Consider the following 266,636-nt stretch of genomic DNA (forward strand, 5'->3'; position numbering starts at 1 on the left):
TGCTGGATTCTGCACTGACAGCAAGGAGCCTGCTTGGCATTCTCTCTCTCTCTCTCTCTCTCTCTCTCTCTCTCCCGGCCCTTCTGCTCGAGTGCACTCTCTCTCAAATAAATAAACATTAAAATAAATACAATTCTAAAATAAATCCTAATGTCTTCACCTGGTTTTTGTTATGTTATTTAAATGTCTGCCCTTAATGAACTCATGCTTTTAACAGAAAAAAATGCCGCACGATGTAACTGTTCTGCACGCAACATAATTACAGGACTCACAAAGTACATTATTTCCGAATGTGTTACAGACAATGTGATATGGTAATGAGAGTTTAAAGCCGCCTAATAGATACTTTCTCCTTTTAGTTCTTCTGTCCCTGTAATGGAAATATTTCGTGCCTTTTTACTACACAACTAATTATGTTTCTTATCGGAGTAACAGAAACTGCAAATGAGCAAAAAAAAGAGAAGCAGTTTGCAATGGGGACGGGGTTATAGTTGGAAAGGTGACAACACAGCCCCACTCCCAGGTAGCCAAGTAAGTATTAGCAGGTAACTCCGATTTGGGGACTTTGCCTACACCACGTGCGAACTATCCCCAGTTTAAATTCAGGCCTCCCAGGAGACCTCAGGCCTCGGTCCCGCCTCTAACTTGGCCCCGCCCCGCCTCCCCGCAGGCCCCGCCCCCAGCCCCCTCTGGTTTCCCAGCTCTCGCGAGAGTGCAGCCCGGAAGTCTCGCGGCCTGAGCCTGGGGCCTGGGAGGGAACCCACGTGGGCTGGGTTTTGGGGTGCGCGGCTCCCGCAGCCGGCCGTTAACCCTGCCGGACCCAGCGCCATGGGGAAGCTGCGCCGGCGCTACAACGTCAAGGGGCGCCAGCAGGCGACCCCCGGCCCCTCGAAGGGCCCCCCGGAACCGCCCCCCGTCCTGCTGGAACTAGAGGGTAAGGCGTCCGGGACGGGGGCTGGGTTTCGGGGAGGGGCCGAAGGGCTCCGCGACTCTGGGGCGGGGGGCACCGGGAGGAACCTCCTCTCAGATGATCCGGGGAAGGGGAGACAGTGACACTATGGTTTTAACGGTGAATTTGGGACAGACCCGGGGCTTGCTCCTTTATGGGAGTCCGGCCCTAGTTTATTACTTTCTAAAGTTTTTTTTTAAGTAATCTCTGCACCCAGCGGTGGACTCGAACTGAGGACCTTAGCTGAGATCCAGAGTCGGGTGCTCTTCAGACTGAGCCGGCCAGGTGCCCCCACCCCTAGTTTAGTAGTATGGGGGAATGTGGGCAAGAAAATAAGGTAATTCCCTCTATTCCTATGGCTGTTTTATAATCTCCTTGCCAGCGACCCCCGAATAAGTAAGTATGTTTAGCCCAGACCTGTCTGCTCAGCTCCAGGCTGCTTGACGTTTCTGCCCAGACTCCTTTTTAGTAGGAGCTGCCAGGACTTTAGGAGACATAAGGGAAGAGGAGATTTAAGGGAAGGAAAAAAAAAAAAAAAAAAAAAAGAATCTGCCCTGCTGAGCCTATTAGATGCTTGTGGGAGGAAACAGGCAAAAGCAGACAGGTAAAATATACAGGATGTTGCGTGGGTATAAATACTGAGGAGATAAAGCAGAATGGGTGTTTGGGTGGGTTGCAGTGTCCCATCGGGTGGGCGGGGAAGGCCTCACTTAGAAGGCGTTGAGTCAAGGCCTGAAGGCAGCCAGAATGGCTGAGTGGAGGTGAAAGAAGAAATGGGGGCAGGATCATGTAGGGTCCGCGGGGTGGGGTCGTGGTGAGGACTGTGGCTGGGGCAGGGTTTAGAGCGCCAGCGGGACATAGGCTTATGCGGTAACAGCATCTCCGTGCCTGCTGCGTAGAGAAGCAGTAGAAAGTTAAGTTGAACCAGGGTGGTCGGTTAGGAGCTTGTTCATTCGTTCACGCAGGGAGCAGGTGAGCTGGTGGTGGTCAGGCCACGAGGAGCTCGCAGGATTTGCTGGCTGAGCGTGCGCAAGAACACTGATGTCGAAAAGGACTCCCGGGCGCTGGGCCCAGCCGGTGGAGAAAAGGCAGGGTGGGCAGCTTGGGAGACCCAGAGCCATGTCTGAGATATGAGTGGTCTGGGGGGTCCTGTTCCATAATCCAGGCGGCCAGGGTAGGCAGGCAGGTGCTTGAGAGAGGCCGTTCCTGGGGGAGATGGCAGTTTGGAGTCATCTGTGAGTGGATGGGGTTTGTTCATTTCAAGTCCAGGCTGGATTAGCTCACTGAGGGGGTGAGTCCTGCCCTGGAGAAGGATATGGGGAGGAGAGCTCTGGGGCGTGTGGTTGTGGGTGCCGTGGAGGGGGACTCACCATCTGCATCAGATGTTCCCAAGGGGTCAGGGAGGGAGAGAGGGACCTCTGGATGTAACAGGGAAGCTGTCCATGACCTGGATGGGGCCCCTTGTGCAGGAGAGGTGAGACGAAGTGACTGAGTCCGTTCAGAGTTGTCTCGCAGGCTCCTGAAAAGGATGCGGTCCCAGGTCGGACTCACCCAGCTGAGTGCCCGTGCTCCCTGAGGTCCAGCCGAGTTAAACATCAGGAAACAGTGGGCCTACGCTCTGGAGATGGACAGAGGGAGAGCAGGGCCGCTGGAAAGGCCTGTGTCCCTCGACCCACGACCTGGCCTTCTGTTCTGCACTCTCGTTGGGCCTGAAAGGCAGTGAGGTTACCAGACAGAATTTTAGGGTGGGAATCTGGAGCCTGAATTCCCTCCTGAGAAGTTGCACGGATAGGCTGGGGGCTGACCAAACCGCCTAACATCTCCATGCCTCAGTTTTCTCATCTGTAAAACGGATCCAGGAGGAGCAGTCGTCCTACCCCCGTCGGAGTTTTGGAGGAGGTGATTGGAGCAGGGGGGGCCTGAGGTCTCTTGGACCCAAAGATTGGGGAAGGTTCTTTCCCACCTCAGGACATCTCCAATTAATCCCCGCCTTCCTGAGGGGCCAAGAGGAGGCTTCTAAAAACATCCATCACATCGCCTGCCTTCAAAGAGCCTTCCCCGACCACTGACCTAACATCGCCACCCGCTGCCTGATTTTTGTTTTTATCACTTCCCTTATTATTATTTTTTCTATAGTACTGTGGTTCTCAAATTTTTGGACCGAGGACCCTTTTACGTTCTTAAAAACTGAGGGTCCCAAAGTGCTTTTGTTGGTGTGGCTTCTATCCATCAAAACCAAGAAATTTTGAAACCAGTATATACGAGCACACGCTTTTTCAGCTGTGAGAGCAGCTACACGTCCCACGATTTGGAGCCTCTGGAAAATGCTTGCTGTACGCTCTTTTTTTTTTTTTTTTTTTTTTTTTCTTTCTCGCTTTTAATTCTATTTTATGCGAGAATTGCACAGTGGATCACTTGCACTGCTTAAAATTGTCTCGTTCTCTCCTACGTTTTGTGATACAAGGCAAGATGGACGAAGCCAGAGGAACTACTGAAAGTCAGGGCCCCCACGGAACGCGGGAGAGGGGGGGCCACAGCAGGTTGAGTTGAAGAGTAATGTATGTGGTGGCCGAATTTAGGTCTAGATTGTATACTTGCAGACTGTGACATTTATTTTTTTTTTTAATTTTATTTATTTATTTATTTTTTTTACCATTTATTTATTTTTGAGACAGAGAGAGACAGAGCATGAGCAGAGGAGGGTCAGAGAGAGGGAGACACAGAATCCGAAACAGGTTCCAGGCTCCGAGCTGTCAGCCCAGAGCCCAACGCGGGGCTCGAACCCACGGACCGCGAGATCATGACCTGAGCCGAAGTCGGATGCCCAACCGACTGAGCCCCCCAGGCGCCCCCAGACTGTGACATTTAAAAGTAGGTATGGTACATGGGGCGCCTGGGGGGCTCAGTTGGTTAAGGGTCTGACTTCGGCTCAGGTCCTGATCGCACGGTTCATGGGTTCCAGCCCCACGTCGGGTTCTGTGCTGACCGCTCAGAGCCTGGAGCCTGCTTCGGATCCTATTTCTCTGCCCTCCCCAGCTTGTGCTCTGCCCCCCTCCCCCCCAAATAAATAAACATAAACAATTTAAAAAATATAAAAATGAAAATAGATATGGTACAAACTCAGTACTTAGTCCCCTGCGTGTCTGAGGAGGACGTTGTACCAGTGCTCTGAAAATAGTTTTGACCTCACAGGTCTGCCGAAAGCAGGCCACATTCTGAGTGGAGCACTGCTGTCCCGTGTACCCTCCCTCCTGGCACCCGCTCTCCTCTGCCTTGACCACTAGGGTGGAGGTGCCCTGACCCGCGTGGCGGGTGCTGGGTAGGCATGCTGAGTGAACGGTGGTGGGCCCGCACCCCCGGTCCTTTGGGGGTGCTCAGGGGGCTCACACAGGGGTGGGGAGGCCACATGGAGCCGCCCCGTACCGAGCCGGTGGCGTTAATGTTGACCGTTACTTGGCCTCCCGAGTCTCCGGTCCCTGGGCCAGGGTTCAGGCAGGTGTGTCTTTCCAGATCAGGGCACGCTGAAAGGAGTTGACGCAAGCAATGCGCTGGTTTTGCCGGGAAAGAAGAAAAAGAAGTCCAAGGCCCCTCCCCTGGCGAAGAAGGAGAAGAAGCCTCTGACCAAGAAAGAGCGGAAAATGCTGCAGAAGATCTTAGATCAGAAGGAGAAAAAGAGCCAGGTACGCCTGTTGTGGCAGGGTCTGAGCCCGGCCCCCCAGACTGCGGAGGGATGGGGTCTGTGTCCCCCAACTTGATCTCTTCCTTGGGACTGTCCCGTAGAACTTTCCGGAATGCGGGGCGTGCTTTGTGTCTACGCAATCCCATACAGTAGTCACTAGGCGTGTGTGGCTAGCAAGGTTGAGGAATTGAATTCTTTATGTGATTTAATTAATTTAAATTTGAATGGCCTCCCCGTGGCTGGCCCTTGACTGACACCGCTCCAGCCGTCTCAGTCTCTGTCTGGGACAGACTGACGGGCCCAGGTTTGTTGAGGCCAGCTGTCAGCGCAGAGCCGGATGTGGGGCTCGAACCCACAAACTTGAGATCATGACCTGAGTCGAAATCAAGAGTTGGACCCTTAACCAACTGAGCCACCAAACCTCTACAGAAGCAGAGAACCTAGTGTAATGGACTCATGTGTCCTTGTCACCAGTGCCAGCGGCTGCCAGCCCAGAGTCCCCTCGTCATCCCTCCTGCTGGCCAGTTTCCCACTTCCGGGGTCAAAGCCTGGGAAGCATAAGTCTGTATTGGTGTCCGGGGCTGCTGAAACAGGACCGCAAACTGAGCAGCTTAGGGTAGAGTTGTATTCTGTTGTGGTTCTGGAGGCCGGAGTCTGAAATCAAGGTGTCGGCAGGGCCTTGCTGCTTGTGAAGCCTCTAGGGGAGGGTCCACCAGCTTTGGGTGGCCCCCAGCGTTCTTGGCCTGTGGCCTCATCTGTCCAGTCTTGGCCCCTGTCTTCACGTGGCTGTCCTCCTTGTGTGTCTTGTAAGGACACTTGCCTTGGGATTTAGGACCCACCTGGATAATCCAGATCTCATCCCAGGATCTTTAACTTAATTACATCTGAAGAGACCCTTTCCCCGAATAAGGTTGCATTCTGGGACAAGAGTTATCCTTTGAGAGGGCAGGACACCATTGTGTTTATACATAAACAGTTTCAATTGTATCTCTAAAATAAGGGCCATTTAGAATAACGGCAAGAGGGGCGCGAGCATCCGACTTTGGCTCAGGTCATGATCTCACGGCCAGTGAGTTCAGGCCAGTGAGTTCGAGCCCCGCGTCGGGCTCTGTGCTGACAGCTCGGAACCTGGAGCCTGCTTTGGATTCTGTGTCTCCCTCTTTCTCTCTGCCCCTCCCCTGCTCGTGCTCTCTCTCTCTGTCTCTCAAAAATAAATAAATGTAAAAAAAAAAAAATTTTTTTTTTTTTTAAATAACCCGCAAGGCCATTAGCCCACCTAAATTTTTTAAAAATATCAACTTTCCCTAAATGGTCGAATTTCCAATTGTTTCATAAATGCTCCCCTAGCCCACCTATTTATTTTTCTTTCTCTCCTCCGCCCCCTTGTCATTTATTTGTTGAGGGAAATCAGGTTGCTTGTCTGCGGTTTCCCACAGTCTGCGATTTTAAACCTTCATCTCTGTGGTGCAGTTAAACACACCCCTCTGCCTCCGAATGTCCTGGAAATGCTATCTGGATCTGAGGCAGGGATCTCACTGTTCTGTACATGCTTTTTCCTCTCGTTGATTGCAAAATACGTAGATGGGAGCACATATAAAATGCACGTTTATAATTTCAAGAAGAAGAAAAACTCCTGAATGGTTCCTCAGCGGAAAGAGGCCAACTGTCCCCGCCTCCACATGCTGCTTTCTAGAAGGTGGCACAGGGACCGCTTGCCATATCACACAAGAGTCTCCCCTCCCTCTGACACAGCAGGGGAGCCCCGCTTTGTACACATAAACCCTCCTTTATTATACGGTCTCCCGCGGATGGGCATCTGGATGGTGGACAATTGCTTATGACACACAGTGATGCAGAGAGAGCCTTGGGGTAGACAGCCACCCCAGCTCACGTGAATGTAAGGCCCCCGGCCCGTGATGCACTTATAATCGGACGTTTGGTTTAAAAAGCCTAGACGTTAGCGCAGCCGAAATCTGACGTACGGTCTCCCTTCCTTTTTTTTTTTTTAATTTAATGTTTTAAGTGATCTCTTTTTATAATTCTTAAATTTTTTTTAAAGTTTATCTTTGAGAGAGTGTGAGCAGGGGAGGGGCAGAGAGAGAGAGAATCCCAAGCAGGCTCCCTGCCGTCAGCACAGAGCCCGATGTGGGGTTCAAACTCACGAACCGCAAGATCACGACCTGAGCCCAAATCAACGGTCAGATGCTTCACCAACTAAGCCCCCCAGGCACTCCCCAGGTCTCCCTTCCCTTCTGAAGAGAGGGTCGCCCTGCCACATGTCTGACACTGTCATTTCCTTCCCCAGCGAGCGGAGATGCTACAGAAATTGAGTGAAGTCCAGGTCTCAGAAGCCGAGCTGAGACTCTTTTACACCACGTCCAAGCTGGGCACTGGGAACCGCATGTACCACGCCAAAGAGTGAGTCGGGTGCCCCTCCTGCCAGGGCCCCCGGGGGCGGCCTCACAGGTCACCGAGCCTTCCGGGTTGAGCGTTAGGAGGAAAGACGCCTGCAGTGGCCCCCGTGCTAACACGCCTCCGCCGCGTGGGGCCTGGGCGCTGCTGATTCCCGCCCACACGCGCAGACCTTCTCACTCATGCGGGGTCCTGCGTGACCTGTTCTTCCAGCTCTGGCCCAGACGATTAGGCTAGACGTCGCTTTCAGGTGATCAGGGATTCGGTTCAGCTTATTTCTGAGCGCAGAAGTGTGGCCTTCCGGGTGTCACAGGTTTGGTCCCTTCTGGAAGCTGGAGAAGCTGTTCCTCCCCTCTCCCCCGGCTTCGGGTGGCTGCCCGCCATCCTGGGGTTTCCTTCCTTGTAGATGTGACACCGCGGTCCCCGTCTCCGCTGTGTCTCCCGGCACGTCTCTCTGTCTTCCGTGGCCTTCCTCTGTGTCTGCGTCTTTTCTTTTAAGGACACCCAGGCATTGGGATTGGGGCCCGCCCTGATCCAGGGTACCCTCATTTCACCTGAATTACATTTGCAAAGACCCTGTTTCCAAGAAGGTCACATTCTGAGTCTCTGGATGTGAATTCTAGGGAGACACTGTTCAAGCCAATACCACCCACATTCCAAGATTTAGACCGCAGGAGTCGGGGTGCACCTGGGTGTGCTGAGCATCTGACTCTTGATTTGGGCTTTGGGATCGAGCCCTGCATTAGGCTCTGCTCTGAGCTTGAAGCCTGCTTAAGATCGTCCCTCTCCCCCTCCTCCTCCCTCCCTCTCTCCCTGTCCCTCTCCTTCTCCCTCTCCAATAAATAAACATTAAAAAAGAAAAGTTGATCTCATATTAAAATCCAGGTTCCCGCCTGGTCCTGTGCCACACCAGATGGCACTCTCACAGGGCAGCTGACCCTTAGATGGAGCCCATGCGCCTCCCTCCCCCCCCACCCCGGCCACAGACCCACGGGACACGGCTGTCTTACTGTCAGCCTGCTCCCTGTAGGCCTTGTGCATTTATGGCTGCTCTGAGTGCAGACTGTCCCAGGCTCTTCTCTAGGCCCCGGGGATAGAGAGTGCACACAAGTAAAATAAGAAGTAAGCTTCCCTTAAGAAGCCTGCGTTCTCATCATGGGGAGATGGCAATAATCAAACGAATACATACGTGTCTAGTGCTGGGAAGCACAAGGCACAAAGTAATGCAGGGAAAGAGGATGGAGGGAGATGGGAGAGTCTCCCTGATGGGTGACATTTGAGTGAAGTGAGGGAGCACTTCTGCATAGGGAGTGGGAACAGCATGTGCAAAGGCCCTGAGGTGGGAAAGGGGGGTGTCCTTTGAATCCCGGCTTCTGAGGGGTGTGTCGCAACACAGAGCTGCCTCAGGTCGACCGGCCCACCCTAGGGCTTTCGTGCCTGACTTCTGGCCGTGCTGGCAGGAGGTCTGACGAGATCGAAGCCCAGGGGCAGAAGATCAGCAGCCTCAGCGGGGCCCATCGGAAGCGCCCCCGCGAGGAGGCAGAAGATGAGTCATCCGAGTCCTCGGTGGAGTCTGAGCCCGATGAGGCCCCTGCCGCCGAGCCCGTGGAGGAGGCTGGTGCGGGGCCGCCACCAGCTCCACCGGGGGCAGGGGCCGGGGGCCCCGGCTCCAGCGGCCAGCCCTCTCTGGCCGCGACATCATCGGTACCTCCCGCAGCAGCCCCCACCGTGGCCAGGCCCCCAGCGAAGCCCGCCGTCTTCATCCCTGTGAACCGCTCCCCCGAAGTGCAGGTTTGCTGCTCCGTGTCTGCGACGGGCTCTGAGGCTAGCGTGGTGGGGGGCTGGGGGTGCGGGGGCGGGGGGGGCATCCTGTGCCTCGAGCGGGTGGGATCCCTCCCATGCGCCGGTGTCCTCGCCCAGAACGGGAGCAACTGTGCCCTCCTGTAGGGTCGGCGTGGAGACGTGGGCGGGTGCGTGTGTGGACGAGCCGACTGCAGGCCGGCACGGGGTGGGGGGGGAGGGCAGCAGACAGCGCCCCCCCTGTTGTGAACGGAGGAGGCTGGGTGCCAGGAAGGGGGAGAGCAGGAGGGCCTGGGGAGGCATCTGGGGCAGGAGCTGGGAGACCAGCAGGAGCGGAGGAGAGGGGGCTGTCCCACACTGAGAACAGCAGGAGCTAAGGCCCTGAGGCAGGAGGCCCCCTGGGTCCTCGCGGGGCTGTGGCAGACCGCACGCTGTGTTGTAGAAACCGGAGGGATGCGACCAGCTCCTTTCTTTTAATAGAAAAAAGAAAAAGAACAGAAAATATCAGCACAGCATTCTAAGTAAGCATCAGTACTGTTTATTGAAACCGGGATTTCAGTTCGTGTGCTCGGGTATAATTGGGGCGAGCTGACGGCTCTGAGGAACCACCCGGTGTGCCCCTGGGTTCATGCTACAAAGATTTGCTCGTAGGTGCCATCACATGGCAGCTGCTGGTGTGAGAATCTCTTCACTCGGTCCCTGCGGGCCCCGGGCTGCCCCCGCCCCAGCTTCAGCCCCTTTCTTTCTCCGTGGCTTTTTTCCACACATGTTCCTAAGCTGTTACGACAGGTCAACCACCTGTTTTGATAAGTGATATCATATCACTCGTCTCCCTGCACTTTGATTTCTTGGTCAAGTCAGTTTCACGTTTCTGAGATTTATTCGTCCATGTTGGTGCGGTAACCGAAGTCCCCCTTATTCTGGGTGGTTTTCCCCCGCTGCTCTCGAGTATTCCGGCGTGTGACTAGAGCACAGGGCACGTATTCTTGCGAGAATTCTTCACATGCACGCAACTTCCTCTCGGGCAGTGTCGGCAAACTGTAGGTCACAGCCATGACCGGGTCACGAGATGACCAGCACTCTTGGTTTTGAAACAAAATGGAGTAGAATAGAAACGGAACAGAATGTTTTAAATCCGCACTTAGCATGCTTCACGTAATGAAAGTGTGAGCCGTGGGTCGTAAAACTTCTGCAGTATATGATAACACCGGATCCTTGAACAACGGGGGCTAGGGGCTCTGCCCCCCTCGCGGTCAGAAATCCACGTGCAGCTTTTGACTCCCCCCAAACTTAACGACTAATAGCGTACTGTTGACCGGAAGGCTCAGAACACAAAGCAGTTGGTTCATACGTGGTTTGTATGTTATGTGTGTCATATGTTTTCTGTATCCTTAAAATAAAAGTAAGCTAGAGAAAGAAGATGTTACTGAGGAAATCGTAAGGAAGAGAAAACATTTATAGCGTTGTACTTTTTTTTTTAAGTAATCTCTGCAGCCTCCATGTGTCTTGAACTCACGCCCGCGAGATCATGCTCTACTGACTGAGCCAGCCAGGCGCCCCTAGTCCCGTACTGTACCGAAAACAGTCCGTGCGTGAGGAAGCAGAGCCCCACAGTTGTTCAGGGGCCGGCTTTGAGTGCTGGGCTGTCCCCGAGGACACCCGCTCTGGCACGGGAGGACCCCACAGGGTCTCTGTCCCCTGTAGCTGGGCCTCACTGGCTTTGCTAGGAGGGCTCACGGCATCCACATGCCCACGGCCACCTTTATGGAAACCACGTCACCCTTCGCAGTCTCGCCGATCCCCTCTGCCGTTCTGCGGGGCAGCCCCCCCCCGATTCCCCGAGCACTGACTTCCTCTCTTCGCCAGGAAGAACGGCTAAAGCTCCCAATTCTTGCTGAGGAGCAAGTGATCATGGAGGCGGTGGCCGAGCACCCCATCGTCATCGTGTGTGGTGAGACCGGCAGCGGGAAGACCACGCAGGTGCCACAGTTTCTCTACGAGGCAGGCTATACCAGGTGGGGGCTGGGGGCTGGCCCCTCGGGCGACCCCCGAAAGTTACTATGAGTGGGAGCTCCCAGGGCCCTAATCCAGGCTCCGCCGTTGGTATGCTGTGTGGCTTTGGGCAAGCTGCCTAACTTCTCTGGGCCTTGGTGTCCTCCCACAGTCGTTGCACCCACTTCACACGGGTGTCGTGTGCACGAAATGAGAGACTTTGTGTAAAATGCTTAGATCAGCCTCTGTCACATGGGGCGGTGTGTTTATGAATGTCGCCTCCTGTTGGCACTTTTGACCCGGGCGTGTCACAGGTCCCCAAGACCACCCCGGGTTCATTGATTTGCGAGGAAGGCTCACGGGACCCAGCGTGTAGTTGTACATGTGAGTGCGATTTTTTAGAGCGAAAGAACACAAAACACGATCGGCAGAGGGAAGAGGTGCACGGGGTGAAGTCTGGGAGAACCGGGCACAGGCTTTCTGAGCCCTTTCCCGGGAGAGTGACACAGAAGCAGTCCGTGTAAAGAGCTGTCACCAGACGAGCCGAGTAGAAACTGAGCGCCCAAGGGTGTCTGTTGGGGTCGGACCCCCTCTCCCTGGCACCTACCCAAGTCCCAGGCGCCCAGAAGGAAAGCCAGTGGTCAGGATGAACCACGTTGTTGGTACAAACAGTCCAGGCACGGAGAGCCCCCCCCTTATCAGGATCGGGAACCCTCCGGGAATTCGGATCCCAGACACCAGCCACTCCCGACCCAGTAAGCAGACCTTTCTAAGGGGACCGGCCGTGGGCTTCTGTGCTGCCTGTCGTCCACCGTCCCCTTGGCAGGTCCTGTGACTTGCAGAGCACTTGCTCTGGGCCAGCTCCAGCCCAGCCTCCCGTCCGCAGCTGGCTGCTTTCCCTTCCACTGTGACTCCCACAGCGTCTGTGTGCCTTGTCACCTGTAGGGAGGGCCACTCCGTACGTGGAGTCCTGACGGGGAACCGTGTGTGACCGTGGGACTGACAGGTGGGGCCGAGCACTGCTGATGTGTCTTCTCTCCCTCCCACAGCGACGACAGCATCATCGGCATCACAGAGCCCCGCCGCGTGGCTGCTGTGGCCATGTCCCAGCGGGTGGCCAAGGAGATGAATCTGTCACAGCGGTGAGGGCTCTGCGTCCTGGAGGAGGGAAGGGGGTGGTCCCCCGGCTTGGCCCCGGGCGCGCTGACCAGGAGGAGCAGAGCAGCCTCGTGGGCGCTGTCCGTCTCGAGGGTGCTGGGTGGGAGCGTTGCTTCTGCGTCCGAGCGGAGGGGCTCCTCCCGCAAGAGGGCTTTCCGCCCTCTGGACGGCAGGAGCTTCCTGGGGAGGGGCCACAGGGCAAGGACGAGCCCGCCAGGCCCTCAGGCTCACTCCGTGCCCAGTGCCCTGAGGAGACCGCGGTCCTTTCTGGGGCTCGAGGGCGGAGCAGAGTGGCAGGTGGCCAGACGCCGGCAGGCAGTGATTACTGCTTGCCATGGTCCAGTAGTTCTGTCTAGGCAGGGCTCCCGAGTTCGGGCCCCTGCGGGCGGCGAGGCTTTAGGACTCCATGTGGAAAACCGAACAAAGCAGGCAGAGCGCCCGCTTGAGGGTGGCTGGGGCCGCGTTTATACCGCACACGCCTGGGCCTCGGCCCGCACCGGGGCATCCAGGTTTGAGGGGGTAGCATGTCTACTGGGCCTAAAATTGAGAAAGTCTCCTTCATCTGCCCTCTCTCTGAATATTTACTGAGCGGCACCTGCTGTGGGCCGGCCCGGCCCCAGGTCTCGGGACACGGTGAGTGAGACAGAACGGCCCGCCCTCCTGGGACTGGCGTGCGGGTCGGGGAGGCTTGTTGCGTGTGCGTGTTGTGGGGGCAGGGTGCCCCCAGCGTGTTTCCTGTGGATTGTTTCAGACAGTCACAGGCACAGACAAGCAACCGTGGGCATCTCTGTATTTCTCCTCTTCGACTTGTACGTAAACGATTCATATTGTTCACCCCTTCTGAATCTTTCCCGTTGTATTTGATGGTATGTGTTGAAAATAATACATACAAAGCTGTCCTTTTTGGTCACCATTTTTAACTTTTTTAAGGGAATGTTTATTTTGAGAGAGAGAGGGAGAGCAGGAGAGGGGCAGAGAGAAGGAGAGAGAGAATCCTAGGCAGGCCCCACGCTGTCAGCGCAGAGCCCGACACGGGGCGCGATCACACAAACCGCGACATCGTGACATGAGCCGAAATCAAGAGTCGGACACTTAACTGACTCAGCCACCCAGGCGCCCCCTCTTTAACTTTTTGTGGAAGCTTTTAAGCACACACGAAAGTAGAAAGCGTAGCGAACGAGCCCCCGTGGACCCGAAACCCAGTTCGGTGATGGTCAGCTGGTGGCCAACTTGGTTCTGACCGTGTGCTCTGCACCCCAGGGGTGCAGAGCTGCTCTTGGAGAATTGCTTCCTCGGGGTTTCTCTGTTGGGCTGGAAGATCAAGGCTGTATTTCATTTCTGTGCGAGAAGACGCTAGAACAGTTTCAGCGCCCTCACCGTGACCGAAGCCCTGTGACACTCTGGAGGGCCCTCCGGCCCCCGTTGTCTCTCTTCTGAACAGTTGTTCACCGTTGGTCGTTCAAATTGCGCTCCGACCGAGGTCCGCGTTCAGTCGACCCGTTTTTCAGAGGGCGGTGACGGCCCCTCCGCGTCACGCTGGCGACAGGCCTCCGTCGTCCGCCTCCGTGTGGCCACGTGGCTGCAACCAGTCGGGACCTTACCTGCCCTGAGCCGGAGTCTGTCCCTGCAGGGTCGTCTCCTATCAGATCCGATACGAGGGAAACGTGACCGAAGAGACCAGGATCAAGTTCATGACAGATGGCGTGTTGCTCAAGGAGATCCAGAAGGTTGGTTGCTCGTCTCGTCTCCGGACGCAAGGCCGGCGAGCATGGGGCGGGCAGCTCGAGTGCTTGTCATGCCACCCGCTGGCACGGCAGCACTGTGTCACCTTGGGCAAGTTCCTTCCCCTCTCTGAGCCTCGTCTTCTTGATCTGCAAGCCGGTACCTTCCTCACGCGGTTGTTTTGAAGCAGAAGTTGTACGATGCGTGAACGCGTCTCAGCGTAGCGCCTTGTAGGTGCTCGTTACGCGGGAGCTCGTGTCGTTAGGATTTGGTTCACAGACTTTGTGCCTCGGCCACACGCGTGTTGCTCCTTGCTGGCTGTGTGGCGTCCACCTGGGCAGAGGTCTCTGGGAAGGGCAGAGGTGACGCCTGCCCCCTCTGCCATGAGGCCGGCCAGGGTCACCCAGGGAGGTGGCTGTGAATGCGGTTCCGGTGTGGTTGACTACGGCTCCTCTCTGTGTGGGAGACGCTGTCCCAGTGTCCTCGGTCCTACCCGCCACCCCCTCGTTCCCTTGTCCTGCATGTCCTCTCTGCTCTTCAGGCGTCTGGATTTGGTAGCTCGCCTCTAATAAATGGTAGCTGCCCGTTCTCCAGCAATTTCTCTGCCAGGCACCAGCCCCCAGGCTGCGTACTTTACAGATGGTGTTTGTCACGGAAACCTCCCTGTGACCCCGTGAAGTGGGTCCTGTTGCCCCGTTTTACAGATGGAAAACAGACACGGGGAGGTGAAATAACTTGCCTGAGGTCACAAACCAGGACACCCCCCCCCCCCACCCGGGCCAGTGCTCCCGGATCCGTGCCAGCTGTGAAGGGGGCTCCTGGAGCGGGAATTCTGGGGTGTGAGTGATGCCGGAGTGGCTCGGGCCCAGGCTGGCGGGCCTCACCACGCCCCCCCTCCCCAGGACTTCCTGCTGCGGAGGTACAAGGTGGTGCTCATTGACGAAGCCCACGAGAGGAGCGTGTACACGGACATCCTCATCGGCCTCCTGTCCCGCATCATGTCTCTCCGGGCGAAGGTAGGGCGGCGGAGTGGTGGGGGTCAGGTGAGACCGGGTCTCCTGAGCACGGGGTCCCCCGGGCCCAGGGGCAGGGCTGTGACTCTCGGTGTGAGCGGCCCTCCTGTGATTCCTCCCCCTTGGAGTCCTGGGTCCGGCCGTGTTACCCTTCCGTCCATCACCCCGTCTGCCCTCCCGCAGAGGCACCTGCCGCTGAAGCTGGTCATCATGTCGGCCACGCTGCGGGTGGAGGACTTCACGCAGAACCAGCGGCTCTTCGCCCGGCCGCCCCCGGTCATCAAGGTAGCGCCTGGGTCAGCGTCTCGGGCCGGCGAGGGGGGAGCGGGGCCCGTCAGCTCCCGCGGCGGGACGCCTGGTCTCGAGGCCGCTCCCGCAAGGCCCCGCTCTGCTGGTGGAGGCCGAGACCGGGAGGCCTTGGGGAGCTGCTCACGCTGAGCGGAGAGCTCCGGGGTCGCAGGGGCCAGGGACGGAGGAGGCACCGAGCTCAGCCCACCGCCCCCGGTGCCTCTGTGGGCGTGTGTCCCAGGTGGAGTCCAGGCAGTTCCCGGTGACGGTGCATTTCAACAAGCGGACGCCGCTGGAAGACTACAGTGGCGAGTGCTTCCGGAAGGTCTGCAAAATCCACCGCATGCTGCCGCCAGGTGAGGCCCCGGCGGCGGGCGAGGCCGGGTCTCCCCTCCGGACCCCGGGCCCCACCTCCCCGCGCTGGCTCTTTCCTGGTGGTGGAGCGTACACGAGTTGGACCATTTGAACCGTTTTTGAGTGTATAATCCGGAGGCGTTTAGCGCCTTCCCAAGTGCAGGCTCCCCTCGCTGGCTCGCTTCGCTTGATCGTACTTCGCGGCTGCTGCACTTTGACGAGTTAGGGTTCGTGGCGATCCTGTCTCAAGCCAGCCGATCGGGCCGCTTTTCCGACAGCACTTGCTCCCTTCAGCGTCCGTGTCACGCGCTGGCGATTTCCACGGTATTTCAGACTCTCCCCTGTACGTTTCCAGTGGTCTGTGAGCAGTAGTCGCCACTCCTGAGAGCTCCGGTGACGGTTAGCAGTTTTTAGCGATATTTTAAATCGAGGCATCCGCGGCGTCTTTTTAGACAGTGACGCCATCGCGCGCTTAGTAGGTTACAGCGTAGCATAGGCGTAACTTCCGTGTGCACAGGGCAACCCAGCAACAACTGTGACACTCGCTTCTCGGTGGTCCGGGACCAGACCCGCGACATCTCTGAGGTGTGCCCGTGCTGTGCGGCCGTCCCCACCATCCACAAGGGAAACTCTGTCCCCATTAAACACTAACTCTCCATCCCCCTGTCCTGGCCCCTCCCCCCGTTCTGCTTCCTGTCCCGACGCATTTGTCTATTCCGGACATTCTGTACAGACGGACTCGTTCGATGTGTGGCTTTTGTGCCTGGCTTCTTTCACGTAGTATTGCTTTTTTGGGGTTCGTCTGTGTGTTTTCTGCCGTGTGGACGGACCACACTCTGGTTGTCCATCCACCAGCCGACGGACACTTGGATTGTTCCATCTCTCGGCTGTTGTCAATGGAGCTGCCGTGGGTATCTGGGGACAGGTCTTGGGTTGCGTCCCTCTTTCCCGGTCTCCTGGGCTAATGCCCACGAGTGGAACAGCCAGGTCGTGCAGGGGCTCTGTCCAGCTCCCTGTCACATGTCCTCTGTGTGGGAGGCAGCTGCTGCTGCATGTCTCTGTGGCTGAGTCCTGCCGTGACTGGCTCTTCCTTACGCCCAGCTCCTGGCAGGTGGTAGTCGCTAAGTAGATGTTTCTCCACGAATGACCGGGTAGCCGAGGGATCTGGTTCTTTTCGCAGGGGGCATCCTGGTGTTCCTGACGGGGCAGGCAGAGGTGCACGCGCTGTGCCGCAGGCTGAGGAGAGCCTTCCCACACGCCAGACGCAGGCCTCCAGGTACCCCGGCGGCACTGGGCCCCGAGAGCCTCCCTGTATGAGAGCCGGCGCCTCGCCCGCCCTGCCGTTCCCCAATAAATGGCCAGCAGTGCGGTGGCCTTGCTCTGGACGGTGAAGAACAGAGCCCCGGTAACCCGCGTGTGGCCTCGAGACGTGTCCCTGCTGAATCTGCTCCTTCTTACAGAAAAGGAAGATCAGGAAGATTCAGTAGAGGAAGTGCGGAAGTTTAAGAAGTCAAGGACAAGAGCGAGGAAGGCCCGGGCAGCGGTATGTAGAGGCTCATGGGCGCCTGGGGACTCTGAAGCTACCTTCTCTGGTGGCCAGTGGCCCCATGGCATGTAGATGCCAATGTAATTAAAACGAAATAAAAATAAGGTTGTTTTAATTGAATTCTGTCAGACGCATTTCAGGTGCTCAGTAGCCACCTGGGGCTGCTGGCGACCGTGCTGGGTCCAGAACATTCCTGCCGTGGAAGAGAGTTCTGTTGGGTGGTGCTGCCCTAGAGGCCTCAGGGTGGGCTGTGATTTGAAGGTTCCCTGTGCTGTGGGCCAGGAAGAAGTTTCTGGAAGGCCAGCCCTGAGGCCAGGAAGAAGCTTCTGGAAGGCTGGCCGTGAGGTCCTGAGCAGGGCCTGTGAGGATGTCTGGGAGGGCAGGCAGAGCAAGGGTGCGGAGTCCCACACAATGTCGTTGTGGTTCTGGGGGCGACCGCGTCCTTACTGGGGGGTCACTTGCTCCCGCCCGCTGCGTTTTGGACCTGCCGGGCGGCGTCATAAGTCCAAGTGTAGACTGGTCCTCACGGCAGCCCGTTGAGACAAGCTCTGTGGTCGTGCCGGCGTTGAGGCGAGGAAGCGGGCAGAATGGTTGTGAGGGCTCACAGGCAGTGCTGGGCCTCGTTCTTGGACGTGCTCGTCTTTCCTGCCTGTGACCATGTCTCCTGCAGCTGGGGTTCTGCTGTCTTCTTTGTCTAGACGTTGCCGCAGATCAGTCTGGACAGCTACTCGGTGTTGCCTGCAGGCGAAGGCGACGAGGACAGGGAGGCGGAAATGGACGACGAGGAGGAGGAGGCCCTGGGCTCCGACCTTGACCTGGACTTGGGGGACGACGGGGCAGACGGAGGTGTGCCCTGGGCAGGGCCCCTGCTCGCGCTCCCTGGGTCATTCACTCGGCAGGGGTCTGCAGGGCGCCCGCGGTGTGCCAGGCCCCGTGGTTAGGCCCAGACTTGTTGGTCTGGAGCTCAAGAGGGCCGTGCTTTGTGGCCACCTTGCGCCTGCTGTTTGCTGACTTCCTGTAGCTGCCTGCAGACAGACCCTCCGATGTCTGTAGTGTCGACTGTGATGGGCATGCCACCCCCGGGCTCAGCTTTGCTGGGTAAAGGCGGGCCTCGGGGCTGGCTAGGGGTGCTGCCCGGTCCCAGGGCCCCCTGTACGGAGATGGGCCCACGGCCTTGTGGGAGCCCCGGGGGCACCCAGCCGGCGGTAGGGCTCGTGGCCAGATTCTTCCCAGCAGACTCTCCAGCGGGGTGGGCGTCCCCCCCTTGGAGGAGGGTCGTGGGGCCTGAAGAGCCTCCAGGAGCCTCTCAGACTCAGCCCACACTGTGCTGGTCTGGGGGGGTGGGGGGGGGGGCGGCGCCTGGTGGCGGGTGCAACAGTTAGGGGGACGCGGGGCAGCCTGAGGTGGGCTCCCGCGGGTGGCGGGGAGTACCAGCCGGCCCTGCTTTCCGTGCAGGTACACAGCCGGATGCGTCACTGCCCCTCCACGTGCTCCCGCTCTACTCCCTGCTGGCCCCGGAGAAGCAGGCGCAGGTAACTGTGGGCTCCTCCTGGCCTCTTGGGGACGCCTCCGAGGGGCACTGAGATAGGGGCAGGTCAGGCCCGGGGCTGTCCTCCTCCTCAGCAGTTAGGTCAGCACCCCCAGATGGGAGAGGGTGTTGGGATCTCCTTGGAGGACAGGAACGCGTACCTGCGTTTGCACTGAGCAATGTCGCGGCCGGAGGCAAGGGGAGGGCTTGTCCACCTCGCCACCCGTGGGCCCCCCCCCAGCCTGGCCGATTTCTCTGGGGTCAAGAGCCCCACGTGTCTGTGCCACCAGCTCTTTCCTGATTCCGGTGTTTTCCGGCCTCTGCTCCCTGACAACCCCAGGTCTTCCAGCCTCCCCCGGAAGGGACACGGCTGTGCGTCGTGGCCACCAACGTGGCCGAGACGTCCCTCACCATCCCGGGCATCAAGTACGTGGTGGACTGTGGGAAAGTGAAGAGGCGTCACTATGACCGCGTCACTGGTGTGTCCTCCTTCCGAGTCACCTGGGTGTCACAGGCCTCAGCCGATCAGCGGGCGGGCCGAGCGGGCCGGACGGAGCCAGGCCACTGCTACAGGTGGGACTCCCCTGGCCTCTCCAGTGACGTTGGGGGTCCCTCTACGGCAGCCACCACTGAGGAGCAAGGAAGGGGGCCCCCGCCCCAGTCTGGAGCGAGTGCCGTGCCCCCCTGGGGACGGTCCTTGGGGTGTCGTGCAAGCCCTTGTTGGCTCTCAAGCGCTCAACGTGCTTTCTTTATTCTGACCCTTGAGCGATACTTATTTTTAGCTGTTTTGTTTTCGTTTTATCTTGATACGGCTTTGCGGAGGTACCGTTAACGTACCGGAACTTTGACAGTTTTGAAGCATGTGCTTCTCTGGTATTGGGTGTTCTCAGAACCGTGCAGCGGTCCCCCAGTCCGTCCCAGACGTCGTCACCCCAAAAGGCGCCCCTCTTTTGCTTATTTCTTTAACAGGGTTCTTTTTCCTTTACCGTTGAGTTGTAAAAGTTCTTTACCTAATCTGCGTATTAGCTCCGCCTCAGAGGCGTCATTGGCGAATATCTTTCCCGTCTGTGTTTTGTTATGGTTACTCGATCACTTTATAGCTGGGTTTTTTGGGGTGTGTTTGACATTGTTTTAAATCACGAGAAAAGGAAATTGGGAACCTGTGTAGAGAAAGCTAGTAAGGAGTGACAGTAGTCTCGGGGACGTGTGCCAGGCACCGGTCCCCCTGCATGTGTGGCTTCGGACATCTGTGCCCCAGCCCCGGTGAGTCCCCTGCTGGCTTGGCCTGTCCCGCGGGAGAGGGAAAGAGGCACGAGGAGAGTCAGTGCCGGCCCTCGTAAGCGTCCTGGTTGAAATCCAGTGCCCGGTAACTTGGTGGAGCTGCTCTTTTATTTATTTATAAAATGATGGTGTTCTCTCTGGTGCTTCCTCCCCCCCCAGGCTCTATTCATCTGCAGTTTTCGGTGACTTTGAGCCGTTTCCTCCTCCTGAAATCACCCGGAGGCCGGTTGAAGACTTGATCCTTCAGATGAAAGCACTCAACATTGAAAAGGTCAGTGGCGGCCCCCGGCCCTGCCAGCACCCCGCCGAGCCCCCAGCCCCCGCCGAGCCCCCAGCCCCCGCCGAGCCCCCAGCCCCCGCACGGGCCAGCTCCGGAGGTGCGGGGGACCCAGGAGCGGAGCCCCGTGGTGCCGGCCCAGCCACCCGGAGCGCTCTCGTGGGACGCTGTGTCCACATGTGCCCACGCTGGGCCCTCCCACCTCTCGAGGCACCGCTTCCCCCGAGGCTGCACCCCTGGAGCACCCGGGGGACAAGTGCCTGGGACGGAAGCCACACAGGGAAGGCCTGCCCACTGCACAGAGACCTGTCGCTGTCCTTGGGGCTCACAGAGCGTTCTGTTGACACGGTCCTCACATGGCACCTGTCCGGGGGTCACCTGCCTTTCTGCTGCTCCACAAGGGGTTGTGCAGAGAGAGAGAGAAAGAGAGGGAGACCCTGGACCCATTAGTCCTTTCCCGTTCCTTCCACCCTGACCCCCAGGGCAACCGTGCACCAGCTTTCTGTCCCCGTGGCTTTGTTCGTTTTGGATGTTTCGTATAAAAGGGATCATTCGCATAAACGTCCTCGGGGGTCACCCACGCGGTGGCACATGTCAGTACTTCGTTCCTCTGTACGGCTAAGTATCGCTCCGTCGTAGGGCCAGGCCACGTCCTGTCTGGCCTGCTGTTGTCGGGCACCTGGGGCGTCTCCACCTCTGGCTGCTACGCACAGAGCCGCTGGGAACGCGGCCGTGTACGGATTTGTTAGAACACTGGTTTTGGTCACGCTTTCTCAGGTGCCCCCATCCCCGAGCCCGGTCTGTCTGTCCCCTCCCTCACCCTTTTATTGCGTGAGGACGTCTGCTCCCGTTCACTTAATGCGTTTGCTCTCGTTGAAGGGGCCCCGTGGAGGCGGGGCCCTTATCTGGTGCTTTCTCCGTCTCTGTTGCCAAGAACAGCCCCTAGGACGCACGAGATGCTCAGTGGATGCACCCGAGAGGTGCTCGGTCTGTGCTTTTGAGTCCGTGGGTTGTGTGAACGAAGGGGTCCCCCCGGCACACCACGCTGGAGTGTGCCTGGGGCTACTTCCTGAGTGCCCGGGGCTGTGCGCAGTGTCCGGACAGGTGCGGGAGGCGCCGTCCCCTGCCAGGCCAGGCCCTGCTGCCCCTTGTGGCCACCGTGCCTGCTTCTCCACATCTCACCGCTGCCCCTGCCGTGTCTCCCGTGCCCAGGTCATCAACTTCCCCTTTCCAACCCCTCCCTCCGCGGAGGCCCTCGTCGCCGCCGAGGAGCTGCTGGTGGCGCTGGGTGCCCTGCAGGCGCCCCAGAAGACAGAAAGGTAGGCGGGGCTGGGGGTGGGGGGAGCAGCGAGCCCCGGGGCCGCTTAGCCGTGCCCCCCCCCCCCCCCCCGCCCACCGCACGCCTCCGTCCTCCAGGGTGAAGCAGCTGCAGAGGTCCCGGCTGAGCTGCCCCATCACCGCGCTGGGCAGGACCATGGCCACGTTCCCCGTGGCGCCCCGCTACGCCAAGATGCTGGCGCTGAGCAGACAACACGGCTGCCTGCCCTACGCCATCACCCTCGTGGCTGCCATGACGGTCCGGGAGCTGTTCGAGGAGCTGGACAGGTGGGCCTGCGGGGGCTGCCCTCCGGGGGTGGGGGGGTGACTGGCGTGTGGGGTGGCTTCGTGCTAGCTCAGGGCCTCCCTGAGCCGGCGGCGTCCCGTCCTGGTTCCATCCCGGCAGAGCTCTGCCTTCACAGAACTTCCAGGGTAGCGCAGATGTCGAAGGTCGGTTGTGTGACGGCCAGCCCGCCGGGGTTCAGCTCTCCCTCTGCCACTTCCGGGCTGTGTGGCCTTGGGGAGACGACTTCACCTCTCTGTGAAGAGAGGGGGAAAGTGGGGATGAGGCCTTAATAACAGTTGAGCTGTCGTCAGGGTTAAAGTAGCGGACGCGAGGGGCGCCTGGGTGGCTCAGTCCGTTAAGCGTCCGACTTCGGCTCACGTCATGATGTTGTGGTTTGTGAGTTCGAGCCCCGCGTCGGGCTCTGGGCTGACGGCTCGGAGCCTGGAGCCTGCTTCGGATTCTGTGTCTCCCTCTCTCTCTGCCCCTCCCCTGCTCACGCTCTGTCTCTCTCTGTCTCAAAATAAATAAAAACATTTAAAAAAATAAAATGAAAATAAAGCAGCGGACGCGAGCAAAGCGCTCCAAACCGGGCCTGACGGGTGCCTTAACCTGCATGTCCGCTCTTCAGGCCGGGGAGCCAGGAGGGTCATTCATCCAGGCCACGCTCGGTGGTGGTCACAGCAGGGTTCAGGCTCTTGTCGCTCGTGAGCAGCTTGGCAACACGCGACGTCACTCGTTTGTTGGATCCTGTCTTCGTATCAGTCCCTAGACGCGGACTGGTCGGGTTAGGAAGCAGGCGTGTGTATCATCTCGTGGGCTGCTGGCAGTGAATTTTGATTCTGGGACCTCAGTTATGTTCGGCGGCGGCCCCACCAGGCATTTCCTCTGCCCCTGAGCCTCCCAGCCTGCCCTGATTAACTAATGGCGTTCCCTGCCCCTGGGGCCCGGAGGGCGGCTGGGCCAGTAACCCAGGTGGTACTTATGTTGGCAGACCCGCCACCAGTGACGAGGAGCTTGCCAAGCTGAAGGGCAAGCGGGCCCGGGTGGCCCAGATGAAAAGGATCTGGGCCGGGCAAGGCGCCTTTCTCCAGCTCGGGGACGTCATGGTGCTGCTGGGTGCGTGCCCGGTGCTGCGTGGAGGGGTCGGGGGGCAGGCGGGCCTGGGCGGAGTTCTGGGGTGGGGGGAGGGGACAGGCGGGTGGGGGGGGGTGGTTAGGCTGGCCTGGGCGGGGTTCCGGGGGGAGGGGACAGGAGGGCCTGGGGTTGGGGGGGGCTAGGCGGGCCTGGGCGGGGTTCTGTGGGGGGCGGGGGTGGGGGTGGGGGTGGGGGTTAGGCTGGCCTGGGCGGGGTTCCGGGGGGGGGGGGGGAGGGCTAGGCGGGCCTGGGCGGGGCAGCAAGCCAGCGCCCGCCTCGTCCGCAGGTGCGGTGGGAGCCTGTGAGTACTCCGGCTGCTCGCCCCAGTTCTGCGAGGCCAACGGGCTTCGGTACAAGGCCATGATGGAGATCCGGCGCCTGCGGGGCCAGCTGACCACCGCAGGTACCACCCCCCCCTCCCCCCACGCCAGCCTCCCGTTCTCAGGCAGCCCGCGGCAGAGAACTTGACTGTTCTGAGGTTTCAGGTTGTTTTGGGCGACACCAGCCACGTACAGTCAATCCCCGTTACCCACGGATTCCACGTTTGCAAACCCACCTGCTTCCCGAGACTTTAACCCAAACCAGTACTGGGTGCTTCCCGGGCGTGCGCGCCAGCGGGGGGGCGGGTAACGTGCACACTGGTTCCCATCAGGCTGTCTGTCCCTCGGTCTCCTCTTTTCCTTAGTGACATTCCTCTTGTCACCCTCTGTCCCCCACTGCTCACCATACCCCCTTCTCAGCGGCCCCTGTGCCCCCCCACAGTCTCACTCTGGGGCTCCCCACTCCTTGCTCCATGGCCAAGTGGAGAGCCCCTTTTTGCGAGTCGGGGAGCAGCCTCCCACTTTCTGCCCCTGGGCTGAGCCGGCAGAGACCAGACCTGTGTGAGGCCGCGTCGGGAGGCGGGGGCTCCAGGCACAGAGGCTGCCGGGCTTCTGTGTTCTGTCCTTGGGGCCTGTTTGTTTCCTATTTGTCCCCTTTTTTCTCTTTCTTCACCTCCAACGACATCCGTTTTGCCGAAGGCTTTGTAGAGAAGCAGGTTTACGGGGCAAATCTCAGAGCAGAAACAGTCCAGTCTGCGCCCACCTTCCTTCCTGGTCCTCATCCCCTGGTTCTCCACCCTGCCACGTCCCCCTCCGAGGTGCAGGGCCCGAAGCCCCCATCCCCTCTCTCCCCCTGCCAGGTACCCCCACAGCTTCAGACCCCCCCCTCCTCTGGTGCGGAAGCGTGAGGCCTCGCCTCGTGTCAGGCCTGCCTCAGCAGCACCCCCCCCGCAGGAGCTCGAGAGGAGATGATCTCGCCCTACCGTGCACGCTTGGGGGGGGTGACCCGTTCACGGGTCCCTTCCGGGCACGTGTGCTCCGACACAGAGCCCATCGGGGAAGTCGTGTGCAGGCCGAGCAGGGTCTCCCTTGGTGCCTCACTCAGATGCCCACTAAGGCACTGGGGTCTTGTCCTAAGGGGAGGAGGCCGTGGATTTGGGGCAGGCAGCTGGTTGTGTCCTGCTGAGGACACCCCGGCAACCTCGGTGGAGAAGAGCCCCGGCGAGCAGGTGGCTGAGTCGGGAGCTTCACGCCGAGGGGCCTGAGGCCTTCCAGAAGGTCAGGGCGGAGGCAGCCCCGGGCCTCGCCGTCCCCACCACTGCCGTCCTCACACCCGGCTCTCCCCGCAGTCAATACCGTGTGCCCCGAGGCCGGGCTCTTCGTGGACCCCAAGATGCAGCCACCTTCCGAGAGCCAGGTGACCTACCTGCGGCAGATCGTGGTGGCCGGCCTGGGCGACCACCTGGCCCGCAGGGTCCAGAGCGAGGACCTGCTGGACGGCAAGTGGAAGAACGCCTACAAGGTCAGCCTCGGGAAGCGTGCGGGCGGGTCGGTCGCTGCGCCAGGCTGGCCTCCGCCCTGCCCTCCCCACCCCCACCCGTCCCCCTCTGGGAAAGCCCCCGCCAAGGATCGGGGTGGGGTCACGGCGGGCTCCCATCTCTTCCTTTCGGCCTTGGCGTTGCCCCAGCTGCATTTTTGTAGCCGCTGAATTGAGAGAGAAATCACACACCGTACAATTCACCGTCTCGAGGTGTGCAGTCTGGAGGTGTTTAGTCTGGTCGCCCAGCGATGCAACCGTCCCCACAGCTGATTCCGGGACACATTCGGCGTCCCCAAAAGACGCACGTGCCCGCTAGCAGCGGCCCCTCGTTTTCTCCTGATCTGCCCACCCCTAACCCGCTCTGTGTCTGTGCCGGACTCTTGGTGCTGGCGGAGGCGACCGGTACGAGGCGCTTTGTGCCTTCTCTCGCTTGGCATCTCATCGTTCGGGTTCATCCGGGTGCTGGCACGGGTCGGTGCAGCATCCGCGGGGCGGATCCGCCCCGCGCACGTCTCCGTGGACAGACGCACGGAGAGCCACGCCGCGGCTGGCGGAACGCTCTCCTGTTCTCTGGGCTGAGCGTGGGATCCGGTTCACACGGGTCAGTCTCAGCTGCTGTGCGCGCGTCTCCTGGTCTCACGCCCGCTCGCCGTGTCTCCGCAGACGCCTCTCCTCGATGACCCCGTCTTCATCCACCCCAGTTCCGTCCTTTTCAGAGAACTCCCTGAATTTGTGGTCTACCAGGAAATCGTGGAGACGACCAAGATGTACATGAAAGGTAGCCAGGCCGGTGGCCGGCCCCTCGCCTGGCCCACCGCGGCTCTGCTGAGCTGTGTCACCGGGACCCTGTCGTGGGAGAACCCGGGAGGCCCTCCCGTGCGGAGGTGCCCGCTGCGACCCCCGGCCCTTCTCTTCCTGGCCCGCAGGCGTCTCGGCCGTGGAGGTCCAGTGGATCCCAGCCCTGCTGCCTTCCTACTGCCAGTTCGACAAGCCCCTGGAGACGCCGCCCCCTGCCTACTGCCCCGAGAAGGGGCGGGTCCAGTGCCACCGGGCCAGCGTGTTCTGTGAGTTGGGGCGACCTGCCACCGGTCCTGGTGGACACGTGGCCACACACCACGTGCCCTGGAAGCGTGTGGCGCGGGCAGTGTGGCCTCAGCCTTCTTCTTCTTTGGTGGGTGGGCCCAAGGGCTCGGGGCCAGGACGAGGGGCCTGCGGGAACCCATCCCAATCTCTCGCTCACGGGCCCCTGCCCTCCAGACCGTGTCGGCTGGCCACTCCCTGCGGTCCAGGTGGATTTTCCAGAGGGCATTGACTGCTACAAGCACTTCGCCCGGTTTCTGCTGGAAGGGCAGGTAGGCGGCCCGGCAGCTCCCCCGGCCCCTGGTGTCGTGGGCAGAAGGGGAGCCGGACCCCTCACCCTGTCCTGTGCTGTCTCCTCAGGTCTTCCCTCAGCTGGCCTCACACCGGGGCTGTTTGCTGTCCAGTCCTGGCACGATGCTAAAGACGTGGGCCAGGTACGGGCTTGCCCGGGAGCGTCGGGCGGCAAGGGGAGCGGGACTGGCACCCTGGGACAGCCGGGACAGATCACCGCCCACCAACCGAGAGGCTTAAAACGACGGAAATGTGTTTCTCGTGGCCGTGGAGGCCAGAGGTTGGAAGTCAAGGCGTCCGCAGGGCTGTGCTCCCTTTGAAGGCTCTGGTGGGGTCCTTCCTGTCTCTTCCAGCTCCTGGTGCGTCCAGGCGTCCCTTGGCCTGTGACCACATCGCCCCCGTGTCTGCCTCTGTTTTCACGTGGCTGGCCCTCTCGGCCTCTGTGGCTTCTCTTCTCATAAGGACACCAGTCGTCGGATCTAGGGCCCGCCCCCAATCAGTACGACCTCCCCTTAAGTAATTGTACCCGCAAAGATTCTCTTCAAATAGGGTCACGGTCTGCGGTTTGAGGGAGACCGTGGTCAGCCCATCGTGAGGCTCCAGGTATCAGCAGGGAGCATCCTGGGGGCTGCCTGGCCGCTGAGCACAGACCCGCCTCCCTCCCATCAGCCTGCTCCTCCCTTCTGCTCTCTTCCTGCTCGTGGCCCCCACCGCCTTCCTAAGACTGGCGTCCCAGACGGCGCAGGGGGCCTGACACGTAGGAAGCAGGCAGGCGTGCCCACGCCCCGGCATTCCCGGGGACTCTGGGGAGGGGCAGGGGGCCGGGTGCCCCCTACCCCTCTGCCAGCCAAGTCACTCCCTCGGCAGACAGTTGTGAGCACCAGCTGTGTGCCGGGCACGTTCGCGTGCTGGGGCACGGGCACAACCCCGCCCCCTGTGGGGATGTCACAGTGCGGGGAGGCCAACACTGAGACCCAACGTGACTAGTGCAGATGGTGTGTGGGGACCGGGCGACAGAGGGACAGAGCAGCACGTTGGGGATGAGCGTCTGCGGGGCTGGGGTTGGTCGGGGGAGCCTGACTGAGCAGATGGAGATGAGGTGATGCTGGGAGCAGGGATGCGGAGGAAGGTTCCAGGCGGGAGGAACAGCCCGCGTGGAAGTGAGGAGAGCCAGGGTGCCGGATGAGGGTGTGAGAGGAGAGGCGGTCGGTGGGGCGCCAGGGTCTAGACCCTCCTCTCCGGCCAACACCGCCAGCACGACGGAGGGAGACCCTTCACCGGCCTCGGTCAGGCTGGCCTGGCGGGAGCGCCTGCCCCTTCGCACAGCTTCCGGGCGGAGTGACGCCACAGCGTGCGTCCCCCACCTGCAGGCTGCAGCCCAGGACAGAGAGCCTCCTGAGAGCCCTCGCTGCCGAGCGCGCCAGCTGCCGAGACGCCTTGCTCGCCGCTTGGAAGAAAAACCCCAAATGTGAGTTCCCCCGGGGCGAGCGACCCGTGGCCAGGGGGTTGGGAGCGGACAGGAGGGGACCCACCGAGGCAAGCCGGGGTCGGTGGGCAGATCTGCCCCAGCAGGCAGCCGGGTCCAGAGCCACCCTGACGCCGACCTCCCTCCTGCTTCCCGCAGACCTGCTGACCGAATACTGCCAGTGGCTCCCGCAGGCCATGCACGCCGACGTCGAGAAGGCCTGGCCCCCTGCCTGCGACCACTGACCTGAGGCCTGGCTGCAAGGCCAAGCACTTGTCTGGAGACCCAGGAGGCTGGCAGTGGCCACCCTGATAGGCGGGCTGCTCCCAGGAGGCGGGCCGAGCCCCCAGGAGCCGTCTCTCCTCTCGGACACGGGATGTCTGGACACAGCTCGCTGCTGTCCTGGGCAGTCTGACGTGGGCGGCTTCTTAGAACTATTTATTCCGTAGGGGGTAATGGTGTCTTCTCACACGCTGCTCTGTGGACTACGTTAGTCCCCTGTGGGGCGGCAGCCTGGAGGGCGGAGCGGCGGGGAGCGGGAGGGTGCGCGCGGGCCCTTCCCGGCGGGCTGGGCGCTCCCTTGCCGGGTTTGGTGCTGTAATAAATCTCAGCCGTGAGAACAACTGCCAGTCGAGTGAGTCTCTGAATGCGGGGGTGGTCGGAAACTAGTCTGGGTGGGGGCTCACCCAGGTGTTCACTGTGCCTGTAGGGGGTGTTGATTCCTTCCTTCAGCCGAATATTCGTCCTAAACCAGTTTGTGCTAATGCTGTGGTACAAATGCATAAATTCTAAAACGTAGATATGTAAATAAAATAACAGAGATACACGTTTAATATTCCAGAATTACTCTCTCCATAGCTTGGCCACTAATCCCAGTGTACCCCCAAACCAGGAGGTCCCCCCCCTACTCTCCCCACATTCCAGCCAGCTGCAAGTTGGGTGGGCTCTACCCCCAGAGTTTGTCCAGAGCCCCCTCGTGCTCCCCAGCTCCACTCCGGCACGCCCGCATACACGCCCCCAGTCCCTGAATCCCTAACAAGCCCCCACCAGCTCCTGCCTGCTCTCCCAGCGTCCACCTGCTGGCTCAGGGCGTATTCTCCACGTGGCAGCCAGAGGGAGCCTTTTTACACCTAAATCTGAACATGCCATGCCACATCAGGCCTTCTAGAATCTTCGATGATAAAATTCAAGCCCCTTCTATAACCCTCATTCACCAAACTCCATGCGCAGGGCTTGCTTTCAGTGTCTTCAGGCAGAGCTCTCCTCCCCCTCCCAACCTGGAGCCTTAGCACCTGTCATTTCCCCTGCTTAGCCAGGCCTCCTGACGGCTCACCCTCCCCCTCCAGTCTCCATCTTATCAGTATTACTGTCTTCCGAAAGCTTAACCGCTACCGGGTGAATGCTAGTCTCTAGAACTCAAACCTTGCTTGTCTTCTCCAAGGAATACTCAACTAACACTGTACCTGGGCACACAGTAGGAGCTCCATGCATGCGCATCACCGGCATTAGGCGCTCAGGAGCCACTGACTAAACGGCCACTTGCGAAACCCTCCTTAGAAATCACAAGCCGATGACTAGAAGAGGAGTGTAGAAACGCAGATTCCTGGGTCCACCGCCCACCTATTCAATCTGAATCTCCGCGGGGGAGGGGGGTTCCCTGGGTAACCGTGTTTGGGACCAGGCCAGGGACGTTTCCTAGCGCTGCCGTGTCCATGGGGGCTTGTTTCCCAGACCCACTAATGCGGGGCATCTGGGTCACCTTCCCTGCTTTGCCTTCCGGTGGTGCGACGGCTTTTGGACAAAAAAAAAAAAAAAAAAAAAGGAAAAAGTGGAGATGCCGGGGATTGAACCCGGGGCCTCATACATGCAAAGCATGCGCTCTACCACTGAGCTACATCCCCTACCCGTGAGCCCTTTTTTTCGGGGAATAGGGATATCGGAAGCCACATCTTCGTCTCGTGCCCACGTTTTTCCCCTTCCCGGATGCTTAGTATCCCATCGTTTCCGAGAGGTCCCTCTGCGCCGCGGGAGGCCCACTGGCCAGGCGCACCGGCGCTGCGTCTGTGACAATCCCGGCTGGGGTTGGATGCGCACGGTAGCAGGTCGGCGCTGTATCTGTATGGACCGACCCAGAAAAGTGTTGTCGTAACGTGTCCTCGTTAGTATAGTGGTGAGTATCCCCGCCTGTCACGCGGGAGACCGGGGTTCGATTCCCCGACGGGGAGGCTGGCAAACCGTTTTAAAAGCAGAAGAGGCTTTCCTTGGACGAAGACACCCTGCGCACTGGGCCTAGTAACGCGCCCCTTAGGGCCCTCGCAAAGATGAGCCGAGTCTTGGAGTCAACTACGCCTGAGAAGCACACTACCCCATGTGTGCCCTGTTACCTATAGGAAATGTACACAGACCGTCAGTGTGTTATTATTTCTACTTCTCATGGGCATCACAGTCACAAGAGCCAATGATTTTGTAGCTCTCACCACGTCCGGGGGCAATATTTACGGGTTAGGGTTAGGGTTAGCTGGCTGGGGCTATCTGGTCACCCAGGCGGGTGGGGAAGCAGCTCTGTCACCTGCCCAAGGTGGCGTCAGTCACAGTCTGCTGGAGACACCGGTTACCTCTGGGGGGAAGGACCCGTCTGCACCGTTTGAATTTTATTTTTCTCCCTCCCTCCCTCCCTTCCTTCCTTTCTTCCCTTCTTTCCTTCCTTATTCAATTTTTATCAAAATGATACACTTCAATGATTTCCAAAGAATGGTGTCTAAAGGACTATAGGTGATTGTTGCACCATCTTGCGAATATGCCACTAAACAGTTCGCTTTGAGATGGTTACTTTTATGTTACGCGAATCTCACCTGAATTTTTAAAAAATTGATTTTAACAAAAAAAAATTAATTGTAACAACAGATCAAGACTTGTTTGGGGAAGGAAGGAATGGGATGGGCGGATGGGAGTGTAAATGGCTTCAGCCTATTCAGAAAGCGCCTGGAAACCCGTGTATTCCACCATCTAACTTGATAATCCCATGCGTGGAAGTTTGCCATTAGGGAGACAAACTTTAAATGCAAAATACAAATAACTTTGGTCTTTTTTGCTTATGAGCATTGCTATTATGCTGAATATCTGGTTAGTGCATTCGTGACTGGACCAGACGGTCATTAGGTGCTTAGCAAACACTTGTGAGATGACCTCACGTCGTGAAGGACCTCCCCACTCCCACCCCCCTCCCAGACAACACTCCTCTTCCATTTTCCAAAAGGAGGGGAAGTAGAGCCCGATTTGGACGCCAACCTGTTGACCTCTGCACGCCTTGAAGCTGAGCAGGTGCCACAGGAATGGTGGCCACGCGTGGAGGCCGGATCTGAGTCACTCACTACCCCAAGGAAAGTCACAATCTGGCTGTTGCGTCCTCCACACGCCTTGACGTGGTCAGCATCTCTGCCACACCTTAGGCTGCTTGGGGAGTTGCACCCGAGACATGACTTTGTTCCTATGTACAAAGAAGGGGGCTTGAGAAAGTGGAGTTCTGAGCCAGGTACGATTCATTCATCCATTCACTTGTTCATTAATTCAACAGATATTTATCAAGCACCTATTAGGTGCCAGGCACTGTTCTAGACCTTGAAGGATACGGAGGTGACCAAGGCACGTGACTTCCCTGCCCTCAGGGGTCTGTCATTAGCGCTGGGGAGACAGAGAATGGACAAGGAAAAACAATACCTACCCTAACAGTAAACGGTAAGGGGCTGGGGTCAGGTTGGGAGGCGTGATCCGGGAGGGCTTCTCGGAGGCGGTGACCTTGAAGGACAAGAAGGAGTAGATGCCGGCGAGCCTGGTCGACGTGGGTTCCAGCTGGTTCCGGACTTTCCGCATCGGATGTCCCGGGCGGAGGACCCAGGGCCGGCACCACGACCAGGAGGATCTGAGCGAAGCGGCGCCTTACCAGCAGCCGAAATAGCTCAGTTGGGAGAGCGTTAGACTGAAGATCTAAAGGTCCCTGGTTCGATCCCGGGTTTCGGCAGTCGCTTTGTTTTTTTTTTTGGTTTTTTTTTTTTTTTCCCCTGCCGCGAAAGGCGGTTGGAAAAAACCGGAACGGGGAGGCTAATTCTCCGCGATTAATAAACAGTTTCGCTTTCTTTAAACCCGGCTCCGAGCGGTATCCACGGGAAATGGGAGCGGAGGGAACCTTCCGCGCAATGTGGAGAATTCTAACGCGGCTGTGTTTCCCCTGCCTCCATTTCTCGCCTCTCGGAAACGTTTATTAACGTCTGTCACGTGTTTGTTGATGTCTGCTCGTTAATTTGGGCTTTCTGTGTATGAGTTTCTGTTCCCCGAAACCCGCGCAACTAAATCAAGGACCGAGCAGGGGACAGCTTCCCTAAGATGGAGTTAAGTCAAGTAGGACTTTTGTTCTTCGGTTTTGAACGGAAAGAATAAAAGAAAGTATTGAACCCTTTGATATACAGTGATACACAGGGGAACTTGAAAATGCTTAAAAGGCGTACCTGAGAGCCCTGGCCAGAGCCGGTCCTCGTTAGTATAGTGGTGAGTATCCCCGCCTGTCACGCGGGAGACCGGGGTTCGATTCCCCGACGGGGAGGCACGCAGGTTTTTGCGTACATCCTGTTACTGTTTTCATTTCTCTTCCAAACAAATCAGATTCTCCCACTTTCACGGAAACTCTTTTCTACGAACGACTAAACCTGACCGGCGTGCGAGATTCGTTGTAGATTCTATCGACTGCCTGGTCAAAATCATGCCCCGGGTCCCCAGTGTCCCACAGTTAACACGAAAGAAAGAGCCCAAGGTCTCCCACCCCGGCTTCATTTCCCCCCTCACGCTCCCAGCGCTGCACCAAAGTGCTGAGTTTGCGCCATGCTGTCCGGGGACCAGAGGGTCAACCTCCAAGGCCAGGAAATGCGCCTTCTGCTGCAAATATTCCAATCTCTGTGGCTTGCTCCGGACCAGACTGGCCCTCGGAAAATGTTTATGGATTTAAGACAGGAAGTGTGGGGACGCTACCGTGAAACGCTCTCTTGTCTTAACGTGGTTGCAGACTCCTTCCCGGGTGGCTATCAGCCTTCCCAGGCTCCTCTTCTTCCATTCGTTTTTTTGTCACATTCATTCTGCAAATATACACTGAGTACTTATTAGGGGCCAGGCACTGTTCTAGGCACTGGGGCTATAGCAGGAACCACGAGGCCCTGGCCCCTGCCCTACTGAGCTTATGACACCGGTGATAAACAAATAGTATTAAAAAAAAAAAAAAAAAAGTCTCCCAGAGAGTAAATGCTGTGAAAGAAGAGAAAAAAAATGGGGGGGGGGGGCACGCCAGGGAGTGTGTGGGATTCGCAGGCCCCAATAGTGAGGCAGCCAGGAAGGCCCCTCCGAGGACCTGGACAAGGAGAAGGAGCCACTCACCAGAAGATCTGGGGAGCACCCTTGCAGGCAGAGGGAAGGGCAGGTGCAAAGGCCCTGAGGTGCAAAGGAGGGCAGCGTGCCTGCAGAACAGCAAGGAGGTAAGTGTGCATGTAAGAGGGGGAGAGGAGGAAGGGATAAGGTCACAGGCGAACCTAAGGAGGTTGGATTCCATTCTAGGGTTTTGTGCAGAGAGGCAACATAATCGGGCTTGTTTTGAGCAGAGCAGTCTGGCAAGAGAGCAAGCAGGGGCACCTGCTAAAAAACCCAGCTCGTTCCCAAACTTCGTGCAAAATAACGCCGCGAACAGTGCCATCCGTCCATGCTGGGCCAAGGTCTGTCTGTCTTCGCCAGAGCTCATATAATAACAACTGCATTTGCCGTCCTGAGAACCCAGGCTCGGCCGGCCCTTGTACCAGGCGCTGTTCTAATCGCTCAATGGCCACACCCGCCCTGGGGAGGAGGTAGTACTCAGATCTCCATTTTATGAATGAGCTCCAGACAGGTGGGGATATGAATCACAACTGCCCGGCAGGTGTCCTGGGCACCAGCTCAGGTAGCCCTTTACCTGTGAAGGTTTCAGGGGGGTTGGGAGGGAGCTGACTGGGGACGAAGCGGACAAGGCAGGACAACTGGGGGTGTGTTCTCCCCATCAGGGTAAGTGACTGTTTCCTGCCGGGAAATCTCAAGCGCTGGTGGAAAGAGGCAGAGACTCAACTTTCTGCCCTCTCCCTGCCCTCAACCATTCCTCCACCACTGAGCGACCCCTTGATGACTGGAAGACACCTCGTATTGCCTCCCTAGGGCAGCTTCATAAGCACTCTGCACTCTGGAAGAGACGGGTGCCGACGGTGAGGAATGGTCCTTTTCGGTGGGCTATTGCAAAGTGATTCCTCCCTCAGAGCCCTGATTCTGGAGCTGGACCTATTTCTTTTTAATTTGCTTATTTTTATATTCAGAAGAGTGTTCTGGGAATGTGGGGGTGTGGGGGGGGCGGGGAAGGTCTGCAAACCTCAGAAGTTACTGACGGTTGGAATATTTTTGTATTACGTCTTTAATTTTAATGCCACTAGAGCTAACATACAGTGTTATCTTAGTTTCAGGTGTACAATACAGTGATTCAACAATTCTATGCGTTACTCAGTGCTCGTGATGATAAGTGTACTCTTAATTCCCATCGCCTGTTTCACCCTGGAATGGTTTTAAAGGACAGAGAAGCAGACATTGCTGGGTAGAGGTTCAGTCAAGGCAGTGCCCTTATTTATTGGAAATAAACTCATTTTCCTTCCTTCCTTTTTTTTTTTTTTTTTTTTTTTTTGCCCCCTGTGATGAGCAACATTCAAAACTAGATCTCTTTCCCTTTGTTCCTGGGTTCCGATATCAGCGAGCACTTCAATTGCAAGGCTATGTAGAACGGGCCTGTTTGGGGAGATTTATTTTTGGTTTGTTTATGCCAACCCCCAACACACATTTACTTAGACAAAACTTTAAATTAGAAAAATAGCAACCTCAAGAATAGCATACAGCAGAGAATTTCAGGAAGCCAGGGGAAGAGGGAGGGGGATGTAGCTCAGCGGTAGAGCGCATGCTTTGCATGTATGAGGCCCCGGGTTCGATCCCCGGCATCTCCACTGTTTTTTCTTCCCATGCTCCCCCTTCTTCATCATTAAACTGCCATGTATGTGATTACGACTCCTCTGGCCCCTACTTGCAGGTGGGATTTTCACAAGAGGAAGGATCCCCCCCCTCTCTGAAACCCGTAACACTCCCGATGTGCTTTTGTTGCAAGAGGCTGAGGGCAGCTGCTGGCAGCAAAACGTAAAGGCAAAAACATCACCTGATGACTGAAACAGCCCGAGAAGGAGCAACGGGGGAGGCCACGGTCCTTTCCGTGGCACCGTGACTGCAGTAGGAGTCCCCAAGGACTGGCGACTGATGCCCCGCCATCGGAGGGCACGTGTGGAAGCCATTCAAAGGTCTGACTGCTGGCCCTTGCCCTTTATTTGTGCTGTCACTAACCAACCAGTTTGGGAGTGACCCGAAGGGAAACCAGCATTCCTGGCAGGCAGGATTTTGCCTCCCACTTCATCAGCAACAGGTCACGCACGCACGAACGAACGAACGAATGAATGACACTGATGCACATACGGTTCATGTTTATATTTATACACGATCTGTATTTTATCATTAAGGATCAAAGATGCATTTTATAGAGAGCAGGGATTCTCTTTATTGCCTTCTGTGGGTTCAATTCTTTCTCTGCGGTAATAATGAATTCCTCACCCGGCAAATCCTGTCTCTCGCGTGACTTGACCTCATCTATTAAATCATAAAAGCATCTCATCTCAGATCTGGAGGGACGTGACTCTTTGCAAAGCCTTCGCTTTTGAGATGACATTGAAATCTGTGAAGTGACTCACCAGTTGGGCGGCGGAGTTTTGGTGACAGCTCCTGTGTCTAAATGAGCTGCTGTGAAGGTGATTTCTCCTCAAATGTCAACCGGGTGTTAAGGGAACAGAATGTCGAGGTGATTTCTTTTTTTTCTTTTAATTTTTTTTTCAACGTTTATTTTTATTTTTGGGACAGAGAGAGACAGAGCATGAACGGGGGAGGGGCAGAGAGAGAGGGACACACAGAATCGGAAACAGGCTCCAGGCTCCGAGCCATCAGCCCAGAGCCTGACGCGGGGCTCGAACTCACGGACCGCGAGATCGTGACCTGGCTGAAGTCGGACGCTTAACCGACTACGCCACCCAGGCGCCCCTCGAGGTGATTTCTAAAGGCATCAGGCCTAACACGCAGCTAATTATATGCTTCTGGTGTACTTTCTATCTTTAACTACTTCTGACAAGGCGAAACATACCATCAGGCTTGCTGGGGAATGTAGCTTCCTAGAAAAGCAGTTGTGAGTCTTTGAAAACTCTGCCTTCGTCAACTCTTCTTGCATTTTACTGTGCACTTAAAACGACAAAGCCCATCGTCGGACATGGCTGGAGCAGTCAAGTTCAGAGAGGCAGAAAGCGGAATGGTGGGTACCAGGCGCCGGCGGAAGGCGGATACGGGAGTTCTGTAAATGGGGGCAGAGGACCCGTTTTGCGAGATGGAAGAATTCTGGTGGGGACGGCTGCATGGCAGTGTGAATGCTGACGAGCACCCGGACATGCCATCTGAGATTATTTTGAGCTGAAGGCACTTGAAGACCAGCATATGCCGGGAGAGGCTGTCTCTGAACCCCCCCTTATGTGCCTAAATACAGACCTTCCCAAGGGACCCACTGGTCCAAGATCCCCCCTCCGGAGGTTCACCAACCGGGGCAGACTGGCACACGGTCACACACTGTCCTACCTCCCATCTACTCTATGGTCTTTCCTAAAAACCACTGAATGGCCCCCCGAGGGGCCTATACCCCCCTCCTCTTTCCCTCTTCAGATGGTGTTTAGGCCTAAATTCTAAAACCACCTCTGACTTCGTTATTCATGTTGTCCTGGGGATCTCCCGTGTATATGTGTGACCTACATGTTAATAAACTGCTGGGGATTTTTCTCTCTGGTTAATGTCTTTCATCACAGAGGTCTCAGCTAAGATCTCAGGAGGGTAAAGGGAAAATTAGTTTTCCTCCTCTTCCCCCCGCCCCCCGCCCCGTGTACCTCACGATGTAGAAAATGTTGGCCTTTGGAGCCAACGGCCAAGAAAGAATTCTTGAGACGTCTTTGGTGCAAAAAGGTGGTTTTATTAAGGCACAGGGACAGGACGTGTTAGGGTCTTAAAGGGGGGCCGATGATATACTTTCAAGTCGGGAGGGGGTTAGGGACAGCACAAGCCTCCGAGGTATTTTGGAAACAAGATTTCCCACGGTTAGGAAAAGGTCATTTACTACCTTACTACCGTCTAGTAAAACCTCAGTCATGAGCCCCTTCAGATGTGTATCTGTGGGCTGTGAGTTTGGAGTCATTGCTAACATAGATCTTTGGGGGTGGGATAGAGACAAAGGAAGTTTCCAAAGGAATTTGTAAACAGTTTTATGTTATTAAGTTTTAAAATTTATTCATGAGAGAGAGAGACAGTGTGAGTAAAGGAGGGGCAGAGAGAGAAGGAGAGAGAGAGAGAGAGAATCCCAAGCAAGCTCTGTGCTGCCAGCGAAGAGCCCAACGCAGGGCTCGAAACTCCTGGAACGGTGAGATCATGAACTGAGCCAAAACCGAGAGTCAGACTCTCAACCCACGGAGCCACCCAGGCGCCCCCAAAGGCATTTTTATATGTTAAACTAGATTTACAGGATTAAGATTGCCTTTTGCCCTTAGCAAAGAAGGGAGCTGAGCTCCTAGAGGAAGGTCCCTCTGTTTCAAGGGCTTTTCAATAGGCTGGTAAGTTGTCAGGAAATTTCATTTTTTCCTTTGCCTTTGTTTCCCGCATCCTTAAAATGGTTAAGATGGTACATTTCGTTACGTGTGTATGTCGCCACAACTGCAACGAATTAAAAACAAACCAAATCTCCAACAGGCTAACTAACTTCTTAACCTTCCTAAAGCAGGCATATTTGAGGACTGGAACTTTTTAAAGTCTGATTGTCCCAGAGGTAGGGCATGAAACTGGTTATTTTTAAACCGGGGCGGTCTGAGTTCGGCCACACGAGGCCACACGCCAAGTAAACAGGAAAATGAAGAGTCCCTTGGGCTTCTCTCCACCCCCCCCCCCCCCAAACTGCAGACGCCTGTGATTATTACCTTTTATGGTTACCTATGACATGACAATGACAAAGCCAGGCAAACGGTTCCCAGCCAGCCCTTGATCTCATCCTCTCTCTTGGGGGAAATGTTTGCTGATCGCTGTGCTCTTGGATTTTCTCATGATGCTGAGTTAAGTCCCAAACACGGTTATGACCTTCAGGGGAACCAAATCCTTTGGGGAAGGAGGAAGGGCAGGCAGACAGACGGGCACCAGTCCCACCAGCACGGCCCACCCCGCCCCCAGCAGCCCAACACCCCAGGCCCTTTGTGAGCTCAGCCCGTCACGTGCTCGCGTCCGCGCGCCAATCCCGCCGTGTTGCTGGGCCTCTGTCACTCTTCCATTGGTTCCACCTCCGAAGCGAGCTCTTCTGGGGCGTTTGCAAAGGACGGATCTGTGGGCGGAAGGAACTGAAAATGGATCCGGTGACTCACCCTGCATCTCGCACCTTCCAGCACATGACATTCTAGGTCAGGGGATCTGGGGTTTCAGGAAGGTGACTTGATACCCGAAGCCTGAGTCCAAGTGGGACATTTAGGTTTGGGGAGGCTGTCTCAGCAAATAGAACAGCCAGTTGTAAAGAAGACAACAGTCCTCCGTAGGGCAGGGTTTCTCAACCTCCTTGGTGTCGCTGACCTTCGGGGCTGGGTAATCGCGTGGGGGGGGGGGGGATGTGCCGCAGCGTCCCCGACCTCGGTGACCACACGCCAGTAGCAGGAACTCTTCCTCCCGGCTCACGCCACAGTTGTGACAGCCAAAAATTGCCTCCAGACGTTGCCACGTGTCCTCGGAGGGGTCAGATCAGTGGTGCTTGAGAATCCCCGCTCTGGGGAAACACCAGCCATCCCCTCTCCTTTTCTCTCCCTCTCCCTGTCACCCCCGTGCCCTTGGACGTTTACTTCTATACCCTCTGCTGGACTGAAGGAATGCAGCAGGGGTGTTGCAGAGAATTGTTTTTCTGCTCGAGACATCAGTGTTGTCAGCTCCCAAGAATGTTTTCTCTTTGGAGATAACCCTGGACCCCATTCCCACCCTCCGAGCCTCTCTTCTCCCTCCCGTCCTCCTCTTCCTCCTCCTCTCCCTTCCCTGCCCCTGAAACCAGGCCTGTTTTTCTCTGTACCTTTTGGACTCTGGAAAAAACTATGTCACAAAGCTCGTGACTCAGCCGTTAAACAACACGAATCACGAGGCTTCCAGCAAAAGCCACGGCCAACAGTGAACAGGGTGTGGTTTGAAGCTAAGCCTGATCCCCTCAGAAAGAACCTCAGCTTTTTGGTTCCCCGAAAACTGGGGAGAAACAACCCTACAAAGGGCCTCCGTGTTTTGCTCCTGTGAAACCTCTTTGCACGAATAACCTTCAGAAACATCTGGATTAGGAAGTTACTGGCGTCTCCTAACCGGAGACATGACATTTTGCTCTTAATACTCCTTTGAATTCCCCAGGCATAAATTCATTCTCTCTGAAAAATGTTAAAAATTACAAAGTCAATTCTGAACTCTCATCAGACCTTTTTCATAAACACCTACCTACACGGGTTATCAAAGAAAATACAGAACAGTTTCGTTTTCTCATTCTAAGTGGCTTAAAACAATACAATGATCATAATTTAAAACAAGAGTGAGTCTGTGAGTCTTAATGGCAGAACGTTTTTTAGGAATCTTTTCCCTTTTTTTTTTTTTTTTTTTTTTAAGGCTTTGAGGATAGAAATTCAAACACCCTCTCCCCCTCCACATGGTGGAAATACTTCTGGAAGAGTCCAGAAGGGACAGTGACTGGGGAACTGAGTGTTTCTGAGGGAGACTTTTCACTGTAAACTTCTGAAAACCTCTTTTTTCAACATGTTCGTGCATTTTACAAACGCTTTAAAAAATATGTTGGGGGCACCTGGGTGGGCTCAGTCTGTTAAGCGTTGAGGACTCTTGACTTTGGCGCAGGTCATGGTCCCTGAGTCCTGGGATTGAGCCCCGTGTCTGGCTCTGTGCTGAGCCGGCAGCCTGCTAGGGATTCTCTCTGCCCTTCTCCCCCTCAAGTGAGCGAGCACTCTCAAAATAAAATAAAATAAAATAAAATAAAATAAAATATGCTAAGAAAGGACTCACAGAAATCACAAAATGGAGGATAGTAAAAATAAAAATATCTGGCTGGTAATCTTGTTCTCTTTTATCCAAATGGAATTTAGTGTACAATGAAATTTCATGTTTGGGATATCAAATTGCCCCCCCCCCCCCCCAATATACAGGAACTCGGTCGGTGTTTTTGAAACTTCAGGCTTCAGTAGGTTCCACTTCCTGCTCCACTGAGTATCATCAACAAGAATGAAAACCTGAGGCCTTCCTGTCGGTATCTAAGTACAATCTTCTCAAACCCAAGGCCGTGCCCATGCAAAGGGCGGCTCAAGAACAATCTAGAAAGTTCTTTCGGTGTCCGGAGGCACCTCACGTAGGTTCACGAAGCGTGAGGGGCCAGCGGCGCTTCCCAGACGACCCCAGGCGGGGAGAGGGGGGGGAAAGCAAGGGCAGCCCCGCCTCCGCCCGCGTAGGTGCCCCCCCCCCCCCCCCCCCGCGCCCGATCTGTCGAGTCATCCGTCCTGTCACCGCGCCCGCGCGGGGGATGGGCGGCCCCGGCGGGGGTGGGGTGGGTGGGGGAGGGGCACGGGGGTTCTGGTGACACGCGAACACGCCGCGATCCTCAACGTGGCCCCTCACGAAAACCCCTCTGTCCGCGGAGGGGGAGGGACGCGTGAGGCCTGAGCCCCCTGCGTCAGGGGCGGGTCTTGGCAGCGGCGGGGACCGTTGGGGCTGAGGGGACGGGGACGGGGGCGTCGGGGCCGAGCCCGCTCCGGGCGCCCGGGATAATCCAGGCCGGGTTTTCGCACCTCCCGCGGCCCCGCCCCGCCCCGCCCCGTCCCGTCCCGTAGGTCGAGCGCCGGCCACGTCCGCGGACGCCGCACTCAACAGTCGCGCTGATCCCTCCGCGAGGGCGCCGAGCACAGCGGCCCCCTCCTCCTCAGATTCTCCCCTGCCGCCGGGTCTCCACGGGAAACCACTACGCGGGGGGGGGCTTCGATGATCTGGGGTACTGCCTTGTCTGTCCGGGGCGGGGTAGGAAGAGCGGAGAAAAGTAGTCCGTTCTCGGCGTTTCTGCGGAGGGATCCAGCGGAGCAGTTCCACCGAGTGCTATATAAGGCGGTGCCGGGTGCGGCGTAGGCAGTTCCGTGGAGGCCGGGAGTTCCGTTGCTGCTCTTCGGTGTGAGTCGCCGCCATAGCCGCTTGGTGAGGAGCGGGCCGCTACCCCGGCCCGGGGGGCTTGAGGTCGTGCGGCGCGCCGGCGGCGGAGCGGCAGCCGAGTCTTAGTCGACGCGGCCGGCGAGCAGGGCGGTTCTGAGGGGCAGGGAAGAAGCAAAATGGCGGCCGTGCCCGCTGCCTGGGTGGGATAAGCGGGGCTGTGAGGTTGGAGGGAGAAGACGCGGGGAGGGGGTTGGGAGCGGAAGAGAGCGCGACGGGCCCGTGAGGCTTTAACGGCTCTTTGCTGGGGCTCCGCGCGGCGAGGGGCGGTTGGGGGGGGCGTTTAATGTCTGGCGGCCGCGCTGGCAAGAGACTGGGTTTCTGGTCGCAGTGAGGGGAAGCTACGGGGACGGTGCCACCCTGCGCGGCCCCGCGCCCGCTCCGTCGGTCACGTGATGTCACCCCCGCGTGGGCTCACAATCCAGGGTGGGGCCGCCCACTGCCGTTTGTGTGGCTCGCTTTTGTCACTCACGGGACACAAGGTTTGGGCCTGGGGGAGACCCTGCAGAATCGTCAGGGGACAGACATCAGTGGGGGGGAAGGGGGAGAGCAAGAGAAGTGAGACAGCACCTTCACTTGGCTGGGATCCTCTCTCTCAGGGCCTGAAACGGGGTTGTTGAGCTTTTTTTGTTCTGTTTCGTTTGTTTTGATGGTTATTTATTTATCTGGGGCCAGAGCATGTGGGGAGGGACCGAGGGAGGGAGAGCGAGAGCATCCCAAGCTGGCTCAGTGCTGGGGCTCAATCTCATGAAACCCTGAGTTCATGACGAGCTGAAACCAAGAGGCGGTGCTTAACGGTTTGAGTCACCGGCATCCCCCTGGTTGGGTTTCTTTTCTCAGGCAAGGTTTATTTTAGTCACTGGGCCCTTGTAAGATGACCTATTACTTTTAACGCTAGAGATGTGTTCACATGTGAGTTGTTTATTACAATCTTGGGTTTTTTGTATTCGTTTTGTTTTGGTTTTTTTTTTGGTGACAGACCATGCAGATCTTCGTGAAGACCTTGACGGGCAAGACCATCACCCTGGAGGTGGAGCCCAGTGACACCATCGAGAATGTCAAAGGGAAGATCCAGGAGAAAGAGGGCATCCCCCCTGACCAGCAGAGGTTGATCTTTGCCGGGAAACAGCTGGAAGATGGGCGCACCCTGTCTGACTACAACATCCAGAAGGAGTCCACTCTGCACCTGGTCCTCCGCCTCAGGGGGGGCATGCAGATCTTCGTGAAGACCTTGACGGGCAAGACCATCACCCTGGAGGTGGAGCCCAGTGACACCATCGAGAATGTCAAGGCGAAGATCCAGGACAAAGAGGGCATTCCCCCTGACCAGCAGAGGTTGATCTTTGCCGGGAAACAGCTGGAAGATGGGCGCACCCTGTCTGACTACAACATCCAGAAGGAGTCCACTCTGCACCTGGTCCTCCGCCTCAGGGGGGGCATGCAGATCTTCGTGAAGACCTTGACGGGCAAGACCATCACCCTGGAGGTGGAGCCCAGCGACACCATCGAGAATGTCAAGGCGAAGATCCAGGACAAAGAGGGCATCCCCCCTGACCAGCAGAGGTTGATCTTTGCCGGGAAACAGCTGGAAGATGGGCGCACCCTGTCTGACTACAACATCCAGAAGGAGTCCACTCTGCACCTGGTCCTCCGCCTCAGAGGGGGCATGCAGATCTTCGTGAAGACCTTGACGGGCAAGACCATCACCCTGGAGGTGGAGCCCAGTGACACCATCGAGAATGTCAAGGCGAAGATCCAGGACAAAGAGGGCATCCCCCCTGACCAGCAGAGGTTGATCTTTGCCGGGAAACAGCTGGAAGATGGGCGCACCCTGTCTGACTACAACATCCAGAAGGAGTCCACTCTGCACCTGGTCCTCCGCCTCAGGGGGGGCATGCAGATCTTCGTGAAGACCTTGACGGGCAAGACCATCACCCTGGAGGTGGAGCCCAGCGACACCATCGAGAATGTCAAGGCGAAGATCCAGGACAAAGAGGGCATCCCCCCTGACCAGCAGAGGTTGATCTTTGCCGGGAAACAGCTGGAAGATGGGCGCACCCTGTCTGACTACAACATCCAGAAGGAGTCCACTCTGCACCTGGTCCTCCGCCTCAGGGGGGGCATGCAGATCTTCGTGAAGACCTTGACGGGCAAGACCATCACCCTGGAGGTGGAGCCCAGTGACACCATCGAGAATGTCAAGGCGAAGATCCAGGACAAAGAGGGCATCCCCCCTGACCAGCAGAGGTTGATCTTTGCCGGGAAACAGCTGGAAGATGGGCGCACCCTGTCTGACTACAACATCCAGAAGGAGTCCACTCTGCACCTGGTCCTCCGCCTCAGGGGGGGCATGCAGATCTTCGTGAAGACCTTGACGGGCAAGACCATCACCCTGGAGGTGGAGCCCAGCGACACCATCGAGAATGTCAAGGCGAAGATCCAGGACAAAGAGGGCATCCCCCCTGACCAGCAGAGGTTGATCTTTGCCGGGAAACAGCTGGAAGATGGACGCACCCTGTCTGACTACAACATCCAGAAGGAGTCCACTCTGCACCTGGTCCTCCGCCTCAGAGGGGGCATGCAGATCTTCGTGAAGACCTTGACGGGCAAGACCATCACCCTGGAGGTGGAGCCCAGTGACACCATCGAGAATGTCAAGGCGAAGATCCAGGACAAAGAGGGCATCCCCCCTGACCAGCAGAGGTTGATCTTTGCCGGGAAACAGCTGGAAGATGGGCGCACCCTGTCTGACTACAACATCCAGAAGGAGTCCACTCTGCACCTGGTCCTCCGCCTCAGGGGGGGCATGCAGATCTTCGTGAAGACCTTGACGGGCAAGACCATCACCCTGGAGGTGGAGCCCAGTGACACCATCGAGAATGTCAAGGCGAAGATCCAGGACAAAGAGGGCATCCCCCCTGACCAGCAGAGGTTGATCTTTGCTGGGAAACAGCTGGAAGATGGGCGCACCCTGTCTGACTACAACATCCAGAAGGAGTCCACTCTGCACCTGGTCCTCCGCCTCAGAGGGGGCATGCAGATCTTCGTGAAGACCTTGACGGGCAAGACCATCACCCTGGAGGTGGAGCCCAGTGACACCATCGAGAATGTCAAGGCGAAGATTCAGGACAAAGAGGGCATTCCCCCTGACCAGCAGAGGTTGATCTTTGCCGGGAAACAGCTGGAAGATGGGCGCACCCTGTCTGACTACAACATCCAGAAGGAGTCCACTCTGCACCTGGTCCTCCGCCTCAGAGGGGGCATGCAGATCTTCGTGAAGACCTTGACGGGCAAGACCATCACCCTGGAGGTGGAGCCCAGTGACACCATCGAGAATGTCAAGGCGAAGATTCAGGACAAAGAGGGCATTCCCCCTGACCAGCAGAGGTTGATCTTTGCCGGGAAACAGCTGGAAGATGGGCGCACCCTGTCTGACTACAACATCCAGAAGGAGTCCACTCTGCACCTGGTCCTGCGCTTGAGGGGAGGTGTCTAAGTTCCCGCTGTAAGCTTTGACAAGATGCATTGCACTTTTCTTTCAATAAAGTTGTTGCATTCCCAAATGGTGTGAGTTTTTGGCCAGTGAGGGGTTCTTTTTATTTTGGATGGGGTTTGAGGGATCAAGAAATTTAATCTATCAAATGAGTCTAGTAACCAGGAGGTAAGAAAGGTCAGTAAAAATGGAAGGTTGCAGTTAGAATTCTCCATGTGGAATGTCTATAGCTATATTTATACTTGTTTTAAAAATACAGAATTGGGGCTTGGTTTGTGAGATATCTGAGAATGGGAAAGTTCTGGGCTACCAGCAATCAGGTGATATTAAAAAGAAGGTGGTCATGGCAGAGCCTGTAGGTGGAATCTATAGAAGAGCCAGCTTTAATACATAGCTCTGTTTCACATGGAGTTACACACAGAAAGTCGTTTGACTAGATGTTTTTAAATAATGGCAAGTAATGTGTAATAAAAAGTATGGCATCATGCTCAAAAGTTGAGGAATGCGTGGTTATTTAGATCATGAAAATTACTGATTGAAATATTAGCAGTTGCTGAGGTAAGTTGTCAAAGTGATCCTCAAATTCATGTGACTATAGATGAAGCTTTTATAGAAGAGTGTTAGAAGAGGCCACATTGTCTTGGTCTTCACTTAGGAAAGTTTATAGCAGTTTTTACCCAATCAGATCCTTGTGTCAACTGCAAACAAAGGTGGAAGTCCAGGGAAACTTGTTTAATGTAGGGAATTGACATTGGGTGGTAGGTGCCCCAGAAATCAGAACTATTAGAACTTTAAAGAAGGGACTATTCTCCAAAACACTACTGCCTTCCACTTCCCTGGTGTTTTAGGGTATCCGTATATAATCTTGGGTGTACAGGAGATTTTTGTGTTGTCTACCAAAAGTCACCAGTCTTTGCTTTAGGCACTAGAAAATGCCTTTTGAGAAACCTATTAAGTCTTAGGTAATTACATTAGTTGCAGTTTTTCACTTTGTTGGTACAAGTGCACAAAATGTAGTTAAGTGTCCCATGACTCATTCATATAAGTTGACATCTATCAAGAAACAAGAAAGACCCAGGAACTCCACTAGCACCACTGTGGTGTAAATTAGGTGCTCATTCCAAACGTTATAGTATAGGAAAACCCCAAAGCATCTTGAAAATCACCACTCTGCAGGACAGGCAGCACATGGTTTATAAATAACCGTGAGAGTTAATTTTGAAGTAGGCTCTTGGCCTAGTGCAGGGCTTGAACTCAAGACCCTGATAATGAGACCTGAACTGAGATCAAGAGGTGCTTACCCGGCAGCCACTCAAGCACCCCTGATGAGTTTTGTTTTGTTTTGTTTTAATATTTTTGAGAACACACAAATGGTGGGGGGGGGGGGGGAGGGGTAGAGAATGAGAGGGCAGAGGATCTGAAACGGGCCCTGCGCTGACATATAGCCGATGCAGCACTCCACTCACCATGAGATGGGGACCTGAGCTGAACTTGGACGCTTAATGGACTGAGCTGCTTAGGCAACCCATGAGTGGCTTTTAAAAATTTTCCAGGGGCATCTGTATGGCTCATTGGAATGTGCAACTCTTGATCTCAGGGTCGTGAGTTTGAGCTTCCAAATTAAGGTCTTGTAACTAAGAGGTTCAGGGGCTAACAATAGTTCTTGAGAACATGGGGCTGGATCATATTGTTACAGCCCAATGTCCCTTAAGACAGAGACCCTTCGTGCCTTGTGCAGAGCTAGAGGGGTCTTGGCATTGTAGCGTAAGAGCATCAGAGCACCAACCTAATAAAACTAACCCCTGGTGGGGATGCTCAATAATACTTGGTTCCTCGAACTAAAGTGCTGCCTGCCAAGTTTAATGAAAGGAATTGCTAATTAACAAGAGTAAGTACTAGAAAAGTTTTGAAAAACAATTACGAGCACAGGGGTGCCTAGGTGGCTCTTGATTTCCGCTCAGATCATGATCTTATGGTTTGTGGTTTGAGCCCCAGGTCAGGCTCTGCTTGGAATTGTCTCCCTTTTTCTCTGTCCCTCCCCACTCGTGCTCTCTCCCTCTCTCCCAAAATAAACATTAAAAAAAAAATTTAAAAAGTTGAAGCACATTAAAATCGATGTGTAAAGTGAGAGTTCCATATAAGCCTACTCTTAGGAGTTTAGAATAGGTTTGCTGCTTATTTTAGTTACAAGGTATACATACATTGTGTGTATCATAAAGTCCAAGATAGTCCACCTGAGTTCCTGATTATTTCCCGGTGACAGCTACTTCTAAGGTTTGGTCCTTTTTAGGGACGGTAAAATAAATACACCATAGTTACTTATACACATACATATGTATACACATGTGTGTACACATAGAAATAGGACCATTTGCAATGCAGTGTTTCTCAGCTTTTTTTAAAGTTGTGTCGTTATGGACATTTTTTCATGCCACCGTATCTAGACCTGCGTTGTTCTTTTTAACACTCTTGCTATTCCACTTATATGGATGCCCTATAATTTCTTTAACCTTTCGACCAACATTTGTTTCCAGTTTTTGCTGTTACAGTGCTGTAGCAAAGTCATCTTATACACATCTCTCTTTTATACTAATATTTTGAAAGTATAGCATAAATAATGAGATTTCTATGTAATAAGTTTCTCCAGGGTAATTAAAAATTGGCCTTAGAGCTTAATTTTTATAACTATTTGTTTTCCCATGATACTTTTCTATTTTAATTTTTTGAGTAGGTAATACCTTTCATATGTTCCAGAGACATAAAAAGTTTAAAACTGTGTATAACAAGTCTCCACCCAGTTCTCCACCCCCCATCTTCCCCCGCCCCCCACGAACTTTCAGAGTTTCTCTATACACATACAGGCAACCGCTAATTTTTAATATCCCCTGCTACAAAAAGTAGCATACTGGTTTGCAGTCTCCTGCACCTTGCGTTTACACTTTACATCTTTTATAGTTTTGACAGAGTTCTAATATCTTTTCATTTTGTATGAAGGAAAAATGCCTTTTATCTCATTTTCTCAGGAATAAAACCACCTAGCCAGCACAATCCCTAGTGGAACATTTACAGGATCCCCGCCAACAAATCTAGAACTGTAGTGACACAGTGATGAATTAGATGTGTTTCTGCCATTTAGGCGTCCTGAGTCGAGTTAAAGAACAGAGATCATAGACTTGTTCAGTTTCACCGAGTGATGTAATAGGTCAAAGCACCCCGAATTTTGCTTTCACACATGAATTAATGCTATGGAAGGATTCACCTACATAGATACAGTTGCAAGTCTAGAATAAACTAGAAGAAAAGCACATGGATCTCATTTATTATTATTTTTTAATGTTTTGATTTTTGAGACAGAGACAGAGCATGAGCGGGGGACGGGCAGAGAGAGAGGGAGACACGGAATCCGAGGCAGGCCCCAGGCTCCGATCTGTCAGCACAGAGGCGGAGGCGGGGCTCCAACTCAGACTGTGAGATCATGACCTAAGCTGAAGTCGGACGCTTCACCGACTGAGCCACCCGGGCGCCCTGGCTCCCATTTATTTTAAAGTAGTGTTCCTTTTCATGTTTTGTCTGAAAGCACAACAAAATCCTCGCCAAGTTATAAATATGACCCTCGCAGAGGTATGCTGTTTAGAGACTGGCAAGCGCCTTTCAATGATCCCCCATCTCAGTGTGCAGTGCTTATTTCTGCCGGAAGAGGGAACCCTAGGACAGGCTTCGGTTTAGTCGTGAGGCCCGCAGCGCCTCCAAGCGGTTGTGGTTGACCAAGCAATTTATGTTTTTGCCTTTCTCCCTGGTGAGGCTTTTAACTGTCTCACCCTTTCCGTCCTCCCACCCCCTTCACCCACCCACCCCCGCCCCAATGCCTTATACGTTCTCCTTTTTCTTCCAGTCCTACAGCCACTTCCTTTTCCACCCCAGTTGGAATTACTCCGCAACATCTAATGTAGCCATTATTCAATGTAGGCCCTCTATTTCTGACTCTATCTCATCAGATGTAATCCCTCAAAATGCTCTCTTCCCTGCTTCCCTTATCTGCTGGCCACTTTCTTTTCTCCATATGCTTCCTGTCATTTTCCGCCTTTCTCCACTCAAGCTGCTCCTTGTTTCTAAAATACCACCAACCCCGACCTCAACAAATCAAATCGTATCCATCCAGGCCTGCTTCAAAGGTTGGTTGCACAAAGCCTTCCTTGACTGTCCTGACTGGACATCATGTGAAGTCCCTGAAATCTAGCTCTTTCTAGTTTTGTATTGAAGTTCTTTATTCAAACGAGATAAATAAATAAGATAAATTGGGGCGCCTGGGTGGCGCAGTCGGTTAAGCGTCCGACTTCAGCCAGGTCACGATCTCGCGGTCCGTGAGTTCGAGCCCCGCGTCAGGCTCTGGGCTGATGGCTCAGAGCCTGGAGCCTGTTTCCGATTCTGTGTCTCCCTCTCTCTGCCCCTCCCCTGTTCATGCTCTGTCTCTCTCTGTCCCAAAAATAAATAAACGTTGAAAAAAAAAATTAAAAAAAAAAAATAAGATAAATTTAAATTTAAGATAAATTGTTCCTTTATTTGAGAATAAATAATTACACACAGCAGCAGAGATGATCGGATTGAATGGGAGAAGTTTGGGATCCTACTTATGATCTGATGGTTAGGAGAGGCTTTCCGGGAGGAGACTCCTTAAGTGAGACCTGAAAGATGAGTGGAGGCAGCTTTGCAGAAGGTGGGGCAGCACAAGGTAGTTCAGGAGCCCCGGTATTGGCAGGGTTTGGCATATCTGAGGAACAGAGAGACCAGCATGGCTGGAGTGTAATAAGCGAGTGGAGAGATGGGGCCGGAGGGCTTTCAACAGATACACTAAATGCTTGGTCTGGAAGGGGGCCCAGGCATCAGCTTTAAAAAAACAAAAAACAAAACAAAACAAAAAAAACCCTCTCCTAGTGGATCTAAAAGTGAAGCCAGGGTTGGGAACCACTGTTGTAAACTGTTGCTGTCATTTAATCGGTGGAATACCTTTTAATCAAACTGGTACCAAAGAATTGTATTAAGGAAGTTCAAATGTATTTAAAACATTTTTAAAATTATTTTATGAAAAAAATTTTTTTAAGATTTATTTTTGAGAGAGAGACAGAGTGCAAGCGGGAGAGGGGCAGAGAAAGAGAGGGAGACACAGAATCTGAAGCAGGCTGCAGGCTCTGAGCTGTCAGCACAGAGTCCGATGTGGGGCTTGAACCCACGAAATGCGAGATCATGACCTGAGCTGAAGTCTGGTGCTTAACCGACTGAGCCACCCAGGCACCCCTATTATTTTATTTTCTTAACTTTATTTACTTTGAGAGAGAAAGAGTGAGTGGGGGAGGGGCATGGGGGGGGGCGGAGAGAGAAAATACCAAGCAGGTTGTGCACTGTCAGCACAGAGCCTGATGTGGGGCTTGAACCCATGAACCCTGAGATCATGACCTGGTCCAAAACCAAGAGTTGGATGGCTCAACCCACTGAGCCACTCAAGGTTCCCCCTCTACCAGTTACTATTGGGAATCCTATTTTTAGCAACTGTTGGTATCTACTCAATTAAAACTTTATTGAGCCCCTACTGTATCAGAATGTTTCCTATAATAGAAAACTCAACCAGCTGGTCTAAACCTTAGGGAAATACATTTATCTTTATAACAAGACACTCAGAGCCAGGACTCTGGCCTCCTCTGTGTTGCCTTTTTTTTCTCGGGTCGTCAGCAAGATGGCTGAGCGGTTCCGGACATCACATACAGATCAGACAATGTCCACAGGAAGAAAAAGTGACACATCTCGTTCCTGTGACTCTTATTAGAAACAAAACAAAACAAAAAAATCTTTCCTGGATGTCCCCATGGCAGACATGCCTTCACTGCCCAGAATAGGACTATCTGTTCATTCATTTTATTGTTGAAACTGTAGAATCTATTTTTTAAGATTTTTAGTTGTTCTTATTGTGTTTCTTCTTCTTGTGGTTGGAATATAAACAATGATTAGGACACATTTATCTCTCAGAGATGGTTATAGTAAACAGGACATATTGGGGCACCTGGCTGGCTCAGTTGGTGGAGCGTGATACTCTTGATCTCAGGGTTGGAAGTTCAAGCCCCATGTTGGGTGTAGAGATTACTTTAAAAATAAAATCTTGGGGCGCCTGGGTGGCACAGTCGGTTAAGCGTCCGACTTCAGCCAGGTCATGATCTTGCGGCCCGGAAGTTCGAGCCCCGCGTCGGGCTCTGGGCTGATGGCTCAGAGCCTGGAGCCTGTTTCTGATTCTGTGTCTCCCTCTCTCTCTGCCCCTCCCCCGTTCATGCTCTGTCTCTCTCTGTCCCAAAAAAAATAAACGTTGAGAAAAAAAATAATAAAAAATAAATAAATAAATAAATAAAATAAAATCTTGGGGTGCTTGGGTGGCTTAGTTGTTTCAGCGTCTGACTCTTAATTTTGGCTCAGGTGATGATCTCACTATTTGTGAGATCGAGTCCTGTGTGGGACTCCACGCTGACAATGTGAAGCCTGCTTGGGATTCTCTCTCTCCCTCTCTCTCTGCCCCTCTCCTGCGCATTCTCTCCACCCTCCCCCAAATAAATAAACATTAAAAAAATTAAAATCTTTAAAAAAATAAACAGGACATATTTACAAACCATCAAATGAATCTTAAAATGTGTTGAAAACCCGAGCTCGGGGCGCCTGGGTGGCTCGGTCGGTTGAGCGTCCGACTTCAGCTCGGGTCATGATCTCACAGTCTGTGAGTTCGAGCCCCGCGTCGGGCTCTGTGCTGACAGCTCAGAGCCCAGAGCCTGTTTCAGATTCTGTGTCTCCCTCTCTCTCTGCCCCTCCCCCGTTCATGCTCTGTCTCTCTCTGTCTCAAAAATAAATAAACGTTAATAAATAAATAAAAAAAAAAGAAACCCCGAGCTCTATGGAATGAAGAGTGGAACCTATCAAGAGGGACTATGGCAGGGGAGTGGCCAATTCAGATGTAGGCAGGAGGGAGCAGGGAGGTGGACCCCAGAGTCTGGGTGAACCAATGTGGAAGGGTCAGTATTTCCTTTAAGCCCATATGCCAATAGTCTGTGCTGCAATGTGTATGACTGCCTTGAGGAAGACCTTCCTAAGTTGCTTTTTTAAAAAAAGGTTTGTAGGGGCGCCTGGGTGGCGCAGTCGGTTAAGCATCCGACTTCAGCCAGGTCACGATCTCGCGGTCCGTGGGTTCGAGCCCCGCGTCGGGCTCTGGGCTGATGGCTCAGAGCCTGGAGCCTGTTTCCGATTCTGTGTCTCCCTCTCTCTCTGCCCCTCCCCCGTTCATGCTCTGTCTCTCTCTGTCCCAAAAAATAAATAAACGTTGAAAAAAAAATTAAAAAAAATAAAATAAAAAAAGGTTTGTTTAGAGAAAGCCATGAGTGGGGGAGAGGAGAGAGAGAGTGAGAGAGGGAATTCCAAGCAGGCTCTGCACGGCCAGCATGGAACCCGACTCAGGACGTGATCCCGCGAACCATGAGATCATGACCTGAGCCGAATTCGAGTCAGACCAGTGGATCTGGTTTGAGTCTCTGATGATGTTGCAGGTCTTGCATGAAGGCTTGGTAAGCCAACATGGCTGCTGGCCTCCCCCAGAGTGAGTCATTCAAGCAAATAGTGGAGGAGGCGGTGTCTTTTATGATCTAGCCTTGGAAGTCACACACTTACATTTCTACAATATCCTATTGGTTACACAGGTCAGCCCTGCCCACTGTGGAAGGGGACAGCACGGTATAAATGCCAGGAGGTGGGGGCCACTGGAATCATCTTGGAGGTAGACGCCATCCCCGTATTGAGCCCCTGATTGATTATTATCTGGCCTTGTTCAAAATCATTGAAATCAATTTCATATTGCCTTGGTCTTCAGTATTTTCTTTCGAAGAGATGTTACAAATTCCCAACGATCATTGCTTCTGTTTAAAGAAAACCTGGTTTGATACCTAATGATTTTTACGTTATGTATTTCACGTAGGACGTCATCAGAATTCATTTTTCTTTCTTTCCAGGGTCATATGGTCAATGAGATTCGATAGACCCAGTTGCTGGGGTTTTTAAGGCCTGCTACATTGCTTGAGCGTCTAAAAAAGTACACTGTATCCAATATATGAAAACTTGACTTTGAGAATTTTAGGATTGAGGAGGGGGGCCAGGCTGGCTCAGTCAGTGGAATGTGTGCGTGACTCTTGATCTCAGGGTTGTGGGTTCGAACTCCATGTTGGGTGTACAGATTACTTAAAAATAAAATCCTAAAATAAATAAATAAATAAACAAACAAACAAATAACTAAAAATTAAATAAAAACAGTAAAAGTTACCCACATTAGATACAATTCCCTACTTCAGACTTGAGGTGAGCATCACTTTGTGTCACCTTGTGTAGCTACTAAAATGTTTATTTATTTATTTTAAGATTTTATTTTTAAGTAATCTCTATGCCCCACATGGGGCTCAAACTCACAACCCTGAGTTCAAGAACTATATACTCTACACACTAAGCCAGCCCCGCACCCCAAAGGTGGGTACATTTTAATGTAAGATACAATATGGAATATTTAGTATTTGGTTGTGGCATCCGAAGTAAAACCGTCTAGCCCCCCTCCCCGTCTTGTTTTTCTTTCATTAAAAAACAATACTTGACAACAGATTAGACATTTTTGCCCCAAGGATTTCCTGGCCACGAGAGAATCCTGAAAGTTTGGGAATAAATGATTTACGGCACCCCCATGCTGAGTCGAGGCTGAAGGGAAGAAAAGTTCTGGGGAGATCACTTCGCGCGTCTGCCCAGGACGCTGCCGTATTTATTAGGTGCGAGATGCAGTTCTTTCTTTCTTTCTTTCTTTCTTTCTTTCTTTCTTTCTTTCTTTCTTTCTTTCTTTCTGATTTTTTAAAATGTTTATTTATTTATTTTTGAGAGAGAGAGAGCACAAGCAGGGGAGGGGAAGAGAGAGAGGGAGACACAGAATCCGAAGCAGGCTCCAGACCGAGCTGTCAGCACAGAGCCCGATGCAGGGCTCGAACCCACGGGCCACGAGATCATGACCTGAGCCGAAGTCGGACGCTGAACCGACTGAGCCACCCGGGCGCCCCTATTTACCTTTAAATTAGTTAAAATTTAACGAAATGAGTTCCTCAATTGCACCAGCCACATTTCAAGTGTCCAGTAGAAAGGTTGGGTTTGGGCTAATATACTGGACAGCGCAGACAGACGAGTCCATGATCACAGAAGGTTCTGCTGGATGGGTGCCAGTGTAGACGAGCCGTAATTTAGTTAAGCAATCCCCTATTGTTGGACGTTCATGTTGCTTCCGATACTTTGGTTCTATCAACACTGCGACAAAGACTTGTTAGCACAGATCTCTGCCCACCTGTGCATGTATATCTGAAAAACCAACTTCTCAAGGCAACTTGCTGGGTCAAAGGGCATATACGTTTTAAATTTACACAGGCTTTGCCGAATCCCCCTGCAAAGAGGTGACAGAAATGTGCACTCCTGCCACCGATTGCCAAGAGCGCCGGGTTCCCCACATGTGAGCCAGCACGGGGCTTCTCGAACTTTGATCTTGGCTTGGTGAATGATGGGATCTTAGAACAGCTTGAATTCAGACACTATTTTTAAGTTTCCCCCAACGTAAGAAGGACCTCATTCACGATTTCACGCGACAAAATCCACTCTCGAGGCGAAAAACGTTTCTCGAAGCCCTTTGTGGATCAGTTGGGGACTTTGGCCTTCAGGAGGGCGTTGGATGTTTATGTTGATTGCCTCACCTGTCATTAGGTGTTGAACTGTGTGCTAATTATTAGCTACGGTGGATGGAAAAGCAGAGGCAAGATCGGATATGGAGTGCTCGAAGCTATTGACCAACTATAAGGGTACCCGGGTGTCACTTTCAAAGAAAACGTGTGATGTTTCTCAGTGAGACTTAGTTTTCAGGTACAGCGTGTTCATTTGCCTGAAGCAGTAGAGGGCTGTCACCTGGCCCTCATCCGCAGCGACTGCTCGACTGATCTGCTCTGGGGACCCAAGATTTCTGCAGCCATGGCTACGCAGGACCCTTGACTTCAGCTAAACTGTGTAACACTTAAAGATAATTATGGTACGCCCGTGTTTACACCAGCACTGTTCCAGCAGCCAAAAGGTGGCAACAGCCCAGACTTCTATCAAGGGATGAACAGAGCAGCAAAACCTCATCTACCCATGCGACGGAATAGGAAACAGCCACCAAGGGGAAGGGGACTCCGACACCTGCTACAACATGGACGAATCCGGAGGGCATCACGCTAGGTGAAATATGCCAGTGACAAGGGGCAGCTACTGGCTGATTCCACGTACATGAGGTCCCCAGAGGAGTCACATTCACAGGGACAGAAAGCAGGATGGTGGGCACTAGGGGCTGGCGGGGGGCGGGTGGGGAGGACTGGGGAGTCAGTGTTTCATGGGGACAGAGTCTGAGTTCGGGAAGATGAAAGAACTCTGGAGACGCACAGAGGTGACGGCGGCACAACAGCGGGCGTTTCCTTCGTGCCGTGAACCGTACGCTTAAAAATGCTCCAAGTGGGGGAAAAAAAATATATGTGCGGAGGCAAGACGTGGAACAGAGTTTAGGTAATAGGTGGAGAACCTGAGAGTGGTCACAGAGCCTTTCATGTGGGAAGATTTGTATTTGTATTTTTTAAGGCGTTTATTTCTTTTTGAGAGAGAGAGGGAGAGAGCGATCAAACAGGGGAGAGGCAGAGAGAGAGGGGGGACAGAGGAGCCGAAGCGGGCTCCACGCTGACAGCAGGGAGCCCGACCTGTGGCTCAAACTCACCAGCCGGGAGATCGTGACCTGAGCCAAAGTTGGACGCCTAACTCACTGAGCCACCCAGGCGCCCCAGATTTTTATTTATTTATTGTTACTATTATCTTAATGCTTTATTTATGTTTGAAAGGGCGCAAGCTGGGGAGGGGCAGAGAGAGAAGGGGACAGAGGGTCTGAAGCAGGCTGTGCGCTGAGAGCCCTAAGCAGGGCTCGAACTCACCAACCGCGAGATCGCGATCTGAGCCACAAGGGGGCGCAAGGAGGCGGCCGAACACCCCAGAAAGGGGGTGAGCAAGGCCCGTCTCCCTTCCTCCCTTCCTCACTGCATTTCCTCCTGCTTTTTGTTTTCTTTTTGCTTTTGTTTTTTTGTTAATAGCCCTTATTTTTTAGAGCAGTTTCAGGCTCACAGCAAAGTTTGACGGGAGGTACAGGGCGTTTCCATATACGCTGCCCACCCCCTCCCACCCCCCACCCCCCCCCACCCCCCACAGCCTCGCCGTTATTCGCGTCCCCCAGCAGAGTGGTATCCCCCCCCTTCTTAACCTTGGGGTGACATTCACGGGACATACAAAGCGCCGTTTCAACCGCGGTGGAACGCACAACCCAGCGGGGTTTCATCCGTTCACGACATTGTGCAACCATCGCCTCTCTCTGGCTCCGGAACATTTCGTCACTCGGAAAGGAAACTTCGTACCCGCCAAGGGGTCACCTCTGCTGTCTCTCCCCCGGCTCCTGGCAGCACCAGCCTGGGCTTTCTTTTAAAAAAAAAAAACAATTTTTTTTTAATGTTTATTTATTTTTGAGAGAGAGTGTGAGTGGGGTGGGAGCAGAGGGAGAGGGAGACGCAGAATCAGAAGCCGGCTCCAGGCTCTGAGCGGTCAGCGCTGGGCCCGACCCGGGACTCGAACCGCCAGATCGTGAGCTGAGCTGAAGCCGGACGCTTACCGCCAGGGCCACCCGGCCGCCCCGTTGTGCTTTCCGTCTCTGTGGATGAACCTGGTGTGGACGCTTGACGTGCGTGGAGGCAGGGCTGGGTGGCCTGCTGCGTCTGGCTTCTCTCCTCGGGGGTCAGGCCTGCCTGGTGCATCGGAGGCCTGGTGTGACGCCCAGACCCTATTCCCCGCTGTGGACGGCGGCCTTCCTTCTCCATTCGGCTCATGATAGACATTTTGTTTTAAATGTTTATTTATTCTGAGAGGGAGAGCAGAAGCAGGGAAGGGGCAGAGAGAAAGGGAGAGAGAGAGAATCCCGAGCAGGTTCCATGCTGTCAGCGCAGAGCTGGACGTGGGGTTCAGTCTCAGGACCCTGGGATCACGATCTGAGCCGAAGTCAAGAGTCAGACATTTAACCAACAGAGCCACCCAGGTGCCCCTAAGATTTTATTTTTTTAAGTAATTTCTAACATCCAACATGAGGCTTGAACTCCCGACCCTGGGATCAAGAATTGCACGCTCGGGGTGCCTGGGTGGCTGTCTGTTAAGCGTCCGACTTCGGCTCGGGTCATGATCTCACGGTTCGCGGGTTCAAGACCCCCATCGGGCTCTGTGCTGACGGCTCAGAGCCTGGAGCCTGCCTCGGATTCCGTGTCCCCCCCTCTCTCTGCCTCTCTCCCACTCAAGCTCCGTGTCTCTTTCTCTCCCCAAAATAAATAAACATTAAAAAAAAATTTTTTTTTGGTAAGAATTGCACGCTCTACCTACTGAGCCAACCAGGTGCCCCTCCACCGTTCTTTAAAAGCAAGGGCCTCAGGGTGCCTGGGGGGCTCGGTCGCTTAAGTCTCCAACCTTGACTTCCGCTGAGGTCACGATCTCATGGTTTTCGGTTTTGAGCCCTGCACTGGGCCCTGCCCTGAGAGTCCGGAGCCTGCTTGGGATTCTCTTTCTCTCTCTCTCTGCCCCTCCCCTGCCTGTGTGTGCTCTCACTTTCTCAAAATCGGTGAATAAATAAACTTAAAAAATAAAAATAAAAGCAGGAGCCTCACCTGCCTTTTCGTTGCCGTATCTCCGGGGCCACACACAGGGCTTGGCGATAGTAGTTGCTCAATTAAAGTCTGTGAAATAAGACCAAGTGGATAACAATAATTGGTTCCAACTTGGGGAGACATTCTTACTACAACTTCAAACCTTTTTTTTTTAAAGTTTTTATTTATTTAATGAGAGAGAGAGAGAGAGAGAGAGAGAGCATATGAGCAGGAGAGGGGCAGAGAGAGGGGGAGAGAGAATCCCAAGCAGGCTCCGCACCGTCAGCGCCTGACGTGGGGCTCGAACTCCCCAACCGCGAGATCAGGACCTGAGCCCAAATCAAGAGCTGGATACTTAACCGACCGAGCCACCCAGGCGTCCCTACAAGTTTGAGTCTTGTTATCATCCTGAAATACAGTTCTTCATTTCAAAAAATTCTTTATTAGTTATTAGAATAACGGGCATGGTACTGGACAGAGGCGTCGGTCAGTAATAATGTATTTTTTTTAAGGTCTTATTTTTAAATAATCTCCATACCCGATGGGGAGCTCGCACTCAGGACCCCCAGATCAGGAGTCACCTGCTCTACCGCGCAGCCAGCCGGGCGCCCCGATATTGCATTTCCCAAACAAGCAGAGACAGTGCGGCCACATGATGCCTGATCTGATTTATATGAAATGTCCAGAATCGGCAAATCCATCGGGACAGGAAGTAGCCTGGTGGGTGCCAGGGTCTGGGGTGGGGTGGGGTGGGGGTGGGGGTGGAGCAGGCAGTAACGTTAATGGGGGCGGGGTTTGATCTGGGGTGATGAAAAGTCTCGGAAATAGACAGAAATGGGGTGGCACAGCGTCGTGGAAGGACTGGATGCCCCCGAACTGTTCGTAGGAAAATGTTACTTTTCTGTCGTTTCACCTCAATTGAAAGAAAGAAAGAAGCCAATCACCAAAGGCAACCACCGCCTGATTCCACTTATATGAAGTGTCTAAAGGAGCCGAACTCATTGAAACAGAAAGCAGGCTGGCCGTTGCCAGGGGCTGGGGAAGGGAGGAAGCGGGGGATGTTGTTTATGGGGACAGAGCTTTACTTTTGTGAGATGCAGAAGTTCTGGACCTCCTGTCTAGCCACGTGAATGTACTTAACACCAGTGAACTGCGCGTTTAAAAAGAGTTAAGATGGTAAATTTATGTCTTTTTTTTTGGTACCATTTTCAAAAAAAAAACAAGCAGAAAGAAATACGTCACAATAGGAAGACTTATTAGGTCTGGGTGCTAGGTACCCGGTGTGCATGATGCTATACTATATAGTATACTTTTAAGGTATTTCACAATCAGGAAAAAAAAAATCTGAAAGTATTTCCTTGAGATACAGGGGCAAAAACTGATCTGGAATTTTTTTTTGAGCTTTTGTGCCAATTTTTAGACTTGAACAGCAGCCGTAGGGCTTTACTTATCCTCTAAATTATATTTTTAAACGCTGATCTTTTTTTAAGTTTACTTATTTCATTTTGGAAGAGAGAGAAAGAGAGAGCATGCGTGGGAGAGGGGCAGAGAGGGAGGGAGAGAGTCCCAACAGGCTCAGCGCTGAGCTGTCAGGTCTGGAGCCCAACGCGGGGCTCGAACTCACAAACACTGAGATCGTGACCTGAGCCAAAATCAAGAGTCGGATGCTTGACCGACGGAACCAACCAGGCGCCCCCGTAAAAGATGGCCCTTTAATTCTGTTTGTGAGGTATTAAAAGCATACCTAATATACAGACATAATGAAAATGATTCCGCAGGATTGCTTAGTTATCTGTCGCTGCTTAATAAACCGTTCCGGACTTAGGGGCAGGAAATCACGCCGTCCGACGATTGTGTGGCTCGGCTCTGGGGGTGACCGGGCTCAGCAGGGCGGTCCCTGAGCAGTTTTGTCAGGTGCTTGGGTCAGAAGTGGCTGCGGAAATCAAGAAGCTCCCTCCCTCGCACGGCTGGCAGTTGGTGCTGGTTTGGGCTGGGTCCTCGCTGGCGGTTGTTGCTGGAACACAGCACAGAGCATCGGCACTTGGTCTGGGGTCCGAGAGCGAGCAGCCCCTGAGAGCCAGGCGGACCTCATCGCCTCTGCCACATCCTGTTCATTAGAAGCGAGCACAGCTAGAAGACGCAAGGTTAAGGCTATCTAGAACTTTTTCATCTGGGAAAACAGAAGCTCATTAAACATGAACTTCTCGCTCCCGCTCCCCCAGACCCTGGCGCCCCCCCCCCGCCCCCCAGACTGTAAATCTGACTGCTCACGTAACGGGAATCCATATTTGACTTTTGTGACTGCCCTATTTCACTTAGCATAATGTTCTCGAGGTTCGTTCCTGTTGTAGGAGGTGACAGAATTTTATTCCCAACTTTTGAAAAATGTTTTATTTATTTCGGAGAGAGAGAGAGAGAGACAGAGCGCTAGCGGGGCTCGAACCCATGAACCGCGAGATCGTGACCTGGGCCGAAGTCGGACGCTTAACCGACTGAGCCCACCCCCCCCCCCCCGGGCGCCCCATTCCAAATTTCTAAGGCTGGATGATGTTCCACCGTATGGCTGGAACACGTCGTGTTGAGCCATTCGTCCGTCAGCGGGCGCTGGCGTTGCTCCCACCTCTCAGCTATTGTGAATAACGCTGCTGTGAACACGCGTGTGTGACTATTTCTTTGAGATCCTGCTTTGAGTTCTTCGGGGTGTATACCTAGAAGTGGGATTGCTGGAGTCCCGATTTTTCCACGCCCTTGCCCGTGCCGGTTGTTTTCTGTCTTTTGGGTGGTACCATCCTGATGGGTGTGAGGTCAGATCTCACCGATTGGCATTTCGCCGATAACTAGCGATACGGAGAATCCTTCTATGTGCTTGTCGACCCGCTCGTACATCATTTTTGGAGAAATGCCTACTCAAGTCCTTGGTTCATTTTTTGACCGGGTTCTTTGATTTGTTGTTGTTGAGTTGCAGGAGCTTTGTATATGTTCTAGATATTAACCCCTTATCTGACACACGACTTGCAAACACCTTCTTCCATTCTGTGAGGTTGCCTTTTCACCCTGTTGACTATGTCCTTTCATACAAAACAGGCTTCGCTTTTTCTGGAGAACTGCCACAGGCTCCAGAGATATGTGTTAAAGCCACACAAGTATAAACAGGTTGGGGCAGAAAATAAGTCTTGCTCTGCCCTGGCTGCCCCCCTCGAAGGCAACGTCTAGTACCAGGTTCTTCTGTGGCTTTCCAGAAGCTTTCCTTGAGGCTTTGAGATGTAACATTACCATAGGGATTGTACAGGGCTCATATTCAGACGAACTGCAAAGTTGACCTTTCCTCACAGGGTTTGGAGAGCTTGCGTGCTTGGCTTGAAAGGTGCTTGCTTTCTTTTTTTCTTTTTTCTTTTGTTTGTTTTTAATGTTTATTTATTTTTGAGAGACAGAGAGACAGAGCATGAGTGGGGGAGGGGCAGAGAGAGACCAACAGACAGACACAGAACCCCAAGCAGGCTCCAGGCTCCCAGCTGTCCGCACAGAGCCCGACGCGGGGCTCGAACCCACGAACTGTGACATCGTGACCTGAGCCAAAGTGGGATGCTTCGCTGACCGAGCCCCCCGGGCGTCCCAAAAGGTGCTTTCTTAAAGGAGAGAGTGTTTGCTCGGAAGAGCGTCTGAGTTACTGTTCTGCAGGAAGATAAGGGTTTGTGTTTTGTTTTACTCGAACTCAGTTCCTCTTGTCAGTCCTGTGCTGGGGAAAACTCTCACTTCAGTTCTTTGTTTTTCAGAAATTCCAAGGAACATGAAACGTGCCAACAGAAGACAGCAAAAGTGCTGACCTTCCCCCAGATTCTTCTTCAATCAGAAACCGGTAGGATATCAGCCATTGGGGCAGGTGGGCGGAAGGGAATATAGCGCGGGGAGATTAAGAATTAGCCTCCGGTTACCGTTTGCCGCTGTCCCTTTGAGCTCTGGAGGCACCTGAGTTTCAGGGGGCATCTGGCTGTCCAGCTAGAGCTGATGTGTCACAACAGAAGTTATTCCGTGTCTCTGGGGGCCAGAAGTGGGTAATCAAGGTGAGGGCAGGGCGGGTGCTGCTGGGGGCGGGGGGTGGGGGAGGGAAGACCCAATTCTGAAACCAGCGCAGACGGAGAGAAATCAAAGAATTCAAGACCTATCCGTGCAGGAGAAATCTTAGATTCGATGGGGAGGGGCCGTGGAAGGGGAAGGAGGAGAAAAAGAGCTCGACTCCCTGCTGTCACCCGCGCAGCAAAGCTCAGAGGGTGCGGGTGTCTTGTTTCTTTCCGTGGAGGCTCCTGAGGATTGAGTTTCAGGAGCTGGATTCCCATATGGTGGTAAACACGTTGCCGAAATGAACACCTTCCTACCTGACAACTTTCTTTCTCCCTTTCCGGTGCGGGGGCAGGGCCGGGACAGGGGGGCTGGAAGCAACATGCACTTTTCCCACGGAGCCAGATTGCACTAACCGCGGCTCGGGGCGGAGGCACTTGGGAGCCAACACCAAGTGCAAAATCAGGTGCCCGGCCGCCTTAGATCTCAGCCTCCTCAAGGGGAGGGTGGAAAGGGAGACAGCCTTGGGCTCGTCTCAGTGAGAAGGAGCTGGAGAATAGGTCAGCGTGGGAGTCCCTCCTGACATTTGGGCTTCTGGAAGATCCTTCTCCCCCCTCCCATGGCCTATCTGGAGTGTTCATCAGAAGCCTCTGGAAGGCGTGTGAAAACACAGATCCCTGGACCTTGCTCGGCATGCCTGAGAGCCCCCGGGATTCTGGTGTTCAGCCAGATTTAACAGCCCGGTTCCTCCTTGTCTATCAGAGGGCGACCCAGAACGCCTTCCCTGACCTCTCCCGCCGGGGTCAGGTCCCCTATTCACTCACTCACTCACTCATCCATTCATTCCACAGACCATCACACCCCTCGCATGCTGTGGGCCCTGGTGTGAGGACAGGCATACTGGTGAAGGAGACAGACAGAATCAGGCCGGACAATATCCGGGTGTCGTGGAAATAAAACAGGACGACGTGATAAGGAGTGTTTCTTTAGATGCGCCGGCCAGGGGAAGCCTCTCTGAGGAGGTGACATTGGAGCTGGACCTCGAAGGAGCTGCTGTGGAGACCAGTGATGAGTGTTTAAAGCGGTGAGCCCAGCACGTGCCAAGGTCCTGTGGTGGGTGCAAGCCGGACACATCAGAAGATCCACAAGAGGCTTAGGGTGGCTGCAGCTCAGGGGGTGAGGGGCGGCGACAGGTGGAGGAGGGAGGTGGCCCAGGCCCAGGGCCTTGTGGGCCCCAGGGAGGGCTGGAGGCTTTATGCCCGGGCAATGGGCACCGACGGGAAGCCAGGACGGGGTTCAGGCAGGAAGTAATTCGATCCTGCTTGCTTTGACAAAGGGCCACTCTGTCACCTCTGTAATACACCCTCACTGAAGCGGACTCCTTTCCCTGAGAGCGTTTTTCTTAGGTGCCAGTATAGACTCACCGGTGTGAGAGTAATATCTTTGCCCCTACGGGTCTGGAACCTGTACGAGGCCGCGGCTCATGGGCCCCGCGTCCCCCTTGCCCGTAAGAAATGCTCAGTAGACACAGTTAAACCGACGGCCCTGTGAGTGTCCAGCGGTCCCCCCCGCCCCCGCTGCCCCGGGCCCTCTCCCCTCCCCCCCTCCCCTCCCTCCCCTGCCCGGGCCTCTCTCTCCTCCCCCCGCTCCCCCCGCGGCCACCACCCTGTCCCTGGCAAAAAGCAGTTTCGGCTGCTGGCAGTTGTGTCCGGAATGGTGTTGCCATCCCTCGCTTGCTAGGTCATATTTTTGGAAGCTGCTTCTACCTAGGTTCCAGCCGCCTCCGACATACGGTCTGGTGGCCAAGGACAGTCTCCCCCTCGGGGAAGAAACAGGCAACTTTGCTGTTCTACGGTTGAGCGAATTTTTAAAGCAGGCGGTGCGCTTTTCCTGTCCCAAAGGATTCTCTGTCCCGACACTGGCCTGGCTGTGCCTGGCTGCCCAGTGACTGTCGTCTTGCCCTGATGCCTCAGCGGGCCCCGGGCAGAGGAGGGCAGGCTGCTGCCCTTTTCTGGGCGGGGCAGAAAATGTTGCTCCGGCAGGACAGACAGCGAGACAGACAAACAGACGGGGGCTGGGTGCAAATGAGCTGTTCAGTCAGGCCGAAGCACGAAAACTTGGCGATCGTTTAACAAGCCGGTGTGGGGTCAGGTCCCCCCCGACGGTGAGAGGTTAAGTGGTTCTCTTGAGTTAAAAAGAGAAGCCTGAAAACTCAGCCCAGAGTGTAACAAACCGGAGCTCATACGCTTTGGACCTGGGAACACAAGCCCTAAGAAAGAGGGACAGGGAGAGAGAGAGGGAGAGGGAGAGAAGGAGGGGGCAGAGGGAGACTTGGACTGCGGGCCTTTTGTGCACTTCCAGATACTTCCCCGAAAGCCGCTACCACAACCACGCCACCCTCACGTTGCGCATTTCAGGTCCTTGGACACACGAAGTTCACTCTCACCTCAGGGCCTTTGCACCTGCTGTGCTCGCTTGCCTGGAACCCTGTCCCTGGGTCTTCACGCGGTCGGCTCTTCTTTATGCCGTTCTTTCCTCCTGTCTTACCTTCTCGGAGAAGCCCCACGCTCACTCTCTCTATCAAACTGCTCGATGCTGTCTCTTTCTCAGCCTTTAGCGTTGTCCGAAATGATGCTGTTTGCTCATTCGTGGGCTTGCTTTTGTGTCTGCCCCCACCCGCTGGAATGCACCTCGAGGAGAGGAAGGACCTCTCCCATGAGCTCTCCGGTGCCCGGGACTGTTCTGCCACATAGAAGGCACTCAGTAAACATTCCCCGAACGAATCAATCAAGAACGCTGTTGATTGTGGCTGCTGGCTGCTTGCCAGAGAGTTTCGTATCTGTATCCATTGAGATGCTTTTGGCTTTTTGCTACTAGAAAGCACCAACCCAAACAGTCGGACAATCGAGGCATTTATTATTTCCAGAGGGGGAGAGTCCTGTGACGGGGCCGCTTTGGGGTTCTCAGTCTCAGTGGCCGAGGACGGGTATCGCTGAGGACCCAGGCTCTTGCCATCTCCCTGCTCCGGCATTTGCTACACGGCAAGATGACAGTCACCCACCCAGACGTCTGTCCCACCCAGACGGGATAACACCCGCCACCCTCTTGTCTCATTGGCCAGAATTTGGTCATGTGTCCGTCTCTAAGCCAGTCATAGCGAGGCGAATAGTATTCTCCAGACTGGCTCGGCACAATCGGGATCCCCTCCTAGGGGGGCGTGGGGTCCCCCTTGTTGGGCCTCGCGGCCACCCGGAAGAAGGTGGGCACTCTGCATTCAGCAGAGAGGGGGGTGGAGAGGAGTTTGGGGAAGGCGGCCAATGGTGCCTGTCACACGCAAGTTTAATGTTCCATTTCATTGTCACAAAGATCGTGTCAGCAATTGCCCCCTGAGTGTACCATTTTTTAGCACCCCACCCTTTAAGCGACAATTATTTTCAGTAAGAATAATTATTTTCCCGATTCCTTCTTTAGTTTCTTTCTTTTTTTAAAGATTTAATTGAAAAAAATTTTAATGTTTATTTTAGAGAGAGAGAGAGAGAGAGAGAGAGAACGCAAGCAGGGGAGGGGCAGAGAGAGAAGGAGACACAGAATCCGAAACAGGCTCCAGGCTCTGAGCGGTCGGCACAGAGCCCAATGAGGGGATTAAACTCACGAACCATGAGATCATGGCCTGAGCCAAAACCTAGGTGCCCCAACTAACCAGAACTTAAAGAAAAATTTGGAAAAGAAAAAAAGAGTTGCATGCTCCACAGACTGAGCCAGCCAGGTACCTTCCTTTTTCAGTTTTAGACAAACAGAAAGAAGAGTACATTTCTATTTTAAAGACGTTTATTAAAATATTGTGTGTGTGTGTGTGTGTGTGTGTGTGTGTGTGTGTGGCATCTGAAGTTCTCTGGACTAAATTCTGTATAGAATACCGTACTTATTAAAGGGCAAATTGGGGCTCCTGGGTGGCTCAGTCAGTTAAGTGTCCGACTTTGGCTCTGGTCATGATCGCACGGTTCACGAGTTCGAGCCCCACGTCGGGCTCTGTGCGGACAGCTCGGAGCCTGGAGCCTGCTGCGGATTCTGGGTCTCCCTCTCTCTCTCTGCATGTGCTCTGTCTCTCTCTCTCTCCCCCCAAAATAAATTTAAACAAAGAAGTAAAGGGCAAGTAACACAAGGATGCTAATTTGAAGCTTCCGCAGATATTACTAAAACTCAGCGGTAAGGTAGCAATTGTTCAGCATGGGAATTGGTAAGCTTTTTCTGCAAAGGGCCAGAAGGTAAATATTGCAGGCTTTTTGGGCCATAGGGTTTCTGTCACAACTCCACTCTGCCACTGAGGCAAGACAGCAGCGGTCAATGACATGTAGTGAATGGGCTTGGCTGTGTTCCAATACAACTTCATTTACAAAAACAGGCTGGGGGTCAGATTTGGCTTATCGTTTGACAATTCCTGGTTTAGAAAACTTAAAGGTTTGTTTTTTTTTTTCAGGGGCAATATTTTATCACTGACTTTCTTAGAGTTACTGTTGCGCCGTGATAATAAGCAGACTGAAGGGACGCCTGGGCGGCTCAGTTGGTTGAGCGTCCGACTCTTGAGTTCAGCTCAGGTCATGATCCCGGGGTCGTGGGATCGAGCCCTGTGTTGGGTTTGTGCTGAGCATGGAACCTACTTAAGATTCTCTCTCTCTCTCTCTCTCTCTCTCTCTCTCTCTCTCTCTCTCTCTTCCTGCTCCTCCCCTGCTCGCACATGCTCTCTGTCTCTCTAAAAAAAAGAAAAGAAAAGAAAAAGCTTGGGGCTCCTGGGTGGCTCAGTTGGTTAAGCATCCAACTCTTGATTTGGGCTCAGCTCAGGATCTCAGGGGTCGAGCCCCGCATCAGGCTCTGCGTTGACAGGGCAGAGCTTACTTGGGATCCTCTCTCTCTCAAATTAATAAATAAACTTAAAAAAAGAAAAGAAGCAGACGGAGCGGGTTTTATTATTGTTTTTAAATTATCTAGAAGCAATGCATTGTGGGGGACTGCATCCAAGGTCTCAGCCTCGTCTTACAGAGGGGGCACTCGGGTCTTAGACGGGCGTCCCGGGCTTGGGGGGGGGGGGATGCCTGGAAAGCAGCAAGCCCCCATCGCTGACTCGGGTCCCCTTCCTGCCCCCCTGCGTGGCGGGGTCCTCTTTCTGGGACGGTCGCTCAGGGGAGCTAGCAGGCTGCCCCCTCACACTTTGCAGGACTTCCCTCTCTGGCCCAGGAGGGGCCCGGGAGGGAGGCGGTCCCTCCAGGGTGGGCTTGGTGACAGTTGGGAGGCCCACGGCCCCTCACTCCCCTCGTCTGGAGGCTGCGGAGAACCCTCCCCCCCTCCCCGCCTCCCCCCCGCTCCAAGCCCTTCCCACCATATCTTATCTGCGCCTCCCTCCCCAGTTCTTGATCAAAGATCGACTCTCGGGTCCCTCTTTACAGCTCAGTTTCCTGCCGGCCTCCTAGGACGCTCGGCAAAGCTCTAGGCCACCAGCCCTGCGCGTCGCGGGGCTCCTTTTCCATCCCTGTGCGGCTCAGACGTTTACCATCGTGTAGATGTGTAGATATCACCGTGTCGCTATGAAGCGGGGTCCTCGGCGGTGAGCGGTGAGCTCACGTGTCTGTGCAGCGCCACCTCCGTCGACCTCCAGGGCTTTCTCACCCTCCTGATCGGAGACTCCGTGCCCCTGAAGCACTGACCCCCCCGGTCCCCTCCCCCAGCCCCCGGGGCCCACCCCCCCCCTTGCCGTCTCTGTGGACGCGACTCACACACGTGGGATCATCCCGTATCCGTCCCTGGGCGGCCGGCGCCTTTCATCACGCAGCGCAAATGTCCTCAAGTTGCGTCCCGGGCGTAGCGGGGGTCAGCGCTGCCCTTGTTCTGAAGGCCGAATCATCTTCCGCTGCACGTTTGTCCTTCCTCTGTCGATGGACGCTCGGAGCGCTCCCGCCCCTTGGCTCTCGATGCCCTGGATGCCCTGTAGCGGGTGGGCCAGTGTCTCTTCTCTCCAAGCCCCGGCTCTCAGCTCCTCGGGGGATAGGCTGGGAAGGGGAGTTGCTGGGTCAGGTTTCATTTTCTGGAGGAGCCACTACGTTGTTCCCCCCACAGCGGCTGCAGCGTGCACAGTGGTCCCATTTTCTCTGTATCTTCTTTAATACTTGTTATTTCCTGTTTTGCCTTATTTGTTTGTTTGTTTGTTTACTTACATTTTCCACGTAGGCTCCACGCCCGATGTGGGGCTTGAACCCACACCCCCGAGATCGAGACTCCAATGCTCTACGGACTGAGCCAGGCAGGCGCCCCCCGTGCCTCACCCTTTTAGAGCCTGGTCCTGGTCAGGAGCCATCCTCTTGTCTGTAGCAGGCAGCAAACTACGGGCGGCTTCTGTCCCCTTGTGCGGTGGCAGAAATGGAGCAGAGTTCTTAGCTCACGGCTGCTGGCCCGGCTCTCCCCACGCGCTTCCTTCCACCTTTGTCCTGGAAAGTGGTTTTGTGTTGGAGAATTAGCCCCTGTCAGAGAGGCACTAGCTCAAGTCCTGAGAACCAGGGGCAAAGGTACTTTTCAGCTGCCAGCTTTTAGAGAAGGAAGGTGGCTGGAGACTGGCAAAGTGTTGAGTGATTCTGCAGGAAGCTGGGATTGCTTGGGGCTGGGCTAAGTCTCCAAGGGGAGGACTGGGCGTTCTGGGGACCTCCACGAATACTGACAAGATTGTAGGGGCATTTTTGCCCATTGACGAGAAACAGCTCTTCAGAAGTCATTTGTATCAGTATGAGAAATTGGCATTTTCATGAAAATCTATCCAGGAACCCTTCTGCCTCAGGGCCTTTGCACTGGCTCTTCCCTCTGGGAAGCCCTTCCTTAGAAATCCGCATGGCTCCTTCCTGTACCTCCTTTAAGTCTTTGCTCAAATGCCACCTTCTCACAGAGGCCCTCCCAACCACCCCATTTAAATGCATTGCCCCCTCCTTACTGGGGGCACTTATGCTGCTCTCTTACCCCCCCCCACCCCCAAGCACAGATCGTTCTTTAACACCGTGCTGTTCAACAGAAATGCAACGGGAGACAAATCTGCAATTTCAAAGTTTTTAGTAGCTGCTTTTGTTTTTTTTAAAGATTTTATTTAAAAAAAAATTTTTTTTTAACGTTTATTTATTTTTGGGACAGAGAGAGACAGAGCACGAACGGGGGAGGGGCAGAGAGAGAGGGAGACACAGAATCGGCAACAGGCTCCAGGCTCTGAGCCATCAGCCCAGAGCCTGACGCGGGGCTCGAACTCACGGACCACGAGATCGTGACCTGGCTGAAGTCGGATGCTTAACCGACTGCGCCACCCAGGCGCCCCAAAGATTTTATTTTTAAATAGTCTCTACAGTCAGCGTGGGGCTCGAACTCCCAACCCTGAGATCAAGAGTTGCACACTCCTCTGACTGAGCTGGCCAGGCGCCCCTGCCTATATTTTAAAAGGTGAAAAGAGGCCCACCCGGGTGGTTCAGTCGGTTAAGCGTCTGACTTCGGCTGCGGTCATGACCTCACGGTTTGTGGGTTCGAGCCCCGCGTCGGGCTCTGGGCGGACAGCTCGGAGCCTGCTTCGGATTCTGTGTCTCCCCCTCCCCTGCTCACGCTCTGCCTCTTTCTCTCTGTCAGAAATACAATAAAGAGGGGCGCCTGGGTGGCGCAGTAGGTTAAGCGTCCGACTTCAGCCAGGTCACGATCTCGCAGTCCGTGAGTTCGAGCCCCGCGTCAGGCTCTGGGCTGATGGCTCAGAGCCTGGAGCCTGTTTCCAATTCTGTGTCTCCCTCTCTCTCTGCCCCTCCCCCGTTCATGCTCTGTCTCTCTCTGTCCAAAAATAAATAAACGTTGAAAAAAAAAATTTAAAAAAAAAAAAAAAAAAGAAATACAATAAAGAGCGAAAAGAAACAGGTGACATTCGTTTCAATCGTGCATTTTATTTAACCCAACGTATCCGAATGTTTTCATTGCAACGTGTCATCAATATAAAGACATTGAGATAGTTTATGTGCTCTCCTTCATACCGAGTCTTTGCAACCCGGCATGTTTAGGACACATCTCGCTTGGGCTGAGCCCGTCTCGGGCGCCCGGGAGCCCGTGTGGCCTGCGGCTACCGTAGGGGACCGCACTTGTCTGACGCGTTATACAATTTACCAATGATTCTGTTTATCGTTTATCAGTCTTGCTTGTCTGCTGGAACAGGAGTTGTGCAAGGCCAGCGAGCTTTGTCACGTACGCTGCTGGGTCCCCGGCGCCCAGCAGAGCGCCCAGCACAGAGCAGGTGCCCAGTCAGCAGCGGCTGCAGGGAGAAAGCAGATGGGATCTCTGGTTCCGCCCTCGCCCTCGCCCGGCAGCTGTGGCCAAACACGACTGCTTCCCCTTCCTCAAGAGATTTTTCTTTTTCTCCTGTCCTTGCCCTCACCCCTGTCTTGTCTCCGGCCGACTGCCTCTCTTTTCCCTTCCTCCACGAGTTCCTCTCCCTCAGCTGAGAGCCTCGTCCGCTATTCATCCCTCGGGGGCTCGGGAGGCGAGTGCCTTTGGTTCAGCCCCTGCTCCACTGGAAACCAGGACTCTTTGAAATCAAGGCCTTTCTTTCCACGCGATCCGGTTAGCGCTCTTGAGGATAATACCGAGACTTCCTGGGCTGGGGTGGGGCAGACGGCATGTGGCCGCTTGCACAGAGCGATGATTCCATCTGGCGCTGGCACCTTGCTGAGTGTGTAATCGGGATGAACTCATTTCAAGCTCATGACCACCCCCCGGAGGTGGGCGCAGTTGAGCTCATCACCATGGCACAGGTAAGGGGGCCAGAGTGCAGCGAGGATCGACGGCTTGCCCGAGGCCACCCAGCTACGCAGCCTGGCTGCAGACGTGGATTTTGAACCACCGGGCTCTGGTAGCTAGTGTTCATCAACACACATGGATTGAAAAAAAATCTTTGTTAACGTTTATTTATTATTGAGAGACCGAGAGAGACAGAGCACGAGCAGGGGAGGGGCGGAGAGAGAGGGAGACTCAGAATCCGAAGCAGGCTCCGGGCTCCGAGCTGTCCGCGCAGAGCCCGACGCGGGGCTCGAACCCACGAACCGCGAGAGCATGACCTGAGCCGAAGTCGGACACTTAACCGACTGAGCGACCGAGGCGCCCCAATACATATCGATTAAGGAGCGACTGTGGGCCAGGCGCTGTTGTAGGAGTTGGAGACACGGTCACGGGCAGAACAGACAGATTCCTGCCCTTGTGAAGTCTGCATTATGTAGTGTGTTGGAGATGATAAGTGCAGAAGTAAAGCAGGGAAGGGAGATAGGGAGCATTGTGGGGTGTGGTTTGTAATTTAAAAAGAGTGGATGGGAAGGAAGTTCTTGCAGCGATGACATTTGAGCAAGAACTCGAAGGGAGGCAGGGTGAGCTCTGTGGGCGTTTGAGAGAAGAGCAATCCAGGAAAGGGACCGGTAAGTGCAAAGGCCCCGAGGCAGAAGCAAGGTGGCAGGTTTGAGGAACACGAGGTCAGGGAGATGACGGTGACCTTGTGGGCCGTCATGTGAACTTCGGCTTTTATTTTTATTTTTCTTAATGTGTATTTATTTTTGAGACAGAGAGAGACAGAGCATGAGCAGGGGAGGGGCGGAGAGAGAGGGAGACACAGAATCCGAAGCAGGCTCCAGGCTCTGAGCTGTCAGCACAGAGCCGGACGCGGGGCCTGAACTCACGAACCGCGAGATCATGACCTGAGCCGAAGTCGGATGCTTAACCAACTGCGCCACCCAGGCGCCCCAGGACTTTGGCTTTTAATCTGACTGAGGTGGGGGCCGCGGGAAATGTTTGATTTTTTTTTTTAATGACAGCTTTATTGACAGGTAGCTCATATAGCATACGATGCACTCATTTGATGGGCACAACTCACCAGATTTTAGTCTACTGCACGGGGTCGTGCAAACACCACCACAGTCAATCTTAGGACATTGTCATCATCCCAAAGATATCATCATCCCCCCCCACCTCCTCCTCCCCCCCCCCCCCCCCCCCCCGATCCTAGACCACCACGAATCTGCTTGCTGTCTGGTGGAGTTGCCCCTTCTGGAAATTTCCTGCGAACGGAACCCAACACTATGGGGTCTTGCGGCTCGTAGCAGCACTGTTTTCCTTTTCACGCCAAATAACGTTCCGTGGGGTGAGACCGCCCCTTTCATTTACCTATTCGTCAGCTGAGGGACGCGGGGGCCACCTCCACCTTGGGGCTGTCGCGGGCAGCGCTGTAGGGGCCACTGGGGCGCGAGTGTTCGTGTGGACGCGGATCTCATTTCTCTTGTGTGTGCCCCAGACTGGAACAGCCGGGTCTTAAGGTGAGTCTGTGTCCAGCCTTTTGAGGGATGGCTTCCTCGGGGGGCCGCGCCATGTTACGCCCCCCTCCCCCAACAGTGTCTGAGGCCACCAGGGTCCCCGCCTCTTTGCCAACACTCACTCTCCGTCTTTTGGTCACGGGAGACTGTGGAGCGGAGCACGAACGTCATCTGACTTGGTTTTCACGGGATCCCTCCGGCATCCACGGTGAAAACATTTCACTCCTTTTCATCTTTCTTTCTCTTCTGCGTTTTTGCTGCCTTTCTTCATCCTGGCAAGGTCTTTCTCTCCAGTGCGATGAAGCTTTTCCTCCTGCTTCTCAGGTCGCCTTCGGTCACCCCCACAAACCTGCCCCCGGCCACACCCCCCCCCCCCCCCCCCCCCCGCCACCGGAAGTGACTCCCCTCGGGTGAGATCGCAGGTCACGGGTCTCAGATAGCCTTTCATCTCCTCTGCCTCTGGTCAGGTGACAGCCAGCCGTGACGCAAGGTCACTCCCGCCATGTCCTTGGGCCTGTCTTGGGTAAGCATCACGCACATTTGGACCTTGAGGAGTTCGTAATAAATGCAAGTTAGATCGGGTGAGATGGTCAAGGCGAATGAGCCTCTTTGAGGGAGGAGGGGTGTCGAGGAAGTGGGTGGGGGCATCCGGCCAGGGCAGACCCCAGGTTTTAGTTAACTGGTCAGTTGCCAAGAACCACAAAGTCAATAGGAATAAGACAGTCCACAAAGCTGATGGCTGTTGAAGACCTTTGGGAATTCGACGGAGTACATTCATTCCTCCATGAGAGACTTGATTAATTACTTAATGCTGTAGCGAGCGAGTTGATTACTTTGTCTTTAGTGCCTACGAAGTACATGCGGGACACTGTCCCAGTGCTGGGGGTGCATCCGTTAGCAAGAACAGAAGGGCTTCTGCTCTAGAGCTGGGGGAGACAAAGTAAATAGAGAAACGAAGACAACAATTTCAGATAAAATGGGGTGACTTGGGAGAGCGACCGGTGGGTTGGTGTTCCCATTTTGGATATTTAACAGTAAAGGCCCCTCTGAGGAGTGGACTTTGAGCTGAAGCCTGGAGGAGGAGTGAGCCCCAGAAGGATCTGAGGGAAGAGTGTTGTAGGCCTGAGGTACAGCAGGTGCAAAGGCCCTGTGGCAGAAGAAAGCTGGGGCCGTTCAAGGAACAGAAAGCAAGCCCAGGAGGCTGGGAGTAGCGTGAGCATGGGGAGAGGCTGGGAGATGGGGACAGAAACGCGGACGGGAGCCAGGTGGGGCCGACCGAGGGACGGCACAGGGCTTATAGCTGTGTTCGCGCCTCCTGGGAGCTGGCATGAAGTGCCACCAGTTTTCCAAATCACTGAATCCTCACAACAGCCCTTGGAGAGAGGCTCTTATCCCATGTGACAAATGAGCAAACTGAGGCCCAGAGAGGGCCAAGCCACTTGCCCCCAGGACTCTGCCGTGGGGGAGCCCCGGAGCACGGGTTTCCCTGGACCTGTGCCCATCGGACAACACAGCCTTGCCCTGGCATCCCTCCTGCACGCACCCTGGACAAGGGCAGGTCTCCAGGCAAGGCTCTCTGGCCGGTATGCAGTGGGTGCCCAATAAATACGGGCTCAGGCCAGGCCACGCTGCTTAAGGATGGGACCGGGATAAGGCCGCTTCCCTCCAGGGTCAAGTGGGGGTTTCCGAAGAAGGCCCCTTTCTGAGCCATCAGGGGCTGGCTTGCCTTAGCGGGGTGCTGAGGACACTGCCTCCCATCCCGTGTAACCCCTGCCCGGCCCTTCCCCTCTCAGCAGCCCAGTCGGGGAATGAGGGGCTCGGCCTAGGTCAGGGCTCCGGAACCCAGCGTGAGGTGGGGGTTGGGGGTCGCAGGCACCCGGAGGCAGGCCAGGCGGGGTGGGGGTGGGGGGCTGCGGAGGACTGCCGGGGAGCCCATGGCCACCTGTTTCATTTCCTCCAACTCGTTACCTGCGATTATCCATCGTTCACTCGCTCCTCATCCGTCTCCGTCTTCGTTAGAAAGCACAAACGCGGATCGGTTGACTTCACCTCTCCGGGCGCCTTTCCGTGTCTGGGAAACGGAGCCCCGTGTGTCAGGCACTTAGCACAGCACCCAGCCTCCGTTCATTCTAAAGTGCTTGCCGAGAGCAACCATAACCTGCCAGGCAGTGTTCTAGCTGCTCCGGACGGGGCAGGACGGGGCAGGACGGGGCAGAGAGACAAAGCGTCCACCCCACAGCATCCCAGTTGGGGCGCAGGGGGGTGGGGGTGTGTGTGTGTGGGGGGGGGCTCAGAACGCAAAGAACAAATGAACGTGTTACAGGCCGGGTGGTGCTCCGCGATAAGAGGGAGCGCGGCCCGGGAGAGCAGGCGCTATTTTATTTCGCACAAGGTGGCGGGGGAAGGCCTTTCTGATAAGGTGGCGGAGCAGTCGTCAAGGAAGGAGCCCGGCAGATATCCGGGGGAACAGAAATGCCAAGCGAGGCGGGGTGGGGCGGTGTACCGGGCACTGAGGCGGGAGTCTGCGAGGCTGGTTCCGGGAAGAGCGAAGCTAAAATAGAAGGTGTGCGTGGTGGGGACTTGGGGGATGGGACTTGGGGGATGGGACGGGGGGGGGCGGGGGGGGGCTCGGGGACAGAGGTGGGGGTGGCGGAGGGTTCTGGTGTTTCTGGTGCGTTGGGAAACTCCCACCCAATGTGACCAAAGACGTGGGCCGTGGCAGAGGAAGTGGGAGAGGAGGACGGGCAGGGGCGCAGGATGGGGGAAGGAGCAGCAGGGGGAGGGGAGCAGGGGGAGGTGGGGGAGACAGAAGAGGAGAAGGAGCAGGTCAAGGGGGGAGCAGGAGCCGGCAAAGGGAGGTGCGGGCGGAGAGGGGAAGGGAAGCGAGCGGGGGAGCCGGGCACCGCCGACGCCCCTGCACGCGGACGGCGGAACTCCCCCGCCGCCACCCGCGGAAACGGAAGCGAGGGCGTGGGGCGCGAGACTCCCCCCACCCCACGGCGGGGCGTGTCCTCCGGACCGTCCGATCCGCGCCCCGCCCCGGCCCCGCCCCCTGGCCGCGCGGGCCCCGCCCCTCCGCCCCCGCCAGTGGGCGCGCGCCCGAATCCCGGCGCCCCGGGCGGCCCGGGGGGCGGTCCAGCGGCGCCGGCGATGGCTCATAAGACCGCGGGCCACCTGCCGGGCCGCTCCTCCGCGCGCCGCGCTCCGGGCCCCGCCGTGCCGCTGCGGGCCGCGTCCCCGGAGTCGGCGCCTCTGTCGCCTCGGTCCCCGTCCCCACCCAGGCGCGGAGCAGCGCGGGCTCCGGGCGGGCGCCAGGGCGCGCAGACATGGGCAGCCGCGCCAGAGCGCGCCGGGCGGCCGCGATGCTGGGCTTCCTCGGGCTGCTGTGCGCCGTGCTGGGCGCCGTCATGATCGTGATGGTGCCCACGCTCATCAAGCAGCAGGTGCTCAAGGTGGGTGAGGGGCGCCGGCCGGGGCCCGCGCCGGCTCGGGGGCTGGAGGGCGCGCAGCCGGAGGCCCGGCGAGCTGCGGCCGGGATCGGCGCCCTGGTTCCGGGCCCCCGAGCACGGCGGAGCCCAGAGCACATCGCCAGGGGCAGCTGGCCGCCTCCCCAGTACCCTCCGCGACCCAGGCCGAGGTGGGGGGCAAAGGAGGCTTCCAGGGACTTTCCTGGAGGCGCGGGCCAAGGTCCGGAAGGCCAGAATGAGAGACCACCCGGAGCCTGACCTCACCCTAAGGGGGTCGGGGGCGCAGGACGGGCCTGGAGTCTGGCCACGTTATGGTGCTACCCTCCTGCCTCTTTACTACAGCAGCCTGAGGCCCGTCTACTAAAATTAGGGCCGCACTTTGCCTGTTTCCTGTGCGCCCAAGAGGACAGGAACCCTCCATTCATGTGCTTCTGTGACACTCACATGGGCGCCCCGGTCTCCCATTACCGTGCTCAGTAGAGCTTTCTCTGCTGTCGAGAATCCACACGGAAAGGCCTTCTCAGGGGCCGAATGCTCTGTCCTCCGCCAGCATTGCCTTCCCGATGCAGATTGGAAGCGATAAGCCGCTTTCTCCCCAGATCGACACAGAGGCAGCCACAAGCCCAAGGCTGCAGACGCAGAGGGTTTTCCTCTGTTCATAACCTTAGATACGATTGCCCTTTCAACCGTGGAGACAAATGAGCTGGCCTGGGACTAGACTCTGCCCTGGGTGTCTGGACAGCCTGTTTGAATGAGCTGGAGTTAAGGAAGGCCAGGGACACTGCAGAGAGGATCGCAGCTGAGCTAAAAGCGTTTCAGGGCTTCGAAGCCAGAGACAGCACCTGCAGTGTGGGGAGGGGAAACTGAGGCTTGCTTTGCCCAGACACTGAGCGGGGATACAGCTGTGGATAATGTCACTGGCTCGTTGATTTCTCTTTTCCCCCTTAGCCGGCTACTTTAAGTGGGATTCTTAAGAATGAGACTTGTCCTTAGGGCAGCTGGGTGGCTCAGTGGGTTAAGTGTCCCACTTGGGCTCAGGTCATGGCCTCGTGGTCCACGAGTTCAAGCCCCGAGTCGGGCTCTGTGCTGACAGCTCAGAGCCTGGAGCCTGCTTCAGAGTCTGTGTCTCCCTCTCTCTCTGACCCTCCCCTGATCACACTCTGTCTCTCTCAAAAAAAAAAAAAAAAAAAGAGACTTGTCCACATTTCGTGTGTGTGTGCCCCATGCCCAGCACAGGATGCCTGGGAATGAATGAATCTGTGGATGAATGAAGGCTGCAATCCGCCTACACCTGCCTGTCCCTTCTTGGGACCTGGCCATCTTCAAACATGCTGCAACGTTTGGCTTTTACCACGGTCTCTGGGGAAGTAGTTGTCTGAGTTATACTGGCCACACTGTGTTTTTTGTTTTTGTTTTCTTTAGTTTTCAGATCTTTTCCCATTAAGCCCCGTAGCCTGATTCCAAGGCGATCCTGGCTGGCGGCGGCACTGAACGCCGAGTTCCTCTTCGTGTTTTTTGGCCTCTGGGGATGGCAGGGGAAGCTCCCCTCGAAGCATTAAAATTGCTTTGTTCTCTCCCGCAGTGGCCAAGGGGCTACGCTTTCCAGAGTAGCCGTGAGAGCTTTATCTCAGCGCGAGCCTTCCGTAGACGCCCGCCGATGTTACGGTTCCCGTACGGTGCGCATCCTGGAGACGCTGTCACCCCGGTGGTGGAGGGGGGAGTGTGAGGGCGGGTGGGGTTTAGAGCTGATGAAGAACCTCACCGGCCCCGTCCTTCTCGGACCGAACTTCAGGGTGATTTCCGTCTGTGGACGTTGGTCAGGTTCGGGATGTCAGTTCCACGTGTATCAGCCCACACGCGTGTGCCTCCTATTTCCCGACTCGAACGCTAGGCTTCCGAAGCGGAGAGTGACATTGTCCTCCCTTGTCCTGCAGCTAGAATTTCCGGGCTCAAAGTTGAGCGAGAGCCACCCAGCATCCTATGTGACTGTCCCAAAGGCGATTGGTTTGGGACTGAGTGGCGTGAGGGCGGGAAGGCAACGCCTGGCCCGTGAGAGCCACTTCTTGGGCAGCCCCGGCTGAGCGCTGGCCAAGTGCCTCCCGTGGAAGAAGACTGTCTGTGTTCAGGGGACCTGGCGGGTGGGACCCCAGGAGAGGGAGGAACTTCCTGCCCGCCAGTGTTTTCTTTGGCTGCACAGGCCCCTGGACAGCTTGAATGGCGGGCCTTGTGCTTTTGATTTCCATGTTTTTATGCTTTTTGGTTCACTGAAGAAGTCCACATGTCAAAGGCATGAGCCCTTGCTTGCAAAACAAAACAAAACAAAACAAAAAAAACCCCAAACCATTCAAATGGAGGAAAAAAGTTCCCTCCACTTTATTCCCTTCCTCAGATAATACCACTGTCATTGGCCTGTGTCTTTCTAGACTTTCATCAGTGCACGCATCATGAGCACGTATTTGTACACGTTGGTACATACTTGTTCCGTATAGTGAGCTAAGCTATGTGTAAGTATTCTGCAGTTTGCTTTTCACTTCCTGCGTACCTCTTGGAAGAAGTTTCCCTATCAGAACAGGTAGATCTATCCGGTCTTTGTTGTTGGTTTCACTGCTACATAGCTTTCCTTCCAGTGGCTTATTTCCCTGTTTCTCTATGGACGGCTGATTTTCTCTGTCGCGGAGTAACCGAGCAGTGAATGTCCTGGCACGTGCCTCTCGGCGTCCAGGCACCAACGCCTCCGCCGGGTGGATTTTCAGGATAGAAGCCTCTGGACCGAGAAGTCTGTTCAGCTTGAGTTTTGACAGTTACCTCCGAATTGCCTTTCTGAAAAGCTCTAGCATTCATACGGCCACCAACAGCATGACAGTGCCCACTCCCCCCACATCCACACCAATTGAGTGTCGTGTTATGTTGTTGTTAATCTGATGGGTTTGATTTACGTGTCTCAGGCTGCCGATAGGGTGGAGTTAGGGATGCGACGCATTTTGAAACCTGTGACGGTTTCCGGAGCCCGGGGGGTTGTAGACCTGGGCTCTGCCATTTGCTGGCTGGGGACCTCGCGCGTTACTTCACCTCTGAGTCAGGGGTCAGATGTAGTTTGCCTCCTGGCACGATCACAAAGCGCAAAGGTGATTACACGTGTGTGGAAATACCCTGGATGTGCCTGGTTTCTTACTTGAATCTGACCACTGCCTTGAGAAACAGGCTGAGACCGTGCTTTTGTTCCCACAGAGAAGGAAACGGAGGCACAGCAAAGATCGGCAACTTGCCGGGGTTTACACGGCTTGTGGCCGTGGTGGGCCGGCACCCCAGCCCCGAGTTGGGGTATCCACTTCTGGAGGGGCATAGGACATCGAGTGGGAGCCCTCCATCCCATCCGATGCGGGGCTCGAACTCACGAACCGTGAGATCGTGACCTGAGCCGAAGTCGGAACACTCAGCCGACTGAGCCGCCCAGGAGCCCCAACTTTTTCTTTTTTTTAAACAAAGAGAATATTCGTGTATTATGTGTTTTATTAAACATTAGTAACGAACCCACAACTTTCCCCAGAGAATGGCCCAATGAATTAGAGACACAAATGGCAGAGGAGCCCTGTGGATTGAGGTCGCTGGGAGAGGTCCAGGGAAGGAAGTGAGACTCGTCCCTTCGTCCCCGCGGCAGGCAGGAGTGGACAAGAGGCGTTCGGCCGGACGGCGTGACCGTGAATTACCGAGTGCCGGGCAGTATTCAGGCCATCTTTGTAAATGTCCTCTTGTTTGGTCCTGGGGAATTCTGTGACACTTCTCATTCTCGTCACCAACAGTTAGGGAAACAGAAGCTTCGGAGAGCAATTTGCCCCAGCTGACCTTGCCTGGTGCGTGTGTGCGTGTGTGTGTGTGTGTGTGCGTGTGCGTGTGCATGCACACGTGTGAAAATGTCCTGGAAGAAAACACCAGGAGAATGGGGACACTTGTATCCACTGCCTAGAACTGACCCTGGCATGCACAGTCGTCCCAAGTTTGAATGGGTGAGGAATGCACGGTCAAGGTCCCTAAGGGTACATTTCCGGGTGTCTCTGGTCCAACGGGGAAGGCCCAGCGGTGGGAAGGGCTCGTCTGCTGGGCCACCGTGTGTGTTGCTGGGCCCCTTAGCCTTCTTCACATCCCAGAGGGGAGCTGAGTCCCCTCTGCTGTCTTTAAGTTGGTTTTCTGGTTGGGATCAGTCTCAGGTGCTTTATGCACGAATTTTTCCAGCTGAGGCTGAAGGCTTCCCCCGTGTGTATTTCCATCTCGGTAAATGACGCCTCCATTTCCCCGAGCGCAGAGCTGAGAATCTTGGGTCATGCCTGATATGGTCTATCAGCAGATGCTATTGGCTTTATCTTCAAAACCTAGCTGTGTTTCAACTCCTCAACATCACCACGAAAGCCTTCTCCGTCCGCTGCTTGGACTGGTGCAGTAGTCTCCTCTCTGGTCTCCGTAGACAGCCAGAGGGATCCTGACGAAACAGTCAGCAGACCATACGTCCCCTCGCTGACAACCCTGCAAGGTTCCCTGTGTTACTCTGAGTGAAGACCGAGGTCCTCTCGGTGGCCCAGAGGCCCCTGCAGTCTGGCCCTCCTTCCCTCTCTCACCTCACCCGCTCTTGGCCCCGCAGCTCACCTGCCATGCACATCTCCTGGGTGTCCTCGAGCCTGCCGAGCCTGGTGCCACCACAGAGTCTCTGGCTCGTGCTCCTCTCTGTCCGGAAGGCTCACTCTGAGGTATCTGTGTAGCTCGCCCCGCACGTCCCCGAAGGTAGCCTCCGTTTTGCTGTGTGTTTATTTGTGTGTCCTCTTTCGCCCTCATGAGCGTGGACGTCTGCTGGGGCAGGGGCCGCGTTGTCGCTCCCACGGCAGTGTCCCCGAGGGCCAGGGCAGCGGTGGGTTCGTGGTACGGTGGGTGACGGAGAGGTGGTCAGGGCCGTGAGGTTGGGGTGTTTCCTCGCCCTCTCCCCTCGCCCGGGACTTGGACCCAGACTCTAGTTTGCTCCTTCTGCCCTCAGCGAGAGCCACCCGGAGAGCCTCAGGAACGCCGTGCCCTGCCCCTGGGTGGCCTTGTGCCCTTTGGCAAATGTCCTCTGCCCATCAGTTAAAAGGTGGGGGGGGGGTGATGACAGGCAGTGAGTGTATTTGGCACACGCCATTTGAAGTGTGCACGTATTAAGTCATTTCGTTTCGCGTCCGAACAGCGACTGTTGCCTCTGGTTCCGGAGGGAAAGAGAAGCACAGAGGCGTGAAGTCCCTTGCCCCAGGTCACTCGGCTGAAATGGCAGAACCAGGATTTCAGTCCAGAGGGCCTCCGGCCCGGGGGCCCGGCCTCCCTGCTGTCTGTATTGACTGTATTTCGCCGTAGGGCAGGCCCCTCCCGGATTCCCCGCTTGGGTCGACCTCGCCTTTGCCTGCGGGGCCGGTGGGCAGCGGGGTCGCTCCGCCTTCCTCCTTATCGGCACCTCCCCCGCACTGGCGGTACGGCGCGCCTTGTGGCTATCTCCCTCGCAGGCCGGTCTGATGGAGCGGGCTGTGTTCTAGAATCACAGATGCCCAGGCCAGCTGGGGAGGAGGGCGGCCCGTCTGGTGCCCGTCGTCCCAGCAACCCTCAGGGTGGGCTCGTGCCTCTGCCCCGGGGTCTGCTGGGCCAGCCCCGCCCGCCGGCCAGCGCCCCCTCCGGAGCTCCGGGAGGCCGCAGGTCAATCTTGGAGGGCATCGCGGTGTCACGGGCCGATCGCTCCTGGGCTGTTTCCTGCAGCCCCCCCCCCCCCCCACCCCTGCACCTGGCCGCGTGCGGCAAAGCGGTGGAATTGATCCGTGGTGGCCGATGGCGGGCGCCCGGGGTGGCTGGGATCGCAGGTGCTCGCCGGGTCTGTCCTGTTTTGCTTCCTCTTTCCCACAGCGGAACTCGGTTTCTCTCCCTGCGCACCAGAGACCTTCTTACTCCATGGTGACAGCTGGAAACCGGGGGCGATTTTGAGTCTCGCGGAGTCTGGTTTATTTTTGTTTTCCGCTCTGGCTTCACGAGTGTGTGTGTGTGTGCGCGCACGCGCAAATGCTGGCGTGTGCGTGCGTGCGCTGATGGCACACGCGTGACTGGTGATGCGCGAACACGCGTTGGCATGTGCAGCCCGTCCCGGAGCACGTGGGTCAACAGGGATCGCGGTGTGGCCGTGTTGGCATAGATGTGCGCGCGCGTGTTGACGTGTGCGCGCATGGGGAGGCGTGGCACGCGCGGCCCTCACGCATCCGCACGTGCGCACATCGTCGCGGTCGCCTCGTGCGTATCGCGACGCGTGCGGGCACACTCGCGCACGCATGTTAACGCGTGTCCGCGCGTGCTGGGTGCACGCATACGCGTGTGGCCGCGCGTCCCGCCGCAGTCCGGCCTCCCTCGGCCTGGCACCAGGGGCGTGTTCCGTGGGCCTCGCTCTTCCCGTTCCGTGAAAGGTTCCCCGTCCCTTCCTGGAATGACTTAACACCTGCCAATACCTGCACCCAGTGAGTCAGTGTGATTAGCCAGAACGTGGTTACGTGCAGTTACCTGGAACCGCCCTGTGCCGGCCTTCGTCGGGCACAGCAAACGAGGCAGAGGCCAGTCCCGAGTGGGTGTCGAAGGCTTGCTCCGTCACGTCTCCCTGGGGCACGTCCTGGTCGCCCTGGAGACCCCGCACGAGCGCGTCTGCGCCATCAAAGTCTGTGGGTCGACCTGCTGTCCTGGGTCAGCGGCACAGAGGCCCCTGGCTCTTCGGCCACCCCCAGGGCTGGTTTCCGGCACGAGGCTGCCGCGGACAGGCTTCGGGTTCCCAGTCGTGGAGGAGTTGGTCCCCCTGCCCTTTGCCACAAAGATCTAGTCGCTTTGGCCCCGTAAACATGTTTATGGTGCAGAGAATTCAGTCGTACGGTTAGGGCCAAAATAAAAAAAAAAAAAACCACCCGAGAAACAAAAGAAGTTCTTTCCCGTACCTCGTTTTCCCTTGTCAAACGTGACCTTGGCCTCCACTGGCCCTGGGAATGGCTGGCAGGGGCAGAAACGCAAAGAGGAACAAAACAGTCCGTTCTTGGCTTTGGAGCTTTACAGGGCTCAGCAGCTGGCGATCACGGGGCGTCCCGGATGCTTCTGGTCCTGACGTGAAGCTGCTCGGCCTGCCCAGAACCTCCCTGAACCCAGAGGTCCGGGACCCTGGTGGTCCGAGGCCTGGCTGTCAGTCTCTTGCCCCTTCCCCTCCCCCGCCCCATGTCTTCCTGTCCCTGCTGGGGAGGGGGAAGGAACAGGAGTGGCCCGACCCTTGTTTGCTTCCTGGCATTTTGGGCGAAGTTCCTTCCACCTTTTCTGGAAGCTCCCAGAAGGACTCTTAAGACACTTGAAATGTCTGTTCCCTTACCTCCTGGCCAGCTGCTCCTTTGTCTTATGTGTTGGGGCCTCGGCCAGTCTCAAGCAGTGAGGGGCGTCTTTGTCCTGGCTGCTGATACCCCACGCCCAGACCTTTCTCCCGGATTCCAGCCTCCGGCAGCCAGGGGCCAACCGCGGATCTCAGTTCGGGTGGCCAGAGGCTGCTTGCACTACCCCGGGGTGGGGGGGGGGGTGCCCGACCCCTCATCGCTGCCCCCACCCCCGGCCTCAGGCCTCCGGCCGTACCCCTGTCTCTGTCGGTGGTTTTTCTCTCCCACGGCCGTCCAGGCCGAGAGCCTGAGCCCCAGCCTGGCTTCCCCCTTCTCTCTCTTACTTCCTACATTGAACCAGCGGGACGGTTATAGTTTCATCTTCACGATACGTCCGGGATCCCGCTGCTTCTCGCCGTGCCTGTGGCCACCGCCGCGGTCCAAGGCTCCGTCGCGTCTCCCTGTCTCTGCCTTTGCTCCCCGGCCGGGTTTGCTCCACGCAGCGGCCACACGGAGCCTCTGAAATCTGCAGCCGGACCACCGTTCTCTGTTCCAAACCCCCCTCCCCCCTGCAGGGGGCCTGGCTAATCCCCCTCCCCCCCACCTCCCTTGTTTGAATTTGCCAGCCCCCTCCCCATCCCCTGTGCTCCGGTCCCTCCTTCCTCTGCGGTCACTTCTGGAGCCCTGTCACCCCGTGAGATGCCGCACCACTCACCTGTGCGTCCTGTGTGTTGTTTATTGTCTGTGTCTCCCCAGGAAACCGTGGGGCCCGTGAGGGCAGGGACCTTGGTTTTGTTTTTTGCTGTGTCCCCAGCACCTGGAATGATGCCTAGCACGTAATCACAGGTTCTCAAGTATTTACTGAATGGGGGTTTAGAAGACAAGGGTGGTTCACAGGGCGGTTTGCGACCAGTGGCGGGTGGTGCTCCCGTGCGGGGACGTGGGGTCGGCTGCCCTTCCCCCCCTGCACGGCCCCTGCTGTAGCCCGAGCTGCCCCTGCCTCCTCACCGTGCCGCCCGCCCCTGCCTGTCTGTCCACCCTGCGGGCAGCTCTTTCTGCTGCGGCCAGAATGCCCTTCGGAAAATGCAAGTTGGATCATTTCACTGCCCTGATTAAAAACAAAACTTCTCGGGGGTGGTAGGAAGCCTGTCTGTCCCCACGGTGGCGCTTCTTCGGGGCCCCTGCCTGCTCTGACTCTCAGATTTCTTGCCCTTGCTCCAGCCCCACAGGCTTTGCTTTTCCTGCAGGGCACTGTGTTCTTTCCTGCCCCTGGGCCTTTGCATGTGCTTTTGTGTTTCAGCTCGAATGTGACCTCTCGAAGAAGATACCCCCTGACCACCAGCCCTCCCCATGAGCCTCACTCCCACCGCGTCCCCCGTCTGCATTCGAGCCACCCGTGTCACTCCCTTCCGGGCCTCTGCCATTCTCCCAAGTTACAGTGTTCATTTGCCTGAGGTTCCGTGAGGCAGGGACCTCGTCTGTCTTGTTCTTGACCGTATCCCACGGTTGGGGACCCTGGTCCAGGGCGGGGACCTGGCTGGCACGGGACTTTGGGCTGATTTCAGGGAAGGGATCCTACTGGGGATCCTCAAAAGCCTGGGCTTTGGAGCCTGACTCCTTAGATTCCGGTACCTTCTCCTCCACTCCTTTCTGTGTGACCGTGGCAAGTGACTTAACCTTGCGGTCCCTCACTTTCCCCAGGCCCGCCTCTGAGGGCTGTGCCACAGACAGTGCTGTGGAAAAGCCCTTATTAGCACAGTGCCTGGCACAGGGGAGCCCGGAGGAGCCACCGGGAGCCTGGTCTCTGAGATGCGTTCGTGGATTCAGGCGGGGGCCCTGGGACTTCTCTCTCATTCCGGTGACTGGGTGTTTCCCTTGGCCGATGTCTCCTGGTTGACCCCTTCTCCGTCCCGACATGACGACGGAGTGGCCAGGAGGGACACAGATTTACAAGGAGGTCATCAGGGCTGTCTGTGAGCGGCGGGTAACCACGCGGCACCTGTCCCGGCATCGTGGCCCCAGCGGGCGGCTCGCATGGGGGGGGGGCTCCCTTCCCGCTGCATTTAAGCAGAAGTTGAGCGTTAAAGTGGAACCATTTGCGTGCCGTCTCTGGTCCTCACCCGCAGAAACTGTGTGAGGCGGGAGGGGAAGTGCCAGGTGCGTTCTGCTGCTGGTTTTACTTTGAAGGGCCCGGAGGCGCGGCTCACTGTCGTGCAAAGTCACGTGCCTGCACCCGGTGAGCCACCTGAGGGCGCAGGGAGAGGGCAGGGAGGGAGGCTTTGCTGGCCCTGCCCTTCTGCCTGCGGGTCCCACAACGGAGCACCTGGTAGGCTGCATGCAGTCCCAGAGTTCAAGGTGGATGTCTTTGCCGTGTGCATCCCTCTCACTCACCAGCAGCTTTGTCGGGGGCTCGGGATTGGTCTCCTGCACTATGGGGGGGGGGTGCTGGAGTGGGGGAGAGCGGCTGCTTTGCAGAGGTCTCCCAAGGGAACGTTGCGGAGGGACCTTTCAGGGTAACCAGAGAATTTTCCCGGTGGCTTGGATCACATGCGCATCCCTGGAGCTGGGGAAAGAGTTTCCTTTTTCCCCAAACCGCAGGGAGTGGGGTGGGCAGGCGGTGCCCTAAATGAAAAGGAGGCTGGGTAGGGAGTAGGGGGCATGGAAGATGGGGACGCGTTAGCAGAAGGAGGAAAAGGAGACAGGCAGCAAAAAATGATTGAAGGGCCCTTTGCCCCAGAATAGCCCCCCTGCCCCCACTTCATCTCGTTGCTTCAGTGACATTGGCTGTTACAGTGTTAGAGATTATTTTGTTTGGCTCCACCTAAGACCTCTCGAGGAGGCGGTAGCTTATCAGCTAATTGTTTGTATCGGGGAAGGTTTCATAATCTCCCGGATCGTTAGATCTGGAACTTGGGTTTTACTCAATTGCACTTTTTTTATTTCTCCTTTGGGGAAAACCAAATCCAGAGGGAGCACGGATTTACGTAGAGCCACGGAGCAAATTGGCAGCGAGGGCCGCCGGCGGGGCCGATGGCCCCCGGTGAGCAGAGGAGGGGGGTGCTGGGTGGAGGCCAGCTGGGCCAGGGGGGCAGGGCCAGGGGGAGGCCAGACGGTTGCAGGAGCGAGGCCTTATAAACCGGGAGAGACGTCAGAGCTGGAATGTGCCGAAGTTCAGACGGCCTGCCCCACACAGGTGGGCGTCTCCCCGGGCGTGCGGCAGATGGAGGGTGGCGAGCGAGGGCTGAGCCCGGGACCCTGTGGCCTGTATCGCCGTCTGCCCGCATCCGTCAGAGGGGTGGTTGGTGTGAAATCCGTGTAGCCAGCAGGTATATTCCGCAGTGTGGCCGGGCACATCTGTCGGCGGCAACATCCAGAGGAGTGACTAGCAGCCTGCTGGCCCTTGCCCCGAGCCCTGGGGCACACCCTTCTTGAGCCAGGACAGTGTGGGGGTGTGCGTGGGAGGGGCCTGCCTGGGCGGCCGGGCCCGGGGGGGCCTCCGGGAGCACCTCTGACAGAGTGCCCTGCGTGCCCACACGGTCACCTTCCATCTGGGTGAGAGGCCGAGTGCGGTGTGGGGGCTGGGAGGTGGTACCCGGGCCGCCAAGGCCGGTCAAGGTCAGTTCTCCAATCCCCAGCCCTTGGCCAGGGTTTTGGCGTCCAGGAGCTTAGGTGGGCCCAAGGGCGTGGACTCTGGAGCCAGACGGTCCGGGTTCAGATCCTGCCTTTCCCCCAGCGGTGTGCCTTTGGGCAAGCGACTCAACCGCTCTGTGCCCTGCTTCCTCTGTGAAGTGGAGTCTGAAGTATCTTCTCTCTGGGGCTCTTCAACACTGGAGGAGCACTTGGGATAACAGCTTAGCGAGTGTTACGTGAGTGTTTGCTCTTGCCTCCCTCTAACCCTTATAGACACGTGCCTAGAGGGTCAGGCTGCCTTCATTTCCCGAGTGGGGCCGTGCCGTTTTCCTGCGTCTTGCTGTTCTCACTCCGTCGTCGCTCTCTTTTCTAAACCTCCCCGGCTCCCCCGGGTCGCTCTCGCCGGTCTGTCTGGAGGGCTGGGAAGGTTCCGGAGCGTGGACGTCCCAGCGGGCCCCACAAAGGGGCCCGTTCGGCCTCGTGAAACAACCACACCGCGGTCCGTGCGCCCTGTTCCCGGCCGAGGTTTTGCTTGGAGAAACTGCCAGGACCGTGCGGGGGACGGGCCTGAGCCCTGTCCCCAGCTCCCCTGAAGGCTTACAGTTTGTCCGCGAGGGGACCAGGCCCGCATTTTTGGCAGCTTGCCCCTCGGTTTGGATTTGTCTGATCGTTTCCTCATGAGCGCGCATTCTCTTCGGACAGATTTTGTCGTGTAGCAACACAAAAGCGGCCTTGTGTGAATCAGATGGGAGTAGGGCGCTTCTGGCCGAGCTGGGATGGGCGTCTCGACCCCCCCTCCCCTCCCCGCCTCCGGATTAACCCCAGAACTGCGGACGGGTGACTGCCCGCGGGACAGTCGCCTCCTCCTGTTGCGGGCTGGACTGGTGGGGGGTGGGGGCTCCCCTCCGTTCTGGAGCCCCCCCTCCCCCAGCCCTCTGAGTCCTGCAGGAATCTCGTGCCCCATCAGCCCGGCCCCATCTGGCCTGTTGGCCGGCGGTGGAGGTCATGGGCGTTACTCGGCAGAGAGCCGACTGCAGCCGGAATCCCTTGGCGGCTTCGAGAGCCTCTCCGGTCCCCGGGACTTCCTTCGACTGCGCGTTCCCAGGCTTCGTGGATTCCACCCATCAAAGCCTCCTGCTTCCCCGTGTCAGCCCCGGAGACTTTGATTTCTTTCTGCCGTGAACTAGCGTGCGCTTCAAGGAAAGTGCCGGAGACACACGCGGTTAAATAGACACCGGAAACGAACACGTGTGTGATCACCCCCAGACGGAAAAGCGGGACCTCGGACGCCCTCCAGAAGCCCCCGCACGACGCTCGGTTTCCTCTGATTCCGAACGCTGCTTGAAATCAGTCATACTGCCGTGGTCTGGATGTCTGTTTTCCCCAAACTCCTGTGTCGCAAACCTCGCGCCCAGAATGCTGGTGGGAGCGGGGGCCTCTGGGAGGTGACCGGAGGTGAGGGTGGGGCCTTTAGGAAAGTGTTAGTGCCCTTGTCAAAGAGTCCCCAGGGAGCTCACTTGCCACTTCGGCCACGCGAGGACGCAGCAGAAAGCCTACGACCCAGGAGAGGGCTCTCGCCTGCCCACGCCGGCACCCGGATCGCAGACTTGCAGCCTCCAGACGGTGAGAGACGCGTGTCCGTCGTTCGTAAGCTGGGGCGTTGTGTCCTCGCAGCCCGGATGGACTAAGGCAGGAACGGTACCCGGAGTGGGTTGCTGCTGTACAAACACGCCTACAACCGGGGAAGCGGCTTTGGAACTGGGTAGCGAGCAGCGTCTGGGAGAGTTTGGGGTGCACGCCGGAGGGAGCCCCCACTGCCACGAACGGACGGTCCCGGTCACTGCTGGTGAGGGCTCAGAAGGAGAAGAGGGGAGGGAGCCCCCATCTTTTTGCCCAGCTCTCCCCCCCCCCGGGGCCTGGTTCGAAGCTGGAGGAAGGGCGATCCTTGGTCCAAAGCAGCTGCATTGTGTTTGCGTCCTCGTGTCGTGTGGAAGGCGGAGCTGGCGGGTGAGGAAACTGGGTACCTGGGAGGGCCGGGGCGGGGGGGGGGGGGTGTCTGTAAGCGCAGCGTGGAAGGCATGGCTTGTGTGAGCCCTTACAGGAGAGCGAGCGCACAGAAATGACACAGGGACCGTTCCTCAAAGGGAAGCAGAAGGTAAACATTTGGAAACGTCTCGGCCTCCCCGTACTGGAAACGAGAGAGCCAAGGAGGAGAAGGCCACGGGTGTGGCCAGTGGCCGTTTGATAAGGAGATACGTGTGGGTGTGAACCCCACTTCGTTCGCCCCGTGGGAAGGTAGCCAGCCTGACCCGAAAGGGAAGGACGGGGCAGTGGGGGAAGGCGGCTGGCACCCTTAGGTTTTAGGGCCCTGCAGGGGCACGTGCGTGCGATCCTTCGGACAAGGGAAGGACCCCAGGAAGGACCGGAGGTCCTCAGGGCTCCCTCCTCGGGGCGGGGCGCCACCTGGGTTTCAGCAGGCCCGGCTGGCTTCTGCCCCAGGAGCTGTGGGCGCGCACCCCGGGCAGAGGGCGGCCGCCAGGTGAGGCGGCCGCTCACGCCCTGTTGGGGTGACGCCCGGCAGAGCCGTGGGGACGGGGCAGCCCCGGACCGCAGGCGGGTGGAGCCAGGGGCGCGCGTCTCCACCCAGGAGAACCGCCGAGTGCGCCGTGCCCAGCGAGCGTGGGGGGACCCCGACCCCAGCCACGGTGGGTCAGGGAGGCAGGGCGGCGGCCGAGGGGGCCTCTTCTTGAGGCTCGGGGCCCAGGGTTCTTTGCCGCGTTGGGTTTTGGGTTCCCCTTCAACCTGTTCCCCCTTTTCCCCCTTTTGGACCGGGAGTGTCAGGTGGGATGTCACAAGCCCTTGACGGTTGTGATTTCACAGGTGCACAGCTGGAATCTCACTCATGCCTGATTTCGATATGTAATTGTTTTTAAATTTTTAATTATTTTTTTGAGAGAGAGAGAGAGAGAGGGAGAGGGAGAGGAAGAGAGAGAACCCCAAGCAGGCTCCACACTCAGCACAGAGCCGGACGTGGGGCTCGATCCCACAACCGTGAGATCGTGACCTGGGTCGAAATCAAGAGTCGGACGCTCGACCGACCGAACCACCCAGGCGCCCCCCTGATTCAGATACTTAGATGGGGCTTTGGGCTCAGACTGGTGGGTGGATGCCACGTGAGAAGGGCGTAGATTTGGGGGGCCAGGGTCGCAATGCTGTGGTCGGCGTGTTCGTCGCCCCCCCCTCCCCCGTCCCCCGCCAAATTCGTACGTTGAAAACCTGATGCCCAGGGTGACGGTGCTGGAGGTGATTTGATCACGAGGGCAGAGCCATGAGGCGCCACGGATGGATTGGTGCCTTTAAAAAAGAGACCCCAGGGGCGCCTGGGTGGCGCAGTCGGTTGAGCGTCCGACTTCAGCCAGGTCACGATCTCGCGGTCCGTGAGTTCGAGCCCCGCGTCGGGCTCTGGGCTGACGGCTCGGAGCCTGGAGCCTGCTTCCGATTCTGTGTCTCCCTCTCTCTCTGCCCCTCCCCCGTTCATGCTCTGTCTCTCTCTGTCCCAAAAATAAATAAACGTTAAAAAAAAAAAAAAGAGACCCCAGGGAGTTCCCTGCCGCTTCAGAGGGGGGCTCTTCCCCGACCACAGTGACACCCTCAGACTTCCAGGCTCCCTACTCTGAGAAGCGAGTGTCTGTTGTCTATAAGCCACCCTGGCTGTGGCGTTTTGTGACAGCAGCCTCGCCCAGGCGGACCGAGACACACATAGGTATTTATTTTTTTTTTTGGTCGGTTTTTCTTCTCATTATGTTTGTGAGATCTGACCTTATTTTTAAAAAAATTTTTTATTTATTCTCGAGACAGAGAGACAGAGCATGAGCGGGGGAGGAGCAGTGAGAGAGAGGGAGACGCAGAGTCCCAAGCAGGCTCCAGGCTCCGAGCCGTCAGCACAGAGCCCGACGCGGGGCTCGAACTCACGAGCCGTGAGAGCGTGACCTGGGCCCAAGTCGGACGCTCAACGGACTGAGCCCCCCGGGCGCCCCGGGATATGCCCTCGTGGTTGCAAGAAGCACACTTCCTTTTTCGCGGCCGTGTAATATTCCACGAGGCCATCCTGGGGTGTCGGTCTACTCATGGCGGCCGTGAGTCCCTGTGGTGCTGGCTCGTGCACGCTCGCGGCCCCCGCCCCCAGGGTGCACACCCAAGGTCGCTGAGGGTCCGGGTGTGTGCGGCCTCAGTTTGCCCGGACGTGCCGTGCTCATTTCCGGAGCGATTGCACCAGCTCCCACGCCCTCGTTAATTTTTTACTTAATAATTTATGGAGGCGAAATTCACATAACGTATAATTAGTCACTTCACTTATTAAAAAATTTTTTTTTAATTTGAGAGAGAGAGGGAGAGAGAGCGAGCGAGCATGTGCACAGGAAGAGAGGTGCAGAGGGAGAGAGAGAGCCTTCCAAGCAGGCTACGTGCTTGGTGCAGGGCCGGACACGGGGCCGAATCCCACGACCCTGGGACCATGACCCTAGGATCCCATGACCCTGGGATCGTGCGCAGCAATCAAGAGTCGGACGTTCAAGCGACTGAGCCACCCAGACGCCCCCGATTAGTCGCTTTAAAGTGATCCATTCGGTGGCATTGAGTACCTTCACGGAGTTGTGCGGCCGTGACCTCTGTCGGCTTCTAGAACATTTCCGTCCCTCCAAAGTGAAGCCTGCTCCCCCTGGGCCGTCACTCCCCGTTCTCTCCCCCCAGCCCCTGGAGCCACCGGTCCGCTTTCTGTGTCCACGGACTTGCCCACGTGCCTGTGTGGGGATGTGCGCGTGACCGTGCATCCTCGGGAGAGCGTGTGCACCCGTATGTAGTCACGCGTAGCGCTGGGCGTCCGCACGCACGGCAGGGGTCAGGAGCACGCTTCTGGAGCCAGGCAGCAGGTGCGGGTTCAAATCCTGGCTCTGCCTCCGGTTCTCGGGGCCTCTGCAGGGACGTGCGGGGTCGTGGGGCGACGGGAGCCAGCTTCCTTAGCTGTGCCTCGCGGTCCCTCCCGCGGCCACGCCAGCGCCCCATCCCTCCAGGCCTTCTCCGGTGGCTGTGGTTGCAACGGCTGCTGTTTTGATTCGCATCTGTGACTTGCAAGGTTGACTTGCCTTGCTTTCGTGCGTCAGTGGGCGTGCAGAGTCCGAGGCTCAGAGTTTGAGGGGCCTGTTGGGGAGGGGGGTCACGCGGCAAACTGGGGCTCGGGCTCGGTTTAATCAGAAGTCTGGGGCCCCTGGGGGCGCCCGGGTGGCTCGCTGGGTTAAGCGCCTGACCCTGGGTTTCGGCTCGGGTCGTGACCTCGCGTTTTCGTGAGTTCGAGCCCCGCGTCGGGCTCTGCGCTGACAGCGAGGAGCCTGCTGGTGATTCTCCCTCTCTCTCTGCCCCTCCCCTGCTTGCGCTCTCTCTGTTCCTGTCAAAATAAATCAACAACAACACAAGTCTCGGGCCCCTGATGACCAAGGGCAGCTAACCCTGGAGTGGCAGAGAACGTGAGGTTCTTCTCTGGTGGGAGCTCTGAGCGCGAGGTCGGCGTGTATCCAGGACGGGGAGAGAATGTGGGTGACCCCCCCCCTTACCCCCCATCCCCCCCCCCGCCCCGCCTCCCCAAACCAGCTTGGGCGTTCCTTGCCTGCTGATAATGCTGTGCACCTGTGTATGGGTGTATTTATTTTCTAGCGCCTTTGTTCCTACACGACCGTCCCCTCCGTGTCTCTGTGTCCTTTCCTCTTCCTTCAAGGGCACCTGTCATTGGATTTAGGGCCCCCCCCCCAATCCAGGACGACCTCATCTCCAGACCCTCAACTTGATTCCACCTGCAAAGACGCTATTTCCAAAGAAGGTCACGTTCTGAGGTTCCGGCCGGACGTGAATGTGGGGGGGCGGGGGGAACACCATTTATTTACCCCACCGCAGTGTGTGTGTGCCCGATGCCCCAGACCTGCAGATGCCCAGTTCACAGGCAGCCCCTGGGTCTCGTGTTCTCTGGGAACTCGATTTTCCCCTGAAAGCCACTTTCCACCCGTGCGGTGGGGGTGATTTTGTCAGCTCGCGTGGCCCCCGACGGTCATGTTCCTCGCGACAGCTGGACTGGCCGTGCCCTGCAGGGCCCACGCTTGCCCAGAAAGCCCCTGCTGGCATCGGAAAGAAGATAGAGAAAGAAGCGAATTTAAAAAGAAGGGGACGATTAAAAACGAAGCGAAAGCGTACAAAACACCGGCACAGCCTCAAAACGAAGGCACGACGTGCAAGCCGCCACTCCCAGGGCCGACGGTGGGTCCTCGCTGCCGCGGGTCCTTGCTGACTCGGGTCAGTAGTTGCTTCCTGAAAAACAATGTTTGTGTCCCCAGGGACCGGCACATCCTCCCTCCTCTCTCTCTGCCCCTCCCCTGCTCGTGCTCTGTCTCTGTCTCTCTCTCAAAAGTAAATAAACGTTAAAAAAAATAAAGCAACAGAAATACATTCTCTCACAGCTCTGGAGGCCGGAAGCCTGAAACCAAGGTGTTGGCTGGACCGCCTTCCATCCCGAGGCTCTCGGGGAGGAGCCTGCCTCGTTCTCCTGGTGGCTCCCGGTGGCCCTTGGCTGGTGGCCACATCACTCCAGTCTTTGCCTACCTTTCCACACGGCCCTTTTTTGGAACTTCTCTTCTGTGACGAGCACGCTCACCATGGGATTTGGGACCCACCCGCGTGACCCAGGGTAATCTCATTTTAAGATCCGTGATTGCCTCTGCAAAGGCCTTTTCTTCCAAACAGGGTCACGTTAAGGTTCCAGGTGGACAGGTCTTCGGAGGGGCCCCCGTTCAAGTGGCTGCAGGGAGCCCGATGTTAACGGCAGTGGCGTCGATGGGGTGCCCCCTGTGAGCCAGGCTCCAAAGCCGCACAACAGCTTGTCACATCCTCACGACCCCTCAGGGGTGCGGTTATGCGTGTTTTCCAAGTGGAGGCACAGGGGCTCAGAGAGGTTGCCGGACCTGCCTGAGGTCACACAGCTGGTGGTGGGAATGGGCCGTCTACTTTTGTCCCAGGTTGTAGCCCAGCCGCTCCCGGACCCGGACCCGGCTGGAGAGGTGTTTTATGGGGCCCACACGGCAGTCAAAAAACAATTATTTAAATAAATTGGTCGCCAGCATTTAAAGACGGGCGGGTTTATACGGAAATCCAGGTTTCTGGACGCTCGTGGTAGTTAGTCGACGTCTGTTCTATAAGCAGCCTCACCTCGCCAGGACGATGCTTTCTGGCTGTGTGGCCGCGGGCGAGTGACTTGGCTTCTCCGGGCCTCGGTTTCCTCATCCTTAAAATGGGGCTAGCAGTAGGCCTGGCACGCAGGTGTTGCTTCGAGGGATAAACAGGTTGGTAAATAGGGCGCGGGTGTGCCCTGCCCCGTGCGTGTGCAACTGAGCAGTGGCTGCATCAGGCTGGCATCGTGATCAATTCCCAGGCTCTTTCTGGAATAAATTCAGAGGCCACCGGGGTCCCGGGTGATGCAAGGGTTCCCAGGGGACATCCGGGCCATCGGCAGCCGCTGGGGGTTCTGATGCCGCCTAAGGTCTTAGGCGTGAGCCCCCTGCCTCAGTTTCCTCATCTGGGACAGCACCTTCCTGTCTCCCTGGGCAAGTATGGGAGGATTCAGAAAGTGGCCCCAATTCCTGGCCGTATGTGGGCAGTGACCTCAGATCCTCCTCGAGCCTCAGTTTCCCCAGCTGTGAGGTGGGATGGGGATGTGAGCTGTCGTGAGGACGGAGAGGCGGGGAGCAAAGTGCTCCCGGCGGGAGCCCGGGGATGGTGACGGGAGAGGCGGGCGATGCAGGGCGTGTCCACACGGCCCCGGGAGGTGGGAGCGGAGGGGCGGGGGCGGGGGGCCGGGAGGCTGTCCTTGGGGGGCAGCCTGGCCCTCAGCAGCCTCTGCCGCAAGACGCAAGGACTGACATTGCTGACCTCCACGCTCCCTTGTGGCCGGGGAGCGGAGATAAGTGTGGTGGGGCTGTCGGCCGTCACGGCCACTCGTGTCCTGGTCGGAAAGGAAGGAAGGCCGGGGTCTGGGACAGAGTCCAGCTGAGGCCCGAGGCGTCCTTCAACCCTGGGGGTCAGTGCCGGGAGGGGCTTCTTGAACCCTCTCGATGGTTTTGGACGTGACAGCAAGCAGCTTTGCGTTTCTGCAGCTTCTCTGACTTTTCGGGGAGCTCCCACACCTGTGGTCTGGTTGACCCGCCGCGGGGCAGGCTGGGAAAGTTCCGGGTGTCTCTGCCACGTGGTCAGGAGCGGCAGAGGGCCCCCTCCTCCAGCCGGGGGCGGGGGATGCTTTGCAATTCATCACCGGCTGCCCGCTTAGACACCCCGAAGGATTCGGGTGGTTGCAGTCCCCGTGGGCACGTGGGACAGGCGGGTGGAGAATCGGCTCCGGGCAGCCCGGCCCGAGGGAGCGGTACCGACAGGAGGGGGCTGGGCTCCCGGGTGGCCAGGAAGGTTGCTCGTTCCTTCAGCGTGCACCGTGTGCGGGGTGCTGTGCGGGGTGGGGGCTGCGGTTCTGGACGGAGCTGACCAGGCCCCATCTCAACGTCTGACATCGTGGCGGGAGGGGTGGCCCGTGAGTAAGCAAATAGAGACGCTCACGAGAGGCGTCCGAAGGGAGCAAGGTGGGGGAGTTGACATCGGAGACTGCCCGGGTGGTCGGGCGGGCCTTTCCGAGGAGGAAGGAGTCGGGTGCTGGAGTGGCTTCCCAGGCAGAGGGCACAGCACGTGCAAAGGCCCAGAGATGGGAAGTTGCCTCCTTAGTGGCGGGACAGCAAACAGGCCAGTGGGGCTGGGGCGTGGGGGGAGAGGGGGGAGGGGGCGGTGATGAGGCAGGCTGGGGCTTTGTAGGACATGGTGAGGGGTTTAGATTTGGTTCTCAGTTCATTGGGATGCCTTTGGAAGACAGAAACAGATTCGAGATTTCTTCTGCAGGGAGAGCCACTGGGTTTGTGCCGACGGGCTGTTCTAGGCGTGTGAGGGGAGGAGTCCAGGATAGCTCTCAGACTGTGAGTGCGGGGCTGTCTTCCAAAACAGAAAGACTGGGTTGGGGGGGTAGGGGCAACCAAGACCAGATGGAGAGCGTCGGCCTTCAATCTGGCCTCAAATTCCTGGTGCGACAAAAATCGAATAAAATGGGCCAAGGGCTTAATAGAGATTTCTCCGGAAAAAACATACAAATGACCAAAAGCTCGGCATCACTGATCCCTAGGGGAATGCACATCGAAACCACAGAGATCCCACCTCCCGCCCATCGGGACGTGCTACCAAAAAAGCAGAGAATAGCCAGTGTTGACGAGGATGCGGAGAAATCGGAACCCTGTGCGCTGTTGGGGGGGACGTGAAATGGTACAGCCGCCGTGGAAAACAGTGCGGAGGCTCCTGAGAGAACCGAAGACAGCATTGCCCTGTGACCCAGCACCTCTGCCTGTGGGCCTATCCCCCGAGGAGCTGAGAGCCGGGGCTTGGAGAGAAGAGACACTGGCCCACCCGCGTCCACGGCATCGAGAGCCAAGGGGCGGGAGCGCTCCGAGCGTCCATCGACAGAGGAAGGACAGACGTGCAGCGGAAGATGATTCGGCCTTCAGAACAAGGGCAGCGCTGACCCCCGCTACGCCCGGGACGCAACTTGAGGACATTTGCGCTGCGTGATGAAAGGCGCCGGCCGCCCAGGGACGGATACGGGATGATCCCACGTGTGTGAGGCGCCCGGAGGAGTCGCGTCCACAGAGACGGCAAGGGGGGTGGTGGGCCCCGGGGGCTGGGGGAGGGGACCGGGGGGTCAGTGCTTCAGGGGCACGGAGTCTCCGATCAGGAGGGTGAGAAAGCCCTGGAGGTCGACGGTGGGCCTGGTTACGCAACGACGTGAATGCGTACCCTTCAACATGGCTGAGATGGTAAATTTTATGCCATTCACGCAAAAAATCGTGGTGGGGTTTAACCCGAGGGGAGCGGGTTTGTGGCTGTGGCCAGATGGCCCAGCCCACCGGCCGTGGTCAGGTTACAACATGCTGAGCCTCTTGCAACCGCTGGAGCCTTTGAAGGAGACAGTCGTGAGCTCCTGATTCAAACCACTGTTACCCCATTTTATGAGGCCTTGGCAAGTCTCACCATGTGTGCTTGAATCGCGGCCAAGGCGGGCTGAAGGAAGGCTCATTTAGTAATAGTCCTTGGGACACGTGGACACCGGCTGCCTTCTCCAGAGCACGTCCTGGGTCACTTTATTCTCTCTGCACACGGCCAGCTCCAAGGAAGCGGGGGGAGGGATCCCTGTGGCCAGGGAGGGGGCCGGGGTGGGGAGGACGGGGCTCGGCAGGCCAAACAGGTTCTGTGTCAACCCCCGTCCTGCCACTGGGGCTCAGAAGCCATCGCCAGGGATGGCCCGCCCCTGAGCGGGTGAGGCCGTGTGCATGAAGCTTTATTTGCGGGCCTGAGATGGGGATTTTGTGTAAATTTCATGCGTCCTGAAACAGAGTTCTTTCTGCTTTTCTTTCTTTCTTTCTTTCTTTCTTTCTTTCTTTCTTTCTTTCTTTCTTTCTTTCTTTCTTTCTCTCTTTTCTTTCCTCCTCCAAACACCCAAACATTATTAGGAAATGTAAAAGCATCGTTAGCTCCCGGGATGCATGGAAGGAGGCATCGGGACAGATTTGGCTCTTGGGCCGCAGTTTACTTGAAAACACCCTGCTTTGTTATGGGAGTGAAGTTAAGGAATGGAAGGAATCGTTGTCCTCTGCCTGACTCGGTGGAAGAGCGGGGCCCTGGGCTGGTCTGTGCCTGCCAGAAAGAGTGTGGATGGGACTGCCCGATTCCATCATGGCGGCGGAATTAGGGGGCCCGGATGAGGTCCTGGGAAGTGGGATTGGGCTCCATCCCCACCCCCCCACCCCGGGGACGGGGGTCAGGACGGTGCGTGCCTCCCAGCACTGTCCCCACTCAGCTGTGATCCTTACTCCCCCACACCTGGAGGGGGGAGCCTGCCCTGAGGGCAGTGGGTGTAGTGGTCAGACCACAGGCTTTCAGGCGGACTGGAGTTCAAGACCCCTTGCCGCTGCTGGGTTTGTGCCCTTGGGCAACTAAATAGCTTAAAAAAAAATCTCACTGTGCCTCAGTTTCCTCATCCATAAGACAGAACATGTAATGGTATCTACCTCACAGACCAGTTGTCAGGTTTAAATGAAAGAGTGTTGATTCAGATGGGACGCCCTGGCCTGTAGCAACATCGAACCTGCTTCCTAGTGGCTGGTGTAATACAGATGTTTGTTATTGTGCTTCATAAGAGACTAGAGATGGTAGGTGTTTCTAGATGTGTTTGGCAGTTCAGTAATGTCAGGGCACTAGGTCAGTGTCTGTGTGATTTCTTAAGCCTTGACCTCATGGTCTCATGATGGCTGCCACAGCACCATACATCACGCAGGTACCTACGTCACTCAGAGCCAGAAGGAGGGATGGGGCAGTGGCAGGGTTCTGTTCTTTTATTGGGAGTGGGATTTTTTCCCCAGAAGGCCCCCTTTCTTTCTCATTGACTAGCATAAGGTCATGGGCCCAGACCAGAGCTGGACCCACCTTCCTGAAATTCAGGGCCATGTACCCCAAACTGGAAGCAAGTCAGAGTTCTGTTAGATGAGGGAGGGGAGAGAGGTGGGCTTTGGGTGAGCAGTACCACACTCTTATTTAGCACATGGCCCAGCACCCAGATCAAGAAACAGCAGCACCCAGAATCCCCCTGTGTTTCCCCTCTAGTCACCACCCACCCCAAGCGTGACCACCACCCTGATTTCTTAGCGCGTCGATTGGTTTTCTCTGGTTTTGTACTTTATCAAAATGAAATCACCCAGCAGATAATCCTGCCCGCTGGCTTCTTTCCCCCCCCCTTTTTTTTTCATTTTAATGGTTTAATGTTTATTTTTGAGAGAGAGACAGAGCACGAGCTGGGGAGGGGCAGAGAGAGAGGGAGACACAGAATCGGAAGCAGGCTCCAGGCTCTGAGCTGGCAGCACGGAGCCCGACGCGTAGGGAGCGACGTTCGAGGACCCTGAGCTCCTCGGACTGGCTGTCTGAGCCCTTTCTGATCGACAGACCTTCTCTCTCACTTTGTGCTCGGCTCCTGATTGATGAACGTTCCCCCCCCATAACTAAGCACCAGCTTTGAGCATATGAGACGCTCAGACGGGGTCGGAGTGAGTGAATGAACGAACGAACGAACGAAGGCTGTTTTGTCATCCGCTGCTGCTGTGGATAGGTCAGGGATTGTGGGTAGATTCAGATCCCCACGGGAGCCCTGCAGGTGCCAGAGGCGGGGTTGGGGCGGGGGCGGGGGGGACAGGCTGGTGCGAACTGATTTGGGAGCCGTGGGCGGGAGCGCAAACCCGTCTGAGGAGTTCCGTCCCGACGGGCCGCCGCCTCGTAGGGATACAGGCGCCGGGCTGGCCCATCTCCCAGGTTGTCAGAAGTTGCCGGGAGTCCAGAACTTATCTTTGCCATTTAAAAAACACTGTTGACCCCTTCACACGTTTTGAAATCCCGCGTGATGATCCGAAAGGCAGCCTCTGGCCGAAGCTGGCCCGTGGGTGGACAGCTGGCTTCGGGAAGACAGCTGTGGGGCCGGGCTGTGGGGTGTTTTCGGGGTGGGGAGGCGGGTGGGAGAGGGCAGCTAAGACATTCGGGGCGATTTTAATTTTTTTACTTATTGTATTTATTAACGAAGTTTTTTAATGTTTAGTTTTTGAGAGACGCAGAGACACAGAGTGTGAGCAAGGGAGGGGCAGAGAGAGAGAGGGAGACACAATCCGAAGCGGGTTCCAGGCTCTCCGCTCTCAACACAGAGCCCGAAGCGGGGCTCGAACCCACGAACCGTGAGATCGTGACCTGAGCGGAAATCAAGAGTCGCACGCTCCACCGACGGAGCCGCCGTGGGTGAATTTTTACTCGGGTCTGCACGCTTGCCGAGCTCGCCCAGCACCCGCGGGAGGGTCTCCTGCACCCTCAGTGTCCGCACCCCCCCCTCCCCGCGGCGCCCCCGCCTCTGTCACCGGAGTGCAGCTTGGCACATCTGCCAGAACGTCGCCGACGCGGGCTCCCGGGGCACTCCTCCTGCGTGTTGAGCTTCTGCCGGTCGGCGCTGTGTTTGTGGTTCATCTGTGTCGTCGCGGGCATCCAGCGTCCACTCCTCTTCCCCGGCGGGTGGCATCCCACTGTGTGACGTGCCCCCTCTTGTCCCTCGTTTGCGGACCTCTGTGTTTCCAGTTTGGGGCTTTTCTGAGAGACGCTGCTGTGAGCGCTTGCCGGTGCTCATTCGTGTGCGGACGGACGTAGGTTTTCGTTTCTCTGGGGAAAGCTCTAGAGTGGGTCGCTGTATCGGGGGGGGGGGGGGTAAGAGTCTGTTCCGCGTTAGCAGATAATGCCACCCGTGTCCCAGCGACGGTCGGCCGTGCCTATTAGACTTCCCCCAGCGGTGTGTGAGCGTTCTGGGTGCTCCGGTCCTCATCAGCGTCGTTATCGCCGTCTTTTTTGTGTTAGCCGTTCTGGGGGAGGCTGTCGGGCCCCACCGTGAGGCTAATGGATACCTTCTCTGATGACCAGGCTGCCTGGGACTGGTGGGGTAACTCCATGAAGTCGTGGGGATCTAGTCTCCCATCTTTCCGCTCCGCCGTGCTTTCTTTGCGGCTTCCATCCTCAGGGCAGCCTCACGATCCAAGGTGGCTGCTCTGGCTCCATCCCTCACGACTGCAGTCCAGGCAGCAGGGGGACTTGTCACCAAATACAGGGGAATTTCTGACGTCGATAATGCCAGGAAGGCAAAACGGGGTGATGGATAGAATGTGACTATGTTAGAAAGGATGGCCTTCTTCTCCTTTTCATTCACTGCTCTATAGTCCCCAGACTTAGAACAGAGCCTGACGTGTGGTGGGGGAGCTCAGTAAATATTGTTGAGGGATGTAGAGCCCTCAGGGAAGGTTGCACGGAGAGCGTGAGTTTAGACTTAAGAAGCGAGGGGGTCACCAGGGAAGCCGTGGAAGGGAAGGAGCAAGCAGTCTGTGCAAAGGCCCTGTGGCAGAAGCTTGCCCGGTCGGCGGAGGAGCAGCGAGGCCAGTGTGGCTGGAGGGAGTTGATAAAGGGATAGCTGTGGGGAGCCCGGTTGCTCGAGATCTCGTAGGTCGCCGCCAGGGATTTGGATTCTCGTTCCGGGGTAAACCGGGAGCCACTTGGAGGCGTTTGAGCAGGGGAGTGCCGCGAGCTGACCTGTCTTTTAGGAGCGGAACCCTGAGCCCGTGGGGAGAGCGGAGCAGCGGCAAGAGCTGAGGCAGGAGAGCCGGTGACCAAGGGAGTGCGGCGGTCCCGACGGTCCGTGGGGGGCGCGTCGCGGGGCGAGCGCGGCCGAGACACGCTGGCGCAAGGGCGTTGGGTGGGAGGGAAGCGGAGGCGTCAGAAATGGCTCAACTTCCCGGCTGAAGAAACCCGGCCGTGGTCTTGGCAAACCGCTCGGCTTTCCTCCGAAAAGCACCCTGAGAATCAAAGGAGGTCGGAACCCGAGCCAAGGGTGCGGCGTTCCCGGGTTCCGCGCTGACTCAGCCTGCGCCGGGGTCCTCCCTGAGCCCCCAGGCCGCCTGGGGCAGGGCGCGCCTGCGAGCCCGGGGTGCAGAGGTGGCAAGAGGCTCGCCTGCCGGGCCGATCCGGAGCGTGCAGGGGCCGGTCCCGTCGCAGGACTGGGCTCGGAGGCGTGTTTCCTCTGGAGCCTGTTTCCTCTCTTCTCGCCAGGGGAGGGATTCGATTTTGCAACTCGGGGGCCAGGTCAAGTTAATGGCTATTCTGCAGGGCTGCCCGGAGCCCAGTGGGTGAGAAGGCTTAAGGGTGCCGCGGGGATGTGATACGGGCCCCGCGGCAGATGGGTCTCCCCCCCCCACCGGGACTTGGGGGACGCGCTCGGCCTCCCCGCCTCGATGTCTGTGTCTGTTAAGTGAGCCTTCGAGAACGTAATGGGGTGAAGCAGGCAGAGGCTGTTGTTACCCGAATGGGGCCTTACGGGGAGCGTTGATACGATTCGCCTGCTCTCCCCTTGTCCCCCACCTCCTCGGGGGCAGCGCGGGGTGGGTGGTTGTGCACGGGACGAATGGGGTCCTGGGCAGGTCAGAGCGGGCTTGTTTTCGGCAGTTCCAAAGACTTCCTGGAGGAGGTGGCACCTAGGGAGCGGGGTTTTGGATTTGGGTGGCAAGGGCATCCTGGGGACCGGGGCAAGGGCCGTGGGAGGCGGTGAGCTGATCTGCCTTCCCAGAGTGCACTCGTGTGTGGGAGAACACGGCGAGGCCTTGAATGCCAAGGGCAGGAATTCGTATCTGAAGGTGGTCGGGAACCCAGCGATGGTCACGCTCACGCTGAGCGCCTGCTGTATGCGCTTGCCGTGCCCCGGGTCTAAATCTCATCCGCGGCTCTGCCCAGGAGGGGCTGTTAACTATTCCCATTGGACAGCTGAGCAAGCCGAGGCACCGAGGTGTCGCTGGAGGCCGCACAGCTAGGAAGCGACGGGCGTGGGGTCCAGTGAGGTCCGTCCACACCAGCGCTGCAAATCGTGAATGTGAACGCCTTGTGTGATTTGAAATTTTCTGGGAGCCACGTTAAAAAAGAGCCACATGGGGCGTCTGGGTGGCTCAGTCGGTTTAAGCGTCCGACTTCGGCCCAGGTCATGATCTCACGGTCGGTGGGTTCGAGCCCCGCGTCTGGCTCTGTGCTGACAGCTCGGAGCCTGGAGCCTGCTTTGGATTCTGTGTCTCCCTCTCTCTCTGCCCCTCCCCTGCTCGTGCTCCATCTCTCTCTCTCTTTCAAAGATAAATAAACGTTAAAAAAAATTTTTTTTCTTAACACGCCAGGTGCTTCTGGAGACTGTAATTTCTCCTTCAGAGGAAGGAGAATATGGCCTCCTCCGAGAGGCCTTCCTGGACTGCCCTGTTTGACGTGACGGCCCTGTCACTCTCCACCTGGCTTTATTTTTCCCCAGTAAGCGTCAGGCCCTGAAGTATTTCCTGCAAGGATTTGTTTATCTGGTGCTCACCAGTGCCCTCTGCCCCGGGGCCATCACCTCCGCCAGTGCGGGGACCTTGCTGGCTTATTCTCTGCGCTCAGGATGCCGAGGGGCCCCTGCAGGTGCCCCGGGAGTTTTGGGGGGTGCTGGTGAATGGTTGGGGCGCGTGGTGCATCTTTCCACGATCGTCCGGGAGCCCCGACGTCGAGCCTGAGGAGCGCCGTGGGGTCCGCTGGGTGTGCCGAGGGGCGTGGAGGTGGGCCCACAGCCTCCCTGCCGGATGCTGTCCTCGTTCTCCCCGGTGCCAGGGGACCGAGGATGTGAGCTTTGGGCCAGGATGCCATCTGGATGGATGTGGGTTCCGGTGACACTCTGGTTGCTTAGCTTGGCCTTGGCCCCTGTATTGGGCTCCGTAAGTGTCCCCCCCACCCCCCCACCAAAGACGTGTGAGTTCTAACCCCAGTTACCTGTGAATGTGACCTTATTTGAAAATAGGATTTTTGCCGATGAAATTAAGGTAAGGACCAGATGGGCCCTAAATCCAACGCGAGTTTTTTTTTTTAAGAGGAGAGGACACACAGGAAGGCGAGGCCACAACGGAGGCAGAGGCTGGAGGATCGCGGCCGCCGGAGGCTGGGAAGCAAGTCGGGGCCCCCCTTCCAGATTCCAGAGCGCTCAGGGGCAGCGTGGCCCTGCCCACACCTTGGGGTCAGACTTTGGCCACCCCCCGCCACCATGAGAGAACAAATGTGTGTTGCTTCAAGTCCCCCCTCCCGCCCCCGGAGTGACTTCATCCGAGCAGCCGGGTCGGGGGGAGGGGGGCCAGCTGAGGCTTCCCGAGTGTGGTTTCGCGGGGGGTCTTGGATTCCCTGGCTCTTGGGATCTGGCGAGCAATGCTTTTCCGGCCTCCGGACTGAGGTCCCGAGCTTTCGCCACCGCCGGCCAAGGGTGACGGTGAAGTCCCCGGGAGCCGTGGGGCCTTCTCGGCCTCTGCCCACTCCTCAGCTCAGAGCTCATCCCGGCCGCGCGCTCGAGGCCAGGCTGGAGGTCTGAGGCCCTGGAAGAACAGCCATGCGGCCCCTGGCCTCTTCCTGCCTTCCTTGGGCCTCCGGTGAAGCGCGGGGCTGGCCCAGGACCCCCCACCTCCCAGGCCTCTCTGGTGATGCCCGGGGCTGGCCCAGGACCCCCCACCTCCCAGGCCCCTCTGGTGATGCCCGGGGCTGGCCCAGGACCCCCCACCTCCCAGGCCCCTCTGGTGATGCCCGGGGCTGGCCCAGGACCCCCCACCTCCCAGGCCTCTCTGTGAAGCGCGGGGCTGGCCCAGGACCCCCCAGCCCATCCCCCGCCCGGCTGTCCCTCCCTGGGCAGCGTCTGGAGCACCTCCCCTCCTGGCCTGGGGAGGCGATGGGGGCCAATGGAGGAGCCCGTGGAGACCACCCTCGGGGTCTGTGACATCCACGTGTGACCTCCATCGGCCTCGGTCCCGGCGCTGCGGCCTGGCCCGTGAGGTGGCGGCTGGCTAAGCCTCAGAATGCGATCACGACTCTGATTTTACAGATTGACTCCACCGAAACAGAGACCGATAGCCGAACGTCAGCGTGAACGAAACGTTCCTTTTTGCCATCCCGCGTCCCCTGGGCCGCTGTCCCGGCCCAAGCTGGGCCCCAAGGAGGCCGTGCTGTGTACTTTAAAAAAAAAAATCTCGCTTAAGTAGGAGCTATTTGAAATATATACAAAGGAGGGGCGCCTGGCTGGCTCAGTCCGTTAAGGATCTGACTCTTGATTTCGGCTCTGGTCGTGATCTCACGCTTCGTGGGATCGAGCCGCGCCTCGGGCTGTGCGCTGACGGCTCAGAGCCTGCTTGGGATTTTCTCTCTCCCTCTCTCTATGCCCCCCCTCCTTCAAAATAAATAAATAAACTTAAAAAAAATAGGTGTACGTACAAAGGAGGAAGCAGATAGCCGCTCTCTGGTAGACATTTCCATGTTCCAGGGCTCATGTTGCTTGTTGACTCAGCAAAAATTTGCTGAGTGTCCGCTGGGTGCCAAGCACTGTCCTAGGCCCTGGGGATACGTCAGTGAATCCATGAACAAAGCAGACGAGGATCCTGTCCTTGTGAGTTCATGACCTAGCAGGGGAGGCGGAGAAAGAACAGTGGACATAGAGTATGCTGGAAGGCGACAAGGGCCATGGGAAACACAGTTTCAGGGAGATCAGGCGAGAGATCTGACTATGTGGTCACCTTAGGAAGAACATTAGAGGCAGAATAGCCCGTGCAAAGGCCCTGGGGCAGAAGTGTCTGCCAGTCGGCCAGCATGACAGGGTTGAGTAAATGACAGGGACAGAACAGGACGTGAGTCCTGGAGAGGCCACAGGGTGGAGGGACTTGCCGGCTGGGGTGAAGACGACAGCTTTTAGGTTCATTTTATTTTCAAGAAATAAAAGCTTACACAGTATGTTGTACGTTTGACAAATCGCTGTGAAAAGGTCCCAACCGACTGTATCTTTCTGAGGCTCGTCTTTTTTTCCCAAGTCGATCTGTTCGTGCTCTGTCTCTCAGAGATAAGCAAACATTAAAAAAAATTAGAGAAAAAGATGTTTTAAAAACATATTCGCTGTCGATGGACGTTCAGGTAAGCCGTGGTCCTCAAGGCGTCCTGCCCGTACACGGGCTGCGTCCTCTGCTAGGAATGCCCTCTCCCGTCTTCCTTTCCCGGCAAAGCCCAGCTCACTCTTTCGGTACTGGGCTCACGTGTCTGTCCCCTGTTCCGGGCGGCCTCTCTGACTGACCGTCCAGGAATGGGCTCCTGGCGGGTCTGGTTCGGTGAGAGGCGGTGGTGCCCGGCAAGGGCTCACCTTGGCCCTCTCTCCCAAGTCTTGGTGTTCCGGGCTGTGATCTTTGACCTTGGGGGGAGGGGGAGGGGGCTAGACTCTGTCATATCAGGCAAAAGGCCGTGAGCTTGGCTAGCGCTGCTGTCTAATCAGCTGCTGGGTCCAGATGCCTCTGTCCCGATGCCGGTCAAAACCAGTGCAAAGTCTGCCCCCTCCTGAGGGTGGGGGGTGGGGCAGCGACAGTGCCGGGGAGGAAGAAGGGTCGGTCACTTCATGCCGGGTGACTACTTGCCTGACCTTCCGGATGCCCCGGGCTCTGCCATACCCTGTTCTGAGCACTCTGCCTCTACAGACGCACGTAAACCTCACCCCAGCTCTGCGAGGTGGACCCTACCCTCGTGCCCATTGTATGGATGTGGAGGTTGAGGGTTCACAGAGGAGCAATGACTTACCCCCCGTCACCCAGCCAGAAGGCAGAGCTGGGTCATCGAACGTTCCCTGTGAGTGAGCGGGTGAATGGGGTGGAACCCCAGAACCTGGAAGCCCCTTCTGCTGGAGAGAGAGAGGGAGGGACACGTGGCTTTGCCTGGAGGTTCATTTCTTGGGTCGTGATTTGTCCCCAGGGCAGGGTGAGCTGGACAGCGGACGAGGAACGTGGGGTGGGCTTCTAGGGTGCTGGAGTTCCCAGGGCTTCTCCGGGTCCAGCTGAGAAACAGGGCTGGGGAGGGAGGGGAGGCAGGGACCGGAAACATTCTTCGTTTTTTAAAACCCCTCGATTGAGGTATGATTGACGTTCTCAAGAGCTGTACATATTCAGTGTGTACAACTCGAGGAGTTTGCGGGAAGTGATCGCCCTCCAGCCCGTCGCCGCGGTGTGTGTGGAAAGACCCCCCTCCACAACTTTGCGCGTGGCTGCTCTTCCTGTTTTCGTTTCGCAAGCCCAGCAAGCCCGGCGATCTCCCATACGCCACAGCGTTTGCAGTTAACAGGACTGCGTCCTCTCCTTAAATATTTGCTAAGAGGGTAGCTCTGCTGTTACGTGTTTTTATCACACACACACGCACAGGAGGAAGGAGCTGGGACCAACGTCGCGTTCTCTCCTGGCGGAAGCCAGGACAGCCAGGGACCCCTGGTCACTAGCCCCGTGTGTGTCTTTTCCGTGTGGGGAAGGCGAGGGCTGAGACGGCCGCGTCGGGACTCCCTCCCTGTGGGCCTGTTGCAGATTTGAGGATTTCCACGCTGGGCGACCCCCTGCTCCCCACCCCCCCCAGCAGCCTCTCGCCCAGCCCGCGCCCACAGGAGCTGTGGGGCCGCCCTCCTCCAGATGGTGCCCTGGCGGGCGTGGCACAGGGGTGGCCCGTGAGCCAGCGGTGGCCCGAGGTGTGTGATTTGGCTCCCAGGAGCGTTCGATTTTGAAAAAGAAATTGTCGCTATTGAGGCAGCTCGGAGATTCCACAGAACCCTTCGCTCAGATCACATTTGTGAGTCAGCTCTATTTGCGTGTATCAGATGTCGTGGTCCCTGTGGCTTCCGTGGCTGGTAGGGAAGATGTGTTTGTCGACAAGTGAGCACGACACCCTGAAATCCAGATTTTGTGGTCAGTCTTCCGGTTTTTTCTTCTTGGCAATGAATTCAACCCGTCTTCATTTCATTGCCATGTCGGTCAAACGCGACACAGCTGAGTCACTGGCACCCACTGTACAGATGGGAAGACCGAGGCTCAGAGATGACCGTCTTGCCCGCGTGGTCCTGGGATCGGGCTGCCTTCAAATCCGCTCCTCTCCCGAGTCTGCCTGTTGGGGACAGAGGGCGGGGCCTGGCTGGCCAACTCCTGCCTTCTGCCTCCTGGACCCGAACGTGCGGCTGTAGCCTCTGCCTGTTGGTTCTGGCTGTTTGGGCACAGTCGGGGGGTGGCTGTCCTTGCTCTGGAAGGCCATGTTCAAAGGAACGTGGAAGGTGACCCATGCTGTGTTGTACCTAACTTTGTGATATTGGGCATCTGTCTCATGGGCTGGCTCCCTGTGACAGACCCAGGCTCTGAGCCTTCAGGGGCCCGTGATGTGGCCGGGCCACGTTGGGGGGTGGGTTGGGTGGTCCTGGGGGGACCTCCCTGTGACACTAGAGCAGGGCTTGCAGAGCTGAGGAGGGAGGCAGGGATTAGAGGCCACTGTATCTGACAGACGGACTGCAGACCTGTTTTCTTCGGCTCTGTCTCAGCACCTCCCTGCCTCAGGGCCTTTGCACTGGACATTGCATCTGTGTGCCGCCCTCCTCCCACCGAATCCACGCGTTCCCCTCGCTGCCCTTTGTTTTTATTCTGTGTTTGTTTTTGTTCTATTTTTGCTGGCGTTTCACCTGTCTACTCCGCTTAAAGTTGCAATCCCCTTCCCTATCGCCGCCTCTCACACGGCCCACCTTTTACCCTCGTGTGCAATACCTGCCTTTCCCCGGCTAGGTTAAAGAGGCCACGACGCTGGGCATTGGGGTCTGTCTTGTTCTCTCTGGTATCCCCAGCTCTTAGAAGAGTGGCTGGTATGTAGCAGGTGCTCAGGAAAAGTTTGTTGAGTGAATGAATGATGCCTTTGGCCACACGGAGCCCACGAGTCTGCAGTCCAGCAGCAGGCCCCTCCTGGCCTGTTACTAAAACACGTATGGAAAAATACCCGCAGGGGCTTCCTGGGGGGCTCAGTCGGTTAAGCCTCCGACTTCGGCTCAGGTCACGATCTTAACGGTTCATGGGTTTGAGCCCCGCGTCGGGCTCTGTGCTGACAGCTCGGAGCCTGGAGCCTGCTTCGGATTCTGTGTGTGTGTGTGTGTGTGTGTGTGTGTGTCTCACTCGCTCGCTCGCTCGCTCGCTCTGCCCTTCCCCCACTTGTGTCTGCTCTTCCTCTCTCTCAAAAACAAATAACTAAACGTTAAAAAAAAAAATCTTTAAAAACGGAAAAAACAATAGTAAGAGTATCTCGCCGATGTAACGGACACTCCGGAGCAGTGCGTGTGCGGAGAGCGCCCTCCGGGTGCCCGGGTGCGGCCCGGCGGCGCAGCCTGGCTCCGGGCCGTGGTCCTAGCCGCCCGGTGGGGTGGGCACCTGCGGGGACCCGGGTCACGCTCCTCACGGACGTGTTCGTCTCGCCCCCACAGAACGTGCGCATCGACCCCAGCAGCCTGTCCTTCAACATGTGGAAGGACATCCCTGTCCCTTTCTACCTGTCCGTCTACTTCTTCGACGTGGTCAACCCCAGCGCCGTCCTCCTGGGCGAGAAGCCGCAGGTGCGGGAGCGCGGGCCCTACGTGTACAGGTGAGGACGGAGGGGACTGGGGGGGGGGGGGTCCGGTCGTCACCCCATTTTACAGTTGAGGAAACCGAGGCCCCCGGCAGCGGGGAGGCTTGCTTAAGGTCAGTCTGGCTTTCTCCAGGCCGTGCCCTCGTGGTTGAGACCGTGGACTCTGGGGAGAGACCTCCCGGCTTTAAAAACTGGCTTTCTGACTGCAGGACGGGGCGGTCTTTCCTCGTGCCTCAGTTTTGCCGTCTGTAACTGGACGGTAACCGTATCCACCCTGGGGTGGCTGTGAGGTTATGAGGACCGGAGGAAATCGCGGGGGGGGCCCTTCGGACGGCGTCTGCCCAGTAAACGTTAGTTGCTGGCGTATTGTTACGGTTGCTGCGTGACCCTCATCCGTGGGTCGTGGTCTTTGGGAGAGCGCGGCTCGTTGAATTGGCCGGAGCGGTTTTCCGAGAGACGAGGGAGGGCTGTTCCAGCGTGAGACCCAGTTCCCGGCTCCTGCCCGTCCTGCCTTCTGGGACGAGTCACGTCGCAGAACTGCCGACCGGGCTGGTCCGTGAAAGGCTTCGGGGCTGAGCCCGCTTTGCCAAAGTTCCTACTGATTTCTTCCTTCCGGAAGCATTTATTGAGCAGCCCCTGCGTGCTGGGCACCGTGCCAGTCGCTGTGAGAGGCAGACCCAAGCCCCTGCCTCGCAGAGCTGACGTCCAACGAGAGTAAACACGCGGGCCAATCAGGTGGCCGTAAGTGTGGTGAGAGGCACGCAGGGGAAGCCCGGAGAAGTGCTGGAGGGATGGGTGTGGGCGGGAGGTCTAACTGGAGGGTCACGGGGGGACCTCTACCAGTGGAGCGCTTCCCGAGGCCTGGGTGGTGAGAGGGGGGTGCCGCTATCTGAAGATCTGGGGAGAGGAGGGCCCCAAGCAGAGGCGGCGGCAGGTGCAAAGGCCCTGAGGCAGGCAGAGTCTGGTAGTCCGGGAAGGAGAAGGCCTGTGTGGCTGGCCTGGTGTGAGTGAGCGGGGGAGAGTGGCAGAGACAGGGCCAGAGCATTGGATGGGGTTGGGTGTCGGGGACCTTGGGGGCCACACTAGGGGCTTGATTTTATCTTGTCCTCAAAGAAGGCTTGTTGGGGAGAGGGTCTCCACTTTTCAGACTTTGTCCAGGTGCCTTGTAGAGAATGGGTTAAACGGGACAATAACGGATCGAAGCGGCTGAGACTTACGTAGCGTCTCCTGTGCTTTGGGCCGCTGTCGGGTGGCTTGATGTGCACCGACCCACTCAGCCCTCACACAGCCCTACGAAGCGGGTCTTGTCATCGCTCCCATTTTATAGACGGAAAAACCGAGGCCCCGGTAGTGAGGGACAGAGGCAGGGTTCGAGCCTGGACCCCGTGTCCCCAGAGTGCACATTCCTAACCACCGTGCCACGCTGCGTCCCTCGGAAAAGCAGCCGCCTGCCGGGGGCGGTGGGGGGAGGCTGTGAAGGAGGTGGCACTCGGCCAGGCGGGGGGGGTGTGTTGGGATCCGGGTGCTCTTCGGGGTGGCCCCGAGGAGCCCCGTGGAGGCTTGGGCGCCCGTTCTCACGGTGGGCTCAGGGAAGGCGGCTGGGGGCCCTTGGCTCCTGGCGGGTGCTGCGTCCCTGTGCGGCCGGGACCCGCTGACCCCGACTTCCCCACCCACAGGGAGTTCAGGCACAAGAGTAACATCACCTTCAATGACAATGACACCGTGTCATTCCTCGAGTACCGCAGTTTCCAGTTCCAACCTGACAGGTCCCACGGCCTGGAGAGTGACTACATCGTCATGCCCAACATCCTGGTCTTGGTAAGGCTGCCCCCGGCCGCGCCCCCCCCCCCTGCCGGCCCTCATCCCGGTCCCTGCGGGTCTCCGTCTCTCTTCTCGCCTGCCCCCTGCGAAGGGCCGTCCTGCGTGGGGCCCGGCTCTCAGCCCACTGAGTTTCCCAGGTGCGTCCTTTCTTACTGGCTTGGGGGGCCCGGCCCAAGTCCTTGTGTGTCCTTTCTTCGTCTGCAAATCTAACATCTCCAAATGGAGGTGCTGGTGGGGGACTTCCTCGGGCGCCCCAGGTCGTGTCACTGTCTGCAGCGTTTGCAGGCGGGGCCTCCGTCCTCTGCAGCTGGGCCACAGTCGTCGCTGGGCTCGCTGACTGTGTGCCCGTGGGCTGGGGTTCCCGAGCCCGCCTCCAGGCTCGCCGACTCCCTGGGAGGGCTCGCGGGACCCCACTGTGATCTGTTACGGAGGAAGGGTGCGGCACAAAATCAGCAAAGGGAAAAAGGCGTGTGGGGTGGAGGCCAGGACTCCCCCACGTCCCCCGGCAACAGGCTGTGACAGCGCACGCGAGTGAAGGCTTTATCCCCCGGGAGACCTCTAGACACTCCGTCCCCAGGGCTTTAATCGGGGGCTGGTCACGGAGGCACCTTCTGCCTGGCACCCACCGAAATCCAGATCCCCGGAAGGAAAGCAGTGGTCGGCGTAAATCATACTGTTTGTAGGAGGAGTCCAGGCACAGAGAGCCCCCCACCCCCACCCCTTATCAGTCAGAGAGGGGTGGGAACCCCTGCAAACAAACCCAAGTTCCCAGATGGCGGCCAAGGGCCAGTCTTGCCAGCAGGCCTTTCTAGAGACAGGGGGCTCACGCCTGTCGTGTTAATGCTCTGCTAACACGCTTAGTGTTGATGGGCCTTACACACGTTACTTTGTCTACTTGTCGGTGATCCGGGGCCGGCCCTCGGCTGGGCCCTGGATCCGAGGCGAACTCACCTGCTGAGTCCGTCGGCCGGCCGGGACAGGGGAACGAATGCATCCCGAAGCTTCACAGCTGCCTCCCCCAGAGTTGGATCCTTAAGCTTTGGCAGCGAAGACGCTTTGCCCCACCGATCAGGCGGGCACAGCCCTCCCGAGAAGTCCCAGGGTTCGTGAGCGTTCGTGGAAACGGACACGCTCACGTCCTGCCGGGAGGAACTGGGAGGGGCCGTCGGAGGGTAGTGACTTTAAATACAAATTGCACCTTGCCTCCGACCTCAGAAACTCCACGGGTAGGAATGTGTCCTCCTGATAGCCTAACACACACAGAAGATGTTTGTACCCGCGGATATTCATTTTGGCAACCGCGTCAGAGCAGGTTCCAGAAACAACCTAAATATTGTTCTACCGCGTGCAGTTTCGTTGCGGTGGTTTAGTGCAGCCAGGCGGTGCTAGGACCTGGCCCGGCAGTAGGGGGCGGGGATGCGCGCGGTGGGCGGGGCCGGGGACCCGGGGGCGGGGGGCGGGGCCGGAGGTGGTGGCTCAGAGCCGTCCCTAAGGTACGTCCAAGGGGGAGAAAGGCGGGCACGGAACACAAGCAGACGGCTATCACCATTCATAAAGGAGCGGTCCTTGCGTGCACGCCCCACGTACACACGCGTGCTTTTACGTGTTTTGAACGGGGGAGCAAACTTCTGTAAGGGGCCAGATAGTAAATATTTTAGGCTCCGAGGGCCACGTAGTCTCTGTTGCAACCGTCCGGTTCTGCCTGCCAATCCACAAACAGCCAAAGACAACACAAATGGGTAGACGTGGCTACGTGCCAATGAAACTTTGTTTCATATGGACACCGAATGTGCGTTTCCTGTCACGTTCATTGTTTTGAATGCCCTTTTCTTCAACCGTTTGGAAACGTAAAATTGTGGGGCGCCCGGGTGGCTCGGCGGGTCGAGTCTCCCGACTCCAGCTCGGGCCGTGGTCTCGCGGTTTGTGAGTTCGAGCCCCGCGCCGGGCTCCCTGCGGTCAGCACAGAGCCTGCTTCGGAGTCTCTGTCTCCCTCTCCCTCTCTCTCTCTCTCTCTCTCTCTCTCTCTTTCTCTGCCCCTGCCCTGCGCTCTTTCTCTCAAAATTGAGTAAACGTGAAAAATATACAAAAATGTTCTTGGCTCTCAGACCGTACGGGAACGGGTAGTGCGCTGGCCTGGGCCCGGCGTGACGCCCAGGGTGGACGGACCCGTGGCATCTAGCCTGTCGTGTCCCCGGGCTCTGCAGGGCGCGGCGATGATGATGGAGAACAAGCCCATGAGCCTGAAGCTGATCATGACCTTGGCGTTCAGCACCCTCGGAGAGCGTGCCTTCATGAACCGCACCGTGGGCGAGATCATGTGGGGCTACGAGGACCCTCTGGTCCACCTCGTCAACAAGTACCTGCCAAACATGTTTCCCTTCAAGGGCAAGTTTGGGCTCTTTGCGGAGGTAAGTGCGGCTCGGCCAGCAGTTCGGGGGCCTGGGTCGTGTCCTCGTTGCCACGGCCTGGAAGATGGGTCAGCGGCCTGCTTTTCGGGCTGGCCGGGGACCTGGGGGCATTGGGTGGTCAAGGGCAGAAAACCTAACTCAAAGTGGCTTAGGACAAGTAGAGAGTTTGCTGGCTCATCAGACTGGAAACTCCAGGCCTGTGCTCAGGTGCGGCTGGATGCTTGCGGCTGCCGGTGGACGAACGGAGACCGGTGGCCGGGCAGGCGGGTCACGAGTGTTGACCCCGACGTTACCCCGGGCTGCCTGCTTTCCTCTTGATCTCGACCCCTGATAGTCCGGTAGGGATTGGGCTCCTGAGCCCTGGGCCGACGGACAGCCTGACCTTGGCTCCCTCAACCGCAGGTTTCAGCGAGCCCTCCGAGTGGCTCCAGCCTCGGCCTCCCCTTTGGGCGCTGCTGCTCTGTGTTCGGGGGCGTGGGGGAGGCAGGCTGGGATTCCGCCCCTGGCACGTGATAGACACTCACTACGTTTTGGCAGGTTCTGAGTGGGTGGGTAAGCTGGCAAGTTTGGGGTTAAGTGACATGATTCCTTTCAAAGCGTCTTACAGACTCGTAAACAAGTGAGAATTCTTGCAAAGCGAGTAGCAGCCGCGTAACCTATGTTTGCGTATAACGGAAACCCCGAAATAACATCCCAGCAGTGACGGTTCAGTGTTGGTGTGGTGTCTTCATATCCTTCAGGGATCCAGAGTGTTTTTCTACTACTCTGCTCTGCTCTCCTTACGGTGTGGTTTTCGTACTCCAGATTACCACATGGTCCCGTGTGGCTGCCAGAGCGCCCGCGGCCGCACCCACCTTCCGGGAAGCAGAATGGGAAGGAAGGAGCGGTTGGGGATGGAAATGGCAGGCAAGGGAGTGGAGGACGAAGCAACATGACCCAGCCGTCTCCTTCTTTGGGAGGGAGGAAACCAATTTCCACTTGCTTTCCCTTGGCCAGAACTTAGTCAAGTGGCCGCGCCTAACTGCAAGGGAAGTGGGGAAATGCAGCCGAGAAGGCTAAAGGCCGCAGCTGCTGTGCTGATGCCCTGAGTAAGGTTTGGGTTTTGTTACGAAGGAGGAAGGGGAGGCTTCTAGATTTCACCCCACGGTCCCTCATTTCTTTGTGTGCTTTGCGTGTCTTTGCTGTGAATTAGAAATCTGCTCCTAGGAAATCTCCTCAGAGTGCCAGAGCCTGGGGCTTTCTGTCCAGAACCTGCTCGATAACAAACATTAGGTCCTGTATCCGTTAGGATAGACCAGGTTATGCTGTGTAATAAGCAGCCCCAGAACCTCAGAGGCTCGAAACAGTAAGTTCGCTCCTGGCTTGTATGCTGTGTCCAGTGTGGGTGACCAGGGGGCCGTCTGCTCTTTTTGGCCACTTCAGGGACCCAGGCTGAGGGAGGCGGCAGCTTGACACACGCGTCCATGACCCCTGCAGCAGCGGCAGAAAGCACGGTGACATGTGCATGTGCTAGCTCCTAAAACTTCCACGCGGAAGTGGCGTTTCCGTTGATTGGAGAGGTCCCATGACCTTGCTTTATTTTAAGTCTGGGGGGAGGGGGGCATTCTGCTATTCCCCCCGGGGAGGAAGAGCAGACTCTCCTTGAGTCAGGAAGGGAAGGTGGGACGCTTTCTAGGAGGGACGCTGGAATCGAGTGCCTCTTCTAGAAAGCCCTCTTCTGGAAATGCTCCCTCCTCTTGGTCCCCAGGCACCGGGATGCAGCGGTGAACAAGATATCGAGGCCCCTGTCCTCTGGGTGAAGCGGGGAACGGCCTCTAAATAAACGGGTGTGCTCGAGGGCCGGACCCCAGGGCCTTTGCCCCTGTCGCCAGGCTTAAAGACGCCGTTCTCTGTCGTTGTCCGCAGCTGAACAACTCCAATTCTGGGCTCTTCACCGTGTTCACGGGGGTCAAAGACTTCAGCAGGATCCATCTCGTGGACAAGTGGAACGGGCTTAGCAAGGTGAGGGCGAGGGGCGGTGCCCTCCTGCTCGGGGGCCGGGCGGGAGCCACAGAGGCCACCTGTGCTGGGGTCCTTGTTTCTCTTGGAACTCCGGAGGGTGTTCCCCTCTGGAGTGGAGACCGTTCTCGAAGTCGGGGATTTTGCCTGTGGTCGGGGTTCAACTAGCTCTTGGTTCTGAACGGGCGGGTGGGGAATAGAAGCTCTACTTATGTAGCACCTAGTGTATACCAGGAAGTGAGTTCTTTCTTTCCTTTTGTCGAATTTACAAAACCACTTCAAGAAGACTACGCTGATCCTGTAACCACCCATTGCACTGAAAGATGTAATTACGCTAGGAACACAGGAAGACGCTCACATTAAAAGGATAAGACAACAGGGGCGCCTGGGTGGCTCGGTCGGTTAAGAGTCCGACTTCGGCTCCGGTCAGGATCTCACGGTTTGTGAGTTCGAGCCCCGCGTCGGGCTCTGGGCTGACAGCTGGGAGCCGGCTATAAAAATTAAAACAAAGAAACGAAAAACCAGTAGAGACAGATTAAGTGCCCCTTGCACCGCTCCACACGCCGGCCCCCCTGCACTGGGGCACAGCGGGGAGTCCACGGTGTGCAGTGGGGGGCCTTCCTGTCCTCCTCTGTCCCTTCCACGCCCGCGTGCGAGGTGGGTGTGCTCCTTCGAACGTGACGAAATGCGTTGCCCTGCAACTTGCTGTTTTCCACCTTACTTGCCTTTTCTTGTTACGGATGCAAATGTTGTTCACACCTGCCAAGCGCTCACCGTGACCTGGGGGCCCCAGCGATCCCCCCCCCGCCCCCTCCCTCCGTGCCCGGAGCGGCCAGATCACCCTTTGCAGCCGGTAACAACCCTTCCCAGCGGAGGCTCTCCACCTTCTCCGGCTTGTTTTCAATGCACAGATACGCGCGTGCACACCACAGAGGGCCAGAAGGGGAGGGGTCCGTTTTGTTCTTTCCAGGCCTCACTTCCCAGAGGCAGCTGCTGGGTTGAGATCGCCCCCTGGGGGACGGGGGCACCATTATGATTTTAAATATTTTGCTTACCGGAGATGTTTTACAGTAAATACGGCAAATGCTTCACTCACCCCCTCCCTTACCTGTGTTCTGGTGACGTCCTCTCTGAATGGTGAGGATGCCAGAGTCTCACCTCTCACCTCCCTCCTCTCCTGCTCACTGTGCCCCTTGGAGATGGGGGTGATTCTACAGATAAAGTCACCGCGTCCCCGGGGCAAAGGTGCCCGTTCGAGGGTCCGTGTTCGCGAGCGGGGAGCCACAGCCGACGCTCTCTGGCTGTCCGTGCGGCCGCCCGCTCGCCTCCCCGAGGGGACCGGCTTCTGGAATGGAGTGGTGGGTGCCCTTCTCCCCGGGGCCCCGTGCGGTCGCCGCCCCAGGTCGGGCGTGGTCATCGCCGAGAGCCGTCGCGGAGCTCAATGGGCGCGTCCGAACGCTTCCCCGCAGGTCAAATACTGGCATTCTGACCAGTGCAACATGATCAATGGGACGTCTGGACAGATGTGGGCGCCGTTCATGACTCCCGAGACCTCACTGGAATTCTACAGCCCCGAGGCCTGCCGGTAATCGCTGGGACATCCTGGGTCATCCTGGGCCTTCCCCGGGCAGCGAAAGTTGGCTTTGCGGACGCTCACGGCCTAACCGAGTGGCTTTTCGCGTGTGCTTGGGAAGCACGTTTGGCTCTTTGTGTGTTCGTGGGCCCTTGGCACGGTCCGGAACACTCTTCGGTTACACCGTGAAGGGCCACAGCCCTCCTGCACCCAGAGAGGCTGCGGGCAGGGGTCGGCATGCTGGTAAGGGGCAGGAAGCCATCGGGTCCCCAGGGCTGGGAATGGGGTGAGCACCGGCTCCCTGCGGCATCTGTCCAGCCGCCCACTTGTCCGGTTGGATGCTGAGATCTCTAGACGCGTGTCCGACAGCCTCTTTGGGCTCCAGAGTGTGGCCTTGGAGGCCCGGTGGACTCTGGGGGCCCCAGTGAGGGTGAGAATAGACAGAGCTCTCCTCTGAGAGACCCCTCTGCTGGAGCCGCCTTTGCTGTGCCTCTGTTTACTTTTTAAAATGAGAAATTTCAACCCAGAGAAAATGGCAGGTGCCATTTCCCTCAGTTTCGGAGGTCATTTCTCTCCTGCCCCATCCGCTCTCTCGTCACTGCTCAGCCCCCGGGACCGCCCGAGAGTAAGTTGGACGCCTCAATACCTCCGGGAGCGTTTTCTAAAAACAAGCACGTTTTCTTGTGCGAGCACATTACCATCATGAAAATGAAGAAATCTAGCGTCCGCCTTAACACTGTTGTCTGGGCCGCCGCGGTCCCCTAACTAAGAACGCGAGTCCTGTCTGCAATTTTAGATTTTCTAGTGGCTGCGTTTAAAAAAGTAACAAGACGTACACGAAGTTAATTTTAACGATAGGTTTTATTTGACCCAACTGTATCCAAAACATTACCACATTGGCCTGTAAGCAACGTCAAATGTTGTTGAGATGTGTCACTGTAAAAAAAAAAAAATTTTTTGTATCAAGCTGTAGAAATGTGGGATGTGTTTTAGCTTATGGCGGGCCACACCCAGACTCGCCCCATCGGAGGGGCGTGTGTGACAGGTGGCCTCCGTGGATGGCACGGTTGTAATCCAGAGTCCATATTCAAGTTCAGAAGTGCCTTTGAGAAACACGGCAGGGTGAACAGGGTGGGGGACACGGTGCCGCTGGCTGAGGCGGTGGCGGCTCGGTCACCACGTGTGTGCAGAACTGAAGCTGGATGTGTGATCAGCCCGGGGAGGCCGGACTGAGAAAAAGGACCAGGGGCAGGAGAGAGCACGTCTGAGCCACAGCCAGGGGGCCCGTGGGGGTGCTGCAGAGGGGCTGGACCCCAAAGAGGCTTTTGGGCCGTGGTGAGGACAATGGATCTTATTCTAGATAAGACTGGAAGCAATTGATGGGGCGCCTGGGCGGCTCAGGTGGTTAAATGTCCGATTTCGGCTCAGGTCATGGTCTCGCGGTCCGTGAGTTCGAGCCCCACGGGGGGCTCTGTGCTGACAGCCCGGAGCCTGGAACATGCTTGGGATTCTGTGTCTCCCTCTCTCTCTGCCCTTCCCCTGCTCATGCTCTGTCTCTCTCTCTCTCTCTGAAAAATAAATAAATGTTAAAAAAAAATTAGAAAAAAAAATACTGGAAGCAATTGCACTTTTTTAAATGTTTATTATTTATTTTTGAGAGAGAGTGTGAGAGGCGGAGGGGCAGAGAGAGGGGGAGACACAGAATCCGAAACAAGCTCCAGGCTCCGAGCTGTCAGCACAGGGCCCGACGCGGGGCTCGAACCCACGAACCGCGAGATCGTGACCTGAGCCGAAAGTCGGACGCTCAACCGACTGAGCCACCCGGGCGCCCCGGGAAGCAATTGCGACTTCACGTGGGGACACGACATACTGTGTTCTTATTTTAAACTGCCATCTGCTCGTGGAGACCAGATGGGTGTGGGTGGGGAGGCGGGGAGAGCGATTGGCAATCCCCCCCGGCTGAGAGACGGAGGCAGCTGCTGGGACCTGGGGGCGGTGGGGGGTGGGGGGGGGCAGTGCAGGTGGAGACAGTGCAGTGAGGAGGGGCTCAGCTGGGGCCGCCTTCAGCGGGACCGGCCAGGCCGCCATGTGCGGGACGTCATCCTCTACCCCGTCTGCCCCCCACAGGTCCATGAACCTGGTCTACAAGGAGTCAGGGGTGTTCGAAGGCATCCCCACCTATCGCTTCGTGGCCCCCAGCACCTTGTTTGCCAACGGCTCCACCTACCCGCCCAACGAGGGCTTCTGCCCCTGCCTGGAGTCTGGGATTCAGAACATCAGCACCTGCAGGTTCAGTACGTGCCTCTCGTCCCCCCGGGAGGGTGGGCGGGAGGGTGTAGCCGGTCGCGACCAGGCATCTCTCTGTCCCTACGCGCCCCCGCCGTCTGTCTAATCTCTGGCCTCTTTACTCTTGCTAATTCCATTAATTGGCCAGAGATAAGGAGGGCAGCGGACCGATGATCTGAAAAAGCAATACGCCGCGTAGATTAGTGGCTGTCGCACGAATTCCCACAACCTTAGGGGCCGAGAGCGACAGCGTGCGACGCAGGCCTCCCCAGGCGAGGGCCCAGATGCCCGCGGGCTGACACCTTCCTGGTGGACGCTCGAGGGCAGATCCACGGGCCGCTGTGCCCTTGGGGGCCCCCGGAATCCCTTGGTTCCTGGCCCCTGTCTCCAGCCTCGCCGCCAGCGACACCACGTCTCTCTGGGCCCACGTCCACGATCATCTCTGATCCCACATCTCTCCTGCTTCCCTCTTCCAGTTTGAAGACCCCAGAGACCATCCCGGGCCCCCCGGGGGTAATCCGGGCCACACGCCCTGAGTTAAAGGCTAGCCGATAAGCAGCCTTAATTCCACCTGCGTCCTTCGGTCCCCTTGGCCGTGGGGAGGCTAACGTTTTCACGGGCTCCACGGACGTCTTTGGGGAGGGCCTCGTTGTGCCTGCCACACCAGGAGACGTGCCTTGAGGACGCGGCCTCGTGGGAAGGGCCCTTTGCCCCATGTGGGGAGGAGAGGGAGCCTCTGCTTGTGGATGGCGCGGTGAAGGGGGTCCGCCCTCCCTCCCGGGACCCCGCCTCCTCGCGGCCCGGGCCCCTCCCTTTGGCCCCCGCCCCGTCGCACTGCCGTCACCCCACGTACCGTCTGTTCCCCAGTCTGCCCGGTGCGGTCACTCACCACTGGCCCCACGGGGCTACGTAGATCGAAACGGGTTTGAATGCAACCAGGTTGAAAAGGTGGTGCCTTAGTGGCACTGGCCGCCTTTCAGATGTTTACCACCCACGTGTGCCTGGTGACCTCCGTACGGGTTGGCCAGCACAGAAGGACAACACGTTCATCGTTGTAGAAAGGTGTGTCGCACGCTGTTCTAGAGAGCAGCCCGAGGGACCTTTCCAGAACACGGATTGCCAGCCAGCCCTTTGCTTCAAATGTCTAACAACTCCCCCGGACGTATGCCGGAGCCCTGACCCTGGTCTCCGTGCTCTGCGGGATCTGGCCGGTGCCAGCTTCCCTGACATCGTTTCTTCCTCTGCTTCCCCCACCAGCTAGTCTTCAGCCCCATCGTCTTCTCCCTGTTTCTAGAGTCTGTCAAGCTTGGTCCTACCTCAGGCCCTTTGCATCAGCTGTCCCCCTGCCTGCAGTGTCCTTTCCCTAGATATCCATGTGGATCTATGTGGATCATTCCCTCCTTTCCTTTTGGTCTGTTCAGATGCCACCTCCTCCAGGTGGCCTGCCCTGATTTCCATGCTGAAGTTGCCCCCGCCAGCCGCTCTCTGTCACTTCACCCTTGATCGCGTTCTTGGTGCTCGGCACTCCCTGAAATCCCTGACTGTGGTTTTGTTTTATGTATTGTCTGTGTCCTTCACTAGACTGTAAGTGTTCTCGGCAGGGCTCTGTCCTCAGCTTCTAGAACTGTGGCTGGTATGGAGCATTTGAAGGTATGGGTGTGTGGGTGTATCCTGCACTTAGGACATTGGGGCTCGGGGCTGGGACATGCCCGAGGTCACACGGTTGGTGGGACAAGAAACCACTCCTCACATGACTGGGTCTTGCCTCCTGGGGGCCTGTGGGGGGGCCGAAGCCGCATTTCCAGCTGGAGATGGGGATCCGAGAGGGGTGGTTTGCAGCAGGGTTTGTGGGGGAGAAGGACTGTCTGCGGGTTGGACGACGTCCCCAAGCTCAGGCAGAATGGGGTGCTCGGTAGGTGACGGGTTTAGAGCTGGGGGCTGGAAATGCCCTCCGTCGTGGCCTTGTGTGAGCCCCCCTGGCCTTGCCCTCTGTTGAATTCTTCCTTCAGTGGGGTCTGTGGGCATGGCTCCAGAGATCAGCTGTCGTCGGAAGCTGCCTTCCGCCCCGTGTGCCAGCTCGGTTTTCTTCCGGGCTGGCTTTGCTGCCAGGCGGGCTCTCCCCTCGGGCCCCAGGCTCCCCTGCTCTCCTCTGGGGTCCTGCACAAAGGGGGCCACATAAGACCTCCTCATCCTGCAAAAGCTCCCAGGGTTCACCCTGATTGGTCCACCTTGGATCCACGGCCAATCACCGTGGCCAAGGGTTATGCCGATTGGCCAGGCTGTGTCACATGCTCAGCCCCTGATTCCGTGGGTGGGGCCAGCACTCGCCTAGCCTGTGAGGGGCGGGCTGGTTCCAGGGTTGGGGTCTAGGTTGCAGAAAAAAGAGTGGGTGCCCGGCAGGCGCAGACCGTATGTCCATCCGCTCTGGAAGGCTAGGGACGAGGTTGGCACTGTCTCATCTTAGCACATCTGCCCAAACGACCTCAAAAGTGCAAGGGGATTTTAGGCGCATCCGGGTGGCTCAGTGGGTTGAGTGTCCCAGTCTTGATACGGGCTCAGGTCATGATCTCCCAGTTCGTGCGTCGGGGCCCCAGGTGGGGCTCTGTGCTGACAATGTGGAGCCTCTTCCTCCTCTCTCTCCTCCTCTCTCTCTTCCTCTGCCCCACCCCCCACCAAATAAATAAATAAACTTTTAAAAAAAAGCGCAAGGGAATTAAAACATAGGTATAAATAAGATTTTTCCCTTTTGTGTTGAAATGAACACGTGGACCGAGAGGTCCCCAAGCAACACGTGCAGTTTGAAAGTCCACAAAGCGCACGGACCCGTGTAACCGGCACCCGGATCATGACTCTCGGCTCCTCAGACTTCCGTGCTGTGTAAGGTCCTCAGACTTGCTCAGCAGAGCCTCTTAGTCATAATCTGTGGCGATCCTGGGCTTCGGTCTGGCTGGGGGCACCACAAAGCTGTAAATGGCTGACCACTCATTGCCCGTGCCGTTTGGAAATCAAATAGAAAAGGGCTCGTGCGTGTGTGCTTGCTAGGAAAAATCAAGCGTGCTTAGCGTCCGAAGCAAGGGATGGCACGTTGGTCTCACCCACTTTAGGTTTCCCCAGGCTTGGACGCACGCGGGGGCTTGTTTGAGATTTGCGACCCTCAAGGGCCTGACGAGGTGACTGCCCCCCTTACTGAGGGTCTCGCTTCTGCCGTCTGTAAACATGGGGTCCTCGTGTTTGCTCTGGTGGTCTCCTTTCACGGCAGAGATGGGAGAATGGGAAATGAGGTTTTCCGAATTGTGGACGTTGTCTCTGGGGCTGGGGTGCTCAAGGTAGCTTCGAAGGTCCCAGGAGGTGGCTTTAAGTGACATTGACCGACTTGGGAGAGAGGCTTCGTGCTTTCCCAGTCCCTTACCCTCCTTCCAGGTACCCCCAGCAGAGTCTCTGTCGGTGCTAAGAGGCCTTTCCAGTGCCCATCTTTTTTTTTTTAATTTAATTTAATTTTTTTTTTTTTTTACATTTATTTATTTTTGAGAGGCAGAGCACAAGTCAGGGAGGGGCAGAGAGAGAAGGAGACACAGAATGTGAAGCAGGCTCCAGGCTCCGAGCTGTCCGCACAGAGCCTGACGCGGTGCTCGAACTCACGAACCGTGAGATCATGACCTGAGCCGAAGTCGGACGCTCAACCGACCGAGCCACCCAGGCGCCCCTAGCCCATCTGTCTTTTTTAAAGATTTTTATTTTTTTTATTTTTTAAAAGTTTATTTATTTATATTGAGAGAGAGTGCACCAGCAGGGGAGGGGCAGAGAGAATCCCAAGCAGCCTCTGCCCTGTCCGGACAGAGCCCACTTTGGGGCTCAAACTCACGAACCACGAGATCATGACCAGAGCCAAAATCAAGAGTCAGACACGTCACTAACTCAGCCACCCAGGAGCCCCTAAAATTAACCATTTAAAAATGTTCAGTCCAGGGCTGCCTGGGTGAGTCGGTTAAGTGTCCGACTTCGGTTCAGGCCATGATCTCACGTTTCGTGAGTTCGAGCCCCGCATCGGGCTCTCTGCCATCAGCACGGAGATCCTCTGTCTCCCTCTCTCTGCCCGTCCCCACCCCCCTGTCAAATTAATGAACATTTTTAAAAATGTAAAAAAAAAAAATGCAGTTCAGTGGCATTCAGCACATTTACAATATTGTGCACCTACCGTCTCTGTCTAGTTCCAGAATGTTCTCATCCTTCCGAAAAGAGACCCAGACCCGTCACCAGCCACTCTCCATCTCCCCTCCCCCGGCCCCTGGTGAGCTCAGTCTGCATTCTGTCTCTAGGATTTGCCTCTTCTGGATCCTCGTGGGTTTTTGAGAGAGACTCATTCTTTTCCTCGTCAACTCATTGTCCGTCAGGCCCTTTGTATGTTGTCCTGAGCATACGAGGATGCGTTGGTGTTTGCCTTGCTCGCTCAGTTGATGGGGAGGTTCGGCCTCATGTTTCTGGGTGTGAATTGCTCACACGGAGGGGCCCGAGTCAGTCCCTGTTCACGCTCGCTGGCGTCCGTCCCCCACACCGGCTGCTGGGAGAGGAGAAGCGAAGCAGGTGCGTCTCCTTGCTTCCCATTACGTTAGGGAGACCTGGCCGCAGGCGTGCACCCCTCAGCGTCTCCGAAGATTGCCGCGTTGCCTGCGGAATACAGCCTGGGCTGCTTGGCTTGGCGATCCAGATACCCCTTCCCCACCCAAGTCCAGATCTGGCCTCGACTTACCTTTCTCTCCTCAACTCCTGTAATTCTCTTCCACGCCCTGTCTGCTCCACGTGCCCCGTGCATTTCCCCACCTCCCTGCCTTTGCTTCTGCCAAACCCTCCCCCTGAAATGTCGTGCCCTGGCCTTCCCTGCCTGGCGTATTTGAGCCATCTTCCTTTCCTTCCTGTGATCTCCTCACCTGTGTCAGCAGCAACTGGGACACAGGGCTCGTCTCTTCCCAGTGCCTGGCATCTCTTGGGCACTTGACAGGCATTTACAGGCCGGATGAAGGGAGTCTCTCTGTCTAGTTATTGTCGTTTGCATTTTGTCATCGTCCGCGGGCTCTGCAGGCAGCGGCTCTGTTTCATCCCGTGAGCCTGGCACGAAGCAAGCCTTGGACGTGCTGACGCTCTCCCTCGTCTGATGCCCCCCCTTCTCTCCGCCCCTCTGCCTTCTAGATGCACCCTTGTTTCTCTCCCACCCTCACTTCTACAACGCCGACCCGATGCTGGCAGAGGCGGTGCTTGGCCTCCACCCCAACCCAGAGGAACATTCCTTATTCCTGGACGTCCACCCGGTGAGCCCTTGCCTGTCAGCCTGTGGGGGGCGGGATGCCAGCTTCTCCCCCTTCCCTCCCCCCAGGCACTGAGCTAGTCTGCTGGTGGGGTAGGGGGGTGACGGGAAGCCTGGCTTTCCTTGGCATTGATAGCTTCCGGAATGTCAAGCTGTCAGAGGTCCCTACTTTGCCCTGACTCCATAGTTCAAGGGATTCATTATTTCGTCACAGGGGAATTGTCTTTCTGAAAGGACCATAAGACAGTAAATCAGTTAGAATTATCAGCATACCAGTCAGCCAGAAGAGCCCTCTGACCGTGCCAATATATCATAAAGATCTCCAGGTCCCGACAAGAGCCTGGAATGTCTTGCAGATACATTGGGTTCTGGGGAATTTGTCCTCTGTGACATTCTGTCTGCAGGCGGGGACCAAGAGAAGAGGGTAGCAGACCCACAGAGGTGGCCCTCCTGTGGGCCTATCTTTACCTGATTGCCTTATTTCCTAGTATCACTGTCACTGTAAAAGGTGCCCGTTTTGACCTGGTGGCCTTCGCTGTTGATTAAAAATCCCGCGGGGTTCTGTCTCCTGCATGGACACTCGTGGCCTTCCGCACAGGCCTTTTTCAAACCTCTTCTGCCTGACACCGTTCCACGTCATTTCTCTGCGTGCCCCTCAGATTTTCGGAGCTCCTGACTCCGTTCACCAGCCCCTGGCACTCCACCTTCTCCCCCTGCCCCGCCCCCTCTCTTTTCACTAGGAACCCAGGCTGGTTAAGTCAACTGTGACTACCTGCACTTCAGCTCCAGCAAATGGTGCTTGCACACTCATTGTGGTCCAGACACCAGCCGGAGACTTTCACACGCAGTAACGCAGTAAATTTGCACAATGATCTGGGCAGTGAGCACTGCTCCTCCCATCGTACAGATGGGGAAACTGTGGCCCAGGTAGGTCACGTGATACAACTAATAAATGGGATCGTTGGAAAGATCCATTCTGTTCCGTTCATCGCTTGACTTCTAGCCGTTCGCATAGAGGAACTCAGTAGGTACGGGTTTGATAAGTGGGCATAAGGAAGTGGCAAAGCTGAGTTCAAACACAGGCCTTCTGACGCCCCCACCTCATGTCCTGTGCTAATAGCTAGTGAATTTTAATGAGGTTAATTTAATGGTATTCATTAATTAAATTGGTAGTAATTAGTCTTAATATATTATGTGTTCCATTGAAGTTCTTTCTTGTTAGAAATGTTAAGGCTCGGGGCGTCTGGGTGGCTCAGTCGGTTAAGCGTCCGACTTCAGCTCAGGTCAGGATCCCACTGTTCTCGAGTTCGAGCCCCGCGTCGGGCCCCGTGCGGACCGCTCGGAGCCTGGAGCCTGCTTCGGATTCTGGGTCTCCCTCTCTCTCCGTCCCTTCCCCGCTCACGTTCTGCCTCTCTCTGTCTCGAAAATAAACATTAAAAAAAAATGTAAAAAAAAAAAAGAAAGAAATGCTAAGGCTTTTCCACATCGTCTTAACATTTCGGGGTCTCCAAGACCACCCCCGAGTCCGACGATTTGCTAGCAGGACTCCCAGACTCAGCATATGGTGGAAATCACGGCTGTGATTTGTTGCAGAGAAAGGACACGGAGTACCGTCTCCCAGGGGGGCCGCACAAGACACACTTAATTCCCCCAGCAGTGCGGTGAATCATCCCCCAGGGAAGCCCGTTAGAGACAGCGCCCTGGGTGCTCACCGGGGACTTTTCCAGTGGCACCCTCTGCCTGGTACCTTCCAAACTTCCAGACTCCCTGCGGGAAGACCGATGGTCGGCATAAATCACAATGTTTGTACAAACAGTCCAGGCACAGTGAGCCCCCCTTATCAGTTAGGGAGTGAGGGGGGGGCTCCCGAAATCCAGGTTCCCGGACCCCAGCCGCCGACCAGCCCGGCCAGCGGGCCTCTCTGAGGAGGACAGCCTCCGGCCTGCTGCCTTATCGCTTTTCCACCCGCGGGTGGACTCCCTCCCAGCCTGCCGGTTCTTGGGTCCAAGCTCTCCCTGGTCTTGAGAGCACGGCCTTTGCGCTGTCCCTCTGTGCCATCGGGGCCCGGAAGGCCTACTTTTCATGGAAGATACTTCCCTTTCCCCCAGTGTGCGTGATCGTCACGCAAGCGTTTATGGCCCTGAGTGTGGCTGTTTTCCATCGCTCATTTCGCCCTGCAGTGAGGTGGCAGGAATGAGCCCCTTTTGCAGATGAAGAAACAGGCCTCAGCTAAGAGGCGACAGTTCCGGGCCTCCCGACCTCCAACCTGGGTCCCTTTCCTCTTCGGGAGCCACCTCCCTGAGTTGGGGCCTACGTGTGTGTCGCCTCTCCTGCTGTCTGCTTACCGCTTTAAAAACTCCTCTCCTAGAAGAAAAGGGTAGGTTTCGGCACAGAGGAAGTTTCCTGTCACCACCTCGCGTCGGAAATTACACATTTCTCGAAAAAAACAAGGCGGCAGCCATAAAAGTGAACACAAGGGTAAAAAGATCATTAGGTTCGAGACAGTCAGGGCAAGTTGTGTGAGGGAGAGAGACTTTATCCACATGCAAATCTGTTTTGTTTGGTCTGGAGGAGGGGGGAGGGGCGGGCAACCAGTGGCAAATGTCGCTCTGCACTCAGAGAAGCGTCGTGGGCACCAGAGCCTTCGGGGAAGCGTGTGTCCCCCCGGAAGGGCCTGGAGCCAGCGGGGAGGCCCCCGTGTCCCGCCAGTTCAGCCCTGCCCTCCGAGCGGGCCCAGGGACGCGGGTTTGGGGCGTTTCCGGGGCGCGAACCCAGGCCCCTCACCATGCTGTTCCTACAGGTCACCGGGATCCCCATGAACTGCTCTGTGAAACTACAGCTGAGCCTGTACGTCAAGGCCATCAAAGGCATCGGGTGAGTGGGTCCGGGAGGAGGGGCCGCGTGGCTTGTTTGGGGGCGGGGACTTGGGCCTGTGGGGGGGGGGGGGATGTCCCCAGGGACCCGCACTGAGACGCTCCTCCCGGATGTGCCGGCTGGTCCCCCGCCCGGAACCCCCGCTTTTTCTGTCTTAACATCTGTCCCCCAGATGCAGCAGACTCTTCTGCCCGAGCGGTTTCCCACTCAACAGAAAAGTGGAGAAAAAAAAAAAAAAATTAAATCCTGGCAAAAGCAAGTCTTTGAAAATGGAAACTCACCCGACAGGCATTTTAAAGTGTGACTCTTCCCTTTGCGGGAGGAATATTTTAAGCCCTGCTATTCCTTTGTGTTTTGCTTTATTTCCGTGTCGCATCGTGGCCTTGCCGAGATACAATTCACATACCGTTACGCTCACCCTTTTCAAACGTACAGCCCGGTGATTGGTGGCAGGTCCGTGGAGTCGCGCAGGGCCGTCGCAGGCGGTCACCCCCAAAGATACCCCGGGTCCGTTAGCAGCCGCCCCCCGCCTCCCCCAGCCCCTGCCAGGCCCTGATCTGCTTTCGGTGTCTCTGGATTTGCCTGTGCCGGAAACGTCCCATAAACAGAAGCGTAGGAGACGTGGCCTTTGCCGTCTGGCGTCGCGTCGTCAGGGCTCATCCGAGGCGTAGCAGGTGTCCGAGCGTCTTCCGTTTCATGGCCGAATCCTGTTCCGCTGGACGCACACGGCGTGTCTTCTCGCTCAGTTGAGGGGCATCTGGGTCTCTGTCGCTTTTGGCCGTCGTGAGTAGCGAACGTGCCCGTATATGTTTCTGGTGGGTGCACGCTGTCGATTCCCTTGGGCAGACACCTGGGGGCGGATCCCTCGCCGGGCGTCGCGGGAACTCTGCGTTCAGCGTTGGAGTTGCTGTTTTGCACGGCAGCTGCCCGGTTGGCCTTCCCGCCAGCAGCGCGGGAGCCGTCGGGCCCCCACGATCCTTGCCAGCTGCCGTTGGAACGGGGTGCCGTGAGGGGGCTGGGCGAGGGGCTGCGCCGGTTTAGTCGTGGTGGTGGGGCCTGGCTTCTGTGTTGTGTTTTGTTTTGTTTCTTTACGCATATTTGGAATAGTTTCATTAAAAAAAGCTTCCCCTACAAAGATTCCTGGGCTGCAGGAATGTGAGCATCTATCTCGCCGCCTTTGTAAAATGCCTTTCAGCTGGAAAGAACACGCTCCTCTCTTCCGCTCCCGCCCTGGCTTTTTATCTGTGTGTTTGGGGGCTGTCGGAGGGTGTGCTAGGTGGTGAAATGGCACAGGGGGTTCACCAGGCGCCTGCCTTCCCTCCCTCCCCCTGACCCCGGAGCTCTGGCTCTGGGGCCTGCATCACTTCGTGGGGGGCCAGCAGGTGACTAGGAGAAGCCGGGCAGGCCGGGTGGGGATGGGGCCCAGGATCCGCCCCTTCCCAGCACCAGGGGGCTGTGGGCCCCATCGGGTGCATTTTCAAAGGCGTTTCTCAAAATCTGCATTTTAACCAGCTCTCTCTTAACTTTCACCTGTGGGAAGTGAATTTGAATCCCCGACAAACGTTGCTCAAGTCAGCAGGACCCCCGGGGGCCGCTGGATTCTGCATGGTGGGGACTCCCGGGCCTCTACCCTGACCTGACCTCTCTGGGCCTCTGGGTGCCGGGCGACCCGACAGGGCGACACAGCTGTCTGACACCCCCCCCCCAACACTCCTTCTGGCCTCGAGGGAACCGGTCCAACAGCGGTGCCCCGAGGGCCAGTGGGCAGCGGCCGTGGGAAAAAGCCGGAGACACAGCTGCCCGCACGGAGAGCTGTTTCGCTGCGGCTCGTCCGGGGGACTCTGGCGCCCCATCCTCGCAAGATCCAGACAGCTGGGTTGCGTGCTCTTTGCCCTGAACTTACACCAGTTCTTACAAACTCAAATAAGAAGGGGCCAGCGTGGACTTCCTGTTGTGTTTCCGTAGTGTTTTCTGTGTGTCGCCTCCGTGGCGGGTGCCGTATAAACTCGTTGCCCTGCGCGACACTCTGTGTCTCAGGCGGCCCGAGAGAGTTCTGAGAGTGGTGATTGAAGGATTTGGGCCATTCGTGCCGACTCTGGTTCTGTCCCCCTGGTGGGTCCCCTTTCCCCTCCGTCCGGCTGTGCCTTCTTTAAGCAGACCCCAAAACGGTGAAGCTGAAGAATATTTTGGCCCGTTTGTTTGCTGGTAACGAACAACAGCGACGACAGTAACGAGCTTGGAGTAGTTTCTATAGGGTGGGTGTTCTTCTGAGCACTTTTCATGGGGCCGCATTCAGTGCCAGTGCAGTCCCCACTTGGCGGAGGAGACACAGAGAGGGTAGGTCGCGTGCCCAAGGTCACACAGCTAGTCAGTGTTGTGTCGGGGGGACCCCAAGACAGACCACCGTCCGGTTCGATGATTCAGTGGGGAGACACCCAGGACCCAGAACATAGTTGTACTCGTGGCTGTGATTGATTACGGCGGAAGGATTCAAGCAAAATCAGCGAAGGAAAAGGTGCGCGGGGTGAAGTCTGGGGGAGCCAGGCAGAAGCTTCCAGAACCCTCTCCTGGGACAGTCACATAGGACGCCCTTAATTCCTCCAGCATTGAGTTGTGACAACGCATGCGAAGTGTCTTCTACCAGGGAAGTCCATTAGGGACTCAGCGCCCAGGGTATTTATTGGGGCCTGGTCACGTAGACACCCTCTGGCGTGGACCCAGCCTCCAGACTCTCCAAAGGAAAGCAGGCGGTGAGCATAGTGCTGGGTGCATTACCATCCCGAATTAGTGTGGGCTTTCGTTTCTAAAAGGAACCAGTGGGCATCAGCCAGGTCGCTGGCAGTCCCCCCGGCCCCCCACCGTGTAGGTGACATGAGTTTTTAACCCAAAAAGATGTGAGCAGATCGCCGAGTTGCTCCCTGCCAGGAAATACCCCTCTCTCACGCCGGCACCAATCCAGTCCTTGCAAAATCAAATCCCTGCTGATCTGGACCCTACGATCACATGTCCAAAGCTGCCTGACATAAAAAACATGCTGACAAAACTCACAATGTTTTGTTCTTATTTCCAGACAAACAGGGAAGATCGAGCCAGTAGTCCTGCCGTTGATGTGGTTTGAGGAGGTGAGAGGCTGTCTCACGTTGCCTGCGCGGGAACCGTTGGGCGTGGTGTCTGGGACCCCAGGGAGGGGCCGGTGTGGGCTTTGCAGGAGGGGGGCTGTTTGTGGAGGAGGGGAGGCTGGGCTGGGAGCTGGAAGGGGGGGGGGTGGCTATAAAACCATCTGTTAGAAGCTTCCTGAGGTCCAAGCGCTTTATATCAATTAAACCACGGAGTTGAAAGGATCACTTGAGGTGAGAAAGACAGACGCTGCATGAAAATGTGAAGCTCTATCTGGCCCAGGGTGTAATTTTGTAAATGCACTTGACCACTTCTCCGGAGAGGGAGGAAGTTGCTTTTCAGAGTGTCAGCTTTTCTTTTTTTAAAAAAAACTTTTTAATGTTTATTTTTGAGAGAGAGAGAGAGAGAGGACGAGGGGGGTAGGAGCAGGGAGACAGGGGCACAGAATTCGAAGCAAGCGCCAGGGTTTAGGCCCTCGTCGGGTCTCGAACCCACGAACCTTGAGATCGTGCCCAGAGAGCCGAAGTTGGATGCTTAACCAACTGAGCCCCCCAGCCGCCCCCCCCAGGGTATCAGCTTTTCCCTCGAACTTTCTTTCCTCCCAGCTTTTCAGGGTTCCTTCTGGCCGGCTTGTTTTCAAGCAGGCAGAGCTCACCTCTCAGGCTGGGCCGGTTGTGGGAGGCGGAGCTCTGCCTCATGGCCCCGCCCCCCCGGGGAGCCTCAGAGCCCGTCACCTTCAGGGAATTAGGACAGAGAACTAGAGAATCCGCGGGCAGGTGTCTATGGGTCGGGCCGGAAGTCGCAGCATACCGGGCCCGCCTCCTGTTGGCCGGAACACGATCACGTGGCCCTGTCCGGCTGCAAGGGAGTCTGGGAAATGTAGTCCCGCGTGGGGCCCCGAGGGAACGGAGGCCCCCACAGGCTCCATCACAAGCTCTGGGAGGGGGGCAGCCGTCAGACGGGTAAGGGGCGGGGGACCTGGAGGTGGCGTGGCGCGGCCTCCGTGCCCCGGGGCCTGCCGAGTGCGGCCCAGCCTGTTAGTCTGTTGTTGTCCATCCCCAGAGCGGGGCGATGCAAGGTGAGCCCCTGCAGACTTTCTACACCCAGCTGGTGTTGGTGCCCAGTGTGTTACACTATGCGCAGTACGTCCTCGTCGGGCTGGGCTGCGTCCTGCTGTTCATCCCCATCATCCACCAGATCCGGAGCCAGGTAGGTGGCGGCTGGAGGGAGGCCCGGGCCGAACGGCCCCCCTGCTCGCCTGTCGGGGGAAGCGGGATTCGGATGGGCTCGCCCGGCCGTTCCTCCAGTCGCTCCCGCAGACGCCCTCAGCTTGGAGCCCGCCTTGGGCGGCGGTGCCATGTCTCTGCCTGGGGCAGGGGAGCTGCCCTGCGTCTCTGCCTCACTCGCGTCCCGCATTTACCACTTTTTTCTGCCTGTCCCGGGAGGCCTGGGGACCCTCCCTTGGAGGGGCTTTGGGTGGGCTCTGATAATGAGACCTGGTCTTTGAATGGTTTGCTCGTCAAGTCAGCACCTGCTGGGTGCCAGGTTCACGGCCGTGAACGAGACAGACACGGCCCCGCTCTGGGGGCACGTGGCTTCCCTGTTGGGGAGACAGAAGAAGACCAAGTAAATAGAAAAGATCACTCCGCCGATGATAAAGGTGGCGCGACACGTGACAGGTTAGTGCTGTCCGGTAGAAATCCGTGAGGCGCATCCGGGATTGGAAACTTAGATTTTTTAGTCGCCACATCCAGTAAAAAAAAAATCGATTTTAATCCTAGATTTTGTTTAATCCGGATAGGCCCGAAATATGGCCGTATGAACATGCAATCAATATAAAAAATACAAATTTAACTGTATTTTACGTTATTTTTTTTTACGTTAAGTCTTTAAAATCTGCTGTGTGTTTTAACACGGCAGGTCTTGAATCGGACTCACCCCATTTATTTATTTACTTATTTATTTTTAAATGTTTATTTATTTTGAGAGAGCGAGAGCGAGTGAGCGAGAGAATCCCAAGTAGGCTCTGTGCCCAGAGCCTGGAGCCTGACACGGGGCTCGATCTCTTGACAGTGAGACTGTGAACTGAGCCGATATCAAGATTTGGACACTTAACTGGCTGTGCCACTCGGGCGCCCCTAGACTCACCCCACTTAAAAGACCTAACAGCCCTATGTGGCTACTGGACCAGGGAGCATTGTATTCAAGAGGGCTGGGGACAGCTATAGAGAGCATCCGGAAAGCCTTCCCTGAAGAGGCAGAATTTAGGCTTAGATGTGAATGCTAATGAGGCAGTCAGCACAGAGTCACAGAAGGAGTGCTTCAAGCACAAGAATAGCCAGTGCAAAGGCCCTGAGGCGGGGATGGGCAAGCCGTGTGGGAGGGGCCTTGGGCCCCCGCAGCACCTGCTTTCTTGCTTCTGCTTTGGCAAACAACTCTTCTGCTTTCTCCTCTTTTTGGGGGGGCGGCTTGCACGCTTGCTTGCTCGCTGGGGGCAACGATAAACCTTCCCAGGCTCCTAACATAGGTTTCGGACCCTTAACCCGATGTGCTTTCCAAATTCCCCATCCTTTAGGGGGAAAGGTTGGCCCTGGTGCCAGAGTGCCAAGGCCCCGGAGCTCTCATCATGCCAGTGCTCTGGTGTTTGAGTCCCTGGTGATCGAGGGGTGTAAGCAGCCTGTTGGGGGCCCAGGGAGACCGGGCTGAGCAGACCTCGCGCTCTAGGGAGCGCAAGGAAACTCCCTATAGTTTTTTGCCTGATTTACGCTAGGAGGGTGGAGGGGACCAGAAGCCAAGGCTCCCAGCCTGTGGATCCCTCCTTGGGTGCTTCCAGCAGTGAAGGTGTACTGTCACAGCCAGGGGACCCAGTGGACTGGCTGGATCTGTCCTCTCTGTCTCCTAAGTGTCCGTCGAAAGCCAGAGGGGGAAGGAGAGTGAGGAAGCACGTGGGAAATTGCTGGCTAAAGCCCCTTCCCTCCAGGCCTCCAGGCCTCCAGGCCTCCAGGCCTCCAGGCCTCACCGCCCTCGGACCCAGTAAGGACGTCTGTTTTCACTGAGGACGCAGTCCCTACAGGTGTCACTGGAGGCCAAATAATGGAAATTTATCCCATTATGTATTTTTTTTGCGGGGGAACTTAGCAGGCGTTAGGCCTTATGTGTTTTTTTATTTTTTTAATGTTTATTTTCGAAGGAGAGAGAGACAGAGTATGAGCGGGGGAGGGGCAGAGAGAGAGGGAGACACGGAATCCGAAGCAGGCTCCGGGCTCTGAGCCGTCGGCACAGAGCCTGATGCGGGGATCGAACTCACAGACTCTGAGATCATGACCTGAGCTGAAGTCGGACGCTTAACCGACTGAGCCACCCAGGCGCCCCTAGGCCTTCCGTGGTTTTATGTGATTTGTCCTGATTTTAAGAAAACAATCATCATCACATGCTGGTGAACTCAGCACATTTTAATTGCCGAGAGATTTTTCTTCTCAAGTTGTTCTTTTCAAATAGCCAAGCTGTTTCTGGTCCCTTTAAAACGCCACCTGCTCAGCCCGCGGGTTCTTGGCCAATACGCCCTGTCCACCGTGGCCCGTCTCCCCACCCTGGCTCCCGTCCAAAGCCTGAGTGTTCGGGCCGACAGCCGCCGTTCCTGCGTGGCTAGTCTGTCCGACCAGGCGTGTTTCCCGAAGATACCCGCATTTCTGTCTCTGGTGAAGGGCACCCACTCCCCGCCCCCCACCCCCGATCTCAGCCTCTCTGGTCGGTAACGGTTGTTGGACTTAACGCCCCACTCTTTGCTTTTCGGCGATTGAAGAACCTTTTGCGTTTGGCTGCAGAGTCAACTATAAATTAGCTTGGTTATCTTCTAGGAGAAGTGCTTTTTATTTTGGAGTAGTAGTAAAAAGGGCTCAAAGGATAAGGAGGCCATTCAGGCCTATTCTGAATCCCTGATGACATCAGCACCCAAGGGCTCTGTGCTGCAAGAAGCAAGATTGTAGGTGGGTACCAGGTAACGCCCCCTCCCTTCCCCTCCCCTCCCCTCCCCTCCCCTCCCCTCCCGTAGCAAATAGAACTCTGGCTGCTTGACCCACTTTGGACCTCACCCGTTTCTTCAGCCTAAACTTCTCCTGGGGTGTCTGCAGACCGTAAATTCATACTTGTAGATTTTGCTCGTGGGGAACCCGCCCTTCTGACGTGAGGAGCAGTGCATGGCAGTTTCTTTGGCCCCCGGCGTGGTAGGGGACGGTGCAGGGTGATCGCGTTCCGCGGGCTGACGTGTTCGTTGCCCAGGTTGTCTTGGAAACGTAGGGCCCAGGTTCAGGCCACAGGTGCTTCTCAGACCTCTGGTGCAGTGGACTCCTCTGGGAATGTAAGCAGTTGGCTCAAAATTGAGACATTGAGACCCCTGCACATCCTTCTAGAACCCCCCCCCCGCCCCCCTGCCCTGGAATAGAGTCACACGGAAGGAGCCCGGGGATCTGTATTTTCACGGACCCCCCCCCCTGCCCCCCCCCCCCCAACAAGGGGATTCTGATGCGGACGATCCAACGTTTGAGAGACACGAGTCTCAATACAACTGGGAGGACTGACCGAGAAAGAATCTAAGCACCAAGTGGGCACCGACCGGGTACCCCGGATTCAGCCCGAGAGGGTAGCTTGGCCAGACGCAGCAAAAACAGACGCACAAACACGCCCCCCCCCGCCCCCACAGGAAGCAAGAACGACGAAGGGGTCCCGGTGAGAGGTGGACGTTCGGTAAACGGTGACAAGGGTTTAGGGTAGGTGTGTCCCGTGCAGTTCCTGGGACGCGCGTGGGTTTTGGACCTCTGATAACAGCTGTCACTTTGGCTTCTCAAAACTGCACCGCCCCCTCGAGCTTCTGGGGCTGCGCGGGCTCGGGTTGAAGTCGGCTTCTCGGGAGCCACGGAACGAGGGGGAGGCCGCCGCCCTGCTCTTTGGGGCCAGTTGGCTGCCTCCAGTCGGCGTCGTTTGCCAGGGCCGGAGGCGGAAAGAAAATAGAAAATGCGAAGTCGTGAGTGCAGGCCTGTTTGTGTTGACAGGTGCGAGGAGGCGGAGGGAGGGGCAGCTGTGTCCCCAGCCAGGCCCTGGGGGGCTCCTCCTGACAACTGGGGAGTGGGAGGCTGGGCCTGAGCACGTCAGGGTGTCCCAGGGCTGGACACCCAGGACACGGGGTGTCCTCCTGAGAACACGGCCCCCGGGCTTGGAGACTAGTCCCCCTTTCCTTCCAGTGTCCCCCCACCCTCTTCCCAATAACACAGAAACAAAACTGGGGTCTCCTCTGCATTTTGCCCCCAGAATCCAGTTTCCAAGTTGTTAGGGAAGTTTCTGACTTAGAGAGATTCTAGTGCCCTGCCTCGCGGAAGGCAGCTCGGCCTCCAGGCCGGATGACGCTGCCTCTGCCCCCGGTGGGGTACTTGGGGAAAGCAGTGCCCTGGAGGCTCTGGTTTGGGGGCCAGGCACCTGGGAAGTGACCATGGTCCTGGAGACCTGGAACCCTGGCATGGTGGCCCCAGCCTGCACGGAGCCTCAGCCTGGGTCCCTGGAGGAGGCCCCCCACCTGGCCTCGTACCTGGGCATGGGAGTGGTCTCGAGGGGTGGCCTTGCCTGGGAGAGAGCAGGACACGGGGCCTCCACTAGCCCGGAAGGGTGTTCTCATGTCGAGAAGGAAGATGGCCACTCTTGGGCAGACTTGGCCAGCTCTAGGGCAGAGGGCTTGGCAAACGGAACATGATAACCCATTTGCCGTGCCTTTATGCAGTGAACATCTTAGACAACCGTACATGGAAACCCTTCAGGGAAATATTCCTGGACCTGTCCTACCTTCTCAGTGATTTCTGTCCCGTTCTAAGTCTTCATTCCTCAGCTAAATGAAAGTGGAAGGAAATAGGAAGAGGAGGAATGTGGTTCACCTTCTGGTTCCTTGCGGATCTGTTACATGTGTCTTCCTTGGGATGGACCAGGGCCCCTGTCACAGCCTGGGATTAGTTTCCCTTTGTACTTCTGAGCAAGGCTTTCTTAAGTTGTGACTCTTTGGGCCACGTTGCTGAGGTTCTGGGCACCCCTGGGTGTCCCCATGCGGTCTCTCTGTGGTGGAGGGGAGGGGTGCAAGGCTGGTCTCGCTCTGGCCTGGCCTCCCCCCCCCTCCCCCCATTCCTGCCCCTGGCTTGAATGTGGCTCAACCCTGGAAGCCTTAGATCCGTCCCAGAGGGAGGGAGAGGGACAGGGGTCCAAGCCTTCCCTGTGTCCTGTCCACCTGGGGGTGGTAGTCACGGGAGGGCGGGAAGGGGTTGATTTTCTTCACTGCCCGGAGAAGCAAGCCCTTGAGGTTTGGGAATGAGGCACAAGTGGCCACAAGCCCTCAGGGTGTCCTGGCCACACTGCTGGGTCCTGAGGCCTCTCCCTTCTTCAGGGCTCAGAGGGACGATAAGCCTCCTATCAACGTTGTTGTCTTTTCTTTTTAATGTTTATTTATTTTTGAGAGAGAGAAAGAGACAGACAGAGCACCAGCAGGGGAGGGGCAGAGAGAGAGGGAGACGCAGAATCCGAAGCAGGCTCCAGGCTCCGAGCTGTCAGCACAGAGCCCGATGCCGGGCTCGAACCCACGAACCATGAGATCATGACCTGAGCTGGAGTCGGACGCTTAAGCGACTGGGCCACCCAAGTGCTCCTCAGCATTGCTGTCTTTTTTTTTTTTTTAATTTTATATTATTAATTTTTTTTTTTTTTTTTTTTTTTTTTACCATTTATTATTGGGAGACAGAGCATGAGCAGGGGAGGGGCAGAGGGAGAGGGAGACACAGAGACACTGACGTGGGGCTCGAACTCCCAAACCGCGAGCTTTGAGCTGAGCTGAAGTCGGACGCTTAACCGACGAGCCACCCAGGCGCCCCTCAACATCGCTGTCTTTAACAGATGTGTTGAGAAATCTTTTAAAAACGTAAAAGTAGATAAATTATAGTATGTGATGTTCCCTCTCACCCGGACTCAACAATATTAACTTTTTGAAAACAATTCCTTTTTTTTTTTAAGTTTATTTATTTTGAAAGAGAGGGCGAGCATGAGCAGGGGAGGGGCAGAGAGAGAGAGAGAGAGAGAGAGAGAGAGAGAGAGAATCCCAAGTAGGCCCCATGCTGTCAACGCAGAACCTGATTCGGGGCTCGAACTCACGACGGTGGGACCATGACCTGAGCCGAACTCAAGAGTCCGACGCTTACCCGGTTGACTGAGCCACGCAGGCGCCCCAACAGCATTAATTGTTAACATCTCGTCCTGGTTGTTCACCTTTTCCCCCAGAGGCAGCCGTTGCCGGGAAATTGGTGTGTGGGCTTTTCCCCTCTAAGTCTGTACACATATATCCACGAACAAGAGATGATTGGCAAAGTTGTCCCCCTGCCGTCACGGCACATGGGTCACTCTGCCGCGGGCTGTCCTTTCCTCGGGTTTCTGTTCGTGAAAGCTGTCCAGGCTCAATGCCGTCCTGTGACTGTGTTTTAAAAGTGCGTTTCTTCTATCGGTGGACATTTAGGTGGTTTCCAGTTTGGGGTTAACAGTATCGCATATAAGCCCTGGGTTCCTGGCCTTGGCCTTCTCACTGTGTTGGGCAAGTCCCTTTGGGCCTCGGTTGTCCCACCTCTGAAATGGGGCGAGGGCAGTGTTCAGTGAGAGAGGGGGGCCCTCGTAACCGCGTTCCGGGGGGGCGCTGTATGTCACTCCGGGCTTTTCTCCTCTCCGGCTTGATAAGTGGGCGCTGCGGAGGGGAACGCGGAGGGGGCTGCGGAGGGGGCTGTTTCGGTGCGGGAGGGTGTGGGGGCGGGGCCGGGGGTGTGGGCGGGGCTTGTGACCCAGCCCCCACCCCCCCTCTCTCCGCAGGGTCCCAGGGACGTCACCAGCCAGCCCAGCGTGGCCACTGAGCCGGACCGGCTCCCCAGCCCCTGCACCCCACTTCTTCAGGACTCCCTCGGCGGACAGGCCACCAGTCCCAAAGCCTGAGCCCCCCAGTTGCCACATGCGTGTCCGCGCGCTGCACACCCCCGGCACGTGTCCACACGCGAGTACGCAGGCGTGCGCAGACACACTCAGGGATGGAGCCGCCGCTGGGGAGACTCAGGGCATCGTCAACCAGGGCCGTCTGGAACCTTCTGTCCGGGTGACCCACAGTGCCGCGGGCACCGGGTCCCCTCCCCCGAGTGAGCCCGGGCCGACCTGTGCGGCCTGAGGGCCCGGGCTCCTGACCACTCACGCCGCCTTCCCCCACCCCTCCCCCCCGGGGCCCCCTCCACCAGCCACGACACAGACGCCGCGGTCCCTGCTGGGTGGCTCGCCTGCAGGACACGCCTTTCACTACTGTCCCCAAACCCAGCCCCAAAGCCGTGCGGGCCGGGGGGGGGGGGCGCCCGGGGGGGGCGCCCGGCCGGGCCCCGGAGCTTTGGCCGCGCACGCGTCCCCCGGGCTGGGGGCCAGGCGGCGTCACGCGGGCCCCAGCAAGCGGCGTGACCGGGACCGGCCTGTCCTTGTTCCGCGGGCTGACCCCCATCTCCCCAGAGTTGCCGCGGGTGCCGCGCGGGATGCCTGGGGCCCCCTCCTCCCGCCGAAACTGACGTCATCCTGTGTACTGAGCCGGCCGCTCCCGGGTGGGGGTGGCGGGGGGCTCTGCCCCGAGTCGCCCCCCACGAGGGCCCTCCGCCCCGTCAGTGTGGGTGTCCCGTCTGGTCCCGGGCAGGCCTCTGCCTCTTTTCTACTGCCAGAGAAATGAGTTTTATCATCTTTTAAAAGTAATTCACTATTGAAGTAATAAACCTTTTTTAAAAGTTAAAGTGGGCGTCGGTGACAGCCTGTTTGTGGGGGGTGAGGGGCTTCTGGAAAATTCTGGGCTCTTCGTAGTCAATAGCCCCTTCCTGGTAGCTGTTCTCTAGGGGCCGGGCTGCTGCCTACCTCTTTCTCTTTCTCCCTTCCTTCCCCCCTCCTTTTCTCTTTTCTTTTCTTTTCTTCCTTTTCTTTCAATGTTTATTTATGTTTGGTGGGGGGAGTGGAGAGAGAGAACTCCAAGCAGGCTCTGCACTGCCAGCCCAGAGCCCAACATGGGGCTCGGGCCCCACTAACTGTGACCTCATGACCTGAGCCAGAATCAAGACTCGGACGCTTAACCCCCTGAGCCACCCAGGTGCTCCTCTTTGCTTTTTTATCTGAGAGACAGAGAGACAGAGAGAGAGAGTGATCGCAAGCAGGGGAAAGGGGCAGAGAAAGAATCTTATGCAGGCTCCGTGCTTAACGCAGAGCCCGACTCGGGCTCGATCTCGTGACCTGTGAGATCGTGACCTGAGCCGAAACCAAGGATCAGTTGCCGAACCCACTGAGCCGCCCAGGTATCCCCGGATGGGATCCATAGACGATACTCCCCCCTGAAAAACATTCACAAACGAGGTCTCCTTGTCAGATGCCTTTTTAATGTGTATCTCCTCCTCCCCCAGAAGTTCAGCGAAACATTATATAATACACGCCTTTAATCATTCTCTTGTACTTCTCTGCAACCCAAGTGTCTGTGGAAATGCAAACAGGTGTTCTAATTTCTTCTTGTGACCACAAAGGTTCACATTTTGGGGGACTGGTCCGCCATTCCATTGTAGGTACACAACTGACCAGCAACATCGATGGGTCACATTCGTTATCTACCACAAAGCCATAAACCTTTATTGGAACGCATCTCCTTTTTTATACGTATTTTACGACGTTTTCAGTGTGCAGAGTGGAATTGACGTGTGTGTGCAGCTCTAGGAATTGTAACGCCTACACACACGTGAGTGACTACCACCAACCAGCTTAACGAACAACTTCATTTTCCCTCCCGATTCCCTCCTGCTTCTCTGCGTAAAACCTTCCCCTGAGGCCTAACCTCTGGCAACCAGGTAGCTTTGCCTTTCCGCGAATGTCCTATAAATGGAATCGCACAGTATATGGTCTTTTAAGACCTCTGCTTTCTCTTGGCACAACGTCGTGGGATTCACGCAAAGCCTTGCACCGATCAGCGGTCTGTTTCTCTTTACTGCGGAGCAGAATCCCGCTGTTTGCATATGCCGCGGGGGATTTGGGCGAGTCAGGGACTCGCAGGGCATTTAGACGTGTTTCCAGTTTTGGGGCGGCTTGGATGACTCAGTCAGTTGAGCGCCCGACTTGGGCTCGGGTCGTGATCTTGCGGTTTGCGGGTTCGAGCCCCGCGTCGGGCTCTCTGCTGTCAGCGCAGAGCCCGCTTCGGGTCCTCTGTCCCCCTCTCTCGCTGCCCCAACCCGCTCGCACTCTGTCTCTGTCTCTCTCAAAAATAAAGAAACATTAAAAAAAAAAAAGTGTTTCCAGTTTTTGGCGATTAGGAACAACACTCTAGGAGTGGGGTTGGCAGGGGCCATACGGCAACTCTGGGGTTAGCCTCTTGACTTTCCGCCAGATAATTTTCGGAGCGGCAAGGCATGAGAGCGTCACCTGCTCTGCGTAATGGCCAGCCCCTCGGTATTTTAAAACCTTTTAGTCATTCGGAGTGGAATCTCCTTGTGGTTCTTATTTGCCCGGAAATACACCTCCTGAGGAGGCGAATGAGGCTTCTGCGTCCTCCCCCATGAATTCATGTGTCCTTGACTGAGAAAAACTTTTTGCCAGCAGGGGACCACATTTAACATCATTTCCATTCTTATCTTCGGAGATGGAAGACGGAGAAGCCCTGTTTACATGAATAAGCAGCCGGGGGGCAGAAGGAATGTCCTGATGGTGGTGTCACTCAATTCTTATGCTCTTGAGCAATGAGCAAAAGTCAGAGAGCCGTCTGTCATCAAAAAGTATTTTTGCTGATGTGTCAGCTGACCGGTCCATTCGACCTTCCTGCACATGTGCAGAAGGCAACAAAGGAGGTCACCCATTTGCAGCAGGATTGCTCAACCTTTAGATTAGTCCTGTAAACCAGTATTCGGTGTCCCTCCGGTGGGGACCCGAGGGCAGCGGGGGACTCTGTCTGCCCGCCGCAGAGTGGGCGGTGGGGGGCGGGGCGCTCACAAAGGGGCGGAGAGAATGTTCTCCACGGCCTGGGCCTGCTCTCGGGTAGACCTGCAGGCCGAAAGCTCGCGGGGAGTCCAGGCTTCCTGGATGGTTCCCTTCAAACCCCCATTTATTTATTCTCCTTGGGAAGCGGAGCTCAAGGACTCCTGAACCGGAGTGCGATGACCTTTGAGGACCGGACACTTGGGCCTGAGCCTCAACACAGACGCATTTTTTTACACGTGTGCACGGAGCTCTACATGCTTGTAAAAAAGGGAAAAAAAAAAAGGCAACATCCAGAGGGCATTCTGGGGTGTGTGTGTGTGTGTGTGTGTGTGTCCCAACGGAACATGGGATGAAGAAGCAGATTTGCCCTCCACGTGGCTCATCGTGTGAACAACTTCCTTCTGAATGTCTTTGTCACGTTTCGGCCGATTCGTTTTTTGGGTGCAGCCGTGGAGCCCAAACACATCCGATGACTTCATCCAGGGCTCCGCGAGGGAAATGCCCCTGACCCTTTGCCAGCCTTCAGGGTGGCCTTGGTCTAAGGAATCCCCAAAAGCGTCCCTGGCTCAGACTTTTCCCTCACGCGTGCACTCGACACCCTAACCCCCACCTACCATGTAACCCTGTTAACCTCATGCTTTTCTAAAATTTGACTCATCTTTTAAAAACGAATTCTCTTTTGAAATAAAAAAAGCGATTGTATCTCAACTTGCGGGTCCAATGGGCAAGGTACCTGTTTTCCAGGATCCAGGAAAATAAATCACACAACTACTGAAGTTTAAAGATGTCCCTCCAGGGGCGCCTGGGTGGCTCAGTCGGTTAAGCGTCCAACTTCAGCCAGGTCACGATCTCGCGGTCCGTGAGTTCGAGCCCCGCGTGGGGCTCTGGGCTGATGGCTCAGAGCCTGGAGCCTGTTTCCAATTCTGTCTCCCTCTCTCTCTGCCCCTCCCCCGTTCATGCTCTGTCTCTCTCTGTCTCAAAAATAAATAAACATTAAAAAAATTTAAAGAAAAGAAAGATGTTCCTCCAGGTACCACGAGACCTGCCGTATGTGGGAACTCTGCACTGTTCCTTACTGTTCCTTACTGTTCCTTACTGTGTCCTGCATTCCCCCATCTGCCCACTCTGCTCATGGAATAAACGTTACCCTTGTATGGAAGCTTTCCCTCCTGTCTCACTCACTCCTGGCATCACCCAAGGCTCCATACCAGCCAGGCCCTCTCCTCCAGGAAGCCTCCCCGATCACTTCTGCTCACTCAGCTATCCCCCGCCTTGGAATTCCGGGGACACTGTGTCTGTACCCTAGATGATGCTAGAATGTTCTAGAATAGTAGAAGTCCCGATTCTACTTGCTGTAGCCCCAAACCCCAATGCCAACAGGCTGTGGTGTAACCCCCGGTCCCTACCATCGTGCAGGAACTGGAATATTCTTCACTGAGATGGTTGCACTCCTCTGCAATTCCTTTGTTTGCTCAGACGGTCTTTCTTTCAACCACAATTTATTGAGTGCTCGCAATGTTCTTGTGAATAAAATCCCGAGGGGGGCTTCCCTCATCTGAAAAAAAAAAGGGATAATTTAATACTTGCCCTGCGGGGTCAAGTGTGGATCTCAAAAGAGTTGGTGGCGTCACGTGAAAGGCTCAGGGCTGGGGACGCTGCACTCAAGCCCACTGTTTTGGGGCCAACCTGACGGATGCCATCGGGGTCCCTCACCTGGAGGCTCGGCCGGCCGGGTCCAGGCTCCCATGCAGGTCCTGTGAGGTCCTTTCTCCATGCAGTGGCTCGAGAGGTCTTTCTGAGGTGTGAACTATCAGAAGGTTCATCCCTTGCTTAAGCCTGGACTGTTCTCCACACTGAGGATCAAGTCCCCCCTGCTGGGGGCTGCCCGGAAAATCCCTTCTCTCCTGCAGTGGCGCCGGCTTCTGGGCAATTCCAGGATCTGCCACTGGGGGGCGAGCTGTGCACACAGGTGGTTCGGAGGCCAGGGCTCTAAGAGGTGCTGCGGCTCGGTTCTCAGGGTGTTCCTTAAATTGGGGGAGTGTTACCTGGGGCCACAGCCTGGCTTCCGAAGCTTGCAACCTCGGGGCGCCTGGGGGGTTCGGTCGGTTAAACCTCTGACTTCAGCTCAGGGTATCGTCTCGTGGTTCGTGGGTTCGAGCCCCGCGTCGGGCTCTGTGCCTGCTTCGGATTCTGTGGCTCCCTCTCGCTCTCTGCCCCTCCCTCGCTTACGCTCCCTCTCTCGTTCTCTTAAAAATAAATAAACATAAGAAAAATTAAAAAAACAAAGAAAAGAAACTTGTAACCTCAAGAAGTTGCATTTTATGAAAATGGGCGTTTAGGGGCGCCTGGCTGGCTCAGTTGATGGAGCATACGACTCCTGACCTTGGGGTTGTGAGTTTGAGCCCCACATTGGGTGTGGAGATTACTTAAAAATAAATAAATAAATAAATTAATTAATTAATAATTAAGGGCCTTTTTCTTTTTTCTTTTTTTCCTAGGAAGCTTTTCCTTAATATTCTTCACATTTTCAGCGGGGCCTTGACCCTTTCCAGGGGTGTTGGAGGCCAGCGTCACCCCTAAAACGAAAACCGGAGTCACGTGACGTTTGCTTTTCCTCTGTACGTACTGCAGGGGGCACTGGCCTTGGAGGCAGCCCAACCGTGTGCCAACCTCTGTCGTGCTCCAGCGGCGGGGCGGCCTTAGAGAAAACCTGTGGCCTCTCTGAGCCTTGGGTTTCCCACCCGTGAAAGGGGAGGTACAGGTTCCCGCGCCGTGACTGTCTGGGAACCCCCGCGAGGGTGGAATAGAAGTGACGCGGGAACATTGCACTCATGTGTCTCCTGGGAGTTGTCTTTGGTTGGGTCCCTCAGTTGGAGCGGCTGAGACAAAGGGGTGTCCCGAGCCACGGGGCGTCCCAGGAGGACAAAGGGGGCTCTCGCAGCCCAAGGGTTTGGGCGTGGAAGTACACGGACTCCAGCGGTGCACAAAAGCAGTCAAGAGGGACCTATTTGGATCTGTCAGAGCACCGATGTGCTCTGCCTCAGAAGTGTGGGGGCAAATAAAGCGGGGAGCGGTCCCTGCCTTCCCAGGCTCGCGTTCTGGTGGGGGTGGGGGAGGGGCAGCAAACAAGTAAAGGAAAAAGCAAGATACCTCCAGAGAGTGATGAACGCCAGGAAAGACATAAAAACAAGGTGGCATGATGAGAAGTGTTTTAGAAGTGTCCCCTGAGAAGTGCCATTGATGCTAATTCCCGAGGGATTTGAAGGACTCGCGAAAAGAGCACTTTAGGAACTGGGGACCGCATGTGCAAAGGCCCTGAGGCAGCGACCTGCAGACCAGAGACCAGTGGGCTGTGGCTGCCGCTTGGTCAGCTGTGCGGGTGGGGGATGGGGAGGGAGATGAGATGGCGAGTTAGGCAGGGACTCAACCAGGCGGGGCCCTGTAGTTAGGATTTTAAGCACAGTGGGAACCACTGGCGGGGTTTAAGTTGGGAAGCGGCAGGATTGCTGTTTCTGCTGCGTGGGAGTTGCATTGGGGACAGGTGTGGGTGCAGAGGGATCCAGCAGGAGGCACTCTATACACTAACACCTCCCCTGCCCCCTGCTCGTGCCCGGGGGCCCTCAAAGCACCCCTGCGATGTCTGGGGCAGGAGAACTCGGCCGGTTTTACAGGAGAGGAAACTGAGGCATGTTCCACGCCTCTCCTGCCCTCTAGCTTCCCAAGTGACTCCTCTAGGGGAGGGGGCATGCCCTCACTCTCACGAAGAGCGCTGGACCTCCTTCCTTAGACTCCGCGCTCCCGAGGGGAGGGTGGGCACCGGGTCTGTGGGGGTCCCCGCTGCGTCCGCAGCCCCTGGTCAGGCGTGTGTGCAAATGAGTCTCGGCTGAGAAAAGGAAGGAATGACCGAGGCTTAGTGGCCGGAGAGAGCGAGCGAGTGCCGGCCGCGGCCACCAGGGGGCGCTGCGGGACCGCCGTGCGCCTGGCGGCCCCGGTTCCCGCACCCGGGCCTCTCCGGCCGCCCGCGGCACCCCGCCACGTCTGTATTGTGACGTTCTGGATAAATCACACGTAAAAAATGAAAAGTTGACGGGCCGCGGCTGCACAATCCGTGTCCCTCTGTACGTTCACGTTGAACGAGCCAACCGTTTCCACACCTAAACATGCCCTGCAATCTACCTGTGTGAACTTAGTGGGGGAGGCTGAAAATACGAATTAGTCCTGTGGGCAGAAGGCAGGTTTGGGTAACGGGAAAGGAGTATGAATCTTTGGCTCTGGGTGTCGGGACCTGGCTTCCACAGCGGCCCCTGAGTCTGACTGTGCACCTCTGGCGAACTCAGGGCCCAGCCCCACCCAGCTGCCCTTGGTCCCCCAGGGACGTTGGCCAGCAAGATCAAAACGTTGGATGCCCAGCAGATACAAAGTGTCAGACCAGAGGGGCGCCTGGGTGGCTGAGCTGGTTACGCGTCTGGCTCTTGGTTTCAGCTCAGGTCATGACCTCAGGGTTTGTGGGTTCGAGCCCCGCATGGGGCTCTGGGCTGACAGGCAGAACCCGCTTGGGATTCTTTCTCTCTCCCTCTCTCTGCCCCTGTTCTGCACACAGGCTCTCTCTCTGTCTCTCTCTCAAAACAAATAAACTTAAGAAAATTAAAAACTGGGGGCTCTTGGGTTAAGCGTCCGACTCCGGCTCGGGTCACGATCTCACAGTCCGTGGGTTCGAGCCCCGCGTCGGGCTCTGTGCGGACCGCTCGGAGCCCGGAGCCTGCTTCGGATTCTGGGTCTCCCTCTCTCTCTGCCCCTCCCCCTGCTCTCTCTGTCTCTCTCAAAAATAAGTAAACATTAAAAAAATAAAATAACTGAAATAAAATGTCAGACCAGAGCTGGGCTCTGCCTGTTGCTAACGGTGGGTGAGCGTTCAGAGGGTGCTGTGTGTTACTTTAAACCCTCAGCGTGAGCTCCCTTCATTTTCCTCACGATCCAGGTAGGTGCCCCCCTCATCATCACTCTGCTGTTACCGACGAGGAAACTGAGCCCAGAGAGGTGAAGTCAATGTCCAAGGTCTTACGGCTGGGAATCCTCAGAGCCCAGATTGGAACCCCGGGCAGCTGGATCCAAGGCCTACATGCTCGGCCGCTGCCCTACACGCCTCCTTGTCGTCCGGTTGACCAGGACTCATATCGGTGCCTGTAGCCAGAGACGGCTTTTTTCGTATCCCTCCTGGAATCCCACTGGGGAACTGGCTTCGTTTCCGACCCAAGGGACACACAGGTCCCGGTTCTGGAGACTCTGAGAAGCCAGGGGGCGGGGCGGATGGCAAGGCGCACTCCCCACAGAGACAACCCCAAGTCCGTCTAGAAGGAGGCTCTGTATGCCGCGGATGTGCCCGAGCCTCCGTGGAAGGGCTCCCGGGGGTGGGGGGGGGAACATCCAGGCTCCTTCCAAAAGAGGTTGAGGATGGAAGGGAAAGATAGGGAGTAAGAGTTAACATTTCTAGAAACAGTGCGTGGTCTCCAACCCCCAAAACAAAACTTGAACGAGAGGGCAGCAGATGGGGGGTGGGGAAGCAGCCGGGACTATTGAAAAAAAAATTTTTCTATTTTTAGTGTTTATTTATTTTGGAGAGACAGAGAGAGACAGCATGAGCAGGAGAGGTCAGAGAGAGAGAGAGAGAGAGAGAGAGAGAGGGAGACGCAGAATCTGAAGCAGGCTCCAGGCTCTGAGCCATCAGCCCAGAGCCCGACGCGGGGCTCGAACTCACGGACCGCGAGATCGTGACCTGAGCCAAAGTCGGATGCTCAACCGACTGAGCCACCCAGGCGCCCCTGGGGACTTTTGAATAAGGTCCACTGTTTCGTTTTCGGCTGGGGTCCCGCGTCGCGGACCTTCCTCCCTGTGGTTCAGGAGCTAGCTCCAGAAGGTTCCGGGCCCGGTGTTTCTCCCAGAGGGTGAAGGCCAAGTGGCAATATCTTGGAGTCTGGAGTCACGGACGCGTCCAGATTTCACGGCACCTTGGCCACAAAGCCACAAAGCCTTAGGCACGGCCGACCTGACAAGATCCAGGCTGAGAAAGGAGGGGCCTTTGCGAGGGAGCCGTTTGAATTCGGCTCTAAGGAACAGATGTCCGAACAACGCTGGCCAGGAGGCACATTTCTGCAAACTAGGTCTCATTTACCTCCTCAATTTCCATCACGGAGTAGGACTTCCTCTCCCCTGGGAAAACATTCCGGCAGATGGGTTCGAATCACGTTGCTGTGGAAGGCACAAAAGTGGCGGCCGGGCCCGCGGCAGTTTTCCAGAGCTCTGGAACATTCTTCTGGTCCCTGGGATCTTCTGTCTGTTTCCATGACCCACCCCGTCTGCTTGTCCCCGGGCTGCAGGATGTCTCCCGTTTTGGGGGACGGAGGCTCTCTGAGGAGACACTCACGTGTCTGGGCCTGCTTCGTGGTACGTTCAGCTCTGTGGTCTCAGGCGGTGGCCACGGCAGCCGTCTGGCGGAGGGACATGATTTCTTCCATGAGCTCAGCCTTGGGGATCAGGCAGGCGGCAGGGTTTGGAGCTGTTTGCGGCACAGGCCTGATTCACCGTGTCCCTCGGGCAAGTCGCCGGGACCCCTCTGTGTCCCTGCCAACAGGAATTAGAACTCCTGCCCCCGTTCATTTCGCAGCTCCTCACGAGGGCTGTAAAGAAGGAGCTTTTACGCACTTGGGGCTGGAAATAGCGTAAGACTTTGACATCTGTTCGCGAAGCAGTTTGGGAACCGACCCTAGCACCCAGAATGCAGTTCACCTTAACGAGCGCCAGGTCTCGCGGGGCTGAGCTGTAATACCGGGCGCCACCAGGAGGTGTCACTGTCAAACACGCCCTGGGCATCCTCACACCGCTGTGTCTTTGGGCGGCTTTGTGTGTAAATCCGACTTCTTTAGATGATGGAGGTCAGTGCGGGTGAGTTCAAATGCCCACAGAACCAAGCAGCAGTGGATGCTTGGCCTCCCTCAAAGCAACATTTTGACAACACTTAAAAAATTTTTTTAATTTATTTTTGAGACAGAGAGAGACAGAGCATGAACGGGGGAGGGGCAGAGAGAGAGGGAGACACAGAATCGGAAACAGGCTCCAGGCTCTGAGCCATCAGCCCAGAGCCTGACGCGGGGCTCGAACTCACGGACCGCAAGATCGTGACCTGAGCCAAAGTCGGACGTTCAACCGACGGAGCCACCCAGGCACCCCCCCCAAATTTTTTTTTTAAGTTTATTTACTTATTTATGTTCGAGAGAGGGAGCAAGCAGGAGAGGGGCAGAGAGAGAGGGGGGAGAGAGAGAATCCCAAGCGGGCTCTGCACCATCGGCCCAGAGCCCGATGCGGGGCTCGGACTCCTGAACCATGAGAGATCATGACCCGAGCCAAGACCGAGAGCTGGACGCTTAACCGACTGAGTCGCCAGGCTCCCCTAACACTTCTGAAGTGATACAGGCGACACCATTATGGAAGACGGATGACGTTTCACGAAAGCAAGACGGCTGGGATGTCAGATCCGAGCTCGAAGAGAGCGGTATTTTGCGGGCTGCGCTCTGGGCGAGTGACGCCCCTCCCTCCACCCGCGGGCCCAGGCTACCTTCGTGTCACCTGAGAACCTGGCTTTGCCTTCAGTCACGCCCGCGGCCGCCTTGTTAGGCTGGATGCAGGCTATTGTGGCCAAGTCGTCTAATTTTTGGTTTAATTTTCAAAAGGAGACGGCTTTGAAGAAGGTGAAATTTCCCGATTTTTAATTATTGGCAACGAATCCCAATTAAATAAAGTACTACGTGGGCCAAACGAAACACAACTTGGACAAGACTCAGTCTGTCGGTTTCTGAGCAGGACTTGCCTTTGTGTGTTAGTTGTATAATTTAGGCATGCGTGTCTGTGGCTATAAACCCCTTTCTGGAGGCGTGTAGGTGGGTGCCTTCCATCAGCTGAAGTCATGGGATGCGTTTATCTTCTGCACAAACCGGGGAAAATAGATCATACTCTGGCGTTTGTAAGTGGTAACAGCTGAGACCCTGGTTTTTGGAGTCAGAACCTGGTACGAATCCCGGATCTGCGAGTTGCTAGCTGTGTGACCTTGGGCAAGTCACTTGACCTCTCTGAACCTCAACATCCTCATCTGAAAAAACGGGGGCCATAAAAATCCCAGTGTCGTAGCCCCGAGTCGCATGTCCACCACAGATTTCTAACTGTCACCTTCCAGGCACACGGAGAAGGCTGCTTTGCTGGCAGCCTCGTGGTTGGATTGGGGTTGTGAGATTCTCACGAGATCGGACGGTTATCTGTAACACTCTGTGGACTGTGGCTTTTAACTGCTGCTGTGACAACCTTCAGAACTCCTCTTCCCTCTGCCCCGACGGCGGGCGGCGTCTGAGATGCGGACTCTTCCATCAGCGTGGGTCCTAGGATGAGGACTTCCCCAGGACACAGCCCCGAGCTGACTTGTATAGAATGAGCACAAAATAAACCTCGGTTGTCGGAAGCTGCGAAGATCCGGGGGACTGTTACCGCGGCATCCATAACCTAGACCATCTCGACTGTCACGACCCGCCTCTGGGAATGTCGTGGGGGGTTCAACGAAAGCACGGATCGGAGGGACTTAACACGGCACCTGGCACACAGTGACCAGGCGGGAACTGGTAGAGTTTTCTCTCTTTTCAACGTTTATTTATTTTTGGGACAGAGAGAGACAGAGCGTGAGCAGGGGAGGGTCAGAGAGAGAGGGAGACACAGAATCGGAAGCAGGCTCCAGGCTCTGAGCGGTCAGCACAGAGCCCGATGCGGGGCTCGAACTCACGGACCGCGAGATCGTGACCTGAGCTGAACTCGGACGCTCAACCGACTGCGCCACCCAGGCGCCCCCAGAGTTTTCTGTCTTAAGTCAACAAATACTTGTCGAGTGCTCACGTCTTGCCGGGTCCTGTTCGAGGCACGGGGCACAGAGTAGCGAGCAAAGCAGACCCAGATTCCTGACCCCCTGGGCTCCCGTGCTACTGACGTGGCGTTGTCTCCTCCCTCGGCTGGGTGCGCGAGGAAAATGGGGCCATTCACTTTGTTCTGGGCCCACGGGGGGATGGAAAGCAGGTCTGGAGATACCATTGGTGGCAGGCAGACAGGGACTGGGGGAGCCCCTCCCTCCGAAGGAGGCAGCAGGCAGATTGTGACCGTTTCAGGCCAGGTCACCCCGGGCGGCCCGCGGTGACGTCAGTAACGGCGCCAGGCCTTGGGCAGAGGCCAGTATTGACTTTGCCTGGGGAGCACATCGAAACCTAAATCAGAGACTGCGCTGAAAAGGGGGGGGGGTCTCGGGCATTTCTGAAAGGCCACCGACGTTTTTCAAATGCCTTTTTGCGAGTCCCTTATGTCTGCGAGTCCCTACACATTCCTCCTGGGAGGAAGAATTCCCTGCATTTTACAGATGAGGAAGTTGAGGCTCAGAGAGGTTGAGTGAGCCGCTCCAAGCTGCACAGCCAGGCAGCGCGGGAGCTGGGATTCCAACGTAGCTCTTCTCCCCCAAATCCTGTGTGCGTCCCCTGTGCTGATCTCTCGTGACGCGCTTGGGAACCAGAGGAAGAAACACACAGTGCCGTCCCGGGCTTCCTTCCCTTCTCAAGGCGACTTCCGGCCAAGGCAAGCTTTGTGCTTTCTGGGTTTGATTATCTTCACCCTGTTGGCTGAGAACCTACTGTGTGCCCGGCCCCGCTAAACCCCACCTGCGTCCCCTCGTCCCACGCTCACCATGGCCCGTGACGGAAACTATCCTTATCCCCATTGTACAGGAGAAGCCCTCGAGGCTCGTGGATGTGACCTCCGTAGCCAGGTGGCCAGCTGGTCTAGGGCAGTTCTGTGGCACTGATGCGACACAGGGCTCTGGAGGCGAAGAGCGGGGTCAGCGGGAGGCGGAGGGTCACCGAGCTTCAGGTGTGTGTCCCCCGGGGGCCCATTGGCAGGGACCTGCCGTGGCTTGTTGTCTCTGGCCGTGACCCCAGGGCAGTGCAAGTTCTAGGGTAACTCCAGGTCGTGTCCCGGGGGGAAGGGATGGCCTTGGACCAGACCAGGGGGCGCAAGCCAGTGGCCCACAGACATGTTGACTTTGGCTTACACCGTGTGCAGGGGGGAAACAAAAACTAAACTAGCGGCCGAAATTTCAAACTCGAGGGAGTTCGTACAAAACCTGCGCTTCGGCTACTTTTGCAAAATCAGAAGATCCAGGCACCCAGGGGCCTCGCGCCTGCCTGTCCGCGGTGCCCTGGGTGACTGCTGCTTTGAGAAAGGACGAATATTCTGTGTCACCGCCGGGCCGCCCTCGCTGCCGAAATGCTGCCACGCCCTGGTGGCATTGGAGCCCGCAACCCTGCGCCGAGCCTGACCTCTTGGGAACAGACGTCCAGAAGCTGGCGGAGGGCCGTCCTGGCCACGGCAAACACATCAGCAGTGTGTGGACCCCCCCGGACTGTCCCACGGCCCAGCAGCCCCTTGTTTCCTCCCTGCTGCCGCTCGAACGTTACCCCTCGAGTCCCAGAGCCGTATCTGGAGGAGCAACGTTGAGCGGCGGGGCGCAAACCGCACGGGAGGGGGAGACGGAAATCGTGAAGGTGACGACTGTGTCCCCCCACCCCCCCGCCGAAGTCTGGGGCGGGGGGCGAGGACCTGACCCGCAGACCCTGAGAATGTGTGACCTCACGTGGCAAAGCGGCTTCGCAGACGCGGCTCAGGGAAGCATCATGAAGCAGGTAGCTCAACCCAGGTCATGCGGGTGGCCCTCTGTGGTCACGAGGGTCCTTGCGAGAGGGAGGCCGGAGGGTCCGAGTCTGAGACGGAGGCCCGAGAGGACGGAAGCAGAGGATGCCGGGACGCACGGGAGCCAAGGGGTGCGGGCATCTCGAGAAACTGCAACAGGACCAGGTTCTGCCCCCCCGAAGGAGCACAGTCCTGCCGACGTCCTGATTTTGACGTCTGGCCTCCGGAACCGTAAGAGAACAAAGGGCGGCCGCTCGAAGCCGCTGACCGTGTGCTCGCTGGCTGCGGCAGCGACGGGAAACGAACACGGTGACGCGGGGCCGCGTGGCTCCGACAGGTCCCCGCCCTGGCCTAGTGTATGTGCCTCTCTCCGCGAAGTCATTCGGTCCCGGCCACGCGATGAGAAAGTGAGGCTCAGAGAGGGCGAGCCACTGGCCCCGGGTCGCACAGCCCGTGAGGGCTCAGTGTGCACTTGGAGCCCGTGGGGCTTCAGGTCTGCCTTTCCTGCTGTGCTGGGCATTCTTCAGTCGTCCTCCGGTCCCACCCCGTCCCTCTCCACTTTGCCCTTGTCCTGGAGGGCGACCGGGTGGCGGCCCCTCCTTGGGCTACCGGCCGGGTTCAGCCCGTGGGCGGCACTGGTGGCGGTGGGAGGCGGTGGGAGGAGGAGGGCCCTGCAGCCTCCAGGGCCCTCCCGGCTCCCACTGCCCCTGCCCGGCCCTGCCCGCCTCTCTGCCAATAGTTCCCCTGATTCAAACCTCTCCAACCGCTGGTCCCGGATTCCACGTCTCGCTCCACGTTCGGGGGCCACCGCGGCCGGTCCACATGCCGCCCCGTGGGGTGGGTCTAAGAGCCCATTTTGCAGCAGAGGCAGAAAAAGGCCCAGAGAGGTTGAGTTGCTCCCCCAAGCTGACCAGCTGGCTAGTGATACGGCCAGGATCTGAGCCCAGGCCACCCTCTGCCCTGCACCCCGTCTCCCTAACTGCGGCTGTGACTGGGCATGTCCCCTCCCCGCCAGCCCTGGGTTTCCTCCCCTGTTAAATAAAGAGAATTCTAGTAACTGCCCCAAAGGATGGATGGGAAGATTTCGCTCCTTCTCAGCTGTAGATACAGGGTCTGGTTTTGTACTTACCCGCCCCCCCCCTTTCCTCCACCCATCTAGAAACTATGGATTGTGTGCCAGTACCACACCGAGCCGGGTGTCCCCTGGGGGCAAAATCACCCCTGCTTGGGAACCATCGGGTTGAGTCTGAGCGTTGACTGTTTTTGAGTTTCGACTGTTTGACTGAGTTTTGACTGTGTTTGGAGCGAGGAGGCTTTTCAAGATGTGACTCAACGTGGCCCGTCTCGCCCCAAAGTGTCCCCAGAAATGCCCATCGCGTGAGCCCCACTTGTGGTTGCCCCTCGAGTCTCCAAAAGCCCTTTCCGTCGGTGTCTGCTGTCTCTTTCTCCGCCCGTTCCAGAGCCCCTGGAACCCCTCCCGGAACCCCGTTCCCCGGGAACTCTGGCAAATGTTTCTTCTGTTCTTGAGGCCCCAGAGGGGCTGCAAGGGGGGATTTCCTCCAGACGCCCTTCCCTCGACCTCCCTGCCCCGAAGGGAATTAATTTCCGGGGGGGGGGGGGGGAATCACTGCCTGTCTCCTCTGTGCTAACCACACACCGTCTTTGCAAGACTAGAGTTAGTGGGTGTCACTGGGTGTGGGGAGGGTGGAGGCCCCCTGATTTGGGGGAGGGGGCGGGGGGGAGGGGGCTCGGGGTCGGCAGGAAGCCCGGCTGCCGCCCTGGAGTCCTTGCCTCCCTGCCACGTCCTGCCACCCTGCGAGCTTTGAGCTTTGTCATTGAAGAGGCAGGACACATACGGGGCCCCAAGATATCCATCTGTCTCCCTCATTTGCAAGCCCTGAATGAAATCCTTCAGCATTTCCCGACAGGGCAGAATGTGGCAACTCCCAACGAGCTATTTATGGGCCATTTTTTTTCGGCATTACTTGCATATTATAATTAAGAGATAATGTCAGTGGAATAGAACATTGTCACCGGGTAATGGTCTCCCGCTGCTTCCGAAATGTCAAGGCAAAGTCACAGCATTTATCAAAAATAAATGTTGGCGGGAAGACGCGACGTTTGTTTTCACAGCAGGGACATTAATCCCGGGACAACGATATGGCAATGTCTTGATTTCTCTTTTCCGGAGTGATGGATGCCAGGGGACGGTCCCGGCTGATGGATGTAGGGTCTTGCCGGTGGGTGGGTGGGTGGGCGGGGGGGGGGGGGAGGCTGGCTGGGGACAGAGGTGCCAGCTGCCTGGCCGGGTGCGGCTGGCGGGAGGGTGCTGGCTGGCTGTCCCCAGCCGCTGCCCAGAATCCGCAAACTCACGGGGCGCGGACCTGGCTCCCGATTGGGCAGGTGCGTCTCCTGCTGCTGGCGGCGGCCTGCTCATTGGGTAGGCAGAGGACGGACATTTGGTGGGGATCCTCCTTCCTGCCACCACGCCGGTCCCTGGGGAGTGGGCTCGGTGACGCAGAGGCCTACCCCGGGGCGGCCTCCGTCTCCCCATCGCTGCCCACGAGGAGGCCCGGGGCTGCAAGGGGCAGCCAAGGCACCCGGCCACCGGCCGCCGCTGGCGATCGGGGACCCGCCCCGCCACACTTTGCCACGGGGACCTCTAACTGAAGGGGACCTCTAACTGAAGTCGGCCTCCACGGCTGCCCCGAGGGATCTTCCCCAAGTGCACGGCCGGTCCTGCAGCATGAGGCTGAACTCCCTGTGGGCCCTCCGGACAGTCTCGCCCCCCTGAGGATTTCAGCACAGCCTTCCCAACGTCCTTGCCTACCGTCTGAGCAGCCCGGCTCTGTCCCCCTGCCGGCCCAGGCCTTCACCCTTCCTTCCGCCTGGGACTCCCCTCCCCGCTCCTGCCTACGCACAACCCCTAGCCTGGCTGTCTCTCACTTCTCCAGGCCTCCGTTTCATCGCCTCCTCCTCCAGGAAGCCTTCCCTGACTTCCCAACCTGGGACATGTGCTTTCCCTGCGGTCTCTAGGCTTCAGCCCTTCCCCGGATCATAACCAGCATGAGTACTTGGGTCTGAGTCTGTCTCCCCCGCCTTCTCAACTGCGGGTGCCGCGAAGTCAGCTCTGTTCCTGGATACAGAGAGTAGGTGTTTAACGATAGGTATGTGCTGGAACAGTTGGATGGTTGGAGGCCTTTCATGTGAGTCCGTATGAGTTACCTACTGGCAGAATAACGCCGCGTAACAAGTGGCCCCAAATATCAGTGACCTCAACCAGGAAGCACGTATTCGAGCCGTGAGTCTGCGGGCCGGCAGCTGAGGCTGGGCGAGGGTGGAGGTCTCCTGTCTCAACTGGGCATATGCACGTGCCTGGGGTGGCCGGCCGGTGGCTGCTGGCGGGGCTCTGTGTCCCCTGGTCTCTCCTCCAGCCAGCTTGCCCGGGGCGAGAGCCTCGGTGACAGCAGAGGGGTGGGAGGGCAGGCAGGAACACACCCCTGCTTTCATTGGCTGGAACCGGCCTCGAGGCCCGTGAAGGGCACGGAGACGGGTCGGGGTGTGGAATTGGGACCTTCAGGGCAATCTGGCACAGACTGAGTCAAGTTCTTACGACATCCAGCCGGCTGCTCACCTCTCACGGTGTGCGAACGGTCTCGCGGCGTTCGGTATGTTCGCATCGTCACACGAGTCTCCGGAACTCTCAGCTGTCAAACCCACCTTCTGTCCCCGAGAAGCACTGACTCCCCGGCCCCCTCCCCGGCCCCTGGCGCCCACCATCCTGCTTTCTGTCTCTATCAACGTGGCTCCTCTGGGCGCCTCGTGTAAGTGCGGTCAGGCCGTATCCGTCCTTCAGCGGCTGGCTTCATTCACTCAGCATCGTGTCCTCCAGGCTCGTCCATGGGGGAGCAGGGGTCAGAAAAAGGTCTTCTTTTCTTTTCTTTTCTTTTCTTTTCTTTTCTTTTCTTTTCTTTTTTTTCCAACGGGTCTCCTTTTTCAAGGCTGAATAATACTCCATCGTGTGGCTAGACCACATTTTGCTTATCCATCCGTCCGCAGCTGGGCACTTGGACGGCTCCCGTGTTTTAGCTACCGCGAATCGCGCTGCTACGAACATAGAGCGTACAGATACCTCTTCAAGACCCTGCCCCGACCCTTCTGGGTATACGCCCAGAAGCAGGACTGCCGGACAAGAGGTAGTATGTGGTCGCCTGGCGGGGAAAGCCTCTGAGGCAAGAACCGTGATCACACGTTTGACAGGCGTCAACTGGGCAAGCTCCAGGGTCCCGGGGCCTGGTTTGGATCCCAGCTCTGCTGATTCCTAGTTGTGTTTTCGCACGTGAGTTGCCTGCGCTGAGCCTCAGGGTTCTCCTCTGTGAAATGGGGATAAGAATAGTATGGATCCGTGAAGGGAGAAGGGAGAATGAGGCACAGAGCCCACGCTCAGCAGATAAAACCCACGTGTTGTTTTAGGCAAAGTTCTTGTCTGATGATCATGCCTGTGACACCTCTCCCCCTTCTCCCCCGACCCCGGGGCGGGGTGGGGGGTGGGGAGGGGGAATGTGTTGTAGCTGACCTGCCTTTAAGCTCTATAGGAACACACCCTGAGTTTTTCTGCCCCGGGGAAGCCCGAGGGATGGGCTGGGCTGGGCTGCGGGAAGGGTGAGGGCTGGTGACAGTGTGGCCGTGGGCAGGGCAGGAGGGAGGTTTCCTGCCTTCACAGATGTTCAGCTTCCTGATTCAGAGGCCTCCCCAGCCAGGCCTCCTCCTCCCCTGTGCAGATTGCAATTTCGGCCCGGCAGGAAGAGAGAAATGAGCTTGCATAATAGAGGAACATTTGGTTCTTTCGGCTGGGCCTGGAGAGGGGGAAGGTTTTTGTGCTGAGCGCGGGGGCAGACTGGAGAGGTTTCCTGCGTGCTGGGCGGCCGTGGGGGAGGCCGGGCCACCAGGAGGGAGGGTTGTGCTGAGGGCCAGATGGACGTGGGGGGGTGTGGGGAGGCTTCCTCGGGGAAGAGCAGACAGGGAGGGGGCCGGGGGCTCTGCGACTTTGCTGTTTTCAAGAGATAGGAGAGAGCGCTCCGGGGAAACCACACGGGGCAGCACTGTGGCCTCGGGGACTCTCGGACAAACACGCAGCCGTGGTAGGCTGTCCCTCTGTCCTGGGGCCCTTCGGGACACTTCCTCCTCAGCCCAGAGAGACCTGTGACCTCAGCAGGTCTCAGCCGAACCTGAACTTCCTGATCCAGGGGGATGGGTTTGAGCCGCCACGGTGGGGCCTCCCCAGGATCCCCAGGCCGGACGAGAACGAGAGACACAACTGAGCACAGGCTGGCCGAGGTCAGGAGGCAGGTCCCCAGATGTGACAGCCCCACCCGCAATTGGCTCTGTTGTTTACCAGAGGCCCGAGCTGGGACAATCCCCGAGTAGGGGGAGCAGATTCCGGGCCAGGGTATGGGGTACAGGATCGGGACGGACTCTCGGAAGGATCTTGTAATTCTCGACACGTCGTTCGCGTCCCTGACCTGGGTTTGTCCTCACGACGGTGCGGGGAGCTCAGTCTTCGCACAAGTATTTGCCGAGCATCTACTCTGTCCCAGGCCTGATCCAGGTGCTGGAGCTTCCGCAGTGAGCAGAGCAGATACAGGGCCGTGCACCCCGGGAGGTTCCGTTCCGGGGGAAAAGGCAGGTGCGCAGCAAGGAAACACGTCGCGCCCGCGTGGAGGGCGCACGGCTGGCCTCCGCTCTTCTCCCTTCCCCACAAGAGCGGAAGTCCCCTGCTCTGACCTGCTTTAGCCAAACGAATGAAGTGTCCCTGATGCTGTGCCTGGTCCTCAAGGGACCTTGTCCTTTTCTGCACCTTTGCCATCGTGTGGGACAAACACTGATCCACGGGGGGTTGAGAGACAGGTGGGCCAGCCAAGCCGGGCCTGGATCAGCCCCGGGTAGGGGTGTAACTGATAATGCGTGACGGTTTATTTTACAATTGTATTTTAAAGTAATCTCTACCCCCCACGTGGGGCTTGAACCCCAAGACAAGAGCCACACACTCTACCAACTGAGCCAGCCAGGTGCCCCGTGTGATTGTTGTTTGAAGCCACTGAGTTGAGGGGCCGCTTGTTACGCAGCATACTGGTGACGACGGCTGGCTGACGAAACCTGCTATTGCTAAGTGCTGTTATTAACCTCATTCTGTAGACAAGGACGCTGAGGCCCAGAGTGGGGAGAAGAGCTTCTCAACATTACAGTTCACGTGTCTAAGCCCGGACAAGAACCCGGCTGCCTTGACTCCAGCTGGCTTACTCATTCCCTCAGCACGTTTTTATTGAGGACCTACTATGAGTGTATAATTGTATTGGGAGCTGGAGATACCACAGTGAAAAGGACATCCCTTCTGCAAGCAACGTTGGTTTAGAAGAACTTCTCCTGGGGCGCCTGGGTGGCCAGTCGGGTAAGCGTCCGACTCTTGATTTCGGCTCAGGTCATGATCTCACGGGTCATGAGTTCGAGCCCCGCACTGGGCTCTGCGCTGACAGTGTGGAGCCTGCTTGGGATTCTCTCTCTCCCTCCCGCTCTCTGCCCCTCCCTCGCTTGCGCTGTTTTTCTCTCTCTCTCTCTCCCTCTCTCAAAATAGATAAACATTTTGGAAAAAAAACGACTACTCTTGTCTTAGGGTTTCAACAGAAGTAGAGACTTGATAAGCCCCATCACGTGGTACGTACACCCACCCAGAACTGCTCACGGCCGGGCCGGGGTGCGGGGCTCCAACTGGCCAGGCCGGATCATGTGTTCACCCTCTGTTGCTGGGGGAAGGGATGGCCTGACCTGAACCATATGGCCTGAGAGCCCAGGAGGGGGGGTTTTTCCCAAAGAAAAAGTGGGTGCTGTTCACCCTTCAGGAGAGGAAGGAGATGCTGGGCAGAGAAGAAAGCAACGCTCACCCCAGACATCTGGGGTCCCGACCAAGACCCCCCCCTCCCCCCAGCAGGTCTGTGGTCCTCAGTGAAGACCGCCCCCTCCACCCCCGGGTCCACAGCTGCTCCAGGCCTCCCCCTGCCTCTGACGTCCTCACGGGAGCTCTGCTCGGCTCTCGGAAGATCAGATGTGATTTATTCCTGGCATCTGTACCGCCACTCGCTGTGAGGTGCTTTGCAGTGGAACAATAAGTTACAGGGCCATTTATCTTGTTGGCGGCTTCTGATAAAATGCACAGCCCGAGCAGGCAGGGCCTTTAACGAACACGATCAGGGCTGTTCATTTAGAAACCAGGAGACCTTGAAATTGGCTTTAATTGAAGGGGTTAGCAGAGAGGGGTGTGGCTGGCTTTGTTCAGGCTGGAGCCACCTCGTCTCCAGAAAGGTCGCGATGGGCAGACCAGGCTGTGAGTCCTGGCCATGCCTCCACGTTTGACTCTGGGCAGGCTGCGTGACCGCTCCCAGACTCGGTTTCCGCATCTGTGAAATGGGCACGTACTGGTCGGCACCAGCTCAGTTACGTGGTAGTAACAAGCGCCCCCCACCCCCCACCCCTTCAACTCTCGTGGCTTTTGACACAGCCACAACTCAGTTCTCCCTGCTGCTGCGTGTGTTCCGGGGGTCGGCTGTGGGCTCCGCGTTTCCTCACCCGGGGGGCCCAGGCTGACGGAGCAAGCATCCCGTCCACGACGTGCAGCGTTCCTGGGCACGGGGCGAATTGTGCCCCGGTTCTTACAGTGTCTTCTCGGGAGCAACTTAACTCACTTCCGCTCCTGTCTCCTTGGTCCGGGCCAGTCACGTGGCCTCGCCTCACTTCTGGGGGCGGGGCTGGGAGGACAGAAAAATCCTACTGTGTGACTATAAGCAGGAACGCCAGAGGCGTTGTTGTTGCTCAGGGAGCCATCCTAGAAGTCAGGACTTTCTTCCTCCCTCCTGGAGACGCTGATTTCTGCCTCTAATCCCCCCTCCCCCACTCGGCCCCCTCACTCCTCCCGCTACAGACTTCAGTGAACAGCAGTCGCCCGCCCTGTGTCTACCGCTAAATTTTAAAGCGGGTCAGGCTCGCAGGCAAAGGGCCCCTGGGGTGGCCACTCTCCAGGGACCCAACTCTGGCCCAGAGGGGGCTGGGGCCAGGCCTTGACTTCTGACTGTACCCTCAGAATCTGGAGGCATTACTCGCTGCAATTACGAAGCGATCGCGTGCCCTGGAGAAGGTCAGAGGCAGGATCCTCCGTGCTCCGTGCTGCTGGCCCCACGGGTCACTGCCATTCACTGGGGATTCGCCGTGTGCCAGGCCTCCTGAGCCAGCTGTCCTGCGTGCATTAACCCCTTAACCCTCTACCCACCCCCCACTCCACCGTGGAGCAAGGGGGGGCAGGGAGGGGTGCCCCGGCTCAGCGGCGATGGCCCCGTGGAAGTGTTCTCACAGCGGGACAGGCGGTGTCCTGAGCTGGCTCTGGAGGGGGGAGCGAGGGCGGGAGAGAGATTTCCACACGCTGGGGGCTGGGGTCGGCAGGAGGGAGGCAGTCCTTGCGACCTCATTCCGCGGGGCTGCCCCAGGGAGGCGTCAGGATCTAGAAGCTGCATCATGCACCAGGGAGGGGGTGCCCTAAGCAAAGCGGTCCCAGTGTAGACAAGCCCCTTCCTCCCGTGCAACAAGAGTTCCACACCAGATGGGGCCGCATGGTCCTGGATCCCAAGCGTCTCAGGGTCCTCGGTGGGGTGCGGCGGCCAGAGGGACCTCTCAGCCGTTCGGTGTCTGATGTCACCCAGCGTGGAGGAGCCCGAGTCTTGCAGCGGAGACAGAATTTTCTATCATCTTGGAAGAATGAGGGCTTGGAATGGGCTGTGTGTTGATTGGAAGGAAATAAGAATCGGATGTCCCTGTTTCACTGGGTGAGGAGATCTGCTCCGAGAGGCCAAGTCACCGGCCCCTGGTCGCACACCACGTCCATGATAACGGTGCGATTTGGAACGGAGCCTGAGGTTTGCACCCCTCCCCCGCACACCATTCGCGCACCTTCTGGCCCCGCTCGGGGTGCAAGTACCGCTTGGGGCTTGGGTGGGTGTAGGGCAGCAGGGAGAAACTGGGGCGGGGGAGGATTCCGGGCGCCTGGTGGCCGTGACGTGTGATGTAGGTTTGCCAGGAGTTCTAGAAAGTTCAGCAGCCTGCCCCCCGGGAAGCCTCTCGGAGGCTCCACGAGTTAACGGCTGTTTTCCGAACAAGTTGTCACCCCCTGTCATCTCCCCGTCCCAGGCTGGGCGGGAAGAGGCCGTGAATTACCCACCGCTTTTAGGCCAGGCCGGTTAATTCACCTCTCTGAGCCTCAGTGTCCCCGTCTCTGAAACGGACCCCACGACACGGTTGCAGGTACAGTTCGGTGAGAAGACCGGCGGGGACTTAGCCCCGGGCCCTGGAGCAAACAGAAAAAGCTCGACGTAACGCTGGCATCTTCTCGCAACGGCGAACCTTCCTGTTCCGCGCGACTCAGCGGCTCTTAGGGACACGCCAAAGTGACACTCGCGCGCGCGCCCCAGGCCACGCGTACAAGGAAGTGCGTCACAGCCCTGTTCACCGTAGCGACAACTGGAGCCAACCGTTCCGCTCCCCGGAAAGAAAACGGGTAAGCAAATCGTGGCTCGTTCACACAGAGGAATATTACACAGCAGTGGAAGTGAACGCGCGTCGTCTCGCTCGAGGGCAGAGCGTAGGGCGGAGTTTCCAAACTTGGACGCTATTATTTTTTCCCCGTTGTCCTCTTCCAATAGCTTTAGTGAGACGTAATTCGCGTGTGATGCGATTCACCCGTCTAGAGCGTACAGTTCGATGGGTTTTACTGTCTTCACAGAGCCCTGCCATCACTTGTGGAACATGTTCAAAACCCTGAAAGGAAACCCCCAGAGCGCCGAGCCCTCTCGCACCGTTTTCCACCCGCATGGAGAGACCACAGTCTGTTTAGGTGCTCGTCGGTCGATGGGCGTTTGGGTTGTTCCCGCTTTTTTTTTTCTTTTTTCATGTTTTTCCAGAGCGAGAGGGAGACAGAGGAGGGGAGTCGGGGGAGGGGCAGAGAGAGAGAGGGAGACACAGAATCCGAAGCAGGCCCCAGGCTCCGAGCCATCAGCACAGAGCCCGACGCGGGGCTCGAACCCACGAACCGTGAGATCACGACCTGAGCCGAAGCTGGATGCTCAACCAACTGAGCCACCCAGGCGCCCCTGGGGTTGTTTCCATGTTTTGGCTTTTGTGAATAGTGCTATACTGTGAATATTTGCGTATGGAGTTCTGCGCGGACATATGCTTCCGTTTCTCCTGGGACAGGTTCACACTTGTTCCCTGGTGCCGGGGGGCTGTCCTGCAGGATGTTCATCAGCACCCCTGGCCCTCAGCCACCAGGTGCCAGGAGCACACCACCCCCCCCCCGCCCCCGCCACTGGTGACCATCAAAACCGTCTCCAGACATTGCCCAGTGTTCCCCCGGGGAGGTGAAATCGCCCCTGCTTGAGAATCACTGCGGCAGGATGACAAAATCTGGTCAGGGAAGGCTACAAGGGACACCACACCCTTGGTAGGAATTTGAAAACAATCACAGCTCGGGTGCTGCAGTATTTAGGGCATTGGTTCGCAAAGTGTGGTCCCAAAGCAGCAGCATCCTCTGGGGAAACGTGTCAGAAATACAGATTCCAGGCCCCACCCCCTGGAGGGCCCGGGGGGTGGGGCCTGGAATCTGTTCCCACAGGCTTCCCAGTGTTTCTGAGCACACGCGTGTGAGAACCACGTTAGGCACACACACACACACACACACACACCTGCATGTAGAAATGCAGGGGAATGATGAATACCCATTCAGGATCGTGTTCCCGGCCCAGAGTGAGGACAATATAAATATGCAGTAAATCAAGGAATCGTGCTCTCTTCTGGGGGGTGGGGGGACGCACGTGTACCTCCATGAGTCGTGTTCTTGTTCCGGAATGGGGGGAGGAGAGTCAGGAGTGTCCGTTATATTATGGAACAGGAAATTTAAAAGTACCAAAAAAAAAAAAAAGGTACAAAGAGAAAGACAGACACAAAGCTGTGAAATAAGACCAGGCACCCATCCATGGTGGGACTGAGTCATGAGATTAGAATGGACCTGATCGTGTGCCCCTGACGCCCCGGAAGAACCAATGCTGGGCCCTACCGCTGCGTCCAAGTTCGTTTGCTGAAAGGGGGGGTGGGGGTCTCAAACAGCCCCCACGGGTAAGTCCTGGGTTCTGCTGCCTGGCCGGTCCCCGTGAGCTTTTCAGACCATCTCGGCTCTAGAAATCAGGAGTAGTTGCTACGGTTTATTGAGCAGCTACTGCGTGCCAAGTCGCTGTTGGCTTAAGCACACACAGTCACGCTGGAGTTCATGGTGTCCCGTTTTATAGATGGGGAAACCAAGTCTCAGAGATTAATTGACTTGCCTGGGTGTCCAACGGCTTTTGGAACCGGAGCCTCGGTGCAGGTCTGTCTTTTCCCTGGATCTTCAGGGCCTTGGGCAGGGTCACTCTGAACACCCAGGCCAAGGTCTCACTCCAACAAAAGCCAAGTTCAAGACGTTTTGGTTTCTCTGTGAATGGCCCTAATCCTCTCCATTACAGGCCTGGCTGGCTGGGGCTGTTGTTTTCTTGAAGTCTCCAAAAGATGAGGTCACAAGGCCCAGAGAGGTGGATACATCACCCAAGATCCCCAGCAGAGGAAGGAGGCACACCTACCTCACCTCCTCCAGGAAGCCCTCCATGCCTGCTGCATTGCCTCAACTCCTCCGCCACTTGGGGGCTCAGGGACACATCCCCAGAGCCCGTTTGTCTTCTAACACAACTCAGGTGGTTGTCAGCCCCTCACAGGCAGAGCCCAAACCTTCCACTGCTTTGTATGTCTCTTCCCTTACCTCCCTGCTTCTCCCCCATCAACACAAGATGGGCACACACCAGACCTTCAGTGGGTCCGCTGGATGTGAGTGGGCAGAGTAGGCACAGCCCTGGGGCTCATGAGAAGGCCCCCCCTTTTCTTCCCCACTTCAAAGTGGTCTGGGGCCGAGACACCCAACTCTGCAGAGTCAGCCGAGACCAGGAGGCTCTAACTCCCCAAACAATGACTCGAATGGCGTCCGTGCCCAGAACCCTGCCTGGATGAACAATCCTGAGCCGCCTACAGCCTTTCTCATCTGTTGTCATCTCTGTTTTACAGGTGAGGAAACTGAGGCCCAGAGAGGGTGACAGACTGGTCCAAGGCCACACAGCTGCAGAGGAGCCCGGATGTGGGCGGAGAGACTCCAGTTAGGGCCATATTTATGGCTCCCATAGGAGAGGAGTGAACCGGGCCACAAGGCCCTTTACGCTGTTTTTAGGTGTCGGTCATGCAGATTCTCCCAGGTTATGCAGCCTGGGCCGGCAGCTCTAATCCGGCCAAGGAATGTCACAGCGGCTCAGCAGGGCCAGGATGGGGAGGGGGGCTGGGCAGAGGAGGGAGTGGAGTCTTGGCCGCGGTAACAAATAGAAAGCAGATTGTGTTTCCCTTTGCTTCCAGGGAGGGGATGTGCCGGAACCCAATTACCCCCTTACAATGGATGCTCTATTGTCGGATGAGGCAAGGTCAGGGGCAGGCGGGGCGGGGCAGGGCCCTGCCCGGGGCACAGTGTCCCTGGCACAGCCAGTTGGCTGCGCCCTGGCTGACCTGGCTTCCTCCCGCCAGCCCCACCTCCCCCCTCTCCTGGCTCACAAAGACCCAGCGTCTCTTTCCAAAGCTGAGTGCTCCCCTCCAAGTAACCCTGACGCTGTAGGTCCTCTCTGGGACCTTCCGTAGGAACTGAGGCTCCTTCGTCGCCCCCCCCCCCCCCCCCCCGCCCTTCTCCATCTATCTTGTTAATGATCTGGAAATGTCATCCATCAGGCGGCTTTGGCTCCCGCTTGAGGTTCATTCATTTCTTCACCAGCTATTTGTTAAGCACCTACTATGTGTGGACACTAAGGCCATGCTCATTTACCAACTATTTGCGGAGCGCTTGCTATGTGCTAAATGCTCAGGCCGTGGGCATTCGTCTGCCAAGTGTCTGTGGAACACCTACCACGCGTCAGGCGTTCGGGATGCCGCGGTGAACAAGACAGACGTGGTCTCGGGCTCTTACAGTCCGCTGGGGGGCGGACACTCAACAACAGTTTGACTCGAGGGGCGTTTATTGCCCACCGACTGCATGCGGTGTTGCTGGGCTCTTGGAGGACGGGATTGGAAGTAAATGCATGACGGTCAGTGTGGGTAGCAGGAGAATGAGTCGACTTAGGACGGGAACCCTGCCTCCATCATGAACTAAGTTTGTAACTTTGAGAGGCTGATTTTACCTCCAGGGTCTCAGTTTACCCGCCCGTGAAATGGGCGGTAAGGAGACTTAGCAAAGGGGCCTGCGAAATGTCCGTTTTCTGTGGGGGCAGCGGCTGCCTTTGATGGCTCAGTGTCTGTTCCTCCTTCTGGCAGTGGCCTCCTGATCTCGTTGGGGGAGAAAAGTTCTCTTCCTTCCTCTCAGCACCTGCAGACCAGGTGGGGCTGACTCCTCCCACCCCACTCCTGGGAGAGCACGTGACTAAGCCTGGCCAATGAGATCCTTTCATCCCCTGGCCCCAATCTCTGGGTAGAGGGGCGGTCAGTGATCCAGGAAGGGTGCGATGACATTCAGTTTGGGAACTATCGAGGACCCCACATCCTTCCGCTGAGGCTGGCACGCGGGGGAGACGCGGGCCCCTGGCGCCACTTGCCTCATGAGGGGGAGAGCCTCCCTGAGAACGAAACCAACCCAGAAGAAACAGAGGCAATGAGTCCTGATGGTGCCGTTTTGAGCCCCTGGATCCAGCTATGCCTGAAGGCTGTGCAAATTCTGGACTTTTCAGTAACACGAGCCACTCAAAAGTCTTTGTTGCTTTAGTCACCTTGAATTGGGATTCTGTCACTCGAAACCAAGAGCCCTGACTCATAAGTAGGCCTTTCCTCCCCCACTTATTTCATAGAACAGAAATCCCACTAATCCTGGCATACCGGAACAGGGAAAATTAATTCCCTTGCTTCCTAAAAAGCTGATGAGAAATGGACAGCGAGAGAGGCCGCACGAGCACTCCTTTCTTTTTGGTGTGTGAGGACATCTATCCTCCCGTGGCCCCCGACCTCGCCTCGCTGAGCCAGAGCAGAAATCGCTTAACCTCCTGGGCCTTGGCTTTGAAAGGTTTGTGATGGATGGCGCTCAGCCTCGTGGGCAGAAATGGAAAATTCTCGGCTGTCTGGTCTGTCCCTTCATGCTGCATTTCCCAGCCGGCCCAGGCCAGGAAGGCTGTCGGTGAGCGAAACCTGGTGAGATTCCGAGGCCGCCGACTTTCTCCGTGAAGGGCCAGATAGTGAATGCGTCAGGCGTCGTGGGCCATAAAGGTCCCTGTTACACATTCTTCTTTGTTCTGTTTGTTTGTTTTCTTTTCTTACAGCCCTTTAAAAATGTAAGAAGTTAAAAAAAAATCCAAGAAATCATACGTGGGCTGCACAAAAACAGGCCACGGGTGGACATGGCCCATGGTGATAGTTTGCCGACTCCTGGATTAGATTATAGTTATGGAGACCTATGGTCTCTTCCCTCCCTGCTTCCTTCTTTTCTTTTCTTTTCTCTCCTTTTCTTTTCTTTTCTTTCCTTTTCTCCCAACAAAACCTCATTCCCCCCAAACCCAGGAAATATTCTGGAAATTCTAACCCTTTGGTGTAAAAACTCAGATTTACGAGTAGCCCCTGTCTCCTTGGTCTGCCCCCTGTCTCCCTGGCACTTATCACAATTTGTAACTATACAGTTTATTTCTTTCATTATTTTGGGGTCCCCGCCTCCTTGTTCTGGATGGAACATAGGCTTCACGAAGAAGGAAAGCCCTGGGAGGCTCAAGGTCTGGGTTCCTGGCAATTTGGGACTGATTTCAGTGACCGGGGCCAGGCCAGAAGGTGTGGGGAACCCGACAAGAGCGGAGGTGCTGGCTTTCTGCTGTGTGAGCAGAGCTGAGCAAGCAGGTGGCTGCTGGAGGGTCCTCTCTGCACACACTCAATCCAGCATCCTGTATCATGAACTCGGGGAGGAGTGAGCTCCCCGTCCCTGGAGGTAAGAAGCCAGCTGCCCGCCAGGGCCTGCTTGCAGATGGGATGCCTGTCTCCAAAGGCAGGCCTCTCCTCTGTCAGAAGACGCCCACGACGCCTCGGCCTCCTCGAGAACTCCTGGCTCTGATTTCCCGAGATCCAGATTTGTTTCTTAGGGTGAGGTGGTGGCCGAGAGTCAGCCCGGGATCTCACACTTGTCAAGCAGAAGCGGAGAGACGCGTGGGTTCGGAAGTCCTCTCTGGGCCCAGATTTCTGGGGGAGGGAGCCTGGGCTCGGGAAATTCCAGCAGCCTCAGAATGTCCCCCCCCCCCCCCCAGAGTGGGGAAGTCAAGGGTGCTCCCTTCCGTATTCTCTGGGCTTGGCAGCCGCCTTCCAAGATCAGCAAGCTGTTCTAGTAACTCCCTCACCCTGGGCACCTGGTTTATGCCTGGAAGATCCGCCCCCAGCCCCCCAGCGGCGTTGACGCATCCATTCCACGATGGTGCTGGGGGTCGGAGGTGAATGAGGTGCCCCCACCCCACCCGACCCTTATCCTCACAGAGCACAGGGGCTTCCAGGGGCCGGGGGGGGGGGCACAGCAGGAACTTGGTTAAAATCCGGGGGTCCAGGAAGCCTGCCCCGAGGACCCTAAGTCCCAAGTCGGCACCGCTCGGGGGCTAAGCAACCACCCTTGTGGACAGCTCCGGCTGCCATTTGCCAGTTGTGCGAGTTTTTTAGGCTTTGGGTGAAGATTAAGTAATTTATGCGTATCTAGAGCAGACGGAACAGAGCCTGGTACATACGGGGCAGAGAGAGAGAGAGAGACACACAGATCAGAAGCAGGCTCCAGGCTCTGAGCGGTCAGCACAGAGCCCGACGCGGGGCTCGAACCCACGGACCGTAAGTAGGACGCTTAACCGACGGAGCCCCCCAGGCGCCCGCAAATCAGGCCCTTTCATGGGAGGCGGGAAAGGAACAGGTAGCCGTGTCTGGGGTGGGTGCAGAGGGGAGGGAAGGAAGCCTCCCTCGGGCCTCGTTTCTCGGGTGCGTGCGGACAACGGTCACGGGGGACCCTGTTGATTACAATGGTAGCTCGGTTCCGGGGACCAAGAGGCGCAGGTGTCCCTGGGAGATTTGTCTTCATTGCCTCTCCTCCCTCCACGGAAACCCTCCTTGCCGCGGCAGAAAATGAGGAGCCTGTCTCTTCCGGTGTGCAGAGGGGCCTGCCGTGACTCTCATGTAAGAGCGAGGTGCTTCCTGACCAGAAATGACTCAGAGAGATTTGTTGGCGGAAGCCTGCTGTTGCCATCCTGGGGTTAATTTGGGAGAGTGCTGGCTCAGGACGGCGGGGCCGCTGGCTGCCCACGGAGGTCAGGCCTTCTCTGAGCCTCCTGTCTGGGTCACTCTCGGGGCCTCTCTCTGAGGAAGTGGCCAGCTCCGGAGAGGAAACGACTGGCCTGCACTTCACCCTTGGAAAATTCTGCTGAGGCTCCTCTCCGCCCTCTTGTTCCAGCGATGGCTGCTGGGGGAGGGCGTCTACTGGATTGTTCACCCAGCCAATTGTTATCCCATCAACACACATTGGCTCAGCACCTCCGATGGGCCAGGCGCTGTGCTAGGTCTGGTGACACAGAGTTAAATAAGGGCTTGTCTCTGCTCTCAGAGGGTTTCACACGAGACAGAGACATGCAGGCTGGTAATTATTCATTGTGACATCCTTACTCGTTGAGACTTGTATCAGGCCCTCTTTCTGCGAGTAATAAAACAAAACAAAAGCCTCAAAGTAGCTGGGGCAAGAAAAGGTAATGCAATTGTCGTCAGGCAATCGAAAAGCTAAGTAGATCGCTTCAGGTACGGTTTGACTCAGGGGCTCAAAACATTGACCAGGATTTACTTTTTCTCCGCCTCAGCACCTGCTTTCCATGGTTTGGATGTCTCAATAATGGTCCCAAAGATACCTATGTCCCAATCCCAGCAGACCCGTGAATCTGTGACCTTCCATGGCAAAAGGGACTTGGCAGTTGTGATTCAGTTAAGGATCTTGAAACGGCGCGACTATCTTGGGTCGTTATAAGGGTAACGTAACACAGCAGTCCCCAGCAGTGAGACAGGCAGGAGAATCCAGGTCAGAGAGAGATGTGAGTACAGAGGTAGAGACCGAAGGGCTCCACAGGGGGAAGGGGACACGAGCCACAGAATGGGGACAGCCTCCAGAAGGGGCTGGGAAAGGCAAGGCGCGGATTCTCCCTTGACCCGCTGGGAGGAACACGACCCTGCTGACCTCTCCGATTTTAGCGCGGTAGAGGCCCGGTTCAGACTAGTGGAAAAGACGGGCTGTTTTCTCCCTGGTAACTCTTACGTAAGTCCTGATAACACTATGATTGGCCAGACCTGGGCTCCGCCCCTTGAGGGGGTGGAGCCCCACCTGACCTTCCCGAGCGAAGAGTCTTGGTAGGTGGAGGAAATCCCAGGATTAAGCTGGTTGCAGAGGGGAATGGATGCAATGTGGCTAAAAATAGCCACGGTTCTGTACAGCAGAGGAGGGAGGAGCCTCACTCAGCTCCAAGGAAGGACGGAAGAGCGCTGAAGGGCATCGGGAGATTGGGTGTTATTCCCAATTTCCTGCCTCATGAACTTCAGGCACGTGGTGCTACCTCTCCGGCCCTCTGTTTCCTCACCTGTAAAATGGGGCTAATGGCCGTGGCCTTGCAACTTCCGGGGGGTCGGGATCTTCCTTGAGTGACAGGCCAGCTTTGAGTCACTCCTGAGTTAGGGTCAAGCTAACCCCGGGATCATGGATGGTGGGCGTGTGTGTGTGTGTGTGCGCGCGCGCGCCAGGGTGGGTGGGGGGCGGAGGGGTCCTTGAGTTTTTCCCACTGGTTTTGCTTTATTAGGACATTAAATGGAATCTTCGGCTGGTGACTCAGACTTCAAAGGAGATTGAACTTCCGGGCAGATCCTCCCTCTGCTCTGTGGGTGGGGTGTGAGAAAGCAACGTGGCTCCTTCCTGTGGTGGTCTTGGGGCTCCCGACCTGGGTGCATGTATCTCTTGCCGACACGGTGGCAGCCGTGACAGCAAGGGGCAGGGCTTCCTGGCAGGGGAAGGCTGGGATTTAGCCCATTTTTTGAGAAGGAAGGGGCCAGTTTATCCCCTGGATGACTCAGAGTGGGTGCACACGGTCCCATGGCACCTTAATCAGGCCTTACTGGCGGCAAATGACAAAAGTCAAATCAAATGGGTTCAAATCCCAGCCCCACCTCTTACTAGCTGTGTGACCCTGGGCAAGTCACTTAACCTCTCTGAATGCCAGTTTCTTCACCTGTAAAATGGAGGTACCCTTTTGTGGGCAGCTGCATTTGCTTTCTATTCACAGGCCGCAGCCACTAGGAATCCCTGCGGATCCCCACATCCCGAGGGTGCTGGCGAGGGGACCCAGGCTCTTCCTTTTCTTTTCCAATACCATTCTTATCGCGGCTTCTAACTTTGTCTCTTGGTTACAACATGGCTGCTGTAGCTCCAGTCATCGTGTCCACATGTAGGCAGGAAGTGGGGGGGAAGGGGAAGGGGCAAGGGCAGATTCCATGGGTGACTGGATAAATACACCGAAATATATCCATATCCATGCAGTGAAATATTATTCAGCATTAAATAAGAACGAGCTTACGGCTGCATACGACCACATGGGTGAATCTCAGATTCATTTTGCTGTTTAGACATTTAGACGGATTCTTAACTGCTCTATCTGGCTCCACGACTTGGAGAAAAAAAGTGAAACTTCCCTACCAAAGCCCACAGAACCTTCCGGGCCTAGGCTTAATATCCAGACTGAGACAGAGCCGAGTACGGCCGGCCTCGGCTGCAGCCTGCCCTTTTTCCCTTGCGCTGGTTGGTGGGCTCGCACTTCCGGGCTTTTGCACGCTTTCTATCTGGAACCGGCTTCCCCGAGCTCTCTGCCCAGCTGCCTCCTTCCTACCCAGATTTCAGCTCCGATGGAGGCCGTGTGGACGGCCTTCCCTCGCCGCTCGGGCAGAGGAATCCACGCATCACCGGCTTTGCTGCTTTCGTCCCAGCCTGGGGCGTTATCTAAAATCGGCCCCTGTGTTTGTTCCTGTTTCTTGTCTCTCTCCCCTGCAGAGCGCAGGCCCTGAGATGGGGGAGCTGCTGGGGACCTCAGGGGGCACCAGGCGTGGGTGGGTCCTTCTCCGATCCCGGCCCAGTGAATGGGGGCAGGCACAGGCACACACCTGTCACAGGTGTCCGTGCCCCCGGACACAGACCCACTCGCGCACCCCTGAGCGGCGCAGCCGCAGGTGCAGACTGACCCCACCCCCCCAACCCGGCTGTGCCCACGCTCCGCCTCGGGCAGGGTGGAGCCGGCATTGGATTAATCCTGTTCCAGGCTGGCTTTCCTCTTCAGGGCTGCTTCTGGGATCGCTGAGATGTTTCCCACAGGGGAGGGAAAAAACAAAGGGCTTTGAAGGGGTTGGGGGGGCGGGGTGCTGGTTGAACGCCAGCCGGCTGGGCTGGGGCTGGTGCCAGGGAGGATGGGGGCTGTCACCAGCCCCCAGCTCTGGTCCGGATGTCTCAGTAGGGGTGGGGAGAGGGGGCCCGGGACCCTCACTCAGAAAGCCTCAGGGGTGGGCCTCCCCAAGCTCGTGCCTTGTTCCCAGCTGTGGCTTCCACCGGGCCCTCTCGCAGGGAGAGGGACATTTGAGAACTAAGGTTTGGAGTTTGAGATGAGGCCCCCTAGACTGCTGCTCGGCTTTTGCCCTGTCACCTCAGGTGACACAGCTAGATAGTCCCAAGATGGTGGCCGATTCAGTTACACAGTAATCCGTGCGCCGGGCAGGCCCTGGGGGTCACCTTGCCAGACACTGTTCCCTCCCTTTTCTTTCCAGCAAAGCCTGGGTTTTATTCGGAGGGTGAGCTGCCTTGTTCTGGGGGATTAATCAGATAGGTCTAAGGAGATCCTATTTTGGGTCGACCCAAGGTGAGCCTGCCTGAGATACAGCTCTAGCCAATGAGATGCTCAGGGAAGGTGCTGGGGGCCGATTTCCCCCTTTTAGTAAGAGAGAGTGAGAAGAAAGTCCCTCTTACTGCCTCACCTTCCTTTCTGCATGGTTCACTGTTGTGTGAGGGAGTGTCGCCTGGAGCCACAGCAACCATTTTATGACTATGAGGCAAAACACAGCTGACCCATTGAGGATGGTGGAGCGGGAAGTCAATGAGCTCCGAGGTTTGTGGAGCCCGGATCATCTGGAGATCGGTGCTCTCCTGGCTTCTCATTTTATGAGATAAATTTCCACACGGCTGTTACCTGCGGCCCACAGAGTCTTCACTCATTCGTCGGCATTTGTGTGTGGACTTCTTTTCCCTGCGTCCTCCCCACTCAGCTAGGTAGTCCTCAGTCATTCTGCAGAGCCTCGCTCACATGCCGCTTCCTCAGAGGAGCCTGCCCTGATTTCCTGCCCACCAAGAGTAGATCCCACTTTCCTGGTTCACACTCCCATCCGGCCTCCTTGCCTGTAAAGCCTCCGGAGTTCGCAGTTGACAAATGTCCGGCTCCTGCGGGAACCGGAGCACGTCACGCTCCACAGGACTCTCCCCCATCCACTCCAGCCCCCCCACCTCCCCCGGCCTCTGCCCTGCTTCCCAAACCTACCAGGCAGGTTCCCAAGCAGGCCTTTGCCCTGGCTGCTCCCTCTGCCTGGGACCCTGTCCCCCAGACCTAAACATGGCTCAGACCCCCTCGTCAGTCCTGCCTTATGCTTGACTTCCTTGTCGGCGCTTACCTCCATCTGGTGAAATGGCACGCGCACACACACAAACAGCAACGTGGATGGCTCTCAGAATAATTACGCTCAAATGAGAGAAGTCAGAGGAAAGAGACGTCCCGCGTGATCCCATTTACGTGAGACGATTTCATTCGTACAGATTTTGATCACCTCTCGCCTGCGTTCCGACCTGCATCGTCCCGAACGATAGCCAGTAGCCACGTGTGGAATGTGGCCGGCGAGACGGAGGAACTGAATTTTCAATTTTTACTTTATTTCAATTAATTTCAATTTAAAACGAAACACCAAAGCGGCTTTGAAGGTGTGGATGCAACTATGAAAGGGAAACGCTTTTTTGATGTTCAGCGCCCGGAAGACTGGGTCTCTGTGGACTAACTCGGGCAGGCCAGCCTACCTTTCCAGCTGTCGGCTTTATGAAATCTAAGTACAGATCAAGTGTTTCCGATGGGAATTTAGCAGCCACCGTGGGACGGGTTGCAGGCATAAGAGAAACAGTGGATTTCGAGGCGTGCGTGTGCAAAAAAAAAAAAAAAAAAAAAGAATGCAAATATCTCACTGATGGTTTTTCATGTGGATACGATGCTAGAAACGATGACGCTTTGGGCTGAGTAGGTTAAATAAAATACGACACTTAATTTCATCTGTTTCTTTTTTCTTCATTTTTTTTTAAATGTGGCTACTAGATTCTATTTATTTACTTACGTAAAAAAAATTTAAGCTTAGGGGCGCCTGGGTGGCTCAGTCGGTTAAGCGTCTGACTTCAGCTCAGGTCATGATCTCGCGGTCCACGAGTTCGAGCCCCGCGTCGGGCTCTGGGCTGATGGCTCAGAGCCTGGAGCCTGCTTCCGGTTCTGTGTCTCCCTCTATCTCTGCCCCTCCCCTGTTCATGCTCTGTCTCTCTCTGTCTCAAAAATAAATAAACGTCAAAAAAAATTAAAAAAAAATTTAAGCTTATGTATTTATTTTGAGAGAAACAGAGACAGTGCGAGTGGGGGAGGGCAGAGAGAGAGAGAGAGAGAGAGACGGAGAATCCCAAGCAGGCTCCGTGCTGCCAGCACAGAGCGGGGCTCGAACTCACGAAACCGTGAGATCAGGACCTGAGCTGAAGATGAGAGTTGAAAGTTCGCCCGACCGAGCCCCCCGGGCGTCCCGAGGAGATTTTAAAATTCCACACGCGGCTCGCTCGTGTCTCCCCGGAGCAGCGCTGACCCGGAATGCTGATGGGGACCGCCAGCTCGGCCAAGCCCGCGTAGACCGCACACAGCCCCGCTCCGGGCGCACTTCATCGACGGCTCCTAGAAGCTGGCCCGCCGGGCCCGCCGGTCGAAGGGATCATCCTCGATCTGCTGAGCGTGGGCTTCTGTGCACGGAACCGGGGCATTCCCACCCACAGGAGGTATGCCAGTTGCCGGGAGGGCCCGGGCAGGATGACTCAGTTCCTGCCCCGGGAGGGGGACCTTGGGCGTCTGCTCTTGCCCAGGTCATGAGTGTGCCAAGCGCCTTTCTCCCCCGCCCGCCCCCGGCCGGCCTGGGAATGGTTTGTATCATTATGTATCCGAGGCCCGAGGGCATCTGAAGTTCAGACGTGCTGGAAGGACATCAGCCTGTGCCTTGTTCTCCCCGCGAAACACGAATCAATACGGCATTGATCCAGAGAAGCCCGCCTTCCTTACCAAGTGCCTCTGAGCCGCAGGGTCCAGACCCCGGGGTGGGGGGAGCGGGGTCAGAGATGGGCCGCTGCTTGGAGGAGGTTTGGGGCACAGTGGCTCTTGTGGGGTTTGGTTTTTTTTTCCAACATTAAAAAATATCATGGCGAGAAAGAAACCGTAACGTAAAATTCACCCTTTTCATCGTTTGTATTTTTTAAAACCTTTTTTAATGTTTATTTATTTTTGAGAGACAGAGCACAAGGTGGGAGTGGGGGGGCGCAGAGAGAGAGGGAGACACAGAATCCGAAGCAGGTTCCAGGCTCTGAACTGTCAGCAAGGAGCCCCACGTGGGGCTCGAACCCACGCACCGCGAGATCATGAGCTGAGCCGAACGTCGGACGCTTAGCCGACTGAGCCCCCCAGGCGCCCCCTTTACATCATTTTGAAATGCACAGGTCAGTGGTAGTGAGCACATTCACATTACGGCGCGACCATCCTTCCCCCACTCATGGGCTCTCAGACTCGGGGAAGGGCAAGGCGGGTGCCGGAGGGTCATGGGAGAAGGCGAGTGTCTCAGCCCGGACTGGATTTCCTCTCCGCATCTCTCTGGGGGCAAGACCTCGGGAAATGTCACATCGGTCACGTAAGGGTAATTCCAGGAGACCTTATAAAGAGGCTATTTGCAAAGATGTGGGCAGGCGTGTGGGGAAATCCTGGGCTAGAAATGGAGACGTTCCCACCCTGGGCTGGAAGAGGGGAGGGGAGGGAGAGTTCCAGAAACCCAGCAGGAGAGAGGATGTAGGAGGAGGGGTGCCCTCGGGGTGGAGGGAAACAGCCCCAGGGACCCCTTGACCGCACTCTCCTCCAGGGCCCTGCAGGGGCTCCCCTTGGGGGGAGTCCGTCCAGAAGGTGGACAGTGGCAGGCTGTGGAGGGCGTGGGTCAGCCTCAGGGCAGAGAGCCGGGGCGGAAGGAGAGAGGTGGGCAAACAGAAAGAGCTGGGACACGGGGCTGTTCCATTTCTCGGTGTAGTGTAGCCACACCGTCACCTCCAGGGACAATGACGGGATGTGGCAGAAAACCCCTGGCAGCCATCTTGCCAACGTGCGGCCTCTGTGAATAAATCCAACGTGGAGGAGAGAACAGACCAGAGAGAGAGGGGGAGGGACAGACTCAGGCCTGATGACATTACCTAAGCCCCTGGATCCAGCTTTGCCTGAAGCTGAACTATTATTAGAATGTTAGTTACTTGAGCTAAAAAATCCCCTTTTTGCTTAAGCCAGTTTGATTCACACTGGCTTGCAAGAAAGATTCCTGCCGTTATCAGTTTTTTTTTTCTTTTGTTCCCCACTTTTTTCTTTTCTCCTCCTCCTTCCCCCTCCTCCCTCCTCCTCCCCCTCCTCCTCCCTCCTCCTCCTCCCCCCTCCCTCCCTCCTCCCTCTTCCTCCCCCTCCTCCTTCCTCCTCCCCCTCCCCCTCCATTCCCTCCCCCTCCCCCTCCCCCTCCTCCTCCCTCCTCCTCCTTCCCCCTCCTCCTCCCTCCTCCTCTTCCCTCCTCCCTCCTCCTCTTCCCTCCTCCCTCCTCTTCCCTCCTCTTCCCTCCTCCTCTCTCCTCCTCTTCCTCCCTCCTCCCTCCTCCTCTTCCCTCCTCCCTCCTCCTCTTCCCTCCTCCCTCCTCCCCCCTCCTCCCCCTCCTCCCCCTCCCTCTTCCTCCCTCCTCCCTCCTCCTCTTCCCTCCTCCCTCCTCCTCTTCCCTCCTCCCCCTTCTCCTCTTCCTCCCTCCTCCTCCCTTCTCCTCCTCCCTCCTCCTCCTCCCTCCCCCTCCCTCCTCCTCCCCCCTCCTCCCCCCTCCTCCCCCTCCCTCTTCCTCCCTCCTCCCTCCCCCTCCTCCTTCTCTTCGTTTTAAGCAAGCTAAGCTCTGGTGCCGGCATTCTCTGGGATTTTGATTTTGTTAAAGTTCAGCAAGAATGCGGAGCGAGCGGCAGACGAGGAGAGCAGCAAGCCGTCTTCTGCCCCCGGCCTCTCGGGCCAACGCTACGTCGGCGTAGGGGCGGCCACGGGCCCGGGGGTGGCGGCTGGGGTCCGCCGGGGCCTGCCCTGCCCAGCTGGGCGCGGCCCTCGGAAGGCAAGACCCGTTCGTCCGCCGCCTGGCGCCAGGCGCCCCAGGGGCAGGGCGGGCAGCCTGGTGGTTAGAACACGGGCTGCGGGTCAGCCGTGTGGCTCTTCTGCGCGGCCCGCGGCGCCCCGCGCCACGGGCTGACGCGGGAAGGAGGGGGGCCGATGCCAGGGCCCGGCTCTCGGCGAGGCCTGGAGAGGCCGCGGAGGGCAGGGGGTGGGAGCACAGGGCCCCGGGCTCGAGTCCCGCCTCCGCCACCGCTTGGCCGCGGGGCCCTGGGCACGTCACTGCACCTTCCCGTGCCTCAGTTTTCTCGCCTAGAAAACGGGGGTGGTGGCAGCATCTCAGAGTTGTCACGGGGACTAGCGGGTCGCGTTTAGGCGCGGCCGTTCGGGGAGCGGACCGTGCTCCTGCCGGCACTGTCGGTGGCCCCTCTCTCACACGCTTGGCAAGTCTCTACAGCATCTCCCGAAATCCCTCCCGACGTATCTGAAGACCGTTTGGCTCCCGCTTCTGGCCCAGCATTACCTGGTCGAGCTGTGACTGTCCCGGGTTCCTCGCTGGCAGAGTGGAGCGTGAGCAGGGCCCCCGCCAGGCTTCTCCAGGCCGTGCTCAGCACCGCGCGCACCCCGCGCGTCCGTGGGACGCAAGGCGCGTGAGCCATTTTCAATAACAGTGTCGCCCCCCCCAGCGAGGTCTCGGGGGAAGAAACGCCGGGGCTCGTGCTGTTCCAGGAGGCGCCGGGGCCCAGACAGCCGGTTCCTTCACCTCGTGCCATAATTTTACAGAAAACGGCACATTAGAATGTATCTGCACCTGTGGTTCTCAAAGGAGAAAGGAGGTGCTGGAATGTCACGTGTTTGTAGCAGAACGACATCAACGGAGCCCCCCCGTGTGGGCCCCTGCCCTCGTTCTAGCGACTTCTCGACATTAACCGGCCCCTCGAGACCCAACAAAATCTCACTCACTTCCTCGCTTGGTTTGAGAGGTCGTATGGGTCAGTGACGTTCCAGGCTTTGGTGTCCCCCAGCCTGGTCTGAATCCCAGGCTGGCTGGGTCAGACTGGGTGTCCTCGGGCAAGGCGTTAGAACAAGCCTCGACATCCTCATCTGGAAAATGGAGATAATTTTACTTACCCTGTAGCATTAGGGTGTGCATCAGAACAACGTTCCTCAAGAGACATCAAGGTGGTTTCTCCATCCCCCCCCCCAATGCAGGACTTATCAGTGCTTTTAATAGGCCCAGTGTGCTTCTCTAAGCAGGGATGAGAACACGCAGTTTTCCATGAAACCCCTTTCTCAGAGGCGTCTCTGTGCTTCAGTGAGTCTGCTGCACTCTGGGTTCAAGATGAGGGCCGTGAAGGCATTCGCAGGATAGGGTCTACTGCACTGATTACGTCACCTCTCTGACCCTCGCCCTCAAGCTGCAGTGAGGAGAGAACAGCCGTCTCGTGTGGCTGGAAAGAAGGTAAAAACTCAGCAAGCAAGCGAGTGACTCGGCTAACAGAGCATGTGAAAACACTTTGCCAAGACGAGACTCTATACCGCCTAGGGCAGAATGAGTTATCAGGTGAAGCAGAAGGGGAACTTGGAGAGTAACACGGGTCCTTGAAGCTCTTCTAGAAGAACATCCAGAGACTTTGGAAACAGAGCGTTCTGTGCTGGAAAGCCGCGGAGTCGGACAAGCCTGCCGACACGACTCGATGTATCCGTTAGCCGTTGTTGTGTAACAAAGTACCACCAAATGAGCAGCCTAAACTGACACACCAGGTTTCAGCGGCTCGGGAGTGTGGATGTGGCTCCGCTGGTGCCTCGGCGAGGCTGCCGTGAAGCGCTGGCTCATCCGGATGCCCGACTGGGGACGGGTCTGCTTGCGCACTCACGTGGTCCTTGGCACGATTCAGGTCGTTGTAACCTGCCGAAGAGCGTAACCGATAGTTACGGGCAGAATTGCGTCCCCCCCCCCCCCCAATTCATACGTTTGAGTCGTAACCCTCGATACCACGGAAGGGGACTGGAATCGGACACGGGGTCTTTGAAGAGGGGATTCGGTTAAAATGAGGCCACTAGGGTGGGCGCTAAGCCCATAGGGCGGGTGTCCCTACAAGAAGAGGAGATCAGGACACAGACACGCACAGAGGAAAGGCCCGTGAGGACAGAGGGAGAAGACGGTCGTCTCCACGCCAAGGAGAGAGGCCCCGGGAGAAACTAACCCTGCCATCACCTCGATCGTGGACCTTCAGCCTCCAGAACGGAGAAATAACGTTTACTGGTTTACCTAAGCCTCTCTAGTCTGTGGTACTTGTCACGATCGATAGCCCGCGCTGACTGGTGCTGACCGTCCCAGTTTGCAAGAAGACCGGAACTCCAGTTTTATTTTATTTTATTTAAAAAAAAATTTTTTTTTAACGTTTATTTATTTTTGAGACAGAGAGAGACAGAGCATGAACAGGGGAGGAGCAGAGAGAGAGAGGGAGACACAGAATCCAAAACAGGCTCCAGGCTCTGAGCTGTCAGCCCAGAGCCCGATGCGGGGCTCGAACTCACGGACCACGAGAGCGTGACCTGAGCCGAAGTCGGATGCTTAACCGACCGAGCCACCCAGGCGCCCCAGGACCTCCAGTTTTAAAACCAGGATAGTCCTGGGCAAGCGAGGGGTTTCCAAGGGTGTGGGGCAAATCGGAAAGAGTTGGCCACCCCAGCTGCTGGGCTGAGGGCTCCTGGCTCTTGCTGACCGCCCTCCAGAGCCTGCTGTGAGGTCTTGGCCGGGCGTTGGCTGGAGTTTGCCCTTCGCTCTACCATCGGGGGCTCCCCCAGACACACAGGGTCACGTGCTTTGTCAAGGCCAGCAACAAGCCGCAGGTCCCGGTGCCCACTCTGGGAGGGGGGTGTGTGTGTTGGGGGGAGGGGAGGGCCACAGGGGCCACCTGAGAGCGGCCAGCTACCCTTGCTGTCCAGATTTGCTTATTACCCTTAGAGATTGTTCCAGTAATAACAACAGTTAACGTTCTGTGCTGCCCGCTGCGTCCTAGGCAGTGTTCCGACGACTCCTTGAGTCCTGGCAGTAACAAACGACCCCTAAATCCCAGCTTCACCATGACCCCGCCCCGTAGGTCAGAGCAGAGAGCTGCACCCTGGGGCGGCAGCATTTGAAGGGAAGCGAATGTAGCAAATCGACTCGTGGTGTGTGAGGCACAGGCTCTTAAAGGGACACATGTCCCTTCCACTGAGTGCCACGGGGGTGGGGAACTGTAACCCCACTGTGCGCCCGGGGCCAGAACCGGAAGGCCGGCCGCTGGCTTAGGGAGCCAGCTAATCACTGTCCTGCACCCTCCACAGCTGTTATTTGTAGCCACCTTTCTCAGATGGGAAGATTGAGGCTCAGAGACATGAGGCAACTCGCTCAAGGACGCACAGCTTTTAAGCAGCTGAGCAAGGACATCATCCCGTGGCCTTGATAAAACTGCCACGTTTCTCACTCATTTCAGGTCTGCTCAGGGGCTACTCGGGGACACACACACACACACACACACACACACAGGCTGCGCTGTGGGCGGTGGTTTGGAGCACGCTGGGCTGCGTGAGGGCCCTGCCAGCGTCCCCCTGTTCCCCTCCGCAGCTCAGCTGAGATCACTGCGATTTCCTGTTACTTTGTAATAATTTATGGCAAATCTAATGTGCCCGCCGCTGTATGAGCTCATCTGAATCCCCGTCTATTGTCTGAGCCTCATACGGGGAGACATCCTCTGAGGGCCCCGGTATCATCGCTCGGTGATTTATGGCGCCAGCTTGCCCGCCAGTTGAGGCCGACCCAGTTGGAGGCTCGCCGCGCTCAGGGGAGGCGGCAGAGAAGGATCTGGTCGGTTTGTTTTATCCCCAGAGGGGAACAAACCTGAGAAGGGAAGATTTTCAGAAGCTCAACCCAGACAGTGCGTTACATTTTCCTGCGGCTGTGTCCTTAGAGAAAAACCCGGCGGGGCCGCAGACGGTTCACGGGCACCTCCCGAGCCGACTGCGTTTACAATCGACCTCAGACCTGTCCCTCCAGCCATCTCCCCATCTCCGGGAACGCTAGCCGCCAGCCCGGCAACCTCGGAGTCGTCCCTGACCCCTCTCGTACTCACGGCCGCTAGCCATTTCACTGGGACACCCTGTTGTTTCTATCTTCCAAACAGATCCAGAGTCCGATCACTTTCATCGTCTCCACCGCTCCCCACCCCCCCCCCCGCCCCTGCCCACTGTTGTCTCTTGCTTGGACTGGTGCAGTAGTCTCCTTCCCGGAATCCGGATGGACACCTCGGCCCCACTGAGTCTAATGCCCACGTGGCAGCCAGAGGGGTCCTATGAAAACCCTAGTCACGGCTGGCCACTCCTGTGCTCAAAAGCCTCTCATGGCTCCCACCTCCCTCAGGATAAGAACGAAAGTCCTCACTGTGGCCCCAGAGGCCTGCGTGCCCTACCCCCCTTCCCTTTCTGCCCTCACCTCCCAGTGTCGCCCTCTCTGCTCACTCAGCATCAGACACAGCGGCCTCCTTACTGTTCCTGACATGTGTCGGATACATGCCAGCCTCCTGGCCTTGGCACGGGCTGTGCCCTCCTCCCTCGGATTCTTGTGGCTCACTCTCTCACCTCTTTTAGTTAAAAAAACCATTTTTTTACATTTATTTATTTTTGAGAGACAGAGCACGAGTGGGCGGGGGGTGGGTGGGCAGAGAGAGGGGGTCACAGAGTCCGAAGCAGGCTCCGGGCTCCGAGCTGTCAGCCCAGAGCCCGACGCGGGGCTCGAACTCACCAACCGTGAGATCGTGGCCTGAGCCGAAGTCGGACGCTCAACCGACGGGGCCACCCAGGCGCCCCACTCTCGCCTCTTTTGGAAACTTGTACCCCCTGGCATTCCCTGTCCCTGCCCTGGTTTATTTTCTGTCCTTAGCACTTACCGGTGTCTGATATAGATCATCCATCATATATAGGTATATAGATATATTGTTGAAATTGCCCGTCTCCCCCTGCTACTCGAATGCGGGCATCTATAGGAAGGGGATTCCTTCCATCCTGCTCACAGCTGTATCCCTTCTACCTAGAAGAGCTCCCGGAACATAGTAGGTGCTCACTAAACTTTTACCGCGTGTGTGCATCCAAAGGGCAGTTCAGCATTTACTGTGGGCTCTCTGGGATCACAGCAGAAAGGCAGCCTGGTGCGCACCGGCCAGTGACGGAGTCGGGAGAAGGCGGATGGGTCCCCAGTGTTCTAACCCACGTGACCAGGGCCTCTGTTTCCTCCCCTGCGGAGCAGCGGGGCCCCATGGATCGTCCCCCGCCCACCGCCTTGCTCCGCGATGAACACAACGGCCTTGGCGCCCGGTCGAGGGTAGGCGGGCGTTCAGCGTCACCTCGTTCCGCTGAGCTGGTGCGAGGAAGAAGGCAAGGTGAGTCCCCGCCACCTTCCCGGAGGCAGCGGTCCCCGCGGCTGTCACGCGTGAAAGCAGGAACCCCTGAGTCGCTCCGAGCGGCGGCTGACTGGGTAACCAGGCCGTACGTGTTTGGCTTCTGTCGGGATCCAAGTCGACGGCTACTCGCTTCCGTTTTTACCACCGGCTGCTCTACCTCGGAGGCAGCACATGCCGTTGTGAGGGCCTCAGACGTCGTCACCGGCCCTTGCAGCCGGCAGGCGCTGACGGCCAGGCCCGCGGGGCCCGCGGCGGCCCGGACCCCGAGGCTGGGGTCCCGCGAGCCGCCTGCCCGGCCCCCCTCCGTCCCCCCCTGCCTCTCCCCGACCCCGTGCCTCCCCCGCCAGCCTCCCCAGGCCTCTCCCCTTCGGCAAGCAGTCCCCACCTTCGTTGTAAGGGCTTTGCACCTGCTGAGCCCTCCTCCCAAGATGCTTTTCCCTTCCCTCCTCGCCGGGACGCGATTACTGCCATCCGTCACATTTCAGCTCCAACATTCTTTGCCTGCGGGGAGCCTTCCTCACCACCCCCCCCCCCCCAGGCTAGATCAGCTCCCTTATGACGGGGGGGGGGGGGGGGGGGACCCCGCAGCAAAGCGCCTCTCGCCTGGAACACTAATCACAGCTGACGTTCGCGCGCAGTGCCTCGTTTCGCGCCCCCTCCACGCCCCGCGCCGTCTACGGGGGCGGCGACTTCTCTGCCTTTGTTCCCGATTGTTTCTGCAGCGCGCACTGTGCGGTTGCACAGCGCCGGCTGGCAGGCACTCAGTAAATATTTGCGGAATGTACGAGCAAGCAGCCCACACTCGCTGTCTAGTAAACAATGGCTTCTTGAAGCAAATAGCACCGTCTGGCGCAGGCTGCGCCAGATCAGCTCCGTCCTCCACCCTCCCCGTCTTCACGCCTTCCCGGCTCCCCCCACTCGCGGGGGCGGGGCTGCTTCCCCGCCCGCCCTTCGGCTTGGGCTTCGACCCGGTGCCAGGCCTGCCGGGGTCCCCGGAGACCCTGCTCGAGGTTCGGTGCTCGTCCGCGGCCACGAGGAGGGCCGCCGAGCTGCGGCCGGTCCCAGGGGGAGGAAGACGGAGGCGTGAGGCCGAGCCGCGGCCCCCCCACCCCCACCCCCACGCCCCCCCCCCACCCCCAGCCAAGCTGCGGCTCCCCAGGCCCGGCCAGGTGATGTCCACAGAGCCCGCCCGCGCAGCTGGTCCCGCCACCTTGCAGACACACGGCCTAACGCGGCGCTTGCTCGTGACGCCCGGGGCTGCTGTGGCTGTTTGTTATGAAGCTTGTAGTAGGTGCTCAACGAATGAATATTGGTTGAGTGTTTGAACACACAGTCAGAGAGCGATGACAGGCATCGGAATAAAGTACTCAGCGCCGTGTCTGTCACACAGGTGTTCGGTCATGCTGTTCCCTTCTTCCTGTGGGCGTTCCCTGCATGCTGTTCCCTTCTCTCTGCGGGCGTTCCGTGCATGCTGTTCCCTTCTCCCCGTGGGCGTTCCGTGCATGCCATTCCCTTCTCCCCATGGGCGTTCCGTGCATGCTGTTCCCTTCTCCCCATGGGCGTTCCGTGCATGCTGTTCCCGTCTCCCCATGGGCGTTCCGTGCATGCTGTTCCCTTCTCCCCGTGGGCGTTCCGTGCATGCTGTTCCCTTCTCCCCGTGGGCGTTCCGTGCATGCTGTTCCCTTCTCCCCGTGTGCGTTCCGTGCATGCTGTTCCCGTCTCCCCATGGGCGTTCCGTGCATGCTGTTCCCTTCTCCCCGTGGGCGTTCCGTGCATGCTGTTCCCTTCTCCCTGCTTCTTCCTCGCAACAGTGTTGGGTCACAGAGGCCCATATCGGGACGGCTCGGCAACCTTCACACGGGCCACGGTGGACTATCACGACGGGTCACCCCGGACCCAGCAGCCACCCCACGGCTGCCTTTGGCCAAACGGGGCCTGTCGCTTCTCACAACCTGCTATGGCAGAGACTCCTGTCCCCGGGGTGAAGAAGCGTGGCTCCGGCAGAAGCCACTCCACAGCCCGACGAGGCTCCAAATGTGAAAATCTGGAATGTTCTCCCCGTCTGACTTGGCCCCTGCTATTTACTGCAAAGAGTCAAATGAGATCTGCCCCCTCCCCCCCTCCCCTTTCACGGGCAAAAACCATAATTATCTGCGTGCAATTCCCTGTCACCTGAAGACACAATTAATGCTGTCCGGGGACCCAGTAGTTCACGTTGGTGCACAGTGACTGTTTCAGCAGAGGGCGGAGAAGAAACCTGGGCTGCGCGTGTCTCTGGGCCGCGTCTGCTCAGCCTTTGCCACGGAGAAGTGGTCCCTCGAAGCCGGGCCCTTTGCGGCTGAGCCTGGAGCCTGGTGGCTTCCAGGGCTCGCAGGTCAGAGTCGGGGTCAGGCGCGCATAACGATGGATTCAGCGAGACGCGGGCTTCCTGCGAGCTGGGCCGGAGGTGAGGGGCCACCTCCTGTTCCCTGGCCATTGCTGTCAAACCAGATTTTCCAGAAGCCTCTGAAGCACTGCCGGCAGCCTCACCTCTCACCTAGCCGGCTAGGCCAGGCAGGATGCCAGGGGCTGTGGGTCTGGGCCCCCCGTGGGGGCCCCCTGTGCCCTCCTCCCTCGGGGGTAACCTCGGCCCTTGCGCACCGAGTTCCCGCTCCTCTGAAAGAAGAGATCTGGCGACTGCTCGTCAAAGCTGCTGGTGCCCACGGGCTCCCGTCCAGGGCTCACCTCGCAGCGAGGGCTTCCGATCACTTTACTTTCAAGTCGCAGCGATGCCTGGGTGGCCCAGTCGGTTGGGCGTCCGACTTCGGCTCAGGTCATGATCTCATGAGTCACGGGTTCGAACCCCGAGTCGGGCCCTGTGCTGGCAGCTGGGAGCCTGGAACCTGCTTCCGACTCTGTGTCTCCCCCTCCCCCATTCTCTCTCTCTCTCTCTCAAAAATAAATAAGCGTTAAAAAACATTTTTTTTTAATTGCAGCCCTCCTGACTTAGATCAACTTTCCCAGAAGCAGCAGCTGAGACAGGGATCCTGAGAGGGATGATTTGTTGGGGAAGAAGAGGCAGGATTGAGCCCAGGAAAAGTCAAGTAAGCAAGTGGTCTCAGCTGATGACCAGCCTCAGCCCGGGGACACACGGGCCCCGGACTCGGGAGGGAGAGGCTACACCAGGGGCCCACCGTCTTCAACCAATGGGTCAGTGTGTGTGTGTGTGGGGGGGGTGCGATAGTGGGCTTTTTGCTTTATTTTTTATTGTGGTAAAATATACACGCCGTAGACTGTTTCCCCTGCAAAACCCATATGTTGGAATTACACTGTATTTGTCCTTTTGCGTCTGGCTTACTCAGCCATGTTTTTTTTTAAATCTTTTGTTTAGTATTTTTTTAATGTTTATTCTTGAGAGAGAGAGAGAGAGAGACAAAGCATGAGCGGGGGAGGGGCAGAGAGAGAGGGAGACACAGGATCCGAAGCAGGCTCCAGGCTCCCAGTGGTCCGCACAGAGCCCGACGCGGGGCTCGAACTCACGAACCGTGAGATCGTGACCTGAGCCGAAACCGAGTTGGGTGCTTCACCCACTGAGCCTCCCAGGCGCCCCCCTTCCTATATATTTTAAATAGACTTGAATTTTTGGTTTTAGGTTCCCAGCACCTTCACTCCTTTTTATGGCCAAACGGTAGTCTACTGTATATATAAGCCGTGTCTCGTTCATCCGCTGTTCCCCTGATGGACACGGGTTGCTCTAGCCTTTTGGCTGCTGTGGATGGTGGTGCCATGAACAGAGGCGTGCAGGTATCTGTGCGTGTCCCAGGTTAGGGGGCCCAGGCTTTTGTCCCCCCCCCCCCCATCCACCACATCGGTCAGTTATGGGCCCCCTGAAGGGCGGGGGTCACCCGAGTGAGCAGCCAGGGTGGAGGCCAGTCCCCGGAAAAGGCCGCGGCTGAGCCCCTCACAGACAATGCTCACGGCAGCCGGGGAAAGGGAGCCCCGGCCGGGAAAGGGACCCGGGGATGGGGCGCCAAGGGTGTCCCCTGCACCTCCCACCCCTCACCTGCCTCTTTGGCCTCTCGAGGACTCACCACCCTGATATCGGCAGTAACGCACTCACTGCCTTGTTGTCTGGCTCTCCCCCTAGAAAGTGAGCGTCAGGAGCCCAGGAGTGTGCACGTTCTGCACGCGATCTCCCAGAATTCTTGCCCTAAGTCTGCGACGGCGGCTCGGCGATTATACCTATTTCACAGAAGGGCACACCGAGGCCGGGGATGTGCAGTGAACGCCCCACGGTCACAGGGCTTATGAAGGGGCAGAGGGGGGACATGAACCCAGGGCTGCCACACTCCCCAGTGCTTGCTGAGACACGTGGTCCCTTTACGTTATGGAGCGGACTCGTCAACGTGTGCTTGTTCCTGCTAATTCCGCTGTGCAGCTGGAGAGAGAAATTTCAACGGCCAGGCCATCTCGCATAACGAGCGGGGCTGAGGGGCAGACCTACTTCTGTGGTTTCCGTAGTTGGTGCTGACTTCCCTTGTGCCCATCTATTTATTTTTATTTTATTTTATTTTATTTTATTTTTTTATTTTGTACTTCATTTTATTTATTTTTAAGTAAGCTTCATGCCCAGCGCAGAGCCCAATACGGGGCTTGAACTCACGAGCCTGAGATCAAAACCTGAGCTGAGATCGAGGGTCAGATGCTTAACCGACTGAGCCACCCAGGCGCCCCATTACATATTTTTGGTGTAACATGGTACCGAAACACGGTTCAAATGTGTATCCATCCGGCTCCAATCCGGAAAACAGAAGCCACTGTAGGTGTTCCAACAAAAGGGACTTAATGCAGGGAATTGGTTGCACAGGAGACGGAGGAGCTGAGAAGCCAGGAGTCAGCCCAGTGACCTGCAAAGGCAGGAAGTCACTGCCGTCGCTAGGCTGGAGGGACAAATGGAGGAGGCCGTGGTACCAGAACGAGAGGTGAGGGGGTCCCCGAGCCTCAGCAGCGTGTTTCAGCGGAAAGCCGCAGATGCAGGAGAGTCAGAGACACAGTGAAAAGACCTGGGGAGAAAGAGCTGGGGAAATACCCCGGGCGCTCCCTTCCTCCCACCCTCGGATTCCAACCGGCAGCTCCCATTGGCTGGCCCTGGGTGGAAGCCCGCTGATTGGACAGCCCAGCAAATACGGTTTACACACCGGGGCCGGAAGGAGCAGGCGCCCGCGGAAACCCCTGACTCTGGGGCGCTGCCGGGCGCTCAGTAAACGCTCAATAAATGCTTGTTTGCATTTCTTTCAGGAGCACCTGGGGTTGGTGCTCCCAGTCTCACGAGCGCATTCTGCGTGAGCCCAGCCCCGCGGTTTTAAGGATGAGGATATTTGGTACTAACTGAAGGAACCCTCAGAAACGGACAAGTGGCTTAACAGTCTTCCTGCAGAGAAGTGGCAGGCGGAAGATAATTCTAGTAACATGAGTGCGGGGGAGCCGCGAGAAGACAGCTGAGTAATACAGAAGGGCATGTGCAGAATTTACAAGCTAGGAACTATTCATATCATGGGGTCTGGTGCTCAAAACTTATTTTTATTGTCTTCCAGAAGTGTCCGGAACGCATCATGGGGTCTGGTGCTCAACACTTATTTTCGTTGTCACGGGGTATGATCAGAAGTGTCCGGAGCACTCTGGTTTGGCGGGCCTTCGGGGAGAGCAGGGGGTCACAGAGCCCGGTCCTCGTGGGACTGTGTTAGAGCGGGTTCCCAACTGGTAGCACACCTTTAGGCAAACACAGCACGATTTGGGCTGGGACACAGTTCAGCTTTTTGAAAAAAAAGATTTTTTTTTTTTTTTTGAATAGTTACACGTGTATCGTAATGTGTACTCGAGAAAAATAAAATAGCACGTATGTCTTTGGGCAATCGTGGTGGGAAAAAAGTGTCCCCAGAGACCTGCATACTCCCCGTGGGTCCAGCAGTCATCCATGAATTCTTGTCAAGTGATGGCTTCAGCTCCGTGCGAGCAAATATTCAGAGGAATGAATTTACTTAGAATACGAAAGTGGTTTTTATGACTGCCTCTTGTTTATGGAGACCTTCTGCGTAAGAGAAATGTTAAGACACTCACCACGACCCCCCCCCTCCCCCAAGGTTCAGAGGCTGAGAGGGGAGGGAGGACCAGTGGGAGGAGGAGGATTTTAGCTGGATTTGCAACCTTTTATTTCTGTAAAAAGAGAGATCTGCCGCACATTTGGCAAAATGTGAATACGTGTGTCCCCCGAGCCGGTTGGATACACAATCTGTTACACTATTAACTTTACCCTTTGATTGTTTGAAATAGTTTGCGGTTTTCAAGATATTGAGAAAGTGAGGTAGGAACGGGGATGGTGTAATAACTGTGGGAGTCTGGTTTGTTATTTGAAATATGTTTCCCCACGCGGGGCATGCTGGGCATGTTAGAAGGGTCTGAATCACATCGTCTGTACGCGTGAGTTCAAAATATACCGTACAAGCGTAGCGGGCTCTGTCTGTCACCTCTGTGATCAGCGCTAAGGCCTCGGGAGCACCCTCGAAAAAGATCACCTCCTCTCAACCAAAACAAGGCCACCTGGAGGCTCTCCCAACCTCCCTTGGAAACCTGTGACTACTCAGGCCCTTTACTGGCGTTAGGAGTTAGGAAAATATTTGACAGAGACCCCCAGTAATGGGGCTTAAAAAAACCAAAGGTTGACTTCCCAGAGGTAAACAAAGTGAGGAGGGACTCCTGGCTTTCATCTTGTGGTCTAAGAGGCTGCCGGGGCTCCGGCCATCTCATCTGCATTCCAACCAGCAGAAAGGAGGAATAAACGACTTCCATTTACAGCGGCCCGTGCCGCGTGGTTTGGCCACACCTGTCTGCAAGGGAGCCTGGAAAATGTCACCCATTCTCGCCAGCTGTGTGCCCAGCTAAAAATCAGGGTTTCTGTTACTGAGGAAGAGGGGCCATTAGGTACGGGGGAACAACTCGAGAAGTCTTTGCCACGGGGCTGTGGGGGGTGGAGGAAAGGTCCGGGCCCGAGGCCGTGTCACTGCTTCCTCCACCCCCGGAGCTCAGGTGAGGACCTGGGGGCCGTAGCCACAGAGTGCCATCGTGGCGACCCTGCCTTGCCCGCCACACGGTTCTTTGCTAAGTCCTTCGGTTGGGTTTTGCTCGGTGACCCCGGGCAGATGGAGCTGATGCAGGGATTTTCCAATAGAAACAAAAGAAATTTTTTTTTTTTTACACCTGCCTCACAATAGTAGGTAGTCATTATATTAAACAGAAAGGAGAAAATTGAAACGTGGAAATGTAAAAGCTTTACCCCAAGTTTCACCATCCAAAGGCAATCAGTACCCTTAACATGTGGTAACCCGTGGGGATTTTTCCTTCTAGACTTCTCTCTCTCTCCAATTGCTACGTTTCTTTTTAGCCTGGTGATAATCATACGGTGTATTACGCGTTTTATTTGGTTTCTTCGTTTAGCGGTGTCCCATAAGAGCTTTGCTGCCTCCTTGAAACCTCGTTTTTTTATTTAATTAAATGTATTTGTTGATTTATCTTTTTAAAACGATACGTATTTTTGAGAGACGGAGAGCGCGCGTGCACGCGGGAGCCGGGGAGGGACAGCGAGAGGGGGACAGGGAATCGGAAGCCGGCTCAGCGGCGAGCCCCACGATCCGGGGCCCAGATTCACAAACCGAGAGATCGTGACCCGCGCCCAAGTCGGACGCTCAACTGACTGAGCCACCCAGGCCACCCCCCACCTCCCCTGCAGCTCTGTTTGAAATGACTGCCGTCTGTCCCAGCTGGCGGCCGTCTCTTGGTTTGGTGGGGTCCCGGGGACAGTCCTCTGGTTTTTTCCCCCTTCCTTACTCTATCAGACTCTCATTTACGCCTTTTGCCTCAGGGAAGGCATATGGCCGGGATAGCCTCCGAGTCACTTTCTGGAGCTTTGGGAGCCCTTACAGCCCGGTTACCGAAGTGGGGTGTGCCCAGGGGGTGGCCAGGAGGATGCACTGGGGACTCGGGAGATTATCCCGGGCAGATCTCCAACACTGGCCCGCTGTTACCCGTTTGCACAACCTATTCCAATCAAGAGCTGGAAAGCTAAAAGTTCCCCTTTCCAGACCTCCGGGCAGCAACCGTGGCCGTGGGGCTCACTTCCGGCTCGTGAGAGGTAAGCAGAAGCCGGCTGGGGGTTGCTTCTCCAGCAGCCGCACCCCTCTTTCCCCCTCCTCCCGGCATCCTCGGACGGTAAGAACTTTCTGTGGCCCGGGAGTCTGGAGCCAGAGCCTGAGCCCTCCAGCGCTCCGCAGCCCCCACCGTGCCCTGTGGGTCTCCCATCCCTGTGGCTGGACGCTCACTGTCTCTCGTGAGACTGTCAGCTCCAGGAGGGGAGCCGGGATCCGTGCCTGACACAGAGTCAAGCGCTCAGAAATCTTTGTTGAGTGACCGACCTGGCACCTGCTGGCTCCAGGTTAGGCACGTGACTTTGCAGCCCCACATTAGAGCGTAGCTCTCCGGGTCGTCAAAGCAGAAAAGAATAATAATGATTCCTGAGCGAGGCTTTGAAGGCTCCAACCACCCCCCCCCCTCCCCAGAAGGCAGCGTAACTTAGCGAGTTAAGAGCAGAGGCTGACAAACTTTTCCTGTAAAGGGACAGATGTAAATATTTTTGGATTTGTGGGCCACCACTGGCTCGGGCTGCAACTTCTCAACTTTCACCGGCCTGGCATGAAAGGAGCCGCAGACGATATGTAAACGATCGTGCCTGGCCGGCCGTGTGCCGATAAACCTTTATTGACAAAAACAAGCAGTGGGCCAGATCTGGCCCGAGGGCTGTAGTTTGCGGACCCCCTGGTCGTAGAGGGTGGACTCTAGAAGCAGACCGCCCGGGTTCAAGTCGCTCTCTCCTCCGCCCGCTGGGAAGCCCGGCTGGAAACCAGAGGGAGCCCGGGTCAGCCTCCCGGTGCCTAGAGCCCAGGGGCGTGTGGGTGTCCGGGGCAAACGGAGAACATCCAGCGCCGAGGCTGCTAATGAATGACATCACGGCTAGAATGTTTTCTTCGCGGCGTTACTCCCGAGAGTGTAACGAGGAAGCCGGCCGCCAACGGAGAGATGGGTAAGTAACATGTGGTCCATCCGTGCGGCGGAGTATTACTCAGCCCTGAAAAGGAAGGAGGGCCTGACACCTGCTCCAGCACGGATGAGCCTGGGGGACGTGACGCTGAGTGAGAGAAGCGGGTGGCAAAAGGACACGTGCTGTGTGATCGCACTGACACGGGGCTCCCCGAGGGGTCACGCTCCTGTAAGGTCATATCCGCAGGTTCTAGGCAGACATAAATTCCGGGGGGGGGGGGCACTCTCCGCCCCGGGTCATAGGGTTCGCGGGAGTCGGTCTGTGCGCCGGGCTTAGAAGGTTCTGTGCACCTGTGCACCGCGGACACCTCAGTCACCAGTTGTCACTGTTGTTCCACGGGAGAAACAGAAGTCCCCCTCTCAAGTCGCTTCTGGGGGGCGGGTCTGTTCTGTGAGGCCCGAGATATGCATGGCTTTGTGCCTGAGGCCGGCCGGAAGCCTGCCCCTTCCAAGGATCCTCCTCGATCTCCAGCCCCCTCCCCCCCCCCCACCCCCTCCGCACCCCCTCCCAGCATTCAGCTGCCGATTTCAGCTGGGGAGGGCGCAGGCTGCCGTAAAACAGAGGAAGCTGCTCCCATTGTGGCTTTCCGACAAGGAGGGCTTAATGAGGCAATTAAGCAGAACTATTTTCTCTTGATCTCCCTTTCCATCTTCCTGAGCCTGGAGGGCCCTCCGAGAGAGAGAGAGAGAGAGAGAGAGAGAGAGAGAGAGGAGCCTGCCTCCCCCCTCCCCCCTCCCCTGCCCCAGTTTCAAGAACAGGAGGAGAGGATTCAGAGAGGGGCAGTGGCTGGGCCAAGGTCACACAGCGCGTTGGTGGCACTGCCAGAGCCGGCACGCCCCAGGGCCCCAGGACCCTGGCGGGTGGGGGGGGGGGATGAGCGAGGCGGGGGATGGTGGCATACCGGGATACCCAAGGCCTGGCCAGGGAGTGTGGCCACCGTGAGGCCCCACTGGACCATACCCACGCGGGGGACAGGGGGCCCGTGTGACCAAGTCAGCTGAGTTTCCAAGAGAAGCTGAAATCCACATTTGTAAGGAACGCCACGTAAGAAGTCCAAGTTCTAGAGAGCCCAGTATAGGCCAAACAAAGAGGTCCTTGCCGGGAACAATGTCTGCACTCGGATATCGGATATCGCGGCGCCCGGGGCGGACGGCCCAGAGGCCGGATGCGGAGGAGCGAGTGTAGGGCCCAGCAGGGTTGGCACTGGCTTCTCCTCGTCGTCCCCCGAGTAGTGAGGTGGGATCTTCCTGGACTGCCTACATTAGCGTTCCCTCCAAGATCTCCTTACAGCCACCGGGTCTGTGACAGCCCGGCCATGCACAGTGTATATGTTGCACACTGCGCGAGGGCGCCCAGGAAGAGGTCATCAGGGGTGACTTCAGGCCACGCCTGGCTTGCTCGGCTGCTGGTCCTCGAAGGAGTACCCACCACCTGTCGTGACGCACCCACCCAGAGGAGCTCCATTTTCTCACTCTCGCGGTGGTGCTGGACCAGGCTGGGTGCTCCAAGGGGAGATCAGATGTGTGAGAGTTTGAGGGCAATAGCTCTGAGGGGAGAAGGGGGGGAGGAGGAGGCAGGAGGGCCTCGGGCTGAGATGCCGGCCTCACCGCTGTGGAGGATCAAGACGCGGAAGAAAGGTTGGGTGGCAGGGGCTCCGCACGGCCGCGAGGGAGTGTTGTTCAGGCGGATGTTCAGCCGGAGCCGAGAGGCGCCCTCAGGGGTGACCCTCATCCTAGCAGAAGGGGCCTCTGTCGTTTCGCGTCCACGCTGGGTCGTGGGCGGGAGCACCCGGGGGCTCCCCGTGTGCTTCTGGAGGGCAGAAGCCCGAAGGGAGCCTTACGGGGCTAACATCATGGGGTCCACAGGGCTGGCTCCTTCTGGAAGCCGCCGCTCCCTGCGTCTTCTAGCTTCCAGAGGAGGCCTGCGTTCCTTGGACCACCGCTCTTCCTCCGCCTTTAGGACCGGCTCGTCCGTGTTTGGGGGGAGCCGCCCCTCTCCTGTCTTCGTCCACGCACTTCTTGCGGATCTGACCATTCTCCTGTCCTCTCCCCCTCGAGGATGAGTTGGAGGCGCTCCAGCCTGGCTCATCAGAGTGGCTCGTGACCTTGGCCAGGCCAACCAGAAGAGCTTGGCCTGGGATTTGGGGAGGGCTCTTTTCCCGCAAGGTGGCGACACCAATGGAATGAAACTCTGGAGCGGCTGGCGGGCCTCCTTCCGCCAAGGACGAAGGCCTTGCTTGAGAGTAAAGTCCACGCGGAAGAAAGCAGACTAAGAACCAGAGAAAGGCCGATCGCTATCGACCTTGAGACCTGGATCCAGCTGTACCTGAAGCTAGCGAATGGGTCCTGACATTTTCAGACGCTGAGATCATAAATCCCCCTTCTGGCTTGAGCCAGCTCGCACTGAGTTTGTAGTTCTCGTGACCGGGAGCCCTGACCGGTCCTCCCTTCTCCGATCTCGAACACCCAGCTCGAGACCGCAGAACGAACACGCCAAATTCCCGTCAGCCTCCCTTGCTTCCCTTCCTCTCCCCTCTCCCTCTCTTCCCCGGCCAGCCATGCTATTGGGCGATACGTCCTAATGTATATTTAACAGTGGCTCAACATCAAATTAATTTAGATTGGTTAATAAACTGTAACATCCGTTTCTAAATCAAGCTACATTTTCCTCTTGAGCAACTAAATTCATGCCTGTTGGTTTAATTTGTTGCTATTGTAATCCTTTAACGCTGATGAAATTATGGAAAGGTTTCTAGTGAAATTATCCAGATTTGATTAGGGTTGGACATATTAATATTTTTCCTTCCCGGTCGTCTTTGGAGAGAGATCGGCTGAGAGTGTGCGCGTTCCCACGTGCTGGGGACTGGGTTCTCAGAAGGCAGACAGGCGCGTCCTGTCCCTTAGCAGATAACCCTGCTTTGGGTGTGCATTTATCGAGCGCTGGCTGTATGCACAGCCCCGGATGTTAACGTTCCCAGTGGAGGGCTGAAAGAAGAAAAGCTTCTGGGCGTCTCTGGAATAGTTGCTGTGAAGGATGTAGGGACCCTGAGGGTCCCCTTAACTTTGCCTCCTTGTGGCCTCACCTCCAATTGTAACCCCAGGGCTGCCGAAGTAAGTGCTCACGAGCAACTCAGTTCGACCTTGAGCTTGACCCTGAAGAATCTCCTGAGGACAAATCACACCTCTCCAGGACCTTGTAGCAAACTGAAGCAGGTGGGGGCAAGAGGGGAAGGGAGGGGAAGGTCAAAGCCGGACCCAGCCCCAGAGAGAGGAGTGACAGCCGGACCCAGCCCCAGAGAGAGGAGTGACAGCCGGGCAGGTGGGTTTCCATCTGTACCCCCTCCCCACGCTCCCTGCTGAGGCTGTCCCGCCCACCTGCTAATCCATTAGTTCTGGAATGTGCCAGGCCTCACCCAAATAGCACAGAATCCGGGAGGAATCTGAAGTGTGCTTCTGGGTTCTCCTTCAGGCAAGAGCGGGTTGGGCCTGGGAGGCACGGAGCGGCCCCCATAGGAGGGTCCCCCCACGTCCAGTGTCCAGCCAGTCTGTGGGGAGGGGGGTTCTCCAGAACGCCCTATTCCTCCACCCGCTGGCATTCTGGTGGGTGGTTTCTGTGCCTGGCGGACTTTTCTAGAAGGGCCGCTGCCCCTTTCCCCCACTTGGGTGAGCGATGTAACGACAGTGTGGGCAGAGTCTCTGTGCCGCTCCGGATGCCTTTCAGATCCCCAGATGGACAAAGCAAAGTCTCACTGCCAAGCCTTTGTCCGCGCTGTGCCCTTTGTCCGCTGGGCCCGCCCTTTCGCTGCCTCCTGCCTGCTCCCCCTTTGTGCCAGGAGCCCAGGGGCCGAGTCTCTTCCTCCTCGGGGAACCTCCCCTTCTCCCTGGAGTCTGCTCTCCCGGCTCTGGGTTCTTCCCTTTGGTCGACTCAACCACAGACGGGAATTCCGAATTGTGACATTATCTCGTCACACCCAGCTCCCGCCGGCCCCCCGCCCGGCTGCCTGCGAGGTTGACCAGAGGAGGAGGAAGCCCACGTTTGTCACCCAGAGCTGCCCTCTGCTCCACAAACGTGTTCAGCTGCCCTTACACAGAGTTTTAGCACTTTTAACAAATTGATTGGCACCATTTTAAAGTTCGGAGGTTTGGGGGCACGTGGGGGGCTCAGTCGGTTAAGCCTCTGACTTCGGCTCAGGTCACGACCTCGCAGTTCATGGGTTCGAGCCCCGCGCCGGGCTCTGTGCTGACGGCTCGGAGCCTGGAACCTGCTTCGGATTCTGGGTCTCCCTCTCTCTCTGCCCCTCCCTGCTCATGCTCTGTCTCTCTCTCTCTCTCTCTCTCTCTCTCTCTCAAAAATAAATAAACATTAAAAAAACCTAAAGTTAGATTTCACATGAAAATCTGGATTTTTGGCCTCCGTGAAAACAAAAGAAAAAGAACAGATTTGGTAACCTTAGGGCCTACGTCCCTTCATGAGGACAGTTGGCGGGAACTGGCCTTTTTTTTTTTTTTTTTTTTAATTTTTTTTTTTTTTCTCAACGTTTATTTATTTTTGGGACAGAGAGAGACAGAACATGAACGGGGGAGGGGCAGAGAGAGAGGGAGACACAGAATCGGAAACAGGCTCCAGGCTCCGAGCCGTCAGCCCAGAGCCCGACGCGGGGCTCGAACTCCCGGACCGCGAGATCGTGACCTGGCTGAAGTCGGACGCTCAACCGACTGAGCCACCCAGGCGCCCCGAAAGCTTCTGTTTACTTAAAATGCCACCTACATCCTGGTCAGAATTCCTGCCCGCTCCACGTCGAGGGGGGATTAAAAACTCAGTTGCCCACAGGGGGACACAAAGGAGAGGATGGGGGGACCTGAGCAGAGGTCCCAGCCCGGCACGGCCAGGCAGGAACGTGGCCCAGCCTGGCGGGATTTCTCATGTCTCAAGAGAAGCCAGACGTCTGGATCCGTGCGTGGAATATCGCCATCGGTCAGCGGCGTGCGCGCGTTGCGAGGTAAATAAAGCCCTTCCGTGGGTCACAGTGGGCGCGGCGGCTGGATGCCCCGGGGCCGCGGTCAGGGCCGGGCTGAGAATCTTTGGCAGCGCCCCTGATGTCCCTAGGACTGACGAGGTACAGTCTACACCCTCCGGACGCAGAATCAGCACCCACTCTCCCTTACACGGACACTGCCGCTGGCCCTTCCCTGCGGTGTTTGGGTATTTACCACTCATTTCTAACCAAAGAAAAAGTATTGACCACTCACTACGTACAGGCCCCACACAAGGCCCCGTGTAGCTTCCAGAATGGAATCAGACATTACTCCTTTTTGAGAGAAATGTTTAAGTCTTTATTTAAGTTCGATTGACTGATTGATTGAAGTTTGATTGACTGATTGACAGAGTATAAACAGGGGAGGGGCAGAGAGAGAGGGGGGGAGAGAGAATCCCAAGCAGGCCCTGCACTGTCAGCGTGGAGCCAGACGTGGGGCTCAGTCCCACGAACCGCGAGATCAGGACCTGAGCCGAAATCAAGAGTCGGACGCCCAACCGACCGAGCCACCCAGGCGCCCCCACGAGTGACTCCTAGAGTCTAAACGAGATGAGTTCTCCCACCTTCTCGAGCGTCAGCTCCAAGAGGGCAGGGCTGTCGGCTGTCTTATTCCCCGCCGGCTCCCCCCATCTAGAACTTTCTCTGGCGCATAGTAGGTGCTCAGCAAATGCTCGTTGAACGAAGACCAGCGTCCCGGCAGCGTCTTTCCATACATTTGCTGCTGCGAATTCCTCCAAAGCTCTTATGGTTATCCTTCGTTTTGGGAGGGGGCATCTGAGAGGCGAGGACGGCGGCCGGGTTGACCAGCCGCTGGGGCTGGGGCCAGACGCGGAAGGCGGCTTCCTCTCCCTCCCGCGTTTCCTCTCCAGCATGCACCCGGAGCTGTTTGCTCACACAGCCGAGTTTCAGCGCCTCTGGTTGACATCCAGTGACTAAACAGATGGGTGGGGAGTAGATGTCTCTTGTCACCGCTCGGCAAGGCCCTTCAAGGACACTCTGAGTGGCTCACCTCCTGGAAAGGGGCCTCACTTCCTGTTCAGAAAGAACTTCATTCTGGAGTCCAGGCGGCATGGAGGGGTCGCTCCTGGGAGGGTATTTCCACCTTCATCAGACGTAATTATTTTCTTAAGTGAAATATGCAAACAGAGCTTCAAGGAATCCAACGAAAGAAGATGAGTTTTAGGGGAAACACACACACACACACACACACCCCACATTCTTTCCTCAAAACATGAGCTGGAAGGATGTTATCTGCTCTCAGAGGGAAAACTCAAGAGGTTTAATTTAAAACTTGGGCGGGCTCATGGCTTCTCAATGGGGTGACTGTTCCATATTCGGGGAATGAGATAATAAGAAAGCTTTTTCGAGCCAGTGTTTCGTTTGGCTTCAGAAATTCCAGCCTGCGTTTTTTTTCCGTTTTTTTCCCAGAGCGCTCCGGCCTCGAGCATCGCCGGGCTGGTGTCTCCCCCGGTCCGGGAGCAGCTCTGCAGAAACGTGTGTCCAGCCCGAGCCGTCCGGGGGGCGCGGCCGAGTGACTGGCTTGGGCACCGCCGAGCTCGGCCAAGGACGAGGTTACCCACCCTGCCTGCTCGTCGCCCAGCCGTCAGGTGGCCGGAGACTTGGAGACGGTGTAAAAATCGGGCTGAGACGGAAGAATCATGTGCCGTTCTCTGCAAGCCCTGAGAGGTGACAGCATCATCACCACCCCTCCCAAGGCCCCCCCCAAAAGGCTTTCTCTAATCAAGAATTCTCGGGGCGCCCGGGTGGCTCAGTCGGTTAAGCGTCAGACTCCTGATTTCGGCTCGGGTCATGATCTCACGGTTCGCGAGTTCGAGCCCCGTGTCGAGCTCTGTGCTGACAGTGTGGGGCCTGCTTGGGATTCTCTCTCCCCTCCCCCTCCTCAAAATAAGTAACTAAACATCCAAAATATCATAAAAAAACAAACAAAAAAAACCCCCAAAAGTCAACCGAGGCTCGGACTGGCCCGAACCCACCAAAACCCATCCTTAAGCCTAACGTTACCCTCCCGTGAGGCCTGGGCAGCTGGAGGTGAAGGTTGGCTCTCCTGGGGACTGCCTGAAGTGTCCCCGTGGCCCCTCAGCCCTGCTTGGGTCCCCTGAGCCATGCCAGCGTCACCCCGCAGCGAGGTGACGGATGAATACAGCTGCTGTCACAGAACCCCCACGTGGGGAACCCGAAATCCATGTGGCAGGCCAGGGTCCCACTCGCTGAGGGCTCCAGGGGACAATCTTCCCTTGCCTCTGCCTGGCTTTGGACGCTCCCAGCAGCCCGTGGCACCCTTGCCTTGTGGCTACGTGGCTGGCTGTCTTCTCTCCGGGTCTCTTTGTCTCCGTGTGGCCTTCTTACAAATTCACCCGTCATCGGAGGGATTCGGGGCCTGCCCTAATCCAGCAGGATCTCGACCAGACTTCACACCATCCACCTGTAACACCCTGTTTCCAAGTAAGACCACACGCACAGGTCCTGGGTGGACACTGATTTGGGGCGTTTACTATTCAACCCAGTCTGCTCTCCGCGGGCCTGCACTGGGCTGGGCTTCCTGTGTCGCCCCCCACGGCAGCCCACGGACGCGGGCACAGCTAACGTTCCCATTGCACGGTTGAGGAAGCGGAGGCTCTGAGCGGTTAAGCGACAAGTGGCCGCGGCCACGCGGCTGGAAGAACAACGAAGCTGCGATCGGGGCTCCGGTCAGCCGGACTCTGGAGCTTTCTGGCTCTGTTGGAATCTCTGCGGCGTCTGGCCTTCCAAGCACTTAACCCGAGGGAGAAGCTTCCGGCTTGCGAGCTCCCTTCTGGGGGGCACTTGTTTCTAGAGCCCCCTTCCAGGCAGAGGATCCGACCAGCCCATGCCGGGAGCACAGGGGACTATCTGGGCAGATCTGTGGAGACGGCCCAGAGAGGCGGGGGCCAGGCTGGGAGAGGGGCGACAGGAGTCCCTGCGAGCGGCCACGAGGTCTCCTCCGGGGTGACGAACCGTCCCGGGGCAGAGGTGGGGGCCGCGGATGCACTCCTGCCCTTGAAGTGTGCACCTGAACACGCTGGATCGTACGTGAGTTTTACCGAGAATTTTTTTTTTCCTGTCTTCGTATTTTTCCTGTAACTAAAATCTCACCCCTCCAGTTAGCCTTTGCTCTTGAGGTCTCGTGATGGCCACCATTGGGGTCCTTTTGTTGGAGACGCGGTGTCCAGGAGGCCCCCAGTTAAAACGCAAGTACGTCTCCTGGGAGGTGGGCAGAGGGTTCCCAGCTAACGCGGGAGCGGGGGTTGGGCTGTGTCCTGGGCCACCTGTCACTGCCCCCAGCACGGGGAGGGGGGGGGGGGGGGGGGGGTGGAGTGCCAGACGGGTAAGTTTCGCTTGTTTAACTGTTTCTGGGAAAGAAACCTAGAAAAAGGGAGGGCACCCGGGAGGCGGAATGTTGCGGTCCACCTGCTTTTCCTGTTTCGGCTGCTGGCCAGTCCGGCCCATCCCTGTCCTCACTCCATCAACCGTCTCCAGGCCCCTGCCCTGCCCGCCAGGGGCGTGGGGTGGCTGAGATGCCAGCCCCGGGGAGCGTGGTTTCCTGTGTACTTGCCGAAAGGCCTGATACAGCAGTAGCTCAATTTTATTGATCGTGTCAATGGCAATAATTCAAGAAAGCTATTTAAATTCACGGGAGGAAGCCAGAGCAATTATCCACGTCTGCTTCAGACTCTCCATCATTTTTGTTGTTGGCTATTGAGCGTGGAGACAGACATTTTGTGTGAGGCTGACGTGGGGGCTGGTGAAGGCTGGGGTTTTGTTTGCAGCCGGGAAAAAAAAAAATCATAATCAACAGTTCGTCAGATATATATCTATATGCACAAAGGTTTATGGGGCGCTCTCGCGGGGCGTGCGGGCACCCAGCGCTTTAAATACATTTTATCCCTAATCCCGGCCAAATCCCCTTGGCATATTCCCGCAGGCCCCTCTTTCAGCGCATAATAACATTGTGATTTGTGACAGAGCAGGTGACTTTTTTTTTAGCAGTCTTTCCCCTGTAGTTAAACTTTAATGAAAGCTTAAATCACACCGGAATTCTCACGGGTGACAAGCAGATGAGATCAGTAGAAAGCACGGTGAGTCTGGCTGGGTGGGCTGTGAGGTGGGGCGGGGGGAGCTGAGGGGGGAGAGGACCCCGCCCCCCTGCCTCACACCCCATCACATGGCCTCTTCTCTGGGCGGGGGTCATGATTAATTCAGCTCTAAGTCCCTGGCTCCTGGCACAGTGCCTGGGACACAGCAGGTGCTCAATGAATAATTGAACAAATGAATGAGCTGGGGGGGTGGGGGGTGCTTACTTTAAACGGTGTCTGGCCAGACTCGGTTGCCCCTGGATATCATGATGTCATGGTATTTTCTCTGTCTGTGCTGGACATCTTCTGTTGGCCTCTCCAGGTCTCTCTCCACCTCTTTTCCATTCTGACCGGTACAGGCTGACCCGTGTGGGCCGCGACCCCTGGGCTCCTCAGCCCTCTGGCGTCCAGGGGGAGTCAGCCAATGGGAGGCGCCAGCTGGAGGCTGGAGGCGGGCGGAGAGAGAGGCCAGGGTATTTGCTCCCCAGCTCTCTGCCTGCCTGTCTCAGGTTGACTGTGCCCCTCCTCCTCTTCCTCCTCCGTGGTGGTCCTCTCCTAGAGCCCCACTTCCGGCTCCAGTAATGCTCACCCTTCCCCGGGGCAGCAAAAGCTTGTCACCTTGCTGCGGCGGAGGAGGGGGACGAGGGGGGCGGGGGGAGAGAGGGGGAGGGGCTTTACCCTGCCCATACTTTTGCAAATAGTCCCTTTGCTAGCTTTTCTTGATTTCCCATCTGAGGGTGCCCTCTGTCTCTTATGGGGATCTTAACTGATAACATACCTAAGCCATTACGTCCTAAGGATTATCCTTTTAAAATAAATTCATGTGTTTTCGCTCAAGTACCGACTTTGTCCTACCGCAAGTAGGGCAGTTCTCAGCAGTTCTCAAAGTGTGGTGTCGGACCGGCAGCCCCGGGATGGCCTGGGAGCTTATTAGAAATGCAGAGTCTCAGGCTCCACCCAGCTACCTGAGTTTCCACAGATCCCTGCAGGGGACTTTCGACTCCTGCCCGAGCCAAGAATTGTGACCTTAATAGTTCCTGCCAATCATAGGTTTGGTGTGCCTGAGCCGCACTGGTGGTTGCCTTCCGAGTATCTGTTGTCTCTCTCTCTTTTTGGTACTAATAAAACAATAATTTTGTATGGGACAGCAGTGTGCCCAGTTTAAACTCCACCTTTCCAGCTTCCTCTGCACATAGGGGTTGCCCATGAGGCAGTCCCGGCCAGTGAGATGTGGCACTTCGGTGAAAACTCTTTCAAAAGTGGAGAGTGGGGATGGGGAGCAGCAGGACCTGGTACAGACCTTTTGCCCTTTGTTCTTTTCCATCTTTCTGCCTGGAATTAAGATGCAATGCTGGAGGCGGAGCAGCCACCTTGTGACCACAGGTGACCATTAGAACGAAAGACTTTAGGGGCACCTGTCTGACTTCGGCTCAGGTCACGATCTCACGGTTGGTGGGTTCGAGCCCCGCGTGGGGCTCTGTGCTGACAGCTCGGAGCCTGGAGCCCGCTTTGGATTCGGTGTCTCCCTCTCTCTCTGCCCTTCCCCCACTCATTTCCTCTCTTGTCTCTCAGAAATAAATAGGCTTAAAAAATATTCCTGATTCTTTTAATTTTTTTAACGTTTATTCATTTTTGAGAGACAGAGACAGAACGTGAGTGAGGGAGGGGCAGAGAAAGAGGGAGACGCAGAATCGGAAGCAGGCTCCAGGCTCCGAGCCGTCAGCACAGAGCCCGACGCAGGGCTTGAACCCACCAACCGGGAGATCGTGGCCTGATCCGAAGTGGGACGCTTAACCCACTGAGCCACCCAGGCGCCCCACGAATTCTTCTTTTTTTTTTTTTTTTAAAAAGCGTTCAGTTGTGTGTGCCCTCCAAATCATCCTGCAGGTGACGAAACCCTGCTCAAATGAAAACTTCACTGTTAAAGGCAAGATGCCATTATAGATTGGCAAAAAAGAGGCTTGCCTGACACAGAGCTGGGCGCATAGCAGATCCCGGGGTTTATGAATCTGTTTAGACCCACATCCTGGCAAAAGAGGATTTGAAAACACTTCTGGAGACACGTTAGCTGAGATGAAATTGGAAGCGGAACTAAGGAGACCTGGCTGGTCTCAAATGACATTTTCTCCATCGTCGTCATCACCGTCACCGTCACCATGGTCACTCGCAAAATCCCTAGAGTGCCCACTGTTTACGGGGCCATGTGCCGGGTCCTAGGGACTCCAAAGGCGCTAGTGACCTGACCTAAACTTCCAAGGTTCTCACTGTGTAGGCAAGAGGAGAGACCAAGAGGTCATCGGAGCCGGGAAGTCAGGGAAGACTGCGTGGAGGAGGTGGCATTGGGATTAGCAGTCAGGGAAAGAGAGAATGTCCACTAACCGAGTATCTACTTATTTCGGGCACTGTGTATTGGCAGCCGCCAGTCTCATAGCTTCTCTGTGATGAAGGGATGCCCGCGAGGAAACGGCCTCAGAGAGGCGGAATGATTTGCTGATGTCACACAGCATCTTAGGGGTAGAGGCTCAACTCCGAACTGTGAGGAACCCGGTGAGCCGATCAGTATTATGCACGGCACTTCGCCTTGCACGGCACATCTCTCCCTGAGAGATGCCAGGGAGGGGACCCCCACCCCAGAGAGACCATAGCCTCTACTGCAGCCAATGGCTCAGAATCTAGCAGAGCCCTCCCAAGAGTTTTGCATCGTCCGTCTCTTCTAGAAGAGGAAACTGGTTCAGAGAGGTGAAGCCACTTTCCCAGGGTCGCATAGCTCGAGGAGCAGAGCCGGGGCTCAGACCTCGGCCCATGGGGCTCCAGGGGCTCTGAGTGCACTGGGGATCCCAGGAAGGCTTCATGGAGGAAGAGGGCTAGATTTCACCAATAAGGGAGTGGAGGGAAAGGCCAGGCAAAGGTGGCCTGGGTTCCAAAGAATCCGATGTTCATTGTGTCTTTCTTATGTACGCCATTCTGAACCCTTCGCACTTTGGTGTTATTTAGTTTTTATTACCCTTCACGCTCACGAATCCCCGTAATCTCTACAACCATGTGACGTTGGTGCTAGTCTTGACCCCATTTTACGGAAAGGGAAACTGAGGCAGGTTGTTGGTTAATCTCTCTGTTCTTTTCGGGCATTTCTCTCTTTCCCCATTCTGCAGGCAGCCCGGTGACCGGGGCAAGATTTCTATGCAATTCCAGGTGAGTGCAGGCAGCAGGGACTTTGAGGCTTTGCTTTAGCCACCTAACCCCACTGACGGACCCTATCATGCAACTGTTCTCTTCTCCTCACGTCGTGGCCCCCACAGTGCACGTCTATGGCCTTCTCTGCCCAGGCTCTCTCCTTCTGGAAGGAAATTCTCCCCTCCCCTGTCCCACTGGGGAACCACCCCTTCCTTGTTCTTCATCTATGTGGTTTGAGGGAGTGAAACTCCACCCCATCACCACCGCCATTGGTTAGGGGGTGGTCATGTGACCTAGTCACGTGGCCCAGGCTGAGCCAATGAGAACCTTCCCTGGGACTTTTGCTGGAACCACTTGGAAAAAAACCTCTCTTTTCCCACTGAGTTGTTACACCAGTGGGATGTCATTGAACCCGCCGGAGAAAGAGACCCGCCTGGAGGAAAGTAGCACCAAGAAGGAGGGGCCGATGACATTATTTGTGCCCCTGAACCCAGCCATGCCTGAAATCTACCTGGGACTTTTCAGTTACACGAAACAAGAAATCTGAGCGTTGGCCTTCTATCTCTGGCTAGTTAATTGTCCTGACTCACACAGCCTCCTTTCTAAGATTCCCCACCCACCCCCCTCCCCAGCCCGGGTCATTTCTGGTCTCAGCAGACTTTGCGGAGACTTGGGAGCAAGGGAGGGGTTTTATAGACCATGCCGCTCAGACTCTGCCCCTTTCCTGTTTTCCAGTCCCCTTCCTCCCCTCCCCCTCCCCCCCCCCAACTATATCTCCTGAACTTCCTATGCAGCCCCCCCCCCCAAGTTTGGGCTCCCATCACCTTTCTGAGCCCTTGTCATTGTGTCTTACTGAGAAAATGGCTGTCCACTCTTTCCCCGCACCCTGGCCTCATAGAAGAACGGGCTCTGGGCTTCGGCAACGTCCACTTTTCCCTTCCCCTCTGTGAAGAGGCTAAAAGCACCAGAAGGTCGAAGTTCAAGTCCCAGCCCAGCCCCTCTCTCCGGCAGCCGTGTGGCCTTGGGCAGGTGACTTAACCCCCTCTGTGCCTCAGAACCTGGCCTGGAAAATGGGAATGCAGACGATGCCTTTTTCTCAGGTTTGCCGTGAGGATTCGTTGAGTTGAATCTGTGCTGAGCGAAAACACTCAGAGGCGAGCCTGGCATATAGGGATGGCTCTGAAGCATTTCAGCTATTAAGAGGAGGCAACATAGGAATTCATATCCCCGCTGGAATGGATTCCGCTCCCTCCCGGAGCAGGCAGAAGCAGTTACCATCCCTTCGACCCACTGCGTCGGGGGTTTCTTCTGCCCAAACAGAAAGGAGAGCCCTGAGAGGAGACGGGCTGGGGGAGGGTGGCGAAGGGGAACCCGCGGCATGGGGTGGGGGGGAGGCTCTGGACTTGAGTCCGGGGAATGAGGCGTTGTTACTGGTCTTTGAGTAGGGAGAGGAGGTGTCTCACATGTGCTGTCTGGGGTGTATGCAGTGGCGCCTCATTCTTGCGATAACCGATAACCGAGGGGCTCCGGCCCTCCCGCTCCCGCGCTGGTAATAAAGGATCAGTGGCTCCTCTGCAAGCTGAGAGCGCCTAACGGCCTAACAGCCGAGACGTGCAGAAGAAAAAAGGACTCAATCAAGCTAACAGCCCTTCCCGGCTGCCCCGCGGTGATCGCGCTTTGCTCTGAGCTGGGGAAAATACCGGCCCTTAAGTGTTCTCGCTCTCTGGGGAGCAGCGACAACCCACAACGGCCGGGTCAGCCTTGAGACAGGGTGAGACGCTGAGCGCCGCGGAGAGGGGAGGGCTGTTCCGCGCCAGCCCCGCGCCCTTCCCTGCCTGAAGTGACCACACACTCACGTTCACGGGGGCGTGCTCTTTGTGTATGCTGGGCTCACTTTACCCCCCGGGACACATGGGGAAACTGAGGCTCGGCACGGGAGAGCGGCCCCCTCAAGGTCATACGCCTGGAAAGTTCCAAACGGGGACCAAAGTCCACGTAATGTTTGCTGGGCTGGCGGCCTCGCGGGTCTGCGAGGGATAGTGGGGTGGAGAAGCTGGCCTGGGAAGCAAGTTAGGGAAGGCTGGGGCTTTGCAGTCAGATAAGGGTGCCCGCAGGCTGGGACTGGGCGAGCCCTCCTCTGACACCCTTCACCTTCACCTGGAGGGAGAGAGATGGGACAGAAACCCTTCAGAGGGACCGCGACCACAGCTGACGTCCCGAGAGCAACTTCCGGGGAGGCCCGGAGCCAGACCCACCCACTGGGTCCCTCCCGGGTCCCCGACCCACAGAAACTGAGATAATACTTAATTTTCATTTAAAGCTGCAAAGTTTGGGGGCGTCTCGTTACGCGGCAACAGGCAACTGCCACACGGGCCATGGTGGGTGGAGAGTGTCTGTTTGAGAGTGCGCAGATCTTGCCTGGAAACCTGCCAGGAGTCGGACACGTTGTGGCCCCTGGTCGCCACCGGCCACCGATCCCTGGTTAGGGGCCTGGTCCTCCTGAACCCATCAGAACACACGCCCTGGGGCTGGCTCTCCGGGCCTGGAGGATCCCGAAGGAAAACCAGGAAAGAGGGTGTATACACAAGCCCTTCCTCCTGACCTTCAAAGCCTCCCACGGTTTAACCCCCGTGCATCCTTTGATGTCAACAACGACCGTTTATTGAGCACTAACTGTATGCCTGGGTTTTCACCCCCGGGGGAGCTCTGGCTCCATGGTTTTCTCATATCGACTCGCCCTCGCCCAGGTCTTTGCACGAGCTGGTCCCACCACTTGGCGTGTCTTTTCTGCCCCCGATGCCAGTTAAAGTCCCATCCATCCTTCCCCTCAGTCTCTACCTCATCTCAGAAGCCTTCCAAGCCGCCACCCCCCACCCCCCAGAGAGTCCCCGACAGGCAGCGGGATTTAATCACCATCACTGCCCCCGGTGACTCATCACATGCACTTGTTGGTTTGTTTACAGCCGGTCTCTCCTCTGCCAGCCCCGTTAGAACGAAAACTCGAAGAGGGCGCGGATAGGGTGCGTGTTGTCACCCCTGTATTGCTCAGAAGGGGTCTGGCCACTTGGGTTCAGATCCTGCTCCTCTGGTTATTGGCTGCGTGACCTTGGACAAGCCGCTGACCCTCCCCGTGCCTCAGTTTCCCCATCTGCAAGATAGAGATGGTAATGGCAGTTCCCTCAAAGGGGCCGTGATGATTCCGCGAAACTCGCGTATCCCAGTGCTTGGCTTTCGCTGTGTTCTCACAAATGAATTAATGAGTTAGAGCCCCTCTCCTCCACTGTTGGAGGGCCACTCCCTTTGCCGTGGCCTTGGGCTCATGAGGGACGCGTTCTCGCTCTCTCTGGCAGCCACCCTGGCTTTGATGCAGAGGGTGAGCTCCGAGTCTCGCGGGCTGGCCAACCTCGACCACGATGCTGATCGCTGGCTCCTGAGCCCCCGAGTCCCCGGCAAGGGCCAGCCCTTCTCGAATGTGCGCTGCTTTCCAGACAAGGCGTGGGGCAGGAGCGTCCTTCCTCGGGCAGCCCCGCACGGCAGGCTTTCCGCCACCCGAGGGTGCACCTGTGCCCGCGCCCGGGGAGCGCGAAAGCAGGCCAGGCTCAAAAGAAATCAGACCCCGGTTTCCCTTGGCTTCTCCTTTCCACTCTGGCTGCCCCGGGGAATCAATCGCTCTCGGGACGGGACTCTGGCTCCTTAGCAATAACAACAGAAATAACAATGACGTGGTCACTTGCAGGGAACTCCCCGCAGGCCAGGCTCTGTGCGGAACAGACGGGGCTCCAGAAGGGGCGCGGCAGCCCTGCGAGCGGGCTGGAGCATCGTCCCCACTTCACAGATGAGGATGGCGAGGCCCCGGCCCTGAGGGGACTCGAGGGAACCCAGGCCTGGAGTCTGAGGAGTGGGAGACATTTTTGAGGGCTGTGCCGTGGGCTCGAGTGACTGTGACTGAAAACAGTAAGACCCCAGGCTTGGGGTCAGGCTGGCCTGGGTGAATCTGGCTCCTCCCCCACCAGGCAAATTCTTTTTTTTTTTTTTTTTTTTTAACGTTTATTTATCTTTGAGAGACAGAGGCAGAGCGTGAGCGGGCGGGGGTCAGAGAGGGAGACACAGAATCCGAAGCAGGCTCCAGGCTCCGAGCTGTCCGCACAGAGCCCGACGCGGGGCTCGAACCCACGAACCGCGAGATCATGGCCTGAGCCCAAGTCGGAGGCTCCACGGACTGAGCCCCCCAGGCGCCGACCCCTCCCCACGCCCCAGGCAAATTCTTAAGGCCCCAGCACCTCGGTGTCCTTCTCAGTAAGACGCAGGGAGATGTGGCCGCCCTTCCAGGCCATTAAGAGCATTGCAGGAAGGATAGATACGGAGCCCACGGTATACACGCTGTACCCAGCATCCACCTGGCAGAGAGCGGATGCTTAGAAAATGATAGTGGGGAAGACAGCAGGAAAAGATGAGATTCCAGCAAATCCTTGGAAGGCAGGCCTCTCCCTGTCCCTCACCTTTGACAAGGTACAGACTTTGAAGGACCAGTTACTTTCCCGTGGGAAAAGGAAAGAGGTAGGAAGAGAGAAAAGGAGAACATCAGGTATGAGTTTGGGTTGCGGAGAAGAGAAAGCCTAACCCAGCGTTGCAAACGGAGTCGCATTTTCCCATCTAAAAAGACGTCTGGGAGGCGGGAGAGTTGGTTCCAAAGCTCAGGTCTTCCCAGGTCACCGCCTGTGCTTCTCACAGCCTTTCCCCCAGATCACAAGGCGGCTGCCATGACTCCAGGCATCACATCCACACTCAAGGGAGGAAAAAAGGGCGCAGGGGACATCAGCTACCTTTGATTTTTTTTTTTTTTAATCAAGAGAAGCAGAACATTTGTCACAACCTCCCGGTTGCCTTCCGCCTGCGTTTCATTGGCCAGAACTGCCGGGCGAGCCCGGGAAAGCAGAAAAGGCTGGGGGAGAAAAGGCTGGGAACAGGTGATGGGTCGGTCACAGTGTCTGTCACAGAGAGCCCACTCGTGGCCAATATTTTTGGCTTCGGGACGATCCCACAATACTCAAGAGAGTCAAGAGCACCCGCCCGAGTTCAGACCCCCGCTCGGCCATTTTCCAGCTGCGTTGCTTGTGGTACTGACTCAACTGCTCTGTGCCTCGGGTTCCTTATCGGTGGAGGTGGCAGTCACTGCAGCCTGTCCCTCGGTGGGTCGTTATCTGAGTGCCATGTTCACGCACGCGATGTCCTCCGACCGGGCCCGGCACACACAGAGCTGTCTCCGGCTGTTAGCGGCAGCTTTCCCCACTGTCTCGCCTCCCAGTGCCCCTCGTGGCTGAAAACGGACACAGGCCACCTGCCCCGGCTTTTATGGGACGCGTTACGGACGATCCCGACCTAGTAGGACGGTGGCGACCCGGCTCAGCCCGCGAGGCCCAGCGTGGCATCTCAGGCTTGCCCTGCAGATTCCCTCACGTCAACACACAGCTCAGCCCTTTCTCCACCCACAAACCGGGCAACTTCCTCCTCCTCTATGGAGGGCACGGGGCTGCGCAGAATCTTCCTGAAAAGAATGGACAAGGCGTTCCGGAACCTGGTGCTAACAAACTGCTCCGGAAGCATCTCTCCCCTGTGGGAAGTCAACCCGCTCCCGATGGCGAGAAAGTCCCCCTGCTGCAGCCTGGCCCTCCCGGTGGCCAGGAGGCCGGCGGTCCTCCGACGGAGGACGTTTCGGCCGCCCGCCGGGGGTCCTGGTCCGCTACGTGCTCGGAGGCAGCCTGGAGTGTGGTCATGGGCAGGAGGCACGTGCTGGGAGGCATTTGGGAGCTGGCCGACTGCCGTCCCGGGGAAGGAAGTGGGCGGCCGGCTGTCTCCTGACCCGCCGGGTTCCTCTTTATGAGCTTTCAAAAACAAAGGCTGTGTTTGGAGAAGACAGAACAGTATTCACAGGTACCTGGGGAAGATGCTGGAATGTTTGGCTCAGGGGAAGCCGGACAAGGCCCAAGGCCTGGAGCCTGTTCTGCAGATTTGGACGCTTGGAACAATCCGGTTTTCACGGGGTGAGTCACTCTCGGGAGGCAGAGGGCCCTTCCTCGCCCCCTTTGCATCAGCATTCGATACCCGCCGGGGACCGAGGCCTGGGTTCTGTTCCTCTGCTCCCGGGACACTCCTAGTTGGCCTTTGTTTGGAGGTGTGGACAAACCGTGGTGTTCCTCGGGCTGCTCTGTGAATTACCGCGCACGACGACGGGGATGAGTCGCGGGGCTTTGAAGGGTTGACACTCTGGGGCCCTTAGATGTGCAGCCGACCGGTAGGACGAATGTTTCACCCCCAGAGCCTTTTTCGGAACCGGGGACGTTTCGGACCACGGCGCGGGGGCCCGCATTTCCCCTCCTGACAAGCTCGGATGTGGAGTCTGTGGGTGACAGGGCAGCTCAGACCTCCTGCCCAATAAGCCCAGATCTCACTGGCTTCCCCCAGAGTGCCTGCTGTGTGTCACATGCAAACTACAGCGCGCATCCCAACGAATTACGTCCTAAGGATTCAAAGGGGGTCACACGTGGGCCGTTTGGACCCAGACGGGCACAATGATCGTTCCGGGCTGCGTGTCGAGGGCCGCGGAACACGACATGGGCTCACAAGCAGTGGAGCGACCTCTGTGTGTTTGGCATGAAATTATCTTCTAGGCAAGCGGTGAAACGAAAAAAAGCAAGTCGTGGAACAGTCCGGAACGGAAAATGGGGTGGGGGAGGGAAGAAAAAAGGGTTAAAAACAAAATCAAGAGCTTTTCTGTTGAGAGGGGGCGCTGGCATAGCGGTCACAGGTGACGGTCAGAGCCAGACCGTCTGAGTTCGGCCCTGTTCTACCACTGGCTAGCCCTGTCCCTCTCTGAGCCTCAGTTTCTCTGTCTGTAAAAGGGGTGTGATGATAGTGACACCCTCAGGGGACCGCTGGGGGCCCTATGCCAGCATCTGTCAGACAGACGAATCTGGCCCTTCCGAAGGGTGCCCGGCACCCCTGCCTGTGGCTGTCTGTCACCTCTGCACTGGGGGCTGGAATCGGGAAGGCGAGGATCTCCCCACCCCCCATCACAGTCTAGAGATTTTGGAGCTTCTTAGTGTCAGCGCATGTGGGTTACCTGTATAGATTTTAATAATAATAATAATAATAAAGAAAATTAGTAATGCTATTGTAAAGGGTTAATACGCAGGGCGTGTCCCTACCCACCGAGGGGCCGTCCTGCAGCTTGGGGGGCGGGCGGGGGACTGACACAGGGCCCTGGTGGAGGCAGGCCGCCGGCCGCTGGACATCTATCAGCGTTGGGTGGGGAGACACGCTTTCTCCCGAGGGGCCCCTCTCACGTTACCTGGTGGCTTTAGGACAGAAGCGATGAGCTGAGATTAAAGGCTCTGTTGACGCACAAAGGAATAGTTTTATCTGGAAAATTCCACGGCGTGGTGAGGCTTGCCAGGCCTCTAATGCAGGGGCCTGGGGATTCCCGAGCGTTCCCGAAGAGCCCAGAGGGGTGGGCAGGAAAGCGGCCTGCTCAGTCATGTAGTTAATTTTTACTGAGCGCCTGCTATGAGCCAGGCCCCGGTCCGGGCACCGACAGCCAATAGGTATGCGATTGAATGTGACAATTCCAGCCAGTTGTGAATTCCATGAAGACAGTCACAGGTTTGACGGGATCGAATGTGACTGAGTGTCGGGCCTGGCGGGGGTGGGTACGTCCACTTCTAGCCGTGGGGTCAGGCCGTCCTCTCCGAGGAGGCAACGTTTGCACGGAGATCCGCATAAAACAAGGGAGTGAGCTGGAGTCTCTATGGGAACAGCATTCCAGCAGAGGGCACAGCAAGGCCCCGAGGCTTTGGTGGGCTTGGCATGTTCTGGAAGGAGCAAGGAGGTCCGTGTAGCTGGAACCTGATGGTTTGGGATCGGGGTGGGGCGGCTGGGGGGCGGGGGGAAGCAAACTTGCTTGGAAATGGGGACCGTGCAGATGTAACCGAGTTAAGATGAGGTCATTAGGGTGGGCGTTAATCCAGTAGGACTGGTGTCCTTACAAGCAGGGGAGGTGGGGCGCCTGGGTGGCGCAGTCGGTGAAGCGTCCGACTCTTGATCTCGGCTCAGGTCACGATCCCACGGTTTGGGAGTTCGAGCCCCTCATCGGGCTCTGCGCTGACGGTGCGGAGCCTGCTTGGGGTTGTCTGTCTCCCTCTGTCTCTGTCCCTCCCCCACTCACCCTCTCTGTCTCTCTCTCAAGATAAATAAACTTAAAAAAAAAAAGAAGGGGCCACCTGGGGCCACCCCAGTCTGGAAGAGGTAAGGAAGGACCCTCCCCCGCAGCCTCGGAGGGAGCATGGCCTTGCCCACACCTTGACTTTAGACTTCGGACCTCCAGAACTGGGCTCTAAGCCACCCAGCTTGGCGGGGTGGGGGTGGGGGTGGGGGTGGGGGAGGGGTTGTTAACTCAGCCCGAGGATGCGCACACACGACGTCCAGCAGGTAAGGGCCCCAAGGGCCTCGAGGGGGCCATGATCTGCCACAGCCACACAGCTGGTCAAGGTCACGGTCAGGGCTTGAGCTCGGCCACACCTTCCCCTGTCTGCAGGGCGAGGGCTTGTCACAGAGCCCTGGGGACCTTGTCAAGTGCGGGCTCTGGTTCAGGAGCGCGGCGGTGGGGTTCGAGCCTGGCTCCCTGCCGCTGGTCTAGGGACCGTGCGTCAAGTAGCAAAGTAGTTGAGGCCGACTTAGCGGTGACCCGGCCGCCATCCACTTCTGTCTCACTCACAGACTATTGTTTTGTTCAGTGTTCATCCCTCGGGGACAGTGACTCAGCCCAGCACAGGGGTGAATCCCAATTAATGTAGCCAGGAGTCAGCAAACTGATTTTCCGTGGAGTCAGACAGTGAATCTTCCGGGCTTCGCGGACCAGATGCAACCGCTCAGCTCTGCCGTTGTAGCACGAACTCAGTCATATGTGAAAAAAATGGGTGTGTGGGCGCCTGGGTGGCTCAGTCAGTTAAGCCTCTGAGTTCACTTCTGGTCACGATCTCGCGGTTCGTGGGTTCGAGCCCCGCGTCGGGGTGTGTGCCGACAGCTCGGAGCCTGGAGCCTGCTTCGGATTCCGCGTCTCCCTCTCTCTCCGCCCCTCCCCCGCTCACGCTCTGTCTCTCTTTCTCTTAGAAATAAATAAACGTTGGGGCGCCTGGGTGGCGCAGTCGGTTAAGCATCTGACTTCAGCCAGGTCACGATCTCGTGGTCCGTGAGTTCGAGCCCCGCGTCAGGCTCTGGGCTGATGGCTCAGAGCCTGGAGCCTGTTTCAGATTCTGTGTCTCCCTCTCTCTCTGCCCCTCCCGCGTTCATGCTCTGTCTCTCTCTGTCCCAGAAATAAATAAACGTTGAAAAAAAAAATTAAAAAAAAAATAAACGTAAAAAAAAATTGGTGTGGCTGTGTACCAATAAATCTTTATATACACAGGCGGACTTGGGGCCAGATTTGCTGACCCTTGGTCTGAGCCAGTCAATGGCTGTCCTGTGCCCCTTGCGTGTGACCCAACTGAAACCAGTGAGGTGTGAAAGGGGCTCCAGTGGGGGGTGATGGGGAATCTTGGTTTGCTCTTGAAAAAGAGAGAAACACGAGGAAGATATGGCTGGCTCATCTTGGGCTGCAGTTTGTCCTGGTTGCCCTCACGGTCTAGCTGGGCGGCCTTGGGCACCTTACTTGATCTCTCTGGGCCTCCGTTTCACGATCTAAAATAAATAACCGTAATGCAACCAGCCTAACGGGACCCGCCACATAGGGCTGCTTGTGGGGACCACCTGTCTGCCGGGGGCTCTGCGGGGATGGGTCCCGAAGAGCAGCTCTGACTTACTGAACCCAGCACGCGGATCCTGTTCTAAGCACTTTGGGGACAAGCCCTGAATCCTCCCCGGTCCTCAACGTCCCTCTATCATGTTTGCTCCCGTCGTACAAATAGGGAAACTGAGGCACAAGGAGATTAAGCCACCCGCCCCGGCACGGCCTCTGCGTCCCAGGGTCCTCTGTTGCATGGAAGGGGGCCCCTCAGATACCAGCCAGCGCACACGAGCAGGCATTTATTGGGTACCTACTGAATGCAGGCGCGGTTCTGGCCGCTGGGGCGAGTGGGGATGCTCGAGGCAGGGCTGGGACCCTCGGAAAGAAGCATTCAGACGGCCCAGGGGCCCCGAGGTCTCTGCCTCCTCCGGGATTTCTCGATTCTGGCTCAGAGGGGGGTCGAGTGAGCCCCGCAACCTTTCTGCCTCTGAAGTAGAAGCTCTAGCAGCCCCCGTGTTCTGGCCTCCAGCTGTGCCTTCCGCCTCGTGGCTTCTTTCGGGCGCATATTAGGTCACATCAACCCCAGATCTGCGTCCCCCGCCCCCACCTCACTCCCCACTCCAGGAACATCTCCCCTCCCGGCCTCCTTCCCAGGGACGCGTGGATCCTCAGGGTGGCACGAGGGAGAGGCTCACGTCCCAGGGCCGCCCTCGGGGTCCCTGCTGGGCCCTGCTGAGGGGTGGCCGGCGTCTGTGCCCAGGGAACCCCGAGGCCCCAGGGGCTGGCACCTTGGGCAAGGTCCTCCTCTCTGAGCCTCGGTTTCCTTGTCAGTAGAACGGGGCTGGTGACACCTGCACCGCTGAGAAACCCCCCATCCTGTTTTGTGGATCTGAAATACTGTAGAGAAGGCACTTTATAAACCAGAACCCTGTCCTTGTGACTCATTGCTGCCCTATCTTCCCAGCTCACCCAGTGCGGGGTGGCCGAAAAACCCGTGAGTGGGAAACTCTCCTTCTCCTCCTCTTCTCTCCCTCCCCACCCCTTCCATTCTTTCCATTCCCTCCCCCTCCCCCTCCCTCCCCCTCCATCCCTCCCTTCCAGCCCCCTCCTTTCCTTCCCCCTCCCTCTCCCCTCCTCTCCTCTCCCTCCCCCTCCCTCTCTCCCCTGTCCCTCCTCCTCCCTCCCCCTCCCTCCCTCTCCCTCTCTCCCCTGTCCCTCCCCCTCCCTCCCCCCTCCTCTCCTCTCCCTCCTGTCTCCCTCTCTCCACCTTCATTCCCTCCCCCTCCCTCCCCCTCCCTCCCTCTCCCTCTCTCCTCTGTCTCTCCCCCTCCCTCCCCCCTCCTTCTCTCCCGTCCCTCCCCCTCCCTCCCTCTCCCTCTCTCCCCTGTCCCTCCCCCTCCCTCCCCCCTCCTCTCCTCTCCCTCCTGTCTCCCTCTCTCCACCTTCATTCCCTCCCCCTCCCTCCCCCTCCCTCTCTCTCCTGTCCCTCCCCCTCCCTCCCCCTCCCTCCCTCTCCCTCCCTCCCCTGTCCCTCCCCCTCCCTCCCCCTCCTCTCCTCTCCCTCCTGTCTCCCTCTCTCCACCTTCATTCCCTCCCCCTCCCTCCCCTTCTCTCCCCCCCTTCCTCTTCACTCTTTTCCTTAGGCTTTTACAGAAAAGAAATCCTGAGCTCGGAGCAGTGTTCCCCGTCGCGTCGTGGGCGGTGGGGACCCTGGAAGACGCGGCTCAACCCTTCCAGCTGCAGGCAGGCGCGAGGAGGGAGCGCTGTTCTCTGTAATGTCGCGGTCATACTCAGCACTTTTCATGTTCAAAGTGCTTCCTTGGCACGAAATAATTAATTCTCGCCACGCTCCCGTGTGAGGGAATAAATAAATGTCACTTGTACGGGGTGACTAAGCCCGGGGGACATGGAGGCTGACAGCCTCAGGATGCGCGGAGGGGTCGACTGGGGACGGTGCGCGGAGGCTCCGCCAGCCCCGGGCCCCAGGCTCAGGTGACCCCGGCCTCTCCTGGGCCTCCACCTTCCCGACTGTGAAATGGGAATCATCCCGGCGCTCGGGTCCCAGACTCACTGGGACCAGCCCGAATACAGCCTCCCAAACACAAGTGGGGGTTGGGCCCCCATCCCCACAACGCCTGGGGTCTCCTTCCCCACACTCGTCCCCTCTTCCCCCCTGCCCCTGCCCAGCTCACCTGTGCCAGCCCAGGGGCCTGGACTCCCCGGGGTGTTGGACACACCAAGCCTGTCCACGTCGGGTCTTTCCGGACCGGTCCCTTCCCCTGGGGGCCTCAGTGCTGGCTCTTTACTCCAACTGGGTCTCTCTCCGTGCCCCTTCCTCTGAGAAGCCTTCCCCGATTGCCCCATCTAGAAAGATCAAATGGATAAGAACGCCACCGTCCCTCCCTCAGCCCTATTTTCCTTGTGGCATCACGGCAGGTATGCGCTGTCGCTCATCTGAGGACTGTGGACTCTGTGAGGGCAGGGACCACATCCTTCCCGTCACCCCCCTGCCCCCAGTGCCTGGCACACAGTAGGTGTTTAACAGATGGCTTACTGCTGTGTCCCCAGGGCCCAGAGCAGCTCCTGGCACACAGTGGGTGCCCAATAAACGCTTGTTTGATCATGGTTGCCCTCAGCTGACGCACAGTGGATGTCTAATGTCTACTTGTCTTGTTCTATGGCTGTAACCCCAAGGGCTACAACAGTGCCTGGCACACAGTAGGTGCTCAGCAAATACTTGTTTTGTTCGTTATTCTATCTCCAGTGCCGAGCAGTTAGTAGGCACCCGGTGTTTAGTGAATGACAGAACGAACGAGGGCTTGGATCAAGAGCTGTTCTCCCCCCCACCCCCCGCCCCAAACCCTGGAATCTTCCAGAACAGAGGCGCCTACCTTATGAGGCGAGGGGCGGGGCCGCAGAAGGGGCCGCAGCAGCTGGGCCCGGCGGGCCTGCCTCTGCCCGGCTGTCCGTGCGCGTCCGGTCGCCTCTCCCCGGGGCGCAGCCCCCAGCCTGCCAGGCAGCACATGGCCCTAACACGCTCTGCCAGCTTTGAGGAGGCTCGCCCCGGCACCCGGTCTGGCCACGCCGCGAGGAGGAGGGGACCGCAGATGGCCGGCCATCTGGCTGCACAGGAGGCTGTCTGGGCCGGCGCCCCCACACAGGCCCACGCTGTGCTTCCTCTTCCTCTCTGTTCGGTGGGGCCGCGGGGGTGGGGCCCTGGCCCGTCCCCACGCCTCTGGGTCTCACCTGGGCACCGCGGGATGCCTCGGCTCTGCGTCCGGCCCCGGAGGGTCCCGGAGGCACTGGGCGGGCGGGCGAAAGAGGAGCTCGAGCAGGGCGTCGAGGGCTGGGCCGGGGGGGGGGGTTCCCATCCCCCGCCCTAGACGTTTCTGCGGACGTCCGCGTGCGAAGACACACGCCCTGGTGTTTGTGTGTGCCCCCTGCGCCGTCCCGGGGACGTATGTGCAGAGCCGGCGCGTGGGTGCAGGCCCCGGTGTGGGAGCGTGTGCGTGCACGGCCCCCACGGAGGTCCATGTGCACTCGTGCGCGGGCCCGCAGACGGTACGCCTGGCATACCCGTGTGTGTGTGTGTGTGTGTGTGCGCTCTGGGACGCGCGTGTGTGCGGGCAGGTGTGTGCGCGAGTGGTGAGCGCGTGTGGATGGCCGCATCAGAGCGTCGACGTTCGGGCCAGGGGACTTGGATCCACACCCCAGAGGAAACATCGAAAAAAAAAAAAGAAGGAAACATTCGAACTGGGTCTTGAAGGATATGAGTAGGGGTTCGACGCGCAGAGGAAGTTTAGGAGAACTTATCCAGGCAGATGGCACAGCGTTGAAGAAGTCACCGATTCCGGCCCCGGGGGGCAGGCTGCCGTCTTCTCTTCCGCAAACGCTGCGGGGACCCTCCCTGCTCGTCTCTCACACCCTTTCTGAAGTCTCACACCAGTCTCCACTTGGGACGGCGGCTTCCCCTTCTTCAAGACCTGGCCCTCGGGCCAGCCCCTTGGCTTCTGTGCGTCCATTCTCTTCGCCCTCCTGAGGCTGCTGGGAGCTGTTCTACGGCTCCTTCCCTGCCCCTCATCATACAGATGGGGAAGGTGACGCCCCACGAGGCACAGAGGCCTGCTTGAAGGCGCACAGCAGGGCTCGGGACGGGACGGTTTCCCTCGGGGAGAGGCACCCCACCACGTGGGTCTCCGTTTTGCAAAGTTTGGCTCGGACCCCGAGGTGAAACCCAGCGCGTCCTTCGACCAACGTGCTGTAGAGGCAGTACTCGAATGTCGCTGACTGAGCACGCTCGTTGGGGACCGTGTGCCTGGCTCAGGGGACCCGGCAGCGACCCAAGCAGAAGCAGGTCTTTTGGGAAGCAGCGGTCGGCAGCTGCCCTGTCCGGTATGGCAGCCACCGGCCTTGCGGGTCCTCGTCAGAGGGAGGCGGGAGGGTCAGAGTCGGGGAAGGCTCGACAAGGAGGCGGAGGGCACGGCGATGTGGGGCCACGAGCCGAGGAGTGCAGGCGGCCTCTCGAAGCTGAAGAGGCAAGAAAAGGTCCTCGTCCAGAGCCTCCAGGAGGGACAGAGCCCCGCAGACGCCGTGCTGTCGGACCAGTGAGGCCCGTTTCAGACTTCGGACCTCCAGAACCGTAAGATTAATTCGCGCTGTTAAGCCGGTATGTGTGTGATCATTGTGCCAGCAGCAGGAGGAAACGCCTACCTGCGGCTCTTTAAGTTGAAATGTAATTAAATTTCAAGTTCGGTTCCTTATCACAGCAGCCCAAGAACACAGCGTTCCAAGGACTCAGTAGTGTTGTTTTTTTTGGGGGGCGGGGGTGGGGGGTGGGGAGACACTATTGAACACAGCAGAGGCCCTCTGCAACTTTCCAGGACCCTGGTGGGTACCGATCTGTGTTTCCCAGGCGGCGGGCTGGGTAATTAGGAGCACAGACTTAAGCGGGAGGTCGGGGTTCAAACCCCAGCTTCACCGCCCCTTGGCTGTGTGACCTTTGGAAGGTTGCTTAACCTGTCTGGGTCCCACGTGGGGATGATGACAGCACCTACCTCACCCTCGTAGGGCTGTTGAGCGTTACAGGAACCTTCTGGAATTGCCTGCAACACACAGCGAGCCCGGCTGGGGCATTTGTGATCGTCCTCATTTAGGATCTTTCCCAAATGGTTACGGAGACCTGGGCCGGATGCAGACACAGCAGCAAATGATCCTCGGCAGCAAGAAAGTCAGTCCCTTTCTTCTCTCCATTCTCCTGCCTGCTTCGAGGAGAAGGTCTCTGCGGGGTGCTGAGGTGTCTCCGATGTGTCTGGGTTAGCTACCTTTTCCAAAGAACGGGAGAGAGTTACCATCTTGAAAACCATCAGGCAGCAGGATGGTGATCGCCTTTGCTCATGTTCGTGGTCACCTTCTGTTTAGAGCAAATGCTATTGGGGTTCTGGTTGTGGGGCGAGCTACGCTTTCTTTTCTTTCCTTTTTTAATTTTGATGTTTATTTATTTTTGAGAGAGAGCGAGAGACAGACAGAGCATGAGCAGGGGAGGGGCAGAGAGGGAGGGAGACACAGAATCCGAAGCAGGCTCCAGGCTCCGAGCTGTCGGCACAGAGCCCGACGCGGGGCTCGAACCCACAGACCGTGAGATCATGACCCGAGCCGAAGTCGGACGCTTAACCAACGCAGCCACCCAGGCGCCCCTCTACGCTCTCTAAGTTCGTTTATTTGCCTAAAGAGAAAGCAAGTGGTTGACATGTTGCAGCATTGAGCAAATCCCAGGTCTGGCACGAGGGAGTCAGGGTGCTCCCCTGGGTCTGTTCCCCAGGGTGCACAGGGTGGGTGGGCGGAGCCATGTGCCGATGCCCCAAGGCCCCCGGAGGGCAGCCCCCGCTTTGAGGTCCAGGGCAGAATGTTTCCTCGTCTGCATCAATGATTTGATTATCTGGATTATCTTCTGATCCGTGTAGACTCCCCCTGGGGACAATTCACATCCAACACCATCTCCCTTCTTTTGAGGAGACCCCCCCCGCCGGGGTCACTGGACCAAATCGGAAGCAGGAAGCCCCACGAGCCTGGAGTTAGGAGACCCAGGGCTGAAGGGGGCTGAGAAACGGGGGACCCCACCGTGACTCAGCCTCCTAATCTCAGCGAAAGGAGATTCTCTGGCCAGGTTGATGCGAAGCACTTAGCAAGTTCACCGTCAAAGATTTAATTTGCTCCCTCCCTTCAGAAGGTGACAAGTTCCATTCGCAAGTCAGCGAGAGTGGGCAGGACCTGAGCCTCTAGGAGGGCAAGTCTGTCCCCACAGCACCTCATCCTGGGAAATTCATAGCAAGTGCCCAGTGGCGTGGCCGGGCCAGCTTCTGCCAGCGGCGGGGGTCACTCGGGGACTCAGGCGTGGCCCCCTGCCTCTCTCTGTCTCTCTCGGACAGACTAGCATCGCCCAGGCCTGGGAGCGCCTGGTAGTGTCGTGCAGTCAGGCCACGGTGGCCCCTGTGGCACCCTCTTGCCCTCAATCCCCCCACTAGCCCCCTCTTCCAAGTGTCTGTGGAACAGGGGCGGGAATCGCCCCACATTTAGTGGCACGACCCAACAGCCATGACTGTACTGTTATGTCACAGTTCTGGTGCTGACTGGGCTCGGCTAGGGTCTCCGCCAGGGTCTCCCGGGCAGGTGCTCCGGGCAGGGTCTCCAGGTCAGCTCCATTCCTGGCTGAGCTCCTACGGTCGATGCCGGCTGTCGGCGGGGACCTCAGCCAGGGCCGTGGCCTCCACGGGTGGCTCGGGCTTCCTGACAACATGGGGTCTCCACGGAACAGCGTCCCACGAAGGTCAGGAAGGAGCCGTGTCACCCTCTGTAATGTAGCCTCAGAAATCACACACTGTCACTTGCACCTTACCCACGACGCGGGCCAAGGGAGGGACCCGGACCCCACCTCTCGAGGGCTGGAGAGACGAGCACGTTGAGTCGTGTAGAGAGCTTGTGAAATGGGCGAGCCGGGGGCCCCCTTGAAGAACACACGGCCGCCCCCACCTTTCCTGCCCCTTCCAGCCCCGGGTTCTTGCCGGCCTCCGATTCCGGGGACCTTCCCCAGGCACCTGCCGAAGGCCAGCTGTTTTCACGGACATCAGCACCTCCCCTGCCCACGGTTCCCCTTTGGGGTGGATCTGGAACATTCCGGAACATTCCCACTCTGCAGAAGCGGGATCTGAGAGTCAGAACGTCTGAGGCACCTGCCCCAGCTCCCACAGCCGCTCGGCGGGTTTGGGGGAACATCAGATCCCAGGGGTGCTTCCTCCGGTCGCAGCCTTGCACACCCTGGGAGACCACGCCTCCCTCACTACAGACCACGTGGTCTGGGTTCGACTACTTCTGCCCTCTGGCCCGGAGATGGGCATCTGGCTACCACCAGGCCAGTCTGAATTTTCCAAGCCTGTGGCCTCAGTGATTGATTCAGGGAACAGTAGGTGACCCGACTTGGTCCAGTCAGAGGTAATCCCGGAAGGGTGGCAGGAACAGTTGGGAAGAGAGAATTGGGGATGGCTAACCACAGAATTCAGCCGGCTCTGTTGGGATGCCTTTTCTATCTTGAGGGCCAGGCCTGCCCGAAAATGAAGCCAACAGAAACAGAAACAACCATGAGACAGAAAGAAAAGGCACTGGAGGTTAGTGCTTGAGCCCCTGGATCCAGCCATACCTGAGGCTGGCATACCTTTGGACTTTGTTGTTATAAAAGCCAATCGCTTTTTGTTTTTTCTTTTTTTAAATGTATTCACTTATTTTGAAAGAGAGAGAGAGCATGCGAGGGGCAGGGGGAGAGAGAGAGAGAGAGAGAGAGAGAGAGATGCAATCCCAAGCAGACTCTGCACTGTTAGCACGGAACCCAGTGCAGGGTTTGAACTCATAACCAAGAGATCGTGACCTGGGCCAAAATCAAGAGTCAGACGCTTAACAGACTGAGCCACCCAGGCGCCCCTGGATCACTTAAAAAAAAAATTTTTTTTTAATGTTTATTTACTTTTGAGAGAAAGAGGGGAGGGGAGGGGCAGAGAGAGGGAGACACAGACTCCAAAGGAGGCTCCAGGCTCCGAGCTGTCAGCACAGAGCCCGACGTGGGGCTCGAACTCACGAACCATGAGATCATGACCTGAGACGAAGTCAGACTGAGCCACCCAGGCGCCCCTCAAACCGATTGTTCTAAAATCTGAATCCCTTGGGAGCAGAGCTCGGTCACAGAAAGCCGGATGGGGGCGTTCAGGGTGGAGACCCGGCAACGGGAAAGGAGCGGGTGTCGGAGGAAAGGAGTGTCGCTGCGGCCGAGGCTGCTCGACGGTCCCGGGATCGTGAGATGCCAGGTGAGGGTTTCGCTGTTGGCTTTCCAGGTGATGGGGTGGCCCTGAGGGTGCTGCGGCGGGGGACAGCCTCCTTCAGACCGCACTGTGGCAAGACGGATTCGTGCAGGGCGGGGCGTGGTTTGAAGAGGTCGGAGGCCGGAGGCAGGGCTGGGGTCGGGGGTCCGGGGGAACCAAGGGGGAAACGCAGTCACCCAGATCAGGGTCAGTGCCGCCGGCAAGGAGTGATCAGGGGCATCCTCGGGGACAGTTGGCTCGATGTAGAGACAGACGGGGGGGGGCGGGCTCAGGGTGGGCCGGCGCCTTGGTGCAGCCCCAGTCTTGGCCCCTGTGCCGAGCAAGGCACATGCCTAGCGTCCCCTCCCTTGGGGACGGGCGTCTGTCTCTGGCCTGTCACATATACTGGGGGATCCACGCTGGGAGGACAGACTTACTCTCCCCTGCCGTGTGGCCTCTGCATGGACGTACCACAAGTTACTTATCCCCTCTCCTGCCCAGGGACATTCCGGTAGTTTCCAGTAAGCCCCCGTTTCAAATGCGAAGCAGTAAAGTCTGAGAGAGCACCGGGGGGGGGGGGGGGGCTGGCTATATTTTGTGTATTTTGTACACATCAACATAAATGCACAAATATTGAAAGTCAAAGCCGCTCGTTCAGGACCACTGTTCTGCACGGGGCTCCCTCCGGCAAAGGCCGCGGGCATCCGGGCCGCGGTCGCCTCGTCTTTCTCGGTGAGAACCGGCTCCAGGCCTGGAGGTGGGCCTCCTCAGCCCCGGACAGCAGGCCTTCTGGAAGCTGCCTCGGCCCCCGCCTGCCCTCAGCTGGAGGGAGACATTGAGCCCGATTCATCCTGCCTTCAAAGGGCTCCTGTCTGAACCGGGCTCCCGGGTGAAGCCCCTGCCAAACCCTCGCCGCGGAAAACACACTGGGCCCTTGTGTCGCCCTTGGCCGCCCGCAGGAGGTCAGGGCGGCTGCCAGCGCAGGAGCCCCGACGCGGTGGCCCCCCTGCCCCCCACCCCAGCTCCAGGCCCCGGGTCCCCGGGGAAGGAGGGAGGCCTCACACGGGGACCCACGTGCCTCTGCGCCCCGCGGCGGGGGGGTGGGGCCCCTCGGGAACCTCACTCTCTTCCTCTTGGGACACGAGCGGCTCCTGCCCACCCAGATCTTTCCGGCATCGGCCATTCGGCGCCTCCAGCCTGAGAAAGGATGATTCTCCTGGCAAGAAGCGGGTCTTGGGACCGGCCCGGTGTGAGGGGAGAGGATTCGACGGGGATCTGAACGCCCGGAGACGACAGGGGGCGGTGGGGGGCATCTGAGGCTCCTTCTCCGCCTCGGGGGGGGGGGGGGGGCAATCGGAGACCCTCCCCTCCCCCAGGGGCTCTCAGCCGGTCCCACTCTCCACGTGGCACCCCGGTTCAGTCACTTCCACATTTGTATCTTCCACAGCCTCCTTGCCGGTGACCCGGGGCCTTCATACCACGACCTGGATTCTTGTGTTTTGAGAGAGAGACAGAGACAGAGCGCGAGCAGGGGAGGGGCAGGGAGAGAGGGAGCCGCAGCATGCAAAGCAGGCTCCAGGCTCCGAGCTATCTGCACAGAGCCCGACGCGGGGCTCGAGCTCATGGGGCTCGAGCTCATGGGGCTCTAACTCACAGACTGAGAGATCAGCCGCTCAACCCACTGAGCCACCCGGGCGCCCCAGCCACCTGGATGTCTTAAAGGGACCTCGACTCGTCCCAAACCCTCCTCCGCCGCCTGAACCCCAGACCTCAGTCTCCGCTGGGCTGCGGGGACTGGCATCCTCGGAGGCCCCCAGGTGGGGTCAGAACTGCCCCGTCTAGTCGGGGGGCTTCATGGGGAGCTGTGCCAGCAGCCCCCCCACCCCCAACACGCCCCACACCCATCAGGACACGTTCCTGAAAACAGACTGCCATCTGGTGGTCCAGTCCCAGACCTGGGAGCTCAGATCTCTCTCCACCTGCCCCTGACTTCTTCCCAGGTGGCAACATGCTGTCCCTGGAGGTGGGGGGAGGGGAGGGGGGAGGCATTTAGGGACAGACTGCCCAAGGGACGGTGGGACGTTGAATGCCGGGCGATTCACACTTTCACCCCGGGGCCGGAGGAAGCCGCGGACCCTTGTGCTCAGCCGCCCGCGTTTATTTCAGACTTTCCGGGACGAGGCCTGGGGGAGGACTCCAGGGGTGGGGAGGAGGGCCGACACGGGCTGGGCTGGGCTGCCCACCGCCAACCGAGTCCGGGAAACTGCCCTGGAGGGAGGGAGCGATGGGAAGCGGGTTCCGCTCTCTGGTTTCCAAAAGGAGGCAGGAAAAGAAAATTATTCTCAAAAGAGTAGTCCTCTCCGCCCTGGGCGCTTTTCTCCCCTCTGCAGCGCGGAGGACGCGGTCCCCGTGTCTCGCCGCGGCGCCAGGGGCTCGTTAATTAAACGGATGGGCAGATGTCCCCGTTCATTAGGCCGCGAGTGTAGCGCGACCCCGCGGCTCCTTCTCCAGACCCCGCCCGGCCTCGGCGCCCCCCGCTTAATTACGGGACCCCTTGTGGCCCCAGCGCTGGCCGAGCAGCGCGGAGGCGCCCCCGCGTCCTTGTCGGCAGGGGCGGCAGGTGATGGAGACTTTTAATTTCCATCACGCTCGTCCGTCGGAGCCGTGTTTTAAATCACTTTAACAGCGGATTAAAAATATATAAGCTGATATTAGAGGACATTCTCAGTGCCTTTATAAACACCTTAAATCAGAAGTTTGGCTTCATTGTGCTTGGGTTGTTAGGGGAGGCTGGGGGGGGAGGGGGGGCCGGGTGAGCCCTCGGCGAGTAGCGTCTCGTGGGACCCTCACAACCCTGTGCGATTCGCCCGAGAGGGAGCCCGGATCTGGCCCCAGGGCCTGTGATGTACCCACCGCGCCTTCTGCCTGCCTCTCTAAAAGTCACCACAGCCCAGAGAGGAAAGTTTCCAGAGAGAGATGCGGGGGGTGGGGTAGCATGACTGGAGCTTGACCTCATCCCAGGGGCACAGAGGAGGCTTCCCGAAGCAGGGATGTCTAGCTGGGACCTGACGGTGAGTAGGAGAGAGAGGCGAGGCGAACTAGGAAGTAGGTGGCAAGGGAGCGAGAACAGCAAGTGCAAAGGCCCTGAGGTAGGTGCTTGTTTGGCACGTTTAGGGAACGGAAAGGTCACTGCGGCTGGAGCTGGACGGAGACCTAAGGGCAGATGGGGCGGAAGGCATCTGGAGGACTTCCGTACGAACCCTTCCCCCCAAGAGGCCCGTAGGCCGTCGGTGCCCGGAGCATCACAAGTAGACTCAGTCGGTGGTACAGGGTGGGAAAAGACGGGGGGGTCGGCGGGGAGATCCCAGACTCCCCAAAGTTCTGCTTCCACAGGACGGGGCTCAGCCAGGTGAATTCTGGAAGCCTCCAGAGAATTCTGTTTCTTACCCACCTGAGCCTGCTGAGGCACCAGGCACGGCAATGATGAGGAGTATGGATAATGTGCATCGGTCCAGACGAGTTGCCGGTCTGAGGGAGGAGAGAAGGATTGTGGCCTGGGAGGCTCAGCCAAAGAGAGAGGAAATCCAGACCCTGAAACGCTGGGAGGCTGGGGGTGGGTCCCGGAGCCGAGGCCGCGCCGTGCAAAGTCTCAGAATCCCAGGGGGTCAGAGGCGGGACAGCCTGTTGGTGGCCCAGGCCAGGGAGAGGCAGGAACCTAGACGCCCTGGGGGCTGTGGAGTCCCCTGGCTTTGTCACACCCGCACCTGCTCCCTGGGCTAATCCTGCTGGCCAAACCCAAGAGATCTACGGAGGCCGTGACAGTGACCGCTCCTCTCCGCCCCTGCCCTCAGCAAGCCTCCGGTTACCGTCATCACTGGGCTGGGACTCACAGCTCTCTCCCTACGGCCACCCTCACCCCTGCAGTCTTTTCTCCACGGAGCAGCCAAAGGGATCCTGCTAAATCGGCATCAGGGTTTGTCATTCCCGATGGAGTAAAAGTCAGCCTTCGCTTGGGCCCCGGAGGCCACACGCAATCTGACCCCATATGGTCCCCAGGCCTCGAGCTGAGCTGCTCCTACTCTCCCCTTCCCTCCCCCTCTCTGTTCTTCCTGGCTGCCTGGCTGTGCCTGGGACGCACCAAGTATGTATGCCTACCCCAGGGCCTTTGTATCGGCGGTTCCTGTTTCCTGGAGTGCACCCGGATGCTTGCCTAGTTCGCTCCTTTACCTACCTTTTGCTTGAATGTCACCTTCTCTGGGAGGCCCGGTTGCCCTATCTAAAATGACACCCACCTCCCATGCTCCCTCCCACCCTCCCCGCCGTATTTCTCTTGATAGCGTTTATCACCGTCTGACGTATCTTTTCTTTCGCGTGTTTGTTTTGTGCAGCGGCTTCTATGGAGAGTGGAAGTGTCATGAAGGTGAAGGTTTTTTGGTTTTGTCTCCAGGGCCAAGGACAGTGCCTGGCACCGTGCAGACGCAGAGGGTGTATTTACTGACTCAACGAGGAGAGGAGGTACCCCTTCCAGGGCACATGTCGGCCACCACGGCTGTGACCGGGTTGGCCAACCGACGTAGCGCATTCCCTTGACCACGGTGATTGGCTCGGGGACGGCCATGTGACCCGGATGGACCAGTGAAACTCAGCCCTGCAACTTTTGCCCAAATTGCCGGGGCAGAGAAGCTTCGTCTCTCTGGAGTGTGCTGCCCTGGGAGCTTTGAAGCGAGGTTCTTCCCGGGGTGCGTCGGTCATCTGGGGAGAGTTTGCGAAGGCAAACCGGACTGAGAGACGACGAGAAAGTGACTTGGGAATCTTTGAGTCCCTAGATCCAGCCATTCCTGAAGCCACCCTTCCCTAAAGCTTTCCAGTCACCTGGCCCGATAAATTCTCTTCTCTGTTCATAGCAGGGGGTGTTGGGGTTTCTGGCACTTGTCACCCAGAGTCATGACCGGGCACCGGCTCAAAAGACTGTCATCCGTTGTTCAATCTCATCGTCACACGGGAGGCCGACACACACTTTCCCAGGTTTCCCCAGAACCTGCCACGGAGCCCAGGCTGACTCTCTGTGCCTTGAGACTAGCGGATTCTCTTGCAGATTAGCTGGTGACCTTGGGGTAGTCACTTGTCCTCTCGGGGTGGGGGGGGGGTCCCAGCTTCAGCACTGGAGCGCAGGGTAATAACTGTGTTCGGTGTCCAGTGACACTGGCAGATGACGGCCCTTCTGGAAAACCCAGCACCGCCTCGGGTCCTTCGCGGGACGGGACTCTTCCCTTGCAGCGGTCACACTGGCTTTTCGTTTGGTTTCTGGGACACAAAAAGCTCATCTCCACCTCAGGGCCTTCGCCCTTGTTGTTCCCCCTGCCTGGAACACTCTCTCCTGAGCTTCAGGCATAGCCGGATCCTCCTCCTTCTCCAAGGCTCCGCCCAAATGTTGCCGCCTCCGAGAAGTCCTCCCTGACCTTCGCCTAAGGTCCTTGCTTTCCCCACCTTCCCATCTCATTCTCTTTCCAGCCCCTATCATCCGAACCAGCTCCTTTGTGAATCACAAGCCGTGAGCACAGAAGCTTGCCCATCCCGTCAGGCATATATGGGTGTGCCGTGAATCTTAACGGACCCACCGCAAGTCCTCAGGCTGGTCACTTGCCCTCTCAGAGGCCGCCTTCTTTTTCTCATCTTGTAATTTGGCATCTCCACTCATGCCTGGCCCTCTGGGGCTCCGTGAGCCCTCAAATTATGTTGCAATCATATGAAAAAGTGAGGGCTGCTTATTAGGTTGGGGACAGGTCCTTCCACCCTCCCTACAAACCCCCTAGCACTCCCCATCCCCAATCCAGCCCTAAAGGAGGAATTCTCCCTGCCACACTGGCTTCAATCCCAGCGGACTTCCTGGAGGGGGGGGGGCATTCTCTCCCCAGCTTCATCCGCCCCTGAGGCTCAAGGGTAGGCTCCCTCCTTTCAAAGCCTCTTCCTCCAACCCCTCCTCCCCTGTTCCCTTCTCCTCTGTAAACCCTCATCATCGTCACAGCCCACAGCCCCACCCCCCAATCCTGAACATTTTCTTCAAGAATGCAAGCCAGCAAGCGGTCAAGGGCACGGCCTCCTCCTCCCCACCCCCCCTCCACCCCCGGTGTCCCCCGCCCTCTAGCCTGGGGAATTAGACTCTGGGCCACGCCATCTGTCTGAAAACAATTAGCAATAAACGCCAGCACACTGGGGCTCCGGGTCACCGGGGGATGGAGCGGTGGGGGTTATAAATCCAGAAGGTTCCCAGCTGAATCAGCCTTCCTGTCCACGGGCCAAGAAAAATCCTCCCCGGCCCCGGGGAGAAAGCTTCCCGGCGGCCTCTTGCTGGGCTGCAGGCCGCAGGATGGCAAGGAGCCTCCGAGCGAGCCTCACAAAGCCCCGGCCCCGGCTGGGGAGGCGGCGGGGACCATCTGGCAGAGTGCGGGACGCGTCCGGGCCAGACGGAGAGCAGCCTTATTTGCTGTGTATTGTGTGTTCCGTTTCTGAAAACAATCCCGCGTAGGCTTCAAGTGCATGGCTCGTGGCCAGCTGGGGCCTGGGGTGGGGGTGGGGGTGGGGTGGAGTGCTTCCGAAGTGGGGGGGGGGCGGGCCTGTCCGCAGGGTGGGGGGGGGGTGGCAGCTCGCCGTCCCCACCCACCCCACTGGCCCCAGTCCCTCTTCCCCTCCCCCACCCCGGGCTTGGCCCGTGGCTAACGTTCCCCGATTAAGGCTCTCCAGCCTCTCGCTCAAATGTCACCTCCCCTTCCGAGCGCGAAGGGGAACCCACTTTGCCAAACTCGGCTGAGTTTATCTACACGAGGGTTGGCTCACCGAGCTGTGTTTTAATTTGGGTGATTTGAATAAGTTGCTAGCGGATAAAAGCCAGGAGATTCTACATAAAAGTCTGGATGTTCAGCTTCTTTTGAGAAATCAAGAGATCTGGCAAGCCAGAGCTCGCCACATCAGCATGGCCGCGCTCAGCCGGGGGGTTGGGGGGGGGGGGCAGCTGGGGAGAGAGGGGCTGGCCCTTTAGTCTGGTCAGACTTTTCTGTTCCAGTCCTTTGCTCGTACACTCACCCGTCCAAAAGCACTGGGACCTGTCACCGCGCCGGAGTCTTTAAGGCATTTAGATCCTCACAGGGGAGACAGACGCTGAGCCCTAGACCGGTGCATATATAATAGAATGTCACATGGTGACAAGTGTTACTAAGGAAATACACAGCAGGGGAAGAGAATGGGTGTGGTCTCACACAAGAGGCCAGGGAAGGCAGACCCATCAGGCCTGGATAAGATGGGGGGCCCCAAGACAAAGAAAGGTGTTCTTGCGGACACAACGGCAGGTGCAAAGGCCCTGAGGTTGCACGCCGGCGTGTCTGAAGAGCAGCAAAGAGGCCGGTGTGGCCGGACAGGAGGGAGTGAGGCCTCCTTTGGAATAGGTAATCCGGACAGGCCAGGGCTTGGGGTACCCCAGGTGGAGTCCTTCTGTGTCAGACTCCGGGTAATCCAGACAGTGAATCCTGGGAGATCTCCCAAGTGGGGCCCAACTTTGAGGACTCCAGGTGGTTTCCTCAGGGTTCTCAGCCTCTTCCGGATCAGCTTGGGGTGGTCCTGGTTCGGCAAGGCGAAGGCGGGGCTTCGCCAGAGGGAGTACCCCCGGGGGGTTGAGGCTGCAGCTGCCCAGGCTTCCAATCCCCACCACCCCTGCCCCCACCCCCCATCTGGGCCAGACGCTTCACCTCTCGGAGCCCGGGGTTTCCCCACCTGCAAAAGGCAGCAACCAGCGCCCACATCGGGGGGGGGGGGGGTTCTACTCAATTAATACCCGCGTGCACGTCTGCGTAAAAAATATCTACGCAAAATGTTTAGACGGACGCCAGGCACGTACAAAGTGCTACGTAACTAAGCTATTTCAATTTCAGGAGCTGAGGAAAATTCGTGTTCAAAGGAGCGCCGTCCTCCAACGTTTCGGTCTCGGGCCCCGGCGAGGCTGAAAAGTCATCGAGGTCCCCAAAGGGGTCTTGGCTTTCGTGGGCTTATTATTCGGCATCAACCGGACTGGAGATCGACGTGAGGAAAGTTCTAAAGCGTGCGTTCATTCATTCACTGAAAAAGAAGCAGGACATGCCCATTACCTGTTTACGCGACAGTGTATATTCTTACCAACGAGGTATCTGCTTTTTCCGGGAGGGGAGTGCAAACCTCTTTCGCGCTCCACGCGGGAAAGGAGCTGGGTCGGCGTCCGGCCCCCCCAGGGACCTGTCATCTCTGCCGAAGAACGGGAAGGAAAGCCCGCTGAGCAACAGGGGGCTGCAAAAGGAAAACCCGTGCCCCCCCGCCCCCCGCCACGAGGGCCTCAGACCCCCGGGGTCCTTGGTCCACATTTTGAGACGGCGGGTCTAGGGGGCCCTTCTGGCCTGCGAAAGAGCATGCAGTTTGGTGTTTCCCTGGTGCGGGCGGGAAACGGGGCTCCGGGAGGTGCTGGGGCCCGGCAGGGTGGGGGGGGGGGTGGAGACAGAGCCCAGCCCGCCTCCAGCGCCGGACCCGTAGGTGAGGTGGCCAGTGAAGGGGGAGGTGCAGCCCGGACCGCCGGGCGCCGAAATGGGGGGGGGGGTGCGGGCCTTTGGGGAGCGTGGCATCCTGCCCCGCTAGCGGAAGGCTCTGGAATCTGCCCGGGGCCTGGGTCGCTCGGCGCTGGCTATGGCTGGGTCACTGAGCGTTGGCTTCCCCGGCTGTCGGTGGCTTCCTCATCCCCACTCTACAGAGGAGGAAACTGAGGCTCCCGCCTCCCAGCACCGAGTCGTGGTTGCGGACGGCAGAGCCCGGGAGGGCATCCGAGGCCTGGGCTGCGGGGACCGGAGCAGGCAGAGTTGGGATGGTCCTGCCTCCCCAGCCTGAGGCCGGTGGGGCTCCAGGGGGGCACTGGGCTGGGGGCCGGGAGACCCCAGGGGCTCAGAAAAGAAGGGCTGCCACCGAGAGGTGGGGGAGCATCTGCGGCTTGCCCGCGGCCCTCACGGCCTCAGCTTCCTCGTCTGTACAATGGGGGCGATGAGCCGCCGGTTCTGCGGCCGAATCGGGCGCTCGCTCCCCATGGGCGCCGCCCCCAGTGGGCACGTGACCCACCTCCCCCACTTGCAGGGATGTCCCCACGGCTCGGCTGGCCTGGTCCCCCCGGGCCCCTCTGGGTAATGATGACTTACGAACGCGCTCCCCGTACGGCCCCCGGATCCCTGCCGGGTCCCCTAAGGCCTTTACCCCCTTTACGCCTCTTGGAAGCTCTGGCTGGACTGTAGGGCCCTCGTGCGCGTCCCACCGAGGCCAAAAGGGAGCCGGGGCGCCGGGCGCCTGCGCGGAGACCCGCACGGTTCCCGGCTCCGCCATCTGACGACAAGGGGACAAGGCAGTGGGGCAGGAACGCGTCCAGGAATAGAAAAGAAAGTCGACACCCCAGTGTGGGCGCCGGGGCTCCAGGGGCCATTCCTGGGACCGTCCTGAGGAAATCGGGGCCACGCTACCCTCCTGGCACCCCTGTTTCCCACCCCAGGTCTGGGAGGGCAGAGGAAAAGGGAGTTTTGAACCGCGCCCCAGAGTGCTCGGTCCGTGGGGGGCGGCTCCAGCCTTCCCTCCTGGAACCCCATGGAATGGACCCTCTGGCCACATGGGGGCTGCGGGGTGGGCAGGCAGCCCCGGGGGCCACCAAGGAGGCAGGGCCCTCAGGCCTTCCAGAACGACCTCATTTGCTCAGCCCAGGAGTTTGCTAAGATGATCGTACGGGCCCACGGGGGAGGCAGCCCGGGCCAAGAGGAAGGGGGCATTGCACGCCTGTCCACACACCGCAGGGTTCACAGATGGACCCGGGGAACCTGGGGCGCTCAGCCTCCTGACTGAGATCAATCCTGACACAACCACACAGTATGGAACCCTGCCTTGTTGAGCCCAAGACCCGCCGGGGGCTGATGGCAAAGAAGTGACCATCGACTCTAATTTCCACCCGGAAATTCCCGGAAACGCTGACCTTATTCACCCCGATCACAACCTTGTGCCGTGGAAACCAAAGCGGTTGGTCTGGAGTCAGATCTGCTCCTTCCTGGCTGTGCGTCCTTGGGCAAGCTGCCTAACCTCTCTGAACCTATTTCCTCGTCTGCCCATCAGGGTGTGTTTGCTCAATGCTCCTGTCACTTGATTCATTCTTTCTCTCCTTTGGCCCTCTCACCCGTGGTCTAAGGAACGGGTTGTCGTTTTCAGTTTTTAAAATGTATTTATTTTTCATTAAAATTATTTTTCACTCAGCGTAGAGTGAAATAAGTCAGCCAGAGAAGGACAGATACTGTATGTGGATCTTGAGAGACTTAACAGAAGACCACGGGGGAGGGGAAGGGGGGGGGAAAGTGAGAGAGGGGGAGGGAGGCAAAGCATAAGAGACTCTTAGATACAGAGAACAGACTGAGGGTGGATGGGGGGGCGGGGGAGGGGGAACATGGGGGATGGGCACCGAGGAGGGCACTTGTTGGGATGAGCACTGGGTGTTGTACATAAACGACGAACCACGGGAATCTGCCCCCAAAACCAAGAGCACGCTTCACACGCTGCATGTTAGCCAACTTGACACGAAATTCTATTTTAAGAAAAGAAACAGAAAAACATTATTTTTAATGTTTTATTTATTTTTGAGAGACAGCAACCCTCACGAGTGATTTGCTTTTTTAATGTTTATTTTTGAGAGAGTGCGCGAGTGAGCAGGGGAGGGGCAGAGAGAGAGAGAGAGAGAGAGAAGGGGACAGAGGATCCAGAAGGGGCTCCACACTGACAGCAAAGCAGACCGCCCGATGCAGGACTCGAACTCATGAGCCCTGAGATCACGACCTGAGCCAAAGTCAGCCGCTCACCCACTGAGCCGCCCAGGTGTCCCTGGAGAGCCTCGCTTTTTACATCAGAAGGGAGGTTCAGGGAGGCAGAGTCAGACTTGGGCGGAGTCCCAGAGCTCTAGGGTGAGGCCAGGATTTGAACGTGACTTTGCCAGGCTGATGCCCGTCTCCCCGCCTAGCACGCCCGGGCTGCCTGCGAAGGCGAGTGAAGCGGACACCCGCCATCAGAGAGGATGCTGCTCCAACGGTGGCGTCTGGGCCAGTGGCGGCCAGCTCGCCGGGCTGTTTGCCAGGAATGCAGAATCTCAGGCCCCACCAGAGACCAGCTGAATCTTGTCTCTCAACAGCCTCCCCAGGATGACTGGTGTGCAGGGTAAGGTTTGAGAAGCACGGGCCTAGATCAGGGTTTCCTGGCGTGTGTTTAGGGAGATGAGGGTAAATGTGATTAAAAGAGAAGGTACCGAGGGGAGGAGGGTCAGTGCCCAAATCAGTCTGGGAAGGGCAAGATGAAACAAAGAGGGAGTACAGAACTTATCAGGGCTTTTAATTTGGAAATGTACATTGTCTGTCTGGACAACAGATTATATCACAGGACCCATGCTTTTTTAGAATCTCCTTGTGTTCTACTGAATATACTAGGAGGGAAACCTGGGTCCTGGAGGTCTTTTTTTTTTTTTTTTAATTTTTAATTTATTATTATTTTTTTAAATTTTTTTAAAATCTTAATTTAAAGCATACGTATATTTTCAAAGTTTATTTATTTATTTTGAGAGAGAGAGAGAGAGCAAGCTCACACAGGGGAGGGGCAGAGAGAGAGGCAAAGGGAGAATTCCAAGCTGACCTTGAAGAGCCCGACCTGGGTCTCAATTACACGAACCGGGAGATCACGACCTGGGCCGAAATCAAGAGTGGGATGCTGAACCGACTGAGCCACCCAGGTGCCCCTGGGTCCTGGAGATCTTCATGATAAAATCGCAGCACTTATTATGCACCAGGCCCTGGGCTCTTCTACACATTAGCGTGTGGCTTCCCTCCCCAAAGTAACCTCATCACTCAAGATGGCTCCTGGAGCTCCAGCCATCACGTCTGCATTCCAGCAGCAGGAAGGAGGAAAGAGACCACTGTCCACCTGAGTCATCCTCCTTTAAGGAGCCTTCCCAGAAGTTCCACTAAATCCGTCTGCCTTCATCTCACCAGCCAGATTTAGCCACACAGCCATATTTTTAACCACTGGGAAAGGTCACCCAGCTCAAAATCAAGATGTCGTGGCTCAAGACCGTGGGCAGGTGGATATCTAGAAGGTAATTATCAGTCAGTGTCCTGGGGCTTTCCCATGGGGGAGGGTGCTCGTCCAAGGTCACCCTGCTGGTCGGTAAGGGAACATTTTTGAACCTGCCTCCTGCCCTGCCAGGGGTCTCAGCTTTTGCTGCGTTTGCGAATTGTCTTCTGAGGGAAATCAAAAGGTCTTATTTAAAATGTTCCTTTTAGGTTTTTCTGCTCAGAGAAGCCTGAGAAATGTTGGGAAACACAAAGAAAAGCAGGCTTCCTTACTCCAGCACTTGTCCAAGTGAATCAAGGAGCCACTGATAACAGAAATGGCTTCCTCAGGGAAAGTTTTATTATCTCACTGCACAGAGAGAGAGAGAGAGAGAGAGAGAGAGAGAGAGAGAGATGGTGTCGGGACTGGTTGATTCAGCAACTCACCATTGTCACTGACGACTTGGTTCTGTTTCTGTTTCTCCATCTTCAGGCTAGCCCCCTCATGGTGCACGATGGCTGCTGTTGAGCCAGGCATCAAGTCCCAAAGCCCAGGGGGCAGCAGAGCGAATACCCTTTCCTCACGGCTATGTGTAAAGACAAGGCAAGCTTCCCACAGCCTCCGGACACACTCCCCCTCTTGCTGGCGTTTCTTGGGGACCTCTCCTGGGCCAATCGTGCACAAGGGAGGCCCCGGGACCCCTGTGATTGACCGAAATCGTCACCGTCCACCGTGGGGCAGGGATGGGACCGAGTCAGCACCCGGACAAAATCAAGGTCCTGCTGGCAGGCAGGGGGGATGGCTGACGAGGCAAACCCAGTGGGGCTGGTCGTGGTGGCTCCGGAGGTGCAGACACACCGTGCGGTCCCCGCGCCGGCGGGCGGAAGGCGCCCTGGCCCCTGCCCGGAGGGCCGGCTCGTTGTGGGGGGCGGGCGCTGGATGGGGTGGGGGCCCCGGCATTTGCGCACTAAGTGGACCCGAGAGGGGACTGCGTGAGATTAGCGTTTTCCCCAAGCTGCATGTCGGAAACGCGGTATTTTATTTACCTCCATTAAGTACTTTTCTGATACCAAATGGAACACTCACTAGGGTGGACGTGAAGGTCTCTCGGACCCCCGCTCTCCAAGGAAGGGGCCTGTCGCCCCAGTCTGGGGGGCCTCGGCTGTCTGCCCCTCCAGGAGTCCCTGCTGCGGGGCCGCTTCTGGGCCATGACCCTCCGGGCGCTCTCCCCATCCGATGACCCAGCGGTTCTCAGCAGGGGGTCTTGCCCCCCAGGGGACATTTGGACCCATTTCTGGTCGTGGCGGCTGGCAAGGCAGTGACGCTGGCATCGGGTGGGTTGAGGTCAGGGCTGCTGGTGAGCTCGCTGTGGTGCACAGACATCCCCCCGAAGGTCAGTGGGGGCCGAGCTCCAGAAGCCCTGACGGCTGATGACACCAGGTATCAGACCCTGGCCGGCCCGGCCCCCCGTGGGACCCCCTCACAGAGCCCATGCCAGCTGCAGAGCCCCCACAGGGGCCCCCCCCTCCCCGCCCTCCCTCGTCCACAGACTGTGCATCTCAACCGCCTTCTCCGAGCCTGCACCCCTGGGAAGGCAAACGGAGACACTCGCTCTTCCAGAAAATTCCAGCAAGGTCAGAGTCGGCCCTGCAATCCGTAGGCAGCGAGAGCTGCGGATCTCCGACTCCCGAGGTAACTACTGTTCACCCGGGTGCACGTTCATCCTGAGGTTTCCTGTTTTGTTTTTTTCCCCCGGGCATCTGGTGGGCACCTGTTCTCTGTCCTGGCCAGCTTCCAAGTGCCCTGCTTCTGGTAACCACGCCCGGCCCTCCCCTGGGGACCCATCTTCTAGGCTCAGGCCGGGAGGTCTGCCACGACCCGACTCCTTGCCCGCCCCTCCCCCTAGAGAGGGTCATGTGACCTAGGCCTGACTAATCAACCTAGTCCCGCCTGCCGACCTCTGTGATGGGTGGAGCAGTGGCCGTATGTTCTCAGCAAGGCCTGAGGAATCCGTTGGAAGTCGGGAGAAAGAAGAATGCTTTCTGCTTTGGTTGCTCAGCTGGTGGAGCAGGAACCTGGAACTGCCTGGAGCCCCCACGTGGAGAGAGTCTGCTTGAGAGTAAAGCTGGAACAGAATCGGGCTGAGCAGAGAGATGGGGAGCCCGAGGTGGAATCGTGAAGACAGCGGGTCCTGGATCAAGCCACACCTGAAGTCACACTCTTGGTTGTTTTCTTACAACAATAATTTCCTTTTTTTTTTTTTTTTTTTGTAACTGAGTGTCTGTTTATGAGTTGAATTGTGTTCCTTCCCCCCAAAAAGACATGTTGAAGCCCTCACCCCCAGGATCTCAGAATGTGACTTTACTTGAGAATGGGGTCTTTGCATAGGTAATCAGCGTAGGGCGCGGTTGTTAGGGTGGGCTCTAATCCCGCCTGACTGGGATCCCTATAGAAAAGTGGAATTTGGGGGCGCCTGGGTGGCACAGTCGGTTAAGCGTCTGACTTCAGCCAGGTCACGATCTCGCGGTCCGTGAGTTCGAGCCCTGCGTCGGGTTCTGGGCTGATGGCTCAGAGCCTGGAGCCTGTTTCCGATTCTGTGTCTCCCTCTCTCTCTCTGCCCCTCCCCCGTTCATGCTCTGTCTCTCTCTGTCCCAAAAATAAATAAACGTTGTAGATCTGCATCTGAAACACCCAGGACAGGACTAAATAAACTTAAAAAAAAAAAAAGTGGAATTTGGACACAGAGACAGACATGCACGGAGGGACGATAATGCGGAGACACACGGGGACGAAGCTGGGCATGCCGTGTGACTGGCATGATGTGTCTACAAGCCACGGAATGCCTGTCATTGCCAGCAAGCACCAGAAGCTGGAAGAGGCAAGGAAGGATTCTCCCCCTAGAGCCATCAGAGGGAGCACGGCCTTGCTGCCACCTTGACTGTAGACTTCTGGCCTCCAGATCTGTGAATTGGGAGAGTTTACGAAGGGACGGTTGACACACGTGGAAGCAGGAGGAAGGAACGGCGCCGTGCCCAGGGTGTCTGGGTGGCGCAGTCGGTTAAGCGTCCGACTTGGGCTCAGGTCATGATGTCACAGTTTGTGAGTTCCAGCCCCGCGTGGGGCTCTGCGCCGACAGCTCAGAGTCTGGAACCTGCTTCGGATCTGCGCTCCCTCCTTCCCACTCTGCCCCTCCCCTGCTCGTGCTGTCTCGCTCTCTCAAAGACAGAATGTTTGAAAATACATAAGTCAAGAAATAAATAAAAAGAAGAACACAGCCCCTGTTATGATCACAGTGAGGCAGGAAGGGAGGTGGGGGAAATACCCCAACCTCTCTCTCTCCTCCTGCCGGCCAGTCTTCCATCGGTGCCTCCCATTGGCTGAACCCAGCAGAGTGCAAGGGAGCCTGGGTAATGTAGTCCCCAGGGTCGGCTCCCTGGTGCACAGAGCGGGGAGGGTCCGGAGAGGCAATGAAGGGTACCCGGAGGGGCGCCTTGCTGGCTCGGTTGGTAGAGCATGCCGCCTGTGAGCTCTTGGTCACGAGTTCGAGCCCCATGCTGAGAGCAGAGCTTACTCGAGGAGAGGAAAAGAAAGATCACCAGAACACTTAAAACGAGGCTACGCGGAAGTAAAATTTAAGGGAACTGTCCAATCCTCGCACTTCTCTCTCCCCCTGCCCTTGTGATCTGTTCTGATGCTCCCCACTGGCCAGTCTCACCCAGGGGCCAGAGGGGAGGAGGTCGGGTGATGCAGGTCACGCGGGCCAGCCCCAGCAGGAACAGAGCAAGGAAGAATATAGCGCGAGATCGTTGCAAAGATCCGGTGTCATTTTTCGGCGGGGGGAACAGGAGAAGGTCAAGTGCCTTGCTTGGCGACCCTAAGCTAACCAACGGCAGAGCTGGGATTCGAACCCAGGACCGTGTGGCTCCTGAATCCCCGCTCTGCTCATCCCACGGGAAGCCCAGCCACGTGAGCACGCAGCGCGTGTGCAAGGGCACTTGCTCTTTGCACGCCCACCCGGCGCGCCTCGTCCCGGGCGTGTGTTTCAGGGGGCGGTCTCTTTTTTCCGATCTCTGTTACCACCAGCAAGTTTCAAAAGCAGCGAGAGAGAGAGAGAGGGAGGTGAAATGACACTTACTGAACAGGAACCCTCTCCCACCATCTCCGCGCTCACGGTGCCTCTGCGTCTAATTAGGGGACGTGGCGTTCGGGGTGCGAACGTGAAATCACCGTCCCCTCGGCAGGCAGGCGGGTGTGGGTGAGGCAGACGCCTGACTCCCGGGAAGCAGGGGCTCTTCCGTGGACTCGGGCGAGGCCGTCTGCTCCCGGGGGACGATGCAAACGCCCGGCGCGATGCAGCCGCAGGGCCATGTGCGCACCAGTGGGTCCTCCGGGACGCGGGAGGTACCACGGCCTCTTTCATCAGCGTTAGTACAACTGATCCTTGGACGTGAGCGAGTGGGGGGAAGGATCCGATGCAGGTGAGGACCGGCCACCTATGATTTCATTTCAGCCTTGCAGCAACCAGGGAGCTCTCGCCCAGCGGAGCGAGAGAATCGCCCTCAGTGGAGCGGGGGTCAAGGACAGACAGAAGCGAAACTCTGCACTGAGAGTCACGGGGACGGCATCAGAGCCGGGTGGAAACCTGGGGTTCTGGAGCCCAGGTGCCTGGGGCGGAGCCCCACCCCTGCAGTTCCTTTGCCTGAGGACAGGTGACTTGTCCCCTCTGTGCCTCGGATTCATCGTTTGTAAAGTGGGAGTGACCGTAGTACCCCTCTCCGTGAGTGACAAGCGTATCCTCTCTAGGGTTCAGGGAGTCGGTGCCCGGAAGGGGCCCGGGGCAGTGCCGGGCATGTGGTGGGCAGGCCAGCAGCAACTTGTTATTTTTAAATTCTGTCGCTCCAGCCTGGGACGGGCCATTTTCTTCTCTGTCCCACCTGCAGAACCTCCCTGGCATTCTCCTCGGGCACATCAGAGCAGGAATGTTTGTGGAATGAATTATTGATTGACTTGGGCCGGATGCTGTGTGAAAAGCATTCCGATCCAAAGGCTGGGAGGAAAAGATTTAACCCTGAGGGGGCTGGAGTCGCACTGGGAGGCAAGGGGGTGCCGGGACCCCCCAACCGTGCAGAGCTGGGAGCAAGGAACTGACGCCTCCCGCCCACAGCCAGTGAGGACATGAGGTCTGCTGTTCTAGGCTGGATCGCGTACCCCCGAATTCCTGTGTGGAACCCTTGAGCCCCAGTACCTTGGAATGGGACTGGCTTTGGAAATAAGGCCTTTAAAGGGATGATGAAGTTAAAATAAGGCTGTTGAGGTGGCCTTCATCCAACCTAACTTCTGTTCCTGCGAGAGGAGGAAGAGGTACAAGGGATGCCAGTGCAGAAGAAAGGCCGTATGAGGACACAGTGAGAAGACAGCCATCTGCAAGCCAGGGAGAGAGGCCAGGAGAGATCAGACCTGGTGGCCCCTTGATCTTGGACTTCCAGCCTCTAATACCGTGAAACCCAAAAGTCCTGTCATTTGAGCCACCCGGTCTGCGTTTGCTACGGCAGCCCGGGCCGACTAGGACACCTGCCAACGGCCATTGAGCGGGCCATCTTAGAAGCAACTCCTCCAGCCCCGGTCAAGCCTTCGGATGAGGCAACCCCAGCCAAGATAAGCCTCAGATAACCCCAACCCTCGGATAAGCCTCTCTCGAATTCCTGACCCACAGAAACCACGTGAGATTAATACTTCTTGTTGGCTTAAATGGGTATTTTGCTCTTCGGCCATGGAAGGGGCCGTATCTAGCTCCCAGGCTCGGCTTGGCCCCCACGGAGCAAGGTCCCTGACGGACATAGAGACACAGCCTCTAGCTGTTACTTTTGGTTTTTCGTTCAGCAACGGTTTTCCACTTGGCATATAGTTAATGCTCAACAAATACTTGTTGATGGATGCATAATAAACCCTGAGGTCTCCCGGGCAGATGGGTACTTAATCAGAGCTCTTTTTTTTTTTTCCCCAGGACAATTTTTTTTAATGTTTATTTGTTTTTTGAGAGACAGACAGACAGAGCACGAGAGGGGGAGGAGCAGTGAGGGAGGGAGACACAGACTCCGAAGCAGGTTCCAGGCTCCGAGCTGTTAGCACGGAGCCCGACGCGGGGCTCGAATGCACGAACCGTGAGATCGTGACCTGAGCCGAAGTCAGACCCTTAACTAAGTCACCCAGGCGCCCCTTTTCAGGACTATTTTTAAAGTCCAGCAAGGAAAGGCACTCTCAAATTTCCCTTAGCAACTTTTCTAACTGTCTAGCAACCCTTGATGTCATGAATTTTCCCCTCACACACAGCCCGGTTTTCATCGACTGCAGCTAGAACTCTGCCCGTTTTCTTTCTTTCTTTCTTTCTTTCTTTCTTTCTTTCTTTCTTTCTTTCTTTCTTTCTTTCTTTTTGCTTAATTCCTGTTACTGGTCAAGCAAATATTTACTGGCCACATCCTGCGGGGAGGTCATCAATGACAGACGTCCCCTTGCCTGCGATGAATGAGGACGTGTGCTGGGAGTCAGGGGGCCTGAGTTCCACTTGCTTCCCCGTTTGGGGACTCAATTTTCCCGTTTCTAAAAATGGGGGCTCTGTGCTCGACTGGGGGCAGCCAGGAGTTTTTTATCACGCACCAGCTCCTCGAAAGTGAGAGCGGCCGCCTCCAGGTGCAGGTTGAGGATCCCGAGGTGACGTTCAGACTTAGAGGGAAAGCAAGCTGGGATCCATTAGTGATGTCTGCCCGGGCCTGGCACAGGAAGGTGCTGGGCGTTGGCCAACCCTGAGCTTGGCCGACTCAGAATTTCCTGCGAGGCTCTGACGGTCCCTGACTTGGGGAGTCTCGACGGACCCATGGGGCATATCAACCCGCGGACGCAAAGCTGTGGCGGCCGGGATCCGTGGAAAATTCTGCGCGGGGAAGTGTAGCTGGGGCCAGAGAACCTCGCTGGGGTCGGTGCATTCGGAGGCTGCCTGGCACACACATGGGGGGCTTTCCAGGTGCTGAGGGAGGAAGGGGTGGGCTGAAGGGGGCTGTTGGCTCTCAGCTGGTCCTGGACATTCCAAGCTATGAGAAGAGACCCCCCCCTTCTCCTGGGGTCCTAGAGCCTTGTTTGGGGCTGAGGCTGGGGGTCCCTGACTCGAAGCAGTTAACGTGTATGCCGACATCTTCCCAGATTCTGAGTTTGGGGGGGATTGGATTACATCGGGACAGAGGCCGTGTGGAAAGGCAATCTTGACAATAAATAGAATAACAGTATCCACGTTGGTCACCGATAATCGGGTGCGTTCTATATGTCTGCGGTGGTGAAAGCAGTTGGTATGGGTTTTCCACGTGACCTTCAGGACGCCCTACGAGGTGGGGCTGCCCTCAACCCCTGCCGTCCACAGCAGCCAGGGCGGCCTTTGGGACATCAGCCAGACCATGCCAACCCCAGGGGCTCCCGCTGCTCCCAGAAGATCCGCCCTCATGACGACCTTCAAGGCCCCTGCCTGTCTCTCCATCTGGTCGCCCGCCCCCTTCCCTTCCATTCACTCAGCTCCGTTCTCAAGGACCTTTCTTCTGCTCTTCCCGCACGCTGACTCGTTCCTGCCCCAGGACATTTGCACGTGCTGTTCCCCCTGTCCGGAACGCCTTTCCCTCAGAGTCCACGTGTCCCCCTTCACCTCTCACGTCAATGGCCTTGCCTGACCTCCTCCTCTAATGAGCGCGGACCCTCCCCAGGGCTCGCTGGGAGGCCTCATTCTGTCGTGTCTCCCCCACGCTATCAGGGGGCGTCTCTTGTCCATCTGCTTGCTGCCTGTCTTGCCCTGTCCTAGAAGGTAATGTCCACGGAGAGCCCTCCCGAGCGAGGAGGCCTCGCTGCCTTAGGGCCACCTCGGTGCCCTTCATCGTAGCAGAGAGGACAATGATGTCACCATGGGGTGGGCCACCTGGCCACCTGAAGGCGGAGGACAAAACACCACGACCCCAGCCTCAGAGGTGGCCTCTGGGAGGACAAAATCTCCCCCACGAACGTCAGGACGGGGGGTGGGGGGGGTGCAGAGATCGACTCTCCTTTGGGACGCTGGCACCGCTTTCCCCGCCCACCCCCACCCCCGCCACAAAAAGAGGAGAAAGTCCGAGCCCGACGGTCCCGCCGACAGCACGCAGCAGTTTCGAGAGGCCCGTGTCACTGACAGCAAACATTCGCAACCCCCAGGGGCTGGTCAGAGTTTAGGTGGCCGTGGGTTTTCTCGGTGGCGCGTGACATTACGGTGCAGCCGACACGGACAGTGGCTTCGCTGGGATGAAATACGGTATTACGCCCACTTTCCAGGTGGGGCCCACGGAGGCCGGCCTTGCCCGAGACCAGGGTGTGGGGCGTGGGGGAGCCCAAGCGCTGGTCTCGGAGGAGCTGGCTCCTGCCGCCTGGGAGCGTGCCCACCAGACGCCAGCCCCCGCCACGGGGACACCCGGGAAGGGCCGCGGCCCAGCATGCGCTGGAGAGCCCGCAGCCCTGGGCGGCAGGACTGGCTTTCTACTTCTTGCCCGGGTGAAGCACGTCTGGGCATTTTCCAGCGATCCGTCCGGCAGCCAACGGGTCTCTGTCTGCAGAGGCCGGCGTGACGGGCACCGAGCTCGTTCCCAGCACGACTACCTTCCGCAGAGGCCCTGGGGCTGGGGAAACGGGGGCCAGGCTGGCTCCCCACGAGCACTGTCCGGACGCTGGACGCCCCTCCGCCCCCAGTCGGGCAGGCGAGCCGAGCACAGCAGGTGCCGTGGCCTGACCCCAGGGGGCCGGAAGTTGGGACTCTGGAGTCCACGACCACACCCAGCCGCACCCCTGCGACTCCCGGTGCATAAGGACAGGAGAGCCCTGCGGCAGGTGAAAACAGAAGCCGGCCCAGAGAGCCGCGTTCGGGTCTTCGCTTTGCCACGTGACAGCTGCGTGGCCTTGGGCAAGTCACTTCGCCCCTCTGGGCTTTGTTTTCCTCATCTGGAAAGTGAGGACAGTGGCAGTAGCCGCTTGAACGGATTGTTGGGGGAAATTAAGCGAGTTAATATATGGGAGATGCTTGAAACACAGTGCTTGGCATTTAGTAAGTAGGTTATGAAATTAGCCACGATCCTAGGTCCATATAGATGTATAGGGGAAAAAAGAAACCTGGAAAGAAAAACACTAAAATAGGGGCGCCTGCGTGGCTCGGTGGGTTCAGCGTCCGACTTCGGCTCAGGTCATGATCTCGCGGTCCGTGGGTTCGAGCCCCGCATTCGGACTCTATGCTGACAGCTCAGAGCCTGGAACCTGCTTCGGATTCTGTGTCTCCCTCTCTCTCTGCCCCTCCCCTGCTCATGCTCTGTCTCTCTCTGTCTCAAAAGTAAATAAACATTAAAAAAAATTTTTTTTTAAAAGAAATACACTAAAATAGCACTGGAGGGGCGCTTGGGGGGCTCAGCTGGTGAAGCGTCCGACTCTTGATTTTAGGTCAAGTCATGGTCTCGCGGTTTGTGGGTTTGAGCCCCTCGTTGGGCTCTGCACCGTCAGCACAGACCCTGCTTGGGATTCTCTCTCTCTCTCTCTCTCTCTCTCGCACCTCCCTGCTCTCTGTCTCTCAAAATTAATAAACTTAAAAAAAAATAGCGGTGGAGAAGCCTGCCCTACCACCGGGTGACAGAAGCCTTTTATTTTCTTCTTTAGAGTTGAAAGTTTGTGTCCAAACATTTTCACAACAAGCACCCTTTCTGTTGTCCTAAACACGAAGCCCCCTTGAGACCTGCAAGGCGGAAGCTCCTTTAATGAGCTGTCACTTGAAGTCCTGTTGTTTCCGAAGGTGACAAGGTCCTGTGTGTACGGCCCACCTTGGAGTTCATGGCTCTGGACCCCAGAAGGCAGAAAAGGGTGACGAAGGCCTGGACGACAGTGGAGCAGGACCCTGCGCATAATGGGTCACTCGGTGTGGGGTGCCAGGACTTCCGAACTTGGCACCCGGGACATTGCGGGCCGCTCTGGGGACAGTTTGGAAATTTCTGCTACAACCTAACTTCACCAGCGTGGGCTCTGGGTGCTGCACGCACGGGCCCTGGGTGCGTGCATGGGCTCTGGGTGGGGCCCCACCCCTCTCACCATCTTATCTGCTCAGACAAGAGGGGCTGGGCTCTCAGAGCCTTTCTTCTCAGAAGGTTACCAGCTCCTCCCCTCCTCCTTGCTGACTCCGGAATCTCCGGGACCCTTCGAGCTGGACACTTGGCCAGGCAGACAGGAGCATGAGAACCTTTCCCAAAGGGGGAGCTGAGAGCTAAAGCCAGGGGTGTGCGTGGAAGAAAAGGAAGAACAGAGGTGCGTGGCGGGGTGCCCTCCCTCCACACCCCTCTCCTCCCGCCTCCGCAGGTCCGGAACAATGATCAGGTAGGGAGAGCTTCCTGTGCACAGAGTGCCGTGCTCGGTGTTTACCAACCTGCCGCGTCGGGGAGAACTCCCAGAGGTGGACATTCCTCTTAGCTCCGTGGAAGAGGAAATGGGCAGACAGAGAGGGGAAGTCACTGTCCCCAGGACACACAGCAGGAAGCGTGATTCACCCAGACTGGCGGCTCCCCACCCAGATGCGATGAGTGTTCAATCTGAGCCAGAAACCTGCTACAGAAAGATGTGCTCAGCCACATCCCGAGGCCAGGGGCACGTAGGGACATCAATCTCTGCCTGCCAGGGCCCGGCGCCTGGCCCTCCCTGGTGGCTCCCCCCACTCCCCCGCCAGCCCTGCCCCAGGCCGGCAGGGGGCTGGTGTGGGCCACCTCCCTGTTCATCTTGTTTGTTCCTATTATGTCAAATAAGCCATTATAATTTTATGTTTTTTAGATTAACATTTTTGCTCAAGGGCATAGTAATTAGCAGATGGCTGGGAGTTTAGCTATTCCAGGCAAGAGTGAGGGGAAATTTTCCTCAGTCGATTTTTGGAAAGGCCAGGAGGCTGCCGGACCGCCCACACAGACCCTCGACCCCAGGAAGAGGGGCTTTAGCGTGGGGCACACAGGCTGGGTGAGGACAGGGGGGGCATTGCTGCCCTGTGCACGACCCCAGGGCCAGCCGCCGCTCCCGGGCTGTGCGGGTCCCGTCCCTCTGTGTCTCTCCCCTCCTCTTTCCCCAGGCTGCACCTGGCACCAAGTTGCTCAATAAATGCATATTAATTGAATGAAGGGACAGAGGTTGCAAACCAGTGGCCCATAGGTCACATCCAGCCCTTGACGGATTGAATCAAGCCGGCACAATATACTTAAACAGCTTTTCTAAGTTTATTTATTTTGAGAGAGAAAAAGTGAGTCCGGGAGGGGCGGAGAGAGGGCGACAGGATCCCAGGCAGGTTCCGCACCGTCCGCGCAGAGCCCCACGCGGGGCTCGAACTCACAAACCGTGAGATCACGCCCCGAGCCACAATCTCGAGTGGGACGCGGAATGGACTGAGCCGCCCAGGCGCCCCTATTTTTATGCAATTTAAATAAGTCACCGCCGTTTGACGACGAGGACCTTGCACCAGCGTCTAAACTTCCAGCGTCTCTAGAAAAGTCAGGGTTTCTGGGTCCGTATCCCCATGCAGCTGCACGTGGTGGACGTGAAGCGTGGCTCTCCTTGCCAGACGGGGTGGGGGCTCCAGCCTGCCGTGGTCTCCACCGCTCCCTATTGCCCCACAGCCAACCCGGCGGCTCTCCCATCAGCACTCGCGACTTAGAAAGGCTCCCCCTTGTGGCTTAACACGAGCAAGTCTCTCGCTCACGTTACAGTTCGGGGTTCGAGGTTCCGGGTGGCACATGCAAGTGGGGGGGGGGGGCCCTTCCTCATCCACATCCGGGTCTCGCTCCGCTGACGTTGCCACCACGGCCCTGAGCTGTATTGTGACAGCGGCTTCCAGTGGTGGAAAAAGAACCAGATCAGGGAGCCTGGGGGGCAGGGTCGAGGCTCACCTTCCATTGGCCACGGCTCACCGCAAAGGAGGCTGGGAAATGCCATCCCGCTGTACCCCCCTAGGGGAGAACAGGCGACGGAACAGCTAGTGGTGTCCCTCCCATCCCCCGGCTTCCTTCCCCAGCCCCTGAAGCCATCACCTCCCCCTGGGGGAGGGGGGCACAGGCTTATCATTATACATATTTCCCCCCAATCTATTGTTGGGGGGCATCACCCTGACGTCTGGAGATCCCCCCTCACTCTCTCTGGCTTTGCAGCTCAAGAGCCCGGATTCTTGCAGCTCAACAGCCCCGGCTTCTAAGCCGAACAGCCTGCTGGATACTCTTCGACTCTGTTTTTCCTTCCCTGCGCAGTGAAGTCCTCTGGAGGTCTAGTCTGGAGAGGGCAAAGGGCAAAGGAGGAATCACTGGTATGAAAAAAGGGCACTGGTTACAAACAGTGTCCTGTCCGAGGTAATGCGTGAAAGACGGCCCAGCAGGTCCCGGTGATTGCACTGGCAGGCGGCCCCCCGAGAGGAACGAAAACCTACGACCCGGTTAGTCTCATGCACGAGTGCGCACGGCAGCTGTATTGGTAACAGCCGGAGACCTGGCAAAGCCCGGTGTCCACCCGGAGGCGGACAGACGGATGACTCTGCGTGCACATGACGAAGGGCCCCTCGGGAAGTCTCGGCATCGCTGTGCCGAGGGGACACAGCGATTTCTGGAAAGGGCCAGGCAGAATGTTTTTGGCTTTGCGGGACTTAGCGTCTCGGTGCCGACGACTGGACTCCACCCTCGTAGCGCCGAGGAGGCCGAGGGCGCGGCGGAAGTGAGTGGGCGTGGCTGCCTTCTAATCCATATTTATGAGCCCCGAAATGTCGATTTCGTATCACTTCCATGTATCATGAAATGTTGTTCTTCTTCTGATTTTTCTCAACCATTAAAAGTGTCAAAACCCCAGATATTCTCATGCACTCGTGGTAGGGACGCAAAATGGCACACTTTGTAGACGGCACCGTGGGCGGTTTCTTACGCTTTCTTTTCGATGTTTACGCATTTATTTTGAAAAAGACACAGAGAGCGCGAGCAGGGGAGGGGCAGAGAGAGAGAGAGAGAGAGAGAAAGAGAATCCCAAGCAGCCTCCGCAGGGTTGGCAAGCACAGAGCCCAAAGTGGGGCTCGAACTCACGAGACCGTGAGATCCCGACCTGAGCCGAAACCAAGAGTCCAATGCTTAACCGACTGAGCCACCCGGGTGCCCCTGTGGCAGCTTTATTCCTAATCTCCCAAATGGGAAGCAACCAAGAGGTCCTTCGGCGGGCGGATGGACAAACTGTGGTTTATCCAGACCGTAGACTATGATTCAGTGCTAAAAAGAGGGGCGCCTGCGTGGCTCCGTGGGTTAAGCGACCGACTTCGGCTCAGGTCATGATCTCGCGGTCCGTGGGTTCGAGCCCCGCGTCGGGCTCTGTGCTGACAGCTCGGAGCCCGGAGCCTGCTTCCGATTCTGTGTCTCCCTCTTTCTCTGACCCTCCCCCGGGATTCTCTCTCTCTCTCTCTCTCTCTCTCTCAAAATAAATAAATAAACATTCAAAAAGAAAACAGCAGGCATTGGGCCCGATCTGGCCCTCGGGAGGCAGTTCCCCAAGCCCCTACTCAGGAGCTGGGCCTACAGACATAAAACACATGGGGGGGGGAGGGGCTACTGAGGGAGGAGAGCGAAGGACCTCTGGGGATGACGGAAATGTCCTCTGTGTCGGCTGGGGCGGTCGTCCCACAGCACAGTCCTCACACATCTTTGCCCCCCACGCCCCAAGTGGCTGCGTTTTAGGAGAATACACCGCAGGACCCCCGGATTGTCAGCTCACCGAGGTTCGGGCCGTGTGTCTGGCGGGTGAGACAGAGGACAAGCACAGACACATGTGAGTGAATGATCCAGGAGGCCGGGGGGTGGGACAGGCTGCAGCCAGCAGAGGGGGGGAGATGTTCGAGGCAGGATTTGCGGATGAATCAGGCACGAGGGGAAACAGCCCGGGCAAGGGCAGGGAGGTGGGAAGGGCCTGGGGAGTTGGAGGAAGCAGCTGCATACGGCCCAGGATGAGGTCAGGAGGTCAGGCTGAAGGTTCAGGCATTTTGTCTCCGGGACAGAGAAAAATGGGTGGTTTGTGGTCACGTGCCCTGCGGACTTACTGCTCACCCCGCCAGGACAGGCCCCCTCATCCCAGGTGGTGGCCCCAGGCCCTTGGGTCCCTCTGCCGGGAGGGCCTGCGATGTCTGGAGGCTGGAGGGAGAAATTTCTAGGTCCAGAGCCAGGCTTCGGGGCAAGCCGGTCCCAGGAAAGGGGTGATCCTGACCCATCCCCAAGGGAGGCAGAACTTTGCCAACCGAGGCAGGAGCAAGCTTGGGGGCGGTTTGCACAAACGCGGACGTTCGGAAGGTGGATGGGGTTCTTCTTGCTGCTGTAACAGACGGCCACAAACTCGGGGGCTTCGAGCCACGCAGACGTGCTGCCTGACGGTCCTGGGGGGCCGCAGACCACAGCAGAGCCCTCCGCTTACCTGTCCCAGCTTCCGGACGTGCCTGCATCTATTTGGCTCCCCTGACTCTGACGCTCCTGCCTCTCCCTCTTGCCGGCTGACATTTCGGTGACATCGGGCAGCCAGGACGACCGGGGAGAATCGCTCCGTCTCGAAGCCCCTTTCGCCCCGTGTGATGAGTTGTGTTTTCTCCCCCGAAACGCCCGCGTTGAAGCCCTGACCCCCTGCTCGTCGGCACGTGACCGTATCCAGAGACGGGGACTTTGAACAGCTAATTGGGTTAAAACGAGGGATGCGGTGGTAACCATCTCTCCATTCTGCACGAAGCCGTCTGTCGCAAAGGGCTAGACCTGCTTCTGTCCCGGACCCCTCCTCCAGGCCTGGGTCCTCCTCGGCCCCCTCTGACCGCTTGGGAACTTCTGTCCCATCCCTCAGGCCCTGCGGCGGCTCTCGGTGGGTATCGGAGCAGCCCCGAGGCCTCACTGACAGGTGCACGGCCCGGGTCCCGGACGAGAGGCTGCCCTCAGCATTCTGGAAAAAAAAAAGCTGCTTCCCCGGAGGGTTCTCTGACAGGAAACCAGAGCCCCGCTGCCCTGCAGTCCCCCTGCGCCTTGAGAAATGTCAGGCCGCTCCTGCCGGCCTCCGGGGCGGGGACGCCGGCCTCACGGCTGTGCAGAGGCTGGCGCTCGGGGCGGCGGTGCGTCCCCCACGCGGCCGTGCAGGGGCTGCTGTGCTCGGTGCCATAACTGACCCCCCCAAACCCAGCTCCATCATTCGTTCACTCATCTGTGGTTCATCCTGATCCGTCCCGCTGCCCTAGAACTGGGGCCGCTGCAGGTCCAGAGAAAGACCACACACAAATAGGGTAATTCCTGGACTCTGGACACCAGGAAGGGTAACTCCATACAATGAAATGACAAGAAAGAGGGACAGAAAGGGGGGCACGGCTGCTCTAGAAAGGCCTTTTGCCCCCCGTCTCCCCCCCCCCCCCATTTGAGGTGATCTTTGACCCAAGCCATGCCAAGATCTGGGGAAGTAGATGCCAGGCAGAGAGAATGGCAGGTACAAAGGCCCTGTGGCAGGACCGGCCAGGTGTGTCCAAGGGCCCTTAAGGAGGCCTGTGTGGCTGGAGCAGAAGCTCCAGGCCCAGTAAAGAGCCTCCCACAGCTCTTGGCTCCCTCCCCATTGGGCCCAAAGCCATCACTTTTGTTTTGCTTTCAGTGCCCTCCTGCCCGCCACACCTCCCTGTCCTCTGTGGCCTCCCCAGATTTTTCTGCATCCTTGCTTTGGCCCATGGGGCGTGAGGATTGGAGTGTTTTGTTTAAGCAAAGAAGCCGTGAGTCTGCATTCCTTAGGAGGGACACAGTTTTTGGAGTCAGTCCTCTGGAGGAGGGAGGTGAGCAAGCAGCAGGTCTGAGAAAGCCCTTCCAGAAGGCAGGCCGGCAGGAAATAGCTAGCGTGGGGTGGGGGTGGGAGAGACCGAGGGAGGCTGGGGCTGGGGTGCCGCCGCCCAGAGCCCCCTAAAGTCTCCGTGGGCTTCTGTCTCAGTTGACGCTATGTGGCCAAAGTGCCATAGACCGGGGGGGCTTAAACACAGCCCTCGGGGCTCTGGAGGCCGGCAACACCGGGCACGTCCCTGTCGGGCGGAGGCCCTGGTCCACCCAGTCCTCTTGAGAAGGGCCAGGGCGCTCTTCCCAAGGGTGAAGGGTGGGGTGGGGCATCCCCACGACCAGTCACCTCCTGATAACATCACACTGGGGATCAGGTTCCCTTCAACATATGGATTTGGGAGGACACAAATATTCCATCCGCGGCAGCCTCAGTGGAGGCGTCTGGAGAATGGGTATGAGATCGGTCAGCCGGTTTCTGGACCCGTGGAAGGTCGACTTGGCCCACCCGCCTCCCTCGTGGGGGTCACGGAAACTCGCCACCCTTGGCCGGTGGCCACCTGCAAGTCTGTGTTCGCTGCTCGGTCTCAAGGGCAGCGGGGACCTCCTCGGGTGACCTTGCCAGTCTCCACGTGTCCCTCCGGGAGGGCCGTGCTGTTCCCGCTGACCGCTGCTTTCCCGCAACGCTGCCCCTCCGTTCGTTCCAAGGGATCCGGAGGCCAGCGGAACAGGGGGGCCAACCTTGAACTCAGCGGAGAGGAACGCTTGACTCATTTCCAGCTGGAAGGCCGTGCAAGGGCTGGGGATTTATGAGCCTGCTCTCAGTGAATGCTCAGCGCTGTTTTCAAGGGGGGAGGGAGAGGAAAACCCGACTACCACCGGCTCGGCGTCCCTTCCCCAGACAGCAGCCCCCGGCCTCCGCGGCGGCCTTCGCAGCTCAGTCGGCCAGAAAAGGCGCCACGGTCGTGAGACCGCGGCCCGGCACCGCCCGCCTCTGCCCCCACGGAGTCCTGCAGTTGGGGAAGACCAGAAAGTTCTGGAGACGGGTCGGGGGGGGGGGGGGGATGGTTGCACAGATGTGAATATCCCCGTTCGACACGACAACAGCTGTCCTTCTGCGCCACAGCTCTTCCGTGTTGTCATCCGTGTGTCTGAACCTTGCCTCCCCCTCCCCCCCTCCTCCTCCCCCTCCTCCCCCCTCCTCTCCCATCTCCCCCCTCCTCCTTCCCCTCCCCCTCTGTCCTCTTCCCTCCCCCTCCTCTCCCTCTTGCTTCCTCCTTTTCCTCCTCCCGTAGTCCCCTTCCTCCCCCTCCCCCTCCTTCCCCTCCCCCGCCGTCTCCCTCCTCTCCCTCTTCCCCCTCCTCCCCCTCCCCCTCCCTCCTCCTCCTTTCCTTCCCCTTCCATCCCTCTTCCCTCCCCCTCCTGTCCCTCTTGCTTCCTCCTTTTCCTCCTCCCCCTCCCCCTCCCTCCTCTCCCTCTTCCCCCTTTCTCTTCCCCCTCCCCCTCCCTCCCCCTCCCTCCTCTCCCTCCTCCCCCTTTCTCCTCCTCCTCCCCTTCCTCCTCCTTCTTCTGGTACAGTGTGTGTGTGTGTGTGTGTGTGTGTGTGTATGGGGGGGGAAGGCCCAATGTTTGGGCATTTTATTTGTTTGGATTCCAGATCATCAGACATTATGTCAATGGTCATGCCAGCTGGGTATGTTATAAAAAATACTGATTTGATTCTTTCTGATGCCTTAATATCTCTGGGAGCGAGTCCATTTTTAGCTCACATATACAAGGACAGCACCAACAGCCTGCAGGGGCATTTGTCAGCCTGTTCGGCATACGACACCCACAGTAGGGGAGGGGACTTTTTAAGGTTGAATAGTACCCCACTGTCCGTCCGCATGTCCTCCTGTTCGCCTGCTCGTCCGCCGATGGCCTTGTGGGTTGCCCCCCCCCCCGTTTGTGAGTAATTGTGAGTCATGGAGGGGCTCTTTTGTTTCCTTCAGCATCTTTAAAAGCACCTTGGCTGCCAAAGTGACGGCGGGGTGCCACATGCTGGGGACGCGGGGCACCCGGCGTCACACGCGCTGCTGGTGGGGGCGCAGAGAGGCACGACCCTTTTGGAAAACAGCCCGGCGGTTTCTTACGAAGGCTGAGATGCGCCCGCCCCGGACCCAGTCGCTTCGGGCCGAGGTGGGCGCTCGGAGTCAGGCGGCCCGGCCCGCAAGCTGCTCCCAAGAGGCCAAAGGCAGAAACAAGCCCAGTGCCCGTCCGCGGGCCGCCGGATGCGCACCCCGCGGTCCCTCCGCGCGGTGGAAGCTCGTTCAGCCGCAAAAAGGGGTGAAGCCCGGACGCCTGGGTGGGAAGGAGCCGGAGGGCGGGCTGCGCCCTGGGGGACCCCACTGACACGACCCGTCCGGAAGTGGCGAATGTACAGAGACAGGGCGCAGGCTGGCGGTGGCCGGGGGCGCGGGAGGGGGAAAGGGAGGCGCCCGCCGAGGGTGCGGGCTCTCCTTCTGCGCCGAGGCAAGTGTTCTGGAATCAGGGAGTGGTGGCCGTCGCACACGCGTGCGAGTGTGCGGAAACCACAGCGTCGCATCGCTTCCAAAGAGGAGTGGCGGTTCTGGAAGCCTTATCGCTCCCATTTGACGGACGAGAACACTGAGGCTCAGAGACTCAGTCACTCGTCCGAGGAGATAGAGCTGGGGTGTGGGAAAGCAGGGATTGGAGCCGCGGCGGGGCCTGCCTCCAAAGCCCCGCAGGTGACCCCCACACCATCGGGGGCTCCCCAGGTCTGGGGCCAGCGTCCTTGCCTCCCCGTGCCTCAGTTTCCAAAGCCGTGCGGTGGGCACGATTGGAAGAGGCCTGAAGGTGGCGGGCACCGTGCCAGGCACCGAGCAGGTGCAGCCGGCAGCTCAGTGCTCCTCCTTTCTCTGCTTCAGCCCCGGTTCCGTGGAGGGCGGGCACGGGGGCTGGGAGAGGCTCGGCCACCTCCCGGGAGCTGTCCCCAGGCGGGGAGAGAGGCCACGGCATCGTGTTCCCGCTGCCCGTGTGTGGGTGTTTCCCGACACCCCCTTTTGTGCAAACACATCCCTGTTGCCATGGCGAGAGGCACCCTCTTCTATCTGGAGTGACAGTCACCACCTTGCTGGGACTGGAGCCAGCACAGCCCAAGGGCAGATTAATTCTACCATCGCAAAGTGAGACTCTGCGGGCTCCCAGCCTCCCGGGAAGGCCAGCTGCGGCGCCTTCTCTTCTCGCGCACTGCTCCCCCCAAGGGGGCGAAAGGAGGACACCCGGGGCCCCTTCCAGAACTTCATCCTGTTTCCTGAGGAGCTCCGGCTGGGGGGCGGGCAGGCTGACGCAGATTTCAGTCTGGCGCCTCTGTTTACAAGCTCTGTGACCTTGAGTTTCAGTTTCTTTATTTGAACAGGGTAGATACCAACAGCTCCCCGCAGCCTTGTTTCAGGGGGTCACTCATTCATTCAACCAACGTTCGCCGAACCCTGACTAAATGCCAGGCACTGGGGGTGGGGGGAGGAGAGCAGGGGGGCAGAGGCAGAGTCCCTGTGTTGTCACAAAAGAACAAACACAGGAGTTTTATTTATGCGCGGTGCTGTGCAGGCGTGAATCCCTGGCCATGGGACAGAGGATAACAGGGAGAGGCAATGTGACTTTAGCCTGGGGCAGGGGCTAGGGGAGATCTTTCTGAGGAGGTGGCCACGAGGAAACCTAGGGGACAAGCGTTCCAGGCAGAGGAACAGCACGCGCAAAGGTCCTGGGGCAGGAACGGGCTTGGCATGTTTAAGGAACAAGAAGGTCGATGTGGTATGTCAGGGAGAGTGGGGGAGGAGGCGAGGCGGGAGGGGCGGGCAGAGGCCAGGCGCGCAGGGCTGTGTGGGGTGCCACGAAGAGTCCAGATTTTGATTCGAGAGCCCAGGGAACAGACGAGAAGGATCCGAGCCAGGGAATGGCGAGATCTGCTTCCCATTCGGTAGGGCATCTGCTCCTTGCCTCGGATGCGTGTGTCTCAGCCTCGCAAACTGGATTTCAGAAGACAAGACTGGGCTCAGCACGTCTCGTTTGAACAAATCACTGACTTTCACGGGGCGGGCAAGCAGTCGTCCTGGAGAACCAAAGCGGGGGGCGGAAGCAAAATCATTCTCCTTATTGACGTTCCCCCGGTGCCGGCTCTAGTCTGGCTGCGGCCTTGGGCCAAAACCCAACGGCGGCTCGGACTCCCACGGATATTTGCACACCCACGTGCACGGCAGCATTACTCACGACAGCCACAAAGCGGAAGTAACGGGTATCCATCGACGGACGGCCGGACGGATAAACAAGAGTGGTCTGTCCGTACAGTGGAGTATTATTCTGCCTTTAAAAGGACGGGGCGGCTCACCCCTGCTCCAACACGGACGAGCCTGGCGGGCACGGTGCTCAGTAAACGAAGCCGGGCACGAAAGGACACATGTTGTATGATGCCACCGACACGAGGCGCTGGAACAGTCAGATTCACAGGGACAGAAGGTAGGAGGCTGGGCGCCAGGAGCCGGGGAGGGGGCTGGGGAGGCAGCGTTTCTTGGGGACAGACTCGACAGACTCGCAGTTCAGGAAGAGGAAAAAGTTCTGGGGACGCATGGTGGCGATGGCCGGCCGACAGTGTGAATGTACTTAATGTCACTGAACTCACTGGATGCTTAAACACGGTAAAATGGTAAATGTTACGTTATGTATATCTTTTCACAAAAAAAAGAAAAAGCAGCCCCCAAAGATGCGAACACGATGCAAATCACTGATGACGCGATTCTTGTTGGGAATATTCGTAACATTTGGTACGGAGAATTCTAAGACGACCCCAAGTAACCTTGTGTAACGCCCTCCCCTCGAGTGGCGAGTGGGGACTCGTTTCTCACCAACACGCAGAATGTGAAGAAGGTAAGGGGGGGGGTGGTTCGCGGACGTAAATAAAGCCCCGATCAGTTGACCTCGCACTAATCAAAATGGCGGTTATCCTTGGTGGGCCCGACCTAATCAGGCAAAACGCTCTAAGAGAGCGTCCGGCAGTGAGAACCGGGAAACCGCAGACCCTTTCTCCCCGTGTCACTGGCTTTGAAGAAGCCAGCTGTCGTGACTCCCGTGACCCCCACAGCCACGGGGAAGTGAAGTCCGCCGGCAGCACGAGGCGGCTCGCCAGGGGCCCCACCGTCCCCCGGCTGGGATTTCAAGCGGGTATCGGGGCTGAACCCCGGCCACGGCTCTCCTGGGCCACGTGACCTGACACAGGCGTCACCGGGTGGTCCTCCTAGGCAGCCGGCCCGGTCCGAGCCTCGGAGGCGGCCCCTTCCCAGCGACCCCTCCGTGCCTCAGTTTCCACATCTACGAATGCGGGTGCGTCCTGGGGGTGGGGGGCGACGCGGGAAACAGGCCGGCCTCACGGTGAGACGCCCATAGGGGGCAGGTGCCCAGCGCTTGCCTCCTGCAGGGGTGTCCCGGGCCAAGCGGGCCTTCTCTGCCCCGGTGGAGGCCGGGGGAGGGGACAGGAGCATCGGGGGTCTCCTGGGGGGCTGTCACTCCCTTCACTGCAGAGACTCAGGCTTTGCTCCCCCCACCGCTCCCCTACCAGCCCCCAGCGGCGGGGGATGGGGGGGTCCCTGAGGCTGTGCTGTCACTCCTCCAGCCTCCCTTCCCCCCCCCCCCCCAACAGGCACCCAGGAAGCAGGAAGCTTCAGTTTCTGGAACAACACCTGGTGGCGGGGGCGGGGGGGGGGGGGATGTCTTGGTGCTTTTCCTCTCTAGGCCCCTCCTCCCTCCGTGCCAGGCCTGGCCCTTGGCTGACTTCAGCTAAGCGGCAGGCGAGGAGGCTGTGGCTTGGGAGAATCGCTCTGAGAAGCCACTGGGTGGAGGCTCAAGCCCAAAGAATGTTCCAGAAACAAGAAATGCTACTCGTGGAATTGCATGGCTGGAGGAAAGAGAGCAATGCTGGTGGGAGGGGGAGACAGGCAGACAGACAGACGGACGGAGGGAGGAACTACCAAAGATTTGCTCCAGAATGGAACCCCTCCCCCCTTCTGGAATGATGTTTATTATCCAAGTCACAAGGGCTCAGCGTCCTGGGGTCTCTGAGGGAGGCCCTGGCGGGACTGGGATGCACACAGCTAGGACACAGATGGATCGGCAAGGCGGGCCCGGACAGGGAAGGGGCCACAAGAGCCGGGGCCCCTCCACGGCGGCAGGGGGTGGGGGTGGCGTCTCGGGAGGGTCTTTGGAAGCAGGACTCAGGCCAGGAGGACTGTGACTTAGTGACCCGACTCTGGCTGGGAGCCCGCTGACCGCTCACCTGCCGTGAGCCCTGGGGCTCTTCACACAGCTAGTGCCTCAATTTCCTCTTCTGTTAAATGGGGACAAATGACAGTTTTACTGCGCCACGGGCTGAGACAAGCCCTGTAAAGTGCCTGGTGCACGGGGACCGGTTAGATGTTGTGTTATTGTGTTGGTGTTACCATTTGGGGTTTTTAAAAACACCCAAAAGCGGGGCGCCTTGCCAAGTAACGTCCCGCGGGGGACACAACAGAGAGGAGGTTGTAGACCAGCCAGGTCCCGTGGAAGAAGTGATCGGCACCAGCGTAGAAACCGCTCCTCTTACCCCTGTCGGACTCCACTGGGAACCGGCGCCCTGGAGGCCGGCTCCAGTGAAAATGGCCATGCTGCCTCCTCCAGGCAGCCCTCCGGTCTGCCCAACAGAGAGGCAGGCGATGGGGCGGCTTGGGCATGCCCACCCTCACGCAGACCCTCAGAGACTCTTGCAGGGTGCTTCACACTCACGGGGACACACCCGGACACACCCCCAGGCCTGGATCAGTGTCAATCTTTAGAGGCGAGCTCTGGTTTTTCTCGCATTTCCTGCAGAGGGAAACTGAGGCCAGAGAGCTTCCAGAGTTTGCCCGGGGGCCGCACAACAGGAAGTGGCAGGGCTGGGATTTGAACCCGGGAGGCTGGCACCAGTCCCGATGGGTGCCCCAGACAACCCGTCCAGTCACGTGTCCTCCCAGGGCGCGGCAGGTGACGGCAGGGGAGGGGGGCAGCTGTGGCACCTCGTGTTGGTGGTGGCTCTGTTTTCTTTCTGGCTTTGCAGCAGTGTTAACCCAGCACCACTTCCAGATGTCAAGCAGCCCTGGGGGGTTGTTGTGACTGAGCAGGAAGGGGAGGGGACAACAGTCCTGGGCGCCCTTCCCCGGAAGCCACCGTGGACGCCGGGCCCCTGGAATTGTGCAGGGCTGCATTTGCACAACGTCCCACGGCCACCCTGGCTGAGGCCTGTTCTGGAAGGCAGCACCGGGCCTCCATCAGCGACCTCTTCCATCGCTTAGAAATAGCAGGGGCTCCCTTGCAAAGGACCATCTGGCCGTTTTCCGGAAGCTTCCTGGCCTTAGGGCTGTGTGCCTCACGCCTCCCCTTCTACCTCCAAGACGCCACCCTCCTTCCGAAACTCTCACCCTCCTCGTAATGGAGTTTAAGGACTGAAGGAGGAGGGACTCCCACCCCCAGAAATCTCTTCCAGGAAGGAAACAGTCTCCCTGGAGCCTCGGAGGCTGGACTCCCACACCCCTGAGCACACATCTGCCTTCAAACTCGTTCAGGCTCCAGAAGGCAGGTGGCAAAATGTCCCATCCAGTGGTGCACAGCTGGCCCCAACCCAGCGGGGAGGACCTGTGGAGCCTTGGGGACACCTGCGGGGGTGGGGGGCGTTCTGGGCCGCGGATACGGCAAGGGCAAAGGCCCTGAGGTGGGAACAGCTCGGTGTGTTCGGGGGACAGCTGGGAAGCCAGTGTGGCTGGCGCCGGGGGAGCGACGGGGATGGGGTTTGACAGCTGGGTGGTCAGGGGCTGCTCCCCAGGACCTTGTTTGCTGTCGGGAGGGGGCTTGATTTTATTGTCAGCCCGAACATTACGTGTCAGAGCTGGGCCGCGAGCTAAACCCTTGACGTTCACCGTCACAGAACCCTAGAGTTCGGGCGTCTCGGCATAACCCAATTCACAGACAAGCAAACCGAGGCACAGAGTGAGGAAGCTGCTTGCCCAGGTGGCCTGTCCCCGAGGCCCCTGGGGCTGACACTTCCTTCCCTCCCAGGAGGCCGATGGCCCTGCCCCAGGGGGACCTTCTTGGCAGTGGGGGTCCTTTGAAGTCCCAGCTGGCCAACCTGGCTGACCTGTTTCCTCCCAGACTCCTGCCTAGCCTCTCAGGGCTGCTGGGAGGGACGGAGGCGCAGGCAGGCACAGGCAGGTTTGCTTTATTCAACGTATCTTTCTAGATTTTTCAGTTGCATGTGTATTTTTTCAAAGGGTGCAGTGAAAAGCACATCTCTCTCTCGGCTGACTCTCAGGTGCCCTCCACTGTCCTGTCCCAGACGCAACTGCCGGTTACCGGTGTCCGCGTGACTTTCCAGGGCTGACCTGTGCTCGCACACCCACAAATGCACAAATTAAACATGAACATATTCCATACAGTACCGGTGAGAGGCCCACACTCAACAAAATAGCTTAAAAAATTCATCCAGTCAGGGCGCCTGGGTGGCTCCGTTGGTTAAGCCTCTGACTTCGGCTCAGGTCACGATCTCGCGGTCCGTGAGTTCGAGCCCCGCGTCGGGCTCTGGGCCGAGGGCATAGAGCCTGGAGCCCGCTTCGGATGCCGTGTCTCCCTCTCTCTCTGCCCCTCCCCTGCTCATGCTCCGTCTCTCAAAAAATAAATAAACATTAAAACACAAAAGGTCCATCAAGTCTCTCACCGGTGTCAGCACAAGAGAAACCTCAGCCCAGCCCCCACTGGGGAGCTTCCTGCACGATCCCTGACCAGGGCCTCCTCGGAAGCGTCCCGGGCCATCGAAAACAAGGAAAGTCTGCGACGCCATGACGGTCGAGGTGCCTAAGGAGATATGACGCCTGAATGTCACGTGGCATCCTGGCCAGGGTCCCGGAGAGGAGGAGGACGTTAGGGACAAGCAGAAAATCCGAGTGGAGTGTGGGCTTTAGTTAATAATAACGCACCCATACTGGTTTGTTCCTCGTGGCAAACGTCACCTGCCAGTGTAAGATGTTAATAAAGGGGAGCTGGGCGCCAGATGTCCCACCTTGGCAATTTGTAGCTCTGAAACCGTTCTGTGAAACGGTTTATTTTTTAAAAACCCGGCAAGCACACGCGAGGGTAATGCGGAGCGTGCCCTATTGTGCGTTTTATCTCTCGGCGAAAAAAATACGAAACAGAAACGACGCGGGAAGCATAGGTCTTCGAGGTGGCTCTGTGCCCCGGCTGTGGGACAGCCTCACCCTGTGTGATGGCCACGTGGGGTCCCACCGGCTGGATGTCCCGTAACTGACGTACTGGGTCCCCTGTCGGTGGGCCCCGGGCTAGCTTTCAGGCTTTTGCTCCCATCGGCACCCGGCCACGCACATTTCTGTCCGTCCCTGGTTCCGTGCCTCGCTCCAGCTTCTCTGCGGGGTCACCTCCCAGAAATGGAACAGTTGCTTCAAAGAGTGTCTGCACGAAGAGCTTGGGTTTTGATGCCTGGCAGGGGTCTTTCCCAAAAAGATGGGGACAGATAGGAGGAGGGGGCTTAGCTATATTACAGAGGGTGGTCAGGGAAGCCCTGTCCGAGGAGGAGACACTTGAGCAAAGACAGGAACAAAATACAGGTGCAGCCGTGTATGAGTGCCGAGAAGAGGGTTCCGGGCAGGGGAAACAGCACACGCAAAGGCCCTGGGGTGGGACCATTTCCGGTGTGTTTCAGGAGCAGTGAGGAGGACAGCGAGGTGGGGCAAAGGGGTGGGGGGACAGAAGATCACAGACACTGCAAGAAGCCAGCTCCTGGGGACCTGATTCAGCCACTGGCAGGAACTGGGATTGTATCGTGAGCCGGACGGGAACATTTGAAGGGAGGGTGACCGGCCTGATGTCGGTTTTACGAGGATCCCTCTGGCTGCTTGGAGGGAGAGGGGGCAGGGTGGATGTCAGGAGAGCAGGGAGGGGGCTACTGTAAGAGTCCAGGCTGGAGAACTTGGTGGACCAGGGTGTTCAGTGTAGGTGGGGAGAGGGGGCAGATTTGGGGTGTATTTTGAAGGCAGAGCTGACGGTGCTTACTGAAGTCCAAGGTTACTAGGTTAGGGCACAACATAGTATGTTAGTTTTTGTAGGGACGCTATCAGAGTCCCGCAAACTGGGCTGAAAGCAACAGAAATTTATTCTTTCAAGTTCTCAAGGGCAGAGAGAGAGAGAGGGAGACACAGAATCCGAAACAGGCTCCAGGCTCCAGGCTGTCAGCACAGAGCCCTAAGCGGGGCTCGAACCCGCAAACCGGGAGATCACGACCCGAGCGGAAGTTGGACGTTTAACCGACTGACACACCCAGGCGCCCCATGAATTCTGAGGTGGGGCCAGTGGGGGAAGAAGCTCTGTGCCGCCCGCCCCAGTCCCGTCCATAGCCCCCTCGAAATTTGCCAACTCTCCCCAGACTCTGTCTCCACCTCTGTTGCCTTCCTCCCTCCTTCCGGTTCAGGCAGACAGACCCTCTTATCACCCACGCGCACAGCTTCCTTTTTAGGTGGAAGGTCGTTATTTTCACACCTGCTGGGAAAACAAGCAGGCGCTCTCCTGGGGAGGGGGGAAGTACTTGGGGAGCCGCTGTTTGCAGGGCTGAGCCTCGGGACTCCTCAGGGTGCTGGCTGGGGCTGGATGATCCGCATGGCTTTACCCACAAGGGTGGGCACGGCAGCTAGGCTGGCTGGAAGGGCTGGGGCAGGCGGGGCCCATGTCTGCATTTGTCGTCTCTCCTTTCCTCAGGCTTCTCTCTGCCCATGGGCTTGCGCGCGTCCTTCTGGAAACTGGCCTGAGCTGCTATTCGCAGAGGAAGCTGGATCCCAAGTGAGGGAGAGCAGACGCTGCCGGGCCTCTTAAGGCTTAGTCCCAAACTGGCGTGAAATCACTCCCGCTGCATCCTATTGGCCAAAGCAGTCAAGGAGCCCACCCACTTTGGGGAGACTCCGCCCCCTGGTGGGAGGAGCTTCGGGGCACACGCAGACAGGAGCGGCTGAGATGTGCTGATGGCCGCCTTTGTGGAGAGCCCTCGCTCCCCTGCAGCCCGCTTCCAGCTGGCCTGCGAGGTCTCAGAGGCTTCGGAGGACAGCCCGTCTCCTCCGTGAGACGCTAGCGAGATGCAGGGGCGAGGAGTCTTGTTTTATTAAAAAAAAACCAACAGGGAGGGGGGTATGATATCCCACCAGAGAGCAAACATCCGAGCCACTTGGCACTGGGCTCTGACAGGGAGGCTGAGCGCACGAATTAGAGGTTTGTGAGAATAAACAGTCATTAAAACTCGAGAACTAGAAGGGAAATAAACACCATCTCAAGATACTGGGCTGATTTGGCCCTGCATTCTGCCAGCCTGCGAATCGGCCGGTTTCTGGCTTGGTGAGGTGTGTGTGTGTGTGTGTGTGCGCACGCAGGTGGATGTGCATGCATGTTGCAAGCCCTCGAGTGTCTTCCCTCAGTGCCTCAGTCTCCTCAGCTATAAAATGGGGACAAGAAAAGCAAAGCGCTAGGGGGCGCCCGGGTGGCTCAGTCGACTCAGGTCATGATCCCACACTCCTGCGTTCGAGCCCCATGTCGGGCTCTGTGCTGACAGCTGGGAGCCTGGAGCCTGCTTCCGATTCTGTGTCTCCCTCTCTCTCTCTGCCCTTCCCCCGCTTGTGCTCTGTCTCTCTCTCAACAACAAAATAAATAAAATAATTTTATTTTTAATTTTATTTAATTTATTTAATATTTATTTAATAATTTTATTTATTATTTAATAAATAAAATAAATTTATTTAATAGTATTTAAAAAATAAATAAATAAAAAAAGAAAGAAAAGAAAAGCTCAATTCAGCGCTGTTAGGACAGTTAAATGAGGAAATACAGTGCCTCCCACCTGGTATGCATTCAGGAAATGTAAACTTTAATTTTCTCTCTTTCATTTGTGCATTCGTTTGTTCATTCACTCATTTAGCGAATACTTAGAAGGCCCCTACCGGTGGAAGCCCTTAGCATAGTGTTAAAAATCCAGGGGCGCCTGGGGGGCTCGGCGGGTTAAGCCTCCGACTCCCGATATCGGCTCAGGTCATGATCAGACGTCCTGGAGATCAAGCCCCACGTCGGGCTCTGCCCCTCCCCCGCAAATAAATAAACACACATAAAAAATTCCAAGGCGGTGCTGGAGTCCCTGTACCAGCCCGGGCTCCAACCAGAGAAGGGGCCAGGGAACAGGTTTCTTGAGGAATGAATGAACAGGGCACCGAATTTGCCCTTCAGGCTCCAGCCTGGAGAGGAGACAGACGGGTAAATAAATCAGTGCAAAACATTGCAACAGGAAATGCAAAACAGTTCAAGATGCGGGTTTCGCCCAAAGGGAGAAGGACTGGCTTTAGTGGAGTCGCAGACCCAGCGGCCAAGGGAGGGAAGGGCTCTGAGAGCAGGATGCCCTCCCGGACCCTTTTATTTAAAAAAAAAAAAAAAAATTTTTTTTTGTAACCTTTTATTTTTATTTTTGAGACAGAGAGACAGAGCATGAACGGGGGATGGGCAGAGAGAGAGGGAGACACAGAATCCGAAGCAGGCTCCAGGCTCCGAGCCATCAGCTCAGAGCCCAACGCGGGGCTCGAACCACGGACCGCGAGATCGTGACCCGAGCTGAAGTTGGACGCTTAACCGACTGAGCCACCCAGGCGCCCCACCCCGGACCCTTTTAAATATGGGTCGATGATGGCCTCTGACCCCAGTCAGGAGACAAGGGAGCCCTCCCACAATCGCTGCACTCCAGGCCATCCCCCTGCCTCCGTGTCCTCAGCCCCTGAACCCCGGCCTCCTGGCTCCCGGCAGGAACTGTAGGAAGCAGGGGTGAGGCCCGGCGGCCATGGTGAGGAGGGTTTTATATCGAGAGGACTTCCCAGTCGATCTGGGGGGCGAGTTAATGAGTGACTCTGGATATTTAATCAAAACCAGGCGCTGCCTCACAGACGTCTGCTGCGAGCAGCCCCGACCTCTGGAGAGAGGTTCTTCCACAGAGAGAAGGGCCCGGAAGTTTTCCAGCGGCTTCTGCCCAAGAGGTGGGGATCTGCAGGCCACGGCATTTGGAGCCTTGAGTCCAGGCTACGCGTCGGATCTCCACTGGCTGTCAGGGAGCCAGCCTTCTAGATCCCCGTCCGTGCCTCTAGAATGGGGTCCCTGTCCAGGCCGACCCTCTGATTTGTGGGACCCATCTGTGGACAGAGACCCTAGATCTAGAAAGATGAGAAGTTCCGCCCCGTTCAGCCCCAAAGGAACCAGGCATCACAGACTCCCTCCATGGTCCACTGGGCCCTAGAAGATCTGGCCTGTCCACTCTCCCTGCTCCCACGATGCTCTGGCTGCCTTACTGCTCCCTGAATATTGCAGGTGCAATGCCACCTCAGGGCCTTTGCACATGCAGTTCTGGCCGCCAGGTATTCTCCTCCCTCAGATATTTGCAAGGGTCAATTCCTCTTTGTTCTCTTTCTGTTCAAAGGTGGCATCACCCCTCGCTGTCCCTCTTCCCCTTTCCAGCGGGGCACTCCTCAGAACATCGTATTTGTTTGTCGTCTCTCTCCTTCTGAAGTCCGCTTCCTCCTGGAAGCAGAGACTCTTCTGTCTTGCTAACCATCGTGCTGCAAAAAAAAAAAAAAAAAAAAGGCTAATATATGCACCAACGTAGGGCAGCTCCTCGTCCTCCCAGCGAGAGGGGCGCTTGTCCCAAATGTTTTTGACAAACTCCAGTATAAAAGTTTGGACGTGTCAATCGAGCAGGCGAATGTTCGCCTGCCCTTGCATACTAGTGAGAGAGCTGCACACGCCTATTTACGTCTACGAAGAGTCACGTGTTCTGTAAGCGGTATAATACGTTCGGAAAGACTTCTTTTTGTTCCGTGCTTGCATTCATGAAACGCTGTGATGTGCCCGTGCCTCTGACATGGTGGTTTGAGTCATCCAACGGGGCTTGGCTGATCACATCTGTTCTCCTTATGTCTAGAACTTTTCAGACGTGGTGTTTTTTTGAGACTGCCTGTGACGCAGCCCCTGGAAATGTTATCCCAGGCCACAAATACCCTTTTGCATAAATTAGGACATTGGTTGTTTCATTTGCTTCGTGGGTGTACATTATTGATGAGTCCCAGCAAGTAACTGCTTACGGTATTGCTTTTTAAAAGGGATCTTCAAAAGGTTTGCTTCTTGTGACATTCAGCGCCTACGAACGCCAAGTCCTGCCCCCAGAATAAGGGCGGGGTCTGATTCGATTTCTCGGGGCTCTCTCTGGAGAAAGGATTCGAGGATGCGGCGTGTAAGAATCCCAAGCAGGGGCACCCGGGTGGCTCAGTCGGTCGAGCGTCCGGCTGCGGCTCAGGTCACGATCTCGCGCTGCGTGAGTTCGAGCCCCGCGTCGGGCTCTGTGCTGACAGCTCGGAGCCCGTTTCAGATTCTGTGTCTCCCTCTCTCTCTGCCCCTCTCCTGCTCACGCTCACTCTCTCTCTCTCTCTCTCTCAAAACTAAATAAAAACATTAAAAAAAAAAAAAAAAGAATCCCAAGCAACACACACAGCTTGAGATGGTTTCGGGCTGAGGCTCTGGTTCTCACCTGGCAGCTTGTTCAGAATCACCTCGGGGAGCATTTCACATACATGGGTGTTCCCGGGTTCTGGGTTCCGTCCCTGAACCAATGGAACCGAAATCCCGGGTCGGGGGAGAGGCACGTGCAGTTCTGAAAACTCCCCAGGCGACCCTAGTCTCTGGCCAGACGGAGACCCATGGGGCTCCTTTCGATACGACAGACCATCGGTTCCCCAGCGTCAGTACCTCCTGGGAACTTGCTAGAACGGCAGCTTCTAGGCCCCAACCCACACCTGCAGAATCAGACGTTTGGGGGCGGGGCCCAGCAAGGTCTGTGTTTTCACGAGTCCTCCAGGGGATCCTGGTGCTTAAAACTGGGGGACTGCTGTTCCAGACCAGGCTTGGATGTAGAACAGAACAAAACAAAACAGAAGTTAATGAGACAGAAATCAAGAAGGGCCAGGCTTTGTAAGGACTCCGATATCAGGCCACCTCTGTTGTTTTGAAGGGTGGCTATTCTATTTGTTGAGGGATCAGAGGACTCCGTGTCCCTTCGATGTCCTGCGCATCCTCTGGGTGCCAGGCACGGGGGGAGATGCTTGGCACGATGCCCCAGCCTGATGGGTCTAATATTATGCCCATTTATAGACAAGGAAACTGAGGTTCAAGAGGAAATTCTTTGCCCGAAGTCCCATATTTGGGAAGTGGCTCCGTTGTAGTTCAAGTCCCCAAGCCCTTGCTGTTTGCATGACACCTGTCTACTGCAGGGGCTGAGGTCCTGGGGTCAGTTACCCTGGCCCCCCAGGCTGTGGCCTCCTCCATCTGGAAAAATGTGCAGGATATCGTGGCCCAGGCCCCTGCTGCCTGAAGGGACCCTTGTCTGGCCCCAGGGGGCTTGCGGAATGGGAAGGCCTTGCCAGCCTAAGCCCAGGCAGGGGAGCCCAAGGTGGGCTGGGGGCTCCCTCAGAGCCTTACATTAAGAAGACATTGAGTGGCTGGGGCGCCTGGGTGGCTGAGTCGGTCGAGTGTCCGACTTCGGCTCAGGTCATAATCTTGCCATTCCTGAGTTCGAGCCCCGTGTCGGGGTCTGTGTTGTTGACAGTTCAGAGCCTGGAGCCTGCTTCGGATTCCGGGTCTCCCTCTCTCTCTGCCCCTCCCCTGCTCCCCCTCTGTGTCTCTCTCAAAAATAAATAAATGTTAAAAAAAAAAAAGACTCTTAAAAGTGTCTAGCTCATTTGTACTTCACAGAATGGTCCTCAATACATAAGTGCCTTGAAAAATGGCCCCATTCTGTGAGGTCCTGGAGTCCCGGCCCGGCCCTGTGAGGGCCTGGTCGGTCTTGGCACGGGTCGGTGGTGCGTCCTGAGGAGTCAAAGCCCAGGACTCTTTCTGGCCCTTACGATGAACATCGGCCTCTCCCCCGGGCTCTGGAGAAACGTCCCAGGCCCCTGAACTTGCAGCCGCTGAATTTGAGCCAGAGTCGGACGCTCATCTGACTGAGCCACCCAGGCGCCTCAGAAATACGTATTATTTTAACAGGAACCACTTTCCTTGATATCTCAGACAGGGCGTGCTGCGCGTGTATATTTTATTTTCGGTAAGGAGCTCCTATCAGTCATGAGCCACGTTTCAGGATCGTGGAGGAGTCAGTCCAAACATTTGGTTTAAAGGGGCGCGCTGAGATCTAGAGGGTTCTTGAGCCTCCGGAAGCACGCGGACGATGGTTCGTCCCAGCCTTCTGTGTCACGGCGGTGGGGGGTTGGGCGGGGTGGGATCGAACACCACCGGCTCAGCCGCACAGCCGCCCACGGGGGGGGGGGGGGGGGGGGGGGGGGGGCTGGAAAAGTGAGTCGTAGCTGGCCTGTTAGCGGGGTAGGCCAAGGCCGTGGAAGCGAATGAACTCGACCCGACTGTGTCAACGCGGCTGAGTGCAAACACATAATAAGGGGTAGGAAATGGCAAATCGCAAAATAATTCACGCGATCGTATGCCTTCCGGGCAAAGTTTTGGAATACGCGGCATCTTACCGTATCTTGCGCACGGCCTCGTTGGAGAGGAGGGAAGTACCGACAGCTGTTAAGTGGATTCACAGGGTACTGCAGGGGGGCGGTCACCCCTGGGGAGGGGCATACAGGCGGGACCCCCCCCCCCCCCCATGAGCTTTGTCTGCTTCTGTAAGGTTTGATTGGCGTAGAAGCAATTCGGGCAAAGGCAGGCCTTCGGTAAATCTGGGCTGCGCACGCGGGGGTTCATGATAGAATTCTGCATTCTTAGGCCGTGGGTGTTTGAAATATTGGTAATAATAAGCCAAATGGATCAAGCAGGGAAGGGATTGCTAAACCCTGGGGAAAACTGACAAGGCTGAGAAGGAGCCGGTCAGGGGCGCCTGGGCGGACCCCGTCGGTGGGGCGGCCGACTTGGGCTCAGGTCATGAGCTCGAGGTCCGTGGGTTCGAGCCCCGCGTCTGGCTCTGTGCTGACCGCTCAGAGCCTGCTTTGGATTCCGTGTCTCCCTCTCTCTCTCTGCCCCTCCCCTGCTCATGCTCTCTCTCTCGGTCTCAAAAATAAATAAAAACATTTAAAAAAATTAAAAAAGAAAAGTTTCCCTCATGCATGACAGGAAGTCTGCCCCCTCCCCACCGCGGGTCCCAGCATGGCGGGCAGACTCTGGCTCCATCCCCTGGGGAGGCTGGGGGTGGCATTCTCTGGGGCCAGGCAGCCATCCCAGGTGTGGACATTGCAGTCCGACCTTTTCCCCAGGAGGCCCCTAGGAGATGTCCCTTCCCCTGCCGTTGGTCAGAAGGAGGGCGAATGTGTCCCCAACAAGCCTGACTCGCTCACCCGGAAGGGGTCGCTGTCAGTGACCAGAACATTCCACAAGAAGGGGTTAGCGTGATCTCACAGGAACAGAGGCGGAGACAGAGGCAGCCGCGGGATTGGTTGCCAGCTCGATGGCCTCAGCGGGGACCCAAGACCTTTCCCTCCCTCTGTCCACCCCGCCGTCCTCAGAGTG

At 57.4% G+C, this 266,636-nt stretch overlaps 3 protein-coding genes, 4 long non-coding RNA genes and 5 other non-coding genes across 20 annotated transcripts; 8 read left to right on the forward strand and 4 right to left on the reverse strand.

The window, feature by feature from the left end:
- The first annotated feature begins 701 nt into the window (after positions 1-701).
- On the forward strand, positions 702-28,056 carry DHX37 (DEAH-box helicase 37). Of its 2 annotated transcripts, none has more exons than XM_043557314.1 (27): positions 702-934; positions 4,460-4,629; positions 6,934-7,046; positions 8,501-8,831; positions 10,707-10,855; positions 11,882-11,974; positions 13,621-13,717; positions 14,615-14,728; positions 14,909-15,010; positions 15,255-15,369; positions 16,548-16,643; positions 16,828-16,910; positions 17,612-17,759; positions 18,369-18,445; positions 18,782-19,014; positions 19,882-19,993; positions 21,212-21,318; positions 21,416-21,604; positions 22,594-22,718; positions 23,023-23,139; positions 24,406-24,578; positions 25,260-25,374; positions 25,523-25,660; positions 25,854-25,948; positions 26,037-26,110; positions 27,338-27,435; positions 27,592-28,056. In XM_043557314.1, the coding sequence occupies exons 1-27, from the start codon at positions 829-831 to the stop codon at positions 27,675-27,677; spliced, it is 3,456 nt and encodes a 1,151-aa protein (XP_043413249.1). In that variant the 5' UTR covers positions 702-828; the 3' UTR covers positions 27,678-28,056. The 2 variants fall into 2 exon arrangements, 1 of the variants encoding a protein (XP_043413249.1); XR_006293840.1 differs by lacking the exon at positions 27,592-28,056 and adding an exon at positions 26,321-26,466 and having other exon boundaries at positions 727-934; positions 27,338-27,427.
- On the forward strand, positions 17,959-44,420 carry UBC (ubiquitin C). Of its 3 annotated transcripts, XM_043557318.1 has the most exons (4): positions 17,959-17,962; positions 18,187-18,190; positions 19,468-19,482; positions 41,837-44,420. In XM_043557318.1, exon 4 carries the CDS (start codon positions 41,840-41,842, stop codon positions 44,351-44,353), a length of 2,514 nt encoding a protein of 837 aa, XP_043413253.1. In that variant the 5' UTR covers positions 17,959-17,962; positions 18,187-18,190; positions 19,468-19,482; positions 41,837-41,839; the 3' UTR covers positions 44,354-44,420. The 3 variants fall into 3 exon arrangements, with proteins under 3 accessions (XP_043413253.1, XP_043413252.1, XP_043413250.1); XM_043557317.1 differs by lacking the exons at positions 17,959-17,962; positions 18,187-18,190; positions 19,468-19,482 and adding an exon at positions 40,714-40,845; XM_043557315.1 differs by lacking the exons at positions 17,959-17,962; positions 18,187-18,190; positions 19,468-19,482 and adding an exon at positions 40,962-41,000.
- Positions 29,262-29,333, reverse strand: TRNAA-UGC. Its single transcript has one exon. It is a non-coding gene; the product is annotated as a tRNA-Ala (tRNA).
- Positions 29,586-29,657, forward strand: TRNAD-GUC. Its single transcript has one exon. It is a non-coding gene; the product is annotated as a tRNA-Asp (tRNA).
- Positions 31,378-31,450, forward strand: TRNAF-GAA. The gene has a single exon. It is a non-coding gene; the product is annotated as a tRNA-Phe (tRNA).
- TRNAD-GUC lies at positions 31,958-32,029 on the forward strand. Its single transcript has one exon. It is a non-coding gene; the product is annotated as a tRNA-Asp (tRNA).
- Positions 34,407-34,478, forward strand: TRNAA-UGC. The gene has a single exon. It is a non-coding gene; the product is annotated as a tRNA-Ala (tRNA).
- Positions 37,562-38,662, reverse strand: LOC122470132. Its single transcript, XR_006293843.1, has 2 exons — positions 38,265-38,662; positions 37,562-37,966 (listed from the first exon to the last, which is right to left on the reverse strand). It is a non-coding gene; the product is annotated as an uncharacterized LOC122470132 (long non-coding RNA).
- Positions 44,421-57,471: 13,051 nt separating the features above from the next.
- On the forward strand, positions 57,472-62,160 carry LOC122470131. 2 transcript variants are annotated; one of them, XR_006293842.1, is made up of 3 exons: positions 57,472-57,852; positions 60,906-60,988; positions 62,040-62,160. It is a non-coding gene; the product is annotated as an uncharacterized LOC122470131 (long non-coding RNA). The 2 variants fall into 2 exon arrangements; XR_006293841.1 differs by lacking the exon at positions 57,472-57,852 and adding an exon at positions 60,289-60,496.
- Positions 62,161-72,127: 9,967 nt separating this feature from the next.
- On the reverse strand, positions 72,128-74,543 carry LOC122470133. Its single transcript, XR_006293844.1, has 2 exons — positions 73,506-74,543; positions 72,128-72,463 (listed from the first exon to the last, which is right to left on the reverse strand). It is a non-coding gene; the product is annotated as an uncharacterized LOC122470133 (long non-coding RNA).
- A 98-nt stretch (positions 74,544-74,641) lies between these two features.
- SCARB1 (scavenger receptor class B member 1) lies at positions 74,642-157,714 on the forward strand. 5 transcript variants are annotated; one of them, XM_043557319.1, is made up of 13 exons: positions 74,644-74,989; positions 108,047-108,204; positions 109,866-110,007; positions 112,215-112,418; positions 114,324-114,419; positions 115,886-116,001; positions 118,117-118,283; positions 123,460-123,578; positions 126,375-126,448; positions 129,519-129,570; positions 130,628-130,774; positions 133,423-133,551; positions 137,444-137,569. In XM_043557319.1, exons 1-12 carry the CDS (start codon positions 74,864-74,866, stop codon positions 133,549-133,551), a joined length of 1,530 nt encoding a protein of 509 aa, XP_043413254.1. In that variant the 5' UTR covers positions 74,644-74,863; the 3' UTR covers positions 137,444-137,569. The 5 variants fall into 5 exon arrangements, with proteins under 5 accessions (XP_043413259.1, XP_043413254.1, XP_043413257.1 ...); XM_043557322.1 differs by lacking the exons at positions 133,423-133,551; positions 137,444-137,569 and adding an exon at positions 157,553-157,714; XM_043557320.1 differs by lacking the exon at positions 133,423-133,551 and having other exon boundaries at positions 137,444-138,387.
- Positions 157,715-212,954: 55,240 nt separating this feature from the next.
- LOC122470135 lies at positions 212,955-216,048 on the reverse strand. The gene is made up of 4 exons (XR_006293845.1): positions 215,560-216,048; positions 214,861-215,032; positions 213,457-213,557; positions 212,955-213,220 (listed from the first exon to the last, which is right to left on the reverse strand). It is a non-coding gene; the product is annotated as an uncharacterized LOC122470135 (long non-coding RNA).
- Between the last annotated feature and the right edge of the window lie 50,588 nt (positions 216,049-266,636).

The sequence above is a fragment of the Prionailurus bengalensis genome, chromosome D3 (assembly GCF_016509475.1).
Source record: "Prionailurus bengalensis isolate Pbe53 chromosome D3, Fcat_Pben_1.1_paternal_pri, whole genome shotgun sequence".
NCBI lineage: Eukaryota > Metazoa > Chordata > Mammalia > Carnivora > Felidae > Prionailurus > Prionailurus bengalensis.

Coding starts and splice junctions, on each gene's coding strand:
- SCARB1 (XM_043557319.1), top strand. CDS start 74,864: ATGGGCAGCCGCGCCAGAGCGCGCCGGGCGGCCGCGATGCTGGGCTTC. Junction 74,990..108,046: donor TCAAGCAGCAGGTGCTCAAG/GTGGGTGAGGGG, acceptor TCGCCCCCACAG/AACGTGCGCATCGACCCCAG. Junction 118,284..123,459: donor CATCAGCACCTGCAGGTTCA/GTACGTGCCTCT, acceptor TCTGCCTTCTAG/ATGCACCCTTGTTTCTCTCC.
- DHX37 (XM_043557314.1), top strand. CDS start 829: ATGGGGAAGCTGCGCCGGCGCTACAACGTCAAGGGGCGCCAGCAGGCG. Junction 19,015..19,881: donor GAGCCAGGCCACTGCTACAG/GTGGGACTCCCC, acceptor CTCCCCCCCCAG/GCTCTATTCATCTGCAGTTT. Junction 21,605..22,593: donor CTGTTCGAGGAGCTGGACAG/GTGGGCCTGCGG, acceptor TTATGTTGGCAG/ACCCGCCACCAGTGACGAGG.
- UBC (XM_043557315.1), top strand. CDS start 40,977: ATGGCGGCCGTGCCCGCTGCCTGG. Junction 41,001..41,836: donor CGGCCGTGCCCGCTGCCTGG/GTGGGATAAGCG, acceptor TTTTGGTGACAG/ACCATGCAGATCTTCGTGAA.